The sequence below is a fragment of the Bombina bombina genome, chromosome 6 (assembly GCF_027579735.1).
Source record: "Bombina bombina isolate aBomBom1 chromosome 6, aBomBom1.pri, whole genome shotgun sequence".
NCBI lineage: Eukaryota > Metazoa > Chordata > Amphibia > Anura > Bombinatoridae > Bombina > Bombina bombina.
The window spans coordinates 468,602,891-468,888,188 of record NC_069504.1 but is presented as its reverse complement, the minus strand read 5'-3'; the positions used below and the strand labels follow the sequence as shown (position 1 = coordinate 468,888,188).

Below are 285,298 nucleotides of genomic sequence, written 5' to 3'. Positions count from 1 at the left end.
GGCGTCCGTAGTGTGATTCCTCAAACCGCATGGCTAATTAGCATGTGCGGATGACGTCACTCGGTAGTCATGGTAACCTTGGTGCGATCCCCCAATTCAAACACCAGAAAGACTGTCAAAGTGGTGTAAAAGAGTTTGTCAGATACTAATACATGGCCATGTTGCAGTAAGATGTCCATATATGTGACACTAAATCACATAATTTAGCATAAGAGGGGGGCCGTATCAGATGTAAGGGGGCAGTGTGCTTAAGGACTACTCCGGTAGGAAATATTTTTCCTTATTCACAACCCATATTGTATTGCTAGAGTGTGTTGTATCATGTTCAGCTACTGGGGGATAAATGCAAAGGAACTAGAAACTATCCCTTACCGAGCTATAGCAGCTGTTATAGCAGCCAGATTATACAGGGAAAACAAACATCATGAAAAATACAATAGAAGCAGCACAACATATTTGCGGTTAAACTCAATACTAAACCACTCACACCTCGTAAACTCTGGTAGCCTATCGTCTTAATATCACAGCTTTAAGTGTATATCAGACAGTGGCTAAATCTATGGGTATATAAATGACAAGATACGTAGTAGATAAAACTTATATGACAGTATTAGCTCCTTGTGTCTGGACACTATCATGTCCATATAGTGGAACCTCAAAATGTATCATTGGTTCACTATTTATAAATGGCAATCAAGGAAGTCAATTCCACCCAGCTTAGATCTAGTCCATCTATTAACAATTACACAGTAGTGCCTCTTTCAAGGTGGAGGTATAATAGTCACATAAACTGATTCATTTTGGTGACAGGGATGAGTCCACCATAAGCCAAAGTTATGTTCATGCTGAGTTAGAAGAAGATTCATGGTACCCTGTCAGTGCCTATGTGCCATACATTCATATGTCCTGCTTTCATAAGTGTAGACCACCTCTGGAATAGCCAACCTGAGACTCATGAGTGGTAAGGAGGCCCAACCTAGTGTGTATCACATTACGACACATGAAACCCACTGGTTAGTTCTCCAACCCTCATATGTATAGTCAAGATCAAATATATATATATATATATATATATATACACATATATATATATATATACTCATACACACAGATACAAAAACATTTAGGAATGAACATGAAAAGTTATATGTATTTGTTGTCTACAAAAAAACATATACAGATTCTCATATTCGTAAATACCAAAAATGAGTGTATGACAAAACATTATTATAAATGCATGAAATGAACTGCAAAATATAAACCTATCTGTATAACAGTAAGTGAAAGCAATATACTGTAATACTTTAACTCTATAGTAAATAAGCATTTTCTTAATCACTTAAAAATAAACAGTATATTATATATACTTATATATAATCTTCATAATTGCAAATAGGTATACATGTAGTAAATACATATATACTGTAACATAAGGCATTCGTCAGAGAACCTACACACAGTTTTGCAGCAACACAGAAAAATTGGGTAGATGAGACATTCTGTACAAATACGAAAACAAAATAAGGAAAATCCCCAGATTTGCGCTTATGCTACCTAATTTTATGGATAGCCGTCAAACAATCTTGATAAATTAATGACAATGTCCATATGACATAACTTGCATTAACAGTATAATAAACAAGGCTGCTTTTGTGTGTGATTGCTAAGCAGTGTTATGTGCTGGATTTGAACCTGTGTCACCTGGTCCTTAGTTCAGTATGCTACTTATTGAGCTTTTCAGAACCTTACACACTCTGGATTTATATTAAGGGAAAACAACATTTGAAGCCCCCTAAGTGTCATACACAGACCAAAATTCCGTATAGGAAGTAAAAGATTATGCCTGAATGCATGCAAAAATAGAGATACACAGCTCTGACAAAGTTGAAATAACCTAGTACTGGAACAAATTTGTATAGTACAATTAACAGTGGGGAGAGTTTTTGCTCCATAATACAGTGTAAAACAGTATACATGTAATGAGAAAAACAAATAGAGAGCTATCTCAAATGCTCAGACACTCTAAGCTTAGTGTTAACACACTAACAAAAAACAGACTGCAGACTGAAAATAACCCCCATGGTAGCACTTAGCATGAGTACTCACCTCTTTCTAGCAACTAAATCCATGCAACAAACTGGATGAATTACAGACCCAGAACACTGCACTACTTATCTAGACCATTGGTTTTCAAACCTGTTCTCAGGCCTCCCTAACAGGCCATATTTTGAGGATATCTGAACTGGAGCAGAGGTGAAATAATGATTTGTAAACAAGGTTATTTTACCTGCTCTCATCCAAGGTAATCCTGAAAACCTGGACCGTTGTGGAAGCCTGAGGACAGGTTTGAAAACCAGTGATCTAGACTGTAGTAGGCCTCAGAAAAGTTGAAAAAGACTGGGAAGTTGTGTGTGTGTGTGTGTGTGGGGGGGCCTAGCGGCCAGAGTGAGGGAACAAAAGAACATGGCAAAAAAACATTTTCTATACTGAGCAAATAGAGCATTAAAATGCAATAAAAACACATCCCCTACAAAACTAGAGAGTGCACAACTAAACTTAATTGCACATAAAAGTCAGCAGATATCTTAAAGGGTAAAACACCTATTACAGAAAGGTGCTAAAAAATAATTTACGTTTACCTGATAAATTCTTTTATTTCTTGGCAGTGCAAGTCCACACATGAATTCATTACTTATGGGGAATACCTCACCTGGCCACCAGGAGGAGGCAAAGTCACCCCAATAAAGCATTAACTATTCCCCCACTTCTCCTAGCCTCTCAGTAGTTCAAGCCGTGGATAAAGAAAAGTAGAGATACAAGGGGTACAGATGTGCCCCTACAGAATTTCGGGATGGACTCTAACTGCCAAGAAAGAAAATTATTTATCCAGGTAAGCATAAATGATGTTTTCTTTCTAATGGCAGTGCAAATCCACAAATTCATTCATTACCTATGAGAAACTAATACCCAAGCTAAGGAGTACACAAAATGAATAGGGAGGGAACTGTAGGGAAGGCAGTCCTAAGTACTTGGCACCACCACATGAAGAACCATTCTCCCAAAAGATGCCTCAGCTGAGGCAAAAACATCAAATCGGTGACATTTTGTAAAGGTATGCAAAGTGGACCTGTTCAACTGAAGCCTCATTCTTGAAGGCCCAGGAAGAAGAAACCACATGGTAGAATGTGCTGGCCCACTTCTATATATGCCATGCAATCAAACTTCTGAGCCAGAAGGATAGGGTAACAGCAGTGGCTTTCTGACACTTGCGCTTACCAGAGCAGGACAAATAAAGAACATTGAAGAAAACCCTAGGTGGCATTAAGGTAGAATCGTAAAACTCTAACCACGTCCAGATTGTGTTACAGCCTCTTCTTCGAAAAGGAAGGATTAGGACAAAGAGACGGGACCACAATTTCCTGCTTAATAATGCGAGTTGAAAAACCCTTAGGTAAACCTCATCTTTGTCCACAGACTAGCTTTATATGCATGAAAAACATCAGAGAAGGCGGGTCACACTTAAGGGCAGACAAATTTAGAAACTCTACAAGCAGAAGAAATAGCTAACAAAAAGAAGACTTTCCAAGATAAAAGTTTAATAACAAGATTGTAAATTCCCACGGGAATAGGGCCCTCAATTCCCCCTGTATTTGTCTGTAAAATTGTGTCTTATGTTGTATTGTTTCACCGTTGTACTTAAATAAAGAATAATAATAATAATATCAATAGAATGCATATGTTCAAATGGAGCCTACTGAAGAACTCTAAGAACAAGATTAAGGCTCCATTGAGGAGCAACAGGTTTGAAAACATGTCTAATTCTAGCAATAACCTGATCAAGGACTGAACATCTGGCAACCTAGCCAACGTTGTATGTAACAAAACAGAAAGGATAGAAATCTGACCCTTAAGAGAACTAGCCGACAGGCCCAAACCATCTGGAGAAATTTAAGTATATTTGGGGTCTTCACCATGTGCCAGGGAAACCACCGGTCCAGTCACCAAGAAGATAAGTTATTTACACTTTGTGGTAAATATGCCTGGTAACAGGTTTCTTAGCTTGCACCAAAGTATCAATAACCATCTCAGAGAATCCTCTCCGAGACAAAAACTAAGCATTCAATTTCCATGCAGTCAGCCTCAGAGAATCTAATTTTGATTGAAGGTACCGTGCACCAGAAGGTCCGGGCTCTGAGGCAACCTCCATTGAGTAGCAGATGACATTCTCACTGGATCCGCATACAAATACCGGCGTGGCCACCCCAGTGCTAGTAGGATTGCTGGATTTCCCTCCTGTCGATTCAAATGATCACTCGAGGAGGAAAAAATATATACTAGATAGACTGAAGTTCCATTAAACTGCTAAAGCGTCCACCAACTCCACTTGAGGATCCCTCAACCTCGAACCGTATCTTGGTAGTTTGCAATTGAGGCGGGAAGCCATCTCTGGACACCCACACCTGCGGGAGATCTTGCAAAACACCTCCAGGTTTAGCGCCGGAAACTTAACTAGTCTGATCAACATCAAATTATTTTTGAAATAATTTTTTATTGATATTTAAACAATACAAAAGAATAAACAAGACATTCACAGAAGACATAGCCACTTAATGACAGATAGATCAATGAGACCAATATTAGTAGACAGTAACTAAGATTTCCTAAAAGCATTTAAAACATTTACATTTGTATCGCTATATAGATTGAATTAATTGGTCGATTACTCCTTAAACAACAGCTATCTTGTCTGTCAGTTTGTCTGGGGGACCTGAGTGGGGTAAGGACACCCCCTCATTTACATCTTAACCAATAAATTTATGAAGATCTTGAATACAAAGGGAGTACAGAGAAAAGTTGGGAAAATCAAAGGGGGAAGAGAAGAAGATAAGAGGGGAAGATGAAGAAGAGTAAGAAAAGAGTGCCTCCCGACCCAGTGGAATTTTCATCAATAAGGATAATATTATGATTAACCATCGGATGTATAAAGGCATATAAAATCTCTGCTGTATTGGGTCTATTGACAATTCAAACAGTATTATATGGAGTCATGTGTGATCCAATAAAACCAGACTTTGTGAAAAGCTTCCTGAGTGTCTTGTAATATTGCTGCCTGTGCGGACATATTGTATATGTGCCTAATTTTATGTAAAATTTCGTCCCAGGGGGGAGCCCCCTCCTTCCAGTGACGGGCTATACATATACGTTTAGCTGTATATAAAATTTTGATAAATTGATTAATGTCTTTATTAGACTGCCTTAAGCGTACATTCAATAGGGCTTGGTTCATTGACAACTGAATGGGGCTATCTAGTATCCTACTTAAAAGGAGTGATAATTTATTCCAGATTATTTTAGAGTAAGAGCAGTCCCACCACATGTGTTTGTATGTGCCTTCGACTTCACAACCCCTGTAACAGAGCTTGGACCCCAGTTTAATGGAATGAGAGGTGATAATTGGAGTGAGATACCATCTGAAAATTGTTTTAATGCAATTTTCCTGCATGTCAGCACTCAACAGGCCTTTACTCGCATTATATATTAAGTTATTCCAGTCGGAAATATCAATTTCTGTATTGAGGTCGGCCTCCCATTTGAGCTGAAGGCTTGTTTTAGTGATTTGTGTGGAAGATTGAATTAGTTGGTATAATTGTGAAATAGTTTTTCTAGGTCTGGATGAGGAGCTGCAAATTATTTCTAAGGGAGTGAATTTGTGACCAGTCAATGAAGGTAGGTATTTATGTATGATGGAGGATATCTGAAGATATAGAAACCAATGTAATTTGGAAGGAGACAGTTTATCCTAAAGTTGTGTGTATGTCATTAATTTGCCTTTGTCTACTAAGTCTGCGATCCTATAAAGACCTCTGTTTTCCCACTTCTGTATAGCTGGGATCTGTTCTGAAGGTATGATTACTTTTAGGGGGGTCTTAAGGGATCTGTTAGGGAGAATTTTGAGAGACGAAACAAGAGTGGACCAAGCTTTGCGCATGTAATCTGTAATTGGGAATTTATTAAGTTTTTGGGTTTGAGCTCTATGTGGGTCCCACAGAGCCAGCTCTTGAGGATATAGTTTATTTATGTCTGACTCCAACGTGGTCCTTCTTATCTCATCTTCCGTTTTGTTAAGGAGAGTAGTTTGGGCTAACCTAGCTGCTTGGAAGTAGTGTCTGAGATTTGGTGCGCCCAGGCCTCCCAGTTGCCTATGTCTCGTAAATATTGGTTTAGGAATTCTAGCTTTTTTAGTCCCTCTTATAAAATTGTTAATGCAAGCTTGGAGATTGTCTAGATCACAATTCGGGATGTCTATCGGTAGGGTCCGAAATAAATATAAAATCTTTGGTAACACAGACATTTTGATCGCAGATAGACGTCCAAACCAAGAAAATCTCAGTTTTCTCCATTTAGTGAGGTCCTGTTTGATTACTTTATAAATTGGAGGATAGTTGGTTTGGTAAAGTTCCGATGAGTGTTTTGTAAGGTTGATCCCTAGATATTTGAGATGATGTTTTACCCAATTAAACTCAAAGTTTAGTTCTATCATTTTTTTTGTGTGGTCTGGAATAGCAAGAGGCATGGCTTCACATTTTTCAAGGTTCACTTTGTAACCAGATATAGTGGAGAAGTTCCTAAGGGTGTTGTATAAATTTGGCAGAGATATAAGGGGTTTGGTTAGGGAGAGCAAAACGTTGTCTGCAAAAAGAGTGAGTTTGTAAACTGATTGTCCTATTTTAATACCCGTAATGTCTGGGGAGTTCCTAATGTGTTGCGCCAGGGGCTCTATGCAAACAGCAAAAAGGAGAGGGGATAAAGGACAACCCTGTCTCGTCCCATTTAAGACCGCAAATCTGTCAGATTGGTGTCCCATTGACTTAACTCATGCAGAGGGATATGAATATATACTCTGGATCGCTGTAATAAAAGAACCCCTAAAGCCCATGGTATGTAGTACAGCTTGCATGTACTCCCAGTCGATCCTGTCAAACGCCTTCTCTGCGTCCAGGGATAACAACAGAGAAGGCGTTTTAGAAATATGCAAATAATCTATTAATGATATCATCCTTCTGATATTATCTGGAGCTTCCCTATTTTTAATGAAGCCAACCTGGTCTGGGTGAATTAGTTTTGGGAGCAAGTGTTTTAATCGGTTGGCCAGAATTTTGGTAAAAAATTTTAAATCTTGGTTAATGAGGGAAATTGGTCTATAATTATGACAGAGGGACCTGTCCTTACCCGGCTTAGGGAGGACTATAATTTTGGCATCTAAAAGTTCTGAGGGAATAGTATGTCCTTGAAGTATATGATTGCTAAATTTGACTAGGTGAGCTATGAGAAAGGATTTAAATAGTTTATAGTACTTGCCTGAAAAGCCATCTGGGCCAACTGCTTTACCAGGTTTCAGATCTTGGATAACTCTATGTACCTCACTTGCACTGATGTCTGAGTTAAGAGTTGCCAAATCTTGTTGGTCAATTTGGGGCAGAGTGGCTTCCTCCAGAAATCTATTCAGGAGACAGGAAGTTTGTTCCGATTTGGAAACTTTCTTGCCATCGTATAAAGAACTATAATAGTTGGCAAAAAGTGTCTACAATTACTTTTGGGTGGGATGTAGATTCACATGCATTTATGCGTAAGAAGGGAATGGAAATATCTTTGATCCTATCTCTAATTTTATTGGATAGATAACGATCTGGTTTATTGGCGTATATATAGTATTTGGTTTGTAGTCTTAATCCGGCTCTAAGTGACTGGTCATTTAATAATTTATCTAGTTTTTGGCGTTGATTTTGCAATGTTTTATATACCTTCGGTGAGCAGGTAAGTCTATGTTGTTTCTCTAGCGTAGCTATCTCCTTGTGTAGTGTCTGTAATAGTAACTGTGTTTCCCTTTTTGATTTTGACTTTAGTTGGATAAGGAAACCTCTTAACACCGATTTATGGGCTGCCCAAATCTGAATCGGGTTATCGATGGAATCTGTATTAATATTCCAGAATTCCATCATCTGTTTGAAAATATAATCTTTATGTTATTTTTCATAAGTGTGGGGTCATAAGTCCAGCTTCTTGCATTGTTTGGGGGAACAAGCCCTGCTATTTTAGCTACTATTATGGAATGATCAGACCACACACAAGGATGAATGGAGGAGGATACCAGATTGGAAATTAGGGTTTGGCTCAGGAAAATGTAATCTAGCTTGAAATATTTTCGGTGTGCTGTTGAGTAGAAAGTGTGATCTGAAGTGATGCCATATAGCGCAGTCCAAGAGTCAAGTACATTATGTCCTTCCAGAGTACTGGAAATAGATTTCGTTTTTCTGTTGTTTCTAATTTGTGATTGTGTGGGTCGGATTTGTGACTGAGGAATTTGCATGTAGAGGGAGACATTAAAGTCTCCTGCTAGAAATATTCTAGCCGAGTTCCAGTTTGTGAGAAGGTGTGAGATTTTATTAATGAATTTGTCTTGCTTTTTGTTTGGGGCATAGATGTTGCAAAAAATAATTTCCACTTCGTTAATGTGGCCCTTAATGATTAGGTATCTGCCCTCTTTATCTATTATGGATTCTTTGTGAATAAAATTTAAGGAGGAGTGGAGAAGGATGGAAACCCCTTTCTTCTTTTTATCTGTAGTAGAATGAAAGTGTGTTGGGTATTGATTTGTCCAGTATTTGGGAATATGATTAGACTCAAAATGAGTTTCTTGTAAGAAAATGACGTTAGCACCCAAGCGTGTGTATTGAGATAAGGCTTTCCTACGTTTTGCATCTGAATTTAGACCTCTTGCGTTATGGGAGAGTAGAACTATATTGTTCGGAGTCATTAGTGTGTGACAAATGGAATTGTTTGATTATTAATTGTAAGGAATAGTAATGAAGTGTATTGTGTTTGCAAGAGCTCACCAGCCTCTAGTAACGAATCACCTCTCTGAAAAAGCACTCTCATCCATTGGGTTACTGGGTGTGTCTCTGGTCCACTTGGGGAAGGCACAAGGGGAGAGAAGAGAAGGATAAGTAGAATGAATAACTGTAGGGTAGAAAAAGCAAAGACGTTAGAGAAGAATAACTTAAACAAAAGAAATATAAAATAAAAAATAACATATTGATGTTTCTGAAATAACATCAATTAGTTCTGGGGGAACCTATAGAACAGAGGAGTTGCCAACTAACTCCATTTTTAAAACCTAGGGGGAAACTAGCTGTAAGGTAAAGTACCATTAATATTGTTAGATATTAATTATTACCCACTCTCCCCTACCAAAGCCAACAACATTAACTGTATATGATCTTTAGAAATACAACATTTGGATAAACCTACTATGCTGTGAGATAAACTAAATTAGACATTTTCTTGTAAGAGTTCTTAAAGGGGCAGTCAACCATAGAATTATTGTTTTAAAAGATAGATAATCCCTTTATTACTCAGTCCCCAGATTTGCATAACCAACACTGTTATATTAATGTACTTTTTACCTTTGTGATTACCTTGTATCTAGGAACCTTCTTCCAGCCCCCTGATCACATGACTGTGACTGTTTATCATCTATTGTCTTAAATTTAGCATTGTATTGTGCTAGATCTTAAATAACTTTCTGTGCCTGAACACAGTGTTATCTATATAGCCCACGTGCACTTTCTGTCTCTTTGTGTTGAAAAGAGATTTAAAAAGCATGTGATAAGAGGCAGCCCTCAAAGGCTTAGAAATTAGCATATGAGCCTACCTATGTTTAGTTTAAACTAAGAATACCAAGAGAAAAAAGCAAATTTGATGATAAAAGAAAATTGGAAAGTCGATTAAAATTAAAAGTCCTATCTGAATAATGAAAGTTTAATTTATACTTGACTGTCCCTTTAAGCTCGACCCATTGTCTCAGGAGATTTTTCTAGTCTCTGTAGGTACACTGCAACCTGTAAGAGAGGGGAAAATAGAAAAAACAAGGAGACACACAAAACTTCACTGTGAGTCTTTCACTTATTCTTCTGTCGTCTCCTCGGGGCTCTAGTCCATTGTGACTTCTGAGACTTAAGTTTCGCCTGTTGAGGTGTTAGAGACTCCTCCATCTGTGATTTCTCTGGCAGGTTTGGTGTTTCCAGATCCAGTGCTTCACATATATCGGATATCCCATTAACATCTCTGATTGTGAGGATTTTATTGTCCTTAGAGATATGTAGAGCAAAGGGGTAACCCCATCTGTACTGGATGCCATGTTTTTGAAGCAGAGAGGTGAGAGGACGCAAAGTCCCCCTCCGTTGGAGTGTCCTAGTGCTCAAGTCCTGATAGAAATGTACAACGTTTCCTTGAAACTTGGTTGTTTAGCAGCCTCTTTGAGAATCTTATCCTTCTCTGGGAATCTCAGGACTGCCACTATAACATCTCGAGGTGGGTTGTCAGCTTTGGGTTTGGGTCTAAGAGCCCTATGTGCTCTCTCAATCTCTATTTCCGTTGACTGATCCACCCCTGTTATTGCACAGAACAATTGATGTAAATATGAAGGCAATTCAGCTGCCGTAATCAATTCGGGAATTCCTTTAAGACGGATGTTACTTCGTCGACTCCTGTTTTCCATATCTTCGATCTTGTCCAGCAAATCGGTTACTACCTGCTGTTGCTCTGATACTTGTTGGACTGTCATTTCGACATCCTCTACCAGGTTGTCTCTATTTTCCTCCAGTGTTTCTACTCTGGAACCTAGGTCCTTAATTTCTTGTTTGATATCATTCAGACTTGTCGTCATGAAGATGTGCATGGAATCCAATTTCTCCCAGAGTTTATCAAAACTATTAGTAATATCTTGTTTGGAGACAAGTAGATGTAGGTCCACTTTAGTTAGTGGAGTGGAGCGGAGTCGACAGAAGAATCCTGCATGGAAGGCTTCATTGTATTGATTTCTGCCATTTCTTTGTTGGCATCTGGGGTTTTATCTCCCTGGGATGATTTAAAGTATGAGTTGACAGATGCAGATTTCCCTGGCTTGTCTGATTTATTTGGTTTCTTGGAGGCCATGTTAATGCTCTAAAATAGTCTCAGGAAGTAGGGTTAATTCCCTAGAAAATATTACTCCAGCAATAGTGGGAGTATTGATATATTTAATCTTCTGAGGTTTTAATAGAAAAAGTCCTTTTGGGTGTGCTTTCGTACTCATCCAGCAGGTGGCGCTGTTGTATAGGAATAGGTGTATCTCTATGAACTGATTTTCAACTACATTCAAAAAACATGTCCCAGTTTACAAAACAATATAGTTTCCCAAATACAAGACCCTTCATGTAGAATGTTGAGAGGGGAGTAGGAATATTGCAATTTGTTCACCTCTAAAAAAAGTGGTAGTACAGATCTCATTCTTTGCACTTTTAAGAAGCTAGTTCTTCCTAAGATGCCATTGTGTTCTCAGGTTTTATCTAGCCACATGGGAGATTTCAAATAACATAGGCCTAGATTTAGAGTTGGGCGGTAGCCGTCAAAACCAGCGTTAGAGGCTCCTAACGCTGGTTTTTACCGCCCTCTGGTATTTGGAGCCAGTCATTAAAGGGTCTAACGCTCACTTTCCAGCCGCGACTTTTCCATACCGCAGATCCCCTTACATCAATTGCGTATCCTATCTTTTCAATGGGATCTTTCTAACGCCGGTATTTAGAGTCGTGGCTGAAGTGAGTGTTAGAAATCTAACGACAAAACTCCAGCCGCAGAAAAAAGTCAGTAGTTAAGAGCTTTCTGGGCTAACGCCGGTTTATAAAGCTCTTAACTACTGTGCTCTAAAGTACACTAACACCCATAAACTACCTATGTACCCCTAAACCGAGGTCCCCCCACATCGCCGCCACTCTATTAAAAATTTTAAACCCCTAATCTGCCGACCGCACGCTGCTGCCACCTACGTTATCCCTATGAACCCCTAATCTGCTGCCCCTAACACCGCCGACCCCTATATTTATTAACCCCTAATCTGCCCCCCTCACCGTCGCCTCCACCTGCCTACACTTATTAACCCCTAATCTGCCGAGCAGACCGCACCGCTACTATAATAAAGTTATTAACCCCTAATCCGCCTCACTCCCGTCTCAATAACCCTATAATAAATAGTATTAACCCCTAATCTGCCCTCCCTAACATCCCCGACACCTAACTTCAAGTATTAACCCGTAATCTGCCGATCGGAGCTCACCGCTACTCTAATACATTTTTTAACCCCTAAAGCTAATTCTAACCCTAACCCTAACACCCCCCTAAGTTAAATATAATTTTATTCTAACTAAATAAATTAACTCTTATTAAATAAATTATTCCTATTTAAAGCTAAATACTTACCTGTAAAATAAACCCTAATATAGCTACAATATAAATTATAATTATATTGTAGCTATTTTAGGATTAATATTTATTTTACAGGCAACTTTGTATTTATTTTAACCAGGTACAATAGCTATTAAATAGTTAATAACTATTTAATAGCTAAAATAGTTAAAATAATTACAAAATTACCTGTAAAATAAATCCTAACCTAAGTTACAATTAAACCTAACACTACACTATCAATAAATTAATTAAATACAATACCTACAAATAAATACAATGAAATAAACTAACTAAAGTACAAAAAATAAAAAATAAACTAAGTTACAAAAAATAAAAAAATATTTACAAACATTAGAAAAATATTACAACAATTTTAAACTAATTACACCTACTCTAAGCCCCTTAATAAAATAAAAAAGCCCCCCAAAATAAAAAAATGCCCTACCCTATTCTAAATTAAAAAAGTTAAAAGCTCTTTTACCTTACCAGCCCTGAAAAGGGACCTTTGCGGGGCATGCCCCAAAGAATTCAGCTCTTTTGCCTGTAAAAAAAAACCATACAATACCCCCCCACAACATTACAACCCACCACCCACATACCCCTAATCTAACCCAAACCCCCCTTAAATAAACCTAACACTAAGCCCCTGAAGATCTCTCTACCTTGTCTTCACCTCACCGGGTTCAGCGATCGGTCCAGAAGAGGGTCTTGATCCAAGCGGCGGCTGAAGAACTCCATCATCGGGCTTTAGTCTTCTATCAAGCCGCATCTTCAATCTTCTTTCTTCCGGAGCGGAGCCATCTTCTTCCAAGCCGACGCGGAACATCCTCTTCAACCGACGCCTACTCGCCGAATGACGGTTCCTTTAAATGACGTCATCCAAGATGGCGTCCCTCGAATTCCGATTGGCTGATAGGATTCTATCAGCCAATCAGAATTAAGGTAGGAATATTCTGATTGGCTGATGGAATCAGCCAATCAGATTCAAGTTCAATCCGATTGGCTGATTGGATCAGCCAATCAGATTGAGCTCGCATTCTATTGGCTGTTCCGATCAGCCAATAGAATGCGAGCTCAATCTGATTGGCTGATAGAATCCTATCAGCCAATCGGAATTCGAGGGATGCCATCTTGGATGACGTCATTTAAAGGAACCGTCATTCGGCGAGTAAGTGTCGTTAGAAGAGGATGGATCCGCATCGGCTGGGAAGAAGATGGCTCCGCTCCGCTCCGGAAGAAAGAAGATTGAAGATGCTGCTTGATAGAAGACTTCATCCCGATGATGGACTTCCGACTTCAGCCCGATGATGGATTTCTTCAGCCGCCGCTTGGATCCAGACTTCAGCCCGAGGATGGACGTCACTCTTCAGCCCCCCGCTTGGGCTTGGATCAAGACTTTGGACCCTCTTCTGGACAGATCGGGACCCGGTGAGGTGAAGACAAGGTAGGGAGATCTTCAGGGGCTTAGTGTTAGGTTTATTTAAGGGGGGTTTGGGTTAGATTAGGGGTATGTGGGTGGTGGGTTGTAATGTTGGGGGGGGGGGTATTGTATGTGGTTTTTTTCCAGGCAAAAGAGCTGAATTCTTTGGGGCATGCCCCGCAAAGGGCCCTTTTCAGGGCTGGTAAGGTAAAAGAGCTTTGAACTTTTTTAATTTAGAATAGAGTAGGGCATTTTTTTATTTTGGGGGGCTTTGTTATTTTATTAGGGGGCTTAGAGTAGGTGTAATTAGTTTAAAATTGTTGTAATATTTTTCTAATGTAAATATTTTTTTATTTTTTGTAACTTAGTTCTTTTTTATTTTTTGTACTTTAGTTAGTTTATTTCATTGTATTTATTTGTAGGTATTTTATTTAATTAATTTATTGATAGTGTAGTGTTAGGTTTAATTGTAGATAATTGTAGATATTTTATTTAATTAATTTATTGATAGTGTAGTGTTAGGTTTAATTGTAGATAATTGTAGGTATTTTATTTAATTAATTTATTGATAGTGTAGTGTTAGGTTTAATTGTAGATAATTGTAGGTATTTTATTTAATTAATTTATTGATAGTGTAGTGTTAGGTTTAATTGTAATTTAGGTTAGGATTTATTTTACAGGTAATTTTGTAATTATTTTAACTATTTTAGCTATTAAATAGTTATTAACTATTTAATAGCTATTGTACCTGGTTAAAATAAATACAAAGTTGCCTGTAAAATAAATATTAATCCTAAAATAGCTACAATATAATTATAATTTATATTGTAGCTATATTAGGGTTTATTTTACAGGTAAGTATTTAGCTTTAAATAGGAATAATTTATTTAATAAGAGTTAATTTATTTCGTTAGATAAAAATTATATTTAATTTAGGGGGGGTGTTAGTGTTAGTCTTAGCTTTAGAGGTTAATCCATTTATTACAGTAGCGGCGAGATTCGGTCGGCAGATTAGGGGTTAATAATTGAAGTTAGGTGTCGGCGATGTTAGGGAGGGCAGATTAGGGGTTAATACTATTTATTATAGGGTGATTGAGGCGGGAGAGTGAGGCGGATTAGGGGTTAATAACTTTATTATAGTAGCGGTGCGGTCCGCTCGGCAGATAAGGGGTTAATAAGTGTAGGTAGGTGGAGGCGACGTTGTGGGGAGCAGATTAGGGGTTAATAAATATAACATAGGGGTTGGCGGTGTTAGGGGCAGCAGATTAGGGGTACACAGGGATAATGTAGGTAGCGGCGGTTTACGGAGCGGCAGATTAGGGGTTAAAAAAAATATGCAGGTGTCAGCGATAGCGGGGGCGGCAGATTAGGGGTTAATAAGTGTAAGGTTAGGGGTGTTTAGACTCGGGGTTCATGTTAGGGTGTTAGGTGCAGACTTAGGAAGTGTTTCCCCATAGAAAACAATGGGGCTGCGTTAGGAGCTGAACGCTGCTTTTTTGCAGGTGTTAGGTTTTTTTTTCAGCTCAAATGGCCCCATTGTTTTCTATGGGGGAATCGTGCACGAGCACGTTTTTGAAGCTGGCCCCGTCCGTAAGCACCACTGGAATTTAGAGTTGCAGTGGCGTTAAATTATGCTCTACACTCCCTTTTTGGAGCCTAACGCACTGAAAACCCAGCCATTCTGTGAACTCTAAATACCAGCGGTATTTAAAAGGTGCGGGGGAAAAAAAGCACGCGTAGCTAACGCACCCCTTTGGCCGCCAAACTCTAAATCTAGCCGATAGTGATTTCCAGGATTTGTAATTTGGACCTGAAGGTTTCTATCTTAAAGATTAATGTCCTGGCCAATATTTTATAGTGTGGCAATGTGTGTTAGGCTCCATGTCTGTGCTGCATCATGTAATGTTTTTTCAGGTCTGTAAAGGTTTGACCAGATCTATTTGGCCATTACTCACGACTGAGCCCTTTCCCACAGGGTGGATGATGGTCTGGCTGATGATGACAGTTATCCACGGCCTGTTTTCTGCAGTTTCACATAACTTTTGAGCTGAGATGTACCCTCCGGATCATTGATGGAGAGGAGTAGTGGCTGATCTCCCTGTTCTGGTATACAGAGCTCTAAGCTAAGGCATCCATCTTGGAGCCCTGTCAGACTACGCCCCCCCCATCAACATCAAATTATATAGAACACATGTTCTAAATCTATGACCTAGAACATACAAATTTGGCATTTACCGTCAAACTCCATAAAGAAAACTATGCTCATTAGAGAGAGCACAAGATAACTCTTCCATATAGAGGGCTAAGTACTAATAATGCTAAAAATGAAAGAGCATTAAGCACAGACAAGATAAATATAGCTGCAGTGTAAGTGAGCACAAGGAATGGCATTGCAAACGCACCACAAAATATGTGATTTACAATGTAAGGTTATAGTGTGTTTAAACACTAGAAGATCAAATAATAAAGAATGCTTAATCCCAGGACTAAACATCTAAGCAGAAGAAATTAAAGTTTGTCTAACATTGATACTGCTAATATCCCATAGAGCAGATTCTGGTAATACTGATAACTACAAGATATGTCTATAACATGACCTACAATTGGCTTCCGGTGGGGGCGGAGCTAGCAGAGGGCACGCTAGCACGGCGCTCTGTGAGAAAGAGCAATCTCACGAACCCAAGCGACCATAGTCCTTGACCCGAAATACACTGGGGTCCGGAAACTACAGTTGTCGCTGAGAAGCCTGTCTATGCCTGGAGGCTCTGTCGGCTAGAGCTCAGCAGCAGGCTAGGAAAACCAAACAAGTACTCTGTAACGAGGCCGGGACCACAGGCTGTATAGGACGCCGGAGTGACAGCACGAGCAATCACACTCTCTGTAAGGAGAGCTGGGGCGCCCAAAGACATCAGAGGAGCCTATTGTAGCAGGTACAAGGCAAGTTGCAAGAGTCGGCACAGACAGACAGAGTGGCCCCCGAGTGAACACAAAAGTACCGTCTGTACGGGAACTATATCTGGGGATTCCCTGTGGTGCAAAGCCATACTGCACATCCTGTAACGAGGCCTGAGGCGTAGGCTGTACAGAACGCCGGAGGGTTAGCATGTGTGACGACACTCGATGCGAGGAGAGCCGGGGTGCCCGGAAGTATAGGAGGAGCTTGCTCAAGTACTCAGAAGGCAAGCGGCGATATTCTGCTCAGATAGACAGTGGTCCACGATTGAATACAAAGGTACCTTCTGGCGGAGACCACAGATATGTGAGTTACACTTGGGGATTCCTTGTGTTTTACTGTTTATTGTGGACTTACCTGGCTGCAGGAGCTTGCAGGGAGGATCAATTGTGTTTGTGAATAACTGCTAACAATATGCTGGCTGACTGTCACTAATAAGCTTTGCTTGCCCACACTAAAACAACAATGAACAAGACCGAACTGTAAGCTAGTTAAATAAAGGGAGTCCAATATCCCCACCGAAGGGAATAGGGTCCGGGAAGAGGCCCAGTCTGGGAAAAATCAGGTGTTACAGGTTAATGCTTGCCTCGTACCCAGGGTGACCACATATACTCAATATATTCATTTTGGCTATAGGCCATACCAGCGTCTTGAGTGAGCTCGAGTAAGGCCGGTGAGGGTCTCAGTGCTATTGGGTGTACTATATGGTTGATCGATTGCTCCAAGTCTGGGGCCACGGTTTGGTCCCCTAATTGAGACTGAGTTGCCTGTTGCATTATTGGGATCTTTCCTTTCCCATATTGGACTGCCAGCGTCCTATACAGATTTCAACAATTCTAGCTAGTCCTGGGAAGGACATATTCTTTCAGCTGGGTCTGGAGATCAAAGGAATTTGAGGTGTCGAGAAAGTTGAGGTTTTAAAAAAACATAATTTATGCTTACCTGATAAATTTATTTCTCTTGTAGTGTATCCAGTCCACGGATCATCCATTACTTGTGGGATATTCTCCTTTCCAACAGGAAGTAGCAATAGGATCACCCACAGCAGAGCTGCTATATAGCTCCTCCCATCACTGCCATATCCAGTCATTCGACCGAAACAAGCTGAGAAAGGAGAAACCATAGGGTGCAGTGGTGACTGTAGTTTAATTAAAATTTAGACCTGCCTTAAAAGGACAGGGCGGGCCGTGGACTGGATACACTACAAGAGAAATAATTTTATCAGGTAAGCATAAATTATGTTTTCTCTTGTTAAGTGTATCCAGTCCACGGATCATCCATTACTTGTGGGATACCAATACCAAAGCTAAAGTACACGGATGATGGGAGGGACAAGGCAGAAACTTAAACGGAAGGAACCACTGCCTGTAGAACCTTTCTCCCAAAAACAGCCTCCGAAGAAGCAAAAGTATCAAATTTGTAAAATTTTGAAAAGGTATGAAGCGAAGACCAAGTCGCAGCCTTGCAAATCTGTTCAACAGAAGCCTCATTTTTAAAGGCCCAGGTGGAAGCCACAGCCCTAGTAGAATGAGCTGTCTCATAGGCTAAACGGATTATACTCCGAAGCCAAAAAGAAAGAGAGGTTGCCGAGGCCTTTTGACCTCTCCTCTGTCCAGAGTAAACAACAAACAGGTTAGATGTTTGACGAAAATCTTTAGTAGCTTGTAAGTAAAACTTCAAGGCACGGACTACATCTAGATTATGCAAAAGACGTTCCTTCTTTGAAGAAGGATTAGGACACAATGATAGAACAACAATCTCTTGATTGATATTCTTGTTAGAAACTACCTTAGGTAAAAACCCAGGTTTTGTACACAGAACTACTTTATCTGAATGGAAAATCAGATAAGGAGAATCACATTGTAAGGCAGATAACTCAGAGACTCTCCGAGCCGAGGAAATAGCCATCAAAAACTGAAATTTCCAAGATAAAAGTTTGATATCAATGGAATGAAGGGGTTCAAACGGAACCCCTTGAAGAACTTTAAGAACCAAGTTTAAGCTCCATGGAGGAGCAACAGGTTTAAACACAGGCTTAATTCTAACTAAGGCCTGACAAAATGCCTGAACGTCTGGAACTTCTGCCAGACGCTTGTGTAAAAGAATAGACAGAGCAGAAATCTGTCCCTTTAAAGAACTAGCTGATAATCCTTTGTCCAAACCCTCTTGGAGGAAGGACAATATCCTAGGAATCCTAACCCTACTCCATGAGTAATTCTTGGATTCACACCAATGAAGATATTTACGCCATATCTTGTGGTAGATTTTCCTGGTGACAGGCTTTCGTGCCTGTATTAAGGTATTAATGACTGACTCGGAGAAGCCACGCTTTGATAGGATCAAGCGTTCAATCTCCATGCAGTCAGTCTCAGAGAAAGTAGATTCGGATGATTGAAAGGACCTTGTATTAGAAGGTCTTGTCTCAGAGGCAGAGTCCATGGTGGAAAGGATGACATGTCCACCAGATCTGCATACCAGGTCCTGCGTGGCCACGCAGGCGCTATCAGAATCACCGATGCTCTCTCCTGTCAGATTTTGGCAATCAGTCGAGGGAGCAGAGGAAACGGTGGAAACACATAAGCCAGGTTGAAGAACCAAGGAGCTGCTAGAGCATCTATCAGCGTCGCTTTTGGGTCCCTGGACCTGGATCCGTAACAAGGAAGCTTGGCGTTCTGGCGAGACGCCATGAGATCCAGTTCTGGTTTGCCCCAACGATTGACCAATTGAGCAAACACCTCCGGATGGAGCTCCCACTCCCCCGGATGAAAAGTCTGACGACTTAGAAAATCCGCCTCCCAGTTCTCTACACCTGGGATATGGATTGCTGATAGGTGGCAAGAGTGAGTCTCTGCCCAGCAAATTATCTTGGAGACTTCTAACATCGCTAGGGAACTCCTGGTTCCCCCTTGATGGTTGATGTAAGCCACAGTCGTGATGTTGTCCAACTGAAATCTGATGAACCTCAGTGTTGCTGAGGCCAAGCTAGAAGAGCATTGAATATTGCTCTTAACTCCAGAATATTTATTGGGAGAAGTTTCTCCTCCTGAGTCCATGAACCCTGAGCCTTCAGGGAGTTCCAGACTGCACCCCAACCTAGAAGGCTGGCATCTGTTGTTACAATCGTCCAATCTGGTCTGCGAAAGGTCATACCCTTGGACAGGTGGACCCGAGATAACCACCAGAGAAGAGAATCTCTGGTTTCCTGATCCATATTTAGTAGAGGGGTCAAATCTGTGTAATCCCCATTCCATTGACTGAGCATGCATAATTGCAGCGGTCTGAGATGCAGGCGTGCAAATGGCACTATGTCCATCGCCGCTACCATTAAGCCGATTACTTCCATGCACTGAGCCACCACAGGGCGCGGAATGGAGTGAAGAACATGGCAAGCATTTAGAAGTTTTGATAACCTGGACTCCGTCAGGTAAATTTTCATTTCTACAGAATCTATAAGAGTCCCTAGGAAGCAAAATTGTGAGGGGAGAAAGAGAACTCTTTTCTTCGTTCACTTTCCACCCATGCAACCTCAGAAATGCCAGAACTATCTCTGTATGAGACTTGGAAAGTTGAAAGCTTGACGCCTGTATCAGGATGTCGTCTAGATAAGGAGCCACCGCTATGCCTCACGGTCTTAGAACCGCCAGAAGTGAGCCCAGAACCTTTGTAAAAATTCTTGGGGCTGTAGCCAACCCGAAGGGAAGAGCTACAAATTTGTAATGCCTGTCTAGAAAGGCAAACCTCAGGAACCGATGATGATTCTTGTGAATCGGAATGTGAAGGTAGGCATCCTTTAAGTCCACTGTGGTCATGTACTGACCCTCTTGGATCATGGGTAAGATGGTTTGAATAGTTTCCATCTTGAATGATGGAACTCTGAGGAATTTGTTTAAGATCTTTAGATCCAAAATTGGTCTGAAGGTTCCCTCTTTTTTGGGAACCACAAACAGATTTGAATAAAAACCCTGTCCTTGTTCCGTCCGCGGAACTGGATGGATCACTCCCATTACTAGGAGGTCTTGCACGCAGCGTAGGAATCTTTATCTGGTTTGCAGATAATCTTGAAAGGTGAAATCTCCCTTGTGGAGGAGAAGCTTTGAAGTCCAGAAGATATCCCTGAGATATGATCTCCAACGCCCAGGGATCCTGAACATCTCTTGCCCACGCCTGGGCGAAGAGAGAAAGTCTTCCCCCTACTAGATCCGTTGCTGGATAGGGGGCCGTTCCTTCATGCTGTCTAGGAGGCAGCAGCAGGCTTTCTGGCCTGCTTGCCCTTGTTCCAGGACTGGTTAGATTTCCAGGCCTGCTTGGATTGAGCAAAAGTTCCCTCTTGTTTTGAAGCAGAGGAAGTTGATGCTGCACCTGCCTTGAAATTTCGAAAGGCACGAAAATTAGACTGTTTGGCCCTTGATTTGGCCCTGTCCTGTGGAAGGGTATGACCCTTACCTCCAGTAATGTCAGCAATAATCTCTTTCAAACCAGGCCCGAATAAGGTCTGCCCCTTGAAAGGAATGTTGAGTAATTTAGACTTTGAAGTCACGTCAGCTGACCAGGATTTAAGCCATAGCGCCCTACGCGCCTGGATGGCGAATCCGAAATTCTTAGCCGTTAGTTTAGTCAAATGAACAATGGCATCAGAAACAAATAAGTTAGCTAGCTTAAGTGTTCTAAGCTTGTCAATGATTTCAGTCAATGGAGCTGTATGGATGGCCTCTTCCAGGGCCTCAAACCAGAACGCCGCCGCAGCAGTGACAGGCGCAAGGCATGCAAGGGGCTGTAAAATAAAACCTTGTTGAATAAACATTTTCTTAAGGTAACCCTCCAATTTTTTTATCCATTGGATCTGAAAAAGCACAACTGTCCTCAACCGGGATAGTGGTACGCTTTGCTAAAATAGAAACTGCTCCCTCCACCTTAGGGACCGTCTGCCATAAGTCCCGTGTAGTGGCGTCTATTGGAAACATTTTTCTAAATATAGGAGGGGGGGAAAACGGCACACCGGGTCTATCCCACTCCTTACTAATAATTTCTGTAAACCTTTTAGGTATTGGAAAAACATCAGTACACACCGGCACTGCATAGTATTTATCCAGTCTACACAATTTCTCTGGCACTGCAATTGTGTCAGAGCAGCTAACACCTCCCCAAGCAATACACAGAGGTTCTCAAGCTTAAATTTAAAATTAGAAATCTCTGAATCAGGTTTCCCCGAGTCAGAGATGTCACTCACAGACTGAAGCTCTCCGTCCTCAGGTTCTGCATATTGTGACACAGTATCAGACATGGCTCTTACAGCATCTACGTGCTCTGTATCTCGTCTAACCCCAGAGCTATCGCGCTTGCCTCTTAATTCAGGCAATCTGGCTAATACCGCTGACAGGGTATTATCCATAATTGCAGCCATGTCCTGCAAAGTAATCGCTATGGGCGTCCCTGATGTACTTGGCGCCATATTAGCGTGAGTCCCTTGAGCGGGAGGCACAGGGTCCGACACGTGGGGAGAGTTAGTCGGCATAACTTCCCCCTCGACAGAACCCTCTGGTGATAATTCTTTTATAGATAAAGACTGATCTTTACTGTTTAAGGTGAAATCAATACATTTAGTACACATTCTCCTATGGGGCTCCACCATGGCTTTTAAACATAATGAACAAGTAGTTTCCTCTGTGTCAGACATGTTTGTACAGACTAGCAATGAGACTAGCAAGCTTGGAAAACACTTTAAACCAAGTTAACAAGAAATATAAAAAACGTTACTGCGCCTTTAAGAAAAACAAATTTTGTCAAAATGTGAAATAACAGTGAAAAAAGGCAGTTACACTAACGAAATTTTTAGTGTATGTAACAAGTTAGCAGAGCATTGCACCCACTTGCAAATGGATGATTAACCCCTTAATACCCAAAACGGAATAACAAATGACAAAAACGTTTTTAAAACCAGTCACAACAACTGCCACAGCTCTACTGTGGCTGTTACCTTCCTCAAACACGACTTTTGAAGCCTTTTGAGCCCTTCAGAGATGTCCTGTATCATGCAGAGGGAAGCTGAATGTCTCTGTCTGTAATTTTAGCTGCGCAGAAAAGCGCTAAAATAGGCCCCTCCCACTCATATTACAACAGTGGAAAGCCTCAGGAAACTGTTTCTAGGCAAAAATCAAGCCAGCCATGTGGAAAAAAACTAGGCCCCAATAAGTTTTATCACCAAGCATATATAAAAACGATTAAACATGCCAGCAAACGTTTTATATTGCACTTTTAAGAGTATGTATCTCTGTTAATAAGCCTGATACCAGTCGCTATTAAATCACTGCATTTAGGCTTAACTTACATTAATCCGGTATCAGCAGAATTTTCTAGCAAATTCCATCCCTAGAAAAATGTTAACTGCACATACCTTATTGCAGGATAACCTGCACGCCATTCACCCTCTGAAGTTACCTCACTCCTCAGAATATGTGAGAACGGCAGTGGATCTTAGTTACTTCTGCTAAGATCATAGAAACTGCAGGCAGATTCTTCTTCTAAATGCTGCCTGAGATAAAATAGTACGCTCCGGTACCATTTAAAAATAATAAACTTTTGATTGAAGAAAAAAACTAACTATAATACACCACTCTCCTCTTACTACCTCCATCTTTGTTGAGAGTTGCAAGAGAATGACTGGATACGGCAGTGAGGGGAGGAGCTATATAGCAGCTCTGCTGTGGGTGATCCTCTTGCAACTTCCTGTTGGGAAGGAGAATATCCCACAAGTAATGGATGATCCGTGGACTGGATACACTTAACAAGAGAAACAGCTATTTATAATCCTCTGGACGCTGTTCTAAGCTAAGATCAGGAGACTGAGTACCACACAGAGATGGGAAATATATAAATTAGTGGGACAGCTTATGTTAGTGAACACGGGGTGGCCCCATTTAATGCCTATTGTTTTGTGATAGAGGCAGACTATCTGTAGATCTCTTTGGTCCGTAATTTTGTACATAGGCACTTGGTGGGATACAAGGCAAGGGATATTATGTGATGAACCATACAAGATAACTGACTGTGGTCTGTGTTCCCCTAACCCTAACCTTTTATATACAGGCTTTTCAGGAGTGTAATAATCCATCTCTCCTCCTTCACTTTTTTCATTCTAGAAGTACTCATTGGGAGAGATAATTATATGAGGATAATTGGTTACAGACCTCCTATATATTTTTTGCGCATTTAACTAGGGCATAGGGGGAATATCTAGAGAGTTTTCTAGGCCGGCAGCCCTGTATAGCTAGACATTTGTAAGGTGTTAGTTAGTCTCATAAGGATAAGTATGTGATAAATGGTTTAAAACATCTGACAACATGCTGCAACTTTTTAAACCCTAAGGTTGACAGGTTGTTAAGAGTGTAAACATATTACCTTTTGGTAGCAACTCTATATCAAATAAATATACAGATGGGTTTCTGGACGTATAATTATAGCAGGTAGCTATCCAGGATGACTTGATTGAGTCTCTAGACCGCTATAAGTACCAGGGCACTTGGTCCCTGGGACTAAAAAACTTAAGAGTATAAAGCCTAATAGCGCGCATATAAGTGTAAGGGGCTTATAACATCCTAGTGAATTAGAACTCTCAGTGGACTATCCGAAGACTGATATAACTTAGTAGGCTTCAAAGTAATTGCTTGTTTATACTAATAGATCCGAGTACCTTGGACCTTAGGTGGTATCGCACATAATCACTTAGATTCACTTTTATTTTCTTTTGTCTTCTGACTTGATCAACTTTCTTTTTTTTGTTTTCTTTTTCCCAGCTTCACGGCTCACTAATCTCTCACTTTTCACACTCACCCCCGCCTTTTTTTTCTTTGTACACTTTATTTGGTTTAGAATCACTCCTTATTTTATTTTGGGGATAGAGTATTACTGTCACACTTCTTCATGGACAAATATATGTCACACTCTAAACCTAACTCACCAGTGATGCCACCCAAGCAAAAGGATAAAAGGACCAAGCCTAGTGATCCTGAGGCTAGCAATTAATTAAATTTGAGCAATATTGATACTACAGCACTTTTGCACCAAATTTCTGAGCTGTTAATGCCACAGTTTGAGTTTTTGAAGCAAGAAATAGCTAACTTATCGACAGAAGTCAAACAGTTTTCACCTAGACTTCTCAAACTGTAAACAGACAAACACTGTACAAGAGAAAATGTTACACACACTACAAGCCAGATTAGAGGATTTGGAGGATAGATCTCACCGCAATAACCTCAGGGTTATTGGGCTCCCTGAAAGTGGAGAATACTTGGATCTCTTAAAATTTGCTTCTACTACACTCCCATAATTGCTGGATAGTTGTATAGAAAATTTGGTAATTCTGGTAGAAAGGGCCCATAGATTAGGTCCGGTATGTAATAAATTTGACGGGACACTTAAACCTAGACCTATAATAATAAAATTTCTAAATTTCCAAGATAAGTTTCATATACTAAGGCTTTATCGCAAGAACAATGGAATCATGATAGGCCAGATGAGGCTTTTATTATTCCAAGATTTTTCAGCAGAAACACAAGCCAAACGGAGAGAAATAGCACCATACTGCTCCAGACTCATTAAAGCTAATTTGAAGGCTAGATTACTCTACCCGGGCTAAAATTGTGCTGGAGAAAGATGGTGCCATGCTCACGTTTACCAAAGTAGAAGTAGTACAGGTTTTCTGCCAAAATAATGGGGTACAGTAATTATGTAACACAGTTTATGATGTTATGTCTAGCTATTGGAGGAACTTTAGCTCTGCCTCTGTTAATTTGCTTGAAATGTGTCTTTTCGACTTTCGTACTTTCCCTCCCTTCCCCCTCTTTCACCCCCCATTTCCCCCCCCCCCCGCTCCCTTTCTCTCCCCCTCACTACTGTTTAACAATTGGAACCTCCTATCATGGAATATAGGGGGGATTTCTTCACCAATTAAATGTAAATTAATGACAAAACATCTCGGGTCCTATAAACCAGATATAGCCTTTATCCAAGAGACCCATCTCCCCCCGATAGAAGCTGTAAAACTCCAAACTAAGTGGGTGGGGGAGGTTTTGTACACATCCTTTAGTCAAAGGAAAAGAGGTTTGGCTATACTTCTTAATAAACAGTTAGATTACCAGATACTATCATTAGATAACGATTCAGAAGGAAGGTATCAAATTTTAGAAATCCAAATCAATATAAACTATTATGTTTTTTGCAATCTTTACGGTCCAAACAAAACAGAAAGAGAATTTTGGGAAATATTAAGTCTGAAATTATTTAAATTTGTGGGGAAAAATATAATAGTATCTGGAGACTACAATACGACATTTCACATATTCTAGATAGATTTAACAGTAAGTCTACGGATAAAAAGATCAGGGAAGCCAAGATACTCTGCACGTTTTGCCAGAGGTTGGCGCTTAAGGACATTTGGCTAATACAACACCCAGACCATAGGGAATACACATGCGAATCGAAGTCATTTAGATACTTTTCTAGAATAGTTTTTTTTCCTAATTTCTAATCAATTGATGAGGTCAGATATTAAAACAGATATTAAAGAAATTAAGCTATCTGATCATGCAATTATTTCACTGGGAATACAGTACAGAGTTCCTTTTCAGAGTAATAATTCACGTTTTTTCTTCCCGCAATATCTCACTTATAATATCAAATTCAGTTCATGGCTGCAAGGAAGATGGAGAGAGTTTTTCGAACTTAAAGATTATATGAATAAACCTGAAATCCTCTGGGAAACCGCGAAGGCGGTCTTGAGAGGCGAAATATAAGCATATCTAGTTAAGAATAAGCGATAAGGAAACAGAGAGAGGAGCAGCTAGCCAATGCACGTAAAAATACCTATACACGTTACTTTCAGAATCCATCAAGACTGGAACGTGATCTTTTCTTTAAACAAATGATGACATTAGAAGACCAGAAGCAAAGAGCTTTTTTTGCAGGAAGTCGGGGTATTTCGACCAAAATATTAGCCAAGATTGTGAAAATAAGACAACAGAAAAACTTTATTTCAGTTATTAATTATCAGGATAAAAGACTCATTAAAGGGACAGTCTACACCAGAATTTTTATTGTTTTGAAAGATAGATAATCCCTTTATTACCCATTTCCCAGCTTTGCATAACTAACACAGTTATAATAATATACTTTTAACCTCTGTGATTATCTTGTATCTAAGCCTCTGCAAACTGCCCCTTTTTTCAGTTCTTTTGACAGACTTGCAGTCTAGTTAATCAGTGCCTGCTCCCAGATAACTTCTCGTGCACAAGCACAGTGTTATCTATATGAAATACGTGAACTAACACCCTCTAGTGGTGAAAAACTGTTAAAATGCAATCTGAAAGAGATGGGCTTCAAGGTCTAAGAAATTAGCATATGAACCTCCTAGGTTAAGCTTTCAACTAAGAATACCAAGAGAACAAAGCAAAATTGATGATAAAAGTAAATTGGAAAATTGTTTCAAATTACATGCTCTATCTGAATCATGAAAGTTTATTTTGGCCTAGACTGTCCCTTTAAAGGGACAGTAAACACCAGATTTTTTGTTGTTTAAAAAACACAATTTATGCTTACCTGATAAATTTATTTCTCTTGTGGTGTATCCAGTCCACGGATCATCCATTACTTGTGGGATATTCTCATTCCCAACAGGAAGCTGCAAGAGGACACCCACAGCAGAGCTGTTATATAGCTCCTCCCCTAACTGCCATATCCAGTCATTCGACCGAAAACACGCAGAGAAAGGAGAAACCATAGGTTGCAGTGGTGACTGTAGTTTAAATGAAAAAAATTACCTGCCTTAAAATGACAGGGCGGGCCGTGGACTGGATACACCACAAGAGAAATAAATTTATCAGGTAAGCATAAATTGTGTTTTCTCTTGTAAGGTGTATCCAGTCCACGGATCATCCATTACTTGTGGGATACCAATACCAAAGCTAAAGTACACGGATGAAGGGAGGGACAAGACATGTACTTAAACGGAAGGTACCACTGCCTGTAAAACCTTTCTCCCAAAAATAGCCTCCGAAGAAGCAAAAGTATCAAATTTGTAGAATTTTGAAAAAGTATGAAGCGAAGACCAAGTCGCTGCCTTGCAAATCTGTTCAACAGAAGCCTCATTTTTAAAGGCCCAAGTGGAAGCCACAGCTCTAGTAGAATGAGCTGTAATCCTTTCTGGAAGCGGATTATGCTTCTTAGCCAAAAAGAAAGAGAGGTTGCCGAAGCCTTTTGACCTCTCCTCTGTCCAGAGTAGACAACAAACAAAGCAGATGTTTGTCGAAAATCTTTAGTAGCTTGTAAGTAAAACTTTAAAGCACGAACCACGCCTAGATTATGTAATAGACGTTTCTTCTTTGAAGAACGATTAGGACACAAGGATGGAACAACAATCTCTTGATTGATATTCTTTTTAGATACCACCTTAGGTAAAAACCCAGGTTTGGTACGCAGGACTACCTTATCCGTATGGAAAATCAGATAAGGAGAATCACATTGTAAGGCAGATAACTCGGAGACTCTGCGAGCCGAAGAAATAGCTACCAAAAAAAGAACTTTCCAAGATAAAAGTTTGATATCTATGGAATGAAGAGGTTCAAATGGAACTCCTTGAAGAACCTTAAGAACCAAATTTAAGCTACATGGCGGAGCAACAGGTTTAAACACAGGCTTGATTCTAACTAAAGCCTGACAAAAAGCCTTAACGTCTGGAACATCTGCCAGACGCTTGTGCAAAAGAATAGACAGAGTAGAAATCTGTCCCTTTAAGGAACTAGCTGACAATCCTTTTTCCAAACCTTCTTGGAGAAAGGATAACATCCTGGGAATCCTGAAGTTACTCCATGAGTAACCCTTGGATTCACACCAATAAAGATATTTACGCCATATCTTATGATACATTTTCCTGGTGACAGGCTTTCGTGCCTGTATTAAGGTATGAATGACTGACTCGGAGAAGCCACGCTTTGAAAAAATCAAGCGTTCAATCTCCATGCAGTCAGTCTCAGAGAAATTAGATTTGGATGGTGGAAAGGACCCTGAAGTAGAAGGTCCTGTCTCAGAGGCAGAGTCCATGGTGGAAAGGATGACATGTCCACTAGATCTGCATACCAGGTCCTGCATGGCAACGCAGGCGCTATTAAAATCACAGATGCTCTCTCCTGCTTGATCTTGGCAATCAGTCGAGGCAGCAGAGGAAACGGTGGAAACACATAAGCCAGGTTGAAAGACCAGGGCGCTGCTAGAGCATCTATCAGCGTCGCCTTGGGATCCCTGGACCTGGATCCGTAACAAGGAAGCTTGGCGTTCTGTCGAGACGCCATGAGATCCAGTTCTGGTTTGCCCCAACGATGAATCAATTGTACAAACACCTCCGGATGGAGTTCCCACTCCCTCGGATGAAAAGTCTGACGACTCCCAGTTCTCTACACCTGGGATATGGATAGCTGATAGGTGGCAAGAGTGAATCTCTTCCCAGCGAATTATTTTTGAGACTTCTAACATCGCTAGGGAACTTCTTGTTCCCCCTTGATGGTTGATGTAAGCCACAGTCGTGATGTTGTCCGACTGAAATCTGATGTACCTCAGAGTTGCTAACTGAGGCCCAGCCTGAAGAGCATTGAATATCGCTCTCAGTTCCAGAATATTTATTGGAAGGAGTGTCTCCTCCTGAGTCCACGATCCCTGAGCCTTCAGGGAGTTCCAGACTGCACAACAACCTAGAAGGTTGGCATCTGTTGTTACAATTGTCCAATATGGCCTGCGAAAGGTCATACCTTTGGACAGATGGACCCGAGATAGCCACCAGAGAAGAGAAACCCTGGTCTCTTGATCCAGATTTAGTAGAGGGGACAAATCTGTGTAATCCCCGTTCCACTGACTGAGCATGCATAGTTGCAATGGTCTGAGATGTAAGCGTGCAAACGGCACTATGTCCATTGCCGCTACCATTAAGCCGATTACTTCCATGCGCTGAGCCACCGAAGGGTGCAGAATGGAATGAAGAACACGGCAGGAATTTAGAAGCTTTGATAACCTGGACTCCGTCAGGTAAATTTTCATTTCTACAGAATCTATCAGAGTCCCTAGGAAGGAAACTCTTGTGAGTGGGGATAGAGAACTCTTTTCCTCGTTCACTTTCCACCCATGCGACCTCAGAAATGCCAGTACTATGTCCGTATGAGACTTGGCAATTTGGAAGTTTGATGCCTGTATCAGGATGTCGTCTAAATAAGGGGCCACTGATATGCCCCGCGGCCTTAGGACCGCCAGAAGCGACCCTAGAACCTTTGTGAAGATTCTTGGGGCTGTAGCTAATCCAAAGGGAAGAGCTACAAACTGGTAATGCCTGTCCAGAAAGGCAAACCTGAGAAACCTATGATGATCTTTGTGTATCGGAATGTGAAGATAAGCATCCTTTAGATCCACTGTAGTCATATATTGACCCTCCTGGATCATAGGTAGGATGGTACGAATAGTTTCCAATTTGAATGATGGAACTCTGAGGAATTTGTTTAAGATCTTTAGATCCAAAATTGGTCTGAAGGTTCCCTCTTTTTTGGGAACCACAAACAGATTTGAGTAAAAACCCTGTCCCTGTTCCTCCTTTGGAACTGGATGGATCACTCCCATAACTAGGAGGTCTCGTACACAGTGTAAGAATGCCTCTCTCTTTATCTGATTTGCAGATAATTGTGAAAGGTGAAATCTCCCTTTTGGGGGGGGGAAGCTTTGAAGTCCAGAAGATATCCCTGGGATATAATTTCCAACGCCCAGGGATCCTGAACATCTCTTGCCCACGCCTGGGCGAAGAGTGAGAGTCTGCCCCCTACTAGATCCGTTACCGGATAGGGGGCCGTTCCTTCATGCTGTCTTAGAGGCAGCAGCAGGCTTTTTGGCCTGCTTACTTTTGTTCCAGGTCTGGTTTGGCCTCCAGACCGTCTTGGACTGAGCAAAAGTTCCCTCTTGTTTTGCATTAGAGGAAGTTGATGCCGCACTTGCTTTGAAGTTTCGTAAGGCACGAAAAATAGACTGTTTGGCCCTTGATTTGGACCTGTCCTGAGGAAGGGCATGACCTTTTCCTCCAGTGATATCAGCAATAATCTCCTTCAAACCAGGCCCGAATAGGGTCTGCCCCTTGAAGGGAATGTTAAGCAGCTTAGATTTTGAAGTCACGTCAGCTGACCATGATTTAAGCCATAGCGCCCTACGCGCCTGTATAGCAAAATCAGAATGTTTAGCCGTTAGTTTAGTCAAATGAACAATGGCATCAGAAACAAAAGAATTGCCTAGCTGAAGTGCTCTAAGTTTGCCAAGTATGTCATCCAATGGAGTTGCTACCTGTAAAGCCTCTTCCAGAGACTCAAACCAGAATGCCGCAGCAGCAGTGACAGGAGCAATGCATGCAAGGGGCTGTAGGATAAAACCTTGTTGAATAAACATTTTCTTAAGGTAACCTTCTCATTTTTTATCCATTGGATCTGAAAAAGCACAACTGTCCTCGACAGGGATAGTAGTACGCTTTGCTAGAGTAGAAACTGCTCCCTCCACCTTAGGGACTGTCTGCCATAAGTCCCGTGTGGTGGCGTCTATAGGAAACATTTTTCTAAAAATAGGAGGTGGAGAGAACGGCACACCTGGCCTATCCCATTCCTTAGTAAAAATTTCTGTAAACCTTTTAGGTATTGGAAAAACATTAGTACACACCGGCACTGCAAAGTATTTATCCATTCTACACAATTTCTCTGGCACTGCAATTGTGTCAGTGTCATTCAGAGCAGCTAAAACCTCCCTGAGCAATACGCGGAGGAGTTCAAGCTTAAATTTAAATGTAGAAATATCAGAATCAGGAATCTTTCCTGAGTCAGAAATATCACCCACAGACTCAAGCTCTCCTTCCTCAGCTTCTGCATATTGTAAGGCAGTATCAGAGATGGTTCTTAAAGCGTCAGTATGCTCTGCATTTCGTCTAACCCCAGAGCTATCTCGCTTACCTCTAAATTCAGGTAGTCTGGCTAATACCGCTGACAGTGTATTATCCATGACTGCCGCCATGTCTTGTAAAGTAATCGCTATGGGCGCCTAGATGTACTTGGCGCCATTTGAGCGTGAGTCCCTTGAGCGTGAGTCAAAGGATCTAACACGTTAGGAGAGTTAGTCGGCATAACTTCCCCCTCGTCAGATTCCTCTGGTGATAAATTTTTTAAAGACAGAATATGATCTTTATTGTTTAAAGTGAAATCAGTACATTCGGTACACATTCTAAGAGGGGGTTCCACCATGGCTTTTAAACATAATGAACAAGGAGTTTCCTCTATGTCAGACATGTTTATACAGACTAGCAATGAGACTAGCAAGCTTGGAAAACACTTTAAATCAAGTTAACAAGCAAATATAAAAAACGGTACTGTGCCTTTAAGAGAAACAAATTTTGTCAAAATTTGAAAAACAGTGAAAAAAGGCAGTAAATCAATTAAATTTTTACAGTGTATATAATAAGCTAACAGAGCATTGCACCCACTTGCAAATGGATGATTAACCCCTTAGTTCAAAAAACGGATAAAAAAAAACGACATAGTCACAATCAACTGCCACAGCTCTGCTGTGGCCCTACCTTCCCCAATAAACGACTTTAGGCCCTTTTGATATGTCCTGTAGCATTCAGGGGACTTCTGAGGAAAACTGGATGTCTCAGTCTGTAATTTTAACTGCGCAAAAAACCCGCTAAAATAGGCCCCTCCCACTCATACTACAACAGTGGAAAGCCTCAGGAAACTGTTACTAGGCAAAAATAAAGCCAGCCATGTGGAAAAAACTAGGCCCCAATAAGTTTTATCACCAAAGCATATATAAAAACGATAAAACATGCGAGCAAACGTTTTATATTGCATTTATATAAGGGTATTACCCCTGAGAGTAAGCATGATACCAGTCATTATTAAATCACTGTATTCAGGCTTAACTTACATTAATCTGGTATCAGCAGCATTTTCTAGCATTTCCAATTCTAGAAAAAATTGTAACTGCACATACCTCATAGCAGAATAAACTGCACGCCATTCTCCCGCTGAAGTTACCTCACTCCTCAGACATATGTGAGAACAGCAATGGATCTTAGTTACAACCTGCTAAGATCATAGAAAACTCAGGTAGATTCTTCTTCTATTTCTGCCTGAGATAAAATAGTACAACTCCGGTACCATTTAAAAATAACAAACTTTTGATTGAAGAAAATAAACTAACTATTTTTCACCACTCTCTCTTACTACCTCCATGCGTGTTGAGAGTTGCAAGAGAATGACTAGATATGGCAGTTAGGGGAGGAGCTATATAACAGCTCTGCTGTGGGTGTCCTCTTGCAAATTCCTGTTGGGAATGAGAATATCCCACAAGTAATGGATGATCCGTGGACTGGATACACCTTACAAGAGAAAGGTAGATAATCCCTTTATTACCCATTCCCCAATTTTGCATAACCAACACAGTTATAATAATATACTTTTTACCTCTGTGATTACCTTGTATCTAAGCCTTTGCAAACTGCCCCCTTATTTCAGTTCTTTTGACAGACATGCATTTTTAGCCAATCAGTGCTTGCTCTTAGGAGCTTCATGTGCCAGAGCTCAATGTTATCTATTTGAAACACATGAACTAACACCCTTTAGTGGTGAAAAACTGTCAAAATGCTTTCCGATTAGAGGCAGTCTTCAAGGTCTAAGAAATTAACACATGAACCTCCTAGATTTAGCTTTCAACTAAGAATACCAAGAGAACAAAGCAAAATTGGTAATGAAAGTAAATTGGAAAGTTTTTTGTTGACTTTACTGTCCCTTTAAGAGTTCAGAAATAAGACAAGCTTTTCTAGATTATTTCCAAAAAGTGCCCAATAGACAATGATAACAAAGATATGTTCTGGCGAAAGATTAAACTACCACAGATTTCAAGACAAGACCTACAAATGCTCAATGAACCGATTTCAATAAAAGAGATATCGGATGCGATAACTAATCTTAAGTCAGGTAAATCACCAGGCCCTGATGCCCTCCTTGCTGAATTTTATAAACTTTTACGTGAACAAATCCTCCCTCTACTCCAGGCCTTATTCAATGATTACTTTATCGGCAACAAAATACAGTCTTCTATGTTTTCAGCTTCAAATGTGGTCCTGATTTTGAAGAAGGGAAAAGATTCTGAATCGCCAACATATAGACCTATTTCCCTCCTAAATCAGGACAACAAATTGATGACTGCTATTATTTCAAATAGACTTAAAAGATGTCTGGACTATATTATACACCCAGACCAATCAGTATTCATGATAGGACGTAACCCAGTTAAAAACATACGTAAAGTCCAACTTGTGTTGGATTTCTTCGCAAATAAAATATTTAAAAAATCGCATTCCAAACCTGACCTCGCAATTCTTACGGTCAATGCCGAAAAGGCATTCGACTCGATTGGATGGGATCACCTTTTTAGCTCTCTGGAAGGATTTGGGATGACAGGTTATTTCTATCAGTTTATACGGATGCTATATAAAAGCCCAATGTCAGCAAATATAGTAAATGGAGATAAATCGGATAGATTCCCTCTGGGAAGAGGGACGCGGCAGGGTTGCCCGCTATCCCCATTGTTATTTAACCTTTCTTTAGAGCCGCTGGCAATCTATTTGAGACAGGAACTGAAGGGGGTTAGACTAGGCAGTCAAGAAATAGTACTCTCTCTTTTTGCGGACGATCTTCTATTATTTTTAAGTAATACATCACAATCTATACCACAGGTTTTGCACATATTTAGGCTCTTTGGTTCCTTCTCTGGTTATAGGACTAATAACGAAAAATAGGAACTACTATGGATATACAAACCAAGTAAGGAAGTAATCCACCCTTTGTATGAAACTACGCCACTACAGTATTTGGGTATAACTTTAAGTAATGACCCTGGGTTATAGTACGAATTAAATTTCCCCAAATGTATAGCAGACTTACAAGATAAGCTACAGACCTGGTCTAACATGCCACTAAGTATCTTCCCTTTCCTCCCCCCCCTTTTTTTTTCTTCTCTTTTCTCCTTTTGTAGCCTGTTTAGTAAGCATGATCTCAGTCGTTGCAAAATCACTGCATCTAGCTTACCTCAAATATAAAAGGCTCTGTCAGCATTTTCTAGAACTTATCATCTCTCTAGAAATAAATATACTGAACATACCTCAAAGCAGGTAATCTGCAGACCGTTCACCCAACTGAAGCTTTCCCATACTCTTCAGTTATGTGTGAGAACAGCAATGGACCTTAGTTACAAACCGCTAAGATCATCATCCTCCGGGCAGAATTCTTCTAATTTCTGCCTGGGAGTAAACAGTACAACGCCGGTACCGTTTAAAAATAACAAACTCTTGATTGAAGGTAAAACTACACTAAGACACCACATATCTCTATACTTCCTATCTTGTCGAGAGTTGCAAAGAGAATGACTGGAGGTGGGGGTTAGGGGAGGAGCTATATAGACAGCTCTGCTGTGGGTGTCCTCTTTGCAACTTCCTGTTGTGAAGGAGAATTTCCCACAAGTAATGGATGAACCCGTGGACTGGATACACCTTACAAGAGAAAGATGTCAATGCCCTAATCAGGTACTCATTCAGTAATATAAACATAGCAACCTAAACAGTTGAGCACCATATATTAAATAACTGTGGTATATAAAGAAGAGAAATATCAACTATAAATAGGGAGTAAGTTAAGCTGCTTAATGGAAAGGATAAGTAGCGTTTTAGTATAGATATGTGTATTCAAGTATACCACTATGAAATCTTTAAAAAGGTAATATTCAGACGTTCGGTATGGGAAGGTAAGAATATGGTCTATCGCGCTGTAGGAGATGTGCTTTCTATGCATACGGAAGCTGCAGCACTGTGGTGTTAAGAGCCCTCATGTTTTATACAGGGAGTGCAGAATTATTAGGCAAATGAGTCTTTTGACCACATCATCCTCTTTATGCATGTTGTCTTACTCCAAGCTGTATAGGCTCGAAAGCCTACTACCAATTAAGCATATTAGGTGATGTGCATCTCTGTAATGAGAAGGGGTGTGGTCTAATGACATCAACACCCTATATCAGGTGTGCATAATTATTAGGCAACTTCCTTTCCTTTGGCAAAATAGGTCAAAAGGACTTGACAGGCTCAGAAAAGTAAAAAATAGTGAGATATCTTGCAGAGGGATGCAGCACTCTTAAAATTGCAAAGCTTCTGAAGCGTGATCATCGAACAATCAAGCGTTTCATTCAAAATAGTCAACAGGGTCGCAAGAAGCGTGTGGAAAAACCAAGGCGCAAAATAACTGCCCATGAACTGAGAAAAGTCAAGCGTGCAGCTGCCAAGATGCCACTTGCCACCAGTTTGGCCATATTTCAGAGCTGCAACATCACTGGAGTGCCCAAAAGCACAAGGTGTGCAATACTCAGAGACATGGCCAAGGTAAGAAAGGCTGAAAGACGACCACCACTGAACAAGACACACAAGCTGAAACGTCAAGACTGGGCCAAGATTGCTTCCCCTTATTCCAGGACTAGTTGGGCTTCCAGGAAGGCGTGGCTTGATCTTGCTTGGAGGAAGGGGAGGAAAACTTGCCTTTAAAGTTACGAAAATTACTCTGACGTCCCTTCTGCTTAACCTTTTTATCTTGAGAAAGAAAAGAACCCTTCCCTTCAGTAATATCTGAGATAATTTCCACCAAACCAGGTCCAAACGAAGTCTTACCCTTGTAAGGAATAGCCATTAGCTACTCCTTAATAGAATCCGCTATAGGAAACATCTTCTTACAAATAGGAGATGGAGAAAAGGGAATACCAGGTCTTTCCCATTCTCGAGCAATAATCTCTGCAGCACTGTCAGGAAACGGAAAAACCTCCACCGCGGAGGGAACATCAAAGTATTTGTTCAATTTACTAGACTTTTTAGGATTGACTACGATAGTTGTTTCGGAGTCATCCAAAGTAGCCAAAACCTCCTTAAGTAATAACCGAAGGAGTTCTAGCTTAAATATTAAGTATACCACTTCAGCATCAGAAGAAGGATTTACACTGTCTGAGACTTTCCCATCAGATGCTACCGACATGTCTTCTTCCTCAGGCTTATGGGAAGGGACACTCTGGATAGCCAGAACTTGATCAGAAATGGGAAAGCGGACAAGGCCTTAGATACTGCAAGGGATACCTAGGAAGCAATGTCTTGTAGAGAAAACAGAATTTATGCTTACCTGATAAATTTCTCTTGCGATGTATCGAGTCCACGGATTCATCCATACTTGTGGGATATTCTCCTTCCAAACAGGAATTGGCAAAGAGAGCACCAACAGCAGAGCTGTCTATATAGCTCCTCCCTTAGCTCCACCCCCCCAGTCATTCTACCGAAGGCTAGGAAGAAATAGGAGAAACTATAGGGTGCAGAGGTGACTGAAGTTTTTTAAATAAAAATATACTACCTGTCTTAAACAGACAGGGCGGGCCGTGGACTCGATACATCACAAGAGAAAGAAATTTATCAGGTAAGCATAAATTCTGTTTTCTCTTGCAAGATGTATCGAGTCCACGGATTCATCCATACTTGTGGGATACCAATACCAAAGCTTTAGGACATGGATGAAGGGAGGGACAAGACAGGTACCTTAAATGGAAGGCACCACTGCTTGTAGAACCTTTCTCCTAAAAAATAGCCTCTGAAGAAGCAAAAGTATCGAATTTGTAAAATTTGGAAAAAGTATGAAGCGAAGACCAAGTCGCCGCATTACAAATCTGTTCAACAGAAGCCTCATTTTTAAAAGCCCATGTGAAAGCCACTGCTCTAGTAGAATGAGCATTAATCCTTTCAGGAGGCTGCTGGCCAGCAGTCTCATAAGCCAAACGGATGATGCTTTTCAGTCAAAAAGAAAGAGAGGTAGCCGTAGTCTTTTGGCCTCTCCTCTTACCAGAATAAACAACAAACAATGAAGATGTTTGACGGAAATCTTTGGTTGCTTGTAAGTAGAACTTTAAAGCACGAACCACATCAAGATTGTGCAACAGACGTTCCTTCTTTGAAGAAGGATTAGGACACAGCGAAGGAACAACAATTTCCTGATTGATATTCCTATTAGAAACAACACCTTATCTGCATGGAAAACAAGATAAGGTGAGTCACACTGTAAAGCAGATAACTCAGAAACTCTTCGAGCCAAAGAGATAGCTACTAAAAACAGAACTTTCCAAGATAGAAGCTTAATATCTATGGAATGCATAGGTTCAAACGGAACCCCTTGAAGAACTTTAAGAACTTTTAGTTTAGGCTCCATGGCTGAGCAACAGGTTTGAATACAGGCTTGATTCTGACTAAACGCTTGAACGTCTGGGACATCTGCCAGACGCTTGTGTAAAAGAATAGACAAAGCAGAAATCTGTCCTTTTAAGGAGCTAGCTGATAATCCCTTCTCCAATCCTTCTTGGAGAAAAGACAATATTCTAGGAATCCTAATCTTACTCCATGAGTAACCCTTGGATTCACACCAATAAAGATATTTGCGCCAAATCTTATGATAGATTTTCCTGGTGACAGGCTTTCTAGCTTGAATCAGGGTATCAATGACCGACTCAGAAAACCCACGCTTTGATAAAATCAGGCGTTCAATCTCCAAGCAGTCAGACGCAGAGAAATTAGATTTGGATGCTTGAATGGACCTTGGATTAGAAGGTCCTGCCTCATTGGCAGAGTCCACGGTGGACAGATGACATGTCCACTAGGTCTGCATACCAAGTCCTGCGTGGCCACACAGGTGCTATCAGAATCATCGAAGCTCTCTCCTGCTTGATTCTGGCAACCAGACGTGGGAGGAGAGGAAACGGTGGAAATACATAGGCCAGATTGAAGGACCAAGGCACGGCTAGAGCATCTATCAGTACCGCCTGAGGATCCTGGGACCTGGACCCGTAACAAGGAATCTTGGTGTTCTGACGGGACGCCATCAGATCCAATTCTGGTGTGCCCCATAGCTGAGTCAGCTGGGCAAATACTTCCGGATGGAGCTCCCACCCCCCCCCCCGTATGAAAAGTCTGACGACTTAGGAAATCCGCCTCCCAGTTCTCTACCCCTGGGATATGGACTGCTGAAAGATGGCAAGAGTGAGTCTCCGCCCATCGGATTATTTTGGTTACTTCCATCATCGCTAGAGGACTCCGTGATCCTCCTTGGTGATTGATGTAAGCTACAGTCGTGATTTTGTCCGAATGAAATCTGATGAATTTGGCCGCAGCTAGCTGAGGCCATGCCTGAAGTGCATTGAATATCGCTCTCAGTTCTAGAATGTTTATCGGGAGGAGAGTTTACTCCCGAGACCATAAGCCCTGTGCTTTCAGGGAGTTCCAGACTGCACCCCAGCCTAGCAGGCTGGCATCTATCATTACAATGATCCACTCTGGCCTGCGGAAACACATTCCCTGAGCCAGGTGTTCCTGAGGCAACCACCAGAGAAGAGAATCTCTGGTCTCCGGATCCAGATGTACTTGCTGAGATAAATCTGCATAATCCCCATTCCACTGTTTGAGCATGCACAGTTGCAGTGGTCTGAGGTGTAGGCGGGCAAAAGGAACTATGTCCATTGCCGCTACCATGAGTCCGGATTACCTCCATACACGGAGCCACTGAAGGCCGAGGAATGGAATGAAGAGCTCGGCAAGTAGTTAAGAGTTTTGATTTTCTGACCTCGTCAGAAATATTTTCATTTCTACCGAATCTGTCAGAGTCTCTAGGAAGGAAACTCTTGTGAGAGGGAAAAGAGAACTTTTTTTTATGTTCACCTTCCACCCGTGAGATCTCAGAAAAGCCAACACGATGTCCGTGTGAGACTTGGTTAACTGGAAAGTCGACGCCTGAATTAAGAAGTCGTCTAGATAAGGCACCACCGCTATGCCCTGCGGTCTTAAAACCGCTAAAAGGGACCCTAGCCCCTTTGTGAAAATCCTGGGAGCCGCGGCCAACCCGAAGGGAAGGGCCACAAAATGGTAATGCCTGTCCAGAAAGGCGAATCTGAGGAATTGATGATGATCTCTGTGAATAGGGATGTGTAGATACGCATCCTTTAAGTCCACGGTAGTCATATATTGACCCTTCTGGATCTGAGGTAGAATAGTCAGAATAGTCTCCATCTTGATAGATGGTACTCTGAGGAATTTGTTTAGAATTTTGAGATCCAAGATTGGTCTGAAAGTTCCCTCTTTTTTAAGAGCCACAAACAGGTTTGAGTAAAAACCTAGCCCTTGTTCCGCTTTTGGAACTGGGCGGATTACTCCCATGGTATGTAGGTCTTCTACACAGCGTAAGAACTCCTCTCTCTTTGTCAGAAGATATCCCTAGGACACAATTTCTAACGCCCAGGAATCGTGAACATCTCTTGCCCAAGCCTGAGCGAAGAAAGTCTGCCCCCTACTAGATCCGGTCCTGGAACGGGGGCTACCCCTTCATGCTGTCTTGGAGGCAGCAGCAGGCTTCTTGGCCTGTTTACCCTTGTTCCAAGCCTGGTTAGGTCTCCTAACTCACTTTACACTCACTTTACCCTTCCTAGCAGTTAGCAGGCAAAGAGAATGACTGGGGGTGGAGCTATATAGACAGCTCTGCTGTGGGTGCTCTCTTTGCCACTTCCTGTTAGGAAGGAGAATATCCCACAAGTATGGATGAATCCGTGGACTCGATACATCTTGCAAGAGAAAATCCTACAGGATTGCAAGAGGAAACACATGGCACTTTAAGTGGAGACTGAAAAAGTTGGGACGCTTGAGGAGAAAGCTGCGGCATACTGCAACAGGAGACACCTGAACAGCATTTGCCTGGGATAATGCTGGCTCATGGTCAAATATTTTATCTCTATAACTTAAAGTTCTCTCAATGCATGAGGAACAAAAAGGAACTGGGGGTTCCACCTGAGCATCAAAACATAACTGACAAGCAACAACTTCGCCTGGGATAATGGTTTGAAAAGCCTCTTGATCCATCTTATGTAATAAATAAGGATAAAGTGTAAAACTTCTTTATTTGAAAATTAAAAAAAAAATGTGTACTGTGTCTTTAAACAGAAGTGTGTTAGCGCAAAAAACCAAATAGACCTCAGGCTACCTATACACCTCAGTAGCTTTACTGAGCTTTACTGAGGTGCCTACCTGTCCTGCAGCTCACAGAGTGATTTCCCTCACAGAAGAAACAATCTCCTTTTCAAATACAGAGCGGTTACAGAGCCCTAACTGCCGAAAAAACGGCCTACAACAGTAATCTCCATGACCAAAAGTTAAAGTATAAAAACTACTATAACACACTGAGCCACCATAAATCACCTCACAGTCTCAATGCCCAAACTGCCTAAAAGAAACCCCAAACATGAAGGTTTAATAAAGTCCCATATTAAATAAGACAGCTTTTAACTGAAACAAGTGCCAGCAATCTCCTTGCAAAAGAAATTTAAAAAGGCGCTTACCTGAAAGTGCTGTCCGGCAGCAGGACAGCTCACTTGGTTTGAAAGGGTGCAGCACCTCACATGGACCTGTGAAGAGAGAAAAACTGAGTAAACCTATTCTTGAGAAAACGCAGTGAGGATTGTACCTCACAAGTTCTCAAAAGCCACCACTGCCCTACTGAAGAGACTGATGTGGTCTAGGCTAGACCCCAGAAAAAAACAGATTAAGCTTACACTGCTAAAAAAATAATAAAATCTTGATTGAAGAAAACGTCTCAGACACCTAAACTTCACCTCCTCCTTGCACTACAGAGAATGAGAAGAGAATGACTGGGGGATTGTGGGTAGGGGAGTGATATTGAACAGCTTTGCTGTGTTGCTCTTTGCCTCATCCTGCTGGCCAGGAGTGATATTTCCAACAGTAATTGATGATGAGCCGTGGACTCACTGTGTCATTAGAAAGAAAGTATGCAGCTAGCAATCACAGACCAATCAATGATGACAATATAATTAAAACCGATATAAAGGAAAAAAATGTTTGACCAATGCAAAAAAATACAGGAATGAAACATTTTTACAAAAGTAGTCACTAAATTAAATTTTATTTTTTAAGGAAGATGAAACAGAAATTCCAGATTATTTGCCAGTTTAATAGCTATAAGATTACAGCATATCCACACCTTTAGTTTATAGGCCAAGATAGGTGGTAGAATGAAACAGTTTTTTAGCTCACAATTTAGTTTGTGAGTGGTGGAAGCTACTTGGATGGTCCAAAATGAATGATAGTCATTACTGTGGTATATCCATGCAGTAGATCATCCTTCACATCATTACACTCACGTAGAGTAAAATTCCCACTCACAACCCGGTCACAGCCTATCTCACCATTGCCAAAGAATCCAAGCAAGGGTACATTGGGAAAATGTTTTCGAAAGGTATCTGCCTCTACATTACTCTTCTTGTAATGCTGTTCTCCTCTGCCAATACAAGCAAACATGAATCCGACACTGTTATACTCTGGGATATTTGCAGCTTTCAAACGCTGCATAGCAGAGTCCGCTGTCTTCTCATCATACACATACTGATCTAGAAGCACTGTGGCCCCCTGGATCTGAGGCCCACTAATAGACAGTCCTGCAATACCAATACGGTCAGAATCTTGTGCCCTGCAAGAAGAAAAAAAAAAATCAACATGTCACAATAAAGTAATATTTAACTTTTTCACTGTAATGTCATAAATCCCCGAAGAAATAAAAAAAAATAAAAAAAGAGTGATTTTGACTTGTCATGTGCACAGTTAAAAACAAAATTTATACTTACCTGATAAATTATTTTCTTTCCTGGCATGGAGAGTCCACAAATCCATTCCAATTACTAGTGGGGATTCAACTCCTTGCCACCAGGAGGAGGCAAAGAAAACCCCAGCAAAGCTTTAAGTATCCTTCCCACAATCCCCCTGTCATTAAGCCCGGGGAATACGGAAAGAGAAGAAGACACAAAGGGTATAGAGGTGCCTGAAGTTTAGAAAAAAACAAATTATGCTTACCAGATAATGTTATTTCCTTTTGTATAAGGAGAGTCCATGGCATCATTCCTTTCTGTTGGGAAATACTCAACCGGGCCACCAGGAGGAGGCAAAGACACTCCAGTCAAAGGCTTAAATACCTTTCCCACTTCCCCCATCCTCCAGTCATTCTGCTGGGGGAACAAGGAACAGTAAGAGAAATATCAGGGTATAAATGGTGCCAGAAGAAAAATATAATTTAGAGGGTCGCCCATCGGAGAACACAGGCGGGGGGCCGTGGACTCTCCCTTATACAGAAGGAAATGAATTTATCTGGTAAGCATAATTTATGTTTTCCATCTTAATATAAGGAGAGTCAACTGCATCATTCCTTACTGTTGGGAAACTTATACTCAAGCTCTAGAGGACACTGAATGATAACGGGAGGGACAAAAAGAGAGGCGGACCCTAATCTGAGGGCACCACAGCCTGCAAAACCCTTTCTCCCGAAAACTGCTTTAGCCGAAGCAAAAACATAAAACATAAAACTTGTAAAATTTAGAAAAAGTGTGTAAGGAGGACCAGGTAGCCGCCTTACAAATCTGATCCATAGAGGCCTCTTTCTTAAAAGTCCAAGAGGAAGCCACTACTCTAGTAGAATGAGCCGTAATCCTCTGAGGAGGTTTATGTCCCGCTATCTCATAAGCAAGGCGGATAATACTCCTTAACCAAAAAGATAAGGAAGGCGAAGAGACCTTCTGCCCCTTACGCTTCCCAGCATAGACAACAAAGAAGGACGAAGTTTGTCTAAAATCCTAAGTAGCCTGAATGTAGAACTTCAAGGCGCAAACCACGTCCAAATTATGAAGCAAAAGTTCCTTCGCAGAAGGAGGATTTGGACATAAGGAAGGAACCAAAATCTCTTGGTTGATGTTGTGATCCAACACGACCTTAGGAAGAAAACCTAACTTAGTACATAGGACAGCATTATCAGACTGGAACAACAGATAAGGAGGCTCACATTGAGAGGCGGCAATCTCAGATACTCTGTGTGCAGAAGCAATAGCCAGTAGAAAGAGAATCTTCCAGGAAAATAATTTAAAATGTCAATCTCATGCATAGGCTCAAACGGAGCCCGTTGCAACACTTTAAGAACAAGATTTAGACTCCAAGGAGGAGCCTTAGATCTGAACACAGGTCTGATCCTAATTAAAGCCTTAACAAAGGACGGTACATCGGGAAGCTCTGAGAGTCTCCTGTGCAGGAAAACAGATAGGGCCGAAATCTGTCCCCTCAGGGAACTGGCAGAAAGGCCCTTTTCAAGTCCTTCCTGGAGAAACAACAGGATCCTGACAACCTTAACCTTAGGCCAGGAAAATACACGCTTTTCACACAAGAATAAGCAGGTTCTCCACACTTTATGATAGATGCAACCAGTAACCGGCTTACGAGCTTGAATGAGAGTATCAATCACGCTCTCAGAAAAACTTCTCTTGGCTAGGACTAAGCATTCAATCTCCACGCAGTCAGCCTCAGAGAATCTAGATTTTGATGAACAAAATGACCTTGTTCCAGCAGATCCCTGCGACAAGGTAACTTCCACGGAGAAGATGACTTCCTCACCAGATCCGCGAACCACATCCTTCGCGGCCACGAAGGAAGAAATGGTAATGGCGGAAAAAGGTAAATTAGACTGAACCTCCAAGGCACTGCTAATGCATCTATTAGCTCCGCCTGAGGATCCCTGGACCTCAACCCATATTTAGGTAGCTTGGTATTGAGACGGGACGCCATGAAATCTATCTCCGGCGTCCCCCACCTGTTGTAAAGCTCCGCAAACACTTCGGGATGGAGAGACCATTCCCCCGGATGAAAGGATTGTCTGCTGAGAAAATCTGCTTCCCAGTTGTCTACACCCGGAATGTGGACTGCTGACAGGGAACAGCTGTGGGCCTCCGCCCACTCCAGAATTCGAGATACCTCGCTCATTGCTAGGGAGCTTCTTGTTCTTCCCTGATGGTTGATGTAAGCCACCGAGGTTATATTGTCTGATTGGAATTTGATAAACCAGATATAAACCCAGAAGAGGCCAAGCCTTCGGAGTATTGAAGATTGCTCAAAGTTCCAGAATATTGACCGGGAGGGAGCGTTCCTCCTGAAACCACAGGCCCTGTGCCTTCTTGGCACCCCAAACAGCTCCCCATCCTGATAGACTTGCATCTGTAGTCACAATCTCCCAGGATGGTCTTAAGAAGGATGTCCCTCGGGACAGATGATCTGGACAGAGCCACCAAGAGAGCGATTCTCTCAACCGGTTGTCCAGAGAGATCTGTTGAGACAGATCCGAATGATCGCCATTCCACTGCCTCAGCACGCATAGTTGCAACGGTCTGAGACGGAACCTGGCAAAGGGAATGATGTCCATGCTGGACACCATGAGACCGATTACCTCCATACACTGAGCCACATAGGGCCTTAAGGTCCAGAGGGCAAGACATGCTGAAATAAGCTTGCAACGCCTCTGGTCTGTTAGACATATCCTCATGGATATTGAGTCTATTATAGTACCCAAACATTCTACCCTGGTGCATGGAATAAGAGAACTCTTCTCTAGGTTTATCTTCCATCCATGAGATCAAAGAAGAGAAGAGACTCCGAAAGGTCCTCCGCCAGATGAAAAGATGGTGCTTGTACCAGATTATTGTCTAAATAGGGAGCTACTGCTATACCCTGGGTTCTGGCAACGGCTAGAAGAGCCCCTAGAACCTTTGTAAAAATTCCTGGAGCAGAAGCTAGACCAAACGGAAGTGCAATGAACTGGAAGTGCTGGTCCAGGAATGCAAATCTTAGGAAGTGGTCCTTGTGGATTGGAATGTGAAAGTAAGCATCCTTCAGATCTATAGTGGTCATGAACTGTCCTTCCTGAACTAAGGGAAGGATGGACCTTATCGTCTCCATCTTGAACGAGGGGATGTTTAGAAATTTGTTTAAGCACTTTAGGTCCAGGATCGGGCGAAAAGTTCCCTCCTTCTATGGGACCACGAAAAGGTTGGAATAGTATCCCAAACCTCTTTCTGCGATAGGAACCGGGACAATAACCCCTAAGGAGGACAGATCCTTCACGCACCCCAGAAAGGCCACCCTCTTTTCTGGTCTGGAAGACAGGCTTGAAAGGAAAAATCTGCCCTTTGGTGGATGAGACTTGAAACCTATCTTGTATCCCTGAGCTATGACCTCCAGGACCCATGGATCTTGCACGTCCCTGAACCAAGTGTCTGAAAAGAGCGCCAGTCTGCCCCCTACACAATCCAGCAACGGATCAGGAGCCGCCCCTTCATGACGATTTAGTCTTGGCGGTCTTCTTGCTCTGCTTGGATTCATTCCAGGACTGAGACGGCTTCCAAGTACTATTGGTCTGCTCGGGCTTAGACCCTTTGTCCCTTAGACTTGTCACCGTGGAGATAATGAGTCCAGGCCTGGACCAAATAAAATCTAAGTCCAGACTTCTTTCCCTCCCTTTTAAGGGAAAGAAGTCATGTCCGCAGACCAGGACTTCAGCCAGAGCGCCCGAATGGTCTGAATGGCAAAACCAGACACCTTAGCATTTAGGCGAATAATCTGCATGTTTGCATCACAGAAAAAAGAATTAGCAATTCCTGTGACGAAAGGCAAAGAAGGACTGGGGGATGGGGGAAGTGGGAGAGGTATTTAAGCCTTTGGCTGGGGTGTATTTGTCTCAAACTGGTGGCCAGGTTCAGTATTTCCCGACAGTAAGCAATGATGCTGTGGACTCTCCTTATATTAAGAAGGAAATGACAAACAAACACAAATAATAAGCCGTCTTGAATTTAGATAAGGGCGGGTTGTGGACTCTCCATGCCAGAAAAGAAAAGAATTTATCAGGTAAGCATACATTTTGTTTTCTTTCCAATGGCATGGAGAGTCCACAAATCCATTCCAATTACTAGTGGGAACCAATACCCAAGCTAGAAGACACAGAACGGAAAGGGAGGGGGAAACAAGACAGGCGGACCTAGACTGAGGGCACTACTGCTTGAAGAACTTTTCTCCCAAAGGAAACCTCAGCGGAGGCAAAGACATTGAATTTATAAAATTTAGAGAAAGTAAGCCACAAGGACAGCCCTAGTTAAATTATCTGTAATCCTCACAGGAATATGTAGTCCAGCTGTCTCAAAAGCCAACCGAATGACACTCCTCAACCAAAAGGAAAGAGTAGTAGACGTGGCCTTCTGGCCCTCAACTTTGCCAACAAACACCACAAAAAGGGCAGAAGATTGCTGAAAATCCTTCGTAACAAATTGGGAATTCTATCTCCATGTTACTAAGGACCGCATTATTCGCATGGAAAATAAGATAAGGGGGAATCACACTGTAGAGCCGAAAAGCTCTGAGACACTTCGGGCAGAAGAAATAAATAGTAAAAACAAAACCGTCCAAGACAACAACTTAATATCAACAGAATGCATAGGTTCTAACGGAGCCTGCTGCAGAACCCGAAGAACAAGATAATCTGACCCTTCAGGGAACTGACTGACAAACCCTTCTCCAGACCCTCCTGGAGAAGACAGAATACGGGGGAAGACAGAATACGGGGGAAGACAGAATAGTGCTCCAAACCTTATGGTAAATCTTGCGAGCTACCAGCTTATGAGCCTGGAACAAGGTGTCAATAACCTTTTCATAAAAACCTCGTCTTGACAAGACTAGGTGTTCAATCTCCACGCAGTCAGCTTCAGAGAATCTAGGTTTGGGTTGAAGAAAAGGACCCTGAAGCAGAAGGTCCCTCCTCAGCGGTAATTTCCACAGGGGAGAGAACGATATCTTCACCAGGTCCGCAAACCAAATTCTGCCGAGGCCAAGCGGGAGCAATAAGAATCACTGAAGCCGGCTCCTGTTTGATACGGGCTATAACCCAAGGAAGGAGGGAAAACGGACCGAAATCACACAGAACCGCTAGTGTCCACCAGAACTGCTTGTGGATCTCTTGATCCGTATCTGGGAAGCTTGGTGTTTACGCGAGACGCCATCAAGTCCAACTCCGGAACCCCCCACCTGAGGGTTATCATTGAAAATACCTCCAGATGAAGAGCCCACTCCCCCCTGGGTGAAACATCTGCCTGCTCAGGTAATTCGCTTCGCAGTTGTCCACACCTTGGATATGAATGGCAGAAATGTGGCAGTTGTCAGACTCCACCCACAGAAGGAAGCAAGTCACCTCCATTGCTAAGGAACTCCTTGTTCCTCCCTGATGGTTGATATAAGCCACCGAAGTGATGTTCCCAGCTATTAAGTTATAAATGCCCAATATAATAAAAATATAGCAAATTCTATCAATCCCTGCAGACCACTTGAAAAAAAGAAAAGCAGGGAGGAAAATTACTGGAACGGCACCTCTATACACCAGCCTTCCTGGCAAGAACTCACCACCTTCCGGCACACCACTCAGACTTAGGATTTTCCCAGCTGATATACACCCTCAGAATAATGTCCGTGTGATAAGTAGACCAAAGCCTCCAAGAAAACACACACTCCCTGTCCGGATACGTAATTTTGAGATAGTACTCAAGATCCGCTTCATGCAACTAATTTAAACTGCGACATAAAAAAAAAAATGTGCGTAGTACATAAAGTTGAAAATTTCTAAGAAGCCTCTTAAAGTGAACACATGACTTCATGTCCACATACTGCCATCTCATAGCTCCACATAATAAAACTATTACCCCTTAAACACTCTCATCTGACAGCCTCAAGATCCATAACAATGTGTTACTTAACACCATTGAAGAAAATAAAGTGACAAAACCTTCTCCTCTATCCAGCAGTATACCCTGTACTTACTGCCCATTAATTATATCCAAAAATGATTTTTTTAATATAATTATATGCAGTGAACAAGTGCGCATGGGCAAGAAACGCGTCTGCGTGTAGACCGGCCCTTACACCTGACCGTTGTTACTGCTGGCTCTGCCTTTTGTTTGCCAATATCAGTGGCACTCGCTTTTAACTATAATAAATTTTTGTTCTTTTTTTATCCTACCCTGCCTGGAACTTGCCTGAACTTTCTTTGATTTACCCTTCAGAGGAATTTAAGTGCTTTTGGCGATAGTGCGCTTACCTTCACTTCTTGTGATATATATATATATATATATATATATATATATATATATATATAGTCCCCAATCTCCATTTAAAAAGGGGGAGGGGTTTTTAACCCTCAAAGTGCTAGGACCTTCTCACCTAGAAGGGAATAAGCACTTACCTGTGGAGATTAAGCTGCAGGGCAGACGCAGCATCTCAGGTCTGACAGATCCAGACGACTTCTGACAGGGACCTGGAGAGAAAGGAAAAACAGAGTAACCAACCCTGGTTTTCGATATAGGGGTTTGCATAAAATGTTGGAGGAGAAACAAGGACTACCCTGCCAAACTTCCAACAGCTAATAGCCACCACAACTCTTACTCAAGAGGATTATGTGGACACAGCATTACCCCAATCCTTATTTGCAGGGAAACTACCCATTAAAGGATTAAACAATTTTCTTTAGAGCACCATCTTTGCACACCTCCTAGATATATGAAGGCAAAGAATGACTGGGGGATTAAGGGTAGTGGGAGGGATAATTAAAGCATTGCTGGAGTGTTCTTTGCCTCCTCCTGGTGGCCAGGAGTTGAATTCCCACAAGTAATTGGAATGGATTTGTGGACTCTCCATGCCATTGGAAAGAAACTACCATTATGTACTTTTTTTAAATTGCAGCTAAGGGATATTAAGGAAATAATTTTATAAAATGCCTATGAAAAAGTAGCAATTAAGAATGTTAACATATTTGTCTGCATGCAACAAAGTTAAAACTTTTCAAAATCTATATTTAAAATTACAGAAAAAGCAACGGATCACTAAGGACAGATTGCTCAAGTATCAATGAATTAATGAAAGACATTTTAAAGTGGTAATTGTTCATTTACATCAGACTGAGGGCTTAAGATTTATTTTTTTGAAGGTACCTGTTTTGATTATGTTATGCTCTAAAAATGTAACCCATATGACAAACATGCATCTTGACATACTGATATTTTTTTTACATGCACTTTATTGTATAATACATAGAACCTAAAATATACATACTTTTCACTTGAGTATACCAGGTGGTCGATCTGTCCCCCTGCAATTATTATGCTTTTTTCATTCAGAGGGTTTAACACCTGGTGTAGAAAACGGTTAGCTCCAGGTTTCCATGTATTGTACCCAAAAATTAGAACCACTTTCAGTTCTGGGTTGTTTTTAAGGCCTGTAAAGAAAAAAAAAATCAAACTCAATAGATAGCACTGCCACCAGCCCATGTTTAAAACAATAAGATGACCGTACATAGAAGTGATATCATTAACCCCTTAAAAATGTACACAGGTAATACGTCATACAGTACATTGCCCAGCGTACCGTGTTAACGCAATAACTACATCCAACACTGTCGCTTATGCTGCGGTCCCCGCTGTCAGCTTTGACAACGGAGACTGCAGTCAGGCAGGGGCAGAAGGCATCCGCAGACCGTTCTTACTTTACCATATAAAGGCTGATACACTGTCTGTATCGGCTTGGGTTGATGGCCTGGGTGTAGTGGGAGAGAAGTGTTAAATGAGGGAAGTGGGTGGGCTATCACAGGAGGGAGGAGGGTTCCCTACACTCCAGAAAAAGATAATTGGAGAGGGAGGATGGGCCACTATGCTACACTACAGAAACTTTTTTTTTTTTAATTAATAAATCATTTAAAAAAAAAAGGAAGAACATTTCTCCAACATTGGTGTGTCCGGTCCACGGCGTCATCCTTACTTGTGGGATATCTCTTCCCCAACAGGAAATGGCAAAGAGTCCCAGCAAAGCTGGCCATATAGTCCCTCCTAGGCTCCGCCCACCCCAGTCATTCTCTTTGCCGTTGCAAAGGCAACATCTCCACGGAGATGGTTAAGAGTTTTTTGGTGTTTATAGAAGAATAAAAACTACATTTAAAGTGTTTGTTATTTTAAAATAGTGCTGGTATGTACTATTTACTCTGAAACAGAAAAGGATGAAGATTTCTGTTTGTGAGAGGAAGATGATTTTAGCAGACAGTAACTAAAATCGATTGCTGTTTCCACATAGGACTGTTGAGATGAAGTAACTTCAGTTGGGGGAAACAGTTAGCAGACTTTTCTGCTTAAGGTATGAATAGCCATATTTCTAACAAGACTGTGTAATGCTGGAAGGCTGTCATTTCCCCTCATGGGAACCGGTAAGCCATTTTCTTAGTCAAACAAACAGAATAAAGGGCTTAATATGGGCTAAAAAACTGGTAGACATTTTTATGGGCTAAATCGATTGCTTTATTTGGGCATTTTATTCATATTTATGCTGACAATTCGCATTTATATACTTGGGGAACGTTTATTAAACGGCAGGCACTATGTTAGACACCTTTTCCAGTCAGGGGGCCTTCCTAGTTGTAGACTGAGCCTCATTTTCGCGCCATTACTGCGCAGTTGTTTTTTGAGAGCAGGGCATGCAGATGCATGTGTGAGGATCTGAAATTTGCTGGAAAAGCTTCTAGAAGGCGTCAATTGGTATCGTATTCCCCTCTGGGCTTGGTTGGGTCTCAGCAAAGGCTATAGCTGGGACTGTATAGGGGTTAAATTTGTAAACGGCTCCGGTTCCGTTATTTTAAGGGTTAAATTGAACAATTCCTTCATACTTTTTCACATATTCAGTAATAAAGTGTTTTCTGTTTAAAATTTAAAGAGACAGTAACGGTTTTGTTTTAAAACGTTTTTTGTGCTTTGTTGACAAGTTTAAGCCTGTTTAACATGTCTGTGTCTTCGGATAAGCTATGTTCTATATGTATGAAAGCCAATGTGTCTCCCCATTTAAATTTATGTGATAATTGTGCCATAGCGTCCAAACAAAGTAAGGACAGTACTGCCACAGATAATGAAATTGCCCAAGATGATTCCTCAGATGAGGGGAGTAAACATGATACTACATCATCTCCTACTGTGTCTACACCAGTTTTGCCCACACAGGAGGCCCCTAGTACATCTAGTGCGCCAATGCTTATTACCATGCAACAATTAACGGCTGTAATGGATAACTCCATAGCAAATATTTTATCCAAAATGCCTACTTATCAGAGAAAGCGCGATTGCTCTGTTTTAAACACTGAAAAGCAGGAGGGCGCTGATGATAATTGTTCTGTCATACCCTCACACCAATCTGAAGGGGCCATGAGGGAGGTTTTGTCAGATGGAGAAATTTCAGATTCAGGAAAAATTTCTCAACAAGCTGAACCTGATGTTGTGACATTTAAATTTAAATTAGAACATCTCCGCGCACTGCTTAAGGAGGCGTTATCTACTCTGGATGATTGTGACAACTTGGTCATTCCAGAGAAATTATGCAAGATGGACAAGTTCCTAGAGGTTCCGGTGCACCCCGACGCTTTTCCTATACCCAAGCGGGTGGCGGACATAGTAAATAAGGAGTGGGAAAAGCCCGGCATACCTTTTGTTCCCCCCCCTATATTTAAGAAATTATTTCCTATGGTCGACCCCAGAAAGGACTTAGGGCAGACAGTCCCTAAGGTCGAGGGGGCAGTTTCTACTCTAAACAAACTCAATACTATTCCTATCGAAGATAGTTGTGCTTTCAAAGATCCTATGGATAAAAAATTGGAGGGTTTGCTTAAAAAGATTTTTGTACAGCAAGGTTACCTTCTACAACCCATTTCGTGCATTGTTCCTGTCACTACAGCAGCGTGGTTCTGGTTCGAGGAACTAGAAAACTCGCTTAGTAGAGAGACTCCATATGAGGAGGTTATGGACAGAGTTCACGCACTTAAGTTGGCTAACTCTTTTATTTTAGATGCCGCTTTGCAATTAGCTAGATTAGCGGCGAAAAATTCAGGGTTTGCTATCGTGGCGCGCAGAGCGCTTTGGCTAAAGTCTTGGTCAGCGGATGTGTCATCCAAGACAAAATTGCTTAACATCCCTTTCAAAGGTAAAACTCTATTTGGACCAGAATTGAAAGAGATTATTTCAGACATCACTGGGGGAAAGGGCCACGCCCTTCCACAAGATAGGCCTTTCAAGGCCAAAAATAAGTCTAATTTTCGTTCCTTTCGCAATTTCAGGAACGGACCGGCCTCTAATTCTGCATCCTCTAAGCAAGAGGGTAATGCCTCACAACCCAAACCAGCCTGGAAACCGATGCAAGGCAGGAACAAGGGTAAGCAGGCCAAGAAGCCTGCCGCTGCTAACAAAACAGCATGAAGGAGTAGCCCCCGATCCGGGACCGGATCTAGTGGGGGGCAGACTCTCTCACTTTGCTCAGGCTTGGGCAAGAGATGTTCAGGATCCCTGGGCAAGGTTCCACATGTCTCACTTATCCTCAAACCAAATAAAGAGACAGGCGTTCTTACATTGTGTAGAAGAACTGTTAAAGATGGGAGTGATACACCCAGTTCCAATAAAGGAACAAGGAATGGGATTTTATTCCAATCTGTTCGTAGTTCCCAAAAAAGAGGGAACTTTCAGACCAATTTTGTATTTGAAGATCCTAAACAAATTTCTCAGGGTACCATCGTTCAAGATGGAAACCATTCGAACGATTCTACCCACTATCCAGGAAAGTCAATTTATGACTACCGTGGATCTAAAAGATGCGTACCTACATATTCCTATCCACAAAGAACATCATCAGTTCCTAAGGTTCGCTTTTCTGGACAAGCATTACCAGTTTGTGGCCCTCCCATTCGGGTTAGCCACTGCTCCAAGGATTTTCACAAAGGTACTAGGGTCCCTTCTAGCGGTTCTAAGACCGAGGGGCATTGCAGTAGTACCTTACTTGGACGACATTCTAATACAAGCGTCGTCCCTGTCAAAAGCAAAGGCTCATACAGACATCGTTCTGGCCTTTCTCAGATCACACGGATGGAAGGTGAACATAGAAAAAAGTTCTCTGTCTCCGTCGACAAGAGTTCCCTTCTTGGGAACAATAATAGATTCCTTAGAAATGAGGATTTTTCTGACAGAGGTCAGAAAGTCAAAACTTCTAAGCACTTGTCAAGTTCTTCATTCTGTTCCTCGTCCTTCCATAGCGCAGTGCATGGAAGTAGTAGGGTTGATGGTTGCAGCAATGGACATAGTTCCTTTTGCACGAATTCATCTAAGACCATTACAACTGTGCATGCTCAAACAGTGGAATGGGGACTATACAGACTTGTCTCCAATGATTCAAGTAGATCAGAAGACCAGAGATTCACTCCGTTGGTGGCTGACCCTGGATCATCTGTCCCAGGGAATGAGCTTCCGCAGACCAGAGTGGGTCATTGTCACGACCGACGCCAGTCTAGTGGGCTGGGGCGCGGTCTGGGAATCCCTGAAAGCTCAGGGTCTATGGTCTCGGGAAGAGTCTCTTCTCCAGATAAACATTCTGGAACTGAGAGCGATATTCAATGCTCTCAGGGCTTGGCCTCAACTAGCAAAGGCTAGATTCATAAGGTTCCAATCAGACAACATGACGACCGTTGCGTATATCAATCATCAGGGGGGAACAAGGAGTTCCCTGGCGATGAAAGAAGTGACCAAAATAATTCAATGGGCGGAGGATCACTCCTGCCACCTTTCTGCGATCCACATCCCAGGTGTGGAAAACTGGGAGGCGGATTTTCTGAGTCGTCAGACATTCCATCCGGGGGAGTGGGAACTCCATCCGGAGATCTTTGCCCAAATAACTCAATTATGGGGCATTCCAGACATGGATCTGATGGCGTCTCATCAGAACTTCAAGGTTCCTTGCTACGGATCCAGATCCAGGGATCCCAAGGCGACTCTAGAAGATGCACTAGTAGCACCTTGGACCTTCAACCTAGCTTATGTATTTCCACCGTTTCCTCTCATTCCCAGGCTGGTAGCCAGGATCAATCAGGAGAGGGCCTCGGTGATCTTGATAGCTCCTGCGTGGCCACGCAGGACTTGGTATGCAGACCTGGTGAATATGTCATCGGCTCCACCATGGAAGCTACCTTTGAGACAGGACCTTCTTGTTCAGGGTCCATTCGAACATCCAAATCTGGTCTCCCTCCAGCTGACGGCTTGTAGATTGAACACTTGATTCTATCGAAGCGTGGGTTTTCAGATTCTGTGATAGATACTCTGGTTCAGGCCAGAAAACCGGTAACTAGAAGGATTTACCATAAAATATGGAAAATATATATCTGTTGGTGTGAATCCAAAGGATTCCCATGGAATAAGATAAAAATTCCTAAGATTCTCTCCTTTCTACAAGAAGGTTTGGAGAAAGGATTATCTGCAAGTTCTCTAAAGGGACAGATCTCTGCTTTATCTGTCTTACTACACAAAAGACTGGAAGCTGTGCCAGATGTTCAAGCATTTGTTCAGGCTCTGGTTAGGATCAAGCCTGTTTACAGACCTTTGACTCCTCCCTGGAGTCTAAATCTAGTTCTTTCAGTTCTTCAAGGGGTTCCGTTTGAACCTTTACATTCCACAGATATTAAGTTACTATCTTGGAAAGTTTTGTTTTTGGTTGCAATTTCTTCTGCTAGAAGAGTTTCAGAGTTATCTGCTCTGCAGTGTTCTCCGCCCTATCTGGTGTTCCATGCAAATAAGGTGGTTTTGCGTACTAAGCCTGGTTTTCTTCCTAAGGTTGTTTCTAACAAAAATATTAACCAGGAGATAGTTGTACCTTCTTTATGTCCGAATCCAGTTTCAAAGAAGGAACGTTTGTTACACAATTTGGACGTAGTTCGTGCTCTAAAATTCTATTTAGAGGCTACAAAAGATTTCAGACAAACATCTTCCTTGTTTGTTGTTTATTCTGGTAAAAGGAGAGGTCAAAAAGCGACTTCTACCTCTCTTTCCTTTTGGCTTAAAAGCATCATCCGATTGGCTTATGAGACTGCCGGACGGCAGCCTCCTGAAAGAATCACAGCTCACTCCACTAGGGCTGTGGCTTCCACATGGGCCTTCAAGAACGAGGCTTCTGTTGACCAGATATGTAAGGCAGCGACTTGGTCTTCACTGCACACTTTTGCCAAATTTTACAAATTTGATACTTTTGCTTCTTCGGAGGCTATTTTTGGGAGAAAGGTTTTGCAAGCTGTGGTGCCTTCCGTTTAGGTAACCTGATTTGCTCCCTCCCTTCATCCGTGTCCTAAAGCTTTGGTATTGGTTCCCACAAGTAAGGATGACGCCGTGGACCGGACACACCAATGTTGGAGAAAACAGAATTTATGCTTACCTGATAAATTACTTTCTCCAACGGTGTGTCCGGTCCACGGCCCGCACTGGTTTTTTAATCAGGTCTGATGAATTATTTTCTCTAACTACAGTCACCACGGTACCATATGGTTTCTCCTATATATATTTCCTCCTGTCCGTCGGTCGAATGACTGGGGTGGGCGGAGCCTAGGAGGGACTATATGGCCAGCTTTGCTGGGAATCTTTGCCATTTCCTGTTGGGGAAGAGATATCCCACAAGTAAGGATGACGCCGTGGACCGGACACACCGTTGGAGAAAGTAATTTATCAGGTAAGCATAAATTCTGTTTTCTATAAACTGGGTACTGGCAGATAGCTGCCGGCACATAATATTGAGGCTTCTATTGAGTGGGGGAGGGATTGAGGTGGAATCCCTACAATACAAAAACAAAATAATTTTAATTATAAAAAAAAAAAAAAAAAAAAAAAAGCCATAAAACTGCATACTGGCAGACTGTCTACCAGTACCCAAGATGTTGGTAACCAGTGGGGGTTTGGGGAGGAAAGAGAGCTGTTTGAGAGGGGTCAAGTAGGGATCAGGGGGTGGGAGTGTATTCTCTAAACTACAGCAACAATTAACTTTACAAGCTAACTGATTAAATCTCTTCACTGTCAGGAATTTAAAATGTGGTGCGCAGCTGCAAATAGCGGCCTCCTAATTACCAAAAACCCATGGTGAAGACATGCATGTCTGCTATTTCTGAACAAAGGGGATCCCAGAGAAGTTTTTACAACAATTTGTGTTATGGTTATGACTGCACAAACAGTATGTAAATAATTGCAGTGAATATGATTGCATTTCTCTGCAAAACAGTGGCATGCAATATACTAAAATTGGCCTAGATCAATAACTTTGGTTGTCTACTAAAAAAATATTTAGTTTTGATAGATAAATAAAAAACAAGGCTCCATTTCTGTTTAAATGGAGTGATAGCAAAAATAAAAAATCTCCAGTACTTTGAGCAAGTTTTTCTCTCAATGTCCTGGTCCTTAAGTGGTTAAATTACATCTGCTTGTTTTCAACACACAAGTCTCTGCTAATGGGAAGAAAAGAAAAAAAAGTTTGCTGTATATGTTACCTAAATGTTCCTTATAATCACAACTGTACAAAGATACATTCGGATGCCTATGTTAATACTAGTAATAATGCTTATATATAATTACTTTACACAAGTACTCCACATACCATGTGTTATTTTGTGTAACCCCTCAATAAAATTGTTCAGTATATGCTCTATGAATTCCAAAGCTCTCACTCAGGGCAATTTCCAGAGAAGAGCTGCTTAAACTTTTTTTTTACACAGGAAAATGTTTTACAACTCCCTTTATTTTAATATAGTAGAAAACAAATCCTTATCAGACAGGTTTAACTTTTTTTGTACTTTATACATCTGTATACCAGAGGTGATTATTATAAAGAATAAGTCAACTTTCATGGCCATTGCTAATCATAACAGATACCTTCCTTGGCTTCTTCCCCGCATGTGGCAATGAGCAACACACCCATACTGTATGTACAGTGGATATAAAAAGTCTACACACCCCTGTTAAAATGTCAGGTTTCTGTGATGTAAAAAAATGAGACAAAGATAAATCTTTTGAGAACTTTTTCCACCTTTAATGTGACCTATAAACTGTACAACTTGATTGAAAAACAAACTGAAAATTCTAGGTGGAGGGAAGTAAAAATAAAAAATGTGGTTGCATAAGTGTGCACACCCTCTTATTACTGGGGATGTAGCTGTGTTTAGAATTGAGCAATCACATTCAAAATCTTGTTAAATAGGAGTCAGTACACACCTGCCATCATGTAAAATGCCTCTGATTAACCCCAAATAAAGTTCAGCTGCTCTAGTAGGTCTTTCCTGACATTTTCTTAGTCGCATCATACAGCAAAAGCCATGGTCCGCAGAGAGCTTCCAAAGCATCAGAGGGATCTTATTGTTAAAAGGTATCAGTCAGGAGAATGGTACAAAATAATTTCCAAGGCATTAGATATACCATGGAACACAGTGAAGACAGTCATCATCAAGTGGAGAAAATATGGCGCAACAGTGAAATTACCAAAATTGATGAAAAGACTAGAAGAAAACTGGTCTGGGGGGCTGCCAAGAGGCATACAGCACCATTAAAGGAGCTGCAGGAATATCTGGCAAGTACTGGCTGTGTGGCGCATGTGACAACAATCGCCCGTATTCTTCATATGTCTGGGCTATGAGTTAGAGTGGCAAGACGGAAGCCTTTTCTTACGAAAAAAAAACATCCAAGCCCAGCTAAATTTTGCAAAAACACATCTGAAGTCTCCCAAAAGCATGTCGCAAAAGGTGTTCTGGTTTGATAAAACCAAAATTAAACTTTTTGGCCATAATTCCAAAAGATATGTTCGGAGGAAAAACAACACTGCATATAACCAAAAGAACACCATACCCACAGTGAAGCATTTTGGTGGCAGCATCATGCTTTGGGTCTGTTTTTCTTCAGCTGGAACTGGGGCCTTAGTCAAGGTAGAGGGAATAATGAACAGTTCCAAATTCCAGACAATATTGGCACAAAACCTTCAGGCTTCTGCTAGAAAGCTGAACATGAAGAGTTACTTCATCTTTCAGCATAACAACACCCCAAAGCATACATCTAAATCAACAAAGGAATGGCTTCACCAGAAGAAGATTAAAGTTTTAGAATGGCCCAGTCAGAGCCCAGACCTGAATCCAATCAAAAATCTGTGGGGTGATCTTAAGTGGGCTGTGCACAAGAGATGCCCTCACAATTTTTGCAAATAAGAGTGGGCAAACCTTGCCAAGTCAAGATGTGACATGCTGAAAAACTCATACCCAAAAAGACAAAGTGCTGTAATAAAATCAAAGGGTGCTTCAACAAAATATTAGTTTAAGGATGTGCACACTTATGCAACCATATTATTTTAGTTTTTTATTTCTACTTTCCTCCACCTAAAAGATTTTAGTTTGTTTTGCAATTGAGTTGTACAGTTTATAGGTCACATTAAAGGTGGAAAAAGTTCTGAAATGATTTCTTTGTCTCATTTTTTTTACATCACAGAAACAGGACATTTTAACAGGGGTGTGTCGACTTTTTATATCCTTTGTATGTAGACTGCAATGTTCACTCCAATTTTTTGGAGCATTGTGTGCAATAAAATGTGGCCTTTGCAATTTTTGGCCAAGTGACTAAAATGTGTGCATACGTTTCAAAAGGTACAAAATTAGCTATGTGTCTACCTCACAATAAGCAAAATACTGAAAAAAGTTACTCACTAATACACAAGCACACTCTCAAATATATACAACCCACACACACATTCATACATATACATCAACACTTATAAATATATATGTGCATTAATTTTCCTTTATGAGCAAAGTGGTGAGAAAAAGGAGGTCAACAGCAACCACCTATTCTTTTCTGTCTAAATGCTTCACAGCTGTTTAGTTAGTAATTGCAAATACAAATATACCATGGACAACTCCTGCTCTCCTGTCTTCCTGTGCACAGTACATTATACAATCTTGCGGGAACCCGCAAACATTTTTAAGTGACGCGCCCCCCCCCCCCCCCCCCCCCCCCAGATGTTCCACCCCCAGTTTAAGAAGCACAGGTCCAGAGACTCTGGCTACTGGGGTGGAAATCATACACACACACAGACCAACATTCACACACAGGAAAGCACCAATAGACATTCACATGCACACATACTGAAAGACACCCACATGCACACAAACAACACATTGACCTTCACATGCACACAAGCACCATCGGACACCCATAGGCATACACACACAAACAAACCAAGATACAGAAAACCAGGTACGACATGAACACAAAGGATTTTTGTTTTTTTACATAAGGAAAGGACTTTTACAGTGAATCCCAAGTAAGATTGAACTGAGCATCAAATATTAAGAAAATGTAATTGTTATTTATTACCATGCTTCAAATTTTATACTAATTCTGGCTCTAACCCTGTGTCAAAATACAATAATATTGGCAATCGCAAGACCTTAAAGATGTATGTAGAATTATTGCCACAGAGATCGAACACACAAAGCACTCAGGCTGCCCTTACAGGTAGAAAAATGTGACAAAAGTCAAAGAAAATAGCAGGCACTACTCAGATTGTTGCGCAACAATAAAAACACTTTAATGATTCCAAAAGTTAAAAATTAACGGCCAAGGGCATGGTACAAAGTCAGACAAGTCTGAGGCGTTTCGCGCCCCCTAGTGGCGCTTACTCAGTCTATGAGTAAGCGCCACTAGGGGGCGCAAAATGTTTCAGAGTTGTTTGCCTCTGTACTATGCCCATGCTCTTGGCCGTTTATTTTTAACTTTTGGAATCATTAAAGTGTTCTTATTGTTGCACCACAATCTCAGTAGTGCCTGCTATTTTCTTTGACTTTTGCTGGATATAGTGGTTTGATCCGCCGCAAGCTACGGCACTCTGGGCATTTCTGAGGTATCGGGTGACTGATCCATTTCCGGTATCGACAGGGGGTATAGAAGTTTGTTAGAAAAATGTGACCTATAATCTATAGTTCCTACAGGATCTAGGAAGTGGTCCCTGCATGCAATACTTCTAACAGTTCAAGGAATGATTTGTGACTCTCCAAAACAGGCAGCTACCAAACAGCAAAAAACACTGATTTGTGCTTATAACGGACCACTAAATACAGTAGAATTGAATAATTGACAAGTACAAATAAAAAAGACGTAATATCACTTACTTTGAATTTTAAATGAGCAGTAGAATATTGTCTGGCAAATTTCAAAGTTAATTCAATTTTCCCTACCCCTATATCATGCAACAGCCATCAGTCAATCACAAAAATGAATATATCTACTGTATATACTGTGCATTTTTGCACATGCTCAGTATGAGCTGGAGCCCCAGAAAGTGTGCATATAAAAATAATGTGCATGTTTTCATAATAGAAGGATATTGAAGTTTTTTTTAAGTTTCAAACTTCATCTGAATCATGAAACTTTAATTTTGACTTTAGTGTCCCTTTATCTTTGAATTAGCTTTCTTTGTCTAATCAGTGCTCCAACACCTCCCACAGGAAGCCGAGTCTCTTGTACTCTAATCAGTGCTCTGCGACCACCCTTTCCCACAACTTCATCTCTAATCTAGCCATATGGTGTCCTGGGTTTTGAAGTTCAAGAAACACAAGCCCCAGTGTTAAGGATTATGCCACATCCAGTAATTTATATATTGCTTTGTATGCCTCTTTATGAAGCAATAACCTGCTGGCTAGGGGACTTTCAGGCTGCTCTAGGCTTTCTTACAAACTCTTAGATAGATCTCTAAAATTGGGCAAGCCCCTCATCTAAAAGTGCTTAGTGGTTATCACATGATCACATCAGCAGTGATCATCTAATAGGCATATTGAATAAAATCAGGACATTCCCCTGTTGCTTACACACACACAAAAAAAAAGTGAAACAAGTCTTATTTGAAAGCAGTTATCCACCTTATTCAAATTAAACATGACTTGGATCAAAAGAGGAGTTACCCCTTGAGTTTAAATGATTTACAAATATTCCTTTAATTTTAACCGTTATAATACTGATGTTATTTTTTAATAATGTTATATAGAATAAATGTAAGCATCTTATGCTATGATTATAATCTGCCCCTTTTATTAAAGGGGCACTATTTTATATCTGATACTTTAATTGTATATAGTATGTTTTTCTTTTTGTATATTTGTTAAAAATGCAATAAAAATTGTGTGTGTGTGGGGGGGGGGGGGGGGGGGAGAAGTGATTTTATGTCAAGAGATTGTCATAATAAAATAACTTTTTCTACACTAGCGAGTTTAGACAGAAACTGGAGAATGCACACACTGTCAATGCTCTGTGAAATCAAAAGTTTATATTTTTATTTTAAGTATTTAAAATGTTATAGTTTGAAATTTTATTCCAAACCACTTCCTGCAAATTGTCAAAAATAATAAGATTTATTTTCCACATTTTCAATTGGTATTTTCTGTTGAAAAACAGATATAGAATCCTTAAAGGGACACTAAACCCACATTTTTTCTTTCATGATTCAGGAAAAGAATACATTTTTAAACAACATTTCAATTTACTTCCATTATCTAATTTGCTTCATTCTTTAGATATCCTTTGTTGAAGAAATAGAATGCGCATGGGTGAGCCAATCACACAAGGCAGAAGCTACTGAGCCTATCTAGATATGCTTTTCAGCAAAGTATATCAAAAGAATGAAGCAAATTAGATAATAGAAGTAAATTAGAAAGTTGTTTAAAATTGCAAAATCTTTCTAAATCATGAAAAATATTTTGGGTTTGATGTCCCTTTAATGCTGATGTTTTGGGAAGGTGGTCTAATACTAAAATGTGGAAATTTAAATGCATGTTTGAAATATTTAGGAAATGAGGACACCTAATGCTATTTACAATGTATATACTATAGAAAATGACAAAATGTAAGTTTTTTTTATACAAATTGTTTATGGTGTTTTTTTGCCATATTTGATCATTTCTGCAAACTAAAGTTATATTTAAAAAGTTTCCAGGCTGCAGGAAAGAAAACATTGTTAAATTTGTGTGGGTACCTCAGTAAAAAAAAAAAAAAACATGGAAACATATGTACAACTATAACTAGTCAAAAAAACATAATTTATGCTTACCTGATAAATTTATTTCTCTTGTAGGGTGTTCAGTCCACGGGTCATCCATTACTTATGGGATATATTCTCCTTCCCAACAGGAAGTTGCAAGAGGATCACCCAAGCAGAGCTGCTATATAGCTCCTCCCCTCACATGTCATATCCAGTCATTTGACCGAAACAAGACGAGAAAGGAGAAACTATAGGGTGCAGTGGTGACTGGAGTTATAATTTAAAATTTAGAACCTGCCTCAAATAGACAGGGCGGGCCGTGGACTGAACACACTACAAGAGAAATAAATTTATCAGGTAAGCATAAATTATGTTTTCTCTTGTTAAGTGTGTTCAGTCCACGGGTCATCCATTACTTATGGGATACCAATACCAAAGCTAAAGTACACGGATGATGGGAGGGACAAGGCAGGAACATTAAACAGAAGGAACCACTGCCTGTAGAACAGGGGTGTCAAACTCCTTTTAGTCGCGGGCCATTTTCCATACAAGTACAACTCACGTGGGCCGCACACTACCTACATATCTTGTCATTGCTAAACAGTGCAGTGGCATTTGCTATAACTGTATTCGTTTCAAAAGATTGTGTTCTGTAACTCCTAATTAACTTACTCTGGCTTGAGGAAATGTGCTCTAATGCTTTTAAGAAGGTGACACACACGCTCCACCTGCGACCCACTGTTTATAATAGTGATAGACATACCTGTTGTACATAATATAAAATAAATACATAGAAATATATATTAAGTATGTGATTTTAGTTAAAGAGAAAATGATGGAAAGGAATGGACAGAAATGATGTGGGAAATCAGTGCTACCATAGTAATGAACTGCATGTGTTAAAGAAATCATTATGCACTTATCTGTCTTTTTCTTTTTAATAACGTATGTTTTAATGTATGTGCATCCCTAACAGTAAGCACACTCGCTCTTTAAGTAATAAGCATATTATAATTAATATTTTTCATGGAGGTGGCGTGGGCCGCACAAAATTAGGTTGAGGGCCGCATGAGGCCCGCGGGCCGCAAGTTTGACACCCCTGCTGTAGAACCTTTCTCCCAAAAACAGCCTCCGAAGAAGCAAAAGTGTCAAATTTGTAAAATTTGGAAAAAGTATGAAGCGAAGACCAAGTTGCAGCCTTGCAAATCTGTTCAACAGAGGCCTCATTCTTAAAGGCCCAGGTGGAAGCCACAGCTCTAGTGGAATGAGCTGTAATTCTTTCAGGAGGCTGCTGTCCAGCAGTCTCATAGGCTAAGCGTATAATGCTACGAAGCCAAAAAGAGAGAGAGGTAGCCAAAGCCTTTTGACCTCTCCTCTGTCCAGAGTAAACGACAAACAGAGAAGAAGTTTGTCTAAAATCTTTAGTTGCCTGTAAGTAGAACTTCAGAGCACGGACCACGTCTAGATTATGCAAAAGACGTTCCTTCTTTGAAGAAGGATTAGGACATAATGATGGAACAACAATCTCTTGATTGATATTCTTGTTAGAAACAACCTTAGGTAAAAACCCAGGTTTAGTACGCAGAACTACCTTGTCTGAATGAAAGATCAGATAAGGAGAATCACAATTTAAGGCAGATAACTCAGAGACTCTTCGAGCCGAGGAAATAGCCATCAAAAACAGAACTTTCCAAGATAAAAGCTTAATATCAATGGAATGAAGGGGTTCAAACGGAACACCCTGAAGAACTTTAAGAACCAAGTTTAAGCTCCACGGAGGAGCAACAGCTTTAAACACAGGCTTAATCCTAGCCAAAGCCTGACAAAAAGCCTGGACGTCTGGATTCTCTGCCAGACGCTTGTGTAAAAGAATAGACAGAGCAGAAATCTGTCCCTTTAGTGAACTAGCGGATAAGCCCTTTTCTAAACCCTCTTGTAGAAAAGACAATATCCTAGGAATCCTAACCTTACTCCATGAGTAACTCTTGGATTCACACCAATATAAATATTTACACCATATCTTGTGTTAAATTTTTCTGGTAACAGGTTTCCGAGCCTGTATTAATGTATCAATAACCGAATCCGAAAACCCACGCTTTGATAGAATCAAGCGTTCAATTTCCAAGCAGTCAGCCTCAGAGAAAATAGGTTTGGATGGTTGAAAGCAGGGCCGCAATCAGGGGGTGACAGGGGTGACTCCTGTCAGGGGCCCAATGGGCTAGGGGGGCCCCCATGAGGCAAGAACTAAAAAAAAAAAAAAAAAAAAAAAAATTTTTTAATTTTGGCAGCCACCAGTGAGTACTACTACAGCAGAGTGCTAATTGAGCATGGGAAATGTTATTACAAGGAGTAAAGTATTAGCATTTGAGAGGATTTCTGAGTGTGCACTAAACCACTATGCACAGTGTGAGACAGACTTGGCACTTTGTTTGTAGAGTGTGTGCCTGAGTCAGACGGCTGATCACTTTCATTTGCAGAGGAGGTAGGAATTACTTAGCAAGTGTTTTTTATTTCTTTGTGCAATTTAAGATTGTAACTTCAGTGTGGTAGTAGTTGTATGGTGGTGCCAGGGGTCCATAAAAACACATTTTGTTAGCAGCAGCGTATTTATGATTATTTGACAATGCTGTAGAAATTCTATATTTAAAACCATGCAGAAATGTTTCCTCCTCAATGCACAAATGATATATATTGCATTCCAGTTTACTGCCCCTTTATGCAAGGACTTTCCAGATACAAGGAGGCATTTTATCTAAGATTTTTACATCTGCATAACATGTTATACTCTCAGACTAAGATTGCTCAGTGTTGGAAATGAGACAGGTTAACTTAAAACTGTTCAGTTTACTCTACAGCTGACTTAATTTTGAAATGCATACCAACAAGCTTAAATCCTGCATTTAACCAGATCTAATGGTATGAGTACCACAGATTATGGTTCCACCAAGACCATATAGAGTACAGCATTTTCAAAATCCACAAGTACAGCTGACAGATGGGAACATTTGTACACTATATTTGAAGTGGTGCTCTTGGTTGGGGAAAATGGGGAAAATATCAAACAAACATATGTCAACCTTTTAAAAGTACTTTTCTTCATCTAGCCATCTACCCAGATCATTAATGTACAATTTTGAATTCACAGAATTATTTTTGTTTGCACATTTACAAATATGATTCTTTAAAAAGTGATCTCTTAATTTCTGCATTTTTTTTTATCATGCATGTCACACACTGTTGATTTAGGGGATGCAAGGTGCATAAATGTTTCCTCCTGTGAGTGCTTCTGTGGGTGTCTGTGTTTATGTCTTTGTGCTTTGGTTTGTGTCTCTATGAGTGTGTATGTATTTTCTTTCTGTTGGTATCTTTGTGAGGGTGGGTGTGTATGTCTTTGTGCATTTTCTGTGGATGTCTGTGAGGGTGTGTGCATATGTCTTTAAGCTTCTTCTATGGGTGTCTCTGTGAGGGTGGGTGTGTTTGTCTTTGTGTATTTTCTCTGGATGCCTCTGTGAGGGTGGGTGTGTATGTCTGTGGTTTCTGTGGATGTCTCTGTGAGGGTGTGTATTTTCTGTGGGTGTCTCTGTGAGGGTGTGTGCATGTCTTTGTGTGTTTTCTGTGGATGTCTCAGTGAGGGTGTGTATGTATGTTTTTCTGTGTTTTCTATGGGTGTGTGTGTGTGTGTGTGTATGTCTTTGTGTGTTTTCTGAGGCTGTCTCTGTTGGTGTTTCCTTGGGTGTATGTGCAAGTTTGAGTTTGTGTGTGTGTGTCCTTTGTCTGTTCCTTTTTAGGACATTTTTGACCTTACTACTGATTATTCACATCTTTCTACAGACTTTGAGACTAGTGAGACCTTTCTGGAAGTCACCAATCTACCATTTAACCTATAAATTATTGTTTAGGCAGTTCAGGGCCCTTCCTTTCAGCCACTGCATGCTGTTGTCATCATTTAGTTGGCATCTTCCTTTACAAAAAGATAATCAGAACTCCATATTTTGTTTTCTAAATCGCCTTTTTTTACAAAACTGTAGTTTACCTCATTACTTGTCAGGTCAATGTAAACAAGTGCTAAGTGTCTGAGTTTCTTTGCGTGTTTGCTTGAGTGTCTATATGTGAATCCTTATGTGTGAGTGTGTGTGTGTGTTTCAGTGTATGTTACTACCTTTACAACATTTCCAAGTTTAAATAGACACTTAAGAATAAAGTGCATATACGTTTTAGTTACTTGGTCAATCAAAAATTGCACATGTCAAAGGAGGGGGGGGGGGGCCCTGATCAATGGTTAAGTCAGGGGCCCCAAAATTTCTAGTGGCGGCCCTGGTTGAAAGGACCCTGAATTAGAAGGTCCTGCCTCAGGGGTAGAGACCATGGTGGACAGGACGACATGTCCACTAGGTCTGCATACCAGGTCCTGCGTGGCCACGCAGGCGCTATCAGAATCACCGATGCTCTCTCCTGTTTGATCCTGGCAATCAGTCGAGGTAGCAACGGAAAAGGTGGAAACACATAAGCTATGTTGAAAACCCAAGGGGCTGCTAGTGCATCTACCAGCACCGCTCCCGGGTCCCTGGACCTGGATCCGTAACAAGGAAGCTTGGCGTTCTGGCGAGATGCCATGAGATCCAGATCCGGTTTGCCCCAACGATGAATCAGTTGGGCAAATACCTCCGGGTGAAGTTCCCACTCCCCCGGATGAAAAGTCTGGCGACTTAAAAAATCCGCCTCCCAGTTCTCCACGCCTGGGATGTAGATCGCTGACAGGTGGCAAGAGTGAGACTCTGCCCAGCGAATTATCTTCGAGACTTCCATCATCGCTAGGGAACTCCTGGTTCCCCCTTGATGATTGATGTAAGCCACAGTCGTGATGTTGTCCGACTGAAATCTGATGAACCGCAGTGTTGCCAACTGAGGCCAAGCTAGAAGAGCATTGAATATTGCTCTTAATTCTAGAATGTTTATTGGGAGGAGTTTCTCCTCCTGAGTCCACGATCCCTGAGCCTTCAGGGAGTTCCAGACTGCTCCCCAGCCTAGTAGGCTGGCATCTGTTGTTACAATCGTCCAATCTGGTCTGCGAAAAGTCATTCCTTTGGACAGATGAACCCGTGACAACCACCAGAGAAGAGAATCTCTGGTCTCCTGGTCCAGATTTAGCAAAGGGGACAGATCTGAGTAATCCCCGCTCCATTGACTTAGCATGCATAGTTGCAGCGGTCTGAGATGTAGGCGCGCAAATGGCACTATGTCCATTGCCGCGACCATTAAGCCGATTACTTCCATGCACTGAGCTACTGATGGGCTTGGAATGGAATGAAGGACACGGCAAGCATTGAGAAGCTTTGATAACCTGGACTCCGTCAGGTAAATCTTCATCTCTACAGAATCTATAAGAGTCCCTAGAAAAGGAACCCTTGTGAGTGGTAACAGAGAACTCTTTTCCACGTTCACTTTCCACCCATGCGACCTCAGAAATGCTAGAACTATCTCTGTATGAGACTTTGCAATTTGAAAACTTGACGCTTGTATCAGAATGTCGTCTAGGTACGGAGCCACCGCTATGCCTCGTGGTCTTAGTACCGCCAGAAGAGAGCCCAGAACCTTTGTAAAAATTCTCGGGGCCGTAGCCAACCCGAAGGGAAGCGCTACAAACTGGTAATGCCTGTCTAGAAAGTCAAACCTTAGGTACCGATAATGATCTTTGTGAATCGGTATGTGAAGGTAGGCATCCTTTAAATCCACTGTGGTCATGTATTGACCCTCTTGGATCATGGGTAGGATGGTCCGAATGGTTTCCATCTTGAACGATGGAACCCTCAGGAATTTGATTAAGATTTTTAAATCTAAGATTGGTCTGAAGGTTCCCTCTTTCTTGGGAACCACAAACAGATTTGAATAAAACCCTTGCCCCTGTTCCGTTCGCGGAACTGGGTGGATCACTCCCATCACTAAGAGGTCTTGTACACATTGTAGAAATGCCTCTTTCTTTACTAGGTTTGTTGATAACCTTGACAGATGAAACCTCCCTTGTGGAGGAGAAGTTTTGAAGTCCAGAAGGTATCCCTGAAATATAATCTCCAACGTCCAGGGATCCTGTACATCTCTTGCCCAAGCCTGGGCGAAGAGAGAGAGTCTGCCCCCCACTACATCTGTCTCCGGAAAGGGGGCCCTGACTTCATGCTGTCTTAGGGGCGGAAGTAGGCTTTCTGGCCTGCTTGCCCTTGTTCCATGACTGGTTGCCTTTCCAACCCTGTCTGTAACGAGCAGTAGTTCCTTCCTGTTTTGGAGCGGAGGAAGTTGATGCTGCTCCTGCCTTGAAATTACGAAAGGCACGAAAATTAGACTGTTTGGCCTTCGATTTGGCCCTGTCCTGAGGAAGGGTGTGGCCCTTACCTCCAGTAATGTCAGCAATAATTTCCTTCAAGCCGGGCCCGAATAAGGTCTGCCCTTTGAAAGGAATGTTTAGTAATTTAGACTTAGAAGTTACATCTGCTGACCAGGATTTAAGCCAAAGCGCTCTGCGCGCCTGTATGGCGAATCCGGAATTTTTAGCCGTAAGTTTGGTTAAATGCACTACGGCATCCGAAACAAACGCATTAGCCAGCTTAAGGGTTCTAATCTTGCTCAGAGATTCATCCAATGGTGCTGTGTGAATCGCCTCTTCCAGAGACTCAAACCAGAATGCCGCTGCAGCAGTGACAGGCGCAATGCATGCAAGAGGCTGTAATATAAAACCTTGTTGAACAAACATTTTCTTAAGATAACCCTCTAATTTTTTTATCCATTGGATCTGAGAAAGCACAGCTATCCTCCACCGGGATAGTGGTACGCTTGGCTAAAGTAGAAACTGCTCCCTCCACCTTAGGGACCGTCTGCCATAAGTCTCGTGTGGTGGCGTCTATAGGGAACATTTTTCTAAATATCGGAGGAGGGGAAAAAGGCACACCGGGTCTATCCCACTCCTTACTAATAATCTCTGTAAGCCTCTTTGGTATAGGAAAAACGTCAGTACACACCGGCACCGCGTAGTATTTATCCAGCTTACATAATTTCTCTGGGATTGCCACCGTGTCACAATCATTCAGAGCCGCTAACACCTCCCCTAGCAACACGCGGAGGTTCTCAAGCTTAAAATTAAAATTTGAAATTTCTGAATCCGGTCTCCCCGAATCAGAACCGTCACCCACAGAATGAAGCTCTCCGTCCTCATGTTCTGCAAATTGTGACGCAGTATCAGACATGGCTCTCGTGTCATCGGCGCGCTCTGTCCTTAACCCAGAACTGTCGCACTTGCCTCTTAACTCGGGCATATTGTATAATACTTCTTTCATAACATTAGCCATATCATGTAAAGTGATTTGTAAGGGCCTTGATGTACTTGGCGCCTCAATCTCACGCACCTCACGAGCGGGAGACGAAGGTACTGACACGTGAGGAGAGTTAGACGGCATAACTGCCCCCTCGTCTGGTGATAATTTTTTAATCGGTACAGATTGATTTTTCAAAGTAACATCAATACAATTGGTACACATATTTCTATTGGGCTCCACAACGGCTTTTAAACATAATGAACAAGCAGATTCCTCTGTATCAGACATGTTTAAACAGACTAGCAATGAAGCTAGCAAGCTTGGACAATACTTTCAATAAGTTTGCAAGCAATATAAAAAATGCTGCAGCGCTTTTAAAAAACACAGTTGAGTAACAAAGAACTAATTCAGTTATAGTCAACAATTCTTTAAATGTATTAATTAGCAGAGGATTGCACCCATTAGCAATAGGATGATTAACCCCTCAGAACCAAAAAAAACACAACAAAAAAAAAAAACGGATATCAAATTAATATTAAACGTTTTTATCACAGTCTAACACACTGTCACAGGTCTGCTGTGACTGATTACCTCCCTCAAAAACGAATTTTGAAGACCCCTGAGCTCTCTAGAGACGTCCTGGATCAAGGAGGAAGAAGCAGGAAGACTGTGCTAGAATTTTAACTGCGCAACAAGGCGCTAAAAAGAGACCCTTCCCGCTCATTTACAACAGTGGGAGACCTGATATAACGGTTTCTATGCAGAAAAATACGTTGGCCATGTGGAAAAAAATTCATGCCCAAAGGATTTATCACCAAAGTACCTCACAAAACGAATAACATGCCAGTAAACGTTTTGAAAATAAACTTCTTTAAATGTCATGCAAAGTTATCACTAAGCATGCAACCAGTCGCTACCACTGCAGATAAGGCTTAAGCATTATTTCAGTATTAACAGTATTTTCTCAGTCAAATTCTAGTCCCTAGAAAATAACTCCACTGAGCATACATTCATCAGCCTGATACCAGTCACTACTACTGTATTTAAGGCTGTACTTACATCATACGGGTAACAGCAGTATTTTCTTAGTCGATTCCATTCCCAGAAAATATTGTACTGCACATACCTCATTTGCGGGGGACCCCGCATGCTATTCCCATGTTCTGAAGTTACCCCACTCCTCAGAATGTCGAGAACAGCCAGTGGATCTTAGTTACGCCTGCTAAGATCATAGAAAACGCAGGCAGTTTCTTCTTCAAAATACTGCCTGAGATAGAAAAACAGCACACTCCGGTGCCATTTAAAATAACAAACTTTTGATTGAAGAATAATTAAGTAAAAACTCCAACTCCTCCTGCGACCTCCTTCTTTGTTGAGGGTTGCAAGAGAATGACTGGATATGACATGTGAGGGGAGGAGCTATATAGCAGCTTTGCTTGGGTGATCCTCTTGCAACTTCCTGTTGGGAAGGAGAATATATCCCATAAGTAATGGATGACCCGTGGACTGAACACACTTAACAAGAGAAAAACACAGATTCAGTACAGGGGCAGAAATGGATCAGATAGTAACCTATCAAAACACACCACTTATCTTTGCTGCTTCTGCACAAAAAATGGTATAAAAGAGCTCCCTTTCACTATGTGCAGAATTATATAACATTATTTTTAAAGTTTACTGACACTTTAAAGTGAGTTTACTCAAACATTTTCTCCCCTTTAATTTGTTCACAATGATCCACTTTACCTGCTGGAGTGTATTAAATTGTTAACAAGTATTTCCATTACCCTTATATTGGCATTTGAAATAGTTTATTTAGCCTGTGGTATCCCCACCTATCCTGAAAGTTTTTAGCCTCGAGGACAAGCTGTATAAACACAGCCAGTAGAAGAAATTACACTCCTAGTGGGTTATAGAAGAGATAAGGTAACAAAATGTTAATTTTCCATTGTTCTCTCCAAGTATTGTTGATTGGTTTATGAACAGATATAACAAAGAAGCAGGTATATGTACACAATGTGATAAAGTAATGAGATTTGATTATACCTACAAGTGCAACCCATTTTGTTAGGTTGTGGCTTCAAACTACAAAATTAGCTAATTCATATACTGTACACAAATAATCCTTAAAAAAAAAGCAAATCTCATACATTTTATACTCTGCAGCTGGTAAAAAAAAGTTATTGGAAACAGATGACAAACATTTTTATAGTATACTGTCCCTTTAAAGTGATGGACCGGTAGACTCTTCACTTTATAAAAACCGATCCAGAACGTTAGTGATATTTTAGATGGAGTTTCATTCATCAGTTGTAATGAAGATGCGCTATAACTTACTTTTTTTTTTTTTTTTTTTTTTTAAATTTCAAAAAAGCTTTATTGAAACAAAAGTGTAATACAAGGTATACAATAATTATACTGCATTGTTACATTATGTGAACAAATCTTACAAACGGTTTGGGTCTGTAAAAGACTGTCAGATTGAATCTCTTCAAAACTCCTCTTCAAAAGTTACATTCGTTCAGGGTATCTTGCAATGTCAGTTTGAGAGGATAATAGATTGAACAGTAATTCTATAGCAAAGGAAATGTTCATTTTATAACTTCAACATTGCGGGATTTTATGCACATAAATTTACTGTGCTAAGAAAAACAGAAAGTCAATCAACCGTTATTCCTGTAGTTACCATACACATTATCTTTATCATGCTAATCCACAGCTGTTTCTCTAGTTGAGATTTCTGTGAAAGGGCTAACAAATCTATGGGTCTAATGAAGTGTCCCCATCCCCCTGTGTGCAGTGTGCTTACATGTGTTAGTCTGTAGGTGAGTGTTGCTTCCAAAGGAGTGTCATTAGTTCATGTGTTTCCGTGGTGCCCGATTGTAGGTGGTGATATCTCTCAAGTTGGAGAAAGTTTTCTACTTGTATTTTCCATTCTTGTACTGTGGGGGGTGTATTCGATTTCCAGCGTTTAGGTATTAATGTTTTGGCGCTGTTAATCATTAGAATGAGCAGACGCCTTGCTATGTTGTTATTGGTTTTAGGGAGGGACATATACAAGAGTATCAAGGGGTCGTTAGGTATATGTTGTCCTATTACTTCTGACATAAAACCCAGAGTCTCCAACCAGAATGTATCCAGTCTATCGCAACTCCACCAGATGTGTGTCAAGCTGCCTTCTTCCCCACAACCCCGCCAGCATTTATTACTCACTGTTCTGTATATTTTACGAAGTATCTGGGGGTAAGATACCAGCATGTAAGGAGTTTAAAATTGGTTTCCAGTACCCTGACTGATATAGACAATCTCTTAGTTTCTAGAAAAAGCTCTCTGCCAGTCCTTGTCCTGTATAACTAGTCCTAGTTCCTTTTCCCATGCTCTGGTATAGCTGGGTAGTTCTTGTGAATCCCCTTTCACTAATTGTTTATATATTAGTGATATTAGGTGTCTGGGAGTGTTAGTAGAGGGGCAGAGGGTTTCAAATGGCGTCAGTTTTCTGGTTAAGTTCTGTCTCTTAGAGTGAGACTGGATAAAATGACATGTTTGTGTGTATGAGTACCAGTTAACTCTAATGTCTGGTTGCGATTCCTGTATTGAGTCGAGTGTTAGTTGTCCCTTCATGTTGAAATATTGAGATGACTCTATTCTTAATGTGCGTACCTGAAGTTCTCTGTGTTTCCTTGTGAAACCAGGGTAGAGCGGTATTGTGACTTATTGGTAACATGGGGGAGATAATGTTGGACATGTGTGTTGTAGTGTTTAGTAGTCTGTCCCACGTCTGGAAGAATTCTTCCAGTACTTGGTAGTGCTGAAGAAATGCTGGTCATTGTTTGGTCGGCAGCCATGCTGCTATTCCTGCATTGCACATCCCTAAGATATGCCTGTCAATTTGGACCCACTGCTTATGTGCGTTGTTAGTGCACCACTCAACTAAGTTTTGTAGGGCTATTGATGTTTTATACATATGGATATTTGGAACTCCCAGCCCTCCGTTTTCTCTTGCCATATACATTGTTTGCTTAGCTATCCTGGGCCTAATGCCCTGCCAAATAAATTGTTCTAAAAAAGATTGTATCTTAGAAAGATACTGGTGCGGGAGTTGTATGGGGATAGTTTGCAATAGATATAAGAGCCTGGGAAGAGCAATCATATTTATCACATTTACTCTACCTATCCAAGATATTGATTTGCTCTTCCAACTAGAGAGATCTGACATTAGTGAGGTTTCTAATACTTTATAATTCGACTGGAATAACTCTTTGGGGTCTGTGGTTAAGTAAATGCCCTTTTTAATATAGATATGATATTTAAATTCACTGTGCTCCGCCACCCACAGTAAAAAAAAAATCTGTGAGATAAAGGTTGGAACTGTTCTCCAATCAGCGCTCTCTCCTTTGGGCGCCTTTTGTTGTTATTAGAGCGCTGATTGGATAACAATTCAAACCATTAACTCAAAGAAAAACATAATTTATGTAAGAACTTACCTGATAAATTAATTTCTTTCATATTGGCAAGAGTCCATGAGCTAGTGACGTATGGGATAGCAATACCCAAGATGTGGAACTCCACGCAAGAGTCACTACAGAGAGGGATAAAAATAAAAACAGCCATTTTCCGCTGAAAAAAATAACCCACAACCCAAAATCTAAGTTAATTCTCATGAAATGAAAAGAAAAAACTTAAAACATAAGCAAAAGAATCAAACTGAATCAGCTGCCTGAAAAACTTTTCTACCAAAAAACTGCTTCTGAAGAAGCGGATACATAAAAACGGCAGAATCTAGTAAATGTATGCAAAGAAGAACAGGTTACTGCTTTGCAAATCTGAACAACTGAAGCTTCATTCCAAAAAGCCCACGAAGTGGAGACTAATCAAGTAGAATGAGCTGTAATTCTCTGAGGCTTGACCCGAACCCAAGTAAGCTGAATGAATCAAAAGCTTTAACCACGAAGCCAAGGAAAAGGCAGAAGCCTTCTGACATTTCCTAGAACCAGGAAAGATAACAAATAGACTAGAAGTCTTCCTGAAATCTTAAGTAGTTCAACATAATATTTCAAAGCTCTTACCACATCCAAAGAATGTAAGGATTTCTCCAAAGAATTCTTAGGATTAGGATACAAGGAAGAGACAACAATTTCTCTATTAATGTTGTTAGAATTCACAACCTTAGGTAAGGATTTAAATGAAGTCCGCAAAACCACCTTATCCTGAGAAAAAAAAAAACAGAAATGGAGACTCACAAGAAAGAGCAGAAAATTCAGAAAGTATTCTTGCAGAAGAGATGGCCAAAAGGAACAACACTTCCCAAGAAAGTATTTTAATGTCCAAAGAGAGCATAGGCTCAAATGGAGGAGCCTGTAAAGCCTTCAAAACCAAAATAAGACTCCAAGGAGGAGAGATTGAATTAATGACAGGCTTGATACAAACCAAAGCCTGTACAAAAACAGTAAATATCAGGAAGCGTATCAATCTATCTGTGAAAAGAGACAGAAAGAACAGAGATTTGTCCCTTCAAGGAACTTGCAGACAAAACCTTTATTAAAACCACCCTGAAGAAACTGTAAAAATCTCGGAATTCTGAAAGAATGCCAAGTGAACTTATGAGAAGAACACCATGCAAATAAGTCTTTCAAACTCGATAATAAATCTTTCTAAAAATAGATTTACAAGCCTGTAACATAGTATTAATCACTGAGTCAGAGAAACCTCTGACTAAGCACTAGGCGATTCATTTCCATACCTTCAAATTTAATGATTTGAAATCCTGATGGAAAAACGGACCTTGAGACAGAAAATTCGACCTTAATGGAAGAGGTCCGAACAAAATCCGCATATCAAAACCTGTGAGGCCATGCTGGAACTACCAGCAAACCAAATGACTGTTCAATGATGATTATGGATATCAATCTTGGAAGAAGAACTAGAGGCGGGAAATATAAGCAGGTTGGTAGCACCAAAAAAGTGTCAACATATCCACTGCTTCCACCTGAAAAATCCCTGGACCTGGACAGGTACCTACCTGGGAAGTCTTCTTGTATAGATGAGAAGCCATCAGATCTATTTCTGAAAGACCCCAAATCTGAACAATCTGAGAAAACACATCTGGATGGAGAGACCACTACCCTGGATGTTAAGTCTGACGGTTGAAATAATCTGTCCGCTCCCCAATTGTCTACCCCTGGGATATGAACCACAGAAATTAGACAAGAGCTGTATTCCGCCCAAAAAGTATTAGAGATACTTCTTTCATAGCTAGGGAACTGTGAGTCCCACCCTGATGATTGACATATGCCACAGCTGTGATATTGTCTGTCTTGAAAGCAATTAAATGGAATTCTCTTCAACAGGGGCCAAGCCTGAAGAGCCCTGAAAATTGCACGGAGTTCCAAATATTTATTGGTAATCTCGCCTCTTGAGATTTAAAAACCCCTTGCGCTATCAGAGAACCCCAAACAGCTCCCCAACCTGAAAAGACTTGCATCTGTTGTGATCACAGTCCAGGTTGGACGAACCAAAGAGACCGCTAGAACTATACGATGGTGATCTAACCACCAAGTCAGAGATAGTTGAATATTGGGATTTAAGGATATAAATTGTGATATCCTCGTATAATCCCTGCAGTATAATCCCTGCACCATTGATTCAGCATACAAAGCCGGAAACGTCTCATATGAAAACGAGCAAAGGGAATCGAGTCCGATTCTGCAGTCATGAGACCTAAAACTTCCATGCACATAGCTGAAGGAAAAAATAGAGACTGAAGGTTCAGAGAAGCTGAACCCAATTAAAATTGTCTCTTGTCTGTTAGAGACAGAGACATGGACACAATCTATCTGGAAACCTAAAAAGGTGACCCTTGTCTGAGGAATCAAGGAACTTTTTGGTAAATTGATCCTCCAACCATGTCTTTGAAGAAACAACAGAAGTTGATTCGTATGAGATTCTGCAGAACGTAAAGACTGAACAAGTACCAACTAGATATCGTCCAAATAAGGAAACACAGAGAACCTTTGATAAGATTCCTAGAGCTGTCGCTAGACCAGAAAGGAAGAGCAACAAAATGGTAATGCTTGTCTAAAAAAGAGAATCACAGAAACTGATAATAATCTGGATGAAACAGAATATGAGGAAATGCATCCTGTAAGTCTATTGTGGGCATAAAATGCCCTTGCTGAACAAAAGGCAGAATATACCTTTGGGACAATGAATAGTTTTGAATAAAACCCCAGACTCCGTTAATGAAACGGAACTGGCATGATTACCCCAGATAACTCCAGGTCTGAAACACACTTCAGGAAAATCTTAGCCTTTACTGGAAATGCTGGAATGCATGAGAGAGAAAAACTTCTCACAGTCGGTCTTATTCTGAATCCTATTCTGTACCCCTGAGAAACAATATTCTGAATCTAAGGACTTTGGACCGATTTGATCCAAATAACTTAAAAAAATCTTAATCTGCCCCCTACCAGCTGACCTGGAATAGGGGCCGCACCTTCATGCGGACTTGGGGCTGGCTCTGATCCCCTAAATGGCTCGAATTTATTCCAATTTAACAAAGGCTTCCAATTGGAAACATATTCCTTGGGGAAGAGTTAGGTTTCAGTTCCTTATTAAGAACGAAAACAGAAGAAGCTTAAAATTTACCCTTAGAACTTAATCTTGAGGCAAAAAAACTCCCTTCCCCACAGTAACAGTTGAAAGTATTGAATCCAACTGTGAATTAAATAATTTATTACCTTGTAAGGAAAAAAAATAGAAATTTGGATTAAGAAATCATATCAGCATTCCAAGATTTAAGCCACAAAGCTCTTCTAGCTAAAATAGCTAAAGACACAGATTTAACATCAATTTTGATAATAACAAAAAATGACATCACAAATGAAATTATTAGCATGTCAAATCAAGTTAACAATGCTAGACAAATCATGATCCAATACTTGTTGCGCTAAAGTTTCCAACCAAAAAGTTGAAGCAGCTGCAACATCAGCCAAAGAAATTGAAGGCCTGAGAAAAGGACCTGAAAATAAATTAACTTTCCTTAGATAAGATACAAGTTTCCACTCTGAAGGATCTTTAAAATAAATACTATTTTCCATAGAAATAGTAGCAAGAGTAGAGATAGCCCCAACTTTGGGGATCCTTTCCCAAAACTCCAATCTAACTGCTGGCAAAGAATACAATTTTTAAAACCTTAAAGAAGGAATAAAAGAAGTACCAGGCCTATTCCATTCCTTAGAAATCAAATCAGAAACAGCATCAGGAACTGGAAAAACCTCTGAAATAACCACAGGAGGTTTATAAACAGAATTTAAATGTTTACTAGCTTTAAAATCAAGAGGACTAGTCTCCTCAATATACAATATAATCAACACGTCTTCAACAAAGAACGAATGTACTAAATTTTAAATAAATAAGAAGATTTGTTAGTGTCAATATCTGATGAAGGATCTTCTGAATCAGATAGATCCTCATCAGAGAAGGATAATTCAGTATGTTGTCAGTCATTTGAAATTTCATCAACTTATGAGAAGTTTAAAAAAGACCTTTACATTTATTAGAAGGCGGGATAGCAGACAAAGCCTTCTGAATAGAATCAGAAAAATATTCTCATAAATTCACAGGTATATCTTGTACATTAGATGTTAAAAGAATAGCAACAGTCAATGCATTATTACTGATGGACATAATCTCTGCATGTAAAAGTTTATCATGATAACTTATTACAAACCACAGCTGAAGATATAATCTCCATAACATTACAATAAATGTACTTAGCTTTGGTAGAACTGATATCAGTCAGCAGGATTCCAACAGTGTTTTTCTGAGACAGGAATAGTTTGAGACATCTTGCAAATGTAAGAGAAAAAACAACATATAAAGCAAAATGATCAATTTCCTTATATTACAGTTTCAGGAATGGGAAAAAATGCAAACAGCATAGCCCTCTGACATAGAAAAAAGGCCAGAGGCAAAAGGAATAGGGTCTTAAATAATTAAAATATTTGGCGCCAAGTATGACGCACCACAAAAAGAATTTTTTTTTGTCGCCAAAAACGTCCGGAATCGAAACACTAGCGTCATAGATGACGCAACCTCGAAATTACGAATTTGCGTTAACGAACGTAACTTTCGCTCCAAAAAAAAGTAAATTTATGCTTACCTGATAAATTAATTTCTTCTACGATATGACGAGTCCACGGATTTCATCCTTACTTGTGGGATTTATCCTCCTGCTAACAGGAAGTGGCAAAGAGCACCACAGCAGAGCTGTATATATAGCTCCTCCCTCCCCTCCTTCCCTCCACCTCCAGTCATTCGACCGAAGTTAGGAAGAGAAAAGAAAAGCCAAAGGTGCAGAGGTGATTGAAGTTTATAAAAAGAAAAATAATAGAAATCTGTCTTAAAAATGACAGGGTGGGCCCTGGACTTGTTGTATCGTAGAAGATATTAATTTATCAGGTAAGCATAAATTTACTTTTCTTCTACAAGATACGACGAGTCCACGGATTTCATCCTTACTTGTGGGATACAATACCAAAGCTACAGGACACAGATGAAAGGGAGGGACAAGACAGGAACCTAAACGGAAGGCACCACTGCTTGAAGAACCTTTCTCGCAAAACCAGCCTCAGAAGAAGCAAAAGTATCAAATTTGTAAAATTTGGAAAAAGTGTGAAGAGATGACCAAGTTGCAGCCTTGCAAATCTGTTCAACAGAAGCATCGTTTTTAAAAGCCCATGAGGAAGCCACAGCCCTAGTAGAATGAGCCGTAATTGTTTCAGGAGTCTGCTGTCCAGCAGTCTCATACGCCAGACGGATGATACTCTTCAGCCAAAAAGAAAGGGAGGTAGCCGTAGCTTTCTGACCCCTACGCTTTCCAGAAAAAACAACGAATAATGAAGATGATTGACGGAAATCCTTAGTCGCCTGCAATTAAAACTTCAGGGCACGGACCACGTCCAGGTTATGCAACATACTCTTTCTTAGAAGAAGGGTTAGGACATAATGAAGGAACAACAATTTCCTGATTAATATTCTTATTAGAAACAACCTTAGGAAGAAAACCAGGTTTGGTACGTAAGACCACCTTATCAGGATGGAAGATAAGATAAGGCGAATCACATTGTAATGCTGAAAGCTCAGAAACTCTACGAGCAGAAGAAATTGCAACCAAAAACAAAACTTTCCAAGATAACAACTTAATATCTATGGAATGCATGGGTTCAAACGGAACCCCTTGAAGAACATTAAGAACCAAATTCAAACTCCAGGGTGGAGCAATTGGTCTAAACACAGGCTTAATTCTGGTTAGAGCCTGACAAAAAGACTGAACGTCTGGAACATCTGCCAAACGTTTGTGTAGCAAAATTGACAAAGCAGAAATTTGTCCCTTTAAGGAACTTGCTGATAACCCTTTCTCCAATTCTTCTTGGAGAAAAGACAGAATCCTGGGAATCCTAACTTTACTCCATGAGTAGCCCTTGGATTCACACCAAAAAATATATTTGCGCCATATCTTATGATAGATCTTTCTAGTGACAGGCTTACGTGCCTGATTCAAAGTATCGATGACCGAATTAGAGAATCCCTGCTTAGATAAAATCAAGCGTTCAATCTCCAAGCAGTCAGCTGCAGAGAAATTAGATTTGGATGTTGGAAAGGTCCTTGAATGAGAAGGTCCTGTCTCACTGGAAGCTTCCACAGAGGTAGAGAGGACATGTCCACTAGATCTGCATACCAAGTCCTGCGTGGCCACGCAGGCGTGATCAGAATTACTGAAGCCCTCTCCTGCTTGATCCGAGCAATCACGCGGGGAAGGAGAGGAAACGGTAGAAACACATAAGCTAGGCTGAACGACCAAGGCATCTATTAGTTCGGCCTGAGGATCCCTCGACCTGGATCCATATCTTGGAAGCTTGGCATTCTGTCGAGACACCATCAGATTCAATTTCGGTCTGCCCCATCGGAGAATCAGTGAGGCAAATACCTCCGGATGGAGTTCCCACTCCCCCGGATGAAAAGCCTGCCGGCTTAAAAAGTCCGCTTCCCAGTTGTCCACTCCTGGGATGTAGATTGCCGACAGATGAAAAGAGTGGGTCTCCACCCAGAAAATCATCTTGGATACCTCTGTCATCGCTAAGGAACTCCTCATTCCTGATGATTGATGACAGCCACAGTCGTGATGTTGTCCAACTGGAATCTGATGAAAAAGGCCGAAGCCAACTGAACTGAGGCCACGCCTGAAGTGCATTGAAAGTTGCTCTCAATTTCAGAATATTGATTGGAAGTAGAGACTCCGCCCGACTCCAGACACCCTGAGCCTTCAGGGAATTCCAGACTGCACCCCAGCCTAGCAGACTGGTGTCCGTTGTCACTATTACCCACGAGGGTCTGCGGAAACACGTCCCTTGGGACAGATGCTCCGGCGACGACCACCAAAGAAGAGAGTTCCTAGTCTCTTGATCCAGATTTATCGGAGGGGATTAATCTGCATAGTCTCCATTCCACTGTCCGAGCATGCACAGTTGCAGAGGTCTGAGATGAAAACGAGCAAACGGAATGATGTCCATTGGCGCCACCATCAATACAATTACCTCCATAAACTGAGCCACTGATGGCCGAGCATTGGACTGAAGGGCTCGGCATGTACTTAGAATCTTTGACTTTCTGACCTCCATCAGATATATTTTCATGTCTACAGAATCTATCAGAGTTCTCAAGAAGGGAACCCTTGTCTGTGGAATTAGTGAACTCTTTTCTAGGTTCACCTTCCATCCGTGTGTTCTCAGAAAAGACAGCACTGTGTCCGTATGAGATTTCGTCAGATGATAAATTGACGCCTGAATCAAAATATTGTCCAGATAAGGCGCCACTGCTATGCCCCGCGGCCTGAGAACCACCAGAAGGGACCCTAGAACCTTCGTGAAGATCCTGGGTGCTGTGGCCAACCCAAAGGGAAGAGCCACAAACTGAAAATGATGGTCCAGGAAGGCAAACCTTAGGAACTGATGATGATCCTTGTGGATAGGAATATGAAGGTATGGGTCCTTCAAGTACACAGTAGTCATATATTGACCCTCCTGGATCATTGGTAAAATGGTCTGCATCTTGAAGGATGGAACTCTGAGAAACTTGTTTAGACTCTTGAGGTCTAAAATAGGTCTGAACGTTCCCTCTTTTTTGGGAACCACGAAAAGATTTGAGAAAAATCCCTGTCCCTGTTCTAATCTTGGAACGGGACGAATTACTCCCATAGTAGAGAGGTCTTATACACAACGTAAGAACACCTCTCTCTTTATCTGGTTTACAGACAACTGTGAAAGAAGAAATCTCCCTCTTGGGAGAAAATGTTTGAATTCCAGTTGATACTCGTTGGCCACGATTTCCAGTGCCCAGGGGTCCTGAACATCTCTTAGCCAAGCCTGGGTAAAGAAAGAAAGTCTGCCCCCTACTAGATCTGGTCCCGGATCGGGGGCCGTCCCTTCATGCTGTCTTTGTAGCAGCAGAGGGCTTCTTGAGTTGCTTACCCTTGTTCCAAGCCTGGTTGGGTCTCTAGACGGACTTGGCCTGAGCAAAATTCCCTTCCTGTTTTGTGGAGGAAGAGGAAGAAGAGGGTACTCCTTTAAAATTCTGAACGGAACGAAAATTATTTTGTTTACCCCTCATCCTAACAGACTTATCCTGAGGTAGAGCGTAACTTTTACCTCCAGTAATGTCAGAAATGATTTCCTTCAACTCAGGCCCGAATAGGGTCTTACCCTTGAAAGGAATAGCTAAGAGCTTTGACTTAGATGACACATCAGCATACCACGATTTTAACCATAACGCTCTACGCGCTAAAATGGCAAATCCTGCATTTTTCACCGCCAATTTAGCAATTTGAAAGGCGGTATCTGTGATAAAAGAATTAGCTAGCTTGAGAGCCCTAATTCTATCTAAAATGTCATCTAATGGAGTCTCAACCTTCAGAGACTCTTGTAGAGCATCAAACCAAAAAGCTGCTGCAGTAGTAACTGGAACTATGCAAGCAATTGGCTGTAAAAGGAAACCCTGATGAATAAATAATTTCTTTAGAAGACCCTCTAATTTTTTATCCATAGGGTCTTTGAAAGCACAACTGTCCTCAATAGGAATAGTTGTACTCTTAGCCAGGGTAGATATAGCTCCCTCCACCTTAGGGACAGTCTGCCAAGAGTCCCGAATGGTGTTTGATATGGGCTACATTTTCTTGAAATTAGGAGGAGGAGAGAACGGTATACCTGGTCTGTCCCATTCCTTCTTTATAATCTCCAAAATTCTTTTAGGAACCGGAAAAACATCAGTGTAAGCGGGTACTTCTAGATATTTGTCCATTTTACACAATTTCTCTGGTGGTACCATAATAGGGTCACAGTCATCCAGAGTCAATAAGACCTCCCGAAGTAACAGGTGGAGGTGTTCTAGCTTAAATTTAAAGGACATGACATCCGAATCTGTCTGAGGTAACATACTTCCTGGGTCCGAAAGTTTTCCATCAGACAAAAGTTCCCTGACCCCCAACTCAGAGCCCTGTGAGGGTACATCGGAAATAGCCAACAAAGCATCAGAGGACTCAGTATTCACATTAAGTCCTGTCCTACTACGTTTACCCTGTAACACTGGTAACTTAGAGAATACCTCTGTAAGGGTAGTTGACATAACTGCAGCCATATCCTGCAGAGTAAAAGAATTAGACGCATTTGAGGAACTCGGCGTCGCTTGTATGGGCGTTAATGGTTGTGACCGATTAGATGGCATATCCTGCTTTTTACATTGTAAGGCCCTTTCAGTACAAGAGGTACACAAAGTAAGAGGGGTTCCACAATGGCTTCTAAACACATAGAACAAGTAGTTTCCTCAATGTCAGACATGTTGGACTAGCAGTAGCCAGAATAATCGTAAATCACCTCATTTATTGATTCAAAAAAACTTTTTTTGAATCAACAATTTTTCCCAAACTGCACTAAAACGTCTAAAAACGCTAAACGATTATATATAAATTTAATTTGACCAAAAATTATTGCACCCTGTAAGTAAAGGTGAAATTACCCACTAAGAGACATATTCAAAAACACTATGTTTTAACAATGAAAATGATCCCTGCACCTCGCCACAGCTCTGCTGTTGCGCGTACCTGCCCCCAGGGTACTAAAAATTGACTCAACAGTGATCCGGTGACTGGAAAATAACTTTAGGCCCCACTGGAGCTAATGCCTGCTGTCTTCTTAGTGAGAGAAAACTGCGCGCCTGAGCGTGTGAAATAGGCCCCGCCCATCATGGATGTCGCCTCAACAGTCTGCCTAACCGCATGGGAAGCGGTTGGAAAAAGAAAGTCATGTGGTCCCCTAAGCCTTTAACAAATAATTGCAGCCCTACTGACCTAAAATATTAAATATATGTATGTAAGCTGCCTCTCCCAGTGTCAAGCCCCAATACAGATATGCAACTGTAATAGCAATATGTATAAAACACAGGAATTTCAGTAACACCCTCAGTGATACAGGTCTACTGCTTACCCCTTCCCTAGCAGGGAAAAATGTCAGCCAGTTCTGATATAACAAGTCTCCTCAGAAATAACCTCAATGCTGCTTGTAGCATGACACCGTTCTCCACACTGAAGATTTCTCTTGCACTACCTTCAGAAGTTCTGTGGGAACCAGAATGGATCTTAGTTACATCTACTAAGATCATCAACCTCAGGGCATAAAAATTTCTTCATTCCATGTCTCCCTGAGGAAAATAGTACTCACCGGTACCATTTAAAAATAAAAAACTTCTTGATTGAAGAATCTAAAACTAACACCTCACTTTACCTCTTCCTAGTACTAACACAGGCAAAGAGAATGACTGGGGGTGGAAGGAAGGGAGGAGCTATATATACAGCTCTGCTGTGGTGCTCTTTGCCACTTCCTGTTAGCAGGAGGATAAATCCCACAAGAATGAAATCCGTGGACTTTTCGTATCTTGTAGAAGAAAATCTTGCACCAAGAATGACGCAATAAATTTTGGCATTTTGCGCCCTCGCGAGCCTAATACAGCCCGCAATTTAAAAAAAAGAGTCAATTTGAAAAAGACTAAACCCCACGTAAGAAATAATTTTTTCTTAAAAATTAATTTCCCAAATATGAAACTGACAGTCTGCAAAAAGGAAATATACTGAACCTGAATCATGGCAAATATAAGTACAATACATATATTTAGAACTTTACATTAATACATAAAGTGCCAAACTATAGCTGAGAGTGTCTTAAGTAAATGAAACATACTTACCTGAAGACACCCATCCACATATAGCAGATAGCCAAACCAGTACTGTAACGGTTATCAGTAGAGGTAATGGAATATGAGAGTATATTGTCGATCTGAAAAGGGAGGTAGGAGATGAATCTCTACGACCGATAACAGAGAACCTATGAAATAGATCCCCGTTAGGAAAACCATTGCATTCAATAGGTGATACTCCCTTCACATCCCTCTGACATTCACTGTACTCTGAGAGGAATCGGGCTTCAAAAAAGCTGAGAAGCGCATATCAACGTAGAAATCTTAGCATAAACTTACTTCACCACCTCCATAGGAGGCAAAGTTTGTAAAAACTGAATTGTGGGTGTGGTGAGGGGTGTAGTTATATGCATTTTGAATTGGGTGGCGGAGTGTAGGGATTTGAATTTCATATCTATATTAAAAAGTAAGTTTTATCACAACTTCATTACGATTCATTACGAAATTTTACTAACATTCTGAATCAGTTTTTATAAAGGGGAGAGTTTACCATCACTTTAACCTCCATTAATCCACCAACCTAGTACTCTGCGAATGAAGGAAATAAATACTGCCAAAATTAGATCACAAATAGCTTTCAAAGGGACATAAAAAAAATAAAATGTATGCTTACCTGATAAATTTCTTTCTTTCCGGACATGGAGAGTCAACGACGTCACCACATCCAAGTTGTGCAACAGACATTCCTTATGAGAAGAAGGGTTAGGACAAAGAGAAGCAACAACAATTTCCTGATTAATATTTCTATCCGAAACCATTTTAGGGATAAACCCTAATTTAGTACGAAGGACCGACTTATCCGCATGAAAAATAAGGTAAGGCGAATCACACTGCAAAGCTGAGAGTTCAGAAACTCTTCGAGCAGAATATATATCAATAAGAAACAGAACTTTCCAAAATAACAGCTTCATATCTATGGAATGCATTGGCTCAAACGGAGCCTGCTACAAACTTTTAAGAACAAGGTTAAGGCTCCAAGGAGGAGCAACAGGTTTAAACACAGGCCTGATTCTGACCAGGGCCTGACAAAAAGATTGAACATCTGACACATCCGCCAGATGCTTATGTAAAAGAATAGATAATGTAGAAGCCTGACCTTTCAGAGAACTGACTGGCAACCCTTTCTCCAGACTTTCCTGGAGAAAGGACAAAATTCCAGGAATCCTGACCCTACTCCAAGAGTAGCCCTTTGATTCACACCAATAAAAAGGTATTTAAGCCATACCTTAATGGTAAATTTAGCGAGTAACAGGCTTGCGGGCCTGGATCATGGTCTCTATGACCGACTCAGAAAACCCACACTTAGCCAGAACTAAATGTTCAATCTCCAAGCAGTCTGCTTCAGAGAAATGAGATTTGGATGGAGAAAGGGACCCTGAGTTAGAAGGTCCTTCCTCACTGGAAACCCCGCAGGAGGAAGAGATGTCATCTTCACTAGGTCTGCATAGCAGATCCTGAAAGGCCATGCAGGGGCTATTAGAATCACCGACACCCTCTCCTGTTTGATACGAGCAATGGAAGGAGTGCAAACGAAGGCAACAGGTATGCTAGACCGAAATCCCAAGGAACCGCCAGAGCATCTATCAGAGCAGCCTGCAGATGTCTTGACCTTGAACTGTACCTTGGAAGCCTGGCGTTCTGACGAGACTCCATCAGATCCAACTCCAGTACCCCCCACTTGAGGGTTAGTCAGGAGAACATCTCCGGATGGCGAACCCACTCCCCGAGATGAAATGTCTGTCTGCTCAGGAAATCCGCCTCCCAGTTGTCCACTCCTGGATTGTGTACGGCAGATAGACAACAATTGTGAGCTTCCGCCCACTGAATAATCCGTGCCACCTCCTTCATGGCTAAGGAACTCAGAGTTCCTCCTTGGTGGTTGATATAAGCCACCAAGGTGTTGTTGTCCAATTGGAACCTGATAAACTGGGCTAAGGACAATTGAGGCCAAGCCATAAGAGCATTGTAGATCACTCTCAACTCCAAAATGTTTATGGGGAGAGCAGACTCCTCCCGAGTCTATAGGCCCTGCACCTTTAACGAGTCCCAGACTGCTCCCCTGCCTAGCAGGCTGGTGTCCGTGGTCACAATCACCCAGGAGGGTCTCCTGAAGCATGTACCCTGAGACACATGATCCTGAGAAAGCCACCATGAGAGAGAGTCTCTTGTCAACTGGTCCAGATTTATTCTCTGAGACAGATCTGAATGGTATCCATTCCATTGTCTGAGCATGCATAACTGCAGAGCTCTCAAATGGGATTGAGCAAAAGGAATGATGTCCATGGAGGCGAACATCAGACTAATTACCTCCATACACTGAGCCACTGATGGCCGAACGGTAAACTGTAGAAAGAAACAAGTAGTATGGATTTTCTGACCTCCGTCAGAAATATCATCATAGATAGGGAGCCCATGATGGTCCCGAAGAAACAAACCCTTGTAGCTGGAACAAGGGAACTCTTCTCCAGATTCAGTTTCCATCCGTGGGAACGTAGAAAAGACAACAACAAGATCTCTGTATGAGTTTTTACTTGTTGAAAAGATGGCGCCTGAACCAATATGTCATCCAGATAACACGCCACCACAATTCCCCAAACCTGACAACTGCCGAAAGAGCCCCCAGAACCTTTGAGAAAATTCTGGGAGCTGTGGCGAGGCCAAATGGAAGAGCAACAAACTGAAAAGAATGAAAAGAAAATCTCCGGAACTGGTGATAATCCCTGTGGATGGGAACATGTAAATAGGCACCCTTCAGGTCTATGGTCGTCATGAACTGACCCTCTTGGAACAAAGGAAAAATTAAATGAATGGTTTCCATTTTGAAGGACAGAACCCTGAGAAACATGAGACATTTTAGGTCTAAGATGGGTAGAAAAGCTCCTTTTTTGGGAACCACAATCCTAGACCCTGTTCTCTTACTGGAACAATCACTCCCAATGAAGAGAGATCCTGTGTTATAATCTACGTCACACGGTCTGGAACAGGAAACACTTCCACAGAAGAAGGAACATCATAGTATTTGTTAAGCTTACTAGATTTATTTGGATTGACAGCGACAGAAGAATCTGAGTCGTCCAAAGTAGCCAGTACCTCCTTTAATAGTACACTGAGGTGTTCAAGCTTAAAGTCAGACAAAGGAATTATACTGTACCAATCAGAGATTTTGCCCTCAGAGGCTACCAAGGTATTCTCCTCGGCAACCTGTGTAGCAGCAGACGGAACAAACACCTTACACTCAGAAAAATCCTTAGGATTTCCTCTTATGCTTCCCTTTCAGCTTCTATTTTATTAAGTCCCTTTATATATTTGAAGGTTTCTATCATGTCACCTCTTTACCTTCTATGCTATAAACTATACATATTTAGATCATAGAGTCTTTCTTTGTACGTTTTATATTTTAGACCATGTATCATTTTAGTAGCCCTCCTTTGGACAGCTTCTAGTTTATTTATATCTTCTGAAGATATGGTCTCCAGGAACTGTACACAGTATTCCAGATTTGGTCTAACTAATGATCTGTAAAGTGGCATAAGAACCTTGCTATTTCTGCTACTAAAACCTCTTCCAATGCAACCAAGCATTTGACTGGCCTTGCTGGCTGCACTGCGGCATTGTGTACCAAATTTTAAATCATCTGAAATAATAATTCCCAAATCCCTTTCTTCTTTAATTACAGTCAGTAATGTACCATTGAGACTATAATTGGCCTTTGGGTTTTGGGATCCTATATGCATAATTCTGCTCTTGGTAATATTAAATTTCAGATCCCATTTATTTGACCAGTCCTCTAGTTTATTAATATCACAGTTCATTTGATCAACTCCTCCTGGAACATCTACCCTGTTACAAATTTTTGTATCATCAGCAAACAAGCAAACCTTCCCCTTAATCCCACTTCCAATGTCACTTATGAACATGTTAAACAAAACAGGCCCAAGAACTGACCCTTGGGGAACACCAATAGTAACTGATGCCTCATTTGAATGTACTCCATTAATTGAAACCCTCTGTCGTCTATCTTTAAGCAAGCATTCTACCCACTTAACAATCATAGCATCTATTCCAAGGCAACACATTTTGTGAATAAGTTTGTTGTGTAGGACGGTGTCAAATGCTTTGCTAAAGTCTAGATATGCAACATCTACAGCTCCTCCCTGGTCTATTATTTTAGTTACATGGTCAAAGAAATCAATTAGATTAGTCAGGCATGATCTTCCAGCAGTGAAACCATGCATCAAATTTGTAAAACTTTGTAAAAGTGTGTAAGGAGGACTAGGTAGCCGCCTTACAAATCTGCTCCATAGAGGCCTCATTCTTGAAGGCCCAAGACGAAGCCACAGCTCTAGTTGAATGAGTCGTGATCCTCTGAGGAGGCTTATGTCCCACTGTCTCATAAGCCAAGCGAATCAAGCTCCTCAACCAAAAAGACATAGTAGCAGAGGCCCTTTGCCCCTTGCGCTTCCCAGAATACACCACAAGAAGAGATGTAGACTGTCTGAAATCCTTTGTAGCCTGAAGATAAAACCACATCCAGGTTATGAAGTAACCTCTCCTTTGAAGAAGGGTTAAGACACAAAGGAACAACTATTTCCTGATTGATGTGACGGTTAGACACCACCTTGGGAGAAACCCCAACCCAGTGCGCAGCACAGCCTTATCCGCATGAAACACCAGATAAGGAGGATCACTTTGCAAGGCAGCTAGTTCAGATACTCTGCGTGCCGATGCAATAGCCAACAGGAAGAGGAAACTTTCAGGACAGAATCTTAATGTCTATGGAATGCATAGGTTCAAACGGAACCCTCTGCAAAACCTTATGGACTAAGTTTAAGATCCAAGGCGGATTCTAAAGATCTAAAGACAGGCCTGATTCTAGACAGAGCCTGAACAAAAGATTGGATGTCAGGACAAACTCGAAATCTGTCCCATTAAGGAACTAGCGGCAAGACCCTTCTCCAAACCATCTTGAAGGACAGAATCCTGGCTACCTTCACCTTATGCCAAGGATATCCATGCTTCTCACACCAGGACAAGTAAGTCCTCCACACCTTATGGTAGATGCGACGAGTGACTGGCCTTCTTGCCTGAATTAGAGTATCAATCCCACTTTCAGAAAAGCCTCTCTTGGCTAAGACTAGGCATTAATTTCCACGCAGCCTCAGAGAATCTAGATTTCAATGTTGAAAGGGGCCCTGTGACAGCAGATCCCTGTGACAGGGTAACCTCCACGGCAGAGAAGGATGACATCCCCACCAGATCTGCAAAACACGTCCTCCGCGGCCACAAGGGAGCAATCAGAATGGCCGAGGCTCGCTCCTGTTTGATGCGTGCCACTACACGAGGTAGAAGTGGTAACGGTGGAAAAATGTAAGCTAGGTTGAATCCCAAAGGAACCACTAAGGCACCTATCAGCTCTGCCTTGGGATCCCTGGACCTCGACTCGTATCGCGGTAGCTTGCAATTGAGTCCGGACGCCATGATATCTATCTGCGGCGTTCCCCATCTGAGACAAATCTCTGCAAACACCTCGGGGAGAAGAGACCATTCCCCGGATGAAAGGATCGTTTGCTGAGAAAGTCCGCTTCCCAGCTGCCTTCAGAGCATTGTAAATTGCTCGTAGTTCCAGGATGTTAATCGGAAGGAGAGACTCCTCCCTGGACCACTTTTATTGTGCCATCCTGGCACCCCAAACAGCTCCCCATCCTGTCAGACTGGTGTCCGTGGTCACAATCTCCCAGGACGGTTTCAGGAAGGATGTCCCCATGGACAGCTGTTCCAGACAAATCCACCAAGAGAAGGAGTTCCGAGTCTGAGCATCCATGAATATCAGCTGGGATAGATCTGAATGATCACCGTTCCACTGTCTCAACATGCACAATTGAAGGAGGTCTGAGATGGAACCTGGCGAATGGGATGAAATCTATGCTTGAAACCATGAGACCTATCACCTCCATACATTGAGCCACCGATGGACTTGTGGAGGACTGAAGGGCAAGACAGGTGGACGCAAGCTTACTGCGTCGCTGATCTGTGAGAAATATCTTCATGGACATAGAGTCTATTATCGTGCCCAGGAACGCCACCCTGTTGGTGGGAACCAGGGAACTCTTTCCTCAGTTGATCTTCCAACCGTGAGATTGGAGCAAAAGAAGAAGAGCCCTCGAATGATCCTCTGCGAGGCTGAGCGACGGCGCCTGAACCAGGATGTTGTACAGGTATGGGGCCACCGCAATGCCCCTGGATCTGGCCACTGCAAGCAGTTCCCCCAGAACCTTTGTGAAGTATCACGGGACCGTGGCCAGACCAAACGGAAGGGCCATAAACTGGAAGTGTTGGTCCAGAAACGCAAATCTTAGGAACCTGAAGTGGTCCCTGTGAATTGGCACATGAAGGTAAGCGTCCTTCAAGTCTACAGTAGTTATGAACTGTCCCTCTTGAATTAGGGGCAGAATAGATCTGATCGTTTCCATTTTGAACGATGGGACACTAAGAAACTTGTTTAAACACTTTAGGTCCAGAATCGGGCGGAACCTGCCCTCCTTCTTTGGAACCACAAAAAGGTTGGACTAGTACCCGAAACGCTTTTCTGCTAGGGGTACTGGTAAAATAACCCAGAGAGGCGAGATCCCTCACACACTCTGGTCTTGAAGACAGGTTTGACAAGAGGATGGCGGATGGAATCTGAACCCTATCCTGTAACCCTAGGAGACAACTTCTAGAACCAAAGGGTCCTGAACGTCCTGCAACCATGCATCTGAGAATAGAGATAATCTGCCCCCTACTTGATACGGAGACCGGTCGGGGGCTGCCCCTTCATGCCGATTTTGTCTCGGCGGGCTTCTTGCTCTGCTTAGACTTGTTCCAAGATTGTGCCGGCTTCCAAGATCCCCCCTGGACTTGTTGCTGGTGCTGGGCCAAGTAGATCCCTTAGGTTTAGCCTTCTTATCCTGTGGTAGGAAAGCGCCCTTGCCTCCCGTGACCATGGATATGATCGAATCCAATCCTGGACCGAACAGGATCTTTCCTTGAAAAGGCAGGGACAACAGCCTCAATTTAGAGGTCATGTTCGCAGACCTAGATTTTAGCCTCAGAGCCCTGCGCGCTAAAACAGAGAAACCTGATACCTTAGCATTCAGGTCGAATAATCTGCATATTGGCATCACAGATGAAAGAATTGGCGACCTTCGGCACCTTAATCTTCTCCTGTATTTCGTTGATGAGGGTCTCAACCTCGACCATTTCACCAGGGATTGACACCTATATGTCGCAGCTCCAGCAACCGCCACTGCTGGATGAAAAACAAACCCTGTGTGCTGAAACATTTTTCATAACATGTTTTCGAGCTTTTTATCCATAGGCTCTTTTAAACGACGAACTATCCTCAAGGGGAATAATTGTCCGCTTCGCGAGCGTAGAGATAGCCCCATCTACCTTAGGGATGGTCCCCCACAGCTCAAGCTGAGAATCCGGAACGGAGGAGGCAAATCTAATCATTCCCATTCATTCTTAATAATATTTGCCATCTTAACGGGAACCGGGAAAGTCTGAAGTACTACCCTGTCCTCGTATACCTCGTCAAGCTTAGGAATTGCAGGTTCCTCCAGGATCTTAGCTTCCGGAACCTCCAGAGTAGCAAACACCTGCCGCAGCAGGAAGCGCAAATTCTCCATCCTAAACCTATAACCAGGCTCCTCCGCAGCCTGGGCCTCCTCCGAAGAGTCGGAGTGGGCCTCGTCATCGTATAGAGCCTCTGGATCTTCCATCGGCGTAGACAAACCATGGGCCGGGCCACCATGATACACCCTACGCTTGCGCTTAGCAGAACGTGGTAAGGCATGGGTCACCTTTGAAACCGCCGATTCCAGTTGGTCCGCAAAGTCTGACGGCCAACAAATCTCTCCCAAAGGAGTAACGGTTGGACCCCGGGGAGCTGCATGTACAATCGGAGATGAATGTAGGGAACGCACCTCACGGGTGAAGAACCCTCAGAGGTGGAAGGCTCAGTAGTACTAGACATCCGTTTACATTTAGATGTTGTAACTTTATCAAGGCATGTGGAACATAGTTGAGCAGGCTGATCTACCAGAACCTCCTCACAATAAACACAGGAATGAGACTTTGTTAAAGAGGGAGAGCCCTCTAACGCCTCCATAGCTTGCGCTCTAGTTCAGACTATCTTGCCGGGGCACTCGCCACCTCCTAGGACCCGGACTACAGAAACTGCTACGTCTCCTGCGCCACAGATCAACAGGGAAGGAGAGATAGGCACACCCAGTCACATGCAGTGCCTGGCAGGACCGCCCCTACACTAGGGAAAAATGCACCAAAAATGGCCGTGCAAGATTCCTGTAAAGAACCTAAAAGTTCCACCCATTGCCAGAGCCTCATCTCACACATAATGCAGCAATGACACAATAAACAATATTATGAATAAACCCCCCCCTGTTCAATAATCCCCTTTCCAGGAATATTAACCCTTGATCTGTAAAGATAAAGATGCGCCACACTGTGACCCTATCTTCTATGTTATCATTAATAAAAAAAAATGTAAAAGATCTTACCAGAATCTACAACAGGAACAGGAACACTGCCCTTTAAGTGTGACAGGTTAGTAGCCTCGCTCTTGACATGGACTTGAGTGTGGAAAGCAGGCAGCAAAACTCGTCAACGGTGATTGCTTGTGGAGCTGTGAATATGAGTCGGGATGGTTTCGCAGAAAGACTCCCTGCATATCCGAACTCTAACTTCTCTAACTTTCATCCAGGCTCTCTCTGAGAGGCTGACAGGACTAATTAAAACTCTAGTCCCAATGCGAAGAGTACTACCCTCCATAAGAGACTACTCCGAAACTCCGGCACTTCTCTGCATCCTCCTGTGATGAAAGGAAAAGAATGACTGGGGGATGAGGGAAGTGGAGGAGGTATTTAAGCCTTTGGTTGGGGTGTCTTTGCCTCCTCCTGGTGGCCAGGTTCTTAATTCCCAATAGTAATGAATGAAGCTGTGGACTCTCCTCCCCTTTAGATGGAAAAGGTACACATATACTTTTTTTTTAATGGCAAAGATCACATTTATGGTATTTGATTAGTTAAAGTATACCATCACTTTAATTATTATACCCACCCCATTCGTTTTCATATTATTGGATGTGAAATAGGATTCCACAAACTTATATTAAAAGGTTTTGGCTTATTTTCCTTTTAGGAAATGAGTTTCCTGTAGAAATATATTGCCTTTCTTTTCTTTAAAATCTCTTAATGCAATGCTTCTTTTATAGGGGTTGTTTAGACCTTTGGCATTAGCTGTTAAAACTACTAATTTTTGTTTCTTGTTTTCTGCCATAAAAAGTAGTTTATGAAGGTAATTAATACTACTATAAATATTTTTTTTTCTTTATTTATAAAAAAATTATATAAAATGTATTTTCTTTACTAAAAGGGAGTATGCAGCATGAACTTTAGGAGGCCATATAATTAGATATAAGAAAGTAACATATACACACACAATTCGCAGCACATAGCCTTGTTTCTCATCATATAAATCTGCCAACCCTTGGTGTAAAGTGAAAGAGCTTTTGGGGGGTTCTGGGCAAATATTTGTTGCCCAGATCATGATTATCTACTTCAGTATAATTGAAGTTTGAAGAATATTTGTATGTTTATTTACAATGTGTCAATATTTGCCAAATAGAAGTATATTGTTATTTTTTAATATTATAATAATTATAAACTACCACAAGTTTGGAGTGATCCATATAGAAGATGCCCCTCAACATCGTTAAAAATTGACATACCTGCTACAGTTACACACATTACAGGATTCTTGTTAGTAAGTACTTACCCGCCTCTTCAAGTTTACATTCATCAAACCCCCTTCTTCTGTTGTCTTTACGGAAATTGAATTTCTGGAGCTTTACCCCATTAATTTTGGGTAAAACAAGTGCAACACCAGCTACTCCTTCCTCCAGTTCTATAGGACGGTTACTAGCTGATCCCATGGGAGTAACTAAAACAGAGGCAAAAGTTTAACACGTCGTCATAAATGATCCTAGGAAGGGAAGGATTAAACAGATTTGCAGGATTACCACACCAGATTCCATTGTAATAGCCAAGCAAAGTTATGCCAGGTTCTCAATTAGAGCTAAAAAGCTAGTCCACAAGTTCTGCACTCATCTATAATACCCACAGTTGAAACATTTACTAACATTGTAGATTTAAAGTGATGGTAAAGTTTCCAATTTGTATAATCAGATCTGGAATGGAAACAATATTTCAGATGGATTTTAATTAATCCATTCTATTGAAGATATGCTATAACTTACTTTTTACTATAGCTAATTCTAAAACACTGTGCTCCAGCCATCCATTTAATTTTTTTTTTTTTTTTTGCCATATCAGGGGTTTGAGTATGATTATTTCCAACCACAGCCCTTCTTATAGGAGTGTACCTAGGTTTCCTTAAGAAACCCTATTCAAGTCAAAAGATATCAGAGGTAAGAGGAAACCTGCATATGAAGTGCTTAGAATGGCTTACTAGTATGCAGTTTCCTACTATTTAAAATAATTACAACGGACAATTTGAAATATAAGGAGAATTGAGTATACAACTTTAGTATAAAAATGGCTACAAATAGACTTTCAGCTTCTTTTCCACTGCATTGACTCTTGGGTTTGTTTAACTGCTTCCATGCATATGACAAGAACTAGTCATCGTGCAGATCTCCACCTGTGAGCAAATATCTTGTTCTCATCAAGTAGGGGGATCAATGATCTGATGTGGTCTGTGATCCGACTTACTGCAGGCCATAATCTGTGGTGGCATAGGGGGCAACACTGTTGAAAGCCTTGCCTTACTAGCCACAAACCTCCAAGGACCCTCATTTGAGAGAAAAGTGTCAGCTCTTCCAAATTGTGGTGGTCTTGGAAAGTCACAAGCCCCCAAACATCTTTTTTAATGCGAAAACACAAAAAATTGAGTTTTTCCTCGAGAATAGGACTATATAGGCTGAATTAAAAAAAATCTGTCAATTCTAAAGACACCTAAAAAAGTTAATTTTATAGTAGACAAGTCACTCTCTTAAATAAATATATAAAGTTTGTCTGTATAGTAACAGCAATCACCTTGCAAGAAAAAAAAAAAGCGCTTTAATTTCTGTATTTCTGCCACAATGGTGTCCCTCTAATTTATATTACAACCTCAAAAGCCTGTATTGCTCCTATTTAACATTTGGCCACCCTTGATGACAATTTAATAGATTTATCACAGTAACAACAGTGATCACCTGTCAATTTTTATTATTATTATTATTATTATTAAAGTGAATGTAAATTTTGATGCTAAAGTTCCAGGTTTTTAAAACTTTGATTAAAAACAGGGGCACTTTAATTCATCAAAATTTACATTTCACTCCTGTTGTGTAAAAAAAACTTACCTTTTAAACTTCACAGCAGCTCCAGTTTCCTCCGGTCTCACAAGCCATTTCTGATGTCAGAAATTATTGATAGGTCATCCTCCAATCACAGCTTCCCTCCCCGGGGGATTCAGTGTCTGATTCACTGCTGTGATTGGAGGAAGCCGGATGCCTCATTTTAGACCCAGGAAGAGGCTTTGAAACGGATGGAGGAAGATGGAGCTGCTGTGAAGATTAAAAGGTAAGTTTTTTTTCACAACAGGAGTGAAATGAAAATTTTGATGAATTAAAGTGCCCCTGTTTTTAATCGAAGTTTTAAAAACCGGGCACTTTAACATCAAAATTTACTTTCACTTTAACTAAAATTTGAATAAAAATATACTTTTTTACAGCTTTCTCACCTGCCATAAAACAAATTAATATAATAATGGTATATTCTAAATCTGCTGGTTTTGTGGAAAAAACTATACAAAACATGTAGACTTGCTTCATATATTATTCTACAGCAACACAACATACATGTATTAATGAATGTAATTAAAAAGGTGTTTACTATCCCAATCTCTCTATAACTGTCGACAACTCCATCATTACCCCTACCCCGCATGCCCGATGTCTCGGGGTCACATTTGACTCAGATCTTTCTTTCACTCCTCACATTCAGTCTTTGGCTAAAGCCTGCCGCTTCCACCTTAAAAACAACTCTAAAATTAGACACTTCCTTACACAAGACACAACTAAGATTTTAATCCACTCTCTCATCCTCTCCCGCCTCAATTACTGCAACTCTGTCCTCTCTGGTCTCCCCACCTGCCGCCTAGCTCCTTTACAATCCATAATGAATGCCTCTGCCAGACTCATCTTCCTTACACGTCGCTCTTCATCTGCTGCACCTCTTTGCCAATCCCTTCACTGGCTTCCTCTTGCCTCTAGGATCAAACACAAAATTCTCATTCTGACATACAAAGCCCTCAACTGCACTGCTCCCCCCTATATCTCAGACCTTGTCTCCAGATACTCTCCCTCCCGTCCCCTTCGCTCTGCTCACGACCTCCTCCTCTCTTGTCACCTCATCACACTCCCGTTTACAGGACTTCTCCAGACTGGCTCCCATCTTGAGGAACTCGCTGCCTCGCTCCACAAGACTCTCTTCTAGTTTTAAAAGCTTCAAGTGCTCCCTAAAGACTCTACTGTTCAGGGATGCATACAACCTACGCTAACCTTTCTTTATACCAGTCCCTCTCCTCCATTGCTATCCCCTGAACCCCCCTAGCATGTAAGCTTAAGAGTCCAGCTGTTTGTTGATCACCTTCTCAAGAGCTGACTACAACAGTGCAACTCTTGGCAGGGCCCTCTACCCATATGATCCCTATAACAGTTTTTTGTACTCCACCTTTGTTAATAGCGCTGCGGAATCTGTTGTCGCTCTACAAATAACCGTTAATAATAATAATAATTCCTTTAAGCAGTTTCTTTGCTCAGTCACTCATTGAAATGAGTTAGCACAAGGGTGTGAAAAAGGCTTACGTTAATGTATGGGAAAAGAGGTAATGAGGTTTTATTAGAATACAGCCAAAAAGTGCTGGTCTCACAACACTTGTAGCAGTTACATACTCAAGCATGCATCAATAGGCAACACTTCTACTTGGTAAAGTATATTACCTACAATCCCTGGGGCGATTAGGCCCAATATCTTGCACTCTTTTGGTAAAATGTTCTTCAGTGTAACTGAAGTTTCAGTTCTACCTGGAAAAAAAAAAGAAAAAAAAAAAGGTCTATTTAGAATTTTAGTAATTTATAGTGACATTCAAATTAACCTACAGGCATAAGATTCCAAAATATGCATCACTGCACTTGTACTGTCAATGTATGTTAATATAATTTATTCACATTCAAACGCCTTACAATAAATCCACACTCAGTACACATAACTTAGTATATTGGGTTGAAAGGACAAAAAAAAAAAAAAAAAAAACATTTGGGGATATGATAAGTCAGGGAGGTGTGTGTATGTACAAATATATCATATTTTAATTATAGTTTATTTTTGCTATACTGATTTATGTTTGACGAGGTAAGGGTAAGAGCATGTATAATTTGTCAAAATGAAATTCCTCTTTAATTAAATTAGAATATCCCCCCAGTGTATCCAATAACGTATTGCTGGATATTCTATTCCCACTCTTCTCTGCAAAAAGTGCAAGATAACAAAAATAGAATTTTTAGTTACCTACATTTTAATAAAAAACATTAGCATAGAACATTAATTTGGTGTTTTTGAAAGGTAAATTAATGCAAAATCTGGAATCGTAAAGTATTTGATTACAGAGTTTGTAAAGTGACACAGTTTGCTACTATATATGCTACAGAAAAACAGTGTAACAATTTTTGTGCATTCCGGATTATCAGCCTTATTTTAACAAAGACACCAAAAGCAACAGAGAAACCACCCCATGCATTGCAACCTTACTCTTAGTTCCACAGTAGGCAGTGACAGAAGCGTTTGAGTCTGTAAAATATAGAAATGTCTCAGGTACCACGTACAACTTCTGCAAACAAAAAGAGAATACATTTCCAGTAAAAAGGTTTATTTAAAAGGGACAGTCTAGTCAAAATTAAACTTTCATAATTCAGATAGGGCATGCAATTTTAAACAACGTTTAAGTTTACTTTTATCATCAAATTTGCTCTCTGGGTATTCTTTATTCTTAGGTGGGCTCAAATGCTAATTTCTAAGCCGTTGAAGGCCAACTATTATCTCAGTGCATTTTGACTGTTTTTCACAGCTAGACAGCGCTAGTTCATTTGTGCCATATAGATACCATCATGCTCACTCCCGTAGTTATTTATGAGTTAGCAGAGATTGGCTACAATACATGTCTACTCATTTAAGCATCATTAATGCTGAATAATAAATGTATTTAATCATAGCCAGTATCTCACAAACAGTGTGGGGAGACATTGGCACAGGATCCGACGCGCATGCACTTCATCAGAGATCACAGGCTGTTCCCAGTGAGGTCCTAAAAAGGAAACCTCAGCCAATCAAAAATAACTGTTGAACATTACATTCAAATAAACATACAGTCATTGAACAACATTACTACAACGGTTATGCATATTGTAATAGGCACTAACATATTAAATACAGTAAAATAAAGTAAAAGTACTTGTTAAATAAAGTATGGTAAATAAGACAAAAATTATCATTAATATCAGCTGGTATCCATCTCTATGTCTACAATCAGCAAGGAACAAAAAATAAAATGCAAATAGGGACATATGAAGCTTGCACATTTCAATGTGAAAATCAATAACTATATAAAATCAAAATGAAGAAAATAAATGAATAAAAAAAAAATACAAAACAAATGGAAGAAGGGGGAATAAAATATTTTTTAGAAAAATAATAATAGCAAGCAAAAGGATAAATCTAAAATGTATAGGACCCATGAGGGGTGAATAAGCTGGATGTATATATCTTAAACTTCTTATGCATGAGGATGTGCAATTGATTATAAATAAGGACAAAAGAGGAGACGGTTAATCAATATATAAAGTCAAAATCATATTAGGGTATCTAGTGTCCAAAGTGAATATCCAATAAGTCTCTGTTTAATAATTTGGCCATTCTATCTCCTCTTCTTATATTATTTTTTCTATACCCACAAAAGAAACAGATTTTTTTTTATTGTATCCAGGCCAGCAAAAATGCAAGTCTATCAAAAGAACTGAAATAAGGGAGCAGTCGACATAGGCTTAGATACAAGGCAATAAGGCCTAGATTTGGAGTTTGGCGTTAGCCGTGAAAACCAGCGTTAGAGGCTCCTAACGCTGGTTTTGGCCGCCCGCTGGTATTTGGAGTCAGTGATTAAAGGGTCTAACGCTCACTTTTCAGCCGCGACTTTTCCATACCGCAGATCCCCCTACGCCATTTGCGTATCCTATCTTTTCAATGGGATCTTCCTAACGCCGGTATTTAGAGTCGTTTCTGAAGTGAGCGTTAGAGCTCTAACGACAAAACTCCAGCCGCCTGAAAATAGCAGGAGTTAAGAGCTTTCTGGCTAACGCCGGTTCATAAAGCTCTTAACTACTGTACCCTAAAGTACACTAACACCCATAAACTACCTATGTACCCCTAAACCGAGCTCCCCCCACATCGCCGGCACTCGATTAAAATATTTTAACCCCTAATCTGCCGACCGCCACCTACGTTATACTTATGTACCCCTAATCTGCAGCCCCTAACCCCGCCGACCCCTGTATTACATTTATTAACCCCTAACCTGCCCCCCACAACGTCGCCGCCAGCTACTTAAAATAATTAACCCCTAATCTGCCGACCGCAAAGCGCCGCCACCTACGTTATCCCTATGTACCCCTAATCTGCTGCCCCTAACACCGCCGACCCCTATATTATATTTATTAACCCCTAATCTGCCCCCCTCAACGTCGCCGACACCTGCCTACACTTATTAACCCCTAATCTGCCGAGCGGACCGCACCACTACTATAATAAAGTTATTAACCCCTAACCCGCCTCACTAACCCTATCATAAATAGTATTAACCCCTAATCTGCCCTCCCTAACATCGCCGACACCTACCTTCAATTATTAACCCCTAATCTGACGACCGGAGCTCATCGCTACTATAATAAATGGATTAACCCCTAAAGCTAAGTCTAACCCTAACACTAACACCCCCCTAACTTAAATATAATTTACAACTAACAAAATAAATTAACTCTTATTAAATAAATGATTCCTATTTAAAGCTAAATACTTACCTGTAAAATAAATCCTAATATAGCTACAATATAAATTATAATTATATTATAGCTATTTTAGGATTAATATTTATTTTACAGGCAACTTTGTAATTATTTTAACCAGGTACAATAGCTATTAAATAGTTAAGAACTATTTAATAGTTACCTAGTTAAAATAATAACAAATTTACCTGTAAAATAAATCCTAACCTAAGATATAATTAAACCTAACACTACCCTATCAATAAATTAATTAAATAAACTACCTACAATTACCTACAATTAACCTAACACTACACTATCAATAAATTAATTAAATACAATTCCTACAAATAAATACAATTAAATAAACTAGCTAAAGTACAAAAAATAAAAAAGAACTAAGTTACAAAAAATAAAAAAATATTTACAAACATAAGAAAAATATTACAACAATTTTAAACTAATTACACCTACTCTAAGCCCCCTAATAAAATAACAAAGCCCCCCAAAATAAAAAATTCCCTACCCTATTCTAAATTAAAAAAGTTACAAGCTCTTTTACCTTACCAGCCCTGAACAGGGCCCTTTGCGGGGCATGCCCCAAGAATTTCAGCTCTTTTGCCTGTAAAAAAAACCATACAATACCCCCCCCCCAACATTACAACCCACCACCCACATACCCCTAATCTAACCCAAACCCCCCTTAAAGAAACCTAACACTAAGCCCCTGAAGATCATCCTACCTTGTCTTCACCATACCAGGTTCACCGATCCGTCCTGGCTCCAACATCTTCACCCAACCCAAGCGGGGGTTGGCGATCCATCATCCGGTGGCTGAAGAGGTCCAGAAGAGGCTCCAAAGTCTTCCTCCTATCCGGCAAGAAGAGGACATCCGGACCGGCAAACATCTTCTCCAAGCAGCATCTTCGATCTTCTTCCATCCGGTGCGGAGCGGGTCCATCTTGAAGCAGGCGACGCAGATCCATCCTCTTCTTCCGTTGTCTCCCGACTAATGACGGTTCCTTTAAGGGACGTCATCCAAGATGGCGTCCCTCGAATTCCGATTGGCTGATAGGATTCTATCAGCCAATCGGAATTAAGGTAGGAATTTTCTGATTGGCTGATGGAATCAGCCAATAAGAATCAAGTTCAATCCGATTGGCTGATCCAATCAGATTGAGCTTGCATTCTATTGGCTGATCGGAACAGCCAATAGAATGCGAGCTCAATCTGATTGGATCAGCCAATCGGATTGAACTTGATTCTGATTGGCTGATTCCATCAGCCAATCAGAATATTCCTACCTTAATTCCGATTGGCTGATAGAATCCTATCAGCCAATCGGAATTCGAGGGACGCCATCTTGGATGACGTCCCTTAAAGGAACCGTCATTCGTCGGGAGACAACGGAAGAAGAGGATGGATCCGCGTCGCCTGCTTCAAGATGGACCCGCTCCGCACCGGATGGAAGAAGATCGAAGATGCCGCTTGGAGAAGATGTTTGCCGGTCCGGATGTCCTCTTCTTGCCGGATAGGAGGAAGACTTTGGAGCCTCTTCTGGACCTCTTCAGCCACCGGATGATGGATCGCCAACCCCCGCTTGGGTTGGATGAAGATGTTGGAGCCAGGACGGATCGGTGATACCTGGATGGTGAAGACAAGGTAGGAAGATCTTCAGGGGCTTAGTGTTAGGTTTCTTTAAGGGGGGTTTGGGTGGTGGGTTGTAATGTTGGGGGGGGGGTATTGTATGGTTTTTTTTACAGGCAAAAGAGCTGAAATTCTTGGGGCATGCCCCGCAAAGGGCCCTGTTCAGGGCTGGTAAGGTAAAAGAGCTTGTAACTTTTTTAATTTAGAATAGGGTAGGGAATTTTTTATTTTGGGGGGCTTTGTTATTTTATTAGGGGGCTTAGAGTAGGTGTAATTAGTTTAAAATTGTTGTAATATTTTTCTTATGTTTGTAAATATTTTTTTATTTTTTGTAACTTAGTTCTTTTTTATTTTTTGTACTTTAGCTAGTTTATTTAATTGTATTTATTTGTAGGAATTGTGTTTAATTAATTTATTGATAGTGTAGTGTTAGGTTAATTGTAGGTAATTGTAGGTAGTTTATTTAATTAATGTATTGATAGGGTAGTGTTAGGTTTAATTATATCTTAGGTTAGGATTTATTTTACAGGTAAATTTGTTATTATTTTAACTAGGTAACTATTAAATAGTTCTTAACTATTTAATAGCTATTGTACCTGGTTAAAATAATTACAAAGTTGCCTGTAAAATAAATATTAATCCTAAAAAAGCTATAATATAATTATAATTTATATTGTAGCTATATTAGGATTTATTTTACAGGTAAGTATTTAGCTTTAAATAGGAATAAGTTATTTAATAAGAGTTAATTTATTTCGTTAGATGTAAATTATATTTAAGTTAGGGGGGTGTTAGTGTTAGGGTTAGACTTAGCTTTAGGGGTTAATACATTTATTAGAATAGCGGTGAGGTCCGCTCGGCAGATTAGGGGTTAATAATTGAAGGTAGGTGTCGGCGATGTTAGGGAGGGCAGATTAGGGGTTAATACTATTTATGATAGGGTTAGTGAGGCGGATTAGGGGTTAATAACTTTATTATAGTAGCGCTCAGGTCCGCTCGGCAGATTAGGGGTTAATAAGTGTAGGCAGGTGTCGGCGACGTTGAGGGGGGCAGATTAGGGGTTAATAAATATAATATAGGGGTCGGCGATGTTAGGGCAGCAGATTAGGGGTACATAGGGATAACGTAGGTTGCGGCGGTTTACGGAGCGGCAGATTAGGGGTTAAAAAAAATATGCAGGGGTCAGCGATAGCGGGGGCGGCAGAATAGGGGTTAATAAGTGTAAGGTTAGGGGTGTTTAGACTCGGGGTACATGTTAGAGTGTTAGGTGCAGACGTAGGAAGTGTTTCCCCATAGGAAACAATGGGGCTGCGTTAGGAGCTGAACGCTGCTTTTTTGCAGGTGTTAGGTTTTTTTTCAGCTCAAACAGCCCCATTGTTTCCTATGGGGGAATCGTGCACGAGCACGTTTTTGAGGCTGGCCGCGTCCGTAAGCAACTCTGGTATCGAGAGTTGCATTTGCGGTAAAAATGCTCTACGCTCCTTTTTTGGAGCCTAACGCAGCATTTGTTTGAACTCTCGATACCAGAGTTAAATTTATGGTGCGGCCAGAAAAAAACCCGCGGAGCGTTAACAGCCCTTCTACCGCCAAACTCCAAATCTAGGCCTTACAGAGGTAAAAAGTATATCAATATAACCATGTTGGTTATGCAAAACTGGGGAATGGGTAATAAAGGGATTATCTATCTTTTTAAACAAAACAAATTCTGGAGTAGACTGTCCCTTAAACTTTCATTTCTCCTCTTACATACATTAAAGGGACAGTAAACCTTAAAAATAATGTTATATAATTCTGCACATAGAGCAGAATTATATAACATTATTTAGGTGCTATAGCCATAAAAGCATTTTTTCCTTTTATATTTTGCTAAAATACGGCGCTTTTACAGACCCGCTCTCAGGAGCGAGCTGCACTTAGTCTTATGGCGCGGTCGGGCCGGGCTGTGACTATACAGCTGGCCCGATGCGCTGACTGAATATTACAGACCCGCTCAGCAGAGAGCGGGTCTGTAAAAGCGCCGTATTTTAGAAAAATATAAAAGGAAAAAATGCTTTTATGGCTATAGCACCTAAATAATGTTATATAATTCTGCACTATGTGCAGAATTATATAACATTAATTTTAAGGTTTACTGTCCCTTTAAGAAGGGATATCGAACTAACATCCCTTTTCACAATATAAATAACGTTATATCTAAAGGATGACAAAGCAAAAAAGTACTTCGTAGTATTATTTTATATTAGCATACTTGCAGAAAACTACAAGACGTTGTGTCTTTACCAAATAAATATTGTTTCACTGATAGAATTACAACATCCTGATGGTAAAGGGTCACTGACCTCTATCTCTTCTTTGACCACCTCAACAAATGAATGATACTGTCTTTTGCAAACAATGGTTTGGGAGCAGGAGATCCAAGTCACCCTCTGTCTGTTTTTCATCTTGCGTTGTGCACAATCTCTCCATAATCTACAGACACTGAAATTCACAAAAGAATTGACAGAATGAGGGACCCATTGCATGCATTTCAAAATTGCTAATGCTGAAGATTTTATATATATATATATATATATATATATATATATATATATATATATATATATATATATATACATACATACATACACATACACACACACAGACATATATATATATATACACACACACACATATACATACACACACACATATACACATTATATATATATATATATACACACACACATATCCTGGAACACAATAATAATAACTTAACATTTAACTGGATGGTCATAGAGCAAGCAAGACTCCCCAAAAGAGGTGGAGATTTGACTAAATTGGTACATAAACGGGAGGCCTATTGGATCTTTACTTTAGAGACCAGGATCCCAAAAGGCTTTAACAGTGCATATGACATTATAAATTACTGGGAGTAAAAGGTGGTGTATTCTAGTAGACTATTCCATCAGGTACACAACCTCACCCAGAGGCAGAACTTTTCTTTACTTTCTGCGATGAGATTTTCTTTAGTGAAAATTTTTCTGCAGGTCATTTTTAAATAAAATAAAATTTTAAATTAGACAGTTACACTAAAGCACCAGATCAATTGCAATGTGTTGGTTAACTGAAGAATAAAGCAATTTTTAATGATTTATATATAGAGCAGTAGTTAAAAATTGCATTGCAAATTAGCTGCATAGAAAAAAAAAAAAGAAATTTTAAATGCTCTTAGATTTAGAATAAACAGACTGGGAAATCTCTGAGAGTCAGTCAACAAGCAATGTGCTGCTGCTTTGCAGCGCTACTGCATATTTGACTGCTCACTTCAAACAGCACTTTGCCCTGGATGCACAGTGCAACCAGAGCACAGCTCTGTTTGAAGAGAACTGTCTAATGTGGAGCAGCACTACAAATTCCTGCATGTGTCCTGTTCTTTCTGCAGACGTGCTGCATTTTCTCCGATGATATCTCACATCACTATGTTCTGCCTTGGGGCAACCTCATATACTATTTCAAGTAGCAACGCACAAAATCAGTAACTGACTATTTTTTTTTTATACACAGTAGCTCCCACTTTCCCACTGACAATACACTATTAATACATTATTAATACATTTTCAATATTATCATGACTTATATGGGTGAATTGGTTTGTTTCCTGGGTGCCAATGAACACATATATATTCATATACAAATATATATGTATATGTGTGTATATTTTGTCAAGGCCACATCTAAATATTAAGCAGGGCAATGGACACAAAAGTAGCAAGGAATGAGTCACAATAAGTAAACCTACAGCATATTGTTCAAGCTAACAGTTTAATAATATAGCATGCTATAGGATGTAAAGCCCAAATTAAAAGTAGCAGCAATAGCTACACAAGTGTAGAAAGACTCCATTTATTTAGGGAGGCCTCTTAGATAGATTAGATTTATTAGCTGATATCGAGTAGGATAGGCGCATCTAACATCCCATGTCCTACTTTAATTAAAGTTGTTAGCTGATTTATGTGTTTATTTATTTGTACAGTTTCAGATGTATTAGTAACAATATGTACAGACGTCTGAGGAAGGGGATACGGTCCCCGAAACGATACATTAAAGCACGTTTGTTTAAAAAGACCAGTGAGTGCATTCCATTGTTTAAAAGGTATCTATTTGCACCCTGGCAGTTGGATTTGAAGTGAGAGTGCTCTTCATTCGGTTATATATATATATATATATATATATATATATATATATATATATATATATATATATATATATATATATATATATATATATATATATATATATATATATATATATATATATATATATATATATATATATATATATATATATATATACACACACACATACATACATACAGTATATATATATATATATATATATATATATATATATATATATATATATATATATATATAAAACACACAGAGAAAACCCAGAACTCACTTACAAGCTGGTTCTTGCACCCAGACCTGTCTGGGGTTGACTGCCTGTGACTCTGGGGACAGCACAGCTTCCTGTGAGTGCCAGTGGCACCCAGGGCTGAGCATGTTGCAGGGTCATGGGATGTGTACCCGGTCCAGTATGAGAGTGCAGTTCCCTTCCGTGTTTTGTATATGTCTAGGGTGATTACATATGCCTGTGCACCCTTCCCTTGTTCCCAGTTTGTCTGGATTTGAAAGCTTGCATTGTGTGGCTGTTTTAGGGTCCCAGGTATTGGAAAGGACCTTGACGAGGTACCTGGGCTTGTCCCATTTGGCCCAGTGGCACCCAGGGCTGAGCATGTTGTAGGGTCATGGGATGTGTACCCGGTCTGGTATGAGAGTGCAGTTCCCTTCCGTGTTTTATATATACACACATACATACAAAACACGGAAGGGGACTGCACTCTCATACCGGAACGGGTACACATCCCATGACCCTGCAACATGCTCAGCCCTGGGTGCTCACGGGCACTCACAGGAAGCTGTGCTGTCCCCAGAGTCACAGGCAGTTAACCCCAGACAGGTCTGTGTGCAAGAACCATAGGGAAATTACAAAACAAATTAATACAACACACAGAGTAAGTCCAGCACTCACTTACAAGCTCTCAGCTAAGATTTAAAAGCAAAAATGGAAAGGTTAGTTACCGCATTTGGCCAAATGGGACAAGCCCAGGTACCACAACAAGGTCCTTTCCAATACCTGGGACCCTAAAACAGCCACACAATGCAAGCTCTCAAATCCAAACAAACTGGGAACAAGGGAAGGGTGCACAGGCTTATGTAATCACCCTAGACATAAACAAAACACGGAAGGGGACTGCACTCTCATACCGGACCGGGTACACATCCCATGACCCTGTAATATGCTCAGCCCTGGGTGCTCACGGGCACTCACAGAAAGCTGTGCTGTCCCCAGAGTCACAGGCAGATAACCCCAGACAGGTCCGGGTGCAAGAACTATAGGGAAATTACAAAACAAATTAATTCAACACACAGAGAAAGTCGAGCACTCACTTACAAGCTCTCAGCTAAGATTTAAAAGCAAAAATGGAAAGGTTAGTTACCGCATCTGGCCAAATGGGACAAGCCCAGGTACCTCGTCAAGGTCCTTTCCAATACCTGGGACCCTAAAACAGCCACACAATGCAAGCTCTCAAATCCAAACAAACTAGGAACAAGGGAAGGGTGCACAGACTTATGTAATCACCCTAGTGCCCATGAGCACCCAGGGCTGAGCATGTTACAGGGTCATGGGACGTGTACCCGGTCCAGTAGGAGTGTGCAGTCCCCGTGTTTTGTATATGTCTAGGGTGATTACATAAGCCTGTGCACCATTCCCTTGTTCCCAGTTTGTTTGGATTTGAGAGCTTGCATTGTGTGGCTGTCTTAGGGTCCCAGGTATTGGAAAGGACCTTGTTGTGGTACCTGGGCTTGTCCCATTTGGCCAAATGTGGTAACTAACCTTTCCATTTTTGCTTTTAAATCTTAGCTGAGAGCTTGTGAGTGAGTGCTGGACTTTCTCTGTGTGATATATACATATATATATTTAGAGAGAGAGAGATAGAATAGGGTATGTTCTAATAGCGCTTGCAGAAGATGTTCCTCATAAGCAAGTGGAGAAAAAAAAAAAAAAAAAATTATATATATATATATATATATATATATATATATATATATATATATATATATATATATATATATATATATATCAGGGCCTATGAATACCCAAATACTCCCCTCACCCATTGGGCGATTAAATCATAAAACTTACCAGCCCGCAAGAAACTTTAGTCGCCCGTGCATATCTGCATCTAGTGTGTATATATCTTATTTAAAAGGGCAATATAAATAGTGTTATTGTAATCTCATCACAGAGGTCCCAATTTGAATGCTTTGCAAGCTGCTTACTACTTGGGACTTGAGCATTAATAAAAAGGCTTGAACTTTAGAAAATATTTTTCTATCACCAGGTAGAAAAAACAGGGATATTATCTTTGAGAAACTGTATGTACCGTCTTGACTTATTTTCCTAAGGGAAAAAAAAGATATAAATTGAGCTTTTTTATTTACTTCAGCATATGTGGGGTTACGATTTATTAATTATATTTAATGCTGCCACCCTATAGCGCTTTGAGTGGTACTGCATTTAGCTGGACAGTGACATAACGAGCATGTTAAAAATACTTTTCCCCCCCCCCCTTTCTGCCCGGCTGCCTTTCAACTACTAGCGTGACTGTCAGTGCCGCGCTAGCAGATTTGACTGGGTGCATGGAGATGGTATGTTCTCTACGAATTGGTAAAGTCAGTTTTTGGAGCATCAATAGCGTCCAGGAAAATTGTGCACTGCTCTATATTGTTATGGTAGGCAGCTTGCTCGTGTACATTGAGCTGAAGTACTGCAGAGGACCCTGGAGTACTTCAGCATAATGTACATGAGCAAGCTGCCTACCATAACTATATAGTCACTTTAACCCATACTTCATTCATACACACACAGAGAATAAACACTCACCACTCTAGCAGGATTTCTTCCTGCGCATACAACCTTAGGGGTGGGAAGTAGCAACTGACAAGGATGAGACCAAGAGCCATGGAGATAAGGGGAGGTCTTTGAATGCATTTAACAGAAAAAATATAATGTATGCTTACCTGATAAATTCATTTCTCCTGTAGTGTAGTCAGTCCACGGGTCATCCATTACTTATGGGATTATATCTCCTCCCCAACAGGAAGTGCAAGAGGATCACCCAAGCAGAGCTGCTACATAGCTCCTCCCCTCTACGTCATATCCAGTCATTCGACCGAAACCATACGAGAAAGGAGAAACTATAAGGTGCAGTGGTGACTGGAGTTTAATTAAAATTTAGACCTGCCGTAAAAAACAGGGCGGGCCGTGGACTGACTACACTACAGGAGAAATGAATTTATCAAGTAAGCATATATTATATTTACTCCTGTTAAGTGTAGTCAGTCCACGGGTCATCCATTACTTATGGGATACCAATACCAAAGCTAAAAGTACACGGATGACGGGAGGGACAGGCAGGATCTTTACACGGAAGGAACCACTGCCTGTAGAACCTTTCTCCCAAAAACAGCCTCCGAAGAAGCAAAAGTGTCAAATTTGTAAAATTTTGAAAAAGTGTGAAGTGAAGACCAAGTTGCAGCCTTGCAAATCTGTTCAACAGAGGCCTCATTCTTAAAGGCCCAAGTGGAAGCCAAAGCTCTAGTAGAATGAGCTGTAATCCTTTCAGGAGGCTGCTGTCCAGCAGTCTCATAGGCTAAACGTATTATGCTACGAAGCCAAAAAGAGAGAGAGGTAGCCGAAGCTTTTTGACCTCTCCTCTGTCCAGAATAAACGACAAACAGGGAAGAAGTTTGACGAAAATCTTTAGTTGCCTGCAAATAAAATTTCAGGGCACGGACGACGTCCAGATTGTGCAGAAGTCGTTCCTTCTTTGAAGAAGGGTTAGGGCACAATGATGGAACAACAATCTCTTGATTGATATTCTTGTTAGTGACTACCTTAGGTAAGAACCCAGGTTTAGTACGCAGAACTACCTTGTCTGAATGAAAAATCAGATAAGGAGAATCACAATGTAAGGCCGATAACTCAGAGACTCTTCGAGCCGAGGAAATAGCCATTAAAAACAGAACTTTCCAAGATAACAGCTTGATATCGATGGAATGAAGGGGTTCAAACGGAACACCTTGCAGAACGTTAAGAACTAAGTTTAAGCTCCACGGCGGAGCAACAGTCTTAAACACAGGCTTAATCCTAGCCAAAGCCTGAACGTCTGGAACTTCTGCCAGACGTTTGTGTAAAAGGATAGACAGAGCTGAAATCTGTCCCTTTAACGAACTAGCAGATAACCCGTTTTCTAAACCTTCTTGTAGAAAAGACAATATCCTAGGAATCCTAACCTTACTCCATGAGTAACTCTTGGATTCGCACCAATATAAGTATTTACGCCATATTTTATGGTAAATTTTCCTGGTAACAGGTTTCCTAGCCTGTATTAAGGTATCAATCACTGACTCCGAGAATCCCCGCTTTGATAGAATCAAGCGTTCAATCTCCATGCAGTCAGCCTCAGAGAAATTAGATTTGGATGTTTGAAAGGACCCTGAATCAGAAGGTCCTGTCTCAGAGGCAGAGACCATGGTGGACAGGACGACATGTCCACTAGATCTGCATACCAGGTCCTGCGTGGCCACGCAGGCGCTATTAGAATCACTGATGCTCTCTCCTGTTTGATCCTGGCAATCAATCGAGGAAGCATCGGGAAAGGTGGAAACACATAAGCCATGTTGAAGACCCAAGGTGCTGTCAGAGCATCTATCAGTACCGCTCCCGGGTCCCTGGACCTGGATCCGTAACAAGGAAGCTTGGCGTTCTGGCGAGACGCCATGAGATCCAGATCTGGTTTGCCCCAATGATGAAGCAGTTGGGCAAACACCTCTGGATGAAGTTCCCACTCCCCCGGATGAAAGGTTTGGCGACTTAGAAAATCCGCCTCCCAGTTCTCCACGCCTGGGATGTGGATCGCTGACAGGTGGCAAGAGTGAGACTCTGCCCAGCGAATTATCTTTGAGACTTCCATCATCGCTAGGGAACTCCTTGTTCCTCCTTGATGGTTGATGTAAGCCACAGTCGTGATGTTGTCCGACTGAAACCTGATGAACCTCAGAGTTGCTAACTGAGGCCAAGCCAGAAGAGCATTGAAAATTGCTCTTAATTCCAGAATGTTTATTGGAAGGAGTCTCTCCTCCTGAGTCCATGATCCCTGAGCCTTCAGAGAATTCCAGACTGCGCCCCAACCTAGAAGGCTGGCGTCTGTTGTTACAATCGCCCAATCTGGTCTGCGGAAGGGCATCCCCTTGGACAGATGTGGCCGAGAAAGCCACCATAGAAGAGAATCTCTGGTCTTTTGATCCAGATTTAGCAGAGGGGACAAATCTGAGTAATCCCCATTCCACTGACTTAGCATGCACAATTGCAGCGGTCTGAGATGCAGGCGCGCAAAAGGTACTATGTCCATTGCCGCTACCATTAAGCCGATTACCTCCATGCACTGAGCCACTGACGGGTGTTGAATGGAATGAAGGACACGGCAAGCATTTAGAAGTTTTGATAACCTGTCCTCCGTCAGGTAAATTTTAATTTCTACCGAATCAATAAGAGTCCCTAAGAAGGGAACTCTTGTGAGTGGCAATAGAGAACTCTTTTCTACGTTCACCTTCCACCCATGCAACCTTAGAAATGCCAGAACTAACTCTGTATGAGACTTGGCAGTTTGGAAACTTGACGCTTGTATCAGAATGTCGTCTAGGTACGGAGCTACCGCTATGCCTCGCGGTCTTAGTACCGCCAGAAGAGAGCCCAGAACCTTTGTAAAGATTCTTGGAGCCGTAGCTAACCCGAAGGGAAGAGCTACAAACTGGTAATGCCTGTTTAGGAAGGCAAATCTTAGATACCGGTAATGATCCTTGTGAATCGGTATGTGAAGGTAGGCATCCTTTAAATCCACTGTGGTCATGTACTGACCCTCTTGGATCATGGGTAATATGGTTCGAATAGTTTCCATTTTGAACGATGGAACTCTTAGGAATTTGTTTAGGATCTTTAAGTCCAAGATTGGTCTGAAGGTTCCCTCTTTTTTGGGAACCACAAACAGATTTGAATAGAATCCTTGCCCGTGTTCCGACCGCGGAACTGGGTGGATCACTCCCATTAGTAAGAGGTCTTGTACACAGCGTAGAAACGCCTCTTTCTTTATCCGGTTTGCTGATAACCTTGAAAGATGAAATCTCCCTTGTGGAGGAGAAGCTTTGAAGTCCAGAAGATATCCCTGAGATATGATCTCCAACGCCCAGGGATCCTGGACATCTCTTGCCCAAGCCTGGGCGAAGAGAGAAAGTCTGCCCCCCACTAGATCCGTTTCCGGATCGGGGGCCCTCACTTCATGCTGTCTTAGGGGCAGCAGCAGGTTTTCTGGCCTGCTTGCCCTTGTTCCAGGACTGGTTAGGTTTCCAGCCCTGTCTGTAGCGAGCAACAGTTCCTTCCTGTCTTGGAGCGGAGGAAGTTGATGCTGCTCCTGCCTTGAAGTTACGAAAGGCACGAAAATTAGACTGTTTAGCCCTTGATTTGGCCCTGTCTTGAGGCAGGGCATGGCCCTTACCCCCAGTAATGTCAGCGATAATTTCTTTCAAACCGGGCCCGAATAATGTCTGCCCTTTGAAAGGAATATTAAGCAATTTAGATTTAGAAGTCACATCAGCTGACCAGGATTTAAGCCACAGCGCTCTACGCGCTTGAATGGCGAATCCGGAGTTCTTAGCCGTAAGTTTGGTTAAGTGTACTACGGCATCAGAAATAAATGAATTAGCTAGCTTAAGGACTTTAAGCTTGTTCATAATCTCATCCAATGGAGCTGTGCTAAGGGTCTCTTCCAGAGACTCAAACCAGAATGCCGCCGCAGCAGTGACAGGCGCAATGCATGCAAGGGGTTGTAATATAAAACCTTGCTGAACAAACATTTTCTTAAGGTAACCCTCTAACTTTTTATCCATTGGATCTTAAAAAGCACAGCTATCCTCCACCGGGATAGTGGTGCGCTTAGCCAGAGTAGAAACTGCTCCCTCCACCTTAGGGACCGTCTGCCATAGGTCCCGTGTGGTGGCGTCTATTGGAAACATTTTTCTAAATATAGGAGGGGGTGAAAAAGGCACACCGGGTCTATCCCACTCCTTGTTAACAATTTCTGTAAGCCTTTTAGGTATAGGAAAAACGTCAGTACACGCCGGTACCGCAAAATATTTATCCAGCCTACATACTTTCTCTGGAATTGCAACCGTGTTACAATCATTCAGAGCCGCTAATACCTCCCCTAGTAATACACGGAGGTTCTCAAGCTTAAATTTAAAATTTGAAATGTCTGAATCCAGTTTACTTGGATCAGATCCGTCACCCACAGAATGAAGCTCTCCGTCCTCATGTTCTGCAAATTGTGACGCAGTATCAGACATGGCTCTATTATTATCAGCGCACTCTGTTCTTACTCCAGAGTGATCGCGTTTACCTCTTAATTCTGGCAATTTAGATAGTACTTCAGTCATAACATTAGCCATGTCTTGCAAAGTGATTTGTATGGGCCGCCCTGATGTACTTGGCGCCACAATATCACGCACCTCCTGAGCGGGAGGCGAAGGTACTGACACGTGAGGAGAGTTAGTCGGCATAACTTCCCCCTCGTTGTCTGGTGATATTTTTTTCACATATAAAGTTTGACTTTTATTCAAAGTAACATCTATACATTGAGTGCACAAATTTCTATTGGGCTCCACATTGGCATTTAAACATAGTGAACAAACAGCTTCATCTGTGTCAGACATGTTTAAACAGACTAGCAATAACACTAGCAAGCTTGGAAAAAAACTTTTAAATAAATTTACAAGCTATATAAAAAACGCTACTGCGCCTTTAAGAAACAAAAAAATGTGACAGTTGAATTAACAATGAACCAAATATGTTAAAACAACCAAATTTTAACAGAAAATGTATAAAGTTAGCAGAGGATTGCACCCACAAGCAAAAGGATGATTAACCCCTTAATACCCAAAACGGATAACAGTTGAAATAATAAACGTTTTTTTTTTTTTTATCACAGTCAAACACACTGTCACAGGTCTGCAGTGACTGATTACCTCCCTCAAAACTAGTTTTGGAGACCCCTGGGCTCTGTAGAGACGTCCTGGATCATGGAGGAAGAAATAGGAAGACTGTGACTAAATTTTTACTGCGCAATAAAGCGCTAAAATCGGCCCCTCCCACTCATATTACAACAGTGGGGAAGCTTAGTAAACTGTTTTTATTCAGAAACAAACGACAGCCATGTGGTAAAAATCATGCCCATAAAGTTTTATCACCAAGTACCTCAGAAAAAACGATTAACATGCCAGTAAACGTTTTAAAATTGAAAATTATGAAGTGTTATTAATAAGCCTGCTGCTAGTCGCTTTCACTACAGTGCAGGCTCAAAAATTACTTTAATATAGACAGTATTTTCTTAGTGAAATTCCATTCCCCAGAAATACCTCAGAGTATACATACATACATATCAGCCTGATACCAGTCGCTACTACTGCATTTAAGGCTGCACTTACATTACATCGGTATTAGCAGTATTTTCTCAGTCAATTCCATTCCTTAGAAAATAAATTACTGCACATACCTCCTTGCAGGTGGGCCCTGCGTGCTATCCCCTGTTCTGAAGTTACCTCACTCCTCAGAATGGCCGAGAACAGCAAGTGGATCTTAGTTACGACCGCTAAGATCATAGACAAACTCAGGTAGATTCTTCTTCTAATGCTGCCTGAGAAGAAACAACACACTCCGGTGCCGTTTAAAATAACAAACTTTTGATTGAAGAAATAAAAACTAAGTTTAACACACCACAGTCCTCTCACACGTCCTATCTTTAGTTAGGTGCAAGAGAATGACTGGGTATGACGTAGAGGGGAGGAGCTATGTAGCAGCTCTGCTTGGGTGATCCTCTTGCACTTCCTGTTGGGGAGGAGATATAATCCCATAAGTAATGGATGACCCATGGACTGACTACACTTAACAGGAGAAAAACCTCCTCTTTCTTCCCTCCATTCCCGTATGTACGCATATGTGGAAGGCAATTTGACTTTTTTTTTTATTGCTTCTTATATCCCACTTAAAATGTCAGGTCGCCGTTCGGGCTGGTAGCTTAAAAATTTTACTTGCCCGCAAGAATATTTACTCGCCATTGGCGACCGGACCGGTCTATTCATAAGATAACATAATTTATGTAAGAACTTACCTGATAAATTAATTTCTTTCATATTAGCAAGAGTCCATGAGCTAGTGACGTATGGGATATACATTCCTACCAGGAGGGGCAAAGTTTCCCAAACCTCAAAATGCCTACAAATACACCCCATCACCACACCCACAAATCAGTTTAACGCATAGCCAAGAAGTGGGGTGATAAGAAAAAAGTGCGAAAGCATAAAAAATAAGGAATTGGAATAATTGTGCTTTATACAAAAAAATCATAACCACCACAAAAAGGGTGGGCCTCATGGACTCTTGCTAATATGAAAGAAATGAATTTATCAGGTAAGTTCTTACATAAATTATGTTTTCTTTCATGTAATTAGCAAGAGTCCATGAGCTAGTGACGTATGGGATAATGACTACCCAAGATGTGGATCTTCCACGCAAGAGTCACTAGAGAGGGAGGGATAAAATAAAGACAGCCAATTCCGCTGAAAATAATCCACACCCGAAATAAAGTTTAAATCTTATAATGAAAAAAACTGAAATTATAAGCAGAAGAATCAAACTGAAACTGCTGCCTGAAGTACTTTTCTACCAAAAACTGCTTCAGAAGAAGAAAACACATCAAAATGGTAGAATTTAGTAAAAGTATGCAAAGAAGACCAAGTTGCTGCTTTGAAAATCTGATCAACCGAAGCTTCATTCCTAAACGCCCAGGAAGTAGAAACTGACCTAGTAGAATGAGCTGTAATCCTTTGAGGCGGAGTTTTACCCGACTCGACATAAGCATGATGAATTAAAAGATTTCAACCAAGATGCCAAAGAAATGGCAGAGGCCTTCTGACCTTTCCTAGAACCGGAAAAGATAACAAATAGACTAGAAGTCTTTCGGAAATTCTTAGTAGCTTCAACATAATATTTCAAAGCTCTAACTACATCCAAAGAATGCAATGATCTCTCCTTAGAATTCTTAGGATTAGGACATAATGAAGGAACCACAATTTCTCTACTAATGTTGTTAGAATTCACAACCTTAGGTAAAAATTTAAAAGAAGTTCGCAACACCGCCTTATCCTGATGAAAAATCAGAAAAGGAGACTCACAAGTAAGAGCAGATAATTCAGAAACTCTTCTAGCAGAAGAGATGGCCAAAAGAAACAAAACTTTCCAAGAAAGTAATTTAATGTCCAATGAATGCATAGGTTCAAACGGAGGAGCTTGAAGAGCCCCCAGAACCAAATTCAAACTCCAAGGAGGAGAAATTGACTTAATGACAGGTTTTATACGAACCAAAGCTTGTACAAAACAATGAATATCAGGAAGAATAGCAATCTTTCTGTGAAAAAGAACAGAAAGAGCAGAGATTTGTCCTTTCAAGGAACTTGCAGGCAAACCTTTATCCAAACCATCCGGAAGAAACTGTAAAATTCTCGGAATTCTAAAAGAATGCCAGGAAAAATGATGAGAAAGACACCAAGAAATGTAAGTCTTCCAGACTCTATAATATATCTTCCTAGATACAGATTTACGAGCCTGTAACATAGTATTAATCACAGAGTCAGAGAAACCTCTTTGACTAAGAATCAAGCGTTCAATCTCCATACCTTTAAATTTAAGGATTTGAGATCCTGATGGAAAAAAGGACCTTGCGACAGAAGGTCTGGTCTTAACGGAAGAGTCCACGGTTGGCAAGAGGCCATCCTGACAAGATCCGCATACCAAAACCTGTGAGGCCATGCTGGAGCCACCAGCAGAACAAACGAGCATTCCTTCCGAATCTTTGAGATTACTCTTGGAAGAAGAACTAGAGGCGGAAAGATATAGGCAGGATGATACTTCCAAGGAAGTGACAATGCATCCACTGCTTCCGCTTAAGGATCCCTGGATCTGGACAAATACCTGGGAAGTTTCTTGTTTAGATGAGAAGCCATCAGATCTATTTCTGGAAGTCCCCACATTTGAACAATCTGAAGAAATACCTCTGGGTGAAGAGACCATTCGCCCGGATGTAACGTTTGGCGACTGAGATAATCCGCTTCCCAATTGTCTATACCTGGGATATGAACCGCAGAAACTAGACAGGAGCTGGATTCCGCCCATACCAGTATTCTAGATACTTCTTTCATAGCCAGAGGACTGCGAGTCCCTCCTTGATGATTGATGTATGCCACAGTTGTGACATTGTCTGTCTGAAAACAAATGAACGATTCTCTCTTTAGAAGAGGCCATGACTGAAGAGCTCTGAAAATTGCACGGAGTTCCAAAATATTGATTGGGAATCTCACCTCCTGAGATTCCCAAACTCCTTGTGCTGTCAGGGACCCCCAAACAGCTCCCCAACCTGTCAGACTTGCATCTGTTGAAATTACAGTCCAGGTCGGAAGAACAAAAGAAGCCCCCTGAACTAAACGATGGTGATCTGTCCACCACGTCAGAGAGTGTCGTACAATCGGTTTTAAAGATATCAATTGAGATATCTTTGTGTAATCCCTGCACCACTGGTTCAGCATACAGAGCTGAAGAGGTCGCATGTGAAAACGAGCAAAGGAGATCGCGTCCGATGCAGCAGTCATAAGACCTAGAATTTCCATGCATAAGGCTACCGAAGGGAATGATTGTGATTGAAGGTTCTGACAAGCTGAGATCAATTTTAGACGTCTCTTGTCTGTCAGAGAGAGTCATGGACACTGAATCTATCTGGAAACCTTAAAAGGTTACCCTTGTCTGAGGAATCAATGAACTTTTCGGTAAATTGATCCTCCAACCATGATCTTGAAGAAACAACACAAGTCGATTCATATGAGATTCTGCTAAATGTGAAGACTGAGCAAGTACCAAGATATCGTCCAAATAAGGAAATACCACAATACCCTGTTCTCTGATTACAGACAGAAGGGCACCGAGAACCTTTGTAAAAATTCTTGGAGCTGTTGCTAGGCCAAACGGCAGAGCCACAAACTGGTAATGCTTGTCTAGGAAAGAGAATCTCAGAAACTGATAGTGATCTGGATGAATCGGAATATGCAGATATGCATCCTGTAAATCTATTGTGGACATATAATGCCCTTGCTGAACAAAAGGCAGGATAGTCCTTATAGTTACCATTTTGAATGTTGGTATCCTTACATAACGATTCAATATTTTTAGATCCAGAACTGGTCTGAAGGAATTCTCCTTCTTTGGTACAATGAAGAGATTTGAATAAAACCCCAGCCCCTGTTCCAGAACTGGAACTGGCATAATTAGTCCAGCCAACTCTAGATCTGAAACACATTTCAGAAATGCTTGAGCCTTCGCTGGATTTACTGGGACACGGGAAAGAAAAAAATCTCTTTGCAGGAGGCCTTATCTTGAAGCCAATTCTGTACCCTTCTGAAACAATGTTTTGAATCCAAAGATTGTGAATTGAATTGATCCAAATTTCTTTGAAAAATCGTAATCTGCCCCCTACCAGCTGGGCTGGAATGAGGGCCGCACCTTCATGTGGACTTGGGAGCTGGCTTTGGTTTTCTAAAAGGCTTGGATTTATTCCAGACTGGAGATGGTTTCCAAACTGATACCGCTCCTGTGGGTGAAGGATCAGGCTTTTGTTCTTTATTGTGACGAAAGGAACGAAAACGATTATTAGACCAAAATTTACCTTTAGATTTTTTATCCTGTGGTAAAAAAGTTCCTTTCCCTCCAGTAACAGTTGAGATAATAGAATCCAACTGAGAACCAAATAATTTATTAAAAGGGAAAGCAAAGTTGACTTAGAAGACATATCAGCATTCCAAGTTTTAAGCCATATAGCTCTTCTAGCTAAAATAGCTAGAGACATATACCTGACATCAACTCTAATGATATCAAAGATGGCATCACAAATAAAGTTATTAGCATGTTGAAGAAGATTAACAATGCTATGAGAATTATGATCTGTTACTTGTTGCGCTAAAGCTTCTAACCAAAAAGTTGAAGCTGCAGCAACATCCGCTAAAGATATAGCAGGTCTAAGAAGATTACCTGAACATAAGTAAGCTTTTCTTAGAAAGGATTCAATCTTCCTATCTAAAGGATCCTCAAAGGAAGTACTATCTGCCGTAGGAATAGTAGTACGTTTAGCAAGAGTAGAGACAGCCCCATCAACCTTAGGGATTTTGTCCCAAAATTCTAATCTGTCAGATGGCACAGGATATAATTGCTTAAAACGTTTAGAAGGAGTAAATGAATTACCCAAATTATTCCATTCTCTGGAGATTACTTCAGAAATAGCATCAGGGACAGGAAAAACTTCTGGAATAACTACAGGAGATTTAAAAACCTTATTTAAACGTTTAGATTTAGTATCAAGAGGACCAGAATCCTCTATTTCTAATGCAATTAGGACTTCTTTAAGTAAAGAACGAATAAATTCCATTTTGAATAAATATGAAGATTTATCAGCATCAACCTCTGAGACAGAATCCTCTGAACCAGAGGAACCATTATCAGAATCAGAATGATGATGTTCATTTAAAAATTCATCTGAAAAATGAGAAGTTTTAAAAGACCTTTTACGTTTACTAGAAGGAGGAATAACAGACATAGCCTTCTTAATGGATTTAGAAACAAAATCTCTTATGTTAACAGGAACACTCTGAGTATTAGATGTTGACGGAACAGCAACAGGTAATGTAACATTACTAAAGGAAATATTATCTGCATTAACAAGTTTGTCATGACATTCATTACAAACAACAGCTGGAGGAACAGATACCACAAGTTTACAGCAGATACACTTAACTTTGGTAGATCCAGCACCAGGCAGCGTTTTTCCAGAAGTATCTTCTGACTCAGTGTCAATCTGGGACATCTTGCAATATGTAATAGAAAAAACAACATATAAAGCAAAATTGATCAAATTCCTTAAATGACAGTTTCAGGAATGGGGAAAAATGCCAGTGAACAAGCTTCTAGCAACCAGAAGCAATAAATAATGAGACTTAAATAATGTGGAGACAATAGTGACGTCCATATTTTTTAGCGCCAAAAAAAGACGCCCACATTATTTGGCGCCTAAATGCTTTTGGCGCCAAAAATGACGCCACATCCGGAACGCCGACACTTTTGGCACAAAAAAACGTCAAATGACGCAACTTCCGGCGACACGTATGACGCCGGAAACAGAAAAAAAAAAAAGTCAGCGCCAAGAATGACGCAATAAAATGAAGCATTTTCAGCCCCCGCGAGCCTAACAGCCCACAGGGAAAAAGTCAAATTTTAAGGTAAGAAAAAAATTGATTTATTCATATGCATTATCCCAAATATGAAACTGACTGTCTGAAATAAGGAACGTTGAACATCCTGAGTCAAGGCAAATAAATGTTTGAATTCATATATTTAGAACTTTATATAAAAGTGCCCAACCATAGCTTAGAGTGTCACAGAAAATAAGACTTAATTACCCCAGGACACTCATCTACATGTAGTAGAAAGCCAAACCAGTACTGAAACGAGAATAAGTAGAGGTAATGGTATATATAAGAGTATATCGTCGATCTGAAAAGGGAGGTAAGAGATGAATCTCTACGACCGATAACAGAGAACCTATGAAATAGACCCCGTAGAAGGAGATCATTGAATTCAAATAGGCAATACTCTCCTCACATCCCTCTGACATTCACTGCACGCTGAGAGGAAAACCGGGCTCCAACCTGCTGCGGAGCGCATATCAACGTAGAATCTAGCACAAACTTACTTCACCACCTCCATAGGAGGCAAAGTTTGTAAAACTGATTTGTGGGTGTGGTGAGGGGTGTATTTGTAGGCATTTTGACGTTTGGGAAACTTTGCCCCTCCTGGTAGGAATGTATATCCCATATGTCACTAGCTCATGGACTCTTGCTAATTACATGAAAGATAGAGATATAGATATATATATATATATATATATATATATATACACACACATACATACATACATAGTACTGTGCAAAAATCTTAGGCCACCATTAGATTTGTTGTTCTAGCAAAGATTTAATGACCATCCATATTTATTTTCCGGTCTCTTTATTAAGATACAAACAGAAAATATAGTTAATATGTACAATATATACAATACAATATTCAGAACAAAATGGCATCTGCAGTCAAAAGTTAGTATTTAGTGTGACCTCCCTTGGCACTAAACACATCTTGAACTCTTTTGGGGAGACTGTCCTGAAGTTTTCTGAAGTAATCTTCTGGTATATTATACCAGGCTTCTTTCAGCACTTCCCAAAGTTCTTCTTTAGATTGTCTTTCATTTGCCTCTATAATATATTCAGGTCTGGACTCTGAGGAGGCCAGTCCATGACTGTCAGTGCTTTATAAGCTGTTTTTCTCTCCAAATAGGATTTCACTGCATTAGCAGTATGCTTGAGATCGTTATGCTGAAAAATAAAACCATTCCCAATGGCCTGAAGATTTTGTGCCAATATTGACTGGTATTTGGAACTGTTCATAATTCCCTCTACCTTGAATAAGGCCCCAGTTCCAGCTGAAGAAAAACAGACCCAAAGCATGATGCTACCACCACCATGCTTCACAGTGGGTATGGTGTTTGGTGATATGCAGTGTTGTTTTTGCGCCAAACATATCTTTTGGAATTATTGCAAAAATGTTCAACCTTGGTTTCATCAGACCATAACACCTTTTCTCACATGCTTTTGTGAGACTTCAGGTGTGTTTTTGCTAAATTTAGCTGGGCTTGGATGTTTATCTTTGTAAGAAAAGGCTTCCGTCTTGCTGTCTACCCCAAAGCCCAAACATATGAAGAATACGGGAGATTGTTGTCACATGTACTACACAGCCAGTACTTGCCAGATATTCCTGTAGCTCCTTTAATGTTGCTGTAGGCCTCTTGGTAGCCTCCCAGACCAGTTTTCTTCTCGTATTTTCATCAATTTTGGAGGGACATCCAGTTCTTGGTAATGTCATTGTTGTGCCATATGTTCTCCACTTGATGATGACTGTCTTCACTGTGTTCCATGGTATATCTAATGCCTTGGAAATTCTTTTGTACCCTTCTCCTGACTGATACCTTTTAACAATGAGATCCCTCTGATGCTTTGGAAGCTCTCTGCGGACCATGGCTTTTGTGTAGGGCACGACTAAGAAAATGTCAGGAAATACCAACTAGAACAGCTGAACTTTATTCAGGGTTAATCAGAGGCACTTTCAATTATGGCAGGTGTGTGACGACTCTTATTTAACATGGTTTTGAATGTGATTGCTTAATTCTGAACACAGCTACATCCCCTTATGCAGCCACATTATTTTATTTTATTTTGTTTACTTCCCTCCACCTTAAATATTTCAGCATGTTTTTCAATTGAGTTGTGTAGTTTATAGGTCACATTAAAAGGTAGAAAAAGTACTGAAATGATTTATCTTTGTCTTATTTTTTTGCATCACAGAAACCTGCCATTTTAACAGGGGTGTGTAGACTTTTTATATCCACTGTGTGTGTATATATATATATATATATATATATATATATATATATATATATATATATATACACATACATACATACATACATACACACATACATACAAATATATATATTCATACATATATATGTATATATACATACATACACACAGAGGGGTGTGGAAATTTAAAAAACATAATTTATACTTACCTGATAAATTTATTTCTCTTGTAGTGTATCCAGTCCACGGATCATCCATTACTTATGGGATATTCTCCTTCCCAACAGGAAGTTGCAAGAGATCACCCATAGCAGAGTTGCTATATAGCTCCTCCCCTAACTGCCATATCCAGTCATTCGACCGAAAACATGCAGAGAAAGGAAAAACCATAGGGTGCAGTGGTGACTGTAGTTTAAATGAAAAAATTACCTGCCTTAAAAGGACAGGGCGGGCCATGGACTGGATACACTACAAGAGAAATAAATTTATCAGGTAAGTATAAATTATGTTTTCTCTTGTTAAGTGTATCCAGTCCACGGATCATCCATTACTTATGGGGTACCAATACCAAAGCTAAAGTACACGGATGATGGGAGGGACAAGGCAGGTACTTAAACGGAAGTTACCGCTGCCTATAAAAACCCTTTCTCCCAAAAATAGCCTCCGAAGAAGCAAAGAATCAAATTTGTTAAATTTGAAAAAGTATAAAACGCAGACCAAGACTCCGTCTTGTAAATCTGTTCAACAGAAGCCTCATTTTTAAAAAGGCCCAAGTGAAAACCATAGCTCTAGTAGAATGAGCTGTAATCCCTTCAGGAGGCTGCTGTCCAGCAGTCTCCTAAGCTAAATGAATTGTGCTTTTTTTAAAACCAAAAGACAGAGAGGTTGCTGAAGTCTTTGACCTCTCCTCTGACCAGAATAGACAACAAACAAGGTGAATGTTTGATGAAGATCTGTAGTAGCTTGTAAGTAAAACTTTAAAGGACGAACCACGTCCAAATTGTGTAATAGACGTTCCTTCTTTGAAGAAGGATAAGGGTACAAGAATGGAACAACAATTTCTTGAGTGATATTCTTGTTAGATACCACCTTGGGTAAAAACCCAGGTTGGTACACAGGACCACCTTATCCGTACGGAGGACCAGATAAGGAGAATTACATTGTAACTGAGATAACTCGGAGACTCTACGAGCCGAGGAAATAGCTACCAAAAAGGAACTTTCCAAGATAAAAGTTTGATATCTATGAAATGAAAAAGATTCAAACGGAACTCCTTGAAGAACCTTAAGAACCAGGTTTAAGCTCCATGGCGGAGCAACAGTTTTAAACACAGGCTTGGTTCTAACCAAAGCCTGACCAAATGCCTGAACATCTAGAATACCTGCCAGACGCTTGTGCAAAAGAATAGACAGAGTAGAAATCTGTCCTTTTAAGGAACTAGCTGACAACCCTTTTCTCAAAATCATCGTGGAGAAAAGATAATATCCTTGGAATCCCGAATTTACTCCATGAGTAACCCTTGGATTCATAACAATAAGATATTTACACCATATCTATGTTAATTTTCCTAGAGACAGGATTTCATGCCTGTATTAAGGTATCAATGACTGACTCGGAGAAGTCATGCTTTGATAACATCAAGTGTTCAGTCTCCAGGCAGTCCATCTCAGATTAGTTATATTTAGATGGTTGAAAAGACCCTGAGGTAGAGGGTCCTGTCTCAGAAACAGAGACCGTGGTGGAAAGGATGACATGTCCATCAGATCTGTATACCAGGTCCTGCGTGGCCACGCAGGCGCTGCCAAAAACACCAAAGCACTCTCCTGCTTGATCTTGTGTAAACACCTCCGGAGGGAATCCCACTCCTCCAGATGAAAAGTCTGACGACTTAGAAAATCCGCCTCCCAGTTCTCAACACCTGGGATATGGATAGCTGACAGACAAGAGAGAGTCTCTGTCCAGTGAATTATTTTAAGACTACTAACATCGCTAGGAAACTATGTTCCCCCTTGATGGATGATGTAAGCCACAGTCGTGATATTGTCCGACTGAAAAATGATGTACCTCAGAGTTGCTAACTGAGGCCAAGTCTGAAAAGCATGGAATACCGCTCCCAGTTCCAGAATATACCTTAGAAGGAGGGTCTCCTCCTGAGTCCACTATCCCTGAGCCTTCAGGGAGTTCCAGACTGTATCCCAACCTAAAGGCTGGCATCTGTTGTAACAATTGTCCCATCTGACCTGCGGAAAGTCATACCCTTGGACAGATGGACCCGAGATAGTCCCCAGAGAAGAGAATCTCTGGTCTCTTGGTCCAGATTTAACAGGAGAACAAATCTGTGTAATCCCCGTTCCTCTGACTGAGTCTGCATAGTTGCAGCGGTCTGAAATGAAGGCGTGCAAACGGTACTATGTCCCTTGCCGCTACCATTAAGTCAATTACATTCATATACTGAGCCACCAAAGGGCGCGGATGGAATGAAGAACACAACAGAAATTTAGAAACTTTGACAACCTGGACTCAGTCAGGTAAATTTTCATTTCTACAAAATCTATCAGAATCCCTAGGAGGGAAACCCTTGAGATTGGGGATAGAGAACTCTTCCTGTTCACTTTTCCACCCATGCGATCTCAGAAATGCCAGTACTACGTCCGTATGAGACTTGGCAACTTGGATGTTTGACGCCTGTATCATGATGTCGTCTAAGTAAGGGGCCACTTCTATGCCCCGCGGCCTAAGGACCGCCAAAGCGACCCCAGAACCTCTATAAAGATTCTTGGGGCTGTAGTTAACCCTAAAGGAAAGAACTACAAAACTGGTAATGCCTGTTTAAAAAGGCAACCTGAAAAACCGATGGTAATCTTTCTGCATCGTAATGTGAGGATAAGCATCCTTCAAATCCATTGTAGCCCTCTAGTGACTCTCCTGGATCATAGTTAAGATGGTACGAATAGTTTCCAACTTAAATGATGGAATTCTGAGGAATTTGTTTAAGATCTTTAAATCCAAAATAGATTTGAAGGTTCCCTCTCCTTGGGAACCACAAACAGATTTGAGTAAAAACTCTATCCCTGTTCCTCCCCTGGAACTGGATGGGTCTCGTACACAGTGTAAGAATGCCTCTTTCTTTATCTGGTTTGCAGATAATTGTGAAAGGTGAAATCTCCCCTTCTTTGGGGGAAGCTTTGAAATCCAGAAGATATCTCTGGGATATAATTTCCAATGCCCAGGGATCCTGGGCCTCTCTCTCACGTCCACGTCTGGGCGAAAGATGAAAGTCTGCCCCCTACAGGGTCCGTTACCGGATAGGGAGCCGTTCTACCTTCTGTCTTAGAGGCAGCAGCAGGCTCCTTGGCCTGCTTATCTTTGTTCCAGGTCTGGTTGTCAACAGACCGTCTTGGAGTTTCGAAAATTAGACTTTTTTGTTCCTGAGGAAGGGCATTACCTTTTCCTCCAGTGATATTAGTAATAATCCCCTTGAAAGGGAGTTAAGTAGCTTATTTATTAAAGTCACGACAGCTGACCATAATATAAGCCCTAGCGCTGTGCGCGCCAGCATAGTAAAAACAGAATTCTTAGCCGTTAGTTTAGTCAAAAGAAAACAAGGCATCAGAAAAAAAGGAATTGGCTAGCTTAAGTGCTCTAAGCTTGTCAAGTATTCATTCAATGGAGTCGCTACCTGTAAAGCCTCAACCAGAGACTCAAACCAGAACGCCGCAGCAGCAGTGACAAAAGCAATGCATGCAAGGGGCTACAGGATAAAACCTTGTTGAATAAACATTTTCTAAAAAAGCACAACTGTCCTCGACAGGGCTAGTGATACGTTTAGCTAGAGTAGAAACTCTTCTCTCCACCTTAGGGACCGTCTGCCATAAGTTCCCGTGTGGTGGCATCTGTTAGAAACAGATTTCTAAAAATAGGAGGGGAAGAGAACGGCACACCTGGTCTATCCCATTCCTTATTAATAATTTCTGTAAACCTCTTTAGGTATTGAAAGAAACATCAGTACACACCGGCACTGTATAGTATCTATTCAGTCTACACAATTTCTAGCACTGTAATTGTAAACCAGTCATTCAGAGCTGCTAAAATCTCCCTGAGCAACAAGTGGAGGATCTTAAGCATAAATTTTAAATATAGAAATATCGGAATCAGGTTAAATCATCTCCCCTGAATCACAAATATGACCCACTGCATATAGTGAGGCAGTAACAGACATGGTTCTTGACACATCTGTATGCTCTGCATCTATCCCCAGAGCTATCTCTCTTTCCTTTAATTTCAGGTAGTCTGACTAATACCGCTTCCAGAGTATTATTCATAACTTTCGCCATGTCTTGTAAAATAAACGATATAAGCGCCCTTGATGTACTAGGCGCCATTTGAGCGTGAATCCCTGGAGCGGGAGTCGAAGAGTCTGACACGTAGGGAGAGTTAGACGGCATAACTTCCCCCTCGACAGAAACCTCTGATAAAATAAACGCTATGGGCGCCCTTGAACCACTTGGCTCCATTTGAGCGTGAGTCCCTAAAGCGGGAGTCAAAGGGTCTGACACGTGGGGAGAGTTAGTCGGCATAACTTCCCCCTCGACAGAATCCTCTGGTGATAATGCTTTTAAAGACAAAAAATGATCTTTATTGTTTAACATGAAATCAGTACATCTGGTACACATTCTAAAATGGGGTTCCACCATGGCTTTTAAACATAATGAACACAGAGCTTCCTCTATGTCAGACATGTTAGAACAGACTAATAATGAGACTAGTAAGCTTGGAAAACACTTTAAATCAAGTTAACAAGCAAATATAAAAAACGTTACTGTGCCTTTAAGAGAAACAAATTTTGTCAGCATTTGAAAAACATTGTAAAAAGGCAGTAAATCAAACAAAATTTTTACAGTATATGTAATAAGTTCACAGAGCATTGCACCCACTTGCAAATGGATGATTAACCCCTTAATGCAAAAAACAGATCAAAAAAACGACAGACTTTTTTTAACAGGTACAAAAAAACTGCCACAGCTGAGCTGTGGATTACCTTCCCTATAAACGATTTTGGAAGTCTTTTTAGCCCTTTAGAGATGTCCTGTAGTATTCAAAGGACTGCTGAGGGAATCTGGATGATTCATTTTGTAAATGTAACTGTGCAAAAAAGCTCTAAATTAGATCCCTCCCACTCATATTACAACAGTGGGAAACCTCAGTTAACTGTTGCTATGCAGAAATTAAGCCAGCCATGTGGAAAAATTATGCCCCAATAAACCTTATCACCAATGTACCTCAAAAAAACGATTAAACATGCCAGCAAACGTTTTTAAAACAACCTTCTTTTAAAGAGTATGTATCTCTATTAATAAGCCTGTCTTGCTTTTCCTGCATTAAGGCTTAAATTAGATTATTTCAGTATCAGCAGCATTTTCATAGTCAATTCCATTCCTTAGAAAATTACTTTACTGCACATACATTAATAAGCCTGCTAACAGTCGCTTTCACTGCATTAAGGCTTTACTTATATTAATTTGATAACAGCAGCATTTTCTTAGTCAATTCCATTCCTTAGAAAATTGTTTTACTGCACATACATTAATAAGCCTGCTAACAGTCGCTTTCACTGCATTAAGGCTTTACTTACATTAATTTGGTAACAGCAGCATTTTCTTAGTCAATTCCATTCCTTAGAAAAATATTTTACTGCACATACCTCATTTGCAGGAAAACCCGCACGCTGTCCCCCATCTGAAGTTTACCTCACTCCTCAGAATGTGTGAGAAAACAGCCAGTGGATCTTAGTTACTTCTGCTAAGATCATAGAAAAACGCAGGCAGATTCTTCTTCCAAATACTGCCTGAGAGAAAAACAGCACACTCCGGTGCCATTTAAAAATAACAAACTTTTGATTGAAGAAATATTAAGTATAAAACACCACTCCTCTCGCGGACCTCCTTCTATGTTGAGAGTTGCAAGAGAATGACTGGGTATGGCAGTTAGGGGAGGAGCTATATAGCAACTCTGCTATGGGTGATCTCTTGCAACTTCCTGTTGGGAAGGAGAATATCCCATAAGTAATGGATGATCCGTGGACTGGATACACTTAACAAGAGAAATAAACTACTTGTCCAAGAGACTAAAGCGGGAGCCCAATCTACTTGTCCCTCATGACAATCTACTTGTCCTGATTAGTAAAAAAAAATATTTACACCCACACAAATACATATTTACACACACACACAACCACATATACATATTTACACAAGCACACACACATGCATACATACATTCTTTTAGTCTTGGCAATTTTAGGACTGTATGTAAGGAGTAGAGCTGATTATTTTTTCCCCATTTAGAAAGTTACCCTGGTGCAGAATTTTAGAGTGACAAAACAAGCCCATTCCATGCGGAACACATGACTGACCCACTGTGGCTAAAGCAGCCCACCCATAGAGGGAATTCGCGAAGTCTTATCTTTTAGTGTAAATAAAATGTAATTTATAGCATTATGGCCAGGAAAATTACAAAGTAAAAAATAGGTTTAATCCAAGGTTCTTCAAACTTTTTTCCCCAAGACCTTCACGACCCACACTCTCATACAAAACACACTCACTAATACAACACACTCTCATACAACACACACACCACACGCTCATACAACACACACACGCTCATACAACACACACACCCTCATACAACACACACACCCTCATACAACACACACACCCTCATACAACACACACACACTCATACAACACACACACACTCATACAAAACACACACACTCATACAAAACACACACACTCATACAAAACACACACACTCATACAAAACACACACACTCATACAAAACACACACACTCATACAAAACACACACACTCATACAAAACACACACACTCATAGAGAGCAATTCATTTTTATGTGATTTCTTGTCCATTTTAGGAACATGTCATAACAATCAAAAGATTTTTTGCAATTTAATTAAAAAAATGCTAGGCTATGTCTGCAAAGGAAGGATTGGCTGGATTATAGTATTATTTTATTACATGTGTCACTCACAGGGTCATCTTTGGAGTAACCACTGGGGTGGAGTGACCTAGCTAGCTCTCAGATAGGGAGTGATGCATATACTTAGCTCTTTCTCTGCAGGGTTTGGCCGCTTCTCAGCAGCTTGTGCCTGCTGCTCCTGCACGCTGCAGCTTAGACTAATGGAGGGGATGGCTGGCACTGGCCCAGAGTACACTAAGGCTCTAAACGTTCTGTATTTCCCTCATCCACAGCCCTATCATCATACTGCAGCTGTGTGAACCGAGAACATGTTACATGGAGTCGCGCTAAACAGTGACAGTGTTGACGCGCAACAAAAAAAAAGTCCCTAAAAAAACATATGTACAGCTGGTTCTTCCTACCTTAGCAAATGTTTTAAAAACTTTGTGCGTGCACATCGTGACCGCTCAGGGCAAGCTCACCACCTGAAGTATCCCCTGCTGGGCTAGATCAGGGCAGTGTCAATCTGCAGGAGCCGGTCTGTGACAGTTAGTACTCACAAGGATATCCCCCGACTGCCTTGTTAGCTTTGTGCGTGCACGACGCGACTGCTCAGGGCAAGCTCACCACCTGAAGTATCGCCTGCTAGGATAGATTAGGGCAGCCAAATAAAATATTTGGGGAAGCTGCATTATGGCTCTCAGGTTTTAGGTTGAACAATTCTGTTCTAAAGTAACTGTTTAAATACTTGAACGAAAGGAGCCTCGTAATCTAGAAACTACTATGTTCTATCTAGTCTATTAGCAGCACAAATTTAAAGGGAATTGCCAGATGCTCATGGTCTTTCTGCAGTTAATATTATATAGCAATTAAATATTGGCATTGTAGAAGTATAATGCTTAGTAAACAAAAAAACTCTGTTACTATATATCCACCACAATGCACCACAAATAAAGAAAGGGAAAGTCTAAAACATTAATAAAATAATCCCAAGTAGGGAAGAGGAAAACCACTCAGTGAAAACATCTAAACCGTGTAAATACCACCCCCCCCCCCTCAGTTTCCTGGCTAATAACGTGAACCAGTTTTAGACTTTAATAATACATTTCTAATTTTAATACTATAGTGCATGAACCCCTTTCTTTTTGTCTCTTTATGGTACCTTCTGGAGTCAATAAATGATCATAACCTGTGCCCACATTAGAGTTCAAAATATAGACTCTCTACTCATCTGAAAGCCTGGCATTCCATCCCCCAAACATACTAAACACAAAAGCCCGGCATTCCCTATGCTTAACACTTCATACATATCAGAAAACATAGCACTCCAGTGTTGCGCTATGGAGGAAGGGGCGAGTGTCAGTGTGCAGGTCTGCAGGAGCCGGTCCATGACTCTTACTACTAACAAGGAGATTTCCCCCCCCCCCCCCCCAGCTGCCTTGTCTGCAAGCACTTGACCTGGCTGCTCTGTGTAATCCTGCTCCTCCCCGCTCCCAGTGCTAATAGCACAGAAAAAAAAAGCGTTATCCTTGCTGCGGTCTGCTTTCCCTCAGCAGGGCTAAATGTAAACACATGCCCGGCACAAGAAACTGCATATACCGGGCGTCGTGCGATAGGAATTGCACATCCCTGATATATATATTGTATGCTGCACTACAAATGTATATTATGATCCAACCTTTGTTCTTTTTAATGCACAAATCCATTTAAAAATTCAATGGTGTCTGCAGTGATTACTTGAAACTAGATGCATCTCCAACATTAGATCCCATAAGCTTCTGTGTGACAGGCGTATCCTCAGACCAATGTAACAGCTAATTTCCATGCCCTGCTTCGACTCATGACATGTCACTGAGTCCTCTCCTCACGCTGCCCGTAAATGGTGTGAGCCCCATCGAATGTGGTGCAGCTCCTGTACCCGGCCTTAGCTCAAAGTACATCAGGAGAGGTGTCCAGTAATGCGAAAATGCCGCCAGCCAACACAATGTTATGACAGCTCGGCAGGTTACTACCACACTCGAGGGGGCAAGTTACACTGATGAGGTGGCTCACACTTACAGGCAGCGGCTGCGTGTTGAGAGGTCTCAGTGAGAGGTGTGTAAGCAGGATGGAAACAAGTTGTTACATGGAACGGAGATATGCCTGTCACATCTGTGAAATGTGTTTTCCATTAAGAGGCTGGCCGCACTATCTGCAACCGCTTGCACATTTACATGTGTATGTATATGTGTATATATATATATATATATATATATATATATATATATATATATATATAAAAACCTGTTTTGTTGTGCATTACTAGGTCCCTGCAAACTTCCACTATCGGGAGTCCCAGGAGATCAAGCAGAAACGGGAAAAAAATTGCTCCTCTCTACTCCCCTTACCCCCTCCTCCTTTCCCTACAGAAGCCCACGCGCAATGAACAGTTACAGCCAGCCCTCCTGTACATCATAGGTGATGTCATAGGGGGCGGCGCTAAAAATCACATACTCTCGGTTTTTAAATCGTAGCGATTAATCGTGGTTTTAAATCGCATATGCAATTAATCGTGCAGCCCTACTTCACATTGTCTGAAAGTTATTCTCCTAACTAGCATATCAATATGATTATTTTGTTCCAATGTCAAATAAACTTTTAATACTGAGCGTTTTTGTCAGGCTCCGTTACCTGATTCAATGCAGCCTCTCTGAATGATTTTCTCTTAGGGTTCTTTGATTTACAGCACTTTCAGCCAATCAGAGCCTCACCATGCGCCCCATGTAAATTAATCACAGCACGCTGCCTTGCTTGGAACTCAGGCTGAAAGTTGAACTGCGCACAAGCAACTGCTACTCTATTTGCGAAACATGAACAGTGTGGCTGCTTACTGTTAACACTTATTTTTTTGCTTTTGGAACTTAGTGAAGGATTATGCGTTGACAGGTTATTTATGCAACCCAGCACATCTGGACAACCAAGAGTCAAGACATGTCTTAAAGGGATATGAAACCCCAATTTTTTATTTCATGATTCAGATAGAGCAGGAAATTTTAAGCAAATTTCTAATTTACCCCTATTAACAATTTTTCTCCGTTCTCTTGGTATGCTTTGTTGAATGAGCAGCAATGCACTTCTGGTTGCTGACTGAACACATGCGTGAGCCAATGACAATCGGTATATATATGCATCCACCAATCAGCAACTAGAACCTAGGTTCTTTGCTGCTCCTGATCTTTCATAGATAAACCTTTCAGCAAAGGATAACAAGAGAAGAAACCAAATTAAATAATAGAAGTAAATTGGAAAGTTGATTAAAATTGTATTCTCTAACAAAATCATGAAATAAAAATGTTGAGTTTCATGTCTCTTTAAGCAAATCATCAGCATAATTCTTCTGTTTTATAGTATGTCTCAGAGCTTTTTCTCCTTTGCATCAACTTTCACTATACAATATTAACGATCACAACTGCCATATACTTTGGACTCAAAAAACTTGCTTGGGCGATGCTTATAATCTTTCTGCTATGTGTATTGTCAAACATTGCTTGGGCCACTTATCCTTATTTTAAAGTGATGGTAAATTCACTTCGATAACTTCACATAGCCTGCTACGCTATTTGCGCAACAAACAGTGAGGCTGCTTACTGTTAACAGTAAGCAGCCTCACTGTTTATGTTTCGCAAATAGCATAGCAGTTGCGTGTGCGCAATTCCACTTCCAGCCTGAGTTCCAAGCACAGGAGCGTGCTGTGATTAATTTACATGGGGCGCATGGTGAGGCTCTGATTGGCTGAAAGAGTTGCCAGCCAAAGAAGCCTAAGATAAAATCATTCAGAGAGGTTGCATTGAATCAGGTAACAGAGCCTGACAAAAACACTAAGTATTAAAAGTAGATTTGACATTGGAACAAAATAAGCATATCGATATGCTAGTTAGGAGAAGAACTTTCAGACTATGTGAAGTTATGGAAGCGAATATACCATCACTTTAGCACAGGGTTGTGAGAAAGCATTTGCATCAAAGGAGTTAAAACTATTTTTAATCTAACAGAAAGTGCATGTCAAGCAAGCGCTACAGCATTTTGGAGTGCTATTCAAATATATAAAAAAAATACATAGCTAGTCTGCGGGACAGATAGTCACTGGCTGATAAAGAAGACCACTACAGCTCTACTGGTGAATGGTGTCTAACCCAATAAGCATAAGGACAACAAACTAGAAATTTTCACCCAAAATATAGTAATTTCTATATCTTGGCCCATATCCCTGGGTAATATCTACCAGTGACAACCCCTCCCCGATGTGGTGTGGACAGAACTGCCCACCTCCACTAGTTACCTATAGGCAACTCCCAGACAGTACTCCGTCCTACTAGAAAGATGAAGCCAACAGTTGGTCTTTCAAAAAGTTTGGAGGGAGCTTGGTAGGTGGTTATGGGCCAAAAAAAATTCTAGTTATCTTGGCCCTCCCGGTAGTATTTCCTACCAGTGAGAAGAAAAATAAAAAAAAAAAACAGTAAAAATATAAAACGGTGGAAAAGAAAAAACACAAATGCAAGAAAGCATTTTAAAAAATATCAAAAGTTTAATGAGACAAAACTGAAGATAGAATCCTACGATCAAGCTTTGAAGAAGCTGATTGACGAATATCCAGCTTAATGAAGATGACACTTTATAGTCAAACCCAGCAGAAGCTGACTGGCATACTTAAAGCTTGAAATATGGAATGAAGATATGATACAATTTCCAAACAGCAGCCGGACAAAGTTCCTCTGGCTTGGCATCTGCTCCGAAAACTATATTGCTGCAAATAACCTAGTTGAGTATGCCATGAGCCCCCTCTGGAACATGCTCATTCTATTACTTGTATGATCTGAAAATAACAGAGACAACTTTGGCAACAGTTCTCGATATTATTTTATCCTGCTTCACATAAAGTGCCTGAAATTCTGAACATTCCCTGCTGATGAAATAGTCACTAGAAAAATGGTTTTCAATGTAAGAAGTCAGTTAGAAATTTCACAAATAAGGATACAAAAGGGATATCCACCAATGCCTTCAAGAGAAAGGAAGATCACATGATGAATTTGTAGATATCTAACTTAGTTGGCTATGTAAATGATCATAAAACAAACAAAAAAAACCCCAGTAAAAACATTTTATCAGATATAACAAGTTACTTTTCATTCTTGGCAAAAAGACTATTAAATTGACTTAATGGCCACAGATACAGGAAATACATTATTATATTCTGGCTTAGGATAGAATCAGTCTGAGGAAACTTGATGCTACTTATAATTTACTCCAAGAGTCTCTCATATAACCTTAAAGAGATAGTATAGTCAAAATGAAACTTTCATTATTCAGATAGAGCATGCCATTTTAAGCAACTTTCTAATTTACTCCTATTATCAATTTTTATTCGTTCGCTTGGTATCTTTATTTGAGTGTAAGCTTAGGAGCTGACACATTTTTGGTTCAGCACCTTGGTAGCACTTGCTGATTGGTGGCTACATTTAGCCACCAATTAGAAAGCGTTACACAAGTGCTGAACCAAAAATGGATTGGCTCCTATGCTTAAATTCTTGCTTTTTCAAGTAAAGATAACAAGAGAATGAAGAAAAATTTATAATAGGAGTAAATTAGAAAGTTGCTTAAAATTGCATGCTCTATCAGAATCACAAATGTTTAATTTTGACTAGACTATCCCTTTAATAAAAATCACACAAGGACACAGAACTAAAGGAAATATCCCCTTCAGAAAAGGCATCTAAAAATTGAAAGCATTTAGAAGAATTTTAAGGAACAAAATTTGTGGCAAAGCAACCATCATAAATTTGAACAATATATACTCTACACAACTTTTTATTTTGTCAAAGGATTAACCCAATGCAAGTTTGACATAACTTTTTATCTTGCCAACAGATGTCTGAACAAAGGGAACAGGTGAGCTAAGGCTGAGACTTTCATTGTAAAAAAAACAAGCCAGCATATAAACTAATACATTTTAAAGCCCACGCAGAAAAATACAATGTGCAGACATATAAATATAAAGCAAACATACCTTATAACCATATTCGATGTATCCTAGGCAGTAATCGCTTGTGGAGTAAAAGTAACATCCTCCATAATAGCATCCATCATAAACAAATGCAGGCAATAAAATATAATTTGTTTGCCCAGAGCTTCCCAAATAATATAGGCAATATAGTTATGTAAATCCTACCGTTTGTGAAACGCTAGGATTTACAATTGGAACAAATAAAGGGGACTTTCATTTATGAAGTATAAAATACTTAAAGCTTCTTTATTTGTTGGAAGCGTTTGCCGCACTGAGCTACTCAGGTAGCACACGGCAGAACCCTATTTTTGTGAGGTGACGTTTTAACCTCTTAGCCAATAGCAGTGTGGGCTATCCGGCTTGGCGCCAGCTGGAGCACATGGCTATTGGCTAAGAGGTGGAAACGTCCCCTCTCCGCAAAATAGCGTTCTGCCGTGGGCTGCCTGACCAGCTTAGTGTGACGAACGCTTCCAACAAATAAAGGAGCTTTCAACATGAAGTATGTTATACTTCATGAATGAAAGTCCCCTTTATTTGTTACAATAGTAAATCCTAACGTTTCACAAACGGTAGGATTTACAATCACTTTAAGGCCCAACGTAGGAGGAGACAGGCACAGACATCTTCATACGGAAGCAACAATCTCCATAGGATTTTACAGCAAGCAGTAAACATTGATGTCAATCGCAACATTAAGGCCCACAACGAGGCTTTAAAAGATGAGCATGCGCACACCAGAAGCAGCCCTCAGACGAAGCCCCCGTGATGTTGTGCCATAATGACATCACGGAAAAGATTGTGGCCACAGGAAGACTCTGGACGGAGTACCCACAACCACAAGGGACAAATAATTAGCCAGAGTGCTCGAAGCAGTAAGTAAATACCTCACAGGGAAGACAGAATTCAAAATGAACACTGCCTGGATTGAAACAAAAAACAATCTTCTCATGGAGAGGGACTTCTAGCTCTGCCCACCTTAGAGGCTAGACAGAAATAGGAGGATGAAGGGGTACTGTCTTGGAGTTATCTATGTACAGGTAACTAGGGGAGTAGGCAGTTCTGTCAACAACCCCTTCAGTGAGGGCTTCTCACTGGTAGGTATTACTACCAAGGAGAGCCAAGAAAGAAAAAAAAAGACAATGCAATACATATTAGCATAATATTAATTTATATATAGGATGTGGGTGACTGAAACTTGTTATATTATTAACAATAAAATTGGGGGGGGGGGGGGGGGTTGTGTTATGTTTTACTGAATATGTAGACAAGCAACTTTTCTTAACCCTTTCATGACCGGGTTCAATTTGTCTTCATCGGAACGTTGCGATGTAGACAAATTAAAATCCCTTGATCGTGCACCAATCGCAAGAATTTAATTATGGGATCGGGTAAGGGGTCGTCCCTATGACGCTAGGCACGCCCTCCAGACCGCAATCGCATCCTAGAAGCGCAGTTGGCGTCAGTACAGCCAAAACGGCTAGAACGTTCTATTTCGTCCTAACGGCGCTAAAGCCCATCGCGGTTATGGCGGAATAGAACGCCATAACGGCTTTAAAAGGTTAAGTCAGAAGAAAAAGAAACTCATGTCAGGGCTTTGTTCTGGAAGTACCTATAGCAGCAAACAATTTAAAAAAGAACAGGATTTTTTTTCTGATTGTAGCAATGCTTAGATATAATTTCTATTTTTTTTTTTTTTTTTTTTTTACATATACAAAGGGTTGCCAGTCTTGTTTAGACTTGGTTGTGGAAAAATAAATAAAAATAGCAGGTATGTAATGTTCTTTTTTTTAGTTGTTTTATAATACTACCCAATGAAAACTTAGACGATGTAGAGACGTTCTCTGATTTACAAACTTGCACAAAAGTATTCAAAATAAAAGAAACAGAAAGACAGTGATAACATGACTAGTGAACTTAATACAAGTACCATACGGATCTAGATTATCAAATCACAGAGATTTGACTCCCAAAGCATAATGAATCATCGTAATTCATAACAGTGATTACATAATATAGGATATTAACAAAGTATGCACACACACCAGGCTGCTCTCATGAGGGCCTTGCTGGGAAGGAAGCTCATCACTCTCTCCACAACCTCTGCTAGTGTACTAAGTATACAGTGTCCCTGGTTGTCCAGACTGCTCACTATGCGGGATTCCCGGTTTACATCTCCCAACGACTCCATCTCTGACAAAAACGTAATAACTAAAATCAACCTCTACTTCCGCCGGAAGTTCCGGAAGTCAAAGTGCACTGCTACATCGTTTCCATGGAAACCAGAGAAAGCTTGTTCAATATATTACACTATTGCACACACTTTCTACTAGGAACTCAGAAATCAATTTGTGCTGATGTCATAATGTACACAATGTAGAAACGCAGAAAAACTGTCGGGAACTGCACTTCTAACTACTAACCAGTAATTACAGGTGTTTATTTAAATGGACAGGCAGGCCATAATCACGACTAAGTTGGTGACATTGGTTAATCTAACAGGTGAAAGCAGAAACTGCCAGCTGGGTGACATACAGAATCGAGGTTAGTGGTAAAGGATAGTCATCACCCCTTTAAAGGCCATTTTGGCATCAAGATTCACGACAGTCCCGTGACCGCAGTAATCACGTGGTACAAATAGAAACGACGCCGACGGGCAGGAGATTCCAGTCATATTTGAACCTGCTATTTTACTTTTACAGTAGACACTAGACTTGGGCAAAGTGATTTATTTTCAGTGTTTCGAATCATTTGGATCAGATCAGTCAAAATATTCGAATCACTGAATCAAATACCGGTTCATTTCCTGCTGCAAACCAGGCACAGCTACTGTCAGACATACTGACACTCAGTACTGAATGTGTCAGCAGCTCTTTAGGTTCATAGATGAGTTGTGTGCAGCAACAGATCTTTCAATCACACGTGTCTTTAATAGGGAATCAGTGTTGTGAAGAGAAACAAACACACTCAAACTATGCATATATTTTTTTAGGGATGTACTAAAAGAAATGACAAGGGTGAATGACAAAATGGAATGCCCATAGACTTTAATGGGATGTAAAATTAAAAGTGTTAAAGCAACAAAACTATGAGACATATTAATTAGATATTTACTAGATATGTTGCCCAGGTACAGTAGCATATTCTGAAAGTAAGATTACGTCAGATTATAGCTGCTTCTATGGAATGACAAGGGTGAATGACATAATGGAATGTCCATAGACTATAATGGGATTACATTTTAAAGTGCATGGACATTCCATTTTGTCATTCACCCTTGTCATTCCATAGAAAACAGCTATAATTTGTTGTAATCTCACTTTCAGAATATGCTACTGTACCTGGGGAACATATCAGGTAAATATCTATTTTATATGTCTGATATTTTAGTTTTTATAGCACTTTTAAATGTATCCCCATTATAGTCTAGGGGCATTCTATTTTGTCATTCACCCTTGTCATTCCATAGAAAGCAGCTATAATCTCATGTAATCTCACTTTCAGAATATACTACTGTACCTGGGGAACATATGTGGTAAATATCAACTTGATATGCCTCATATTTTTGTTGCTATAGCACTAAATGTAATGTCCCATTATAGTCTATGGGCATTTCATTTTGTCATTCACCCTTGTCATTCCATAGAAAGCAGCTATAATCTGACGTAATCTCACTTTCAGAATATGATACTGTACCTGGGGAACATATCTGGTAAATATCTATTTGATATGTATCATAGTTTAGTTTCTATAGCACTTTTAAATGTAATCCCATTATAGTCTATAGGCATTCCACTTTGTCATTCACCCTTGTCATTCCATAGAAAGCAGCTATAATCTCACGTAATCTCACTTTCAAAATATGCTACTGTACCTGGGGAACATATCTGGTAAATATCTAGTTGATATATCTCATAGTTTTGTTGCTTCAACACTTTTAATTTTACATCCCATTAAAGTCTATGGGCATTCCATTTTGTCATTCACCCTTATCATTCCTTTTAGTACATCCCATTTTTTTATGTATTTCAGTCACAACTGTTTCTGTACTGCCTCGTGTTGAGAAAAAAGAGGGATGGATATCTGTTGTAACAAGTTCCCTTTTTTATTTTTAGACTGTAGTTTTTTTTTATTTATAAAATAAGATGGGATTCTTGATCAGAGTCTGATTTATTAGATGGTTAGAGATATTGGATACAGGAAAGGAGGGAAACCTAAGATTCCATTATACATGATTTTACTGAAGAAAATGCTGGGAACATTTTATGTGTTGTTGAATTGTAGAAACACGAAGACCTGGGTGGAAAATAGATTATTTCCATCTTTTGTTTTCCTGTTTTAGGGGCCATTGCTGTTCTCTATTAATACAGAAGAAAGCTGAAATGGAAACACAAAAATATAAGTACAAAGTTGTAGTCTTACGTATGTGGGAATGTAAAATTACTTTTTAATAGTTATGCAATTCAAATACCCTGCGCTCTGGCACCCACTTAATAGGATATTACAGTCAAAATTGAAATCACCATGGATGCATTTAAGTTTTGAATAGAAGCGTTTTTGTAATATACATGTATCAGTGAAAATGCTTCTAATAAAAGCTATGTCTGTTTCAAAAGTGTATTTAAGTATGCACCGTGCACCAGCATTTTAAACACAGCATTTGTTCAGAGAGCCTAAGGTGCGTGTACCATCTGGTAATGACTCAATTTGTTAATTGCTGACATAATACAAGCCCCACTAGTGCTCTGAACAGCTGTAGTTTTTAAAATGATGGTACACTGAGAATATGTAGCTATGCTTCACATGCACGTGCATAGAAAAATGTTAACACTAAAACCAGTGGCGGCTCGTGGGTTATTCAAATGGGGGTTCAAGGACCAGTTATGTAAAATATATATATATATATATATATATATATATATATTACACACACACTGTATATTAAAAAATAATATATATATATATTACATATATTACACATACACTGAATATTAAAAAATAATATATATATATATATTACATATATTACACACACACTGTATATTAAAAAAAATATATATATATACACACACACACAGAGAGAGAAGCACACTCACAGGAACGAACAACCGACTCAATACTATTGTTAGCCTGTTCTATGGCGATTTACCACCTGGGTGCAGCTTATTTTAGCCCAGTAATGCTTTTCACAGACTTTTCTGTAGTATATTAGTCTGATCCCGCCTATTAGGGTCAGTCCAGCGCCGAAATACCAGGGAATTCCTCTCTGAACAAGGAACACAGCAACCCCAGACGATCATTTCGGCCTTCATTGGGCCTCGTCAGTGAGGTGTAGCCATATTCCTCTAAGCACACTGAGAAAGAAGTCCACGTCTGGTTTCCCCACTGTGAAAAGCACACTGGTCTAAAAGAGGCTGCTCCTGGGTGGTAAATCGCCATAGAACTAGCTGATAAGCTGTTCATTCCTGGTAGAGCGCTTCTCTCTTTGTATGCAAATTAATATGACCCTGAGGAAGTCTCCCTATGGGTGATGGGGGAAACCAGACGTGGACTCCTTGCCCAGTGTGCTTAGAGGAATGTGGCTGCACCTCACTGATGAGGCCCATAGGAGACCGAAACGATCGTCTGGGGTTGTCATGTTTCTTGTTCAGAGGAGAATTGCCTGGTATTTCGGGGCTGGACTGACCTTACATGGCGGGATCAGACTGATATACTTACTGATATAAGTATATACTGGACAGACACTTCCAGTTCATGGCTCTTCCTTTCGGTCTTGCCACAGCTCCCAGAATTTTCGCAAAGGTTCTGGGATCTCTGTTGGCGGTGCTTCGATCACGGGGCATTGCAGTGGCGCCCTATCTGGACGACATCCTAGTCCAGGCGCCATCCTTTCAACTAGCAAGATCCCACACGGACTTGGTGTTGGACTTCCTACAATCTCACGGGTGGAAGGTAAATTTGGAAAAGAGTTCCTTAGTCCCAAATACAAGGGTAACTTTCTTAGGAACCATAATAGACTCCCTGTCTATGAAGATTTTTCTGACAGAAGTCAGGAAATCAAAGATTATTGATACTTGCCGAGTCCTTCAGTCCACTCCTTGGCCGTCAGTGGCTCAGTGCATGGAGTTAATCGGGCTGATGGTGCTCGGTTCCATCTCAGACCTCTGCAGTTAAGTATGCTCAGGCAATGGAACGGAGATTATGCGGACTTGTCTCCTCGAATACTACTGAGGCAGGAGACAAGGGATTCTCTCCAATGGTGGTTGTCTCTGGAGCATCTCTCCCAGGGAACCTGCTTTCGCAGACCATCTCAGGTGATTGTGACAACAGACGCCAGCCTTCTAGGGTGGGGAGCAGTCTGGGGCTCTCTAAAGGCTCAGGGAGTTTGGACTCGGTGTCAGAGTCTGTTCTTCCTATAAACATTCTGGAACTATGAGCAATTTTCAATGCTCTTCTGGCCTGGCCCCAGTTAGCCACGGTCCGGTTTATCCGGTTCCAGTCGGACAACATAACTTCTGTGGCTTACATCAATCATCAGGGAGGAACGAGGAGTTCCTTAGCGATGACCGAAGTAACCAAAATAATCCAGTGGGCGGAAACCCACTCTTGCTGTCTGTCGGCGATCCACATCCCAGGGGTGGACAATTGGGAGGCAGATTTCTTAAGCAGGCAGACTTTTCATCCGGGGGAGTGGGAACTCCATCCGGAAGTGTTCTCCAGCTTGATTCTCAAGTGGGATCAGCCGGAATTGAATCTCATGGCATCCCGACAGAATGTCAAACTCCCGAGATACGGGTCGAGGTCCAGGGACCCACAGGCGGAACTGATAAATACTCTGGCGGTCCCTTGGACCTTCATTCTAGCATACCTATTTCCTCTGTTTGCTCTTCTTCCTCTGGTAATTGCTCGAATCAAACAGGAGAGGGCCTCGGTGATCCTCATAGCACCGGCCTGGCCTTGCAGGATTTGGTATGCAGATCTGGTGGAGATGGCATCTATGCCACCTTGGAGACTTCCTTTGAGGAAGGACCTTCTGATTCAGGGGCCCTTCCTTCACCCAAATCTAGTTTCTCTGAAGCTGACTGCTTGGAGATTGAATGCTTAATTTTATCCAAGCGGGGCTTTTCTGACTCGGTCATAGAGACCATGATTCAGGCTCGTAAGCCTGTAACTAGAAGAATTTACCACAAAATTTGGCGTAGATATCTCTTGGTGTGAATCCAAGGGCTACTCATGGAGTAGAATTAGGATTCCTAGAATTTTGTCCTTTCACCAAGAGGGTTTGGAGAAGGGATTATCAACAAGTTCCCTTAAGGGTCAAATCTCGGCTTTATCTATTTTGTTACACAAACATCTGGCGGATGTCCCAGATGTACAAGTTTCTTGTCAGACCTTGGTCAGGATCAGGCCTATATTCAAACCAGTTACTCCTCCATGGAGTCTTAATTTAGTTCTCAAAGTTCTTCAAGGGGCTCCGTTGGAGCCCATGCATTCTTTAGATATTAAGTTGTTGTCTTGGAAAGTTTTATTTCTTGTTGCTATTTCTTCCACTCGGAGAGTGTCAGAGCTCTCAGCATTACAGTATGAGTCTCCTTATCTTATTTTACATTCAGATAAGGTAGTTTTACATACCAAATTAAGATTCCTTCCTAAAGTTGTTTCTGATTGGAACATTAATCAGAAGATTGTTGTTCCTTCCTAATGTCCTAATCCTTCTTCTCAGAAGGAACAACTTCTGCACAATTTGGACGTGGTCCGGGCTTTAAAGTTTTACCTGCAGGCGACTAAGGACTTTCGTCAGTCGTCTTCCTTGTTTGTGATTTTCTCTGGAAAACATAAGGGACAGAAAGCTACAGTAACTTCTCTTTCTCTGATCACCGCCAGCTAAACTTCAGATCCAGAAAAACCTTGATAGGGCCTATTGGTTAAAGCCTTTAAGAAGTTTTGATCAGCTTTCTTTTTCATTAGAAGATGCAGGAAAATGCTGCCAAATACATAACCCAAAGAACACTTATGCATAAAAAAAGAAGACAACCGAGAGCAGCCGCTTCTTTCACTTTTTTGCATTTACAGCTTGCACTACTTGCCCATCCGTAGTTGCCTCGTCTTCAGTACATACCCGCCACTGCGCTAACATGATGAAGGATCAAGCCCGAATCTAGAGTGGGGCTGTGTGATTTTATCTTCTCAGCCTCGTCCAACGCTTTTAATGTCAAGCAAACTGGTGCCAACCTTGCCATCCCATATATTTTACTTTTAAGTGAATCCAAAAAGGCAGAAAACACAACAAGTAGAAAGCTAAACATAGCTCAATTTATTTGGGTGTTCCAAACAAATTCAGGCAGACAGTCAGACAACACCTGACGTGTTTCGCGCATGCCCACATGCGCTTCATCAGAGGCTACAGATTCTATTGACACGAGGGCTCAAGTATGCAATACTGACCAATCACTACAGCCGATGGTCTTAGCCAATAATGGTATATTTTATCATACTCATCTGTGTGAAATGGGCAGATGTATCACTTGCCTCCTGTTTATTCTTTTTTTTTTTTTTTTTTTTAATATTTTATTGGTGAAGTACATAGTTTCATAGCCTCCTGTTCATTCTTAATTGTCTACAATCATTTAGTGATAAACTTTAGCCATAGTTATACAGAGTTATTAATCCTATGGCCTCTAGTTATCAAGCCGTCAACCGCAAATACGCTGGAATTCCGCAGCGTATTTGTGGCGAGGCTGATTCGCTGTAGTTATCAAGCCCTACAGCCTGGCAAAAGTAGAATATAGTGACGTAACATACGATCCGCCGGACTCAGTCCAACACAGATCGATGATTATGTCACTACAGATGTTCCGAACGTAAATTCGGCACAATCTGACTACTTTTGCTAGTTATCAAATAACTAGCAGGTACGCTCGCCACTATTCCGGGCCAGCGTACCTGGTTTTCAATCCGCCGCCCTGGAGGCGGCGGATCCCATAGGAATAAATGGGAGTCTGACAGCAGCGAGAGCTCATGTTCGCTGCTGCCCGATATCCCATTGATTCCTATGGGAAGTGTCTGCACCTAACACCCTAACATGTACCCCGAGTCTAAACACCCCTAATCTGCCCCCCCTACACCGCCGCCACCTACTTTATACTTATTAACCCCTAAACCGCCGCTCCCGGACCCGCCGCCACCTACATTAAACTTATTAACCCCTAAACCGCCACTCCTGGACCCCGCCGCAACTATAATAAATATATGAACCCCTAAACCTCCGCTCCCGGACCCCTCTGCCACCTACATTATACCTATTAACCCCTAATCTGCCGCCCCCTATACCGCCGCCACCTACATAAGGTTATTAACCCCTATCCTGCCGATCCCAGACCCCGCCGCAAATAAATTAATTGTTTAACCCCTAAACCGCCGCACCCAAGGGGGTAGTGTTAGTTTTTTTTTAAGGGGGGATTGGGTGGGTTTTAGAGTAGGGGTGTGTGGGTGGTGGGTTGTAATGTTGGGGGGGGTATTGTATTTCTTTTTTTTACAGGTAAAAGAGCTGATTACTTTGGGGCAATGCCCCGCAAAAAGCCCTTTTAAGGGCTGGTAAAAGAGCTGATTACTTTGGGGCAATGCCCCGCAAAAGGCCCTTTTAAGGGCTATTTGTAATTTAGTTTAGGGTAGGGAATTTTATTATTTTTGGGGGCTTTTTTATTTTATTAGGGGTCTTAGATTAGGTGTAATTAGTTTAAAATTCTTGTAATTTTTTTATTTTCTGTAATTTAGATTTTTTTTTTGTACTTTAGTTATTTTTAGTTAATTTTATTTAATGTTAGGTAATTGTATTTAATTAATTTAATTTATTTAATGATAGTGTAGTGTTAGGTGTAATTGTAACTTAGGTTAGGATTTATTTTACAGGTACTTTTGTAGTTATTTTAGCTAGGTAGCTATTAAATAGTTAATAACTATTTAATAGCTATTGTACCTAGTTAAAATAATTACAAAGTTGCCTGTAAAATAAAAATAAAGCCTAAAATAGCTACAATGTAATTATTAATTATATTGTAGCTATCTTAGGGTTTATTTTATAGGTAAGTATTTGTTTTAAATAGGAATAATTTATTTAATTATAGGAATATTTATTTAGATTAATTTAAATAATATTTAAGTTAGGGGGGTGTTAGGGTTAGACTTAGGTTTAGGGGTTAATTCATTTAATATAGTGGCGGCGGTGTAGGGGGGTAGATTAGGGGTTAATCAATGTAATGTAGGTGGCAGCGGTGTAGGGGGGGCAGGATAGGGGTTAATAAATGTAATGTAGGTGGCGGCGGGCTCCGGGTGCAGCGGTTTAGGGGTTAAACAATTAATTTATTTGCGGCGGGGTCCGGGATTGGCAGGATAGGGGTTAATAACTTTATGTAGGTGGTGGCGGTATAGAGGGCGACAGATTAGGGGTTAATAGGTATAATGTAGGTGGCGGCGGGGTCCGGGAGCGGCGGTTTAGGGGTTCATATATTTATTATATTGGCGGCGGGGTCCTGGAGTGGCGGTTTAGGGGTTAATATAATTATTATAGTTGCGGCGGGGTCCAGGAGCGGCGGTTTAGGGGTTAATAGGTTTATTTAGGTGCGGGGGGCTCCGGGAGCGGCAGTATAGGGGGTAAACAGTATAGTATAGAGTGGGTGCTTAGCGACAGGCTAGCAAGAAAGCTGCGAAGAAGTCGATGAGCAGCGAGATCCATGACTGTCAGTTAACAACAGTCCGCTGCTCATCGCTCCGTACTTGGTGCGTGGCTTCTTGACAGCTTTCTTGATAACTTTGGCGAACATATTCAGGTCCGCGGCGGCGGCGGCGTTGTTAGGCGAGCGTATTGGGCTGGTGAATGCAGGTAAATACGGAGCTTCATAACTAGAGGCCTATGAGTGCTCCTTTTAGGATTATTTATTATGCTCATTTAAACTATTTTTAAATGAGCATAATAAAAAGTATAATGATAAAATAAAAACAATGAATTAAATAATAATACATAAAAATTGAAAAATATACATTTTTTTTTATTTATTATTGTTTTTAACCTATAACTCAATACTATTAGTAATGGAAGCTTCAAGGGAAAATAGTTATTTGTTACATTTATATGTAACTAAGACTAATATATATTGCTTGACTTTAGACCAGTATCGGTTATGTGTATTGTTACTTTTAACTCATTTTGTCTATTTGATTTGTATGCAACTATTAGTGTATATTGATCTGGTCTAGACAAAAGCCCTTCTGATTCAAAGTGTGTTATTACTACTTAGTACTAAAATTTTCTCAAATATAGGAGGAGGAAGATATCAAGTATATGTAATTTCTGATTTGCTTTATATTGGGCATAAGGTGGGCTAGAAGTAGGTAAGAAACATCAGAAATGCAAATAGAGTAGTGACCTGAGAAAAAGGTAATAGGAAGAGTTATATTATTTAGGCCTTCAGAATTCATTCAGCAAAAAGATCTACATCAAGCCTTATATTCATGGTCTGGTCTGTTATTTAATTATCCAGATTCCAGAAGACTTCCTTCTTAAGAAATTTTTGTAATCCATCGCCCCCTCTTGGATGTTTCCTTATGCAATCTATTGCAATACATGAGAAATAGTTAGTACCAGGTCCATGTAGCCGAAAATGTTTTGCCACTGGAGTTCTGGGTTCTTTCTCATCTAAAAACAACAGGTGTTCTCGGACACGATCTTTGAGGATGCGCGTCGTGACCCTTACGTATTGCTGGCAGCAAAATTTACAATTGATTAAATAAATTACAAATTGAGATGTACAGTCTATTCTATTTCATATTTAGAATGTTTGTCCTGTAGTGTGTGATTTAAATGTATTAGCTTTTGTTGTATAGTGACAGCTTTTACACGGTACATGACCACATCTGAAAGAGCATGTCTTGGAGTTTAACCAGTTAAAATTTGGAGAGGTCTTGCCAGCAAATTATTTCCTTGTAATATCACCTATAGTCGATGCTTTTTTTGCTATACATTTTATGCCATTTGTCATAATTCTAGATAATATGTAGTGATGTCCCGAACTGTTCGCCCGCGAACGGTTCACGGCGAACATAGTATGTTCGCGTTTGCGGCTGTGGGCGAACACATGCGATGTTCGATCCGCCCCCTATGTGTCATCATTGAGGAAACTTTGACCCTGTATGTCACAGCCTTCTGACACATTAGAGCCAATCAACATCAGACACTCCCTCACAGACCCTCCCAGCTCCTTGGAAGCCGCCATTTTAGACTCATAACGACCTTGCTTTCTTAGTGAGAGGACGTGTTGTTTTTGTGCTGCTGACATTATAGGGAAATAGATAGCTAGGCTAGTGTATTTAGTGTCCACTACAGTCCAGAAGGACTCATCTCATCTCTGCTGCAAGGACAGCACCCCAAAAAGCCCTTTTTAGGGCTATAATTCGAGCCGTTTTTTTTTTTTTTTTTCGTATTTTTATTAGCATTTGCCTGGCTTTCAGCCTGTGTGTAAGGCTCACAGCATATGCTGTGATTACTGCCACCACTGATATCTGCCTAACAACATTAGTTTAAATTTAACCAACAAAATTTTTTAATTATTTTGCTAGTGTAATTTATTTTCATTTTCTATCAGGCCTGTGTCACACAGCATATACTCTGGTTCATTGCTCTGTGCCAGCCACCAGTGTTAATATCCGTTTATAACATTATTTTAAATTTAAAAAAAAAATTAAAATCATTTTGCTAGTGTAATCTAATTACATTTTCTATCAGGCCTGTGTCTGTCAGGCTCACACAGCATTAATATACTTCATTTTTTTTCAGTCTTTTGGTTAATTGCTCTGTGCCAGGCAGCCACCACTCATATCTTCTTCACCTTATTTTAAATTTAAAAAAAAAACGTTTAAATTTTTTTGTTAGTGTAATCTAATATCATTTTTTATCAGGCCTGTGTGTTTTGCTGACATACAGAGCATACTGTGTTTACTTGCTGCCCTCCCTAGTCTATGAGCCACGACTCATATGTGTTTAACCTTTTTTTAATTCCCCCCCCCCCAAAAAAAAATTCAATCATTTTTCTAGTGTAATCTAATAGTATTTTCTATCAGGCCTGTGTCTAACTGTCTATCTGACTTACACAGCATACTGTTGTTAATTGCTGCCCTACGTAGCAGCCAGCCAGTGCGACCACTCATATGTGCAGTGCACTTCTTAAGATTATTTTAATATTAAAATATAAAATTTTAAATTATTTTGCTAGTGTAATCTAACTTAATTTTCTATCAGGCCTGTGTTTTTCTCACTTACACAGCATACTGTGTTAAATTGCTGCCCTACCTACCAGCCACGACTCATATCTGCCAGCCTGTGTGCCAGGCCCAACTAGCCAATTAGTGCCACCAATCATAGTTGTTGTAACAGTATTGAAAACATTGTGAATCATCACTTTTTTGACTGTGAATATGCAGTCTAGTAGTGCCATTGAATTGCAGTTCCCGCCTGCCAGCCTGTGTGCCAGGCCCAACTAGCCAATTAGTGCCACCAATCATAGTTGTTGTAACAGTATTGAAAAAATTTAAAATCATAATTTTTTTGTTTGCTCGTGCCATTGAATTGCACTTTCCTCCTGCCTGCCAGTGTGTTTTCCAGGCCCAACTAGCCAATTAGTGGCACCAATCATAATTCTTGTAACAGTATATAAAAAATTTAAAATCATAATTTTTTTGACTGCAAATATTCAGTCTCCTAGTGCCATTGAATTGCAGTTTCCTCCTGCCTGCCAGCCTGTGTGCCAGGCCCAAACTAGCCAATTAGTGCCACCAATCATAGTTGTTGTAACAGTATTGTTAATATTTAAAATTAAACATTGTTCGATTGTGATTCATCATTTGGCTTGTTGCATTGAATTGCACTTTCCTCCTGCCTGCCAGCCTGTGTGCCAGGCCCAACTAGCCAATTAGTGCCACCAATCATATTTCTTGTAACAGTATATAAAAAAATTTAAATCATAATTTTTTTGACTGCAAATCTTCAGTCTCCTAGTGCCATTAAATTGCAGTTTCCTCCTGCCTGGCAGCCTGTGTGCCAGTCCCAACTAGCCAATTAGTGCCACCAATTATAGTTGTTTAAACAGTATTGAAAAAATTGTAAATCACTTTTTTGACTGTGAATCTGTAGTCTAGTAGTGCCATTGAATTGCAGTTCCCTCCTGCCTGCCAGCCTGTGTGCCAGGCCGACTTGCCAACTAGTTACACCAATCATATTTGTTGTCACAGTATTGTTATTGTTTAAAATAAAAAAATATTTGATTGTTATTCTGAATCCTCAGTTTTCTCGTGCCATTGAATCGCACTTTCCTCCAGCCTGGCAGCCTGTGTGCCAGGCCCAACTAGTCAAGTAGTGCTAGCAATCATATTTCTTTTAACAGTCTTGAAATAATTGTAAATCATCACTGTTTTGACTGTGAATCTGCAGTCTCCTAGTGCCCTTGAATTGCATTTTCCTCCTGCCTGCCAGCCTGTGTGCCAGGTCGATTTGCCAACTAGTTACACCAATCATATTTGTTGTCACAGTATTGTTAATAATTAAAAATAAAAAATTTTGGATTGTTATTCTGAATCCTTAGTTTGCTCGTGCCATTGAATTGCACTTTCCTCCTGCCTGCCAGCCTGTGTGCCAGGCCGTCTTGCCAACTATTTACACCAATCATATTTGTTGTCACAGTATTGTTAATAATTAAAATTTAAAAATTTTTGCTTGTTATTCTGAATCCTCAGTTTTCTCGTGCCATTGAATTGCACTTTCCTCCTGCCTGCCAGCCTGTGTGTCAGGCCCAACTAGCCAATTAGTGCCAGCAATCATATTTATTTTAACAGTATTGCAAAAATTGTCAATCATCACTGTTTTGACTGTCAATCTGCAGTCTACTAGTGTCCTCGAATTGCATTTTCCTCCTGCCTGCCAGCCTGTGTGCCAGGCTGACTTGCCAACTAGTTACACCAATCATATTTGTTGTCACAGTATTGTTAATAATTATAATAAAAAAAAATGTGATTGTTATTCTGAATCCTCAGTTTGCTCGTGCCATTGAATTGCACTTTCCTCCTGCCTGCCAGCCTGTGTGCCAGGCCGTCTTGCCAACTATTTACACCAATCATAATTGTTGTCACAGTATTGTTACTAATTAAAATTAAAAATTTTTTGATTGTTGTTCTGAATCCTCAGTTTTCTCGTGCCATTGAATTGCACTTTCCTCCTGCCTGCCAGCCTGTGTGCCAGGCCCAACTAGCCAATTAGTGCCAGCAATCATATTTGTTGTCACAGTATTGTTATTAATTAAAATTAAAAAAATTTTGATTGTTGTTCTGAATCCTCAGTTTGCTTGTGCCATTGAATTGCACTTTCCTCCTGCCTGCGAGCCTGTGTGCCGGGCCGACTTGCCAACTATTTACACCAATCATATTTGTTGTCACAGTATTGTTAATAATTAAAATAAAAAATGTTTGATTGTTGTTCTGAATCCTCAGTTTGCTCGTGCCATTGAATTGCACTTTCCTCATGCCTGCCAGCCTGTGTGCCAGGCCGTCTTGCCAACTATTTACACCAATCATAATTGTTGTCACAGTATTGTTACTAATTAAAATTAAAAAAATTTTGATTGTTGTTCTGAATCCTCAGTTTTCTCGTGCCATTGAATTGCACTTTCCTCCTGCCTGCCAGCCTGTGTGCCAGGCCCAACTAGCCAATTAGTGCCAGCAATCATATTTGTTGTCACAGTATTGTTATTAATTAAAATTAAAAAAATTTTGATTGTTGTTCTGAATCCTCAGTTTGCTTGTGCCATTGAATTGCACTTTCCTCCTGCCTGCCAGCCTGTGTGCCGGGCCGACTTGCCAACTATTTACACCAATCATATTTGTTGTCACAGTATTGTTAATAATTAAAATAAAAAATGTTTGATTGTTGTTCTGAATCCTCAGTTTGCTCGTGCCATTGAATTGCACTTTCCTCCTGCCTGGCAGCCTGTGTGCCAGGCCGACTTTCCAACTATTTACACCAATCATTTTTGTTGTCACAGTATTCTTAATAATTAAAATTTAAAATTTTTTTAATTGTTGTTCTGAATCCTCAGTTTGTTCGTGCCATTGAATTGCACTTTCCTCCTGCCTGCCAGCCTGTGTTCCAGGCCCACCTAGCCAATTATTCCTAGCAATCATATTTATTTTAACAGTATTGCAAAAATTGTCAATCATCACTGTTTTGGTTGTCAATATTCAGTCTACTAGTGTCCTTGAATTGCATTTTCCTCCTGCCTGCCAGCCTGTGTGCCAGGCCGACTTGCCAACTAGTTACACCAATTTGTTGTCACAGTATTGTTAATAATTAAAATTAAAAAAAATTGAATTGTTATTCTGAATCCTCAGTTTGCTCGTGCCATTGAATTGCACTTTCCTCCTGCCTGCCAGCCTGTGTGCCAGGCCGTCTTGCCAACTATTTACTCCAATCATAATTGTTGTCACAGTATTGTTACTAATTAAAAAAAATTTGATTGTTGTTCTGAATCCTCAGTTTGCTCGTGCCATTGAATTGCACTTTCCTCCTGCCTGCCAGCCTGTGTGCCAGGCCCAACTAGCCAATTAGTGCCAGCAATCATATTTCTTTTAACAGTATTGCAAAAATTGTCAATCATCACTGTTTTGACTGTCAATCTGCATTCTAGTAGTGTCCTTGAATTGCATTTTCCTCCTGCCTGCCAGCCTGTGTGCCAGGCCGGCTTGCCAACTAGTTAAACCAATCGTATTAGTTGTCACAGTATTGTTAATAATTAAAATTAAAAAAAATTGGATTGTTATTCTGAATCCTCAGTTTGCTCGTGCCATTGAATTGCACTTTCCTCCTGCCTGCCAGCCTGTGTGCCAGGCCGACTTGCCAACTATTTACAACAATCATATTTTTTGTCACAGTATTGTTAATAATTAAAATCAAAAAATTTTTGATTGTTGTTCTGAATACTCAGTTTGCTCGTGCCATTGAATTGCACTTTCCTCCTGCCTGCCAGCCTGTGTGCCAGGCCCAACTAGCCAATTAGTGCCAGCAATCATATTTCTTTTAACAGTATTGAAAAAATTGTCAATCATCACTGTTTTGACTGTCAATCTGCAGTCTACTAGTGCCCTTGAATTGCATTTTCCTCCTGCCTGCCTGTGTGCCAGGCCCAACTAGCCAATTAGTGCCACCAATCATATTTCTTGTAACAGTATTGAAATTTTTGTTAATCATAACTGTTTTGACTGTGAATCTTCAGTCTCCTAGTGCCATTGAATTGCAGTTTCCTTTCTCCCAGCATGTGTGCCAGACAGGCTCATTTGCTAACTATTGCCAACAATCATATTTGTTGTCACAGTACTTCTAATATTTAAAAAAATTAACAATTTGTGATTTTTAAAACATCTGTCTTTTTTGTTGTTGTCAGTCTCACAGCGTATACTGTGCCCACTTGCACAGTGCCACCACTCATTATTTGTGTAATAGTATTGTTAGTGTCCATTTAAAAAAAAAATGACAGGCAGAGGCAGGCCACCCCGCAGGTTCCGTGGTCGTGGTCGTGGTGCTGTGATTCCTTTAGACCCTACAAATATGCACATTGTTCAGACGCCGGGTGCCAGGGGGGACGTGAAAAGTTCTGAGGAGGACCTAGTTGAATGGCTAACACAGGACACCCAATCTTCTACAGCTTCCGCTCCTAGTCCTCCTAACCTTGACGCACCATCTACATCCAGCTGTGCTTTGGGCAGGTCTCAAGTGACCAGTGCCACTCGCCTGCCTGTCGCCACCACCAACACTAGCACCACAGCCGCTTCACTTGATCTGTCACAGGAGTTATTGACACATCAGTTGGAAGAAATGAGTGATGCGCAACCATCATTGACAGAGGATGTAGATAACAGTGATATGTCTCAGTCAGGCAGCATTACCGACATGGAGGTACGGTGTGATGATGATGATGTTGTACCCGCTGCTGCTTCCTTTCTTGATGTGTCAGATACAAGTGAAGCGGTTGATGATGATGTGTCGGTGGATGTCACGTGGGTGCCTGCTAGAAGAGAAGAAGAAGAGGGAGAAAGTTCAGATGGGGAGACAGAGAGGAGGAGGAGGAGACGAGTTGGAAGCATGGGGAGGTCGTCTCAAGGAGCTAGTGGCACAGTCAGACAGCATGCATCGGCACCCGGGGTCAGCCAGACAGCACGCCGACGCCCATCAACGCATGCTGTTGCCACCACCAGAATGCCGTCATCGCAGAGCTCAGCAGTGTGGCATTTTTTGTGTGTGTCTGCCTCGGACAACAGCGATGCCATTTGCAACCTGTGCCAAAAGAAACTGAGTCGTGGGAAGTCCAACAGCCACCTAGGTACAACTGCTTTGCGAAGGCACATGGTCTCCCATCACAAACGCCGATGGGAAGAACACATGAATAGAAGCAGCACACAAACTGAAAGCCGCCCTCCTCCTCCTGCTCCAGCATCTTCAGCCACGTCAACCACTGCTGTCCTCCTTGCCCCCTCTCAAAGATCCTCCACTGAGTCTCTCTTACGTAGCAGTTCCTGGTCATCTGCCCACAGTCAGCTGTCTGTCAAGGACATGTTTGAGCGTAAGAAGCCAATTTCTCAAAGTCACCCCCTTGCCCGGCGTCTGACAGCTGGCTTGTCTGAACTCTTAGCCCGCCAGCTTTTACCATACAAGCTGGTGGAGTCTGATGCTTTCAAAAAATTTGTATCTATTGGGACACCGCAGTGGAAGGTACCTGGCAGAAATTTCTTTTCACAAAAGGCAATCCCAAACCTGTACTCTGTTGTTCGAAAGGAAGTTATGGCATGTCTGGCACACAGCGTTGGGGCAAGGGTCCATATGACCACGGATAGCTGGTCTGCAAAGCATGGTCAGGGCAGGTATATCACCTACACTGCGCATTGGGTAAACCTGCTGACGTCTGACAAGCATGGAATGCGTGGCTCTGCAGAAGAGTTGGTGACACCGCCACGACTTGCAGGCAGGCCTGCTGCTACCTCCTCTACTCCTCCTACTCCATCCTCTTCCATAACCTCTTCCTCGGCTGAGTCCTCTTCTGCTTCTGCGTCTTGCTCCACATCAATGGCACCCCCCCCAGCTCCCCAGGTACTATGCTACATCCCGGGTACGGCAGTGTCACGCCGTCTTGGGGTTGACTTGCCTGAAAGCGGAGAGTCACACCGCACCAGCACTCCTGACCGCCCTGAACACACAGGTGGATCAGTGACTGACTCCGCACCAACTGGAGATTGGCAAGGTTGTTTCTGACAATGGAAGTAATTTGGTGGCGGCATTGAAATTGGGCAAGTTGACACATGTGCCGTGCATGGCTCATGTGTGTAATCTAATTGTACAACGATTTGTCCATAAGTACCCAGGCTTACAGGACGTCCTGAAGCAGGCCAGGAAGGTGTGTGGCCATTTCAGGCGTTCCTACACGGCCATGGCGCACTTGTCCGATATCCAGCGTCGAAACAACCTGCCAGTGAGGCGCTTGATTTGCGATAGCCCGACACGGTGGAATTCAACACTCCTAATGTTTGACCGCCTGCTCCAACAAGAAAAAGCTGTTAATGAGTATTTGTATGACCGGGGTGCTAGGACAGCCTCTGGGGAGCTGGGGATATTTTTGCCAAATTACTGGACGCTCATGCGCAATGATTGTAGGCTCATGCGTCCTTTTGAGGAGGTGACAAACCTTGTCAGTCGCACCGAAGGCACCATCAGCGACATCATACCATTTGTTTTCTTCCTGGAACGTGCCCTGCGAAGAGTGCTGGATCAGGCCGTAGATGAGCGTGAAGAGGAAGAGTTGTGGTGTCCATCACCCCCACAAACAGCCTTATCAGCATCGCTTGCTGGACCTGCGGCAATGCAGGAAGAGGATTGTGAGGAAGAGGAGTCAGAGGAGGAATGTGGCTTTGAGGAGGAGGAGGAAGACAGAGCACAACAGGCATCCCACTGTGCTTGTTGTTGTCACCTCTCTGGTACCCGTGGTGTTGTACGTGGCTGGGGGGGAAGAAGATACCCTCAGTGAGATCAGTGAGGACAAGGAACGGGACATGATTAGCTCGGCATCCAACCTTGTTCAAATGGGTTCTTTCATACTGTCGTGCCTGTTGAGGGACCCTCATATAAAAAAGCTGAAGGAGAACGACCTGTACTGGGTGTCCACGCTCCTCGACCCCCGGTATAAGCATAAAGTGCCTGAAATGTTACCAAATTCCTGCAAGTCGGAAAGGATGGAGCATTTTAAGAATAAATTTAAAAATATGCTTTACACAGCGTATAAGGGTGATGTCACAGCACAACGGGAATGTAACAGGGGAAGAGATGAAATTAATCCTCCTCCTCCCACGACCACGGCGGCAAGGACAGGACGCTTTCCTGACGTCTTGTTGATGGAGGACATGCGTACCTTTTTAACTCCCATGCATCCCCAGAGCCTTTCGGGATCCAGCCTCAGAGAAAGACTCAACCGACAGGTAGCAGACTACCTAGCTTTAACTGCGGATCTCGACACTCTCAGGAGCGATGGACCCCTTGACTACTGGGTGTGCAGGCTTGACTTTTGGCCTGAGCTATCCCAATTTGCAATGGAACTTCTGGCCTGCCCCGCTTCAAGTGTCCTGTCCGAAAGGACCTTCAGTGCAGCAGGAGGTTTTGTCACTGAGAAGAGAAGTTGCCTAGGTAAAAAAAGCCTTGACTATCTCACTTTTATAAAAATGAATGAGGGATGGATCCCGAGGGGAATGACAATGGGCGATACATTTGAGTAAAAAAGGCCTGATGATGAGATGAGCTGGCTTGGGCTACAACTGGTACACAGGCTGGCCTTTTTTTTTTCTTATAAAGCTGGATGACTTGCTTGACTTATCCGCCAACAACTAGTGTTCAAGCCACAATCTTTTAGGGCACTTTCTAAATGTTTTACAAACATCAATTTTTCTGGCCGCTGCTACAGCAGTTGCTACAACAATACCCACATTTTTCAGTCATTTGTACATTCCTAATTTTTCTGGTCTCTGCTGCTGCTCTGTGGGTACAAAACTCAAATCAAAAAATAAGGCACATAACAGTGATTAAACTGTTAAGAATAGTACAACTTAACACACCACTCATATCTGGTGGACCATTAAATTGCACGCGCAGTGCCCCAAATGTGAAGTAGGAGGACCGACCAAGCATCTTTATCCGTCTCTTGGTTGCTCTAAATTTTCTCCGGGTTTCATCTATGCCATACCTGTACTCTATTGTGCAAAAGGGTGGCATATGTGGTGTTTCATGCTGTTGTGCCTGTTGCGGGTCGGGGCCCATGGTATAAAAAGGCTGAAGGAGAACGACCTGTAATGGGTGCCCAAGCACATTTTTTGAAAAATGTTCCCGGTTCCTCTCAATTATCTCCGGGTTTCTAAAATGGATGCCATACCTGTACTCGATTGTGCAAAAGGATGGCATATGTGGTGTTTCCTGCAGTTGTTTCTGTTGAGGGTGCTGGACCCTCTCATAAAAATGCCGAAGGAGAACGACCTGTAGTGGGTGTCCAAGCATGGTTTTTTGGGCAATTTCACGTTTTCAAAAAATTATCTCTGGGTTTCTAAAATCAATGCCGTACCTGTACTCTATTGTTCAAAAGGATGCCATATGTCGTCTTTACTGCTGTTGTTTCATATGAGGGTCCTGGACTCTCTTATAAAAAGGCTGAAGTAGAAAGAAGTGTCCTGGGTGTCCAATCATTTTTTTGGTTCAATTTCCCGGTTGCAACAAATTATCTCCGGGTTTCTAAAATCAATGCTTTACCTGTACTCTATTGTTCAAAAGGATGCCATATGTCCTCTTTCCTGCTGTTGTTTCTGTTGAGGGTCCTGGACCCTGTTATAAAAAGGCCTAAGGAGAAAGAAGTGTACTGGGTGTCCAATCAATGTTTTTTTCTATTTCCCAGTTGCCAAAAATTATCTCTGGGTTTCTAAAATCAATGCTGTACCTGTACTCTATTGTTCAAAAGGATGCCATATGTCCTCTTTCCTGCTGGTGTTTTGTTTGAGGATCCTGGACCCTCTTATAAAAAGGCCTAAGGAGAAAGAAGTGTACTGGGTGTCCATCCAATTAATTTTTTTGATTCAAATTCCCGGTTGCAACAAATTATCTCCGGGTTTCTAAAATCAATGCTTTAACTGTACTCTATTGTTCAAAAGGATGCCATATGTCCTCTTTCCTGCTGGTGTTTTGTTTGAGGGTCCTGGACCCTCTTATAAAAAGGCCTAAGGAGAAAGAAGTGTACTGGGTGTCCAATCAATGTTTTTTTATATTTCCCAGTTGCCAAAAATTATCTCTGGGTTTCTAAAATCAATGCCTTACCTGTACTCTATTGTTCAAAAGGATGCCATATGTCCTCTTTCCTGCTGGTGTTTTGTTTGAGGGTCCTGGATCCTCTTATAAAAAGGCCTAAGGAGAAAGAAGTGTACTGTGTGTCCATCCAATCATTTTTTTTATTCAAATTCCCGGTTGCAACAAATTATCTCCGGGTTTCTAAAATCAATGCTTTAACTGTACTCTATTGTTCAAAAGGATGCCATATGTCCTCTTTCCTGCTGGTGTTTTGTTTGAGGGTCCTGGACCCTCTTATAAAAAGGCCTAAGGAGAAAGAAGTGTACTGGGTGTCCAATCAATGTTTTTTTATATTTCCCAGTTGCCAAAAATTATCTCTGGGTTTCTAAAATCAATGCCTTACCTGTACTCTATTGTTCAAAAGGATGCCATATGTCCTCTTTCCTGCTGGTGTTTTGTTTGAGGGTCCTGGACCCTCTTATAAAAAGGCCTAAGGAGAAAGAAGTGTACTGAGTGTCCATCCAATCATTTTTTTTATTCAAATTCCCGGTTGCAACAAATTATCTCCGGGTTTCTAAAATCAATGCTTTAACTGTACTCTATTGTTCAAAAGGATGCCATATGTCCTCTTTCCTGCTGGTGTTTTGTTTGAGGGTCCTGGGCCCTCTTATAAAAAGGCCTAAGGAGAAAGAAGTGTACTGGGTGTCCAATCAATGTTTTTTTATATTTCCCAGTTGCCAAAAATTATCTCTGGGTTTCTAAAATCAATGCCTTACCTGTACTCTATTGTTCAAAAGGATGCCATATGTCCTCTTTCCTGCTGGTGTTTTGTTTGAGGGTCCTGGAACCTCTTATAAAAAGGCCTAAGGAGAAAGAAGTGTACTGGGTTTCCATCCAATCATTTTTTTAATTCAAATTCCCGGTTGCAACAAATTATCTCCGGGTTTCTAAAATCAATGCTTTAACTGTGCTCTATTGTTCAAAAGGATGCCATGTGTCCTCTTTCCTGCTGGTATTTTGTTTGAGGGTCCTGGAACCTCTTATAAAAAGGCCTAAGGAGAAAGAAGTGTACTGGGTTTCCATCCAATCATTTTTTTAATTCAAATTCCCGGTTGCAACAAATTATCTCCGGGTTTCTAAAATCAATGCTTTACCTGTACTCTATTGTTCAAAAGGATGCCATCTGTCCTCTTTCCTGCTGTTGTTTCATATGAGGGTCCTGGACCCTCTTATAAAAAGGCCTAAGGAGAAATAAGTGTACTGGGTATCCAATCAATGTTTTTTTTCTATTTCCCAGTTGCCAAAAATTATCTCTGGGTTTCTAAAATCAATGCTGTACCTGTACTCTATTGTTCAAAAGGATGCCATCTGTCCTCTTTCCTGCTGTTGTTTCATATGAGGGTCCTGGACCCTCTTATAAAAAGGCCTAAGGAGAAAGAAGTGTACTGGGTGTCCTGTCCAATCAATGTTTTTTTATATTTCACGTTTCCTAACAATTATCTCTGGGTTTCTAAAATCAATGCCTTACCTGTAATCTATTGTTCAAAATGATGCCATATGTCCTCTTTCATGCTGTTGATTCGGTTAAGGGTCCTGGACCCTCTTCTAAAAAGGCCTAAGGGTAAAGCAGTGTACTGGGTGTCCAATCAATGTTTTTTTTTATTTCCCTGTTCATAAAAATTATCTCAGGGATTCGATAATCAATGCCTTACCTGTAATCTATTGTTCAAAAGGATGCCATATGTCCTCTTTCCTGCTGTTGTTTCTGTTGAGGGTCCTGTACCCTCTTATAAAAAGGCAGAAGGAGAAAGAAGTGTACTGGGTGTCCTGTCCAATGTTTTTTTCTATTTCACGTTTCCTAAAAATTATCTCCGGGTTTCTAAAATCAATGCTTTACCTGTACTCTATTGTTCAAAAGGATGCCATATGTCCTCTTTCCTGCTTTCCTGCTGCTGTTTTTGTTGAGGGTCCTGGACCCTCTTATAAAAAGGCCGAAGGATAAAGAAGTGTAAAAGGCCTAAGGATAAAGAAGTGTACTGGGTGTCCAATCAATGTTTTTTTCTATTTCCCGGTTGCAACAAATTATCTCTGGTTTTCTAAAATCAATGCCTTTCCTGTAATCTATTGTTCAAAAGGATGCCATATGTCCTCTTTCATTTTTTTTCTTTCTGTATTTTTGTTTATTTTAGAACATTTAATGCACTTATAGGTTCACTAAGATTATGACTTTGCACACTGCCATTTTCCATGCAGCATTTTGACATGTCGTGTGATATGAATACAAGAATGGTATGTTTTGAATCTGCTGAGCATAATAATAATAAAAAAAATTAATATAATTTAACTTGAGTTACTAACTGTAGCATGATTTACAATAGGGGTTAGATCTATAAGTAGCAGCATAAAAAATATAAAATCTGCTTCATCAAGGCGGTTAGGCTTAGAAGTGAAGGAGTTAAACACTGATAAAGTATTCCTTTAGGGGCGCAAAGAGATGGCTACCGGAACACTCCAGGAACTTCCCAAGAGTCGCTGTCTTGTGTTTCGGGTGATGTTGGAGACATCTGTGTAGTGTACAGGGAAACCAAAAATCCTCTCCATCTCTGTGCACCACAGGACGTCCTCCTTGTCATCCATAAGCACAGGAAACTGCTGGCATTTCCCTTGCTTCAAGAAGTTCAGTTTTTGTGGTGATAGTACAGACTTTACTAAACTTTGATTTCCTACCATAATCAAGACAATCTTGTAGTTCAAGCTTATGACTTGCTGTGGGAAACAGTGGCCTGTCCATACCAGGAAGATTTAGCCAGAAGTAACGAGCTCTGCTTGCAGGTGACACATGTTTAGCGTCAATCATCAAAGGGGTTGCGTGCAGAATATGGCAGATGGCCCTCTTCTTCACATGTTTGTCCAGAGCCACAACATTTTCAAACAGCCAGAAGAAAGGTTGGTTATCACCAGCCTTAAGTCACGCTTCATTTACCAAATGCTGAAATTAGAAAAATAGACAAAAAGTGCCTTAAAAAAGACCTTTGTGATATGGATTCACCAGATCAAGGTCATTGCAAGTACTTCCCACGATAACAAATTCAAAATGCCACAACTCCTCAATCTTCCCCTTCACATTATTATTGTCCCACTCCCTTGTACTCCTATGCCCAGCTCCCTGCTGTTGCTTTTGTTGAGGGTCCGGGACCCTCTTATAAAAAGGCTGAAGTAGAAAGAAGTGTACTGGGTGACCACTGAGCAATCATTTTTTTGGTTCCATTTCACGGTTGCAACAAATTATCTCTGGGTTTCTAAAATCAATGCCTTACCGGTCATCTATTGTTCAAAAGGATGCCATATGTCCTCTTCCCTGCAGTTGTTTCTGTTGAGGGTCCGGGACCCTCTTATAAAAAGGCCTAAGGATAAAGAAGTGTACTGGGTGTCCAATCAATGTTTTTTTCTATTTCCCGGTTCATATAAATTATCTCAGGGATTCTAAAATCAATGCCTTACCTGTAATCTATTGTTCAAAAGGATGCCATATGTCCTCTTTCATGCTGTTGTTTCGGTTGAGGGTCCTGGACCCTCTTTTAAAAAGGCCTAAGGATAAAGAAGTGTACTGGGTGTCCAATCAATGTTTTTTTCTATTTCCCGGTTCATATAAATTATCTCAGGGATTCTAAAATCAATGCCTTACCTGTAATCAATTGTTCAAAAGGATGCCATATGTCCTCTTTCCTGCTGGTGTTTCGGTTGAGGATCCTGGACCCTCTTCTAAAAACTTAAAAAGGCAAAAGGATAAAGAAGTGTACTGGGTGTCCAATCAATGTTTTTTTTTATTTCACAGTTGCAACAAATTATCTCTGGGTTTTTAAAATCAATGCCTTACCTGTCATCTATTGTTCAAAAGGATGCCATATGTCCTCTTTCATTTTTTTTTTTTTTCGGTATTTTTTTTTATTTTAGAACATTTAATGCACTTATAGGTTCACTAAGATTATGACTTTGCACACTGCCATTTTCCATGCAGCATTTTGACATGTCGTGTGATATGAATACAAGAATGGTATGTTTTGAATCTGCTGAGCATAATAATAATAAAAATTTTTTTTATATAATTTAACTTGAGTTACTAACTGTAGCAGGATTTACAATATGGGTTAGATCTATAAGTAGCAGCATAACAAAATATAAAATCTGCTTCATCAAGGCGGTTAGGCTTAGAAGTGAAGGGGTTAAGCACTGATAAAGTATTCCTTTAGGGGCGCAAAGAGATGGCTACCGGAACACTCCAGGAACTTCCCAAGAGTCGCTGTCTTGTGTTTCGGGTGATGTTGGAGACATCTGTGTAGTGTACAGGGAAACCAAAAATCCTCTCCATCTCTGTGCACCACAGGACGTCCTCCTTGTCATCCATAAGCACAGGAAACTGCTGGCATTTCCCTTGCTTCAAGAAGTTCAGTTTTTGTGGTGATAGTACAGACTTTACTAAACTTTGATTTCCTACCATACTCAAGACAATCTTGTAGTTCAAGCTTATGACTTGCTGTGGGAAACAGTGGCCTGTCCATACCAGGAAGATTTAGCCAGAAGTAACGAGCTCTGCTTGCAGGTGACACATGTTTAGCGTCAATCATCAAAGGGGTTGCGTGCAGAATATGGCAGATGGCCCTCTTCTTCACATGTTTGTCCAGAGCCACAACATTTTCAAACAGCCAGAAGAAAGTTCGGTTATAACCAGCCTTAAGTCGCGCTTCATTTACCAAATGCTGAAATTCAAAAAATAGACAAAAAGTGCCTTAAAAAAGACCTTTGCGATATGGATTCACCAGAGCAAGGTCATTGCAAGTACTTCCCACGATAACAAATTCAAAATGCCACAACTCCTCAATCTTCCCCTTCACATTATTATTGTCCCACTCCCTTGTACTCCTATGCCCAGCTCCCTGCTGTTGTTTTTGTTGAGGGTCCGGGACCCTCTTATAAAAAGGCTGAAGTAGAAAGAAGTGTACTGGGTGACCACTGACCAATCATTTTTTTGGTTCCATTTCACGGTTGCAACAAATTATCTCTGGGTTTCTAAAATCAATGCCTTACCTGTCATCTATTGCTCAAAAGGATGCCATATGTCCTCTTCCCTGCAGTTGTTTCTGTTGAGGGTCCGGGACCCTCTTATAAAACGGCCTAAGGATAAAGAAGTGTACTGGGTGTCCAATCAATGTTTTTTTTATTTCCCGGTTCATATAAATTATCTCAGGGATTCTAAAATCAATGCCTTACCTGTAATCTATTGTTCAAAAGGATGCCATATGTCCTCTTTCCTGCTGGTGTTTCGGTTGAGGGTCCTGGACCCTCTTCTAAAAACTTAAAAAGGCAAAAGGATAAAGAAGTGTACTGGGTGTCCAATCAATGTTTTTTTTAATTCACAGTTGCAACAAATTATCTCTGGGTTTCTAAAATCAATGCCTTACCTGTCATCTATTGTTCAAAAGGATGCCATATGTCCTCTTTCCTGCAGTTGTTTCTGTTGAGGGTCCGGGACCCTCTTATAAAAAGGCCTAAGGATAAAGAAGTGTACTGGGTGTCCAATCAAGGTTTTTTTCTATTTCCCTGTTCATAACAATTATCTCAGGGATTCTAAAATCAATGCCTTACCTGTAATCAATTGTTCGAAAGGATGCCATATGTCCTCTTTCATGCTGGTGTTTTGGTTGATGGTCCTGGACCCTCTTATAAAAACTTAAAAAGGCAAAAGGATAAAGAAGTGTACTGGGTGTCCAATCAATGTTTTTTTCTATTTCCCTGTTCATAACAATTATCTCAGGGATTCTAAAATCAATAAGCAAAGTTGTTTTACTCCTATCCGCATGTATTGCCTCTGAGTAACTTCATCACAGGTATGTCACAATTCAAATCTCACACTTCACAGTTCAGTCTGAGGCTGATAATTATGTTGATGTGCACACTTAGCAAACTCTAAATTCAACCGCTCAGGGTCTCACTCACATTCACCAGCGCTGTGGAACTCGGTCCTGGGGGAGTCAAATCACCGCTTGCTGCAGGAATCCGGCCGTGCCGCTTTCTCCCCTCCTCAAGTTTCTCGCTGTCTGTGGTCCGTTGGTTTGCGTGTGCCCGTCCGGAGCGTGTGACGTCACCTTCCTGTTGACGCTCCGTGTTTCCTCTGTGGTGGCCCCGGGTGTACAGGCTTGAGGGTGTACAGGTTTGAGGGCAGTATCGGCGACTCCTCACTGGTTGGCAGTAATATGAAAAGAAGGAATCAGGAGTCCCGATAACTTGTAAATAAATCCAAAGGCTTTATTGGTTAAAACAAAAAGCAACAGCTCTTGTGTTACAGTGTATTTCAAAGCTGCAGCTGAGGGTAGTGGTCACAGCTGCTGACGCGTTTCGGCCTTGTCCGCCGTAGTCATAGCATGTTTAGTGACCACTGCTCTGAGTTTAAAAAGGCAAAGATTGCCTCCCATTGGGTAAAACAAAACACACCCTTTTAAAGCCGCAAAACATTGATATGTATTAAACAAAAATAGAAAACAAAAGCTCTTGCATATACACTAGTCTGACTACTTCTGATATGTGTTACTGAGGAACATATTAGAGATAGTTAAAGATAATTAAATTACTAAAAGAGGTTAGGAAGATTGTGTCAAGAGGAAAACTGCTAAGTGGTCAGTGCTCTCCTTAATTAATTTTGTTTTAAATTATATGTATACTTTATAACTGACTCTGACCGAAATATTGTTACTAATGTATATGGGTTGCTATTTTGTCTGTTCTCAAAAGACAGGCTAGTATGTTTTTCACCTTAAAAATAGCTTGATTCAATGTATTAATATGTTTTTTATTTAATTCCATTGTTGGAAACTTGCCGATGGTTACATGTTGGATGTTGCATAAAAGTTGTTCACTATTCTTTCTAGTGTTAATAGGGTGTGTATAGAGATGATTTAGTGTTTGAGCAGCTATATCATAATATAACCAAATTTCAATTGTAATGACACTTATTTTGAAAATGACACTTATTTTGAGAACCTTTTGAAACTCAAGATAAATATTACACACTAGCCTATATTTAGCTAAGTGACTTTGATCTATGGCTGTATCAAATATAGAGCTTAATTTTTTTACTATTATTATAGATCTGTATTGTTGATTGATCTTAAGCAAACTTACAGTATAAATGTCTTTCCACAGTATAAATGTCTTTCCACATAATTATTGATTTTGTTGAAGTATCAAGGCTGATTATTAATGAATTTATGTCCTTAAGGTAAGTGGGAAACCCCACTAAGGGTATGTACAAGTGAACAAAACCCCAACAGTGGTGATAGTGGATGATTGTCAATGTTGACATCAATATCAAAACCAAAATGGATATTAATGTCAATGCTAATAATAGTGACACTGCTGTCACTATCGGTCACACTGTTTAACTCTAACTTAATTTTCAACGATTTTATTTCCAAAAGTTGATTAAATCAAATTCACTATTGAGTCCTGAGGGCCATCTTGTGTCTAATTTCAGAATCCAATAGACTTCTTCTCTTGCCAAAAGGGTCAACCTATCTCCACCCCTGTTTGGGGGTAGGATGTGTTTTGCAATGGTCCAATTGAGAGTTTTTGGACTTTTGTCATGCAGTTGGCAGAAGTGTGTTATTAGTGGTGTTGTAAGTGTGCCTTGTTTTATGTTATTGACGTGTTCCCGTATTCTTGATCTGACCTCCCGTGTGGTCATACCTACATATTGTAGGTTACATTCGGAGCACGTCAAAACATAAACCACATAAGTGGCTCTACAGTTGTAACATCTGTCATGTGCAAATTGTTCACCTGTTTTTGCACTGCTGAACTCACTACCGGGGAAAAGATGCTTACAAGCTATGCAATCATAGTAATGGCATCTGAAGACTCCCCTTGTAGTTAACCATGTATTTTGTTCTCTGATGTTTGTATTGCGGAGTTGTGTGGGAGCTATCTTATTACCTATGGTAGTGCCCCTTTTAAATGCAAACCGACAGCCCTTTTTTACTGTGTCAACAAGGCCCTCATCCGCCAAAAGTAGTGGGAGATGTTTGGAGACAATATCACAAATTTCCCCAAATTGGTCACTGTATTTTGTTAAAAAAGTGACTTTTTGGATCTCCCCTTTTTGTTTGGTTCTATTGTCTTGTGTTAACATAGTTGCTCTATCTCTTTTGCTCACCTCCTTCTTTATGGCTGTAACCATAGACTTGGGATATTCTCGAGAGACTAATCTGTCTACCAGTTCATTAGCTTGAGTTTCATAGGTAGATTTAGTAGAACAATTCCTGAAAGTCCTAACGAACTGACCCTTAGCTATTGCTTTGAAGATCCGATTAGGATGATTGCTTTTAGCGTGCAAGATAGTATTCTTTGCTGAGGGTTTTCTAAAGACACTAGTTTTTATACTGCCTTTCCCTTTGTCTGGTACCCCAACCAATGTTACATCTAGGTAATTGATGCTTTTGGTGTTAAATTAAAATGTGAAGCCTAGTCCTAGGGTGTTGTTGTTTAATCCTTCAACAAACTGATTAATTTCTGTTGTGTCACCCTGCCAGATCACCAAAAGATCATCAATGAATCTTTTGTAAAAGGTGATATTTGGCCTGTATTGGTTTCTATCTCCATAGATGTGGGACTGCTCCCACCAACCCATGTATAGGTTGGCATAGGAGGGGGCAAACTTGGCCCCCATAGCAGTCCCACATCTCTGGAGGTAGAATATACCATCGAAGTTAAAGTAATTGTGGGTTAAGAGAAAATTAGTAACCCGTAATATAAAGCTAATTTGTTCGTCCTCAAACTGGCCTGATCTTACCAGGAAATGCCTAACTGCTTTTATCCCTTGTTTGTGAGGTATGGAAGAATAGAGCGATTTAACATCTATGGTTAACCATAAATTGTTTGCATTCCAACCTTCATTTTCTAGAAGGTTGAGCAGATGTTTTGTATCCACTAGGTGGCTCTGTAGATTCTCCACAAAAGGTTGGAGTATTGCATCCAGCCATTGTGAGAGCCTTTCTGTGAGTGAGCCGATCCCACTAATGATAGGTCTGCCTTGAGCCTCTGCTCCAGGTTTATGTACCTTGGGCAAGTGATTGAAAGTAGGCCTAATGGGAAATTTTACTTGTAGATAATTGAAGGTATCATCATCAAATAATCCTAATTCCCTGCCTTCATCTAACAGATGTTCCAATTCAAATCTGAATTCATCTGTGGGGTCTTTCCTCAATTGGAAATACTGTTTCTCATCTAGCAACTGTCTTTTGGCCTCATTGATGAACTGTTCTTTGTCCATCACATTAACACTAGAAAGAATAGTGAACAACTTTTATGCAACATCCAACATGTAACCATCGGCAAGTTTCCAACAATGGAATTAAATAAAAAACATATTAATACATTGAATCAAGCTATTTTTAAGGTGAAAAACATACTAGCCTGTCTTTTGAGAACAGACAAAATAGCAACCCATATACATTAGTAACAATATTTCGGTCAGAGTCAGTTATAAAGTATACATATACTGTAATTTAAAACAAAATTAATTAAGGAGAGCACTGACCACTTAGCAGTGTTCCTCTTGACACAATCTTCTTAACCTCTTTTAGTAATTTAATTATCTTTAACTATCTCTAATATGTTCCTCAGTAACACATATCAGAAGTAGTCAGACTAGTGTATATGCAAGAGCTTTTGTTTTCTATTTTTGTTTAATACATATCAATGTTTTGCGGCTTTAAAAGGGTGTGTTTTGTTTTACCCAATGGGAGGCAATCTTTGCCTTTTTAAACTCAGAGCAGTGGTCACTAAACATGCTATGACTACGGCGGACAAGGCCGAAACGCGTCAGCAGCTGTGACCACTACCCTCAGCTGCAGCTTTGAAATACACTGTAACACAAGAGCTGCTACTTTTTGTTTTAACCAATAAAGCCTTTGGATTTATTTACAAGTTATCGGGACTCCTGATTCCTTCTTTTCATATTCTAAAATCAATGCCTTACCTGTAATCTATTGTTCAAAAGGGTGCCATATGTCCTCTTTCATGCTGTTGTTTCGGTTGAGGGTCCTGGACCCTCTTTTAAAAAGGCCTAAGGATAAAGAAGTGTACTGGGTGTCCAATCAATGTTTTTTTCTATTTCCCGGTTCATAAAAATTATCTCAGGGAATCGATAATCAATGCCTTACCTGTAATCCATTGTTCAAAAGGATGCCATTTGTCCTCTTTCCTGCTGTAGTTTAGTTTGAGGGTCCGGGACCCTCTTCTAAAAAGGCCTAAGGATAAAGAAGTGTACTGGGTGTCCAATCAATGTTTTTTTCTATTTCCCTGTTCATAAAAATTATCTCAGGGATTCTAAAATCAATACCTTACCTGTAATCAATTGTTCGAAAGGATGCCATATGTCCTCTTTCCTGCTGGTGTTTCGGTTGAGGGTCCTGGACCCTCTTATAAAAACTTAAAAAGGCAAAAGGATAAAGAAGTGTACTGGGTGTCCAATCAATGTTTTTTTCTATTTCCCTGTTCATAGCAATTATCTCAGGGATTCTAAAATCAATGCCTTACCTGTAATCTATTGTTCAAAAGGGTGCCATATGTCCTCTTTCATGCTGTTGTTTCGGTTGAGGGTCCTGGACCCTCTTTTAAAAAGGCCTAAGGATAAAGAAGTGTACTGGGTGTCCAGTAATGTTTTTTTCTATTTCCCGGTTCATAAAAATTATCTCAGGGAATCGATAATCAATGCCTTACCTGTAATCTATTGTTCAAAAGGATGCCATATGTCCTCTTTCCTGCTGTTGTTTAGTTTGAGGGTCCGGGACCCTCTTCTAAAAAGGCCTAAGGATAAAGAAGTGTACTGGGTGTCCAATCAATGTTTTTTTCTATTTCCCATTTGCCAAAAATTATCTCTGGGTTTCTAAAATCAATGCTGTACCTGTACTCTATTGTTCAAAAGGATGCCATATGTCCTCTTTCCTGCTGTTGTTTTTGTTGAGGGTCCGGGACCCTCTTCTAAAAAGGCGGAAGGAGAACGACCTGTACTGTACTGGGTGTCCAATCATGTTTTTGTTTTCAATTTCACGGTTCATAATAAATATCTCTGTGTAACTAAAATCAATGCCATACCTGTACTCTATTGTTCAAAAGGATGGCATATGTGGTGTTTCATTCTGTTGTGGCTGTTGAGGGTCGTGGCCGTGGCCGTGGGACAGCGTATAAAACGGCTGAAGGAGAACGACCTGTACTGCCTTGCTGCTCCTTTTAGGCAGGCCAGCTCTTTGCATACATGCCCACAGACTCTGTAACGCATGCCTCTTTTAGGGAGAGGTGCAGCCATAATGCAGGGTCAGAACCTCTGCCTGCAACTGTTATACTCGATTTTGTGAAAGGAAGTAACCTTACCATGGTTTCCTGCACGCACGTCTTGTTGTTATATTTTGGTGAGGGTAATCATGATGGCCATGTAGACCACCCCCGAGAGGCATGGAAGTAAGGGATGAGATGAAAGTGCTAAGAATAGTACAACTTGAAACAACAGAGTTAGCCATGGGTGTTAGTTCAAGACCGCTTGGCTTCTTTTTGGCTTTGGGTGCGGCTAATCATGCAGGCCATATAGAGCTGCCACCATTCGGTGTTGTATCAGGTATTAAACTAAAAAGAACAGTACTACCAAAATACAGCCAATGAAGGGCCTTATGAAGACTGAGCCAAGGTTGGATTGTAGTATTTGGTTAGGCTAATCATGATGGCCATGTAGACCACCACCAAGAGGCCTAGAAGTAACAGGGATGAGATGAAAGTGCTAAGAATAGTACTAATTGAAACAAAAAAACAAAAAATTCTTGATTGAAGAAAATAAAACTAACCTCACTTTACCTCTTCCTAGTACTAACAAGGCAAAGAGAATGACTGGATTGGGAGGGAAGGGAGGTTGGATTGTAGTATTTGGTTAGGCTAATCATGATGGCCATGTAGACCACCACCGAGAGGCCTGGAAGTAACAGGGATGAGATGAAAGTGCTAAGAATAGTACTACTTGAAACAACCGAGTTAGCCATGGGTGTTAGTCCAAGACCGCTTGGCTTTTTTTTGGCTTTGGGTGCGGCTAATCATGCAGGCCATATAGAGCTGCCACCATTCGGTGTTGTATCAGGTATTAAACTAAAAAGAACAGTACTACCAAAATACAGCCAATGAAGGGCCTTATGAAGACTGAGCCAAGGTTGGATTGTAGTATTTGGTTAGGCTAATCATGATGGCCATGTAGACCACCACCGAGAGGCCTGGAAGTAACAGGGATGAGATGAAAGTGCTAAGAATAGTACTAATTGAAAAAAAAAAAAAAAAATCTTGATTGAAGAAAATAAAACTAACCTCACTTTAACTCTTCCTAGTACTAACAAGGCAAAGAGAATGACTGGATTGGGAGGGAAGGGAGGTGCTATATATACAGAGCCAGCTTAAACCAGGTTTCATTAGCTGCTCAATGTACCTGTCCTACCTGCTTACGAATCCAATCTGTAGTTAATACTTAGATAAATCTTGTACCCAGGAGCAATCGGCAAATTCTACGCGTTTCAGCCGCCAGGGGCCTTTATCAAGATGCCTGTTTGCTCACAATTAAACTTTTAAATATCCCACGCTGTATCCTCATTGGATGAATCTGGACCTATCAGATCCTTACTACAATGGGTGTAGTTTCTTAATTTCTTAATTATAACTTTCCAAAGTCTGTGTTTGCATATTTGATGTTTATACATAAAATTCAAATTGTATATTTTAAAACCGTATTTGTATGTTATCGTTAAAACATGCATAATAATATCTTTGTTCGATCTTGTTAAAAACCGCTTATGGCTAAACTTGATTCATTGCTATATAGTTACCCAGATTTCTCAAACAGCATATATAATAGTTAATTTATTGATTCTATAGTGCAATGATTTTATTAATCAAAGGTATAAAATATAGATCCTTAAATCTGGAGATATATGAGAGTTATAAGAATATTAAGTCTGAGAGAGCTCTATATAAATATACATCATATTTGATTAGAAGAAATACAAAAAAGTATAAAAACTAAATATATATAAATGTATAAAAACGTATATGATATATAAAAATGTATAAAAATGTATAAGATTGTATAAAAAATGTATATAATATACAAAAATGTATATGATAAACAAAAAATCATTCCTATTATGTTAAAATATCAGCAATGTATTAAAATTGTTTGAAAATATATCTCAAAAACATATTTGTTTCTTTAAAATTATTTAAAAGGTTTTCCTTTGATATTATCTCTCAAAATGCTTGTCTGATATGATATGTGATTAAAATTGTGTTTAAATTTGTTTAAAATTTAGGTTAAATTTGGAAATATCAATTGAGTCAGCATTTCCATAAATTAATAAATTGTACTAACATAATTTAATCTTAAAATAATATGTTCAAATCCATTTCTGAGTTAAGGCCATGGGGATGGAGGGTCCTAAAATTAAATATGAATTCTGCCTCTTTCTTGAGTAAAATATTCTGAATATTACCTCCTCTGATTCCCAAACTGAGTTGTTTAATGCCCCAATATTTAAAATCTTTAAGGTTTCCACCATGTGTATCTTTAAAATGGGTGTATAATTTTGTTTCTGTGGATCCATGTTCAATTTTCAAAATGTGTTCTCGGATTCTATCCCTTAAAATTCTACCTGTCTGGCCAAAATATAATAGCCCACAAGAACATTTGATGCAATAAATAGTGTTTGTACTGGAGCATCTAATCAGTTGATTGATCTTGAATTTGAAACCAGTGTTTTGTGACATTATTTCCTTGCTCTTATGGCTATATTTACAGGATTTACAAGTGTTACATGGAAAGAATCCGTTAATCCCCAATCCTCTTAAATCTCTATCTGCTGTGATCCGTTTAGGTTCTTTATATTCGCTTTTGGACAATATACATTTTAAATTTCTAGCGGCTAGATTTGGAGTTTGGCGGTAAAAGGGCTGTTAACGCTCCGCGGGTTTTTTTCTGGCCGCACCATAAATTTAACTCTGGTATCGAGAGTTAAAACAAATGCTGCGTTAGGCTCCAAAAAAGGAGCGTAGAGCATTTTTACCGCAAATACAACTCTCGATACCAGAGTTGCTTACGGACGCGGCCGGCCTCAAAAACGTGCTCGTGCACGATTCTCCCATAGGAAACAATGGGGCTGTTTGAGCTGAAAAAAAACCTAACACCTGCAAAAAAGCAGCGTTCAGCTCCTAACGCAGCCCCATTGTTTCCTATGGGGAAACACTTCCTACGTCTGCACCTAACACTCTAACATGTACCCCGAGTCTAAACACCCCTAGCATTACACTTATTAACCCCTAATCTGCCGCCCCCGCTATCGCTGACCCCTGCATTACACTTTTAACCCCTAATCTGCCGCTCCGTAAACCGCCGCCACCTACGTTATCCCTATGTACCCCTAATCTGCTGCCCTAACATCGCCGACCCCTATGTTATATTTATTAACCCCTAATCTGCCCCCCACAACGTCGCCGACACCTACCTACACTTATTAACCCCTAATCTGCCGAGCGGACCTGAGCGCTACTATAATAAAGTTATTAACCCCTAATCCGCCTCACTAACCCTATCATAAATAGTATTAACCCCTAATCTGCCCTCCCTAACATCGCCGACACCTACCTTCAATTATTAACCCCTAATCTGCCGACCGGAGCTCACCGCTATTGTAATAAATGTATTAACCCCTAAAGCTAAGTCTAACCCTAACACTAACACCCCCCTAAGTTAAATATAATTTTTATCTAACGAAATAAATTAACTCTTATTAAATAAATGATTCCTATTTAAAGCTAAATACTTACCTGTAAAATAAATCCTAATATAGCTACAATATAAATTACATTTATATTATAGCTATTTTAGGATTAATATTTATTTTACAGGTAACTTTGTATTTATTTTAACCAGGTACAATAGCTATTAAATAGTTAAGAACTATTTAATAGTTACCTAGTTAAAATAATAACAAATTTACCTGTAAAATAAATCCTAACCTAAGTTATAATTAAACCTAACACTACCCTATCAATAAAATAATTAAATAAACTACCTACAATTACCTACAATTAACCTAACACTACACTATCAATAAATTAATTAAACACAATTGCTACAAATAAATACAATTAAATAAACTATCTAAAGTACAAAAAATAAAAAAGAACTAAGTTACAGAAAATAAAAAAATATTTACAAACATAAGAAAAATATTACAACAATTTTAAACTAATTACACCTACTCTAAGCCCCCTAATAAAATAACAAAGACCCCCAAAATAAAAAATTCCCTACCCTATTCTAAAATACAAAAATTACAAGCTCTTTTACCTTACCAGCCCTGAACAGGGCCCTTTGCGGGGCATGCCCCAAGAATTTCAGCTCTTTTGCCTGTAAAAAAAAACATACAATACCCCCCCCCCAACATTACAACCCACCACCCACATACCCCTAATCTAACCCAAACCCCCCTTAAATAAACCTAACACTAAGCCCCTGATGATCTTCCTACCTTGTCTTCACCATGCCAGGTTCACCGATCCGTCCTGGCTCCAAGATCTTCATCCAACCCAAGCGGGGGTTGGCGATCCATAATCCGGTGCTCCAAAGTCTTCCTCCTATCCGGCAAGAAGAGGACATCCGGACCGGCAAACATCTTCTCCAAGCGGCATCTTCTATGTTCTTCCATCCGATGACGACCGGCTCCATCTTGAAGACCTCCAGCGCGGATCCATCCTCTTCTTCCGACGACTAGACGACGAATGACGGTTCCTTTAAGGGACGTCATCCAAGATGGCGTCCCTCGAATTCCGATTGGCTGATAGGATTCTATCAGCCAATCGGAATTAAGGTAGGAATTTTCTGATTGGCTGATGGAATCAGCCAATCAGAATCAAGTTCAATCCGATTGGCTGATCCAATCAGCCAATCAGATTGAGCTCGCATTGTATTGGCTGATCGGAACAGCCAATAGAATGCGAGCTCAATCTGATTGGCTGATTGGATCAGCCAATCGGATTGAACTTGATTCTGATTGGCTGATTCCATCAGCCAATCAGAAAATTCCTACCTTAATTCCGATTGGCTGATAGAATCCTATCAGCCAATCGGAATTCGAGGGACGCCATCTTGGATGACGTCCCTTAAAGGAACCGTCATTCGTCGTCTAGTCGTCGGAAGAAGAGGATGGATCCGCGCTGGAGGTCTTCAAGATGGAGCCGGTCGTCATCGGATGGAAGAACATAGAAGATGCCGCTTGGAGAAGATGTTTGCCGGTCCGGATGTCCTCTTCTTGCCGGATAGGAGGAAGACTTTGGAGCACCGGATTATGGATCGCCAACCCCCGCTTGGGTTGGATGAAGATCTTGGAGCCAGGACGGATCGGTGAACCTGGCATGGTGAAGACAAGGTAGGAAGATCATCAGGGGCTTAGTGTTAGGTTTATTTATGGGGGGGTTTGGGTTAGATTAGGGGTATGTGGGTGGTGGGTTGTAATGTTGGGGGGGGGGTATTGTATGTTTTCTTTTACAGGCAAAAGAGCTGAACTTCTTGGGGCATGCCCCGCAAAGGGCCCTGTTCAGGGCTGGTAAGGTAAAAGAGCTTGTAACTTTTTAAATTTAGAATAGGGTAGGGAATTTTTTATTTTGGGGGTCTTTGTTATTTTATTAGGGGGCTTAGAGTAGGTGTAATTAGTTTAAAATTGTTGTAATATTTTTTCTTATGTTTGTAAATATTTTTTTATTTTCTGTAACTTAGTTCTTTTTTATTTTTTGTACTTTAGATAGTTTATTTAATTGTATTTATTTGTAGCAATTGTGTTTAATTAATTTATTGATAGTGTAGTGTTAGGTTAATTGTAGGTAATTGTAGGTAGTTTATTTAATTATTTTATTGATAGGGTAGTGTTAGGTTTAATTATATCTTAGGTTAGGATTTATTTTACAGGTAAATTTGTAATTATTTTAACTAGGTAACTATTAAATAGTTCTTAACTATTTAATAGCTATTGTACCTGGTTAAAATAAATACAAAGTTACCTGTAAAATAAATATTAATTCTAAAATAGCTATAATATAAATGTAATTTATATTGTAGCTATATTAGGATTTATTTTACAGGTAAGTATTTAGCTTTAAATAGGAATCATTTATTTAATAAGAGTTAATTTATTTCGTTAGATAAAAATTATATTTAACTTAGGGGGGTGTTAGTGTTAGGGTTAGACTTAGCTTTAGGGGTTAATACATTTATTAGAATAGCGGTGAGCTCCGGTCGGCAGATTAGGGGTTAATAATTGAAGGTAGGTGTCGGCGATGTTAGGGAGGGCAGATTAGGGGTTAATACTATTTATGATAGGGTTAGTGAGGCGGATTAGGGGTTAATAACTTTATTATAGTAGCGCTCAGGTCCGCTCGGCAGATTAGGGGTTAATAAGTGTAGGTAGGTGTCGGCGACGTTGTGGGGGGCAGATTAGGGGTTAATAAATATAACATAGGGGTCGGCGATGTTAGGGGCAGAAGATTAGGGGTACATAGGGATAACGTAGGTGGCGGCGATTTGCGGTCGGAAGATTAGGGGTTAATTATTTTAAGTAGCTTGCGGCGACGTTGTGTGGGGCAAGTTAGGGGTTAATAAATATAATATAGGGGTCGGCGGGGTTAGGGGCAGCAGATTAGGGGTACATAAGTATAACGTAGGTGGCGGTCGGCAGATTAGGGGTTAAAAATTTTAATCGAGTGGCGGCGATGTGGGGGGACCTCGGTTTAGGGGTACATAGGTAGTTTATGGGTGTTAGTGTAGTTTAGGGTACAGTAGTTAAGAGCTTTATGAACCGGCGTTAGCCAGAAAGCTCTTAACTCCTGCTTTTTTCAGGCGGCTGGAATCTTGTCGTTAGAGCTCTAACGCTCACTGCAGAAACGACTCTAAATACCAGCGTTAGAAAGATCCCATTGAAAAGATAGGCTACGCAAATGGCGTAGGGGGATCTGCGGTATGGAAAAGTCGCGGCTGTAAAGTGAGCGTTAGACCCTTTAATCACTGACTCCAAATACCAGCGGGCGGCCAAAACCAGCGTTAGGAGCCTCTAACGCTGGTTTTGACGGCTACCGCCGAACTCTAAATCTAGGCCTAGCTTTCTTGAAGATAATGTCAGGTTGGTTCTTCACTTTGTTACCTAATACATGGTCCTGTTTAATCAGGTGCCAATGTCTCCTCAAAATTTTTTTCAATTCATGATGTTGAGAGCTAAATTCAGTTATAAAAGGCACAAAGATCTCATTACAGTTCGAAATTTTATCTGTATTTTTCTTATGTTTACTAGATAGTAAAACTTCCCTGTCCATTTTAGCCACTTCTTGTTGGGTGTTAGTCAAATGTTTATTATCATAGCCTTTTCTATGAATCTCCCTGTTAATACTTCTGATTGGGCCTGGTAACTTTCTTCGGTTGAGCAATTTTTTCTAATCCTCATATACTGGCTCTTTGGAATATTCAGTTTCCAACGATCCAAATGGCAGCTGTCTGAATGAATGTAGTTATTGGCGTCTATGCTTTTAAAATAGGTCTTTGTATAAATATTGTTTTCGACAATTTCTATTTCGACATCGAGAAAGCTCAATTTATGGCAGCTGTATTCATATGTAAATGATAGACCTAATGTATTAGTATTTAGGTCTGTTAAAAATGTCTCTAATAATTCCAAATCTCCCCTCCATACAATGAATATGTCATCTATAAATCTACAATAGAGCACAAGGTTCGCCTCCCATGGGCCATCAAATATGTACATATTTTCAAAGTGGCCCATGAATAAATTCGCGTAACTGGGGGCGAACCTTGTGCCCATTGCCGTGCCCTTAACTTGCAAGTATATATCATTATTAAACAAAAAACTATTATTATGCAATATAAAGCTAATACAATCTAATAAAAATCCATTCTGTGCTTCGGGTAATTCTAGATCCTGATCTAAAAATGATTTTATTGCTCCTATACCTTTCTCATGGGAGATATTGGTATAGAGTGAGTTCACATCACACGTGACCAGTATGTAATTTTCTCTCCAGGTTAGATCCTTAATCTTATTTAAAAAATGAGTAGAATCCCTAAGATAAGCTGGTAGTTTAAGAACATATTTCTGCAAGAAAAAATCTATATATTGGGATAGGCCTGATGTTAGGGACCCTATCCCAGAGATAATGGGGCGACCGGGTGGGTTATTTAAATCTTTGTGTATTTTTGGGAGAAAATAGAAAGTTCGAGTTTTGGGGTATAGTATATTTAAAAAATTCAGTTCAGACTCATTAATAATTCCCAATTCTTTGGCTTTTACAAGTAACCCCTCTAATTTACTTTGTTGTTTCTTTAAAGGGTTTAGTTTAAGTTTGTTATAAGTTGTTTTATCCTGTAATATTCTGTTAGCTTCATTCACATAGTAGATTCGATCCATAATAACGATCCCTCCACCCTTGTCAGCTGGTTTCACTATTATCTCTGTGTTATTCTGTAATTCCTTAAGTGTCTCTACTTCTTTCCTACTTAGGTTTTTCTTTATTGGTTTGTTCTGGTCTATTAATTCTAAGTCCTTTTTGATATTCTGTTCAAACAATTTTATGTGTTCACTTTTTTCTTGTATGGGGTAAAAAGTGGATTTAGCTTTTAGTTCTGTATGAATATAATTATTCTGTATCCTTCTGTCTTGTATGGGATTCTTTAAAAAATGTATTTTTAGCGTTAATTTCCTGATATACTGATTAATATTGATTAAGGTTTCAAATTTATTAAGTTTACAAGATGGTGCAAAACTTATGCCTTTTTCCAGTACTTTTTCTTGTTTATCGTTTATAGTTATTTTACTCAGATTAAATATACCCACTTTCTTGACATTTTTTATCTCACTTGCTGCCTCTTTATTGTTTTGTTTAGAGGTTCCTCTCCCTCTTCTACCTCTAGCCTTCTTTTTCCTTGTGCCATTCTTGGTGGTTTTGGGGCCTCTAGAAAATCCCTTGAAGTCCCCGCAATTGCGGGGGTATCCTCTAAAAAATTCATGCTATGTGTATTTTTCTCCTGCATATTGGAATGAGATTGTTCTCTATGGTGAAATGTTCTCTGTGGACTAAAATTTTGATCTAATGGTGCAAACCTATTTTGTAGTGGAATTCTCCAGTTTTGATGGTCATTATATGGATCTCTTTGGTGATCTTTATAGGTGTTTTGACGTTGCATATAGTAATTTCCAGATGTATTATGTGATCGTCTATATTGATCACCTGATGTATTATCAAATTGTCTATTGTTATAATGACTGTCTGATTGTCTGTTGTCACTCTGTCTATTATTATAGTTATTTTTATATCTGTTGTATTGGTCAAATTGTCTATTGTCATTATATCCATAGTAATTTGTCCTATTGTGATATTTATTATAATGCCAGTTTGGATAATCTCTTTGATTATATCTTCTATTATATCCCCCCTCATTTCTATATCCATTGTATTCTCTCTGTGGGGATCTGTACGGTCTATTATTATTAGTGTACCAATTATCATTATTGTTCCTTATCGGTGTTTTTACATCCAAAAACTCAGGTCCCTGATTCCATTGATCTCTATTAAAATTATCATAATTAAAATCAGAATCTTTCCTAGGTTTGAAATGTCTATTTGAGTCTTTAAATCTATTTTGATTTTGAAAATTTTCATTCTGTCTATCTTTTGAATGATTATGTTGATTGGTTTGAGTTCTGTTATTGGTCTTTTTCTTACTAAATATATGTGATAATTCCTTCCTGGAATTATCTATGTTACTGTTATCACTAATATTTTCTTCAATGTTATTGTCTTGGTCTATTTGGTCTGAACTCTCTATGTTGTCTTCATTTTTCTTATAATCTATAACATCTCTCTTAAATTTGGAATTTTTTTGTAGGATAATGTTACCTTTAAGTTCCGAAATTCTTTCTATAATTTCTGTCTGTAAAATCTTATATTCTTCACCATATTTTGTTTGATTTAGTTTATTCTTAACTGTTTCAATATCATTTTTAACCTCTGTTAGTTGTAAATTTCTAGCTTTAATTATAATTTTCATGAGGTTTAGAGATGCTGATTCTAAAGCTTCAAACCATTCTATTTGAAGTGTGTCAGGTAGTGGAAAAGTGCAGTCTTTTTTAAGCCTAAGGCCTCTTGGTACCATTTTTAAATCTAAATAATTTTGTATATATTTAATTTCTAGAGTATGTTTAATCTCTTTAGAGAGATTGTTCTCTAAATCTATGTGAACATTTTCTATATCCTCTAATCCTTCCATATGTCCAATTTCTGTATTATACTCTGATGCAATATCATTCAATATCTTATCTCTGTGAGTGAATATATCCATTGTATGTGAATAGGACTAGTGTTGGTTTAATGTGAACAAATAAAAAGATAAAAAATAAAAAAAAAATTTAAAATATTAAAAATCTTTTGTGTAGAAAATGTGAATTAATGTGTGAAAAAATGTAAAAAATATAAAATTGTAGAAAATATATAAAAAAATATATATAAAAATGTGAAGGGGATATTTTACCTTAATTTGAAATGGTGGTAATTTAAATATAATTAAATGTAAGTTTATTAAAAGAATAAAAATAATTAATTTAAGTGTTATTAAATAAGTGTTATGTTAAAATGGTGAAAAGAATCATGTAAAAAAAAATCTTAATAATCTCTGTATGCAAAAAAATCTTAATTACACAAAAATCTCCGTATGCAAAAAAATCTCCGTTATACAAAAAAATTAATATTATACAAAAAATCTATATACTTATAAATGTGAACAAAAGGATGATATTATCAAAGTAGATTGGTTGGGCCAAAAAAATCAATATAAAAAGATCTTGCCTGTAAAGTATATTATATATTCAATATCCTCAAATATAATTATATCGGAAGTAGTCAAAATTTGGAAAAAATGGATAAATTGAATTAACCGCTAATCTAAACAAACGAGTGAATCTCATAAACAGAGGTTAATGTACAGGTATGAAAAAATGATAATTGTTTATAGAGATACAACACTCAAACACTCTAAAGCCAAATCCCAGAGAAAAACAAATGGTTTAACCTCTAAAAATCAAATTAAATGTGGGGAGATTGGTATTCTGGGGTGGCGCTCAACAAAGGAGAGCTAAGAGATTGATGTGGCAGGAATAATAATCAAAAATGGTTAATTTTGTACCGAACTCTAATAAAAAATCTTAGTATAATTAATAGATTTGGTATTAGCTTTTGGGACTCTAAAAAAGGTGTATGCTTTTAAATTTACTCGGTAAGAATAAATAGCAATAAACTAGTCCAATATCAATAGTTAGAAAGCGGTGATTTTTTTTTTGCATACGGAGATTTTTGTGTTATTAAGATTTTTTTGCATACGGAGATTATTAAGATTTTTTTACACGATTCTTTTCACCATTTTAACATAACACTTATTTAATAACACTTAAATTAATTATTTTTATTCTTTTAATAAACTTACATTTAATTATATTTAAATTACCACCATTTCAAATTAAGGTAAAATATCCCCTTCACATTTTTATATATATTTTTTTATATATTTTCTACAATTTTATATTTTTTACATTTTTTCACACATTAATTCACATTTTCTACACAAAAGATTTTTAATATTTTAAAATTTTTTTTTTTTTTTATCTTTTTATTTGTTCACATTAAACCAACACTAGTCCTATTCACATAAAATGGATATATTCACTCACAGAGATAAGATATTGAATGATATTGCATCAGAGTATAATACAGAAATTGGACATATGGAAAGATTAGAGGATATAGAAAATGTTCACATAGATTTAGAGAACAATCTCTCTAAAGAGATTAAACATACTCTAGAAATTAAATATATACAAAATTATTTAGATTTAAAAATGGTACCAAGAGGCCTTAGGCTTAAAAAAGACTGCACTTTTCCACTACCTGACACACTTCAAATAGAATGGTTTGAAGCTTTAGAATCAGCATCTCTAAACCTCATGAAAATTATAATTAAAGCTAGAAATTTACAACTAACAGAGGTTAAAAATGATATTGAAACAGTTAAGAATAAACTAAATCAAACAAAATATGGTGAAGAATATAAGATTTTACAGACAGAAATAATAGAAAGAATTTCGGAACTTAAAGGTAACATTATCCTACAAAAAAATTCCAAATTTAAGAGAGATGTTATAGATTATAAGAAAAATGAAGACAACATAGAGAGTTCAGACCAAATAGACCAAGACAATAACATTGAAGAAAATATTAGTGATAACAGTAACATAGATAATTCCAGGAAGGAATTATCACATATATTTAGTAAGAAAAAGACCAATAACAGAACTCAAACCAATCAACATAATCATTCAAAAGATAGACAGAATGAAAATTTTCAAAATCAAAATAGATTTAAAGACTCAAATAGACATTTCAAACCTAGGAAAGATTCTGATTTTAATTATGATAATTTTAATAGAGATCAATGGAATCAGGGACCTGAGTTTTTGGATGTAAAAACACCGATAAGGAACAATAATGATAATTGGTACAATAATAATAATAGACCGTACAGATCCCCACAGAGAGAATACAATGGATATAGAAATGAGGGGGGATATAATAGAAGATATAATCAAAGAGATTATCCAAACTGGCATTATAATAAATATCACAATAGGACAAATTACTATGGATATAATGACAATAGACAATTTGACCAATACAACAGATATAAAAATAACTATAATAATAGACAGAGTGACAACAGACAATCAGACAGTCATTATAACAATAGACAATTTGATAATACATCAGGTGATCAATGTAGACGATCACATAATACATCTGGAAATTACTATATGCAACGTCAAAACACCTATAAAGATCACCAAAGAGATCTATATAATGACCATCAAAACTGGAGAATTCCACTACAAAATAGGTTTGCACCATTAGATCAAAATTTTAGTCCACAGAGAACATTTCACCATAGAGAACAATCTCATTCCAATATGCAGGAGAAAAATACACATAGCATGAATTTTTTAGAGGATACCCCCGCAATTGCGGGGACTTCAAGAGATTTTCTAGAGGCCCCAAAACCACCAAGAATGGCACAAGGAAAAAGAAGGCTAGAGGTAGAAGAGGGAGAGGAACCTCTAAACAAAACAATAAAGAGGCAGTAAGTGAGATAAAAAATGTCAAGAAAGTGGGTATATTTAATCTGAGTAAAATAACTCTAAACGATAAACAAGAAAAAGTACTGGAAAAAGGCATAAGTTTTGCACCATCTTGTAAACTTAATAAATTTGAAACCTTAATCAATATTAATCAGTATATCAGGAAATTAACGCTAAAAAGACATTTTTTAAAGAATCCCATACAAGACAGAAGGATACAGAATAATTATATTCATACAGAACTAAAAGCTAAATCCACTTTTTACCCCATACAAGAAAAAAGTGAACACATAAAATTGTTTGAACAGAATATCAAAAAGGACTTAGAATTAATAGACCAGAACAAACCAATAAAGAAAAACCTAAGTAGGAAAGAAGTAGAGACACTTAAGGAATTACAGAATAACACAGAGATAATAGTGAAACCAGCTGACAAGGGTGGAGGGATCGTTATTATGGATCGAATCTACTATGTGAATGAAGCTAACAGAATATTACAGGATAAAACAACTTATAACAAACTTAAACTAAACCCTTTAAAGAAACAACAAAGTAAATTAGAGGGGTTACTTGTAAAAGCCAAAGAATTGGGAATTATTAATGAGTCTGAACTGAATTTTTTAAATATACTATACCCCAAAACTCGAACTTTCTATTTTCTCCCAAAAATACACAAAGATTTAAATAACCCACCCGGTCGCCCCATTATCTCTGGGATAGGGTCCCTAACATCAGGCCTATCCCAATATATAGATTTTTTCTTGCAGAAATATGTTCTTAAACTACCAGCTTATCTTAGGGATTCTACTCATTTTTTAAATAAGATTAAGGATCTAACCTGGAGAGAAAATTACATACTGGTCACGTGTGATGTGAACTCACTCTATACCAATATCTCCCATGAGAAAGGTATAGGAGCAATAAAATAATTTTTAGATCAGGATCTAGAATTACCCGAAGCACAGAATGGATTTTTATTAGATTGTATTAGCTTTATATTGCATAATGATAGTTTTTTGTTTAATAATGATATATACTTGCAAGTTAAGGGCACGGCAATGGGCACAAGGTTCGCCCCCAGTTACGCGAATTTATTCATGGGCCACTCTGAAAATATGTACATATTTGATGGCCCATGGCAGGCGAACCTTGTGCTCTATTGTAGATTTATAGATGACATATTCATTGTATGGAGGGGAGATTTGGAATTATTAGAGACATTTTTAACAGACCTAAATACTAATACATTAGGTCTATCATTTACATATGAATACAGCTGCCATAAATTGAGCTTTCTCGATGTCGAAATAGAAATTGTCGAAAACAATATTTATACAAAGACCTATTTTAAAAGCATAGACGCCAATAACTACATTCATTCAGACAGCTGCCATTTGGATCGTTGGAAACTGAATATTCCAAAGAGCCAGTATATGAGGATTAGAAAAAATTGCTCAACCGAAGAAAGTTACCAGGCCCAATCAGAAGTATTAACAGGGAGATTCAAGAAAAAGGCTATGATAATAAACATTTGACTAACACCCAACAAGAAGTGGCTAAAATGGACAGGGAAGTTTTACTATCTAGTAAACATAAGAAAAATACAGATAAAATTTCGAACTGTAATGAGATCTTTGTGCCTTTTATAACTGAATTTAGCTCTCAACATCATGAATTGAAAAAAATTTTGAGGAGACATTGGCACCTGATTAAACAGGACCATGTATTAGGTAACAAAGTGAAGAACCAACCTGACATTATCTTCAAGAAAGCTAGAAATTTAAAATGTATATTGTCCAAAAGCGAATATAAAGAACCTAAACGGATCACAGCAGATAGAGATTTAAGAGGATTGGGGATTAACGGATTCTTTCCATGTAACACTTGTAAATCCTGTAAATATAGCCATAAGAGCAAGGAAATAATGTCACAAAACACTGGTTTCAAATTCAAGATCAATCAACTGATTAGATGCTCCAGTACAAACACTATTTATTGCATCAAATGTTCTTGTGGGCTATTATATTTTGGCCAGACAGGTAGAATTTTAAGGGAAAGAATCCGAGAACACATTTTGAAAATTGAACATGGATCCACAGAAACAAAATTATACACCCATTTTAAAGATACACATGGTGGAAACCTTAAAGATTTTAAATATTGGGGCATTAAACAACTCAGTTTGGGAATCAGAGGAGGTAATATTCAGAATATTTTACTCAAGAAAGAGGCAGAATTCATATTTAATTTTAGGACCCTCCATCCCCATGGCCTTAACTCAGAAATGGATTTGAACATATTATTTTAAGATTAAATTATGTTAGTACAATTTATTAATTTATGGAAATGCTGACTCAATTGATATTTCCAAATTTAACCTAAATTTTAAACAAATTTAAACACAATTTTAATCACATATCATATCAGACAAGCATTTTGAGAGATAATATCAAAGGAAAACCTTTTAAATAATTTTAAAGAAACAAATATGTTTTTGAGATATATTTTCAAACAATTTTAATACATTGCTGATATTTTAACATAATAGGAATGATTTTTTGTTTATCATATACATTTTTGTATATTATATACATTTTTTATACAATCTTATACATTTTTATACATTTTTATATATCATATACGTTTTTATACATTTATATATATTTAGTTTTTATACTTTTTTGTATTTCTTCTAATCATATATGATGTATATTTATATAGAGCTCTCTCAGACTTAATATTCTTATAACTCTCATATATCTCCAGATTTAAGGATCTATATTTTATACCTTTGATTAATAAAATCATTGCACTATAGAATCAATAAATTAACTATTATATATGCTGTTTGAGAAATCTGGGTAACTATATAGCAATGAATCAAGTTTAGCCATAAGCGGTTTTTAACAAGATCAAACAAAGATATTATTATGCATGTTTTAACGATAACATACAAATACGGTTTTAAAATATACAATTTGAATTTTATGTATAAACATCAAATATGCAAACACAGACTTTGGAAAGTTATAATTAAGAAATTAAGAAACTACACCCATTGTAGTAAGGATCTGATAGGTCCAGATTCATCCAATGAGGCATCTTGATAAAGGCCCCTGGCGGCTGAAACGCGTAGAATTTGCCGATTGCTCCTGTGTACAAGATTTATCTAAGTATTAACTACAGATTGGATTCGTAAGCAGGTAGGACATGTACATTGAGCAGCTAATGAAACCTGGTTTAAGCTGGCTCTATATGTATAATTCCTGCCCCGGGACCTACTCACACGAATCCACCTGTACAATCAGTACTCTGTCTGAACTTCGGTTCTTTACCTTATCCTGTGTGAACACTAAAGAGTGACCTGCACCTGAACTTCGGTTCTTTACCTTATCCTGTGTGAACACTAAAGAGTGACCTGCACCGGAACAACTTTTCCATTTCAGCCCGGAACTGTGTGTGTGCACACGCGGATCATAGTATCCACCATTGTTTGCAGAGAACGCTACACTGACTTTTAGCACCGAGGAAAAGAGGACACATACAACCCGGAGTCTCTGGCCACAAGTTTGCAAAGATCAGACAACCTCTGGATATTTTGGCCTTCATAACAGGACTATACAGGTTTAAGAATCTTGTGTGATCCACATTTGTTATTATTTGCTACAGATGAGATAACATATCTGTATACATTTGTACATATTTGGATACATTTCCTACATTGTTATTTCTCACTGTCTACATTGTATTTGTGTTTGTTTTTAGATGCCGGCATCATTATTTTTATTCTTATTTTTACTGATGATATATTAACTATATTAATAAATATTATTTTATTCAACCAGTTCGATCTGTTTAAACCGCTTTCTAACTATTGATATTGGACTAGTTTATTGCTATTTATTCTTACCGAGTAAATTTAAAAGCATACACCTTTTTTAGAGTCCCAAAAGCTAATACCAAATCTATTAATTATACTAAGATTTTTTATTAGAGTTCGGTACAAAATTAACCATTTTTGATTATTATTCCTGCCACATCAATCTCTTAGCTCTCCTTTGTTGAGCGCCACCCCAGAATACCAATCTCCCCACATTTAATTTGTTTTTTAGAGGTTAAACCATTTGTTTTTCTCTGGGATTTGGCTTTAGAGTGTTTGAGTGTTGTATCTCTATAAACAATTATAATTTTTTCATACCTGAACACACTTCATAAAAGCCTGAACTTTAACTGGATTTGCTGGGATACGTGAGAAAAAAAATCTTCTCACAGGAGGACTTACTCAGAATCCTATTCGATACCCTGAGACACAATACTCTGAAACCATTGATTTTGGACAGAATTATCCAAACATCCTTGAAAAAAAACATAATTTATGTAAGAACTTACCTGATAAATTCATTTCTTTCATATTGGCAAGAGTCCATGAGCTAGTGACGTATGGGATATACATTCCTACCAGGAGGGGCAAAGTTTCCCAAACCTCAAAATGCCTATAAATACACCCCTCACCACACCCACAATTTAGTTTAACGAATAGCCAAGAAGTGGGGTGATAAGAAAGGAGCAAAAGCATCAAACAAGGAATTGGAATAATTGTGCTTTATACAAAAAAATCATAACCTCCACAAAAAGGGTGGGCCTCATGGACTCTTGCCAATATGAAAGAAATTAATTTATCAGGTAAGTTCTTACATAAATTATGTTTTCTTTCATGTAATTGGCAAGAGTCCATGAGCTAGTGACGTATGGGATAGCAGATACCCAAGATGTGGAACTTCCACGCAAGAGTCACTAGAGAGGGAGGGATAAAATAAAGACAGCCAATTCCGCTGTAAAAATAATCCATAACCCAAATCAAAAAGTTTTAATCTTAATATGAAAAAAACTGAAATTATAAGCAGAAGAATCAAACTGAAACTGCTGCCTGAAGTACTTTTCTACCAAAAACTGCTTCAGAAGAAGAAAAAACATCAAAATGGTAGAATTTAGTAAAAGTATGCAAAGAAGACAAAGTTGCTGCTTTGCAAATCTGATCACCAAACAGAAGCTTCATTCTTAAAAGCCCAGGAAGTAGAAACTGACCTAGTAGAATGAGCCGTAATCCTTTGAGGCGGGGATCTACCTGACTCCACATAAGCATGATGAATCAAAGACTTTAACCAAGATGCAAAAGAAATGGCAGAAGCCTTCTGACCTTTCCTAGAACCAGAAAAGACAACAAATAGACTAGAAGTCTTCCTGAAATCTTTAGTAGCTTCAACATAATATTTTAAAGCTCTAACTACATCCAAAGAATGTAAAGATCTCTCCAGAGAATTCTTAGGATTAGGACACAAAGAAGGTACAACAATTTCTCTACTAATGTTGTTAGAATTCACAACTTTAGGTAAAAAATTAAATGAAGTCTGCAACACTGCCTTATCCTGATGAAAAATCAGAAAAGGAGATTCACAAGAAAGAGCAGATAACTCAGAAAATCTTCTAGCAGAAGAGATGGCCAAAAGGAATAAAACTTTCCAAGAAAGTAATTTAATATCCAGAGAATGCATAGGTTCAAACGGAGGAGCCTGTAAAGCCCTCAGAACCAAATTAAGACTCCAAGGAGGAGAAATTGACTTAATGACAGGCTTGATACGAACCAAAGCCTGTACAAAACAATGAATATCAGGATGATAAGCAATCTTTCTGTGAAAAAGTACAGAAAGAGCAGAGATTTGTCCTTTCAAGGAACTTGCAGACAAACCTTTTTCCAAACCATCCTGAAGAAACTGTAAAATTCTAGCAATTCTAAATGAATGCCAAGAGAATTTATGTGAAGAACACCAAGAAATGTAAGTCTTCCAAACTCGGTAATAGATCTTTCTAGACACAAATTTACGAGCCTGTAACATAGTATTAATCACTGAATCAGAGAAACCTCTATGACTAAGTATTAAGCGTTCAATCTTCATACCTTCAAATTTAATGATTTGAGATCCTAATGGAAAAATGGGCCTTGAGATAGAAGGTCTGGCCTTAACGGAAGTGTCCAAGGTTGGCAACTGGCCATCCAAACGAGATCCGCATACCAAAACCTGTGTGCCCATGCTGGAGCCACCAGCAGTACAAACGAATGCTCCATTAGGATTTTGGAAATCACTTTTGGAAGAAGAACTAGAGGCGGAAAGATTTGAAAATTCCAAGGAAGTGACAACGCGTCCACCGCTTCCGCCTGAGGATCCCTGGATCTGGACAGATACCTGGGAAGTTTCTTGTTTAGATGAGAGGCCGTCAGATCTATTTCTGGAAGTCCCCAGATTTGAACAATCTGAAGAAATACCTCTGGGTGAAGAGACCATTCGCCTGGATGTAACGTCTGGCGACTGAGATAATCCGCTTCCCAATTGTCTATACCTGGGATGTGAACCACAGAAATTAGACAGGAGCTGGATTCCGCCCATACAAGTATCCAAGATACTTCTTTCATAGCCTGAGGACTGTGAGTCCCCCCTTGATGATTGACATATGCCACGGTTGTGACATTGTCTGTCTGAAAACAAATAAACGATTCTCTCTTCAGAAGAGGCCAGAACTGAAGAGCTCTGAAAATCGCACGGAATTCCAAAATGTTGATTGGTAATCTCGCCTCCTGAGATTCCCAAACCCCCTGCGCTGTCAGAGATCCCCAAAAAGCTCCCCAACCTGAAAGACTCGCATCTGTTGAAATCACAGTCCAGGTTGGACGAACAAAAGAGGCCCCTTGAATTAAACAATGGTGATCCAACCACCAAGTCAGAGAAGATCGAACATTGGGATTTAAGGATATTAATTGTGATATCTTTGTATAATCCCTGCACCATTGGTTCAGCATACAAAGCTGGAGAGGTCTAATGTGAAAACGAGCAAAAGGGATCGTGTCCGATGCAGCAGTCATGAGACCTAGAATTTCCATGCACAAAGCTACCGAAGGGAATGATTGAGACTGAAGGTTTCGACAAGCTGAAACTAATTTCAGACGTCTCTTTTCTGTTAGAGACAAAGTCATGGACACTGAATCTATTTGGAAACCCAAAAAGGTTACCCTTGTCTGAGGAATCAAGGAACTCTTTGGTAAATTGATCCTCCAACCATGTCTTTGAAGAAACAACACAAGTTGATTCGTATGAGATTCTGCAGAATGTAAAGACTAAGCAAGTACCAAGATATCGTCCAAATAAGGAAATACCGCAATACCCTGTTCTCTGATTACAGAGAGAAGGGCACCGAGAACTTTTGAAAAGCTCCTTGAAGCTGTTGCTAGGCCAAACTGAAGAGCAACAAACTGGTAATGCTCGTCTAGAAAAGAGAATCTTAGAAACTGATAGTGATCTGGATGGATAGGAATATGAAGATATGCATCCTGTAAGTCTATTGTAGACATATAATGCCCTTGCTGAACAAAAGGCAGAATAGTCCTTATAGTCACCATTTTGAATGTTGGTATCCTTACATAACGATTCAATATTTTTAGATCCAGAACTGGTCTGAAGGAATTCTCCTTCTTTGGTACAATGAACAGATTTGAGTAAAACCCCAGACCCCGTTCCAGAACTGGAACTGGCACAATTACCCCAGCCGACTCTAGGTCTGAAACACATTTCAGAAACGCCTGAGCCTTTACTGGGTTTACTGGAATGCGTGAGAAAAAATCTTCTCACATGCGGTCTTACTTTGAAACCTATTCTGTACCCTTGTGAAACAATGTTCTGAATCCAAAGACTTTGAATCAAATTGATCCAAACATCTTTGAAAAATCGTAACCTGCCCCCTACCAGCTGTGCTGGAATGAGGGCCGCACCTTCATGCGGATTTGGGAGCTGGTTTTGACTTTCTAAAATGCTTGGATTTATTCCAGACTGGAGAAGGTTTCCAAATGGAAACTGTTCCTTTAGGGGAAGGGTCAGGCTTTTGTTCCTTATTCTGACGAAAGGAACGAAAACGATTAGCAGCCCTATATTTACCTTTAGATTTTTTTGTCCTGAGGCAAAAAGGCTCCCTTCCCCCAGTAACAGTTGAAATTATTGAATCTAACTGAGAACCAAATAATTTATTACCTTGGAAAGAAAAAGAAAGCAAAGTTGACTTAGAAGTCATATCTGCATTCCAAGACTTAAGCCATAAAGCTCTTCTAGCTAAAATAGCTAAAGACATATACCTGACATCAATCCTAATGATATAAAAAAACATAATTTATGTAAGAACTTACCTGATAAATTCATTTCTTTCATATTAGCAAGAGTCCATGAGCTGGTGACATATGGGATATACATTCCTACCAGGAGGGGCAAAGTTTCCCAAACCTCAAAATGCCTATAAATACACCACACCCACAATTCAGTGTAACGAATAGCCAAGAAGTGGGGTGATAAGAAAGGAGCGAAAGCATCAAAAATAAGGAATTGGAATAATTGTGCTTTATACAAAAAAATCATAACCACCACAAAAAGGGTGGGCCTCATGGACTCTTGCTAATATGAAAGAAATGAATTTATCAGGTAAGGTCTTACATAAATTATGTTTTCTTTCATGTAATTAGCAAGAGTCCATGAGCTAGTGACGTATGGGATAGCAGATACCCAAGATGTGGAACTTCCACGCAAGAGTCACTAGAGAGGGAGGGATAAAATAAAGACAGCCAATTCTGCTGAAAAAATAATCCACAACCCAAATCAAAAAGTTTTAACCTTATAATGAAAAAAACTGAAATTATAAGCAGATGAATCAAACTGAAACAGTTGCCTGAAGTACTTTTCTACCAAAAACTGCTTCAGAAGAAGAAAAAACATCAAAATGGTAGAATTTAGTAAAAGTATGCAAAGAAGACCAAGTTGCTGCTTTGCAAATCTGATCAACAGAAGCTTCATTCCTAAAAGCCCAGGAAGTAGAAACTGACCTAGTAGAATGAGCCATTATCCTTTGAGGAGGGGACTTACCCGACTCTACATAAGCATGATGAATCAAAGACTTTAACCAAGATGCCAAGGAAATGGCAGATGCCTTCTGACCTTTCCTGGAACCAGAAAAGATAACAAATAGACTAGAAGTCTTTCTAAAACATTTAGTAGCTTCAACATAATATTTCAAAGCTCTTACTACATCCAAAGAATGTAAAGATCTCTCCATAGAATTCTTAGGATTAGGACACAATGAAGGGACAACAATTTCTCTACTAATGTTGTTAGAATTCACAACCTTAGGTAAAAATTTAAATAAAGTCCGCAACACCGACTTATCCTGATGAAAAATCAGAAAAGGAGATTCACAAGAAAGAGCAGATAACTCAGAAACTCTTCTAGCAGAAGAGATGGCCAAAAGGAACAACACTTTCCAAGAAAGTAATTTAATATCCAGAGAATGCATAGGTTCAAACGGAGGAGCCTGTAAAGCCCTCAGAACCAAATTAAGACTCCAAGGAGGAGAGATTGACTTAATGACAGGCTTGATACGAACCAAAACCTGTACAAAACAATGAATATCAGGATGATTAGCAATCTTTCTGTGAAAAAGAACAGAAAGAGCAGAGATTTGACCTTTCAAAGAGCTTGCAGACAAACCCTTATCCAAACCATCCTGAAGAAACTGTAAAATCCTAGGAATTCTAAAAGAATGCCAAGAGAATTTATGAGAAGAGCACCAAGAAATGTAAGTCTTCCAGACTCGGTAATAAATCTTTCTAGACACAGACTTACGAGCCTGTATCATAGTATTAATCACTGAGTCAGAGAAACCTCTATGACTAAGAATCAAGCGTTCAATCTCCATACCTTCAAATTTAATGATTTGAGATCCTGATGGAAAAATGGGCCTCGAGATAGAAGGTCTGGCCTTAACGGAAGTGTCCAAGGTTGGCAACTTGCCATCCGAACGAGATCCGCATACCAAAACCTGTGAGGCCATGCTGGAGCCACCAGCAATACAAACGAACGTTCCATTAGAATTTTGGAAATCACTTTTGGAAGAAGAACTAGAGGCGGAAAGATATAAGCAGGTTGATAATTCCATGGAAGCGACAACGCATCCACTGCTTCCGCCTGAGGATCCCTGGATCTGGACAGATACCTGGGAAGTTTCTTGTTTAGATGAGAGGCCATCAGATCTATTTCTGGAAGTCCCCAGATTTGAACAATCTTAAGAAATACCTCTGGGTGAAGAGACCATTCGTCCGGATGTAACGTCTGGCAACTGAGATAATCCGCTTCCCAATTGTCTACACCTGGGATGTGAACCGCAGAGATTAGACAGGAGCTGGATTCTGCCCATACAAGTATCCAAGATACTTCTTTCATAGCCAGAGGACTGTGAGTCCCACCTTGATGATTGACATACGCCACGGTTGTGACATTGTCTGTCTGAAAACAAATAAACGATTCTTTCTTCAGAAGAGACCAGAACTGAAGAGCTCTGAGAATCGCACGGAGTTCCAAAATGTTGATTGGTAATTTCGCCTCCTGAAATTCCCAAACCCCCTGCGCTGTCAGAGATCCCCATACAGCTCCCCAACCTGAAAGACTTGCATCTGTTGAGATCACAGTCCAGGTTGGACGAACAAAAGAGGCCCCTTGAATTAGACGATGGTGATTCAACCACCAAGTCAGAGAAGATCGAACATTGGGATTTAAGGATATTAATTGTGATATCTTTGTATAATCCCTGCACCACTGGTTCAGCATACAAAGCTGGAGAGGTCTCATGTGAAAGCGAGCAAAGGGGATTGCATCCGATGCAGCAGTCATGAGACCTAGAATTTCCATGCACAAAGCTACCGAAGGGAATGATTGAGACTGAAAGTTTCGAGAAGCTGAAACCAACTTCAGACGTCTCTTTTCTGTTAAAGACAAAGTCATGGACACTGAATCTATTTGAAAACCCAAAAAGGTTACCTTTGTCTGAGGAATCAAGGAACTCTTTGGTAAATTGATCCTCCAACCATGTCTTTGAAGAAACAACACAAGTTGATTCGTATGAGATTCTGCAGAATGTAAAGACTGAGCAAGTACCAAGATATCGTCCAAATAAGGAAATACCGCAATACCCTGTTCTCTGATTACAGAGAGAAGGGCACCGAGAACCTTTGAAAAGCTCCTTGGAGCTGTTGCTAGGCCAAACGGAAGGGCAACAAACTGGTAATGCTTGTCTAGAAAAGAGAATATCAGGAACTGATAGTGATCTGGATGAATTGGAATATGAAGATATGCATCCTGTAAGTCTATTGTAGACATATAATGCCCTTGCTGAACAAAAGGCAGAATAGTCCTTATAGTCACCATTTTGAATGTTGGTATCCTTACATAACGATTCAATATTTTTAGATCCAGAACTGTTCTGAAGGAATTTTCCTTCTTTGGTACAATGAATAGATTTGAGTAAAACCCCAGACCCTGTTCCAGAACTGGAACTGGCACAATCACCCCAGCCAACTCTAGGTCTGAAACACATTTCAGAAATGCCTGAGCCTTCACTGGGTTTACTGGAATGCGCAAGAGAAAAAATCTTCTCACAGGTGGCCTTACCTTGAAACCTATTCTGTACCCTTGTGAAACAATGTTCTGAATCCAAAGACTGTGAATCGAATTGATCCAAATATCTTTGAAAAATCATAACCTGCCCCCTACCAGCTGTGCTGGAATGAGGGCCACACCTTCATGCGGATTTGGGAGCTGGTTTTGACTTTCTAAAAGGCTTGGATTTATTCCGGACTGGAGAAGGTTTCCAAATGGAAACCGTTCCTTTAGGGGAAGGGTCAGGCTTCTGTTCCTTATTCTGACGAAAGGAACGAAAACGATTAGCAGCCTTATATTTACCTTTAGATTTTTTGTCCTGAGACAAAATGGTTCCTTTCCCCCCAGTAACAGTTGAAATTATAGAATCCAACTGTGAACCAAATAATTTATTACCTTGGAAAGATAGAGAAAGCAAAGTTGACTTTGAAGTCATATCTGCATTCCAAGTTTTAAGCCATAAAGCTCTTCTAGCTAAAATAGCTAAAGACATATACCTGACATCAATTCTATTTATATCAAAAATGGCATCACAAATAAAGTTATTAGCATGTTGAAGAAGTTTAACAATGCTATAAGCATTATGGTCTGACACTTGTTGCGCTAAAGCCTCCAACCAGAAAGTGGAAGCTGCAGCAACATCAGCCAAAGAAATAGCAGGTCTAAGAAGATTACCTGAACATAAATAAGCTCTCCTTAGAAAGGATTCAAGCTTCCTATCTAAAGGATCCTTAAAGGAAGTACTATCCGTCGTAGGAATAGTAGTACGTTTAGCAAGAGTAGAGATAGCTCCATCAACTTTAGGGATTTTGTCCCAAAATTCTAATCTATCATATGGCACAGGGTACAATTTCTTAAACCTTGGAGAAGGAGTAAATGAAGTACCCAGACTATTTCATTCCCTAGAAATTACTTCTGAAATAGCATCAGGAACTGAAAAAACTTCTGGAATAACTACATGAGGTTTAAAAACTGAATTTAAACGCTTAGTAGATTTAGTATCAAGAGGACTAGACTCCTCCATATCTAATGCAATCCACACTTCTTTAAGTAAAGAATGAATAAACTCCATCTTAAATAAATATGAAGATTTATCAGTGTCAATATCTGAAGCAGAATCTTCTGAACCAGATAGATCCTCATCAGAAACAGATAAGTCAGAATGATGGCGGTCACTTAAAAATATATCTGAAATATGAGAAGTTTTAAAAGACCTTTTACGTTTACTGGAAGGAGGAATAACAGACAGAGCCTTCCTAATAGAATTAGAAACAAATTCTTTTACATTAACAGGGACATCCTGAACATTAGATGTTGAAGGAAAAACAACAGGTAAAGGATTATTACTAATGGAGACACTATCTGCGTTAGAAAGTTTATCATGACAACTAACACAAACTACAGCTGGAGGAACAGTTACCAAAAGTTTACAAAAATGCACTTAACTTTGGTAGAACCAGCATCAGGCAGCGTCTTTCCAGAAGTAGATTCTGATCCAGGTTCAGGTTGTGACATCTTGCAATATGTAATAGAAAAAACAACATATAAAGCAAAATTATCAAATTCCTTAAATGACAGTTTCAGGAATGGGAAAAGATGCAAAATAAACAAGCCTCTAGCAACCAGAAGCAATGAAAAAGTGAGACTTAAATAATGTGAAAAAAAGGTGGAGACCAAAATGACGCCCACAATTTTTGGCGCCAAGTATGACGCCCACATTATTGGCGCCAAATACAACGCCCATATTTTTTGCCGCCAAGTATGACGCCACATCCTCTGACGTCAAAAACGACGCCCACATTTTTTGGTGCAAAAAAAGTCTGTAACACACATATGTCAAAAAATGACGCAACCACAAACAAACTTCCGGCGTCAACTATGGCGCCGGAAATGACAGAATTTTGCGCCAAAAAAGTTCGCACCAAGAATGACGCAATAAATTGAAGCATTTTCTGCCCCCGCGAGCCTAACAGCCTGCAGGGAAAAAGTCAATTGAAAATTTTTAAGGTAAGGAAAAAATTATTTATTCATATGCATTGTCCCAAATAATGAAACTGACAGTCTGAATGAAGGAATACTGATTATCCTGAATCATGGCAAATATAAGTTTAAACACATATATTTAGAACTTTACATATAAAGTGCCCAACCATAGCTTAGAGTGTCATAAATAAAATAAGACTTTCTTACCCTAAGACACTCATCTACATACAGTAGATAGCCCAACCAGTACTGAAACGAGAATCAGTAGAGGTAATGGTATATAAGAGTATATCGTCGATCTGAAAAGGGAGGTAGGAGAAGAAATCTCTACGACCGATAACAGAGAACCTATGAAATAGATCCCCTAGAGGAAGACCATTGTATTCAAATAGGCAATACTCTCTTCACATCCCTCTGACATTCACTGCACTCTGAGAGGAAAACCGGGCTTCAGCCTGCTGTGAAGCGCATATAAACGTAGAATCTAGCACAAACTTACTTCACCACCTCCATGGGAGGCAAAGTTTGTAAAACTGAATTGTGGGTGTGGTGAGGGGTGTATTTATAGGCATTTTGAGGTTTGGGAAACTTTGCCCCTCCTGGTAGGAATGTATATCCCATACGTCACTAGCTCATGGACTCTTGCTAATTACATGAAAGAAATGGCATCACAAACAAAGTTATTAGCATGTTGAAGAAGTTTAACAATTCTATAAGCATTATGGTCTGACACTTGTTGCGCTAAAGCCTCCAACCAGAAAGTGGAAGCTGCAGCAACATCAGCCAAAGAAATAGCAGGTCTAAGAAGATTACCTGAACATAAATAAGCCTTCCTTAGAAAGGATTCAAGCTTCCTATCTAAAGGATCCTTAAAAGAAGTACTATCTGCCGTTGGAATAGTAGTACGTTTAGCAAGAGTAGAGATAGCCCCATCAACTTTGGGGATTTTTTCCCAAAACTCTAATCTATCAGATGGAAGGGTACAATTTCTTAAACCTTGGAGAAGGAGTAAATTAAGTACCCAGACTATTCCATTCCCTAGAAATTACTTCTGAAATAGCATCAGGAAATGGAAAAACTTCTGGAATAACTACATGAGGTTTAAAAACTGAATTTAAACGCTTATTAGTTTTAATATCAAGAGGACTAGACTCCTCCATATCTAATGCAATCAACACTTCTTTAAGTAAGAACGAATAAACTCCATCTTAAATAAATATGAAGATTTATCAGTGTCAATATCTGAGGCAGAATCTTTTGAACCAGATAGATCCTCATCAGAAATAGATAAGTCAGAATGATGGCGGTCATTTAAAAATTCATCTGGAATATGAGAAGTTTTAAAAGACCTCTTACGTTTACTAGAAGGAGGAATAACAGACAGAGCCTTCCGAATAGAATTAGAAACAAATTCTTTTACATTAACAGGAACATCCTGAACATTAGATGTTGAAGGAACAACAACAGGTAATGGATTATTACTAATGGAAATATTATCCTCGTTTGATAGTTTATCATGACAACTAACACAAACTACAGCCGGAGGAACAGTTACCAAAAGTTTACAACAAATGCACTTAGCTTTGGTAGAACCGACATCAGGCAGCGTCTTTCCAGAAGTAGATTCTGATCCAGGGTCAGGTAGTGACATCTTGCAATATGTAATAGAAAAAACAACATATAAAGCAAAATTATCAAATTCCTTAAATGGCAGTTTCAGGAATGGGAAAAAATGCAAAACAAAACAACCCTCTCGAAACCAGAAGCAACTAAAAAGTGAGACTGAAATAATGTGAAAAAAACTGGCACCAAGTATGACGCCCACATTTTTGGCGCCAAGTATAATGCCCACATTTTTTGGCGCCAAAAATGACGCCCTCACGTGAAAACTTCCGGGGTCAACTATAACGCCGGAAATGACTACATTTTTGCGCCAAAAAAGTCTCGCGCCAAGAATGACGCAATAAATTGAAGCATTTTCTGCACCTGCGAGCCTTACAGCCCGCAATTTAGAAAAAAAGTCAATTGAAAATTGAAATTTTTAAAGTAAGAAAAAATATAATTCATATGCATTTTCCCAAAAAAATGAAACTGACAATCTGAAAGAAGGAATACTGATTATCCTGAATCATGGCAAATATAAATTTAACACATATATTTAGAACTTTACATATAAAGTGCCCAACCATAACTTAGAGTGTCATGAATAGAAATAAGACTTACTTACCCTAAGACACTCATCTACATATAGTAGATAGCCAAACCAGTACTGAAACGAGAATCAGTAGAGGTAATGGTATATAAGAGTATATCGTCGATCTGAAAAGGGAGGTAGGAGAAGAAATCTCTACGACCGATAACAGAGAACCTATGAAATAGATCCCCTAGAGGAAGACCATGGTATTCAAATAGGCAATACTCTCTTCACATCCCTCTGACATTCACTGCACTCTGAGAGGAAAACCGGGCGTCAGCCTGCTGCGAAGCGCATAACAACGTGGAAATCTAGCACAAAAACTTTCTTCACCACCTCCATGGGAGGCAAAGTTTGTAAAACTGAATTGTGGGTGTGGTGAGGGGTGTATTTATAGGCATTTTGAGGTTTGGGAAACTTTGCCCCTCCTGGTAGGAATGCATATCCCATACGTCACTAGCTCATGGACTCTTGCCTATTAAATGAAAGAAACCTTAATCTGCCCCCTACCAGCTGAGCTGGAATGAGAGTCGCACCTTCATGTGGACTTAGGGGCTGGCTTTTGGTTTCTTAAATGGCGTGAATTTATTCCATTTAATGAAGGTTTCCAATTGGAAACAGATTCCATAGGGAAGGATTAGGTTTTTGTTCCTTATTTGGCAAAAAGAACTAAAACGATTAGAAGCTTTTTATTTACCCTTAGGTCTCTTATTACCTTGGAAAGAAAAAGATAGCAATCTAGACTTAAAAAGTCATATCAGCATTCTAAGATTTAAGCCTCAAAACTCTTCTAGCTAAAAATAGCTAAAGACATAGATCTAACATCAATCTTGATGATATCAAAAAATGGCATCAGAACTGATTAGTATGTTGCAGTAAGCAAACAATGCTAGATACATCAGAATCCAATTCTTGTTGCGCTAATTCTCCAACAAAAATGTTGATGCAGCTGCAACATCAGCCAAAGAAATTGCAGGCCTGAGACAACCTGAATATAAATAAGCTTTCCTTAGAAAAGATTCAAGTTTCCTATCTAAAGGAACTTAAGTACTATCTTCTATACGAATAGACGTACGTTCAGCAAGAGTAGAAATAGCCCCATCAACTTTGAGGACCTTTTCCCAAAACTCTATAGAAATTGCTGGTAAAAGGATACAATTTTTAAACCTTGAAGAAGGAATAAAAGAAGTACCCGGCTAATTCCATTCCTTAGAAATCATATCAGAAATAGCATCAGGAACAGGAAAAAAACTCTGGAATAACCACAGGAGGTTTAATATCAAGAGGACTAGTATCCAAGATATCCAAAATAATTAACACTTCTTTAACAAAGAACGAAAATACTTCATCTTAAATAAATAAGTAGATTTGTTAGTGTCAATATCTGAGGAAGGATCTTCTGAATCAGATAGATCATCATCAGAGGAGGATAATTCATTATGTTGTCGGTCATTTGAAATTTCATCAACCTTATGAGAAGTTTTAAAATACCTTTATATTAATTAGAAGGCAGAATAACAGACAAAGCCTTCTGAATAGAATCAGTAACACATTCTTTAAATTTCATTAGGTATAACATGTACATTAAAAGTTGAAGGAACAACAACAGGCAATGTACTATTTACTGATGGACACAACATCTGCATGTAAAAGTTTATCATGATAACCAATACAAATGACACCGACATCAGGCAGCAAAGTTCCAACAGATACTTCTGAGGCAGGATCAGATTGAGACATCTTGCAAAATGTAAAATAAAAAACAACATATAAAGCAAAATGTGTCAATTTTCTTATACGACAGTTTCAGGAAATGGGGGAAAAAATGCAAATAGCATAGCCCTCTGACATAGAAAAAGGCAAGAGGCAAATAGCAATGGGGTATTAAATTAATGAAAAAATTTGGCGGCAAGTATGACGCACAACGTAATTGAAATTGTTTTGGCGCCAACAACATCTGGAAATGACACACTCGCGTCACTAACGACGCAACCCTGTGTAAGGAACTCGGCATCAACTACAACACCGGAAATGACGAACTTGCATCAACGGACGTACTTTCGCGCCAAAAAATTCTTGCGCCAAGAATGACGCAATAAATTCTAGCATTTGGCGCACCTGCGGGCCTAATCCTGCCCGCAATTTGCAAGAAAAATGTAGTCAATTTAAAAAAAAGACTAAACCCCAGGTAAGAAAAAAATATTTCTTAATATGTTAATTTCCCCAAATATGAAACTGACAGTCTGCAAAAGGAAATACATGAACCCGACTCATGGCAAATTTAAGTACAATACATATATTTAGAACTTTATATTAATGCTTAAAGTGCCAAACCATAGCTGAGGTGTCTTAAGTAATAAAAACATACTTACCGAAAGACACCCATCCACATATAACAGATAGCCAAACCAGTACTGAAACGGTTATCAGTAGAGGTAATGGAATATGAGAGTATATCGTCGATCTGAAAAGGGAGGTAGGAGATGAATCTCTATGACCGATAACAGAGAACCTATGAAATAGATCCCCGTGAGGAAAACCATTGCATTCAATAGGTGATACTCCCTTCACATCCCTCTGACATTCGCTGTACAAAATGCTGTGAAGCGCATGTCAACGCAGAAATCAAACTTACTTCACCACCTCCATAGGAGGCAAAGTTTGTAAAACTGAATTGTGGGTGTGGTGAGGGGTGTATTTATAGGCATTTGAGGTTTGGGAAACTTTGCCCCTCCTGGTAGGATTGTATATCCCATACGTCACTAGCTCATGGCTAGAAAATTGAAAGAAAATTGATTTTAGCAGTTATACTTTTTTTTCGATTCTAGAACTGTTTTGACAGAATCTATTCTACTAGTGTGTTTGATGTATAAACTCTCTACATCTAGAGGAAACCTAATGAATTTAGTGGTAGGGAGATCCAGGGAATTAAGTTTCAGAAAAAACTAAATTTATGCTTACCTGATAAAATACTTTCTTTTACGATATGACGAGTCCATGGATTTCATCCTTACTTGTGGGATATTAACCTCCTGCTAACAGGAAGTGGCAAAGAGCACCACAGCAGAGCTGTTTATATAGCCCCTTCCACTCCACCCTCAGTCATTCAGCCGAAGGTTATAGGAAGAGAAAAGGAAAGGCTAAAAAGGTGCAGAGGTGACTAAAGTTTCAAAAAATAAAATAAACCCGTCTTAAAATAACAGGAAGGGCCGTGGACTCGTCATATCGTAAAAGAAAGTAATTTATCAGATAAGCATAAATTTACTTTTCTTTTACAAAGATATGACGAGTCCACGGATTTCATCCTTACTTGTGGGAAACCAATACCAAAGCAATAGGACACGGATGAAAGGGAGGGACAAGACAGGAACCTAAACGGAAGGCACCACTGCTTGAAGAACCTCTCTCCCTCTCTCAGAAGAAGCAAAAGTATCAAATTTGGAAAATTTGGAAAAAGTGTGAAGGGATGGCCAAGTCGCAGCCTTACAAATCTGTTCCACAGATGCATCGTTTAAAAAACCCATGTGGAAGCAACAGCCCTAGTAGAATGAGCCGTAATTCTTTCAGGAGGCTGCTGTCCAGCAGTCTCATATGCCAGGCAGATGATACTTCTCAGCCAAAAAGAAAGAGGTAGCCGTAGCTTTCTGACCCCTACACTTTCCAGAATAAACAATGAATAATGAAGATGATTGACAGAAATCCTTAGTTGCCTGTAAGAAAAACTTTAAGGCACTGACCACGTCCAAGTTATGTAACAGACGCTCCTTCTTAGAAGGAGGATTAGGACACAAGGAAGGAACAACAATTTCCTGATTAATATTCTTATTTGAAACAACCTTAGGAAGGAACCCAGGTTTGGTACATAAAACCACCTTATCAAAATGAAATATGAGATAAGGCGAATCACACTGTAATGCTGAAAGCTCAGAAACTCTTCGAGCAGAAGAAATAGCAACCAAAAACAGAACTTTCCAAGATAATAGTTTAATATCTATTGAATGCATAGGTTCAAACGGAACCCCTTGCAGAACTCGAAAAATTCAAACTCCAGGGAGGAGTAATAGGTCTAAATACAGGCTTAATTCTAGATAGAGCCTGACAAAAAGACTGAACATCTGATACATTTGCCAAATGTTTGTGAAACAGAACTGACAAAGCTGAAATGTGTCCCTTTAAGGAACTTGCTGATAACCCTTTCTCCAATCCTTCTTGGAGAAAAGACAAAATCCTAAAAATCCTAACTTTACTCCATGAGTAACCCTTGGATTCACACCAATAAAGATATTTACGCCATATCTTATGATAGATCTTACTAGTGACAGGCTTTCTAGCCTGTATCAAAGTATTGATAACTGAATCAGAGAATTCTCGCTTCGATAAAATCAAGCGTTCAATCTCCACGCAGTCAGCTGCAGAGAAATTAGATTTGGATGTTGGAAAGGACCTTGAATGAGAAGGTCCTGTCTCAACGGAAGTTTCCACGGTGGCAGAGAGGACATGTCCACTAGATCCGCATACCAAGTCCTGCGTGGCCATGCAGGCGTTATCAGGATCACTGAAGCTCTTTCCTGTTTGATTCGAGCAATCACGCGTAGGAGGAGAGGAAACGGCGGAAACACAAACTAGGCGGAACCACCAAGGTACTGCTAAGGCATCTATCAGTTCGGCCTGAGGATCCCTTGACCGGGATCCGTATCTTGGAAGCTTGGCATTCTGACAAGATGCCATCAAATCCAATTCCGGTCTGCCCCATCTGAGAATCAATGAGGCAAATACCTCCGGGTGAAGTTCCCACCCCCCCGGATGAAAAGTCTGTCAACTTAGAAAATCTGCTTCCCAGATCTCTACCCCTGGGATGTAGATCGCTGACAGATGACAAGAGTGGGCCTCTGCCCAACTGATTATCTTGGATACTTCTATCATCGCTAAGGAACTCCTTGTTCCCCCCTGATGATTGACATATACCACAGTCGTGATGTTGTCCGACTGGAATCTGATGAATTTGGCTGAAGCCAACTGAGGCCACGCCTGAAGTGCATTGAATATTGCTCTCAGTTCCAGAATATTGATTGGAAGTAGAGACTCCACCTGAGTCCAAACACCCTGAGCCTACAGGGAGTTCCAAACTGCACACCAGCCCAGAAGGCTGGCATCTGTTGTCACTATCACCCACGAGGGTCTGCGGAAACAAGTCCCCTGGGACAGATGATCTGGCGACAACCACCAAAGATGAGAGTTTCTGGTCTCTTGATCCAGAATTATCTTTGGAGATAAATCCACATAATCCCCATTCCACTGACCGAGCATGCACAGTTGCAGTGGTCTGAGATGAAAGCGAGCAAATGGAACAATGTCCATTGCCGCTACCATTAACGGGACAGTATACACTCATTTTCATATAACTGCATGTAATAGACACTACTATAAAGAATAAGATGCACAGATACTGATATAAAAATCCAGTATAAAATGGTTTAAAAACGTACTTAGAAGCTTTCAGTTTAGCTCTGTTAAAAAGGCAGCTGGAAAGCCCACTGCAAGTGTGAAATAAGACACTCCCCCCTCCCCCTTCTTTTGCATATGAAAAGACCCTTTACACAAACAGGAGCAAGCTGGAGAAGGTAGCTGACGGTATTCAAATTAAACTTTGGGGCTTGGTTAGGAATCTGAAAATCAGAGCAATGTTATTTAAAAATAAGCAAAATTATACATTTTTTTTAAAAAACAAACTTTATGGGCTTTATAAATAGATCTACAAAACATTTATGCAAAGAAAAAATGTGTATAATGGCCCTTTAATCCGATTACCTCCATACACTGAGCCACTGATGGCCGAGGAATGGACAGAAGTGCTCGGCAAGCATTCAAAATCTTTGATTTTCTGACCTCCGTCAGAAATACTTTCATGGCTACCGAGTCTATCAGAGTTCCCAAGAAAGGAACCCTTGTCTGTGGAACAAGTGAACTCTTCTCTATGTTCACCTTCCAGCCGTGAGTTCTCAGAAAAGACAACACTGTGTCCGTGTGAGATTTTGTCAGATGATATGTTGACGCCTGAATCAGAATATCGTCCAGATAAGGCGCCACCGCTATCCCTTGCGGTCTGAGAACCGCCAAAAGAGACCCTAGAACCTTTGTGAAGATTCTGGGTGCTGTGGCCAACCCGAAAGGAAGAGCCACAAACTGATAATGTTTGTCCAAAAAGGCAAACCTTAGAAACCGATGATGATCTTTGTGGATTGGAATATGAAGGTAAGCATCCTTCAAATCCACGGTAGTCATATATTGACCCTCCTGGATCATTGGCAAAATCATTTGAATTGTCTCCATCTTGAATGTTGGTACTCTTAGAAATTTGTTTAGACACTTGAGATCCAAAATGGGTCTGAACGTTCCCTCTTTTTTGGGGACCACAAGAAGATTTGAGTAAAACCCCTGTCCCTGTTCCAATTTTGGAACAGGACAGATTACTCCCATAGTAAAAAGGTCTTTTACACAGCGTAAGAACGCCTCTCTCTTTATCTGGTTTGCAGATAATTTGAAAGATGAAATCTCCCTCTTGGGAGAAAATCCTTGAATTCCAATTGATAACCGTGGGTCACTATTTCTAGTGCCCAGGAATCCTGAACATCTCTTGCCCAAGCCTGAGCAAAGAAAGAAAGTCTGCCCCCTACTAGATCCAGTTCCGGATCAGGGGACACCCCTTCATGCTGCTTTGTGGAAAAAGAAGAAGAAGCGGGGGGTCCTCCTTTAAAGTTCTGAAAGAAACGAAAATTATTCTGTTTACCCCTCATTTTAACCGACCTATCCTGAGGTAGGGCATGGCCCTTACCTCCTGTAATATCAGAAATGAACTCCTTCAATTCTGGCCCAAAAAGGGTCTTACCTTTAAAGGGAATAACTAAAAGCTTATGTTTTGATGACACATCAGCAGACCAAGATTTGAGCCACAATGCTCTAGTGCTAAAATAGCAAATCCTGCATTTTTTGCCGCTAATTTAGCAATTTGAAAAGTGGCATCAGTAATAAAAGAACTAGCTAGCTTAAGAGCCTTAATTCTATCTAGAATGTCATCTAATGGAGTCTCAACCTTAATTGACTCTTCTAGAGCCTCAAACCAAAAGGCTGCTGCAGAAGTTACTGGAACAATGCAAGCCGTAGGTTCTAAAAGAAATCCCTGATTAACAAATAATTTCTTTAGTAGACCCTCTAATTTCTTATCCATAGGATCCTTGAAAGCACAACTATCCTCAATGGGTATAGTAGTACGCTTAGCTAGGGAAGATATAGCTCCCTCTACCTTAGGGACCATTTGCCATGAGTCCCAAATGGTATCTGATATAGGAAACATTTTCTTAAAATTAGGATAGGGAGAAAACGGTATACCTGGTCTATCCCATTCCTTACTAATAATTTCCGAAATTCTCTTAGGAACCGGAAAAAAAACAGTGAAAGTAGGAACTTCCAAATATTTATCCATTTTACACAATTTCTCTGAAGGAATCACAATAGGATCACAATCATCCAGAGTCGCTAAAACCTCACTAAGCAACAGGCGGAGGTGTTCAAGCTTAAATTTAAATGACATAGCATTCGAATCTGTCTGAGGCAAAACATTCCCTGAATCAGAAATTTCACCCTCAGACAGTAATTCCCTAATCCCCAACTCAGAGCACTCTGAAGGAACATCGGAAATAGCTAATAAAGCATCAGAGGATTCAGTATTTACATTAATACTTGACCTACTGCATTTACCCTGCAACACTGGTAATTTAGACAATACCTCTGTAAGGATAGCTGACATAACTGCAGCCATCTCCTGCAGAGTAAAGGAATTAGACGCACTAGAAGTACTAGGCATCGCTTGTGTGGGCATAAAAGGTTGTGACACTTGGGGAGAATTGGATGGCATATCCTGATTCTCTTCAGACTGAGAATCATCCCTAGGCACACTTACTTTATTTAAAATATGCTTTTTACATTGTAAAGCCCTTTCAGTACAAAAGTTACACAATGTTAGAGGGGGTTGCACAATAGCTTCTAAACACATAGAACAATGAGAAACCTCAATGTCAGACATGTTAAACAGACTAGTAATACCACAACTAGTCGTTTAAACACTTATTTATAGCATAAAAATAATCAGACAAAACATGTACTGTGCCTTTAAAAAAAGAAAAAATGAACAATTTTTCCAAAATGCACAAAAAACATTAAATTATTCCCAAATTTAAGTTAATATCGTTGGTTAATCCAAAAATTACTGCACCCAGAAGCAAGGGCAGAAATAAGGCTTTAGAAGTACTTATATCAACATGTATTCAAAAGATAGATAAAAATACACTCTGCACCTCGCCACAGCTCTGCTGTGGCGCCTACCTGCCCCCAGGGTACTTCAAATCAAGTTTCCAACCCTTCAGACCATCTACACACTCCGCCCCTAAAGGTCGAAAGTTAGAGTAGGCCCAAACAACACCGCATGGAAATGCAGTTTTGCATTAAAGTAAAAATACACACACAATATAACCCTCAAGCATCAAACCAATAAGTTTTAAGTGCATTATATTGTCTCCCAAATATCAACTAATGATGAATATAAAATAGGGACTCCAGTAACACCCCTCTTATTAAAATAGGTTTTACTGCTTACCCCCTTCCCATACAGGGAAATAATGCCAGCCAGTTCTGATACACCAAGTCTCCTCAGAAAAAAAGGCTGCACATACCTTAATGCTGCTTGTAGCATGAAACCGGTCTCCACACTTAAAGTGATGGTAAACTCTCCCCTTTTTAAAATCAGATCTGAAATGTAAGCGCTATTTTAGATGGAGTTTAATTCATTAGCTGTAATGAAGATGCAGTATAACATGCTTTTTAATATAGATATGAAATTCAAATACTGCATGCTCCTCCGCCCACTTCAAAAGTAAAATTTTCTGTGAGCTAACAGATTGAATTGTTGTCCAATCAGTGCTCTCCCCATATGGCACTTTTGTTGTAGCTAGAGCATTGATTGGAGAGTAATTCAATCATTTAGCTGACAGGAAAATTGACTTTTGAAGTGGGTGGTGTAACGTGGGGTATTTGAATTTCATATCTATATTAATAACTAAGTTATAGCGCATCTTCATTGCACATGATGAATACAACCCCATCTAAAATAGCGTTTACATTCCAGATCTGATTTTAAAAAGGGGAGAGTTTACCATCACTTGAAGATGTCTCATGGTTACCTTCAGAAGTCTTGTGGGAACCAGCGTGGATCTTAGTTACAAATGCTAATATCTTCCATATCACCCTGAGGAAAATAGTACGCACCGGTACCATTTAAAATAAAAAACTTCTTGATTGAAGAAACTAAAACTAACACCACACTTTACCATGTCTTCCTAGTATAACACAGGCAAAGAGAGTCAACTAAGGGTGGAGGGGAAGGGGAGGGGCTATATATATATATATATATATATATATACAGCTCTGCTGTGGTGCTCTTTGCCACTTCCTGTTAGCAGAGGTTAATATCCCACAAGTAAGGATGAAATCAGTGGACTCGTCATATCTTTGTAAAAGAAAAACCCTGTGTCCTTAATAAAGGAGTTTATATTCCTGGATAAAATATATTACGCTCATATGTAGCATTATCAGATATATTGGTGAATACCGAATTTGTACTTGCCACTATAGGGAGACCGGGGGGGGGGGGGGCGGTTTGCAATTTTCAAAAAAAGATGCATCTTTACCCATAATATTTTTGACTGCAATTGAAATATTTTCAATTTCTTTCTGTATTTTAAATACATGGTTATAGGAACGTTTTTTTATACACATTATCACCCAGTTTTCTAATTTCTTGTACATATTGGTTCTTATCCTGCACGACTACCGCCCCTCGCTTATCAGCCCTTTTTAAAATGATGTTAGGCTGTTAATGCAGATTTTGAAAAGGGCAACAATGTTTCTCAGACATATTTTTTACTTTAGGTTTACATTTACTATCAGTATTTCTATAGCTCTTTATTTTCACATGTAATTTAGCTATGTCTGATTGGACTAATGCTGCAAAATTTTTAACACTAGGATTAGTCGAATTTGGAGTGTAAAAACTTTCTTGAGCCCTAACTGCTTTAAATGAATCACTGGACTCTCATTTGAGGGAGTTATTTCCCTTCCCAATTAATATTATTATACTTTATGTATGAAGTTCCAACATACTCCGTAGGGCTGTCCATGGATACAATTCATTTAGATAAAATAAAAGATTCTTGTAGGAGACAGGACAAAATTTACAAACACATACAGGAGGAATTGAGGGCCCTATTCCTGTGGGAACTTACAATCTAGAAGGGTAGGAGGTTGAGAAACAGGAGGTGAGGACTGCAAGATTGAGAAAGAGGTTAATGCAGAGTTAGATGAGGGAAATATTGTTAGGTAAGTGAAATTAATTTATTATTGATTTGGGTGGTAGGCTTCTCTGAACAGAAAAGTCTTCAGGGAGCATTTAAAGGAAGAAAGATTAGGTCAAAGCCTGACAGCACGAGGGAGAGTGTTCCAGAGGGTAGGTGCTGCACGACAGAAGTCCCGCAGTCTAGCATGAGAAGAGGTGATAGTCGCGGATGCAAGGAGCAGGTCATTGTTGGATCTTAGTGGACGGGCTGGAGTATAATTGTTTATTAGAGAGGATAGGTAGAGGGGAGCGGCATTGGTGAGAACTTTGTATGTAAGGGTAAGAATATTGAATTTAATTCTGCTGTGTATGGGGAGCCAATGAAGGGACTCGCAGAGAGGTGCAGCAGATACAGAGCGATGGGAAAGGTGGATCAGCCTGCAGAGGCATTTAGAATGGATTGAAGGGGGAGAGGCAGGAAAGAGGAAGGACAGTAAGTAGGTTATTGCAGTACATAGTACAAAAAAGGTTTAGGAATTACACATTGCACCAAATTGAAGTTTAAAAAATTATCAAACATTTATTGGAACATCTTAAAAAATCTGCAAACAAGTGTCACGTATTCAGGCACACACTAGCAAGTTGCATACAACCTCAGCACACAGGTTATTGCAGTAGCCAAGTCGGGAAATAACAAGGGAGTGGATTATAAGCTTTGTGGTATTAGCACTCAGAAAAGGTCGAATCTTGGAAGGGAATTTTAACAATTCTAAAAAAAAACTAAATCTTTCTGTAACTAAAAAAAGTTGCAGTTCTTATCTGGACAGAAAGATAACCCTTTGCTTAAGAGTTTGAGTTAATCGTTTGTTAGGGTATATTTAGAGATATTTAAAACATTACTTGTTGTGGTAACAAGTAATGTTTTAAATATCTCTGAATATACCCTAACAAACGATGAACTCGAAATTAAGCAAAGGGTTATCTTTCTGTCCAGATAAGAACTGCAACTTTTAGTTATAGAAAGACATATAGGTTTTTTAGAGTATGTTGGCGCTTCATACATAAAGTATAATAATATTAAAGACCATGAATTGGGAAGGAAAAATAACTCCCTCAAATTAGAGTCCAGTGATTCATTTAAAGCAGTTAGGACTCTTTGCAGCATTAGTACAATCAGACATAGCTAAATTACAAGTGAACATAAAGAGCTATAGAAATACTGATAGTAAATATAAACCTAATGTAAAAAATAGGTCTGAGAAACATTATGTTGCCCTTCAAAAATAGTACAAAAAGAAGAGGTAGACACCAAGCTGTGTAGAAGGCAAATATATATATATGCGATATCGCCAAACAAATAATCACAGGAACTCCGGAAGTGACAGTCACTAGTAATGGTTCAAAAACCAGTAATGTGATGCTCCAAAACAACTCCCCCCCCCCAACCTCCAAATAGCTGGGAATAAGATACCTGTCGCGTCTGCACATACTCCAGGACAACTCAAGCTCCGGCGCTGTACAGGGACCTGTAATACATTGCAATGGTCCCACAGCTTCTATCCGGCGATCCTGTAGTGCACGCTTCCTCACTGCACCAGACCGAGGCTCCACTCGACGTCTCCAGGGACGTACCTGCGGCGGGGGGGGGGGAGGAGGGGCTCCAACGGAAATCCTGGTAGACTGCAAAACACCCGGCCAGGCGGGTACAGCGGTTCCTGAACTGGTGGAAATAGATGCAAAAAACTGGATACGAACCGCTGTTTAAAAGCATATAAATTTTATTTAGAACATATATTTAAAAACAGATAGCATCCAAACAAAAAAGGACAGGACTGCCCGCCTTTTTTGTTTGGATGCTATCTGTTTTTAAATATATGTTCTAAATAAAATTGATATGCTTTTAAACAGCGGTTCCTATCCAGTTTTTTGCGCCCTTCAAAAATAGCCTAACATTTTAAAAAGGGCTGATAAGGGAGGGGCGGTAGTCATGCAGGATAAGAACCAATATGTACAAGATATTAGAAAACAATTGGGTGGTGTGTGTGTGTATATATATATATATATATATATATATATATAAACTTTCCTATAACCCTGTATTTAAAATACAGAAAGAAATAGAAAATATTTCAATTTTAGTCAAAAATAATATTATAGGTAATGATGTATCTTTTTTGAAAATTGCAAAACTATGTACCCCAGTTATTTATACACTTCCTAAAGTGCATACACGTCTATTTGACCCCCCCCCTGTCGCCCCCCTGTCGCCCTATAGTGGCAAATACAAATTCAGTATTCACCAATATATCTATATTTCTCTTGTTAGGTGTATCCAGTCCACGGATCATCCATTACTTGTGGGATATTCTCCTTCCCAACAGGAAGTTGCAAGAGGATCACCCACAGCAGAGCTGCTATATAGCTCCTCCCCTAACTGCCATATCCAGTCATTCTCTTGCAAGCTCTCAACATAGCTGGAGGTAGTAAGAGGAAAGTGGTAAAATATAGTTAGTTTTTTCTTCAATCAAAAGTTTATTGTTTTTAAATGGTACCGGAGTGTACTATTTTATCTCAGGCAGCATTTAGAAGAAGAATCTGCCTGCGTTTTTCTATGATCTTAGCAGAAGTAACTAAGATCCACTGCTATTCTCACATATGTCTGAGGAGTGAGGTAACTTCAGAGGGAGAATGGCGTGCAGGGTATCCTGCAATAAGGTATGTGCAGTTAAGTTTTCCTAGGGATGGAATTTGCTAGAAAATGCTGCTGATACCGGATTAATGTAAGTTAAAACCTAAATACAGTGATTTAATAGCGACTAGTATCAGGCTTGCTATCAGAGGTATATACCCTGATTAATGTGCAATATAAAACGTTTGCTGGCATGTTTAATCGTTTTTATATATGCTTTAGTGATAAAACTTATTGGGGCCTAGGTTTTTCCACATGGCTGGCTTTATTTTTGCCTAGAAACAGTTTCCTGAGGCTTTCCACTGTTATAGTATAAAAGTTACAGTTGGTGCAGTTAAAATTACAAACTGTGACATTCAGCTTCCCTCAGCAGTCCCCTGCATGCTATAGGACATCTCTGAAGGGCTCAAAAGGCTTCAAAAGTAGGAGCTGTGGCAGTTGTTATGACTGTTTAAAAAACATATTTTTCGTTTTGCTAATCTGTTTTTTTGTATTAAGGGGTTAATCATCCATTTGCAAGTGGGTGCAATGCTCTGCTAACTTGTTACATACACTGTAAAAATTTCGTTAGTTTAACTGCCTTTTTTCACTGTTATTTCAAATTTTGGCAAAATTTGTTTCTCTTAAAGGCACAGTAACGTTTTTTTTTATATTGCTTGTTAACTTGATTTAAAGTGTTTTCCAAGCTTGCTAGTCTCATTGCTAGTCTGTATAAACATGTCTGACATAGAGGAAACTCCTTGTTCATTATGTTTAAAAGCCATGGTGGAACCCCATAGGAGAATGTGTACTAAATGTATTGATTTCACTTTAAACAATAAAGATCAGCTGTTATCTTTAAAAGAATTATCACCAGAGGATTCTGACGAGGAGGAAGTTATGCCGACTAACTCTCCCCACGTGTCGGACCCTTTGACTCCCGCTCAAGGGACTCACGCTAAAATGGCGCCAATTACATCAAAGACGCCCATAGCGATTACTTTGCAGGACATGGCGGCAATCATGGATAATACCCTGTCAGCGGTATTAGCCAGACTGCCTGAATTCAGAGGAAAGCACGATAGCTCTGGGGTTAGACGTAATACAGAGCGCGCAGATGTTTTAAGGCCCACGTCTGATACTGCGTCACAATATGCAGAAGCTGAGGAAGAGCTTCAGTCTGTGGGTGACGTCTCTGACTCGGGGGAACCTGATTCAGATATGTCTACTTTTAAATTTAAGCTTGAGAACCTCCGGGTGTTGCTTGGAGAGGTTTTAGCTGCTCTGAATGACTGTGACACAATTGCAGTGCCAGAGAAATTGTGTAGACTGGATAAATACTACGCGGTGCCGGTGTGTACTGACGTTTTTCCAATACCTAAAAGGTTTACATAAATTATTACTAAGGAGTGGGACAGACCTGGTGTGTCGTTTTCCCCCCTCCTATTTTTAGAAAAATGTTTCCAATAGACGCCACCACACGGGACTTATGGCAGACGGTCCCTAAGGTGGAGGGAGCAGTTTCTACTTTAGCAAAGCGTACCACTATCCCTGTCGAGGACAGCTGTGCTTTTTCAGATCCAATGGATAAAAAATTAGAAGGTTACCTTAAGAAAGTGTTTATTCAACAAGGTTCTATCCTGCAGCCCCTTGCATGCATTGCTCCTGTCACTGCTGCTGCGGCGTTCTGGTTTGAGTCTCTGGAAGAGGCCTTTCAGACAGCTACTCCATTGACTGAAATACTTGACAAGCTTAGAACACTTAAGCTAGCTAATTCTTTTGTTTCTGATGCCATTGTTCATTTGACTAAACTAACGGCTAAGAATTCTGGATTCGCCATCCAGGCGCGTAGGGCGCTATGGCTTAAATCTTGGTCAGCTGACGTGACTTCAAAGTCTAAATTACTTAACATTCCATTCAAGGGGCAGACCCTATTCGGGCCTGGTTTGAAGGAAATTATTGCTGACATTACTGGAGGTAAGGGTCATACCCTTCCTCAGGACAGGGCCAAATCAAGGGCCAAACAGTCTAATTTTCGTGCCTTTCGAAACTTCAAGGCAGGTGCAGCATCAACTTCCTCTGCTACAAAACAAGAGGGAACTTTTGCGCAATCCAAGCCGGCCTGGAAATCTAACCAGGCCTGCAGCAAAGGCAAGCAGGCCAGAAAGCCTGCTGCTGCCTCTAAGACAGCATGAAGGAACGGCCCCCTATCCGGCAACGGATCTAGTAGGGGGCAGACTTTCTCTCTTCGCCCAGACGTGGGCAAGAGATGTTCAGGATCCCTGGGCGTTGGAGATCATATCTCAGGGATATCTTCTGGACTTCAAAGCTTCCCCCCCACAAGGGAGATTTCACCTTTCGAGATTATCTGTAAACCAGATAAAGAAAGAGGCATTCTTACGCTGTGTGCAAGACCTCCTAATAATGGGAGTGATCCATCCAGTTCCACAGATGGAACAAGGACAGGGATTTTATTCAAATCTGTTTGTGGTTCCCAAAAAAGAGGGAACCTTCAGACCAATTTTGGATCTAAAGATCTTAAACAAATTCCTCAGAGTTCCATTGTTCAAAATGGAAACTATTCGGACAATCCTAACTATGATCCAGGAGGGTCAGTACATGACCACAGTGGATTTGAAGGATGCTTACCTTCACATACCGATTCACAAAGATCATCATCGGTTCCTAAGGTTTGCCTTTCTAGACAGGCATTACCAGTTTGTGGCTCTTCCCTTCGGGTTAGCTACAGCCCCAAGAATTTTTACAAAGGTTCTGGGGTCTCTTCTGGCGGTCCTAAGACCACGGGGCATAGCAGTGGCCCCTTATCTAGACGACATCCTGACAGTATATTTATGAAAATCTTAGTAGTGCTATCCAAATAATGTATCAGCTTATGGTAGGGTTATAATCACAATACAAATAATAATTTTCCTTAAAAATTATTAACCCTTAATCAACATGCACCTACTAGACCATACAATTAATATAAATATCCGGATTCTTTTATTTAGTTAATATCCATAAACATATTAAAGTATATTTGCAATAAAAGGAAATGAAATAATATTATATGCGTTTGAAAACTATTTAAATATGCTATGCAAAATTCATACACGCTTATATTAAAAACCAGCCTTATTTATAAATAACCTTTAACATCCAAGCAATACAATTTTAAACTGTGCTCTTAAGCAATAGGATAATATATATATTCTGCTATTTAACTGCAATTTATCCTAATACAAAATTTACAGTACAATATCAGAACTTGCACAGATGAGTTACTTAACAAATCAGATACAGATTTAAACAATATATATGCTGTGAAATGCTAACTTGAAAAACACATTGCTTCTTTAAATCTTTTAACTGTACTTTAAACTGCAGTGACTTTAAAATATCACATGTAATTAGCAGCCCTTTTCTTATACTTTACCAAAATGATGTTCAGCTTCAAGACTTTTCCCACCTCATATAAAATAATTGTAATTGCAATGGAAGAGGAGAAGTATGGCCCACTTTGTTTTTATAGTTTGACTGTCTCCCACGCAAACAGTTTCAGTCAGTTACCAAAACTCAGCAGCCAGTGTGCCTTTTTTTCCCTTCTGCATACAACTTATTGTCTAATCATAGGTGTGAAATATGGGTGGCCCTTCGAAACCTTGTCCCTGCTATTGGATAACCGGAATATCTCATTCCCAACAGCCAAAAGGCTTTCTGGCTGTAGTTCTCTCATGGCAACACCGGGTGGCAGCATTAGAAACAAAACAGATTCACCTTACATTTCTAAAACATTTTTAAGCAAGTTAATTATTTTCATAAAATGGTTATCTAATCAGATTACACTCTCTGCATTAATCATATATAACCCCAATTACAGATGGTTAATATTAGGTTATTTTTTTCTGATTATTCTGATATGAAATATCAAATACATCTAATATTATATTAAAATAATTTATATTTCATTTAGCCTAACAGAAAATGTATATTTCATAGTCATATCACATCAAAGTAACTTCCATATCTTCATCTCACTATATTTTAAAAGATGTATTTAAAACTTTATAAACATTTATTGCACATTCATATGATATGACTTATTTCATCTCACGCAGGCATTCCATCTGAAATAAAGTAATAAGTGTCATTAATTATTTCTTTCCAGTTCCACAAGTATTTATTTATATTCTTAAAAACACAGAGGTTAAGATATTCATGCTTTCAAAACATACACGTATATATCACATACACACACATATATATATATATATATATATATATATATATATATATATATATATATATATATATATATAGGCAAAATGAGTCAGTTGCACTCTCACAAACACTTTTCCAAGGGCCAGGGTGCTAGAGTAGGTGAAATGTAGTAGAGTAGAAAACAGCACTCTCTGGACTTAAATTTAAACAAATAGTTTAATAGGTAACGTTTCAGGGAATGCTCCCCTTCATCAGACCAACAACATACAAGTGAAGCAAACATTTAAACATACATAGACCCCTCCCCCTTGTGAAAAAACCACCAAAAAATGGTTGTCATAGCAACCAAACATACAGTGCATAGTAAATACAAATAGTCAAGCAATAGTTACATCACAGAACCCCAAAAATAAATAATCATTATAACTGGGCAGTTATACACAGAGCCATTGGTAACTATAACATAGATCAATGCATCCAGCCCCAAATCAAATATTACTATAAGGAACATAAGAGAAAAATAGAATATACTTCAGAATCAGGCTGTGTGGGCCTATTCCGTACAGCACAGTTTACAAATAGTCACGCAATAGTCATATCACAAATTACATAGTTATTAGAAATAGGCAGCTATATACAGAGTCATAGAAAAATGTATTACAAATCAGTGCATCCAGCCCCATATAAAATGTTATTGGATGGTATATAAACTATAATTCAGCATCAGGCTCTATAAGCATATTCTGTTCAACATCATTTGTAGGCCGGTGATCAAAATGTTACAGATAGATCTTTGCAATATTATCTGCCTTAAGTGCCTCCAGCGGTCCTATATAGCACGTAATATAGATACCATAACAATAAATACTAGCATTAATCTGGTATCCATAATCCTAATATAAGGGTCATATACTAACTACACTCCCCTTCATATGTTAAAATACAAGGTAACGATAGTGGAGATTGCAAGAGTAGTGATCGTCATACCTGATCGTAACAGTAGCTAAGAGGAAACATCGCGTGTGGCAGTGTTGAATGCAGGCATATGCAAATGCTTACGGACTGCACCGTGTCTCGCACAGATTAAGAAGTGTGCATGCGTATCGCCTCAGGGCGGTCCGCCCCCAAGTCATCAAACAGCGTACCAATTGGCTATAAAGGACAAGCCCCTACATGTAGATATGTGAAAAAATGTGACCAACGAGTAATGGCTAGAATGGGATTACTATGACCCAGCGTTAGTGTTTCAAAAAGAGAAATGCGAGTAAAGACAATATGTAAAGATGTAAACACAATGGGGATGGTTAGGGGCAAAAGTGTATACATTACCCCATAGGCAAGTAGATACCTCAGGTTGCTGAGTGACTCAGCCCATATTGAGTAAGAGCCCCCATAAAGGATAAGTGAAGATCGGTCACTACAAGAGCAATCCTAGTGCTCAGCTCTGGGATCTGTATAGTGATTGGCCCTAATGGGACAAGGCCCACTATATCAAGATACTGTGTCCAAACCATCAGAAAAACCATAGAGTTAAAGGAGCAGGGAAACTTCAAAAACAGGTTAGGTCAGATCTCACTTAAAGCATATGCACGAGAAATCCTGGTGATATGATATATGATTCTGTATTATAGTACATTGACACAAAACCAACCAGAACAAAGGTAGTCATAATAAAATCAGCTACAAATATAGTGTGATGTGTTAGCCAACAGGATAGCATGATGTGTTAACTAGCAGGGAGAAGTAAGTTCAGAAAATATGTAAACGGAATTGCTTAGCACTGGCTCTACATAGTCAAATGTCACTAATGACAGCAGGGAGAGTACTTCCCATATGTTGGGTAAGCAAGGATAGGGAATATATATATGTAAGAAAGGCGTTATGAGTGCAACCACATCTACTTAATAAGATGAGATGCACAATATATTAATGCACATTCTTCAGTTAAATAATCAACATTCAGAGAAAATCATAAAAAATCATAGAAAACAGTGCCAGTCTATCCCCATATTCAAACCTCTGGGGTGTATGGTATCCAATTTAAAGATCCACTCTGCTTCTTTTTGTAGGAGACGAGTGTCCCTATCACCGCCCCTAGGAAGTGGGGGTACGTGATCAATGAGCTTGAATCTAAGGTCAGCAACAGAGTGACCCTTCTCCATGAAATGTCTGGCCACCGGCTGGTCACTCTTCCCTTTTTCAATTGCTGTCCGGATTGCACTCCTGTGGTTGGCCATTCTTTTCTTGATGTCGTCAGAGGTTTTACCGATATAAAAGAGTCCACAGCTGCAGTTCAACATATATACCACAAATTTCGTGGTGCACGTAAGATAGTGCTTAATCTTGTAACTTGTATTGTTGTGTGGGTGTCTGAACTGTTTGCATTGCAACATAGAGTTGCACGTTACACAACTAGGACATTTGTAGGAGCCTCTTTTAGTAATTGGTGTTACTTTATTATAGCTGTTAATGGGGTCTGTTTTCATCAGAATGTCCTTTAGGTTCCTTCCCCTTTTGTACCCAATCCTAGGTGGTCCATAGTGCTGGTAAGGTAATGATGGGTCTGTCTGGATAATCTCCCATTTTTCCTTTAAAGTTACCCCCAGTGTCCTTGTGCTGGGAGTGTATGATGTGACAAAGTTCATTCTCTTCTGGTGGTCACGCTTAGTAATCTCCATATTCACCTGAGACCTTGCTTCCTTTACAATATTGCTTTTGTATCCTCTGCTGTAGAATCTTGATTCCATTTCATTTAATTGTACCTCCTTCTTCTCAACAGAAGTATTGTTGCGGCAGACTCTCAGCATTTGTGCCCTGGGGATCGCTTTTATGAGTGATCTGGGATGGTAGCTGGAGGCGTGTAGCAGTGTATTTCTATCAGTAGTCTTCTTAAACAGAGTAGTTCCAAGTTTGTTGTCAACCTTAAAGATTCTTAGATCCAGGAAGTCCACTTCATTATAACTGGAAACCTCTTTAAGTTGGACCTGTCCCCCTCTTTCATTCAGGGATATGACCCATTCACCAAAGGACTCAATCGTTCCTCGCCAGATTATCACAATATCGTCAATATACCGCTTGTAGAAAAGTACCTGTTTGTTGTCATATACCTTGAATATGCTTTCTTCAACATACTCCATAAAGAGATTTGCAAATGCAGGGGCCATGTTCGAACCCATGGCTGTCCCCATGAGTTGCAGGTAGAATCTTCTCTCAAATTTAAAATAGTTCAATTTGAGACATAGGGATAGAAGTTCATCAATAAAACTGGTTGGTGGTCCCACATACGGGCATCTCTCACGGCAGTTGGTGATAATCTCCATCCCCATTTCATGAGGTATAATGGTGTACAAACTTGTGACATCGAGGCTGGCAAGTACATCACCTGGTCGTATGTCAGTCAGCGTGGTGAGGTACGTGATAAGGGCAGAGGAGTCCCGTAGATAAGACCGCATGTTCACCACTAAAGGTTGTAGCAGAGAGTCAACAAACTTTGCCAGGGGTTGCAGCAATGACCCCCGTGCTGAAACAATGGGGCGTCCAGGTGGGTGTATCAATTGTTTGTGTATTTTTGGTAACGTATATAGTATTGGTCTCACTGGGTAGTCTGTAGTCAACCATTCTTTAGTAGTTGAATCTATCCAATTCATGCGCGCAGAATGTTCAATAACAGAGTCAATCTGTGCCTTATATGCAATGGTCGGATCACAGGGTAAAGGCATATAGGTAGAACTGCCGCCAGTTGTCTGTCTATTTCAGCTTTGTAATCCTGGTAGTCCTGCAGGACAACTGCACCACCCTTGTCCGCTGGGCGTATGACTATTGTAGAGTCATTCCTGAGGGATTGTACAGCCTCCCAATCACTTGCTGTCATATTATTTCTGCTGGGGCCATGTTCACCCTGTCTTAATCTTTGTTGTACAATGCGAGTATAGGTTTTGATACTTGCATTGGTTGTGGGGGGTTCAAACGTGCTGGGTTTCTTAAAAGGGTGTCTGTTATCTTCCAACACTTTACCCTGGAAAAAATCTCCCAATTTCAATTGTCTCTGGAAGCGCATAGTATCAATATATGCGGTAAAGTCATCTGGTTTAGTAGTTGGTACAAAAGAGAGGCCCTTCATGAGTACTCTTCTTTCATTATCATTCAGAACATGTTGGCTAAGGTTGACAGTCACATCCTCCTCCTTCTGCGTGGTAACGGGGGTCTTCTTCCAAAATCCGCCCCTGCGTGTATGTGGTCTTCGCCCCTTCCTCTGGAGCGGGTGGTAATGCCTAAAAAAGGCTGTGTATTATGCTGATTCTCTGTCTCCTGTAGACGATCATTCGAGTACTCAGTATCTGAGCCAGAGCTAGAGTCCACAGTATTCAGTTGTTGGTGTGCATATGTTCTGAACCTCCTTTGTCTTCTTGGTTGGTATTGGGCTCTTTCAACAGGTCCGAGTGTCCACCGGTACACTTTTTGTTATCCTTATAATCCTCTATAACATAGATCAATGCATCCAGCCCCAAATCAAATATTACTATAAGGAACATAAGAGAAAAATAGAATATACTTCAGAATCAGGCTGTGTGGGCCTATTCCGTACAGCACAGTTTACAAATAGTCACGCAATAGTCATATCACAAAATTACATAGTTATTAGAAATAGGCAGCTATATACAGAGTCATAGAAAAATGTATTACAAATCAGTGCATCCAGCCCCATATAAAATGTTACTGGATGGTATATAAACTATAATTCAGCATCAGGCTCTATAAGCATATTCTGTTCAACATCATTTGTAGGCCGGTGATCAAAATGTTACAGATAGATCTTTGCAATATTATCTGCCTTAAGTGCCTCCAGCGGTCCTATATAGCACGTAATATAGATACCATAACAATAAATACTAGCATTAATCTGGTATCCATAATCCTAATATAAGGGTCATATACTAACTACACTCCCCTTCATATGTTAAAATACAAGGTAACGATAGTGGAGATTGCAAGAGTAGTGATCGTCATACCTGATCGTAACAGTAGCTAAGAGGAAACATCGCGTGTGGCAGTGTTGAATGCAGGCATATGCAAATGCTTACGGACTGCACCGTGTCTCGCACAGATTAAGAAGTGTGCATCGCTTTTATGAGTGATCTGGGATGGTAGCTGGAGGCGTGTAGCAGTGTATTTCTATCAGTAGTCTTCTTAAACAGAGTAGTTCCAAGTTTGTTGTCAACCTTAAAGATTCTTAGATCCAGGAAGTCCACTTCATTATAACTGGAAACCTCTTTAAGATGGACCTGTCCCCCTCTTTCATTCAGGGATATGACCCATTCACCAAAGGACTCAATCGTTCCTCGCCAGATTATCACAATATCGTCAATATACCGCTTGTAGAAAAGTACCTGTTTGTTGTCAAATACCTTGAATATGCTTTCTTCAACATACTCCATAAAGAGATTTGCAAATGCAGGGGCCATGTTCGAACCCATGGCTGTCCCCATGAGTTGCAGGTAGAATCTTCTCTCAAATTTAAAATAGTTCAATTTGAGACATAGGGATAGAAGTTCATCAATAAAACTGGTTGGTGGTCCCACATACGGGCATCTCTCACGGCAGTTGGTGATAATCTCCATCCCCATTTCATGAGGTATAATGGTGTACAAACTTGTGACATCGAGGCTGGCAAGTACATCACCTGGTCGTATGTCAGTCAGCGTGGTGAGGTACGTGATAAGGGCAGAGGAGTCCCGTAGATAAGACCGCATGTTCACCACTAAAGGTTGTAGCAGAGAGTCAACAAACTTGTCTCCTGTAGACGATCATTCGAGTACTCAGTATCTGAGCCAGAGCTAGAGTCCACAGTATTCAGTTGTCGGTGTGCATATGTTCTGAACCTCCTTTGTCTTCTTGGTTGGTATTGGGCTCTTTCAACAGGTCCGAGTGTCCACCGGTACACTTTTTGTTATCCTTATAATCCTCCATAACGTAACCCAGCTTCTTATTTTTAAAGGCAATTAGGGCATTGTTGTATACACGTAATTGGGTATTGATTTTCTCCATCCAATTTTCTGACTTGTCTTGTGTTAGGATATGGCCTTTAACTTCCTCCAGAATGCTGATATCTTCCTTTGCCTTCTGCATCTGACTTCTGACTTCTTCAACCACTAGCAGGATTAAATCCAAGGAGCATTTATTCAATATTGCCACCCATTTCCTGCAGAAATCAGAGTTTTGTCTGCCTATAGTGGGCACATTATTAATCCTAAAGCCCCTTGGTATCATCTTTTTCTGTGGTATTCTGACAGGTAGACACCATGAAGTTTAAGATCTACCTCTTTCTTCTTTAATTTGATCAGTTGGTTATACACAGTCATTGCATTTTCTGCTGGATCTTCCGGTAGAATGGTGTCAAACAGTATCCTTGCTGCATCCAAGTCACTCATGGATAGTGTCTCTGCACCTTCCACATCTGCTGGGATGGTCGCTGTGGCCTGTGTGGGTTCAATGTGCTCCATTGTTGCTTTGGTAGTGAATAAATAAATAAATAATCACCAGTGAAAAATCCACACCGTGGTGATGATATGAGATTAGAACACAAGTCCGGTAGTACAGCAGAGTGAGGGATCTGATGTTAAATTTGCTGGTGGGTGCATCAGAATGGTGAATAATAGGCAAAATGAGTCAGTTGCACTCTCACAAACACTTTTCCAAGGGCCAGGGTGCTAGAGTAGGTGAAATGTAGTAGAGTAGAAAACAGCACTCTCTGGACTTAAATTTAAACAAATAGTTTAATAGGTAACATTTCGGGGAATGCTCCCCTTCATCAGACCAACAACATACAAGTGAAGCAAACATTTAAACATACATAGACCCCTCCCCCTTGTGAAAAAAACGCCAAAAAATGGTTGTCATAGCAACCAAACATACAGTGCATAGTAAATACAAATAGTCAAGCAATAGTTACATCACAGAACCCCAAAAATAAATAATCATTATAACTGGGCAGTTATACACAGAGCCGTTAGTAACTATAACATAGATCAATGCATCCAGCCCCAAATCAAATATTACTATAAGGAACATAAGAGAAAAATAGAATATACTTCAGAATCAGGCTGTGTGGGCCTATTCCGTACAGCACAGTTTACAAATAGTCACGCAATAGTCATATCACAAAATTACATAGTTATTAGAAATTGGCAGCTATATACAGAGTCATAGAAAAATGTATTACAAATCAGTGCATCCAGCCCCATATCGTTACTGGATGGTATATAAACTATAATTCAGCATCAGGCTCTATAAGCATATTCTGTTCAACATCATTTGTAGGCCAGTGATCAAAATGTTACAGATAGATCTTTGCAATATTATCTGCCTTAAGTGCCTCCAGCGGTCCTATATAGCACGTAATATAGATACCATAACAATAAATACTAGCATTAATCTGGTATCCATAATCCTAATATAAGGGTCATATACTAACTACACTCCCCTTCATATGTTAAAATACAAGGTAACGATAGTGGAGATTGCAAGAGTAGTGATCGTCATACCTGATCGTAACAGTAGCTAAGAGGAACTTACTTCTCCCTGTTAGTTAACACATCATGCTATCCTGTTGGCTAACACATCACACTATATTTGTAGCTGATTTTATTATGACTACCTTTGTTCTGGTTGGTTTTGTGTCAATGTACTATAATACAGAATCATATATCATATCACCAGGATTTCTCGTGCATATGCTTTAAGTGAGATCTGACCTAACCTGTTTTTAAAGTTTCCCTGCTCCTTTAACTCTATGGTTTTTCTGATGGTTTGGACACAGTATCTTGATATAGTGGGCCTTGTCCCGTTAGGGCCAATCACTATACAGATCCCAGAGCTGAGCACTAGGATTGCTCTTGTAGTGACCGATCTTCACTTATCCTTTATGGGGGCTCTTACTCAATATGGGCTGAGTCACTCAGCAACCTGAGGTATCTACTTGCCTATGGGGTAATGTATACACTTTTGCCCCTAACCATCCCCATTGTGTTTACATCTTTACATATTGTCTTTACTCGCATTTCTCTTTTTGAAACACTAACGCTGGGTCATAGTAATCCCATTCTAGCCATTACTCGTTGGTCACATTTTTTCACATATCTACATGTAGGGGCTTGTCCTTTATAGCCAATTGGTACGCTGTTTGATGACTTGGGGGCGGACCGCCCTGAGGCGATACGCATGCGCACTTCTTAATCTGTGTGAGACACGGTGCAGTCCGTAAGCATTTGCATATGCCTGCATTCAACACTGCCACACGCGATGTTTCCTCTTAGCTACTGTTACAATCAGGTATGACGATCACTACTCTTGCAATCTCCACTATCGTTACCTTGTATTTTAACATATGAAGGGGAGTGTAGTTAGTATATGACCCTTATATTAGGATTATGGATACCAGATTAATGCTAGTATTTATTGTTATGGTATCTATATTACGTGCTATATAGGACCGCTGGAGGCACTTAAGGCAGATAATAATGCAAAGATCTATCTGTAACATTTTGATCACCGGCCTACAAATGATGTTGAACAGAATATGCTTATAGAGCCTGATGCTGAATTATAGTTTATATACCATCCAGTAACATTTGATATGGGGCTGGATGCACTGATTTGTAATACATTTTTCTATGACTCTGTATATAGCTGCCAATTTCTAATAACTATGTAATTTTGTGATATGACTATTGCGTGACTATTTGTAAACTGTGCTGTACGGAATAGGCCCACACAGCCTGATTCTTATGTTCCTTATAGTAATATTTGATTTGGGGCTGGATGCATTGATCTATGTTATAGTTACCAATGGCTCTGTGTATAACTGCCCAGTTATAATGATTATTTATTTTTGGGGTTCTGTGATGTAACTATTGCTTGACTATTTGTATTTACTATGCACTGTATGTTTGGTTGCTATGACAACCATTTTTTGGCGGTTTTTTTCACAAGGGGGAGGGGTCTATGTATATTTAAATGTTTGCTTCACTTGTATGTTGTTGGTCTGATGAAGGGGAGCATTCCCCGAAACGTTACCTATTAAACTATTTGTTTAAATTTAAGTCCAGAGAGTGCTGTTTTCTACTCTACTAAATTTCACCTACTCTAGCACCCTGGCCCTTGGAAAAGTGTTTGTAAGAGTGCAACTGACTAATTTTGCCTATTATTTACCATTCTGATGCACCCACCAGTGAATTTAACATCAGATCCCTCACTCTGCTGTACTACCGGACTTGTGTTCTAATCTCATATCATCACCACGGTGTGGATTTTTCACTGGTGATTATTTATTTATTCACTACCAAAGCAACAATGGAGAACATTGAACCCACACAGGCCACAGCAACCATCCCAGCAGATGTGGAAGGTGCAGAGACACTATCCATGAGTGACTTGGATGCAGCAAGGATACTGTTTGTAGAAAAGTACCTGTTTGTTGTCATATACCTTGAATATGCTTTCTTCAACATACTCCATAAAGAGATTTGCAAATGCAGGGGCCATTTTCGAACCCATGGCTGTCCCCATGAGTTGCAGGTAGAATCTTCTCTCAAATTTAAAATAGTTCAATTTGAGACATAGGGATAGAAGTTCAACAATAAAACTGGTTGGTGGTCCCACATACGGGCATCTATCAAGGCAGTTGGTGATAATCTCCATCCCCATTTCATGAGGTATAATGGTGTACAAACTTGTGACATCGAGGCTGGCAAGTACATCATCTGGTTGTATGTCAGTCAGCGTGGTGAGGTACGTGATAAGGGCAGAGGAGTCCCGTAGATAAGACCGCATGTTCACCACTAAAGGTTGTAGCAGAGAGTCAACAAACTTTGCCAGGGGTTGCAGCAATGACCCCCGTGCTGAAACTATGGGGCGTCCAGGTGGGTGTATCAATTGTTTGTGTTTGTGATATTCACTATCTTTCCAGGCGAAATTTTAAAAGTATTACCATCAGAGCCACTAAAAGGAGTCTGATCATCTATTTGTAGAATAGTGATTTCAGGTACAGAGTTATTCCTGAAATGAATCTCCACAGCATCTGGTTTCTCTTCCACCACGTGACAGCTGTGTCGGGTGCGAGATATACCAGATTTTTCATAATTGATAGGCCGTTTAACTTGTGACCAAATTACATTATTTATGCAATCAATTATGGTGCTTAATTGCTTCAGGAGATCACTACCAATAATTAAACGATCAGTTGGCAGATCCACTATAACGACAGGGTGTCTTATGACCCTGTTCCCCAATTTAAATTTTAACCAGGCAGTACCGTAAACTTTTAGGGAGTCACCCCCAACACCTATTAGAGAACCGTCAAATTCTCTTATTTTAGGTTTGTGGGGTGTTAGCTCATTTAGCTGTGTGTAGTACCTGTGGGATAAGATAGTGGCCTGTGACCCAGTGTCAATTAATCCCCTGATAGGGTTGGAGACTGAATCTTGCAGCTCAACTAATACATAATATCTTCCTTCAGTTTCTACCATTTCACACATAAAGTTGGCGTTAGCATACATTTGTGGGTTTCGCCACGTGTTACCTGAATTTGCCATGCTTTCTGATGCAGAAGAATCTTCATACCTACCTGTTTCCTCTATGACAGGTTCAGCTGGATTCTTATGTACTGCATCTGTGGAAACAAGGTTAAGAGGGTGCTGCAAAGGAAGAGGTTTGTTAGTTTTTCCCGGATGAGTTTGCCTGTTATCACAGCTAAATTGTCCGTTTCCGGTCTGTTGGGAGAGAACATGATTAGTATCATTGATATTTATTATTACATTTTGTATATCTCTCCCTTCCCCTTTAGGTGATACTGCAGTATTTATGACTGTGCCTGTGGTCCACTGCTGACCACTGGCTGTACCCCTAAAAAAGTATTGTTCGGTTGCTGAGCCGTAGATTTTTGACTCATATTAGCGATTTGTTCGCTCAACTGATTTAACTGGGAAAACAGCATATCTACCTGATTGTACAAGTTACCTCTACCCCTGGCCCTGTCTCCTGGTGCCCCATTGTAATGATTCCTGGACCATTGGGTTCCCTCAGAATCAGGGACGCTATTTCTATTCTGGCGTGGTTGCCCCTGGGGTTCAGCTTGCTCAGTATTAGTACCTTGGGGAGCATTATATACCTGGGGTGTCTGGTTACCCTGAGAATATCTTCGCCGTCTATTGTATCTACCCTTGCGCGGATACCAATTATTTGGTGTGTATTCTCTTTGTGAGTAATTAGTCACCTGATTATGTCCCCCACTTTGGTTATAGTCTCCCTGCGCCTCAACCTGTGTAGGGGAGGGGGCAGAGTTAAACCTCTGTGGAGATGGCCTGTTTTGACTGGCCACCTCTGCATAAGTTCTCTTTTTAGACTCCATATTGAGGGGGTTAGGTGACACCCTAGTTTCTGCTACAATTTTGGGTTTTGACTCCTTTTTAACCCCCTGCTCACTGGACTGCTGAATAGAGTATAACTTTGTACTCTCTTTGATTAGCCATTCCAATGAGCAGTCCTCATCAAAATCTCTAGCTAAGTTGATTTTGATGGGTGTAGGCAGTGCTTCAAAAAATAAATTTACAAATTCTGAGCCATCAAATTTGGGATTATCTTCAGCCATACAGTACGCATTTTTCAATACAGAAAGGAATTCGATTGGACTCTGATTCGCACGACACTTTAAACCATATACCGCTATTTTCGCGGCAGTTTTAGTGCGATATTGCCCGAATTCTTTTCTGCATTGTCGTTTTACCCCATTCCAGGAATGAATATTCATATCCTTTAGTGAAGCAAAGAATTTGTGATGCTTACTGTCAAATACCCAGGGCAGATATTCAATTTTCAATTTCTCACTTGTAACATTCATTATAGCTAACGCATTTTCAAAAGCCTGTAAAATTACAGATGTTGTTCCCTTATTGGAGAATATAGGTACTGCGCATTGTACGAAGGTGATTATTTTATGGGAATCATAGATTTTATCAGACTTATTTTGGGCTTCTCTGTTAGAGTTTCCCTCCCCCGCACCAGCTGCGCTACAGCTGTCCTCTGGATTTACATCCTGAGGGGATTGACTATTTGGGAAATCTATTTCTGACCCGTTAGGGGTCATTTGTCTATACTGTTCCATATATTTCTGTACCTCGTCCCTGACGCGTTCCCTAAAGGAGTTAGCATTATCTGCATTATTCTCACTGTTAATATAAGGGTTTTCATTATGGCGATATGACCTTTTTAAATCGCTTAATTCTCTCTGGCTTTGCGCAAGCTGTTTATTTAAATCTTGTATCTGTGCGAGTAAGTCGATGTTATGCTTATCTAAGGCGGTTAGGTTTTGGGCAATTTCATCCATTTTATTGTTGGCTATTTTTAAATCCTCTTCGCGCCTGCGTGAGGAACGAATACTATTTTCTAGCTCCTGTATTTGCAATCGTTTGTCTGTGACACAAAACAACATTTCGGCAATCATGCATATTAAGAGGGGCCAAGATTTTAGTATTAGTTCCTCCCGCTTTTTGGGAGTTTTGCATTGATTAATCATTAATAATTCCTGGAAGAATTAATTTTCTTCATTCCACATATTATTATTAACGGTAATATTTTTAGCTCTAGTTTCAAGCATATCCACAAAATCATTTAATTTACCAGCAATATTTAACTTCCCTTTAATGTAACTTAAGATATCTTTCTTAAGGATCTGACCTTTAGTAATAGGTATGGTAATGGGACCAATTTCATCGCTATGTATAGAATTAAATGAGTCACTTCTGGCTACAGACATTATTATATTGGTTTAGTATTCAGTTAAATTAAAACGCTAATACAATTTTTGCCAATAAAAAGAGAGAAAAAAAAAATTATATTAAAAAAAAATAGTATTCATTTTAAAATATGAAAAATTAATATTTCGAAATATGAAAAATTAATATTTTTGATTAATTTTGAAAATATGAAAAATTAATATTTTTGATTAATTTTTAAATATGAAAAATTAATATTTTTATTAATTTTTCAAAAATTAATCTTTAATAATATTTCAAGATATTAATATCAATCTCGAAATATGAAAATCAATATTTCAACCTTTCAAAAATTATATCTTCAAAATATTAATATCGAAATATGAAACTTTTTCTCTCTTTTATAATAATTTCTATTTACTACAAATATATTATATCAAATATGATGGAATATTAATAAATCTCAGCAGTGCCTCCAATTATTATTACAGTATATTTATGAAAATCTTAGTAGTGCTATCCAAATAATGTATCAGCTTATGGTAGGGTTATAATCACAATACAAATAATAATTTTCCTTAAAAATTATTAACCCTTAATCAACATGCACCTACTAGACCATACAATTAATATAAATATCTGAATTCTTTTATTTAGTTAATATCCATAAACATATTGAAGTATATTTGCAATAAAAGGAAATGAAATAATATTATATGCGTTTGAAAACTATTTAAATATGCTATGCAAAATTCATACACGCTTATATTAAAAACCAGCCTTATTTATAAATAACCTTTAACATCCAAGCAATACAATTTTAAACTGTGCTCTTAAGCAATAGGATAATATATATATTCTGCTATTTAACTGCAATTTATCCTAATACAAAATTTACAGTACAATATCAGAACTTGCACAGATGAGTTACTTAACAAATCAGATACAGATTTAAACAATATATATGCTGTGAAATTCTAACTTGAAAAACACATTGCTTCTTTAAATCTTTTAACTGTACTTTAAACTGCAGTGACTTTAAAATATCACATGTAATTAGCAGCCCTTTTCTTATACTTTACCAAAATGATGTTCAGCTTCAAGACTTTTCCCACCTCATATAAAATAAGTGTAATTGCAATGGAAGAGGAGAAGTATGGCCCACTTTGTTTTTATAGTTTGACTGTCTCCCACGCAAACAGTTTCAGTCAGTTACCAAAACTCAGCAGCCAGTGTGCCTTTTTTTCCCTTCTGCATACAACTTATTGTCTAATCATAGGTGTGAAATATGGGTGGCCCTTCGAAACCTTGTCCCTGCTATTGGATAACCGGAATATCTTATTCCCAACAGCCAAAAGGCTTTCTGGCTGTAGTTCTCTCATGGCAACACTGGGAGGCAGCATTACAAACAAAACAGATTCACCTTACATTTCTAAAACATTTTTAAGCAAGTTAATTATTTTCATAAAATGGTTATTTAATCAGATTACACTCTCTGCATTTATCATATATAACCCCAATTACAGATGGTTAATATTAGGTTATTTTTTTCTGATTATTCTGATATGAAATATCAAATACATCTAATATTATATTAAAATAATTTATATTTCATTTAGCCTAACAGAAAATTTATATTTCATAGTCATATCACATCAAAGTAACTTCCATATCTTCATCTCACTATATTTTAAAAGATGTATTTAAAACTTTATAAACATTTATTGCACATTCATATGATATGACTTATTTCATCTCACGCAGGCATTCCATCTGAAATAAAGTAATAAGTGTCATTTAATTATTTCTTTCCAGGTCCTCAAGTATTTGTTTATATTCTTAAAAACACAGAGGTTAAGATATTTATGCTTTCAAAACATACACGTATATATCACATACACACACACACATATATATATATATATATATGTCTCATATCTATTAAAATATATACAGTTGCTTTGAAATCATGTGCTGTTATCCTAACGTTCTCCGCTGCCCTTTCAGTACTCAGTTGCCAGACTTTTTGTCTCATACTCACCACATGGGGTCCCCTGTACTTAAGTGCAAATGCTGAAACCTCTCATAAAACATGTTACTTTTGAGATCCTATTACACCTTTTCAGTTTGAAAGATAAATGGTATCCTGATTCCAGTCTGCTAATTCCCATCTCATTATCTCCTAAATCAACAGCCTTAGACATTTATGTTTTTATTAACTGTATGGGGGTAAGGGATGCTTGTATTTTTAATGAAGGAGCAAATGGTTTTGGTCCTGTCTCAAACCACAACCTTTGTTCTCTTTCAAAATGACTTCCCCAACATTCCTCTAAGTGACTGTTCTAAAATTGGGCAGGCCAAATGTCTTAGAGTCATAAAACTCTGCATATAGTCAAATGAGCATGGTCACTGAGTTAGTTCCTTTTGGAAAATGTCTGTGTGCTCACACAGCAGGAGGTGGTGTTTCAAAGCTATGCTGATTTCCAATCCTGATAAACGTGTATTCACCCAGCTCCCATCTGGTAGGGGTTTTTGAGTTAAATCCTGACATCAGAATTTCTATTTTATAGCACATCTGATAAAATAGATGGCTTCATATATACACACATCCTTTTTATATTATTTCATTTACGTATATATATTAGTATATGTATATATATATATATATATATATTATGTCATTGACCTTTACCCTGACATAATTCCCCCTTTCAAATTCAAATATATGTAGGACACATGTGTTTGAATTGGATCAAAGTCAGTGGTACTCGGTGAGGATGTTGGCCATATACAACATAGACAGTCTCTTATGTAGAAAGTTTGTTATTTTGAGCCTTCATGTTTATCAGTTAGGCATCTTTAAACTACAGTATGTCTTTAGTTCATTTGGGGATATGACACTTCATTCTCCCTCTATGACTTGTAGTTGGGATCTGGGATGACATGCCTGCAATTGATTGATATGGACCCATTTATCTTATATTATGTCATTGACCTTTACCCTGACAATCCTGATACAGGCATCAAACTTCCAAATTGCCAAATCTCATACGGACATAGTGTTGGCATTTCTGAGGTTGCATGGGTGGAAAGTGAACGAGGGAAAGAGTTCTCTATCACCCCTCACAAGGGTTTCCTTCCTAGGAACTCTGATAGATTCTGTAGAAATTAAAATTTACCTGACGGAGTCCAGTTTATCAAAGCTTCTAAATTCCTGCCGTGTTCTTCACTACATTCCGCGCCCTTCGGTGGCTCAGTGCATGGAAGTGATCGGCTTAAAGGTAGCGGCGATGGACATAGTGCCATTTGCGCGCCTACATCTCAGACCGCTGCAATTATGCATGCTCAGTCAGTGGAATGGGGATTACACAGATTTGTCCCCTCTGCTAAATCTGGATCAAGAGACCAGAGATTCTCTTCTCTGGTGGCTATCTTGGGTCCATCTGTCCAAAGGTATGACCTTTCGCAGGCCAGATTGGACAATTGTAACAACAGATGCCAGCCTTCTAGGTTGGGGTGCAGCCTGGAATTCCCTGAAGGCTCAGGGATCGTGGACTCAGGAGGAGAAACTCCTCCCAATAAAAATTCTGGAGTTAAGAGCAATATTCAATGCTCTTCTAGCTTGGCCTCAGTTAGCAACCCTGAGGTTCATCAGATTTCAGTCGGACAACATCACGACTGTGGCTTACATCAACCATCAAGGGGGGACCAGGAGCTCCCTAGCGATGTTAGAAGTCTCCAAGATAATTCGCTGGGCAGAGACTCACTCTTGCCATCTATCAGTGATCCATATCCCAGGTGTAGAGAACTGGGAGGCGGATTTTCTAAGTCGTCAGACTTTTCATCCGGGGGAGTGGGAACTCCATCCGGAGGTGTTTGCTCAATTGGTTCATCGTTGGGGCACACCAGAATTGGATCTCATGGAGTCTTGCCAGAACGCCAAGCTTCCTTGTTACGGATCCAGGTCCAGGGACCCAGAAGCGATGCTGATAGATGCTCTAGCAGCACCGTGGTTCTTCAACCTGGCTTATGTGTTTCCACCGTTTCCTCTGCTCCCTCGACTGATTGCCAAAATCAAACAGGAGAGAGCATCGGTGATCTTGATCGCGCCTGCGTGGCCACGCAGGACCTGGTATGCAGACCTGGTGGACATGTCATCCTTTCCACCTTGGCCTCTGCCTCTGAGACAAGACCTTCTACTACAAGGTCCTTTCAATCATCCAAATCTAATTTCTCTGAGACTGCCTGCCTGGAGATTGAACGCTTGATTTTATCAAGGCGTGGCTTCTCCGAGTCAGTCATTGATACCTTAATACAGGCATGAAAGCCTGTAACCAGGAAAGTCTACCATAAGATATGGCGCAAATATCTTCATTGGTGTGAATCCAAGAATTACTCATGGAGTAAGGTTAGGATTCCTAGGATATTGTCCTTTCTCCAAGAGGGTTTGGAGAAAGGATTATCAGCTAGTTTTTTAAAGGGACAGATTTCTGCTCTGTCTATCCTTTTGCACAAGTGTCTGGCAGAGGTTCCAGACGTCCAGGCATTTTGTCAGGCTTTGGTTAGAATTAAGCCTGTGTTTAAACCTGTTGCTCCTCCATGGAGCTTAAAATTGGTTCTTAAGGTTCTTCAAGGAGTTCCGTTTGAACCCCTTCATTCCATTGATATCAAACTTTTATCTTGGAAAGTTCTGTTTTTGATGGCTATTTCCTCGGCTCGTAGAGTCTCCGAGTTATCAGCTTTACAATGTGATTCTCTTTTTCTGATTTTCCATACAGATAAAGTAGTTCTGCGTACAAAACCTGGGTTGTTACCTAAGGTAGTTTCCAACAAGAATATCAATCAAGAAATTGTTGTTCCATCATTGTGTCCTAATCCTTCTTCAAAGAAGGAACGTCTTTTACATAATTTGGACGTAGTCCGTGCTTTAAAGTTTTACTTACAAGTGACTAAAGATTTTTGTCAAACATCTTCCCTGTTTGTTGTTTACTCTGGACAGAGGAGAGGTCAAAAGGCTTCGGCAACCTCTCTTTCTTTTTGGCTTCGGAGCATAATACGCTTAGCCTATGAGACTGCTGATCAAACTCCTTTATTAAAGGGACAGTCAAGTCCAACAAAAACTTTCATGATTTAAATAGGGCATGCAATTTTAAACAACTTCCCAATTTACTTTTATCACCAATTTTTCTTTGTTCTCTTGGTATTCTTAGTTGAAAGCTAAAACTATGAGGTTCACATGCTAATTTCTTAGACCTTGAAGACTGCCTCTAATCTGAATGCATTTTGACCACTAGAGGGCATTAGTTCACATGTTTCATATAGATAACATTGAGCTTATGCACGTAAAGTGACCTAGGACTGAGCACTGATTGGCTAAACTGCATGTCTGTCAAAAGAACTGAAATAAGGGGGCAGTCAGCAGAAGCTTAGATACAAGATAATTACAGAGGTAAAAAGTATATTAATATAACTGTGTTAGTTGTGCAAAACTGGGGTACGGGTAATAAAGGGATTATCTTTCGTTTTAAACAACAAAAATTCTGGTGTTGACTGTCCCTTTAAGGTCAGGACACAGGATTTTTTGCTGAAACTCAATTCCATGGCTCTCCCTACCACTAAATTCATTATGTTTAGTCTAGATGTGGAGAGTTTATACACCAACATCAAACACACTAGTGGAATAGATTCTGTCAAAACCGTTCTAGAATCTGATAAAATGTATAACTCTGCACAAGTCAAATTTTTTTTGCAGTTATTAACTAATTCTTTATGGTAATTATTTTATGTTTCAGGACTATTTCTTCTTCCAACTCCAAGGGACTGCCATGGGTTCCAATGTCGCCCCCAATTATGCCAATATTTTTATGAATATATACGGAGAGGTATGCGTTTGCAAATCATTTGTTTACTCGATATGGCGCCACTTGGTGGCAGTATATCGACTATTTTTGTCGTATGGTTGGGCGACGATGGAACCCTGGAATATTTTTTTTTTTTAATATATTTATTTATATCCAGCAGTGTATAACAATACATAACCAAAAAGAATAAAAGGTAACATTGTTTGTCTTTTGCGCCACACAGGGCCCAGTGTCATATACCATATACAAAGAAAAACATAATTTATGCTTATCTGATAAATTTATTTCTCTTGTAGTGTATTCAGTCCACGGGTCATCCATTACTTATGGGATATATTCCCTTCCCAACAGGAAGTTGCAAGAGGATCACCCAAGCAGAGCTGCTACATAGCTCCTCCCCTCACATGTCATATCCAGTCATTCGACCGAAACAAGACAAGAAAGGAGAAACCATAGGGTGCAGTGGTGACTGGAGTTTTAATTAAAATTTAGATCTGCCTTAAAAAGACAGGGCGGGCCGTGGACTGAATACACTACAAGAGAAATAAATTTATCAGGTAAGCATAAATTATGTTTTCTCTTGTTAAGTGTATTCAGTCCACGGGTCATCCATTACTTATGGGATACCAATACCAAAGCCAAAGTACACGGATGATGGGAGGGACAAGGCAGGAACTTAAACGGAAGGAACCACTGCCTGTAGAACCTTTCTCCCAAAAACAGCCTCCGAAGAAGCAAAAGTGTCAAATTTGTAAAATTTTGAAAAAGTATGAAGCGAAGACCAAGTTGCAGCCTTGCAAATCTGTTCAACAGAGGCCTCATTCTTAAAGGCCCAGGTGGAAGCCACAGCTCTAGTGGAATGAGCTGTAATTCTTTCAGGGGGCTGCTGTCCAGCAGTCTCATAGGCTAAACGTATTATGCTACGAAGCCAAAAGGAGAGAGAGGTTGCCGAAGCTTTTTGACCTCTCCTCTGACCAGAGTACACGACAAACAGAGAAGAAGTTTGACGAAAATCTTTAGTTGCCTGTAAATAGAACTTCAGGGCACGGACTACGTCCAGATTATGCAAAAGTCATTCCTTCTTTGAAGAAGGATTAGGACATAATGATGGAACAACAATCTCCTGATTGATATTCCTGTTAGAAACTACCTTAGGTAAAAACCCAGGTTTAGTACGCAGAACTACCTTGTCTGAATGGAAAATCAGATAAGGAGAATCACAATCTAAGGCCGATAACTCAGAGACTCTTCGAGCCGAGGAAATAGCCATCAAAAACAGAACTTTCCAAGATAACAGCTTAATATCAATGGAATGAAGGGGTTCAAACGGAACCCCTTGAAGAACTTTAAGAACCAAGTTTAAGCTCCACGGAGGAGCAACAGTCTTAAACACAGGCTTAATCCTAACCAAAGCCTGACAAAAAGCCTGGACGTCTGGAACTTCTGCCAGACATTTGTGTAAGAGAATAGACAGAGCAGAAATCTGTCCCTTTAACGAACTAGCAGATAAGCCCTTTTCTAAACCCTCTTGTAGAAAGGACAATATCCTAGGAATCCTAACCCTACTCCATGAGTAACCCTTGGATTCGCACCAATATAAATATTTACGCCATATCTTATGGTAAATTTTTCTGGTAACAGGCTTCCGTGCCTGTATTAAAGTATCAATAACTGACTCCGAGAAGCCACGCTTTGATAGGATCAAGCGTTCAATCTCCATGCAGTCAGCCTCAGAGAAATTAGATTTGGATGTTTGAAAGGACCTTGTATTAGAAGGTCCTGCCTCAGAGGTAGAGACCATGGTGGACAGGACAACATGTCCACTAGATCTGCATACCAGGTCCTGCGTGGCCAAGCAGGCGCTATCAGAATCACCAATGCTCTTTCCTGTTTGATCTTGCCAATCAGTCGAGGTAGTATCGGAAATGGTGGAAACACATAAGCCATGTTGAAGACCCAAGGGGCTGTCAGAGCATCTATCAGCGCCGCTCCCGGGTCCCTGGACCTGGATCCGTAACAAGGAAGCTTGGCGTTCTGGCGAGACGCCATGAAATCCAGATCTGGTTTGCCCCAACGATGAATCAGTTGAGTGAAGACCTCCGGATGAAGTTCCCACTCCCCCGGATGAAAAGTCTGGCGACTTAGAAAATCCGCCTCCCAGTTCTCCACGCCTGGGATGTAGATCGCTGACAGGTGGCAAGAGTGAGACTCTGCCCAGCGAATTATCTTTGAGACTTCCAACATTGCTAGGGAACTCCTGGTTCCCCCTTGATGGTTGATGTAAGCCACAGTCGTGATGTTGTCCGACTGAAATCTGATGAACCTCAGTGTTGCTAACTGAGGCCAAGCTAGAAGAGCATTGAATATTGCTCTTAACTCCAGAATATTTATTGGGAGGAGTTTCTCCTCCTGAGTCCATAATCCCTGAGCCTTCAGGGAGTTCCAGACTGCGCCCCAACCTAGAAGGCTGGCATCTGTTGTTACAATTGTCCAATCTGGCCTGCGAAAGGTCATCCCCTTGGACAGATGTACCCGAGAAATCCACCAGAGGAGAGAATCTCTGGTCTCTTGATCCAGATTTAGTAGAGGGGACAAATCTGAGTAATCCCCATTCCACTGACTTAGCATGCATAATTGCAGAGGTCTGAGATGCAGGCGTGCAAATGGTACTATGTCCATTGCCGCTACCATTAAGCCGATTACTTCCATGCACTGAGCTACTGATGGGCGTGGAATGGAATGAAGGACATGGCAAGCATTTAAAAGTTTTGATAACCTGGCCTCCGTCAGGTAAATTTTAATTTCTACAGAATCTATCAGAGTCCCTAGGAAGGAGACTCTTGTGAGTGGTGATAGAGAACTCTTTTCCACGTTCACCTTCCACCCATGCAACCTCAGAAATGCCAGAACTATCTCTGTATGAGACTTGGCAATTTGAAAACTTGACGCTTGTATCAGATGTCGTCTAGGTACGGAGCCACCGCTATGCCTCGCGGTCTTAGCACCGCTAGGAGTGAGCCCAGAACCTTTGTAAAAATTCTCGGGGCCGTAGCTAACCCGAAGGGAAGAGCTACAAACTGGTAATGCCTGTTTAGAAAGGCAAATCTTAGGTACCGATAATGATCTTTGTGAATCGGTATATGAAGGTAGGCATCCTTTAAGTCTACTGTGGTCATGTATTGACCCTCTTGGATCATGGGTAGGATGGTTCGAATAGTTTCCATTTTGAATGATGGAACTCTTAGGAATTTGTTTAAGATTTTTAGGTCCAAGATTGGTCTGAAGGTTCCCTCTTTCTTGGGAACCACAAACAGATTTGAGTAAAACCCTTGCCCTTGTTCCGACCACGGAACTGGGTGGATCACTCCCATTACTAAGAGGTCTTGTACACAGCGTAGAAATGCCTCTTTCTTTATTTGGTTTGCTGATAACCTTGAAAGATGAAATCTCCCTTGTGGAGGAGAAGCTTTGAAGTCCAGAAGATATCCCTGAGATATGATCTCCAACGCCCAGGGATCCTGGACATCTCTTGCCCAAGCCTGGGCGAAGAGAGATAGTCTGCCCCCCACTAGATCCGTTTCCGGATAGGGGTTCCTCTCTTCATGCTGTCTTAGGGGCAGAAGTAGGCTTTCTGGCCTGCTTGCCCTTGTTCCAGGGCTGGTTGGCTTTCCAGCCCTGTCTGTAACGAGCAACAGGTCCTTCCTGTTTTGGAGCGGAGGAAGTTGATGCTGCTCCTGCCTTGAAGTTACGAAAGGCACGAAAATTAGACTGTTTGGCCTTTGACTTCGCCCTGTCCTGAGGAAGAGTATGACCCTTACCTCCAGTAATGTCAGCAATAATTTCTTTCAAGCCGGGCCCGAATAAGGTCTGCCCTTTGAAAGGAATATTAAGCAATTTAGATTTAGAAGTCACGTCAGCTGACCAGGATTTAAGCCATAGCGCTCTGCGCGCCTGGATGGCGAATCCGGAGTTCTTAGCCGTTAGTTTGGTTAAATGTATAACGGCATCAGAAACAAATGCATTAGCTAGCTTAAGTGCTTTAAGCTTGGCCATAATCTCATCCAATGGAGCTGTGCGAATGGTCTCTTCCAGAGACTAAAAACAGAATGCCGCCGCAGCAGCAGTGACAGGCGCAATGCATGCAAGTGGCTGTAAGATAAAACCTTGTTGAACAAACATTTTCTTAAGGTAACCTTCTAATTTTTTATCCATTGGATCCGAAAAAGCACAACTATCCTCCACCGGGATAGTGGTACGTTTAGATAAAGTAGAAACTGCTCCCTCCACCTTAGGGACCGTCTGCCATAAGTCTCGTGTGGTGGCGTCTATTGGAAACATTTTTCTAAATATCGGAGGAGGGGATAAGGGCACACCGGGTCTATCCCACTCCTTGCTAATAATTTCTGTAAGCCTTTTAGGTATAGGAAAAACGTCAGTACACACCGGCACCGCATAGTATATCCATGTTCTGCAAATTGTGACGCAGTATCAGACATGGCTCTCACATCATCAGCGCGCTCTGTCCTTAACCCAGAGCTATTGTGTTTGCCTCTTAATTCAGGCAATTTAGATAATACCTCTTGTCATAACAGCAGCCATGTCTTGCAAAGTGATTTGTATGGGCCTCTCTGATGTACTTGGCGCCACAATATCACGCGCCTCCTGAGCGGGAGGCGAAGGTACTGACACGTGAGGAGAGTTAGTCGGCATAACTTCCCCCTCGTTGTCTGGTGATAATTTCTTTACAGATATAAATTGACTTTTATTCAAAGTGACATCAATACATTTAGTACACATATTTCTGTGGGGCTCCACATTGGCCTTCAAACATAGTGAACAAACAGATTCATCTGTGTCAGACATTTTTAAACAGACTAGCAATGAGACTAGCAAGCTTGGAAAATCCTTTCAAATAAGTTTAAAAGCAATATAAAAAACGCTACTGCGCCTTTAAGAAGCACAAAAATCGTCACAGTTGAAATAACAATGAACCAAATCAGTTATAGCAACCAAATTTTCACAGTAAATGTATTAAGTTAGCAAAGAATTGCACCCACTAGCAAATGGATGATTAACCCCTTAATACCCAAAAACGGATAATCAATTTAACAATTAACGTTTTTATCACAGTCAAACACACTGTCACAGGTCTGCTGTGACTGATTACCTCCCTCAAAATGAATTTTGAAGACCCCTGAGCTCTCTAGAGACGTCCTGGATCAAGGAGGAAGAAGCAGGAAGACTGTAACTGAATTTTTACTGCGCAAAAAAGCGCTAAAATAGGCCCCTCCCACTCATATTACAACAGTGGGAAACCTCAGTTAACCGTTTCTATGTAGAAAAAAACGACAGCCATGTGGAAAATCATGCCCCAAAAGATTTATCACCAAAGTACCTCACAAAAAAACGAATAACATGCCAGTAAACGTTTTAAACATGCACTTTAAAAGTTAGGTAGTGTTATTAATAAGCCTGCTACCAGTCGCTTCTACTGCAGTTAAGGCTCATACATTACTTCAGTATTAACAGTATTTTCTTAGTCAAATTCCATTCCTTAGAAAATTACTTATTGTACATACATTCATCAGCCTGATACCAGTCGCTACTGCATTTAAGGCTGTACTTACATTACATCGGTATCAGCAGTATTTTCTTAGTCAATTCCATTCCTTAGAAAAATTATTTACTGCACATACCTTGTTTGCAGGATTCCCCACACGCTATTCCCTTTCTGAAAGTTACCCCACTCCTCAGAATGTGCGAGAACAGCCTGTGGATCTTAGTTACTTCTGCTAAGATCATAGAAAACGCAGGCAGATTCTTCTTCCAAATACTGCCTGAGAACAAACAGCACACTCCGGTGCCATTTAAAATAACAAACTTTTGATTGAAGAAACAAACTAAGTATAAAAAACACCACAGACCTCTCACAACATCCTATCTAGTTGAGTTGCAAGAGAATGACTGGATATGACATGTGAGGGGAGGAGCTATGTAGCAGCTCTGCTTGGGTGATCCTCTTGCAACTTCCTGTTGGGAAGGGAATATATCCCATAAGTAATGGATGACCCGTGGACTGAATACACTTAACAAGAGAAATAGAAACATTCAATTATTTGCTTATTGACACTTCATAAACAATTCATGATTATACACAACGCTGGGTTTTTACCTTTTTATGTAAATCATAATAACCCGTACCCAAAAAAAAACAGGGGGATAGGAGATAATATAGTGCTGCTCATCCTTTAAGTGTTCCCCTTATTTATACAGTCTCTTCTCTGGCCTCACTCCATTGATATGGCATTCCTTCCTTTCTCTCCTCCTTTTCCCCCCCTTTCAAATCATATATTTATTCATAACCAATAACAAAGACAAGAAAAAGGGTTATAAGGGAGGTGCTAAAAGCCAAAGATATCACCACTTAAAAAGTTATAACAGATCTGAATTTAATAAAACACATAAATAGATAAACAACACATATAAAAGGGACGTCTCCCCAACAAATTTGTAAAATAAAAATATAATAAGCACTTCTTAATGCTAAAATCCTAAACTGATTAAAATTAGAATCAGAATAAATACTTAATATAGCATCCACAAGTAGGACATTGATCTTAGGAGCTCTAATATTAAACTACTAGGTATGTAAAATGTTAGTATGCATATGTTACAATTTGTGACAGAAATCAAGTCTCTATTCAAAATGAAAAAATGGGGAAGTTGGTCTTATCGATAGTACACCTTCCGTTATAAGGAGATAAATACCACCAAGCTGCCAATCAGAAACAGTTGTTGTACACTTTTTCTTTTTCTTTCAGAGGACTTGTTTTCCAAAGAGTTCTTACTGAATCATAAAGGTGTTATTTAGCAAACTTTTGACATATAAATTACGTTACCCAAACCTTCTTAGTGGGGTGAAGTTTCCTCCCTCGCTCGGTATTCTCTTCGAGTGGGTCCGACTGAGGATTTGCAGCGTCTGACGTCACCAAAAGAGGTTCCGGTTAGGGAAAGAGGCCGGTTCCTACGCTTGCTTCCAATCACTGCAAACAAAGTCCTCGCAAATGAGCCCTGCACTTAGTGCTTATGCACGCAAGGGTATAGATAGATGGGCAATATGGTGGGTATCCAAAACCTCTTCCAACCACAAGCCCCAAAGATGTTATATTCTATATACGTGTAGAAAAGAGTTCCAATATATTAATAACCCGGGTTATATATTAGAAATCCAAAGATGTGTAGATAGTTGGATACAATGAATGCCAAAGATTTACACTGCCAACACAACGACACGTTTCGCCCTCCTATGGGCTTTATCAAGATAGTGGTGGCAAGTGTGTGTCCTTATTTAAAGGGATATCCTTCAATCTGATTGGTGGTGGTTTTAATTAGCAATTCCTCTTAAGGTGGTAATCGGCTTTATTTGCAGCTTCTTTTTAAGGTGGTATTTGAATCTTCCAATATCCTTAATGGAGGTAAAACAATCCAACTGTCTGAAAAAGCTTTCAATTATATAAGAAAAAATTCCCAAATGTATGAATGGATTATTTCCAAATTTTCATGTATTTTTAAGAACTAGTGTTTCTACAACTACAAAAAATGGTTGTAGTTGATAACTTAAACACAGAGATGTATATCATACTGACCCATTAATAACTTGGGTTACAATTACCCTCATAATTAGAATATAAACATATAGAAGTATTCAGCTTGTGTCCTACCCTAAAAACATATAAATACCATAAAATGTGCTGAAGATAAAGTGCATAGTGAAAAAGTGATTAATAAATACTCAGTGTTATAATATAATTAGACCAATGATATTATTATTCAAATAAGAAAGGGGAGAGGTCCAATTCCGAATTTAGCCCTTTTGGATATAAGGTGTCATATTTGTAGATGTATTCTGCTTCCCTTATAAGGAGGGTTTTTTCAATATTACCACCTCTCCAATGATTTTTTATTTTGTGAATACCCCAATATTTTAAATCCCTAGTGTTACCCTGGTGAACTTCCTTAAAGTGCTTATATAAGTATGTGTCTTCTTTTTCTTTTTCTATACACAGGTGTTCTCTTATTCTATCCCGGAGATTCCTCTTTGTTTCTCCGAAGTAGAATAAGTTGCATGTACATTTTAATACATAAATAATATTCTTGTGAGTGCATCTTATTATTCCCTTTATAGTGATATCTCCACCTAAATCATTAATTTTGAGACTTTTTAATTTTGAACTATGTGTGCACGCTTTACATGTGTAGCAGGGGAAAAAAACCTGCTACACTCCTTCCTTCCAGATCTAATTGTTTGGTGTTTTTTGTTTTTTGTCGTATTTCACTAGGGGCCAAAGTTGTTTTAAAATTTTTTGCTCTCTTAAAAATAAAAGTCGGTTTATCTGCCAGCTGATCACCTATAATATTATCTTCTTTCAATAAGTGCCAGTTTCTTTTTATAATTTTTTTGATCAGATGGTGGTCTGCATTATAGTCTGTTACAAAGGGAACAATAATTTTGTCTTCTTTAATAATTTCCTTTGTCTTATAACTTAAAAGATCATCCCTATTTATCATTTTTGCTTTTTGTATTGCCTCTGTGACATTTTTCTCTTTATAGCCTTTTATAGTGAATTTCTCTGCTAAAACCACTACCTGTTGTTCAAAATCCTCAACCCGTGAACAATTTTTTCTTATGCGTAAGCTTTGGCCAAAAGGAATGTTATCTTTCCATAACTTCAGGTGGCAGCTATCCGCATGTAGCAGATTGTTGCAATCCACCTCTTTGAAGTGGGTTTGTGTTTCCAATTGCTCATTCACCACCATAATTTCTAGGTCCAAGAACACCACTTTCTCTTTACTATGATGACTTACAAATTTAAGACCATTAACATTATCATTCATCTCTTCAAAAAGTTTAACTAACCCTTGCTCAGGTCCCCTCCATACTATTAGCAGGTCGTCTATGTAACGTTTATAGAGTACGAGGTTTGCACCGAGATCTCTGTTGCTGAAGAAATTCTCCTCCCAAACACCCATAAATAGGTTTGCATAACTCGGTGCAAACCTCGTACCCATCGCGGTCCCTTCTATTTGTAGGAAGAATTTATTATCGAAAGAAAAATAATTGTGCTCCAATATATACTTGATATTATTCAAAATGATTTTTTTCTGATCTTCCTTCATGTTGGAATCCTTTTCTAAATAATGTCTAACAGCGTTTATGCCTTGTTCATGCTTAATTATAGTATATAATGACGACACGTCACATGTCGCCATTATCATGTCACTACTCCATTCTATCAATTTAAGAGAATTTAACACTTGAGTGGAATCTTTGAGATACGAGTCCAGACTAGATACATAGGGCTGTAGAAATTTATCGATATATTGGGACACATTAGCTGTGATAGAGTCAATCCCAAAGACTATTGGTCTCCCCGGGGGATTTACCAAACACTTGTGGACCTTCGGTAAAAAATAAAAAAATAGGGATCCTGGGATGATCTGATGTTAAATATAAAAACTCTTTATCATTCAGAATTCCCTTTTTGTTTCCCTCTGTTAAGATTTTATCAAGAATTATTTTATACCTCTTTGTTGGGTCACTAGTTAATACTCTATATCTCTTCTTATCATTGAGGAGTCTGTAGGCTTCTGTCATATACTTTGTAGTGTCCATCACCACTACCCCTCCACCCTTGTCCGCCGGCTTTATAGTGATTTTATTATTGGTTTTTTAGCTCGCTGAGAGTTTCTCTCTCTTTTTTACTGATATTATATTTTCTTAATTTAGGGAGATTACATTTTCTTATATCATTAGTCACTATTTTTTCAAAAGTTTCCAAAAAGTTACCTTTGGCAAAAGTGGGGTTAAATCAAGGTACACATACACATAAAAATAAAACTAATGATGACTTTAATGCCAGACAATTTTATAGTCAGAGTAACAATTATCAGGAGAGACATTTTCAAGAAAGAAATAATGGGCATAACTATAATAGCGATAACTATAGAACTAACCATTACAACAGAGGTTATTATAAGAATTACAATAATTATGGATATAATCAGTATCAGAACAGGTATTATTCTCAACAGAGGTATAATCACAATGATTATAATAACTTTCCTCAAAGAGAGCATTACTCAAGGCACAGTGAATGGGAATATCCCAGGCGTAGAAACACTGTGAGACAAGGAAATCATAGACAAGATTATAAGGAGAATGAAACACCAACGTATAACAGGTTTGCCCCTTTAAGAAATGAACCCACTATCACTAAAACTTTAACAACTGAAGAGAAATCTTTTTTAGACTACAGCCCTCCAAGAGAGGGCACATCAAAGGATACCATAAGATTCAATCTAGAACAATCTCAAAGAAGAAAAAGAGGGCTCGAGGAAAGAGAGGAGGAGGAACATATAAATGTAGCCAAAAGGGTAAGATAGTTGAGAATGAAAAGAAAGGTATTTTTAATCTTAGCCAAGTTAAACTAAACAGTGAACAAGAAAAACTTCTGAGTCTAGGATTATCCTATGCCCCCACGGTGAGGATGAATAAATTTAACACTCATATTCATATAAAAAAATTTGTCAGAAATCTAACCCTTAAAAGATTTTTTATGAAAACTCCTTTGGAGAGACAGGCGACTAATGACCATGAAAAAACAGATAATTTTCAACACCCTAGTTTAAAAGCTAAATCAAGATTTAACACCACTTTTGCCAAAGGTAACTTTTTGGAAACTTTTGAAAAAATAGTGACTAATGATATAAGAAAATGTAATCTCCCTAAATTAAGAAAACATAATATCAGTAAAAAAGAGAGAGAAACTCTTCAGCGAGCTACAAACCAATAATCAAATCACTATAAAGCCGGCGGACAAGGGTGGAGGGGTAGTGGTGATGGACACTACAAAGTATATGACAGAAGCCTACAGACTCCTCAATGATAAGAAGACATATAGAGTATTAACTAGTGACCCAACAAAGAGGTATAAAATAATTATTGATAAAATCTTAACAGAGGGAAACAAAAAGGGAATTCTGAATGATAAAGAGTTTTTATATTTAACATCAGATCATCCCAGGATCCCTATTTTTTATTTTTTACCGAAGGTCCACAAGTGTTTGGTAAATCCCCCGGGGAGACCAATAGTCTCTGGGATTAACTCTATCACAGCGAATGTGTCCCAATATATCGATAAATTTCTTCAGCCCTATGTATCTAGTCTGGACTCGTATCTCAAAGATTCCACTCAAGTGTTAAATTCTCTTAAATTGATAGAATGGAGTAGTGACATGATAATGGCGACATGTGACGTGTCGTCATTATATACTATAATTAAGCATGAACAAGGCATAAACGCTGTTAGACATTATTTAGAAAAGGATTCCAACATGAAGGAAGATCATAAAAAAATCATTTTGAATAATATCAAGTATATATTGGAGCACAATTATTTTTCTTTCGATAATAAATTCTTCCTACAAATAGAAGGGACCGCGATGGGTACGAGGTTTGCACCGAGTTATGCAAACCTATTTATGGGTGTTTGGGAAGAGAATTTCTTCAGCAACAGAGATCTCGGTGCAAACCTCGTACTCTATAAACGTTACATAGACGACCTGCTAATAGTATGGAGGGGACCTGAGCAAGGGTTAGTTAAACTTTTTGAAGAGATGAATGATAATGTTAATGGTCTTAAATTTGTAAGTCGTCATAGTAAAGAGAAAGTGGTGTTCTTGGACCTAGAAATTATGGTGGTGAATGAGCAATTGGAAACACAAACCCACTTCAAAGAGGTGGATTGCAACAATCTGCTACATGCGGATAGCTGCCACCTGAAGTTATGGAAAGATAACATTCCTTTTGGCCAAAGCTTACGCGTAAGAAAAAATTGTTCACGGGTTGAGGATTTTGAACGACAGGTAGTGGTTTTAGCAGAGAAATTCACTATAAAAGGCTATAAAGAGAAAAATGTCACAGAGGCAATACAAAAAGCAAAAATGATAAATAGGGATGATCTTTTAAGTTATAAGACAAAGGAAATTATTAAAGAAGACAAAATTATTGTTCCCTTTGTAACGGACTATAATGCAGACCACCATCTGATCAAAAAAATTATAAAAAGAAACTGGCACTTATTGAAAGAAGATAATATTATAGGTGATCAGCTGGCAGATAAACCGACTTATTTTTAAGAGAGCAAAAAATTTTAAAACAACTTTGGCCCCTAGTGAAATACGACAAAAAACACCAAACAATTAGATCTGGAAGGAAGGAGTGTAGCAGGTTTTTTTTCCCTGATACACATGTAAAGCGTGCACACATAGTTCAAAATTAAAAAGTCTCAAAAGTAATGATTTAGGTGGAGATATCACTATAAAGGGAATAATAAGATGCACTCGCAAGAATATTATTTATGTATTAAAATGTACATGCAACTTATTCTACTTCGGAGAAACAAAGAGGAATCTCCGGGATAGAATAAGAGAACACCTGTGTATAGAAAAAGAAAAAGAAGACACATACTTATATAAGCACTTTAAGGAAGTTCACCGGGGTAACACTAGGGATTTAAAATATTGGGGTATTCACAAAATAAAAAATCATTGGAGAGGTGGCAATATTGAAAAAACCCTCCTTATAAGGGAAGCAGAATACATCTACAAATATGACACCTTATATCCAAAAGGGCTAAATTCGGAATTGGACCTCTCCCCTTTCTTATTTGAATAATAATATCATTGGTCTAATTATATTATAACACTGAGTATTTATTAATCACTTTTTCACTATGCACTTTATCTTCAGTACTTAATTTTATGGTACCTAATCTGATAGCACATTTTATGGTATTTATATGTTTTTAGGGTAGGACACAAGCTGAATACTTCTATATGTTTATATTCTAATTATGAGGGTAATTGTAACCCAAGTTATTAATGGGTCAGTATGATATACATCTCTGTGTTTAAGTTATCAACTACAACCATTTTTTGTAGTTGTAGAAACACTAGTTCTTAAAAATACATGAAAATTTGGAAATAATCCATTCATACATTTGGGATTTTTTTCTTATATAATTGAAAGCTTTTTCAGACAGTTGGATTGTTTTACCTCCATTAAGGATATTGGAAGATTCAAATACCACCTTAAAAAGAAGCTGCAAATAAAGCCGATTACCACCTTAAGAGGAATTGCTAATTAAAACCACCACCAATCAGATTGAAGGATATCCCTTTAAATAAGGACACTCACACTTGCCACCACTATCTTGATAAAGCCCATAGGAGGGCGAAACGCATCGTTGTGTTGGCAGTGTAAATCTTTGGCATTCATTGTATCCAACTATCTACACATCTTTGGATTTCTAATATATAACCCGGGTTATTAATATATTGGAACTCTTTTCTACACGTATATAGAATATAACATCTTTGGGGCTTGTGGTTGGAAGAGGTTTTGGATACCCACCATATTGACCATTTATCTATACCCTTGTGTGCATAAGCACTAAGTGCAGGGCTCATTTGCGAGGACTTTGTTTGAAGTGATTGGAAGCAAGCGTAGGAACCGGCCTCTTTCCCTAACCGGAACCTCTTTTGGTGACGTCAGACGCCGCAAATTCTCAGTCGGACCCGCTCGAGGAGAATACCGAGCGAGGGCGGAAACTTCACCCCACTAAGAAGGTTTGGGTAACGTAATTTATATAGCAAAAGTTTGCTAAATAACACCTTTATGATTAAGAACTCTTTGGAAAACAAGTCCTCTGAAAGAAAAAGAAAAAGTGTACAACAACTGTTTCTGATTGGCAGCTTGGTGGTATTTATCTCCTTATAACGGAAGACCAACTTTTATCCCCATTTTTTCATTTTGAATAGAGACTTGATTTCTGTCACGAATTGTAACATATGCATACTAACATTTTACATACCGAGTAGTTTAATACTAGAGCTCCTAAGATCAATGTCCTACTTGTGGATGCTATATTAAGTATTTATTCTGATTCTAATTTTAATCAGTTTAGGATTTTAGCATTAAGCAGTACTTATTATATTTTTATTTTACAAATTTGTTGGGGAGACATCCCTTTTATATGTGTTGTTTATCTATTTATGTGTTTTATTAAATTCAGATCTGTTATAACTTTTTAAGTGGGGATATCTTTGGCTTTTAGCGCCTCCCTTATAACCCTTTTTCTTATTTATTCCAATTTTAGACAATTGTAGGGATATTGTCTTTTAAGGGGGTGTATGATATCTATTTGTCCTAGCGCACCTTAATATATTTGTATCAATAACAAAGACACTACATCATAAGATGTATCTGCTTCACACCACGCAGGGTGTTTAAACAGGAAAAAAAAAAAATGACAAGTCAAAGCAGACAAAAATAGAAACAAACATGACAGTTCTCAGAATATTCCTCTTAATACAAACTTATGTCTTTGAACATTAATTTTGCTATATTATTGGATATTTCTTTTAGTGTCAAAAATTAAAACAACACTAAACAAAAAAAAAAAAAAAAAAGAAGAAGGAAAAAATGAGAAAGAGCCCCCCCACCCCTCTGGGCCCGGCCCACCAGTGTAGGTAATCACTTAACATATCAGGCCTCTTTTGCGTGTTAATAAACTTCTCTATAAAGTGAAATACATTCAGCCAGAAAAAATTCTAATAATACTAAATCTGCAAAACTATTTGAACTCAAGAAAGGATTTAATATACGTTTCTGCACTTGAAGGGGGTAGGTTTTAATTATGGGCAGCCAGCCCAGAATAAACTTCTTTATATTTTTTTCACCTACTGACTGAGAGTGAAAGGATTCAAATATTATTTGATTTTGTACTTCCCTTAAAAACAATGAAAAACTTGGAGCTGTTTTCCCTTTCCAGGACCTTAATATCAGATGTCTACCTAACAAGATTATTGTATTTAATACATAGTTTTGTAACACTTGATTATTACCAGAAATTTTAAGGAAGATAATCTCTTCAGGCTCTACCGTAATATCTAATTTAAAGGTTTTCTTAAGCCAAAATATAACCCTCTGCCAGAACTCTAATAACTTGGGGCATTGATAGAACATATGTAATATATCCGCTTTGGGATATGCACACCGTGGGCAAGTAAAAGCACTTCTTGGATACATTTTACCAATTTCATATGAGATTCTCTCCAGCTCACTGAAATCCTACATTTCTCTAATACCTTGAAACTTGCTTCTATTCTAGTCCCATCTAGATCCGAGAAGAAGGGTATCCATACATTGCTCAACTTGTTTAGATATCTCTGGCTTTGCTTCGCTAGCATTATATTATACAATAGTGAGATTGATGTGGTTCCAACTTGGAACTTTTGAACACATGATCTAATATCTGCCCATTCAAACAATCTACCCTTACCCAATCCCTTGTCAAAAAGAAAATGCCTAATTTGTAGATAGACAAAGAAATCATTTTTTAATATATTAAATTGATGTGATAGTGATTCGTATGATATTAAATGTCCAGAGCCTGTTCAGTTGAAAGATATCTCTCAAACCCTTTTCTTCCCATAATTTAAAAACTTGCTGATTAATCACTGGTGCAAATTCAGGATTACCCATTAATGGTAGATACTCTGTAAGAGAGTAATCAGACCCAATTTGGACACAACATTTCTGCCACACTCTAATTACATTATTAATAGTAATTAAACTTCTTACATTACTTGTTTTTTTTTTTACCAGAAACATGCAGCATAGCTTTCAAAGAGAATGGGTATATCATATATCTCTCAATATTGGGTGATGAAAACCAGCTAGTATCCGCCAACCAATCCAATGCCACCTTAGCAAGAGCCGCTATATTGTATAATCCAATATTAGGGAGTGCAAGACCAGCCATGTTGCGTTTTTGCATCAATTTATATACAGAGATACGAGCCTTATTTCCCTTCCAGATAAATCTTATAAACATAGTATGGATTTTACCTATATCTACTTTTGTAAGCAACAATGGAAGATTCTGGAGGAGGTATAGTAGTCGTGGAAATACTATCGTTTTAATGAGACTAATTCTTGCTGAAATTGATAGAGGTAATGGCCCCCACATTTCTAAATCGGCCTTTATTTTTTGAAAAAGTCTATAGAAATTTAATTTGTACCACTTTTGTGGGTTTTTTATTTTTTTTTATTTTCAAATAGCTTTATTGAATAAACAGATGTAGCGTTACAGCATCAATCGTTTCAACAAATAACAAGACATTCAGTATATCAAATGCAATATGTCGTCAAAACGAAAAACGATAATTTTCTTTACAATTACAGAGTTATTATTTAACAACAGAACATCTGCCCATCATTATCATATGAATTAAATGCATCAAATACATATCAATGTTAAATTTTCCAGGTTGAATGCACCCAGTCGGTGCAGCTGCACACAGTAGAGCCCTACAGAATGGTGGTGTTTAACTTGATGTATCATATAGCAGCTAGTTATGTAACTGAAGCATTCAGCCTAGTGTGGGCTTTGAGGGCATGAGGGGAGTGGGGAAGGGTAAGGGGGACAAATAGGTGGGGCGGGTGAAATAAAAAAAAAAAAAAAAAAAAAAAGGACCAGTACACCAACAACGTCACCAGACCGTCCCTACTACTCAGCACAGGACAAACATTGGCTATTTAAAGGGGGTTTCAACTAGTTATATGTTCCTACCCTCCCATATCAGGGTCATATACTCGTGTGTTTCAATCTTCCCAGTCTTGAGGTAATGGTACCTTTCCAAGTTTAGTAAGTCACGGATCTCCACCCTCCATTCCTCCAGGTTTGGTGTCTGCAATGATTTCCAGTGTCTCAGTATTAGTCCCTTAGCCCCATTTAACATTAGGAGAAACAAGTGGCGTTTAGCCTCCATAACTATTTTGGGGAGTTCAAGATAGATCAGATATTTAGGGTTGGGTGGGAGGATAATCTGGAGAAGTCTGCCAGCTTCACAGAACATGCTCGCCCAAAAGGGGCAATGCCACCATATATATAGTATGGATCCTTCCTCTCCACAGCCCCTCCAGCACTCCCCACCTGCATGAGGATAGATCTTTTTCAATCTCTGTGGGGTGAGGTACCATCTGCTCAGAAATTTAAAGTGCATTTCCTGGAGTCTTGCCGACACCAAGGGGCGTCTTGCTTTATTGAAGATGGGTTGCCAAATCTTCGCATTGGGCTCAATGCCCAGATCTGTCTGCCAAGCAGTCACATACGAAGGCAACACCTCCCCACCTCCCTCCGTAATTAGTTTATATAAGATAGAAATCAAGTGTTGCGGTAGGGTCTCCGACGTGCACAAAGTTTCAAAGTGCGTTCTTTGTCTGCATAAGGAGTCCCTATCTCCAAGGGTATTGACATAATGGTTCAGCTGAGCCACTCGGAACCAAGAGGAGAAAAGGTCACCATCCCATGCAGCCAGCTCCATCTGTGTTTTGACTTTACTGCGCGATAGCGCGTTAGATATGGAGGCTTCCGACAACCGGTAAGAGGAGCCAGAAGAGTATGCTTTATTCGCAATGCCATTGTCTGGGTTTTCACGGACTGGCATTACCGGAAAGACTGTCGTGGAAATCTGATTGCCCACTTTGAGTAGTTTATCCCAGCTCTGTAGTACGTCCCCAATCAGGGGGTACTGAGCCACCCAAATAGGGCGGAGACTAGGGCTAATCCATGCAAGAGCACCGACGTTTCCCCTTCATAGAATCTCCCTGTCCAAGCCTATCCATGCTTTGCTCATCGAGCCGTGGCACCACTCCACCAATCGCTGGAGTAAGATTGTTTTGAAGTAATCACTTAAGCGCGGAACCCCTGCACCTCCTCTGGACTTTGAGAGATACATTGTTCTTTTTTGTATCCTCGGTTTCTGACCTCTCCATATATATGCTTCCATTGCCGATTGTATTTGATGAATTATATGGCCTGCTGAAGCCAAGGGGATTGCCTGCATGATATACAATACTCTTGGCAAAATATTCATTTTTATGACGTGTATACGTCCCATCCAGGAGATGGTCTTGTTCTTCCACGTCTCAAAGTCACGAATGGTGTCATCTCTAATGCTTTTATAGTTTACATTGACTATTTCCTTGACTGAGGAGGCCAGAATGATGCCCAGGTACTTCAGGTGTTTTGTTGCTATTTTCAGGGGGCAGCGGAAGCCACACGTAGCAAAGCTATCTTGTGGCATGTAGATATTCAGAATCTCAGACTTCCCAAGATTAAGTGAGAAATCCGAAGCATGGCCAAATGCCTCAAATTCCTCCAATGAGGCCTGCAGGGAGCTTGCGTTGTCGGCCAGGGTGAGTAGAACGTCGTCGGCATACATTGCCAACTTGTGCTCCTCCCCTCCGGTCCGGATGCCGATGATGTCATGGTTATCTCGGATATGGCTCGCTAAGACCTCCATAACTAGAGCAAAGAGCAGGGGTGACAGAGGACACCCCTGCCTTGTACCATTGGAGATGAGGAAGGACTCCGAGAGTAAGCAATTCACTCGGACCCTAGCATTAGGGTTGGAGTACAGTGAAAAGTCCAAATTGAGAAAGCGCGCCCCTACACCCATCTTTCCCAGTGTGTGTCTCATGAAGGTCCAATTAACCCTATCAAAGGCTTTCTCCGCGTCCGTTGACACCAGGATCAACGGGGCAGAGTTGGCCTGTGCGTAAGATATCAGCTGGACGAACCAAAGAGTATTGTCCCGGGCCGGGACAAATCCCACCTGATCTGTATTGACCAGTTGGGGAAGATATTTTTTGAGACGGTTCGACATGACCTTAGCCAATATCTTAACATCACAGTTAAGCAAAGAGATAGGTCTATAGCTGCTGGGATGGTTTTCAGGTTTACCAGGCTTTGGAATAACCGAAATAAAGGCTTCCAACATTGAGCGCGGTAGCACTGGGGTCACTGCTAGTTGGTTAAATATTTGGAGCAGGTGTGGCACCAGAATATCAGCAAATTCTTTATAATAGCGTGTCCCAAACCCGTCCGGGCCAGGGCTTTTCCCCACCGGGAGGTCTTTATTGGCAGCCAGGATCTCCTCGGAGGTGAAGGGTACATCAAGTTGCTCCGTCTCCTCTACGGTCAGACATGGTAGATCGGCTCCTGAGATATAATCCGAGATCTCCTGCTCAGAGACCGGCATATCCCCAGGATCCCCCTGTCCATCTGCAGGGGTGTGTAAGTTATATAAGGCTTTGTAAAAGCACCCAAATGCGTTAGCGATGGACTGGCTGTCACTGTGTTTCCTGCCTGTCCTATCAACTATCTCATGTACATATGAGCGCAGTCGTTTTCTAGCAAGAGCACGAGCCAACCATTTGCCCGCCTTATTACTGTGTTCAAAGTACTGCTGGCGCAGAATAAGTGCTTTTTTATGCTGTTCTTTCTGTAAATGGCTCAGCAAGGCAGTTCTGGCAGCAGCCAGACTCTTTTGTTTCTCCCGATTATCAGGCTGTTCTTTGTGAGCCAATTCTGTCAGGGCAACTTGAGCCAATAGATCATTATAAGCATTCCTATTGGTTCTACGCAGCATCGCACTGTGCCTCATCAGCAGGCCCCTGGTCACACACTTGTGGGCCTCCCAGACAACCTGGTCGTCCATAGTCTCATCTGTATTGAGACGGAAGTACTCCTCTATGCCTCCATGTAGTTTTTGGATTAAAAGTCTGTCGTCTAACAGACATTCATCCAGTCTCCAAATATAGGGTATTATCGGGGTATTGGGCCATTCAATTACACATTTAACTGGAGCATGGTCCGACCATGTGATCGGACTAATGGAACAGCCCGTCGTAACCACGAGGCCCGCCGGATCAGTAAAGAGGTAGTCAATCCTCTTGTACTTTTTGTGAGGGTATGTCAGGATTTATATGTTACAATTCTGCTGTACTTCCCCTTTAACTCTGTGATCATGTGACTATCCACATCTATTTAAGAAACATTCACCCTCCATTACCTGCTTGGTATTTTGATTCCTAAAGGATATTATTTGAGCTAGTACTAAGCTCTCTAAAGTTCTTACTTAACAATTCTAACATTCTATTGAGTTTTACAGGGAGAGATTTACAGCATCAAGTTACCGTTCACAGCCTCTCCACAGCTGCTCTCTCTCACTCCCTGAATCTCGGCGTGTGACGTCACGCCCTGCTGCTTCTCCAGAGCTTCAAACACAGAGATCCTGCTCCTGTGTGTTTTCAGCTTGCTACATCTAAAGCAAAGACAGGATTCTCTCTGCTCACAGAACTGACTGCCGTCCTCTGCATCACTGATCAGGAGATTTACAATACAGATTACGGTACAAATAACCCTAATTACCATAACGTCTACACTGCTTTGTATTGCAATACCTTAACCCCTTCTACAAATACCGGTTCCCTGTTCCCAACTATCAGTACTGCAACTATTTTTTATGCATATGCTTTTCTTTAATACATAACTCTATTTTTATCTGGATATTATGTGAAGTCTTTGGTAATATAAAACCTATATATTTAGCTATAGTTATAACTCTCTATAGTAGGTTCAAGTAAAATATTATTACTCTAACTAAATTCCAAATATACTCTTGTGAATTAATAATTAGAATTCTTTACCATATGTAATTGAATTCTCTTTTCTTTTATTTATCTCCATTACTAAGATTATCCTAATATACTCTTAATGACCCCACCATAGGTCACCCTCAGTCAATGAGCAAAACACTGGGTGTTAATAACAATCTGTACACCCACGGTCTGGTGTGAGACTGAGTGGTGAGTCTAAACAGGATTTTCTTTAAAATATATAGTAGGGTATTGAATTAGTTATCCTTACAGGGTACGAGTAAAAGGTATAATTTTTAACTGTTGGATGGAAAGTCCGCCAGATGTCATGGAGGGCCAGTTCTTTAAAGGTTCGAGCCAAGTGTTTTAGCACCCTATGGGGAGCGCTGGAGAGTCCGTCCGAGGTGTCCAGGGCAGGGTTTAGAGAGACATTAAAATCACCCCCCACATAGAGTGTTCCTTTCTGCATCTCCAAGAGTTTAAGTGCTATGCCTTTAAAAAATAAGTCTTGCGCTCTGTTTGGGAAATAAAGATTTGCAAAGGTAACAGGTCTTCCATAAAGTGTGCCTGTCAATATTATGTACCTCCCGTTGGGATCCTTCAATGCCTGCTCAAATTGAAATGGTACAGTGTGACAAAACAGTATCCCAACTCCGTTTTTTTTAGAGGGTCCGGAGGCAAAATGGGCTACTGGGTATTGTCTGCTAAACTTTTTCGAGAAATGCGTTTCCTGGATAAATATTATATCACCACCCAGTCTACGCAAGTCTCGAGTGACAATCGAGTGTTTCTCTGGGCTGTTGAGACCCTTGGCATTTACTGTAATAAGATTGAGGGTGTGAGTCTGGATCCGAGGGCCCATATTGAGAGAAAAAAAAGGGGTGTGGGGAGGGTGAGGTTTACGTAGAGGGAAGTGAGGCTTATATTATTGGGAGAGGGTTATAGAGGGCGAACAGAGGAATAGAGGGAAAGAGATATTGATATATGGAAAGGGATCCTCAAGTAGCTCAGAGAGCTGGAGTCAAAGCTCCTCACTGCTATCACAGTGGGATCTGGGGATTAGAGGTGGTACAAAGAGGAAAGGCAGTCTATAGTAACAAATATAGAAATACAATAGGATGTAGTAACCTCAGCGCTCCTATGCAGGGTGATAATGAAAGTGGTAAACTGTGTAGGTAAAGTAACCCAAAAACATTACATACATTCATGGTCAGAACTTTCATTTGAACTAAAAGTGAATAACAGTAAAAGCAAACAACAAAACATTGCTCACATTGGAACATATTAAACAACATTGGATTCCCGACCCGCCAGTCTGTAACACACACAGCCTAAAAGTGTGCATGCATTCATATTAACCCTCCCGCCCTTTTTTTTTTTTTTTTTGTTCCCAATATATAATGATGCCAGATTGGCTGTAGTTAGAGATATCCCGTTCCATTAATCTGTTGTGGCCAATTTTCTCGTTGGCCTACTTGAAGAAGGAAAACTGCTACATTTACAAGAATAACATATCAGCCATTTGCTCCACTTATTGTGGATAAGTTCAATTGGGGAACAGGGCAACCAAACAGCTACAGGGACTTTCTGTCTTATCGGCAACTGCTACAAAGCAATAGAATATGGTAATGTAAGCCCTAGTGGTCAGTTAGGCATAACTCTGTCTATTCTTAGTGTAAGATAAACATCAAAGCAACAATTATAAGGACGGGTAGGCATTTTTCAAACCTATCTGTCCAGAAGAACCGCTGAGCGGTGGTAGTCGGGCACTCAGGTATCTTTTCTTCAGGGGTCCTCTGGGCAAGGCGGGATGTGTCTGTGAGTCGGGACCCTGCTTGTTCTTAAATTCAGTTGAGAGGAGTGGTCAGTTACCACTCAATCTTCGTCAAGTCCAGGATGTGGTGGTGTCGCTGCAGCTCCTGGTGGTTTTATCTGAAGGTTAAAGGCCTGGTTGAAAGTGGGGAGGTCAGCCGGTGATCTGAAAATTGCCGAGGTACCATCTTTAGAGGCAATGATGGAGGTGGGGAATCCCCATCTGTATTGGATTTGTCTATCTGAGTATAGAGGTGATGTAGCGTAAGTCCCTCCGCTTCTGGAGGGTTGCTGGGCACAGATCTGTGTATACTTGGATTTCTGAACCCTCAAAAGAGAGGGGGTGAGTGTCGTAAGATGTCCTCTTTGTCTTTGTAGGATAAAAGCTTAATGATAATGTCCCTGGGTGGGGCTCTGGCTGGTGGTTTGGGCCTGAGGGCACGGTGCGCTCTTTCCACAGGGATTTCAGCTGCATTAGGGGCATTTTGAGAAATTTAAACAGCTCCTGTACATAGTGGCTTATGTTGGGCTGGGTCACTGTCTCAGGTACCCCACGGAGCCTCAGGTTGTTACGCCTGCTCCTATTTTCAAGATCTTCAATTCTATCAGTGAGGTTTTGTACTGAGGCGTCCTGCGATTGAATACAGCTTGCCTGATGTTGAAGATCTGATCGTATAACTTCTTGCACCTCCTCCATTTGGGAGACTCTGTGGTCGACAGTGGCAATGTCTTTTTTTAATTCGCGAAACAGTAGTTTCACATCCAGCATAGCTTCCTTAATATCGTTCCTAGACGAAAGATGTCTAATGTCCTCTTTGGTGACATAACTGTTTAACAAGGGGTCCAAATTGGATGTCTGTACTGCTGCAGTTTGTCTGCTGGGTTCAGCGGTGTCTCTGTTAGCATTTGGGACTGCATCCGCTGCAATAAGATAGTTTTCCATATTGGAGGGTCTGGGACCCTTTGAGGGGTTTAGAGATACGTCTATTAGCCATATCAAGGGTTTTTGAAGCAGCAGGGGTCTGCTCCCACCTTCACTAAATTTGTATCTGCAGGGAGAGTGGCTCCAGTAAGTAAGTACTATCGTGTGCTAATGTTCTGTTTAGCTCCCAGGTTGGTGGCTACTGCAGGGGTGTTTGCTCAAGTGCCCTCCCTTATGTCAGATGTTAAGAGCTGTTTCAAATTAAAAGGGGCAGTTTAACTTTTTAGAGTTGCAGGGTTACTTTTATTAGTGGCAAATCATCTAATATCAAATTAGGCCCCAAGGTTCACCCCATGTGCTCACCCGTTTCTCAACTGCAGGTCGCCAAGCTGGTTCCCAAATCGGCTGTATTACTGAAGTCGTCTGATCTTCCGCCACTGCTATGCAGCCCAGAGCCTCCTCACCCAGTCCTTGCTCTGTGTGGTGGTGAGTCTCCCAGTGTGGTGATTGGCGGCTGTTCCGGGTCCGGTGCAGGCGGCTGGCAAGCGGACACTATGCTCCGGTGTATGTGCGGCTCAATATGATTACTGCTGCAGGATGGCTGCCAGACCCGTGTTTCCCGGTGAAACGCACAGCTGCACTAAGCCTCCGTTGGGGCGTGAGGTCCGCAGCAGTGTACTCACTGTATAAGAGCTAGTTAGCAGTTTAGTTGCGGCAGGCTTCACTCCGCTCCATTATAGGCCTCACTGCGTACCCCCTCACCCTAGGGCCTCCTGCTCAACAGGCAGGTCACAGGAGTGGAGATCTGTGTCCACTCAGTTCTTAGGGGTAGTATTCAATTTTATAGAGGTTCCGACTTGCTGTAGGTTACTTTAGCTTATCATAGGATTACTGAGGCTTCAGAGCTAACTTAAAATGCGGCCATCAGCTAGCGCGGCCAAGTTCTGCCCCCAATTTTGTGGGTTTTATGTAGTTGGATACCTAGGTATGTAACTGTATCTACAACTCTGAAAGGAAATTCTTGTAGACTTGATTTTGTCTTATAAACCCACATCAGTTCACTCTTTGCATAGTTTATTACATATCCGGAAAAGGAACTAAAGAGATTTAAGCATGATTGGATTAAAGGGATTGACTGTGGCGTATTATAAAGAAAAATCAAAAGGTCATCTGCGTATAAAAGTATCTTTAATGTATAAATAGATAATGGGACCCCTTCATATATTTTCCTTAACCAAATAGCAAGAGGTTCTAGTGCAATATTGAAAAGCAGCTGTGAGAGGGGACATCCTTGTCTAGTTCCTTTCTTTAAAAAAATACCCGTTTTTAGAGTCCCATTAATCAATTGATAAGATATTGGTTTCAAATATAGATTGTGGATAAAATGGAGAAACTGGGGGGGCGGAGCCTGGCCACGCAGGGACATGGTCGCTTAATTTCTGGCTCCTAAGCCCTGTGCCTGATTACTACTAAATAACAAGAAGGAATATGCCTAAAATTTCTTAAAAACTATAATACAGGAGTGCGGTCAATCCCTGCATGCGATCCTTATAACTTTTTGAGCACTTGGCGGATCTTTTACACTGCAGAAGACCGCGGCCTACCGGGACCGCTCATTGCACCTCACTGATCCCCGACCCGGGCTGACTGGCAACATACCTCCTTTACTGCGGTGATACCCACCTCGCTGCACCCGATTCCTGGGATAACGGCATCCTCTGGAGGCAAACATCAGAAGGCAAGAAATCGGACGGCTCCCCGCCGGACGCTACCAACGGCGGGCACATGATCAGGCCGCAACTATCTCTTCCTCTCGCAGTGCCCGGACAGCGGCAGCAAAGGCTGAATGAAAGAGGAGACTAGCGGACCCAGAGGGCAAGAAACCGGTAAGAGGGGAGACCCGTCTAAACACCTGCAGGGGCATACTCTATCAATTAGACCCTCACACACATGGTGATTCAGCTATACATCTTAACACTGGGCCATTGGGGTATCCCCACACGCTGCAAAGAACTCCCCACTTTTTATAACCCAGCGCCTCTCATAGCAATTACCAGAGAGACACTAGAACAACCAAATAAGGCTTGCACAAATAAGCTTCTATAACTGCTGGAGCACAGAAAAAAACTTTTGCTGTGAGTCATATATAACACTGAGCAAAGCACACGTGGCCACTGTAGTTATTTTCATCTCAGTTTCTGACAGCTTTGTGACCATGTCTAACAGGAAACATAATAAAGGTGACAAGAACATTAAAAGCACCAGTCTAACTAACTTTCTGAAAATACCTAATACCTGTCCTGATCAACCCCCTTCAGAAAACACAGTGCAGATCTCCCCACCAACTTTCACTCCAAGTCTTATGCCTGACATGCAGCCACAGGAACCTCTAACAAGAGGTGACTTAAATGTAATCTCTTCTAAAGCAGATATTAATGTGGTTCTGACAGAGATGAGGTCTTTATTTGGTGACTTGAAAAGGGATTTCCAGCAAATCAGCCAGCAGGTTAACACCCTAGAAACTAAACAGAACACTCTGCAGGCCCAAGCTGATTCCAATACACAAAGGGCTTTTGAGCAAGAAGGGGACATCCAATTTCTCCTAACCAGGGTTGAGGATCTAGATAATATGGGGAGAAGGAACAATTTATGCATCAGGGGGGTGCCGGAATCTGTGAATAGTGCAGCCATTGAGGGCTTCCTACAAGATTTTTTCCGCACCATTAAGGAAACACCGAGCTCCCCTGATATTCCGCTAGAAAGGGCACATCGGGCTCTTTGACCAAAACCCTCCCCCAAAGCTTCCCCGAGGGACATTATTGTCAAGTTTTTGAGTTATAAAGATAAAGATATCATCGCTCAGAGGGCCCGCGCCATCAAAGACCTCACCCATGCTGGTATACCTATCCAGGTTTTCTCAGACCTGAGCCAAATCACCTTACAAAAAAGAAGGGACCTTAAGTTTATTACCAGTGTTCTTCAGCGCCATAAAATTCAATATAAGTGGGGGTTTCCCGTATCGCTTATTGCCACCCGCAATGGGAAACAGGCCATCTTTAAAACCCAGACAGATCTCTCTGATTTCTGCAAAATACTGGATGTAGACATTCCAATACCCGAAGAAGAAGAATCCAGCCAAAGTGCTCCTGACCTACCAACCACAAGTAGGGACAAATAATAGGTTTTGCACAGGACACTCATTTGGTTCCAACCGAACATTTCTACTATGCCCTATTTCAACATCAGCTAAGTTTTGTTATGGTTATGTTGTACTGTTTTTCTTGTACCTGGTTAATATGTTTTTTTTTTTTTTTTTTTTCTCCCCCCAGGGTACACTGTCTTTATAGACCATACTATTAGAGCCATGAGTAACTAAATGTTTGCACAACAGTAATCTCATATGAGTACGATATCCCTAACTATGCCATCCCAGCCCAATAGCGGTAATTAAAGGCCCCTTAACTTTAGACCTTAATATCTATAATTCATTTTGGGGGGAGTAGCCTCCCTCCTTGAGCCTCCTTTTGCAATGGTGGCCTTTCTTAGGCACACTTTTTCTAAATATACCAGGTCAGATCACAGACAACACCGGAGGCCTTCAGACCCCCGACCTGGGAATCTTTAGCCTATGCTTATTTACTTGAACCTCCTTTCAGAAACCCCTATGAGGTTAACATTGCACAAATACCAGGATGGGAAAATATCTAAGATCCCACGGATATGCTGTAAAATGGGACGTTTAACCCCCATGTCTCCTATCTCAACGTGTAAGTAAAGGCTTACCTTCCTTGGCCCCTCATACGAGATTAACGATCCCTTTGAGAACCACTTACAGCTCAGCACCAGATAGTGGACCTATCTAGTTTAAGCTAATCCCACCCTACTTTAAACTTTTGATTCATACTGTTTTTGACTGGTTTTCAGGGCTTTATTTAGATGTAATTTTAACCAGGAATTTATAGAAGTTACTGATGATATATGTAAAATGTTGTTGATTTTGTATCTGGGGGGAATGATATTATTGTTATTCTCTCCACTCCTGACCACGCTCTACTCCTTCTAATCCTTCACTATTCTCTATCTTGCTAACCACATCAGGCACAGGGATACCTATCCCACACTCTTCGATACTTCTTTACTTTCTCTAATACCTTTTCTGTACAGAGAGACAAAGCTGCCGTCTCTCTAAAGTACATACCCTTTCTGCTGACCACATTGGACGTCCCCTATCTTTGGGGCCTGCGTCTAATTTACTTTCATTCTTTCTGATCCTCTCTTTACACTACTTCTTTCTCTTTTTTTTTTTTTTTCTCTTTCTCACCTTCCCCCTTTCCCCCTCACCATGCCACCCCACGGGGCACAAACCCTCACTCTGTTGACCACAAACACCAAAGGACTGAACATACCTGAAAAACGCTCCCATCTAATTAGAGACGCTATCAGAACACATAGTGACATAATTTTCATGCAGGAGACCCATTTCCGTAAGGGCAGGGAACCATCCTGGACAAACCCTAAGTTTCCGACCTCGTACTTTGCCTCGGGTCCATAAAAAAAAAACGGTGTTGGAATTATGATTAAGCATTCTGCACCTTTTTCACCTATACACATAGAACGAGACCCTGAGGGCAGGTTCCTGATTGTAATAGGCCTACTATTCAATAGACTCGTCACCCTAGTGAATGCATACTTCCCTAACCAGGGACAAAACAGTTTTCTGACCAGACTGACCAACAAGATCCTAGACCTGCGTAAAGGGGCTTTAATTCTCGGGGGGGACTTCAATCTCCCTCTAGACCCAGTCTTAGACACGTCCAGAGCTACGGCTTCTATCTCTAAAAAAGTGGTTAGGCAATGCAACTCCAGACTAGAAGAGTTAGAAGTTCATGATACATGGCGCACTCTCTACCCCACTAGGCGCGACTTTACCTTCTTCTCCCACCCACACGACTGGACTACTTTTTTACCGATCAGTCCACACTGGCGGGGGTTATAGACTCCCAAATACTCCCCATGACATGGTCTGACCACTCACCTGTCTTGTGTAAAATAAATTGGCCTTCTATCCCAGATAGACCCCACATATGGAGGTTCGACGACTTTCTGTTGAACAATCAACCAATTAAACTGCAGATAGAGACAAGATTGTTAGAGTACTTTCAACACAACAACACAGGGGAGGTCCCAGGCCCGATAGTGTGGGAAGCACACAAGAGCGTGCTGAGGGGGGAACTGATTAAACAAAGAGCTCTAAACGCTAAACAGCTGAGACTTAGGTACTCCACCCTTCTCCTTAAAATCCGAGATCTAGAGGTTAAACATAAAAAGCTGCCCTCTGATACCGCGACTACCAAAGCATTACAACAAGCTAGAAAAGAGATTCAAGATATCCACTCTATTGATCACCAAAAAAAGGCATTACAAATGCAACAAACATACTTTGAATACGGGGATAAGCCCGGTAGGCTTCTAGCACGCGCATTAAAAAGAAAACAATCAAAATCCCATGTTCACTCCATCTTTAATCAGCATAATCAAACCTGTGTAGATAGCCCTTCAATTGCGGAAACACTTAGATCCTACTACCAGAAGTTGTATAACTTAAAAGATGAGAAGGTATCAACTCTGGAGGCAGAGAGAGACCCCCCCCTTCCCCAAATCGAGAGATATTTAAATTCTCTCACGCTGCCGACACTGTCGGATAAAGACAGAGAGGCACTGGACAATCCCATCACGGTAAAAGAGGTAGCCAAAACCATTGAGGAGTTAAGTCCTGGCAAAAGCCCCGGACCTGACGGCTTCAGTGCCAAATATTATAAATTATTTAAGGACATTCTGTCGCCACACTTGGCAACCCTATTCAATGACATTGGACATACTCAAAATTTCCCCTCAACCATGCTATTAGCACATGTTACCACCATCCCAAAACCCGGGAAGCCTCCTAACCGCCCAGAGAACTTCAGGCTAATATCCTTACTCAACGTAGACCTGAAGATCTACGCAAAAATCCTCGCCACAAGACTAAACGTCTACTTGCCCCATTTGGTTTCCCCTGACCAAGTAGGTTTTGTCCCCGGCCGTGAGGCCAGGGACAACACAATAAAAGCCAATCTCCTAGTAAATTACGCCCGACATAATAATATCCCTTCTGTGCTTATATCAACTGACGCGGAGAAAGCTTTCGACAGGGTCAGCTGGGACTTTCTCGCAGCTGCCCTGTCGAAAATGAATTTCAGCCACTCTTTCATACAAAAAATATTGGCCCTCTACTCAAAGCCTACTGCCCAAGTTAAAGTAAATAACATATTATCTGACCCCTTCGACATTACAAATGGCACAAGACAAGGCTGTCCACTCTCATCCCTGTTATTCGCTCTTTCTATTGAAGTCTTGGCGCAAAAGATACGCGCCAATCATAATATCTCTGGGATACAGGTGGGTGGTCAGGACCACAAAGTTTCGCTCTATGCGGACGACGTTCTATTGTCCATTTCCAACCCTTTGACTTCTCTTCCGGAGATTCTGAAGGAGTTTGATGACTATGGCAAAGTATCTAATTTCCACCTAAACCACACAAAGTCTGAAATTTTAAATATAAATTTATCCCAAGCTGAGCTGTGTCAAATTCCGCACATATGCAAACTTAAAATTAAAACCCAAACGCTTAAATATCTAGGAATCAACCTGACCCCAGAACCAAATGGCCTATTTGGAGCTAATTACCCCCAACTGTCAAAATCAATAACAGACGACCTATCTGCTTGGAAAAATAAGAGAATTTCATGGCTGGGTAGAATAGGCGTGGTAAAAATGAATATCCTCCCCCGGGTATTATATTATTTGCAGACCTTGCCGACCCCATTCCCAATCCACTTCTTACGAAAGTTGCAAGGACAACTAGACGCACCTTATACTTGGCCAAGGAAAAAGGAGGTTTGGGTATACCATGCCTCCTTTTATATAAAAAGGCAATTAACCTTCAAACACAAGTGGAATGGTGCACTAATTCAATAGAAAAGACATGGGTCCAGATTGGACGCGAGATCTTAGGAGCACGGAACCCGGGAACACTGAGCTGGATCTCTGGTAAAAATAGGCCAAATATAGTCACTCATTACCCTTTCCTTAGTGAATTTTTCTCACAATGGGATAAGACACTTGTCGAACACCCGCATATCTCCTACCTCCCTTCAACACTATCTCCATTTACACACAACCCCGACATCCCATTTTCGAATGTATACCACATAAATATAAATAGGGCACAGCTAGATCAAACAATGTTTCATAGACTACTCCTAGATGGGAAATTAAAACCCCTAGAGGAGTTGCAGCAATCGGGATTACCTCTCACTTGGTATCACCACAGACAACTTCAACACTACTTAAGCACTAATAAAAAAGCAAATTACATTACAAGACAATTTACACAGTTGGAAACACTTTGCTTACTTCCATCTGCCCCAAGACACTTAATCTCAATTATGTACAACCTGCTGTCTTCTCATAAAGAGGTTGGCATGCCTTCGTTTGTTAGAAAATGGAACAACGAGTTGGATGGGGAACTGACGGATACAGATTGGGATAAAATATTTTACAACCATACTAAAGCATCTGTCTCCGCCGGAACCCTTGAATCTAACTATAAATATTTGTCTCGATGGTACTTGACACCGGAAAGAATTAGAAAATTCTATAAGAAATCGGATGGCAAGTGTTGGAGGGGATGTGGTGAATCTGGCACACTGATCCACATTTGGTGGATGTGTGATCTGATCCAACCCTTTTGGAGTTCTGTTTTAGATACGATAGACTCCAAACTAAATGTCAGGGTGAGCAGAAACCCGAGCCTCTTATTGTTCCCATGGTCTCCCTAAGCTAGTAGAAAAACCTAAAAAGCACCTCTTGTATATAATGCTCAACAGTGCTAAAACCCTAATCCCCAAATTCTGGAAAACGACCCGAACACCTCAACACTCATACTGGGAAAGTAGGGTGGACAGGTACTTGACATTGGAGAGATACAGGTATATGAGGGATGACAAAATAGAACTACATGAGTACATGAAGGAAATCTGGAAACCTTCGACCAGATAAAGCCACAAGATATGAATGAACATCCCCTCCCCCCCCTTTCCCTCCTTCCTCCCCCCCCCTCTTATCCCTCCCACATATGCTAGGGACACCTTTTTTTTTTTTTTCTCCTCTCTTCTCGTCTTTCCTTTTCTCTTTTCACTAACTGCTGACATGCACTGAGTGCTACGTCGCATGTCAGACTTTAGCGTACAAGTGCGCACAAAAGCACTTGAGTTGATTAATGTCGTTATAGTTTTTGAGATGCATGTTGCAGATTTTGGTATACATCGCTATACTACCTCCTCATGTTGCAGAGGATAAGATTCAATAGAGTCACAAGCTGTTTTCCTCCTAAGTCCACGGACAATAGTCACCTAACATCTTCTTGTAAGCTTTTGTGTAATAATTTTATGTTGGTTTTGCCATCTAAATTCTGATTTAATGGAGTGTACTGCTTGACGATACTTATGTGATGCTATTACCTTTCTGTCATTGTCATTTCTCGTTACTTTCAATAAAGCTTTTTGAAACAAAAAAAAAAATAAAAAATGGAGAAACTGGTTTTTAAAACCAAACTTTTCCAGTGCACTGAACAAATATTCCCACTCAATTGAGTCAAAAGCTTTTTCGGCATCAAGTGTGAGCAACGCGGCATCACACTTGAGTTTTTGCCCTTTGCTATTTTCTTTATTCCACATGTAATCTAAAAAGGTTGTGACTCTACGGATATTTTTTGATGCTTTTCTCGAAACCATAAAACCTGTTTGGTCAGGATGTATACTTTCATCCACACAATCCATTAATCTAGCTGCTACTATAGTGGTTAAGATTTTATAGTCGGCATTCAATACCGATATTGGTATATATGAGGCCAGCTCTTCAGGATGCTTACCTTTTTTCGGGATTACGGTGATATTAGCTGCCAAAAAATATGTTGATAGTGGGTTTTAATTGGAAAAATAATAGTTAAAAAGTTTCTCTAAAATTGGATTAATTTCAGTTGTCAAAATTTTTAAGTACTCCGCCGGAAGACAATCCGGGCCTGCAGCTTTATTTAATCTAGCCTCTTTTATAGCTTTTGTTATTTCCTGACTTGTTATTGGCGCATTAAGTATTAACAGTTGTTCTTCGGTTATCTTTGGGACTTCAATTTGTGACCAAAATTTTGCTTGACTAATATTGTCATTCTTTGTATTCGTGTATAATTGCTGATAATAGGAAAAAAATATTTTACGAATATCTTTACACTCAGTATATCTCTGATCTCCTTTCTTAACTGCTAATATAAAATTCCTCCTCTTCCTGTTTTTCATTAACATGGCTAAATATTTAGCCGAACAACCATAGAATCCTTTAAATTTTTAATTTATTTTTTAATTCTTCTTCCTGTGATCTTTGTTTTAGATCTATATCCCTTTCATATCTTGCATTATTATAGTTACTCCAATTTAAATCAGATGGATCATTAATATATTTTCTATATGTATTTTTAACATAGTTTGATAATTGCCTTTCCCTTGCTATTGCTTTCTTTTTCCTTGTATACATGTAGGATTTAATTTCACCCCGCATTACAGCTTTAGAAGCTTCCCAAAATGTCTATCTTATTGAGATATGAAATATTGTGTGTAGAATAATCTTTCCACTTCTGTCTCAACCACTGAGAGAATCTAGCATTGTTGTACAAATACTGTGGAAAGGGAATAGTCTGGAAATCTGTTTTTGAATTGCTCCCCAGAAAAAACATAAGAGATAAGATGGCATGATCTGATATGCAGATCTCATTTATCTGTGGTTCAATCTTTAGCACGGATAGAGATTCTGCTACAAGCAGGAAGTCGATCCTCGAAAAAGATTTATATGTTTTTGATTCACACGTATAAGAGCGCAGATTCGGATTTTTAATCCTCCATACATCAACCATTTTAAGTTTATGACAAAAACTTTTGAAATATTTAGCATGTTTATTATGCTCTTTTAAAAATTTTTGGGAAAATCTTTCTAGTTCTGGGCAGAGGGATATATTAAAATCACCCCCTCAATATGAGATTGTCTGATATATATGGAAAAAGTTTGCCCTGGATTTTTCCCCAGAATTCCTTGGAAAATGTATTGGGGGCATAGATATTAGAAAGTACCAATTTTATCCCATTAACTTGTATGTGTAGAATAAGGTATCTTGCCTCTGTATCAAATTCTGTTTTCAATATTGTATATGTTAGATCTTTATTTAACAGAAGAGCAACTCCAGATTTTCTACTGGTACACAGGGTTGCTACCACTTCACCAACCCATTTGGATTTTAATTTGGGAATCTCTATGTCTTTTAAGTGCGTTTCCTGAAGAAAGACAATACTAGGCTTTTGTTTACCTAACTTTTTAATAATGAGTTTCCGCTTAGCCGGTAAGGTAACCCCCCCTATATTCCAAGAAAGGATATTCAACTTTCTATCATTATCTGACATTAAGAGCAGGGGATATATCAAAACTTATCCCTGGTGGGGTAGGCAGAATACCAACCAGGACAAACCCGAGAGGAGAAGGGGGAAGAAGGAAAGGGAGGAAAACAAAACAAAACACACACACACACAAACAGCCGCATCTATATTTAATATCTACTCTATGCATCAAACAATACTTTATCAAAGGAATGTATTCCCAACAATATTTCCTTGTCATAGATTTTCCTTAGTATTTTACCACATAGCCTCTGTTCTATTTTGCTCATCAGCCTTTCTCAGCTAATTTTTAGACTCTAGAAATTCCTTTGCCTGGGTAGCCTCAATAAACACATGCCTCTCTCCGTTTTCTACTACTATGATCCTTGCGGGATATAACATGCGTGCTTTTATTCCCTTTCTAATCATCATTGTGCATATTGGGGCCATTCATTTTCTTTTTTGTATTGTTTCACTGGAAAAATCTTGAAATAATAGTAATTTTTTACCTCCTATACTAAATTCCTTTTTTCCCCTGTATAATCTTAAGATTTCTTTATCCTGGAATTTCAGTAGCTTAAAAATACATATCCTTGGTCTTGTGATATTCTCAGAAAGTCTCTTAGGACCTATTCTATGGGCTCTTTCTACAGAGAGAGGTAAAATCTCAGGAGGAAATCCTAATATCCGTGGGAGTGTCATACTTGTAAATTCCATTAGATCAATGTACTCTGTAGTTTCAGGTAGTCCTATGATTCTTATGTTATTTCGTCTGGAGCGATCCTCCAGACGAATTTGCATATTTTGAATTTTAACTGCTTGTGTTGTTAGAGAGGCTTCTTGTGTATTAACAAGGTCCTCCAGATCCGAGATCCTGTTTTCTGCCTCTGTCATTCTGCTAGCAAATTGTTTCACCTCTACGCTTAAAGAAGATAATTCTACTGAAATACCAGCTAATTCTCTCTTTATTGTTTCAAAGTGAGGAGTGAAAAGATTACTTAACTGGAGTGTAAGGGCTTGCATATCAAATGTAGAAGAATGAGTCAGTACTAATATCTACAGAACTGGCTTTTTTGTCTTTTACTTTGGCAGGCATTATGGGTGAGTGTTTCACCTGGGTTACAAATTTTTCCAGAGGAAGTGAATATAAAACAATAAGAGCAGTGTTCTACTTGTGCAATGTGAGCTTGCTCTAGAAATAGTTGAGAAATATGTGAATTGACCCTTTCCCTCACACCCCTCCCCCTGAGCTTTTCCCTAGTTTCCTTAACTTTCCTTTTTGGACAGTCTGCTTAGTAAGCAGACAAAAAAAAAGTGTTTGTGACGAGTGCTACTTAAGGCCTGCCAAATTCTTTTACCCAAAAACCATGGTCAAAGTTTAAAATCACAGGATATCAAAGTTTTTTTTTCCTTTCCTGTCACCCTAATTCCCTTTGTGAAAACCAATGTTTGTTCCTATTATAAGTATTCACCTGTATTCCATATTTAATACCAACCTATTATAACTTTTTGCCCTTCAATATATCTAATATCTAAGCTGTCTGGTACATAGACCCTATAAAATGCCTTCTACACAAAATCTAAATCCAATACTTGTGAATGCGTCCTTCTTTAAACAATCAATTAAACAATCAATCTGAAATCCAAACAGCACAATAAAAATTTTAACCCCTTCACACATTTATAGGCAATAAGTCCATATTAAACCTAGATGTGACCGTATTTTAATGTTTCCTATTACTGTGTAGAGTGACCTTAAGGCTAGAAAAAAAATAGTCGCACAGTATCTTCAGGTATATATAGTTCTTGTTTTTTTTTCTTTTTCTCCCCTTCTTCCTTTTTTCCAGTAAGACTATAATGGTTGACCTTCTTCTGCTATAGCTCTTCCCAGTTTTTCCAGTAGTTAGTGCTACCTTTTAACATTTTCAATTACTGGGATAGCTATAGAACTTGATAAGAAAAAAGAAAGAGTTCTTTGAAAAATATAAAGATCCTCTGTATTCGTAACAATCTGTATTCTTCTTTTATAGTTCTATATATTTTCCCTACTAATAAACCCAGATATATTTAGGTTATAAGTATTCAATTATTTAATATCTGGCCCATATGTTCCTTCCCAGGATATGCCAAAAAAACATAATTTATGTAAGAACTTACCTGATAAATTCATTTCTTTCATATTAGCATAGTCCATGAGCTAGTGACGTATGGGATATACATTCCTACCAGGAGGGGCAAAGTTTCCCAAACCTCAAAATGCCTACAAATACACCCCTCACCACACCCACAAATCAGTTTAACGAATAGCCAAGAAGTGGGAAGATAAGAAAAAAGTGCGAAAGCATATAAAATAAGGAATTGGAATAATTGTGCTTTATACAAAAAAATCATAACCACCACAAAAAAGGGCGGGCCTCATGGACTCTTGCTAATATGAAAGAAATTAATTTATCAGGTAAGTTCTTACATAAATTATGTTTTCTTTCATGTAATTAGCAAGAGTCCATGAGCTAGTGAAGTATGGGATAATGACTACCCAAGATGTGGATCTTTCCACGCAAGAGTCACTAGAGAGGGAGGGATAAAATAAAGACAGCCAATTCCTGCTGAAAATAATCCACACCCAAAATAAAGTTTAATGAAAAACATAAACAGAAGATTCAAACTGAAACCGCTGCCTGAAGTACTTTTCTACCAAAAACTGCTTCAGAAGAAGAAAATACATCAAAATGGTAGAATTTAGTAAAAGTATGCAAAGAAGACCAAGTTGCTGCTTTGCAAATCTGATCAACCGAAGCTTCATTCTTAAACGCCCAGGAAGTAGAAAATGACCTAGTAGAATGAGCTGTAATCCTTTGAGGCGGAGTTTTACCCGACTCGACATAGGCATGATGAATTAAAGATTTCAACCAAGATGCCAAAGAAACGGCAGAAGCTTTCTGGCCTTTTCTAGAACCGGAAAAGATAACAAATAGACTAGAAGTCTTTCAGAAAGACTTAGTAGCTTCAACATAATATTTCAAAGCTCTAACAACATCCAAAGAATGCAACGATTTCTCCTTAGAATTCTTAGGATTAGGACATAATGAGGGAACCACAATTTCTCTACTAATGTTGTTGGAATTCACAACCTTTGGTAAAAATTCAAAAGAAGTTCGCAACACCGCCTTATCCTGATGAAAAATCAGAAAAGGAGACTCACAAGAAAGAGCAGATAATTCAGAGACTCTTCTGGCAGAAGAGATCGCCAAAAGGAACAAAACTTTCCAAGAAAGTAATTTAATGTCCAATGAATGCATGGGTTCAAAAGGAGGAGCTTGAAGAGCCCCCAGAACCAAATTCAAACTCCAAGGAGGAGAAATTGACTTAATGACAGGTTTTATACGAACCAAAGCTTGTACAAAACAATGAATATCAGGAAGATTAGCAATCTTTCTGTGAAAAAGAACAGAAAGAGCAGAGATTTGTCCTTTCAAAGAACTTGCGGATAAACCTTTATCTAAACCATCCTGAAGAAACTGTAAAATTCTCGGAATTCTAAAAGAATGCCAAGAAAAATGATGAGAAAGACACCAAGAAATATAAGTCTTCCAGACTCTATAATATATCTCTCTAGATACAGATTTACGAGCCTGTAACATAGTATTAATCACAGAGTCAGAGAAACCTCTTTGACCAAGAATCAAGCGTTCAATCTCCATACCTTTAAATTTAAGGATTTGAGATCCTGATGGAAAAAAGGACCTTGCGACAGAAGGTCTGGTCTTAGCGGAAGAGTCCACGGATGGCAAGAGGCCATCCGGACAAGATCCGCATACCAAAACCTGTGAGGCCATGCCAGAGCTACCAGCAGAACAAACGAGCATTCCTTCAGAATCTTGGAGATTACTCTTGGAAGAAGAACTAGAGGCGGAAAGATATAGGCAGGATGATACTTCCAAGGAAGTGATAATGCATCCACTGCCTCCGCCTGAGGATCCCGGGATCTGGACAGATACCTGGGAAGTTTCTTGTTTAGATGAGACGCCATCAGATCTATTTCTGGAAGCTCCCACATTTGAACAATCTGAAGAAATACCTCTGGGTGAAGAGACCATTCGCCCGGATGCAACGTTTGGCGACTGAGATAATCCGCTTCCCAATTGTCTATACCTGGGATATGAACCGCAGAGATTAGACAGGAGCTGGATTCCGCCCAAACCAGAATTCGAGATACTTCTTTCATAGCCAGAGGACTGTGAGTCCCTCCTTGATGATTGATGTATGCCACAGTTGTGACATTGTCTGTCTGAAAACAAATGAACGATTCTCTCTTCAGAAGAGGCCAAGACTGAAGAGCTCTGAAAATTGCACGGAGTTCCAAAATATTGATCGGTAATCTCACCTCCTGAGATTCCCAAACTCCTTGTGCCGTCAGAGATCCCCACACAGCTCCCCAACCTGTAAGACTTGCATCTGTTGAAATTACAGTCCAGGTCGGAAGAACAAAAGAAGCCCCCTGAATTAAACGATGGTGATCTGTCCACCACGTTAGAGAGTGTCGTACAATCGGTTTTAAAGATATTAATTGAGATATCTTTGTGTAATCCCTGCACCATTGATTCAGCTTACAAAGCTGAAGAGGTCGCATGTGAAAACGAGCAAAGGGGATCGCGTCCGATGCAGCAGTCATAAGACCTAGAATTTCCATGCATAAGGCTACCGAAGGGAATGATTGTGACTGAAGGTTTCGACAAGCTGAAATCAATTTTAGACGTCTCTTGTCTGTCAAAGACAGAGTCATGGACACTGAATCTATCTGGAAACCCAGAAAGGTTACCCTTGTCTGAGGAGTCAATGAACTTTTTAGTGAATTGATCCTCCAACCATGATCTTGAAGAAACAACACAAGTCGATTCGTATGAGATTCTGCTAAATGTAAAGACTGAGCAAGTACCAAGATATCGTCCAAATAAGGAAATACCACAATACCCTGTTCTCTGATTACAGACAGAAGGGCACCGAGAACCTTTGTAAAAATTCTTGGAGCTGTAGCTAGGCCAAACGGCAGAGCCACAAACTGGTAATGCTTGTCCAGAAAAGAGAATCTCAGGAACTGATAATGATCTGGATGAATCGGAATATGCAGATATGCATCCTGTAAATCTATTGTGGACATATAATGCCCTTGTTGAACAAAATGCAAGATAGTCCTTACAGTTACCATTTTGAACGTTGGTATCCTTACATAACGATTTAATATTTTTAGATCCAGAACTGGTCTGAAGGAATTCTCCTTCTTTGGTACAATGAAGAGATTCGAATAAAACCCCAGCCCCTGTTCCAGAACTGGAACTGACATAATTACTCCAGCCAACTCTAGATCTGAAACGCATTTCAGAAATGCTTGAGCTTTTACTGGATTTACTGGGACACGGGAAAGAAAAAATCTCTTTGCAGGAGGTCTTATCTTGAAACCAATTCTGTACCCTTCTGAAACAATGTTCTGAATCCAAAGATTGTGAACAGAATTGATCCAAATTTCTTTGAAAAAACGTAACCTGCCCCCTACCAGCTGAGCAGGAATGAGGGCCGCACCTTCATGTGGACTTAGAAGCTGGCTTTGCTTTTCTAGAAGGCTTGGATTTATTCCAAACAACGAGAAAAAGAGGTGTACTAAGGCACTACTATTATAGTGATACAGGAATTTTATTTTCTCTGAATAAGCCAGCTAAATATTGTCGCTGGGTTATATAGTAAAGAGAGAGGTGGGGTGCTATGTACTTTAATTTTAAACTAGGACAAATCAGTATTATACTGACAAAAACTGTACATCTGATTAGCACTCACATTCCTGAGATAGAATTTTTGTGGATATTGACTTAGATGAGACTCCTAGGTGGAGTTCAGAGCTAGAATATTAAAATTTAACTTTTATTCGAAATTATTAAAATATATTACAAACACACAAAGACAAAAACTTTTAAAATTATCATCTGCTGTTGAGATTGTTTTCTTTATTAGGTGAATTCTCAATAGGACTAAGCTTGTAACATATGAGTTATGAACTATAGTGATAAACTTATCTATAGTTTAATGTTTCATTACATAGCATGATCACTGGTTTATCTTGAGATCTGAGTAGATACTTTACTTGTGGAGGTTCTTGGGTTGCTCAGATGTCAATCGTCTAATGTAATGTTAGAGTTAGAGCAAAGTGAGTATTGCTACCCTTCACCCTATATTCCCATTAAAGTGGAGCACTATATCTGAGAGGATATCACCAACCTTAATATGACCTACAAATCCTATTTTTCCAGGTAACTGCAATTTATCAGTTAATAGACAGTGACTGATTTTAGCTCCTTTATTTGTTATAGTAAGAAGGCATTGCCTGGTATTGCAGAGGATTGGATTAATTTGTTAAATATTTTGAACTTATTGTTACAAGCTCCAAACACTATTTAATTAATAGTGGATGTTTTGGCTCCAATTTTGCCTGAACAAGTTATAATAATGTTGATACTATGTATTGAATTAAATCTCCACTAGGTGTCAGTGTTGTCACATAAATTCTCCCTTTTAATAATATCAGAAATGCCGTTCAGTATATACTGGTAACTTTCAGATTATTTTGGATGTGGGGAGCCTGTGAAAATTACTGTGAGTACAATTATATGTGTTAGCGGATTGCTGTTAGCCCTACTATTAACTTAGGAGTCTTAAGAGTCTTTTGAATATCATTAGATTATATTGCAACTCGATAATAATAGACTCGCAAGGAAAAGTGAACACTGGGAGAGTGTTTAGAAATTTTACTTGAACAGTCAGTGATCCTATAGATAGAACAAATGGTTACATTGTTACAGTATGGTTGTGTGTGTGACCCTTTGACAAAGCCAGGTTACTGGCGAAACATGTTAGGGGAAGGTGTTGTTTTGTAAATTTTAGCTCGTCTGCTGTCTGAGATCAATGGTGGTGTAGGGGTTATTTTACAATTTAATACTATTGAGGCACACTGCCATCCCCTTAACCTCAGTATCTATATGCATGTTATTAAGGCAACAAGCAGTAACATTTAGAGAATTATTTTTCACAGGTATTAATAGGTAACCGGTATTTAACGGTAACATTTTACTGGTATTAAAAGGTAACCTGCAAAATCAGTAATGGTGCTACTTTAGTTATTTTTCACCTGGTATAGGCCGGTAACCACCTTAGAAAATTAGTTAGCACTATTTATAATTTGCAAGTACAAAGTTGTATCTCCTAAGAAAAATATAAAGTATTACTCGTGAGTCCAAACTTAGATGCGATACCCTTATAAAGATAAAAAACCAGCCTTGTTTATTTTATGAGAATTACCCAAGGTATAGACCGGTAAACCCCTATACAAAACCATCTATATTATTTCTAAGATACAAACCTGCGAGAGCAACAGGTCAGCCCTTAAAGGTATAGGCCGGTAAAGAGTTATAGAGATTAGATATTTACAACTAATAAAACTAAGGTATAGGCCGGTAAATCCTCTTAGAGACTATCTATTAAGAAATCTCAACATTAAGGCATTAACTGGTAAATTATTATAGAGACCATTTTTCAACCAACAGAATAAAGGTATAGTCCGGTCAATCTCTGTAGAAACTATTCACTGATAATAGACAGATTAATGGTGTAGACCGGTAACATATCTATCTAAGAGAATACAAAGGTAAAAAACGGATAACTTATTATAGTAAACAATTGCTTCAACTGAGACAATTATGAATAAAAAATTTTAATGTTATCACAGCACACAACGAGTTAATACTAAGCCTAATTCTATGCACACAGAGATACTTGCAAAAACGCTACAATTGCTTAATCTAAGTGGAAGCCGAGGAAATCTTCAAAATAAATTGTGTAAGCATCTAAATGCCAAGCTTTAAATTGCAGAGTTAATTTAGATACACAAATTCTCTTGAATCTGAACTTACAAATGAGATGTGATACAAGTTAAACAAACACAACCATACTGTAACAATGTAACCATTTGTTCTATCTATAGGATCACTGACTGTTCAAGTAAAATTTCTAAACACTCTCCCAGTGTTCACTTTTCCTTGCGAGTCTATTATTATCGAGTTGCAATATAATCTAATGATATTCAAAAGACTCTTAAGACTCCTAAGTTAATAGTAGGGCTAACAGCAATCCGCTAACACATATAATTGTACTCACAGTAATTTTCACAGGCTCCCCACATCCAAAATAATCTGAAAGTTACCAGTATATACTGAACGGCATTTCTGATATTATTAAAAGGGAGAATTTATGTGACAACACTGACACCTAGTGGAGATTTAATTCAATACATAGTATCAACATTATTATAACTTGTTCAGGCAAAATTGGAGCCAAAACATCCACTATTAGTTAAATAGTGTTTGGAGCTTGTAACAATAAGTTCAAAATATTTAACAAATTAATCCAATCCTCTGCAATACCAGGCAATGCCTTCTTACTATAACAAATAAAGGAGCTAAAATCAGTCACTGTCTATTAACTGATAAATTGCAGTTACCTGGAAAAATAGGATTTGTAGGTCATATTAAGGTTGGTGATATCCTCTCAGATATAGTGCTCCACTTTAATGGGAATATAGGGTGAAGGGTAGCAATACTCACTTTGCTCTAACTCTAACATTACATTAGACGATTGACATCTGAGCAACCCAAGAACCTCCACAAGTAAAGTATCTACTCAGATCTCAAGATAAACCAGTGATCATGCTATGTAATGAAACATTAAACTATAGATAAGTTTATCACTATAGTTCATAACTCATATGTTACAAGCTTAGTCCTATTGAGAATTCACCTAATAAAGAAAACAATCTCAACAGCAGATGATAATTTTAAAAGTTTTTGTCTTTGTGTGTTTGTAATATATTTTAATAATTTCGAATAAAAGTTAAATTTTAATATTCTAGCTCTGAACTCCACCTAGGAGTCTCATCTAAGTCAATATCCACAAAAATTCTATCTCAGGAATGTGAGTGCTAATCAGATGTACAGTTTTTGTCAGTATAATACTGATTTGTCCTAGTTTGGATTTATTCCAGACTGGAGATGGTTTCCAAACTGAAACTGCTCCTGAGGATGAAGGATCAGGCTTTTGTTCTTTGTTGAAACGAAAGGAATGAAAACGATTATTAGCCCTGTTTTTACCCTTAGATTTTTTATCCTGTGGTAAAAAAGTTCCTTTCCCACCAGTAACAGTTGAGATAATAGAATCCAACTGAGAACCAAATAATTTGTTACCCTGGAAAGAAATGGAAAGTAGAGTCGATTTAGAAGACATATCAGCATTCCAAGTTTTAAGCCATAAAGCTCTTCTAGCTAAAATAGCTAGAGACATAAACCTGACATCAACTCTGATAATATCAAAAATGGCATCACAGATAAAATTATTAGCATGTTGAAGAAGAATAATAATATTATGAGAATCATGATCTGTTACTTGTTGCGCTAAAGTTTCCAACCAAAAAGTTGAAGCTGCAGCAACATCAGCCAAAGATATAGCAGGTCTAAGAAGATTACCTGAACACAGATAAGCTTTTCTTAGAAAGGATTCAATTTTCCTATCTAAAGGATCCTTAAAGGAAGTACCATCTGACGTAGGAATAGTAGTACGCTTAGCAAGGGTAGAAATAGCCCCATCAACTTTAGGGATTTTGTCCCAAAATTCTAATTTGTCAGACGGCACAGGATATAATTGCTTAAAACATTTAGAAGGAGTAAATGAATTACCCAAATTATTCCATTCTCTGGAAATTACTTCAGAAATAGCACCAGGAACAGGAAAAACTTCTGGAATAACCACAGGAGATTTAAAGACCTTATCTAAACGTTTAGATTTAGTATCAAGAGGACCAGAATCCTCAATTTCTAAAGCAATTAGTACTTCTTTAAGTAAAGAACGAATAAATTCCATTTTAAATAAATATGAAGATTTATCAGCATCAACCTCTGAGACAGAATCCTCTGAACCAGAAGAGTCATTAGAATCAGAATGATGATGTTCATTTAAAAATTCATCTGTATAAAGAGAAGTTTTAAAAGATTTTTTTATGTTTACTAGAAGGAGGAATAACAGACATAGCCTTCTTGATGGATTCAGAAACAAAATCTCTTATGTTATCAGGAACATTCTGAACATTAGATGTTGATGGAACTGCAACAGGTAATGGTACATTACTAAAGGAAATATTATCTGCATTAACAAGTTTGTCATGACAATTAATACAAACAACAGCTGGAGGAACAGCTACCAAAAGTTTACAGCAGATACACTTAGCTTTGGTAGTTCCAGCACCAGACAGCGATTTTCCTGAAGTATCTTCTGACTCAGATGCAACGTGAGACATCTTGCAATATGTAAGAGAAAAAACAACATATAAAGCAAAATTGATCAAATTCCTTAAATGACAGTTTCAGGAATGGGAAAAAATGCCAAGGAACAAGCTTCTAGCAACCAGAAGCAAAGAAAAATGAGACTTAAATAATGTGGAGACAAAAGCGACGCCCATATTTTTTAGCGCCAAATAAGACGCCCACATTAGTTGGCGCCTAAATGCTTTTGGCGCCAAAAATGACGCCACGTCCGGAACGCCAACATTTTTGGCGCAAAAGAACGTCAAAAATGACGCAACTTCCGGCGACACGTATGACGCCGGAAACAAAAAAGATTTTTTGCGCCAAAAAAGTCTGCGCCAAGAATGACGCAATAAAATGAAGCATTTTCAGCCCCCGCGAGCCTAACAGCCCACAGGGAAAAAAGTCAAATTTTTAAGGTAAGAAAAATAATTGATTCAAGTGCATTATCCCAAATATGAAACTGACTGTCTGAAAATAAGGAATGTTGAACATCCTGAGTCAAGGCAAATAAATGTTTGAATACATATATTTAGAACTTTATTAAAAAAGTGCCCAACCATAGCTTAGAGTGTCACAGAAAATAAGACTTACTTACCCCAGGACACTCATCTACATGTTTGTAGAAAGCCAAACCAGTACTGAAACGAAAATCAGCAGGAGGTAATGGTATATATATATATAAGAGTATATCGTCAATCTGAAAAGGGAGGTAAGAGATGAATCTCTACGACCGATAACAGAGAACCTATGAAATAGACCCCGTAGAAGGAGATCACTGCATTCAAAATAGGCAATACTCTCCTCACATCCCTCTGACATTCACTGCACGCCGAGAGGAAAACCGGGCTCCAACCTGCTGCAGAGCGCATATCAACGTAGAATCTAGCACAAACTTACTTCACCACCTCCATAGGAGGCAAAGTTTGTAAAACTGATATGTGGGTGTGGTGAGGGGTGTATTTGTAGGCATTTTGAGGTTTGGGAAACTTTGCCCCTCCTGGTAGGAATGTATATCCCATACGTCACTAGCTCATGGACTCTTGCTAATTACATGAAAGAAAAAAAAAAAAAAATGATCCTTTATTTGATATCTGCACAAGGGGCTTTATGTTCCCACATAAATACTTACTTTTTCCCCATTTGGTATAAACCTCCAGCGGGTTACATGCTTCCAAGTTCAGGTAATAGCCTGCATTTATATATAGGATTTTATAGGCACATAGGGGTTTATAGCCTTTGACCGATAAATCCTGGCCAAGCGTTTTATAATATTATAAACCCCCACCAGATGTACAGTAACAGGGAAGCAAAAAGTAGAAATTCAAACCGTATCTTGCCCCAAACGCTGTCTCCACTGTGGGGTAGTCTAGAGGAGGGCTCAGACTTGATGCATGTAGTCCTCAGCCTCTGCGTTCAATCGCGAGGCAGGAGCAGCGGGACCGGATCTCTCCGCTCCCACTACACTCCCGCCTGCAAGCGGGCAGCCTGGCTTTCAAGCAGGAGTTGAATTCCGCCATTCCTCTGTCTCCGTCCCACACTCTGACCGCTCAGAGCTTCGGTCAGTCACGGAAGGCTGGACTTTGTATGCGTCGGGTTACCCGGTTTTACCGTGGATGCGACCAGCTCCTCTGCTTAACTGCTACTGTGGCTTCCGCAGCTGCTCCGGGTACTTGCCCGGCTAATGCCCAACACGGCTCCCGAAGGATTCGGAGCAGAATTGCCGTTGGCTTGTGGCGGTAGATCGACCTGCTCTCACTCTCCCTGGTCTCCCTGCTTGCCAAAGCAGCGTGTGTTGAGAGCTCCGCCTCTGCCGGAAGTCTGGAACATTTTGTTAAAGGACCAGTCAACACATTAGATTTGCATAATCAACAAATGCAAGATAACAAGGCAATGCAATAGCACTTAGTCTGAACTTCAAATGAGTAGTAGATTTTTTTTATAACAAATTTTAAAGTTATGTATATTTCCACTCCCCTTGTACCATGTGATAGCAATCAGCCAATCACAAATGCATATACGTATAGTCATTGAATTCTTGCACATGCTCAGTAGGAGCTGGTGACTCAAAAAGCGTAAATATAAAAGACTGTGCACATTTTTTTTAATGGAAATAAATTGGAAAGTTGTTTAAAATGACATGCTGTATCTGAATCATGAAAATTTAATTTAACCTGAGTGTCCCTTTAATGAACTGAATGTAGCTACTAATTATGTAAAATTTAAGCTTACCTGGAGTGAGGAATGTATTGTTTTTATGGACGTTCGGGTCATTAAAATGGGCAACTCCTTTGAGACAGATTGATTTAAAAAGAGTACAGACCGGAATAATCTTAAAGGTATGAGAGTGCCCCCTTCATTGATTAAAAGTCTCCCTCATAGAAAGATTGTCTCTGAGTTTGATAGATATAAGATTAGAAGATATGGGAGTAAGATTCAAGGAGAGGCGCTATTCTGAATCATTAATTTATGAGGAAATAAAGAAAGTGAAAATTTATTCCAAGATCCTATTTATTGAAACCTAAGAGTGTCAACAAAAATTTGAATAAAACAGATAAAGATGATAGACTGAAATTTGTGACAGAATACAATGCTCAAAGATACAACGTATGATTAGAAAGCACAGGAGAATAGACTAACTGTAATCCGAATATACAAGAGTTTAAAAAAAATTTCCTATGCCGCCTATAAAAGGAAATTTATGCTTACCTGATAAATTTATTTCTTTTACGATATGACGAGTCCACGGATTTCATCCTTACTTATGGGATATCGCCTCCTGGTCAGCAGGAGGAGGCAAAGAGCTCCACAGCAGAGCTGCATAAATAGCTCCTCCCTTCCCTCCCAACCCAGTCATTCGACCGAAGTTAGGAAGAGAAAGGAAAAGCCAAAGGAGCAGAGGTGACTGAAGTTTAACAAAAATAAAGACCCGTCTTAGAAAATGACAGGGTGGGCCGTGGACTCGTCATATCGTAAAATAAATAAATTTATCAGGTAAGCATAAATTCCTTTGCTTTTACAAGATATGACGAGTCCACGGATTCGATCCTTACTTATGGGATACAATACCAAAGCTATAGGACACGGATGAAAGGGAGGGACAAGACAGGAACCTAAACGGAAGGTACCACTGCTTGAAGAACCTTTCTCCCAAAAACAGCCTCAGACGAGGCTAAAGTATCAAATTTGGAAAATTTGGAAAAAGTGTGACGAGACGACCAAGTTGCAGCCCTGCAAATCTGTTCAACAGAAGCATCATTTTTAAATGCCCATGAGGAAGCCACAGCCCTAGTAGAATGAGCCGTAATTCGTTCCGGAGGCTGCTGTCCAGCAGTCTCATATGCAACACGGATGACACTCTTCAGCCACAAAGAGAGGGAGTTGTAGCTTTCTGACCCCTACGTTTCCCAGCAAAAACAACAAATAATGAAGATGTTTGACGAAAATCCTTAGTCGCCTGCAAGTAGAACTTCAAGGCACGGACTACGTCCAAATTATGTAACGTACGTTGCTCCTTAGAAGGGTTAGGACACAAGGAAGGAACAACAATTTCCTGATTAATATTCTTTTTAAAAACAACCTTAGGAAGAAAACAAGGTTTGGTACGTAACACCACCTTATCCGAATGGAAATTAAGATAAGGAGAATCACTTTGTAAAACCGAAAGCTCAGAGACTCTGGAAGCAGAAGAAATAGCAACTAAAAATAAAACTTTCCAAGATAATAACTTAATATCTATGGAATGCATAGGTTCAAACGGAACCCCTTGAAGAACATTAAAAACTAAATTCAAAATCCAAGGAGGAGCAATTGGTCTAAACACAGGCCGGATTCCAGTCAGGGCCTGACAAAAAGATTGAACATCTGGAACATCTGCCAGACGTTTGTGTAACAAAATAGACAAAGCAGAAATCTGTCCCTTTAAGGAACTTGCTGACAACCCTTTCTCCAATCCTTCTTGGAGAAAAGATAAAATCCTGGGAATCCTAACCCTACTCCATGAGTAGCCCTTGGATTCGCACCAATAAAGATATTTCTCCAACATAGGTGTGTCCGGTCCACGGCGTCATCCTTACTTGTGGGATATTCTCTTCCCCAACAGGAAATGGCAAAGAGCCCAGCAAAGCTGGTCACATGATCCCTCCTAGGCTCCGCCTACCCCAGTCATTCTCTTTGCCGTTGCACCGGCAACATCTCCACGGAGATGGTTAAGAGTTTTTTGGTGTTTAAATGTAGTTTTTATTCTTCAATCAAGTGTTTGTTATTTTAAAATAGTGCTGGTATGTACTATTTACTCTGAAACAGAAAAGAGATGAAGATTTTTGTTTGTAAGAGGAAGATGATTTTAGCAAACGTTACTAAAATCGATTGCTGTTTCCACACAGGACTGTTGAGATGAAGTAACTTCAGTTGGGGGAAGCAGTTGGCAGACTTTTCTGCCTGAGGTATGACTGGCCACATTTCTAACAAGACTTTGTAATGCTGGAAGGCTGTCATTTTCCCTATGGGGACCGGTAAGCCATTTTCTTAGATTAAGTAAAAGAATAAAGGGCTTTATAAGGGCTTAAAAAACTGGTAGACATTTTTCTGGGCTAAAACGATTACTTTGCTAAGCATATTTGGCAGATTATAACTCTTTATAGTTATTATAATCTTGGGGATTGTTGTTAAAAAACGGCAGGCACTGTATGGACACCTTTTTCAGATGGGGGCCTTATCTAGTCATAGGCAGAGCCTCATTTTCGCGCCACTAATGCGCAGTTGTTTTTGGAAAGCAAGGCATGCAGATGCATGTGTGAGGAGCTAAGAACCACTGAAAACGCTTATAGAAGGCGTCATTTGGTATCGTATTCCCCTCTGGGCTTGGTTGGGTCTCAGCAAAGCAGATACCTGGGACTGTATAGGGGTTAAATGTAAAAACGGCTCCGGTTCCGTTATTTTAAGGGTTAAAGCTTTCAAATTTGGTGTGCAATACTTTTAAGGCTTTAAGACACTGTGGTGAAATTTTGGTGAATTTTGAACAATTCCTTCATGCTTTTTCGCATATTCAGTAATAAAGTGTGTTCTGTTTAAAATTTAAAGTGACAGTAACGGTTTTATTTTAAAACTTTTTTTGTGCTTTGTTGACAAGTTTAAGCCTGTTTAACATGTCTGAACCATCAGATAAGCGATGTTCTATATGTATGAAAGCCAATGTGTCTCCCCATTTAAATATATGTGATAATTGTGACATAGTGTCCAAACAAAGTAGGGACAATGATGCCACAGATAATAATATTGCCCAAGATGATTCTTCAAATGAGGGGAGTAAGCATGGTACTGCATCATCCCCTTCTGTGTCTACACCAGTTTTGCCCACACAAGAGGCCCCTAGTACATCTAGTGCACCAATACTTATTACCATGCAACAATTAACGGCTGTTATGGATAATTCTATTGCTAATATTTTATCTAAAATGCCTACTTATCAGAGAAAGCGCGATTGCTCTGTTTTAAACACTGAAGAGCAAGAGGACGCTGATGATAACTGTTCTGACATACCCTCACACCAATCTCAAGGGGCCATGAGGGAGGTTTTGTCTGATGAGAAATTTTTCCTGAATCTGAAATTTCTCCAACAAGCTGAACCTGATGTTGTAACATTTAAATTTAAATTAGAACATCTCCGCGCACTGCTTAAGGAGGTATTATCTACTCTGGATGATTGTGACAATTTGGTCATTCCAGAGAAATTATGTAAGATGGACAAGTTCCTAGAGGTTCCGGTGCCCCCTGATGCTTTTCCTATACCCAAGCGGGTGGCGGACATAGTAAATAAGGAGTGGGAAAGGCCCGGCATACCTTTTGTTCCTCCCCCTATATTTAAGAAATTATTTCCTATAGACGACCCCAGAAAGGACTTATGGCAGACAGTCCCTAAGGTCGAGGGGGCGGTCTCTACTCTAAACAAACGCACTACTATTCCCATAGAAGATAGTTGTGCTTTCAAAGATCCTATGGATAAAAAACTAGAGGGTTTGCTTAAAAAGATGTTTGTTCAGCAAGGTTACCTTCTACAACCAATTTCA

At 39.9% G+C, this 285,298-nt stretch overlaps 1 protein-coding gene across 1 annotated transcript; it reads right to left on the bottom strand.

Annotated features, from left to right (window-relative positions):
- Positions 1 to 41,709: 41,709 nt before the first annotated feature.
- FBXO22 (F-box protein 22) lies at positions 41,710 to 168,427 on the bottom strand. Its single transcript, XM_053719294.1, has 8 exons — positions 167,948 to 168,427; positions 138,752 to 138,930; positions 105,312 to 105,450; positions 99,044 to 99,122; positions 98,236 to 98,319; positions 95,004 to 95,168; positions 49,789 to 49,951; positions 41,710 to 42,304 (listed from the first exon to the last, which is right to left on the bottom strand). The coding sequence occupies exons 1-8, from the start codon at positions 168,425 to 168,427 to the stop codon at positions 41,896 to 41,898; spliced, it is 1,698 nt and encodes a 565-aa protein (XP_053575269.1). The 3' UTR covers positions 41,710 to 41,895.
- Between the last annotated feature and the right edge of the window lie 116,871 nt (positions 168,428 to 285,298).

What these genes read in the sequence shown, in the direction of transcription:
- FBXO22 (XM_053719294.1), bottom strand. Translation starts at nt 168,427, where the DNA reads ATGGACAAAGAACAGTTCATCAATGAGGCCAAAAGACAGTTGCTAGAT. An exon ending in GCCCTCATGAGAGCAGCCTG is followed by an intron (nt 105,451 to 138,751) that starts GTGTGTGTGCAT and finishes TGTGAATTTCAG; the next exon opens with TGTCTGTAGATTATGGAGAG. An exon ending in CTGGTATACTCAAGTGAAAA is followed by an intron (nt 42,305 to 49,788) that starts GTATGTATATTT and finishes TTCTTCTTGCAG; the next exon opens with GGCACAAGATTCTGACCGTA.